The 288,358-nt window shown below is 38.4% G+C and overlaps 8 protein-coding genes across 15 annotated transcripts in view; 4 read left to right on the top strand and 4 right to left on the bottom strand.

Moving 5' to 3' along the window:
- The window catches only part of whrnb (whirlin b), a 116,833-nt gene extending 70,742 nt beyond the window's left edge, over positions 1–46,091 (top strand). The window contains exons 5-12 of the mRNA XM_036598569.1: positions 2,267–2,303; positions 23,727–23,921; positions 25,325–25,534; positions 28,690–28,764; positions 31,282–31,918; positions 33,972–34,153; positions 35,888–36,004; positions 45,907–46,091. Of these exons, the coding sequence (XP_036454462.1) occupies positions 2,267–2,303; positions 23,727–23,921; positions 25,325–25,534; positions 28,690–28,764; positions 31,282–31,918; positions 33,972–34,153; positions 35,888–36,004; positions 45,907–46,089 (1,636 nt within the window). The 3' untranslated portion in view covers positions 46,090–46,091. The remainder of the gene's footprint in view (positions 1–2,266; positions 2,304–23,726; positions 23,922–25,324; positions 25,535–28,689; positions 28,765–31,281; positions 31,919–33,971; positions 34,154–35,887; positions 36,005–45,906) is intronic.
- Positions 46,092–58,507: 12,416 nt separating this feature from the next.
- On the bottom strand, positions 58,508–87,597 carry stxbp1b (syntaxin binding protein 1b). The gene is made up of 19 exons (XM_036598521.1): positions 87,508–87,597; positions 78,039–78,088; positions 76,192–76,273; positions 74,670–74,746; positions 72,270–72,348; positions 69,776–69,879; positions 68,120–68,268; positions 67,675–67,759; positions 67,381–67,511; positions 67,146–67,253; positions 65,642–65,720; positions 65,477–65,542; positions 65,274–65,354; positions 63,685–63,823; positions 63,340–63,449; positions 62,548–62,649; positions 62,150–62,235; positions 60,998–61,152; positions 58,508–58,770 (listed from the first exon to the last, which is right to left on the bottom strand). The coding sequence occupies exons 1-19, from the start codon at positions 87,542–87,544 to the stop codon at positions 58,664–58,666; spliced, it is 1,827 nt and encodes a 608-aa protein (XP_036454414.1). The 5' UTR covers positions 87,545–87,597; the 3' UTR covers positions 58,508–58,663.
- A 3,559-nt stretch (positions 87,598–91,156) lies between these two features.
- On the top strand, positions 91,157–145,709 carry niban2b (niban apoptosis regulator 2b). Its single transcript, XM_036598568.1, is given in 15 exon segments — positions 91,157–91,507; positions 108,110–108,240; positions 110,702–110,830; positions 112,384–112,489; positions 114,299–114,466; positions 126,816–126,931; positions 134,684–134,788; positions 135,504–135,666; positions 138,148–138,335; positions 139,989–140,144; positions 142,194–142,307; positions 142,398–142,505; positions 142,609–142,720; positions 142,939–143,354; positions 143,356–145,709. Coding segments are annotated over 15 exon segments (2,715 nt in total). The 5' UTR covers positions 91,157–91,452; the 3' UTR covers positions 144,004–145,709.
- Positions 145,710–148,312: 2,603 nt separating this feature from the next.
- npdc1b (neural proliferation, differentiation and control, 1b) lies at positions 148,313–195,517 on the top strand. The gene is given in 10 exon segments (XM_036599136.1): positions 148,313–148,563; positions 173,396–173,542; positions 186,915–187,004; positions 187,402–187,647; positions 189,563–189,629; positions 189,807–189,891; positions 189,999–190,075; positions 191,715–191,736; positions 191,738–191,815; positions 193,292–195,517. Coding segments are annotated over 10 exon segments (1,002 nt in total). The 5' UTR covers positions 148,313–148,463; the 3' UTR covers positions 193,382–195,517.
- A 5,663-nt stretch (positions 195,518–201,180) lies between these two features.
- On the bottom strand, positions 201,181–204,984 carry LOC118827149 (hibernation-specific plasma protein HP-55-like). The gene is made up of 5 exons (XM_036598384.1): positions 204,852–204,984; positions 203,339–203,940; positions 202,967–203,234; positions 202,639–202,786; positions 201,181–202,084 (listed from the first exon to the last, which is right to left on the bottom strand). Exons 2-5 carry the CDS (start codon positions 203,934–203,936, stop codon positions 201,875–201,877), a joined length of 1,224 nt encoding a protein of 407 aa, XP_036454277.1. The 5' UTR covers positions 203,937–203,940; positions 204,852–204,984; the 3' UTR covers positions 201,181–201,874.
- A 3,883-nt stretch (positions 204,985–208,867) lies between these two features.
- LOC118827150 (hibernation-specific plasma protein HP-55-like) lies at positions 208,868–211,919 on the bottom strand. The gene is made up of 5 exons (XM_036598385.1): positions 211,808–211,919; positions 210,907–211,508; positions 210,548–210,815; positions 209,320–209,464; positions 208,868–209,170 (listed from the first exon to the last, which is right to left on the bottom strand). Exons 2-5 carry the CDS (start codon positions 211,502–211,504, stop codon positions 208,970–208,972), a joined length of 1,212 nt encoding a protein of 403 aa, XP_036454278.1. The 5' UTR covers positions 211,505–211,508; positions 211,808–211,919; the 3' UTR covers positions 208,868–208,969.
- A 4,144-nt stretch (positions 211,920–216,063) lies between these two features.
- trafd1 (TRAF-type zinc finger domain containing 1) lies at positions 216,064–227,996 on the bottom strand. Of its 6 annotated transcripts, none has more exons than XM_036598377.1 (13): positions 227,796–227,996; positions 227,030–227,210; positions 225,974–226,017; positions 225,603–225,640; positions 225,177–225,312; positions 224,199–224,252; positions 223,692–224,106; positions 222,045–222,415; positions 218,859–219,107; positions 218,397–218,526; positions 217,665–217,899; positions 216,682–216,742; positions 216,064–216,547 (listed from the first exon to the last, which is right to left on the bottom strand). In XM_036598377.1, exons 4-13 carry the CDS (start codon positions 225,635–225,637, stop codon positions 216,509–216,511), a joined length of 1,725 nt encoding a protein of 574 aa, XP_036454270.1. In that variant the 5' UTR covers positions 225,638–225,640; positions 225,974–226,017; positions 227,030–227,210; positions 227,796–227,996; the 3' UTR covers positions 216,064–216,508. The 6 variants fall into 6 exon arrangements, with proteins under 6 accessions (XP_036454270.1, XP_036454271.1, XP_036454275.1 ...); XM_036598378.1 differs by having other exon boundaries at positions 227,814–227,996; XM_036598382.1 differs by lacking the exon at positions 227,030–227,210 and having other exon boundaries at positions 227,814–227,831.
- Positions 227,331–235,150, top strand: traf2a (Tnf receptor-associated factor 2a). 3 transcript variants are annotated; one of them, XM_036598375.1, is made up of 11 exons: positions 227,331–227,518; positions 227,841–228,050; positions 228,461–228,539; positions 228,737–228,835; positions 228,936–229,097; positions 229,793–229,867; positions 230,028–230,102; positions 230,190–230,684; positions 232,298–232,475; positions 232,591–232,739; positions 233,975–235,150. In XM_036598375.1, the coding sequence occupies exons 1-11, from the start codon at positions 227,448–227,450 to the stop codon at positions 234,191–234,193; spliced, it is 1,812 nt and encodes a 603-aa protein (XP_036454268.1). In that variant the 5' UTR covers positions 227,331–227,447; the 3' UTR covers positions 234,194–235,150. The 3 variants fall into 3 exon arrangements, with proteins under 3 accessions (XP_036454268.1, XP_036454269.1, XP_036454267.1); XM_036598376.1 differs by having other exon boundaries at positions 227,837–228,050; XM_036598374.1 differs by lacking the exon at positions 227,331–227,518 and having other exon boundaries at positions 227,538–228,050.
- Positions 235,151–288,358: the final 53,208 nt, after the last annotated feature.

Here is a 288,358-nt window from a genome sequence, read left to right as displayed (position 1 = left end):
GAGCTCCAAGGTGGTTTGCTGTGTTTGTTCACTGCGTTTGTCACAGTGCGGTTAGCATTATTCTCCTTTAGCATTACTTTTAGCATTACTCCATTCCCATTGACCCTCTCTGCCAACAGCAGCAGATCTGCTTTTGTTAGAAACCAGCTATTTTTTAATTTTATTACAGTTAACAGGTACATTTGTCACTCCTAGTTTTTTTGCTTTTGTAATGGTTTTTGTTCCTCTGGTAAAGTCACTACACACATGTCCTCTTACGGCTTTATTCTGCACAAATGAGCCATTGCGACTTCCAAAATAATGGAATGGGTCATGTTATCTCTAATCTTGTTCCTCAACCCCTATATCTGTATCTGTACCCCCTGCACTATAGGGATATATTCATTCTAATCTTCTCTCAGACTCACAGTGACTCACAGAAGAGGCTCTTGTGTCTCCTGCCCATTAAACCTGCATGGCTGTGCCTGATGATGTTTTTGATTAAAACGTGAATGCTGCTGTTTGATAACTGTACACTTTATCTCTGCTTTCTCTGACTGGTTGCAAATGTGAATTTCAAAAGAAACAAATTGACCTCATGCGGTTTAATGACGCTTTACCCACTGGAGCCTAATTTAGCCATTTATATGGAAATCAATGAATGATTTCATCCCATTACAGTAATAGCCTAAATATATTTCCGTGTTTTTTCTGGATGTTCAGTCGTAGCTTCGCTCGCCTGCTGAAATGAAATTCAGGTCAGTGACTCCAGCCGTTCTTTGTGCGCTTCTGAAAAGACGTCCCCTTTGAAGCTGTAGATGGTGTATTGTTGAATGACTCGCTGCAGGGGTGCTGTACCTGTGTGTGTGTGTGTGTGTGTGTGTGTGTGTGTGTGTGTGTGCATGTGTGTGTGTGTATCAGGGATGTAGACGATGGTTTGACAGCACTAAACTCTCATAGAGCTCTCTCTCTCTCTCTCTCTCTCTCTCTCTCTCTCTCTCTCTCTCTCTCTCTCTCACTCTTTTATGCTCTATCTTCTCTTCTCTCTTTCTTACACACTCTCTCTTCTTTCACTTTTTTCTTTCCTTTCCTTCTGTCTCTTTCCTCTCTCTTTCTTTCTGTCTCTCTCTCTCTCTGTGTCTCTCTCTTCTTTCTCCTCCTTCCATTCTCTCTCTCTGTCTCTCTCTCCTTTTCTGTTTTCCACTGTTTGTCTCTCACTCACTCTCTTTCTCTTTCTCCCTCTTCTTTTTTTTCCCTCTCTTTTTCTCCCCTCTCTCACCCTTTCTCTTTCTCTTTTTCTTTCTCACCTTTGTCTCCATTTCTTTCACTCTTTTTCTTGTTCTTTCTCTTCTACTCTATCTCTCTGTCTCTCGCTCCCCTTTTCTCTTTTCCACTGTTTGTCTCTTACTCACTCTCTTTCTCTTCTTCCTACCTCTTTTATTTTTTCCTTTTCTCTCCCTTTTTCTCCCCCTCTCTCACTTATTCTCTCTTATTTTCTTTCTCATCTTTCTCTCCATTTCTTTTACTCTTTTTCTTGCTCTTGCTCTTGCTCTTGCTCTTCTCTCTCTGTAATTTTTTTCTTTCTATTTCTCCTCTTCTTTCTCTCTTTTTCATTATGACTTTTCTTTTTGTCCCTATTTGTCTCCCACTCTCTATCTCTTATGCTCTGCCTCATTTCTTTTACTCTTTTCCTTCTTTCTCTTTTCCTTCTCCCTCTCTTTCTTTTTGTCTCTTTCTCTTCTTTCTCTCCCTTCTATTTTCTCTTTCTGTCTCTCTTTCTTTCACTTTCTCTTTTTGTCTGTCACTCTTTCTCCCTTTTCTATTTTCTCTTTCTCTCTCCCTCTTTCTCTCCCCCCTCATCTTTCTTGCCATTTCTCTCACTCTTTCTCTTGCTTTTTCTCTCTCTCTTTACCTTCTTACCTATCTTCTTTCTCTTTCTATTTCTCTTCTTTTTATCTCTCTCTCTCTCTCTCTCTCTCTCTCTCTCTCTCTCTCTCTCTCTCTCTTAATGGAGAGTCAGGCTGATTGAGGACCCTGGGAGGTGCTCCTATGGAGTCATGCAGCAAGGTGGCTTTTAGTTCCACGCTTTGTTAAACTCAAGCCCACCAGCCCCTGAGGCCAACGCCGCACAGGCTCTCATCTAGAAAGAGTAGACACATATAATACCTGCTTTATGACTGCAGTTCTGCATTATTCATCTATGAGGCATTAATAGGTGTATTGTTTTACTCTATACATGACTGTCCCACTGTAAAACATAATAATGGTCCTTTTCTTTTCCTTGCAGTCTATCAGTAGACGTTGGAGCTGGGAGTTCAGGAAAGGTAAGGCATTTATACAAGCTAAATATGAATGACCTTGTTGAGATTACAGTTGAAAGCCCTGGAATAACACTTACTTTTGTGTTACATTGGGTGCACATAAAGTCTATGTTAACCCTTAGAAGTCTAGTAATATTGCTTTTATCTTGCTGTGCTTTTCAGTGTAATTATACAGCAAATACATGTGATTAGTGTGATTAACGTAATAACACAGTAACTATATTATAATTACACTGTGATTACATAGCTAGACAGTCATATTTACATTTAATTCACATTCTGTACCAACAGCCACACTTCCTGCTTATTTACATTTGAAAAGATATATAAAAAGATTGTATAAAAAGAGTGACACAAACCTTTTATCTAATTCAAAGTAGATGGTAATTAAATATCTACTCTTTTACTTAATAACTCAACTTTTTTGATCAGCAGTGATGCTGTGATGAAATGTCTGAGGTTTAAAAAGGTTCCCCACGTTCCTCCTTAATGTGTTCTTTAGCTCAGAAGTGTATCAATCAATAAATATGAGAGCTAAGCTAGAGTACAGGTCTCAACCTGAGGTTCAGAGTACCTGTATGAAGGAAACGGACCCATAGTATCAATTTGTTGGATCCATCTTTCTTTACAAGATTGTAATCAACTGTATAAATATCAATATTTGTCTTTTTTATGGGCAAACGCTATTATCTGAAAACAAATATGCTGTTAATGAATATTTCTGTGCTTGTGTATTTTTGGTGTTTGTTCTTGGATGCATGTGTGTATTTGTCTGCATACCCTAACCTGTGCTGTCCATGTTAAAAGCCAACTTTACCAGGCTGAAGGGCTGTGAGCCCCGTGGCTCTATGTAAACAAGATTACATGGTTTTGAGTGTCAGGCTGGGCCTGAGGCAGAGCAGACTGGGGTTACTGTGCAGGGTGCAGGTCTCCTAGGTAGCGTGCATGGAGGAGGGTCTGAAACACATTAAAAAGAGCTAACAGAACCAGGATAATGTATTCCGAGTGGATGTCCAAAGTTAGCAACATAGATGTAGCCTACACAGTGCGCAAGTATAGCCCATATAGCCGCTAGCAAACCACTAAGATTTGCATATACTCATGGGATAGATGTAGTGGATTCACATCTGCTGCTATGATTATGCAGTACTGTGCAAAAATCAGAGACCGCTTATCATTTACTGAATTTCCAGTTAAAATGGCCTTTAAAGCAACATAAGCAACATAACAATTTTACCTTAAAATAACTTCATTTTAATGGTACACTTACTTATAATAGGGAGAATGGGATGTCTGTCATTGCCACTCTGGGCCCAGAACTCTTGCTATAGTGCTATGTAACTTTGGAGGAGCAGGCATGAAACCTCTCGTGAGAACTGCATAACATTTTAAGGCACCACATTACACAGCAGCAACTATGGTTCTTTAGCTAGCTATAAGGAGTAGCTCGATTTTCCCAGAATGGACATCTTGGCAGAGGCTGTAAAGAGACTGTATAAGACATTGACAGAGGAAGTGAGAAAAAAAGAAAGACACTGTCTCACAGAGTTTTGTAGTTTTTCTGGATGCCAAAAGTCATCTAACCATCTAAGTATGCAAAGAAATAAATTTATCTCACACCAAAAAAGTTTGGTCAGGCTTTGTCAATTTCACTCCACATAAGCCTTGAAAGTTCGCAACCTCCTGTAATAAAATCCTGTAATATTACTTTACCTTGTAAGTCGACATGCTTCTTTCTCTTCTGATGTTGTCTTTACCAGTGTTGTGCCGAATTCTGACTCCCCTTTATGTGCAGGTGCATCATGCAGGCATATAGATTCTACAGATTACACTCACAATTTCAGTTATTTACATATAAAAACAACTGGAATTATGTGGGGCGGCACGGTGGCGCAGTGGGTAGCGCTGTCGCCTCACAGCAAGAAGGGCCTGGGTTTGATTCCCGGCCGGGTGACCAGGGTCGTTTCTGTGTGGAGTTTGCATGTTCTCCCCGTGTCTGCGTGGGTTTCCTCCGGGTATTCCGGTTTCCTCCCACAGTTCAAAAAAATGCAGTCAGGCCAATTGGACATGCTAAATTGACCCTAGGTGTGAGAGTGTATGTGAATGTGTATGTTTGTCTGTCTGCCCTGCGATGGACTGGCGACCTGTCCAGGGTGTATCCTGCCTTCCGCTCAATGACAGCTGGGATAGGCTCCAGCACCCCACCGCGACCCAGAAGGATAAGCGGTTTAGATGATGGATGGATGGATGGATGGATGGAATTATGTGCGTAATCTGTGGTGTCCATATGCCTGCGTGAGGCTTGTGCATGTGAAGGAGAGTCGGATTCTGTGTCCTTTAGCTTGTCAACAAATGCACGTGTACAGCTGTCCATGAGCAAAAAGTACCAATTCTTGCACAATGCTGCTTTAAGTATACTTTATTTCTTTATTATTCAGAAAGTTGATGGAAGCCTTAACAATGAATATATATATATATATATAATATATATATATATATATATAATTTTCCCCAGCCTTTATTCTTTTTGGAAATCTTACTTTCAGTTTTCAATGAAATCTTTAGGCATTTTACCATACCTCCAAAGTTCAGGTTTAAAGTTGGATGCATTTTCTGCTTTTCACGATCCAGTTAACACATTGAATGATGTTGAGGTCAGTCCATTGCTCTAAGAAAACCAGAAGCATTTATATTTGATTTGCAAATGCTCTTTCCTTTTTTTGTTGTCTATTTTGTTTTCTCAGTAACAGCTGAAAAACACCTGTAGATTCTTTCAGATCTGAAGCAAGAGTGGAGCTTGATTTCCTCATATCCCTCAAAGCTGAAAGTGCTGTTTATGTGGTAGTGACAGTTTTGGTGTTCTACCCGGTCTAGCACAGTTGAAAGAGCTTTCATTTTCTGGGTATCTTTTGGGAACTCTATTTTGGAGAACCCCTGTTTTTTTCAGTTCTTTCCCTGACCTTATGCATATAACATCTAATCTCCTCACAAATATGTCCTGAAAAAAGGATAATTTGTACCTAATAGCCATTTTAAACCTAATAAACGGCTTTTTATTTTAAGATGTATCAAATGTGATGCGAGGAGGATGGCATTGCATTAATGGAATGTGCATGACAGTAGCAAAACTGACAGGCAAACTCAAGAAATTTCATGAGTCTATAGCCTTTAGTCCAAGTTGAGTCATGAGTCAGTTAAGGGCAACTGAGAGTCGATTCACGAGTCGGTTAAGGGTGAGTCCGAGTCAATATGTTAATTAAGTTGTGAGTCAATGGCAAATCTCAGTGGAGTTGCAAGTCAATTAAGGACGAGTGCAAGTTGAGTCGTGAGTCAGTAAAGGGCAAATCTGAGTTAAATTGTGAGTCAGTTAAGAACGACTGTGAGTCAAGTTGCAAATCAGTTAAGAGTGAGTCAGAGTCAAGTAACGAGTCAATTAAGGATGAACCCGAGCTAAGTCCCAAGTCACTCGACATGCAGCTTGAGTCACCCTCACTGGGATGAATGTTGTTCTCTTTCTTTCTTTCTTTCTTACTTTCTTCTTTCTTTCCTTCCCTCCTTCCTTTCTTTAGTACTTTAGCATTCACCCTCATCCATTTCCTTTTTTCAGTCCCATGCTGAAAGAGTGGTACTGGTCTAAAAGATATTTATACCTAAGGTGACCTGTAGAATTTACAGCCATTCTAACACTATACACCATACTGTGCAGTCGTTTAGCTTTATAGAGGTAAGAATGTGGAGCCATGAAAACTTCATGCTGAGAAGTGTGCTGAAATACAGCCACTCAGACGCTGGAGACATGTGAAAAGATAGCGTGCAGCTAACTAGGCCTGTTATGGTCATGGAACACAATGTTTTTAGTATATTAACTGGTTGTAATAGATTTATTATGTCTATATAAAAAAAGAAAACATCTATATCCCTTTTTTCCGATTGATATTTTCTGCGTCATTAGAATACAGCAACTGTCCTTTACGTTTCATGATAAATGGACCAATAGAAATGATCCACAATGACTCAGTGTTTACATGCAGAGATTTTTGCCAATCCAATTGAATACATTCTGATTATAGATTAAGACTGAGGTATTTATATGATCACTCTACTCAACGATCTGATGGAAATCTCCATTCACATGCACACTACAAGTAATCTGATCCTAAATTGTGCTCATATGTAAAATACCACTTAGTGTTTACGCTACCACGACAACGAGTATCGCATCCAGTCAGAGTGAGACGAGCAGCGTTGAGCAGTCCTTGTGATTTTAATTACTGTAAAATGATGACAGACTCAATAAAATGAAGCTCACATGTACTTTTTAAAGAAGGGCAAGAGGAAGACGTCGTGTTCTGAGACACATAAGATACAGGCGTTTACATGGCTACTATTCTTCTATTTAATGGATTATTTATAGGATTACCCACCTCGTTCATTCAGATAGAAACTGTATTCTGACTGGCCTCAATCGGACTAGTCTATTCCAATTGAAGTGTTTACATGGACATATTCTATTCCAATTGCGCAATTAGTCAGATTATTACTGGGTTATTAGGCTGCATGTAAACGTGTCTAATGACTTGGAATAAAAGCTGTTTACATTAACTTGCATTCAAAGTTAAGGATGTTTTTGCCTTTTCCTGTAAAGTTTTCAGAAATACAGCGACGATATGCTTCAAAGTACATTTTCTTACTTTGTGTTTAATGAATGATCGTGTATTTGACAGGTTTGAAGCAGGTTTAATGTGCTTAGGCCTTACCATGGCTATTAGCATGCCTATACATCTGATAAGAAGTAAAAGGACTGGAGAAAAGAGTTACTTTTCTCATAATAGATAGGTGAGGTCAGTCACTGCTGCTGAAGGTTAAGCTTATATTAATGGAATGTGTTCCAGTAATTGGCAGGAATTGATTTTTGAGTGAGAGTAATTAGTATGTGGCCAGTAGAGCATAACTTTACATTAGGACTGAGGGATGGACAAGCTGATATCACTCTGGACAGCTGGGTACTGCCAGAGCTTTCAGCTGAGAAAGTGTAGTTTTTCTTTCTCTCTTTATCCTGCTCTTTTGCTCCTTCTCCCTTTCTCTTGTGTTTACACATTCTGCCTATAGTCATTATTTAGTGCAAGTAAATCCAATTTGCTAGTGTGCCATTATCCACCACTTGCAATTCCATTGTGTAGTCCAAGCAAATCTAGATCAAAGCCTTTTGTCAAATTAACCCGCAATTCCAAAACATATTCCCCTCGGCCACCATCAGCTGGGTAAATCTGCAGTGCGGGACCGCCGTCATGGCACGATGAATTTATATTGGGTCCTAACAATTAGCATCTCGTTAGCTCTGGGGTAAATAGATTACACTAGAATTAGTAGATGAGGGCTAAAACACTGGGATATTATTTAGACAAGGGAGTCCAGCTAGTTCCCCCTCTATGAACCCTTCCATGCTGGAGAAAACAGCTATTTTTTACCTTTAGTTACTCTTTTTCTTTAATAGGATTTCTTACTGTTATTTGAAGCTGTATTGAACCTGATGCCAGGCAGTAATGACTGTGTATGACTTTAGCAAAACTGACAGGCAAACGCAAGTTTGGAATTTTTTCCCTCATGTTGAAATTTTGTAATTCTTCAGTCTCAAGTCCAAGTTCAGTTGCGAATCAGTCATAAGGGTCAGTGTGGAGTCTTAAGTCAGTTAAGGACAAGTCCAAGTTAAGTTGCAAGTCAGTTAAGGGGTCAGAGTGGAGTCCTAAGTTAAAGGCACATCAGAGTTGACTTATGAGTCAGCTAAGGGCGAGCCAGAGTCATGAGTCACTTAAAGCCGAGTCTGAATCTTAAGTCAATTGAGTGCAAATCTGAGTTAAGTCACAAGTCAGTTAAGGACAAGTCAGAATTAAGTCACAGAACAGTTAAGGGCAAATCCGAGTTACCTCGCGAGTCAGAGAAGTTGCAAATCAGTTAAAGGCAGGTGTGAGTTAGTTGCAAGTCAGTTAAGTTGTGAATCAGTTAAGGGCAAGTGCGAGTTAAGTCTCAAATCAGTTAAGGGCAAGTGAGATTTAAGTCACGAGCCAGTTAAGGGCAAGTGGGAGTTAAGTCGTGAGTCAGTTAAGTCATGAATCAGTTAAGGGCAAGTATGAGATAAATCTTGAATCAGTTAAAGGCAAGTCTGAGTTAAGTCTTGAATCATTTAAGGGCAAAGGCAAGTTAAGTCGCAAGTCGGTTAAGGGCAGGTGCCAGTTAGTTGGTGAGTCAGTTAAGGGCAAGTGCAATTTAAGCCGCGAGTCAGTTAAGGTCGGGTGCGAGTTAAGCCTCAAATCAGTTAAGGGCAAGTGTGAGTTAAGTTGCGAGTCAGTTAAGGGCAAGTACGAGTTAAGTCATGAGTCAGTTAAGGGCAAGTGTGAGTTAAGCCTCAAATCAGTTAAGGGCAAGTGCGAGTTAATCGTGAGTCAGTTAATGGCAAGTGCAATTTAAGATGCTAATCAGTTAAGACCAAGCCTGAGTCCTGGGTCAATTAAGGGCAAATCCATGTCGAGCTGCAAATCAGTTGAGGGTAAGACCAGTTTTGAGTCAGATAAGGTTAAGCCTAGAGCTGTGAGTCAGTTGAGTCAAACTATAATTATATTTTTTTAATGATATGAAAGCAGTTTTTTTGCAGTTACAGGCATATGTAAAAGTTGGGGCACCCCTGGTTTTCAAAGTGAAAATAAATATAATTCAGAGAGCACAATTCTTTGAATGGAATGGAAAAAAAAACAAAAAAACAAATGACACAATATGAAAAACACAATATGGCCTGTGTAAAGGTTATGGCACAATTTAGACTCCATGTTTTATTTTTTCCTGTGTATTAAATTTTATAATATGATGAAAGAAATTTTGCACTGAAATTTGCTGAAAAACACATTTAAGTTTATTCCCTGTTCTTAGAAAATCAACAAAACATGTCATTTGATCAGAAGAATTCAATCCTTCGCACATGACTCTGTACTTTACAGTATAAAAAGTATATAGTTGGGTATACACTTGTATAGTATGCATTATTGTTGAATTAAATAACAATGATTATTAATGCGACAGCTGATTACAAAATTTTGAACAGTAGTGTACATGTTCTGATACATTTTACTTTGTTCAATGGCCGTCTTTCTACTCTGGGGACAGAATCTAATAAGTTACAGGGGACAGAGTCAAGGTCTGTGATATATTGGGTCAGCTAGGGTTAGAAGAAGTAGACTGCTGCTATTGCCTGAATGTAATGTGTGTAGTGTAGTGTTGTTATTAAGGAGAAGTGATGCTTTGTGTCATATCAGCTCCCTGCAGGAGTGCGGCCACTGCAGTGGTGGAACAGTGATGAGTCAGCAGGTCCTGAGGGCTAAAGTCTGGACTTAAATGGGTAGGGGGTTGGAAGAAAAGAAGGAGAGGAGAGAAGGAAGGGGTGGAGGATACATTTTGCCCCATGAAGTGAAAGTGTTTGGCTGAGAAGCCGTTAGCTTCTCTGGCTGCCAGGCCCAGGACTGCATATTGTTGGAGTAACCTTGAGGAGTTTGGCCTGTAAATTAGCTCTCTCTTCTTCTGGCAGGCTTTTATTAGGATGGAGTGAGTGCAAGCAGTCTGTCATTGAACCCTGCCATCCAGCAAAGCCAAGGGAGCAAGAGTCGCACCGCCTTTCTGAAGGATTTCACTGACCACTTACAGTCTTGACAATCCATCACCTTGAACACTAACAAGTCAGTGCAGAAAGCACTCGGCTGGACTTGTTTTGCAACTCTTAAGTTTCTTGAGTTCTTCCTGTTGCTTTACTATCGTCACTGTCATGGCAAAACCTTGCATCCAAAATAATACGTTTAGAGGGGAAGGAAAGCAACATTTGTAACAGTAAAGCGCTCATATCCTACATCTTGCATTTTATTTTGTCCTCTTAAGTCTACTTGTGATATGTGTGTGGGTTTATGGTGCATTTAGAATGGTACATTTTGAAACTTTGATGTTTACAAATCACCTCAAACCCCTTTCATGTTTCAAAAATGCAAGGGAAATTAGATTTTCCATGACATGGGCCCTTTAATGTAAGGAGATTTACAATCCCATTTCCAAAAAGGTTGGTACACTGTGCAAAATGTAAACAAGAACAAAATGCAATGATCTGCAAATCATTTAAACACTATATTTAATTGAAAATAGTACAAAGACAACATATCAACATTGAAACTGAGAAATTGTATTGCTTTCTGAAAAATAAATGCCCATTTTCAATTTGATGCCAGTAACATGTTCCGAAAAAGTTGAGATAGGGACAACAAAAGGCTGGTAAAGTTGTGTAATGCTAAAAAAAAACACCTGGTGGTTGATTGGCAACAGGACAGTAACATGATTGAGTATAAAAAGAGCATCCCAGAGAGGCTGAGTTTTTCAGAAGTAAAGATGAGGAGGGGTTCACCACTGTGAAAGACTGCACAATCAAATAATGCAACAATTCAAGAATAACGTTCCTCAACATAAAATAGCAAAGAACTTTTTTTTCATCATCTACAGTACATAATATCATTGAAAGATTCAGAGAATCTGGAGAAACCTCGGTATGCAAGGGACAAGGCCAAAACCAGTATTTGCTGGCCATGATCTTTGGGCCCTCAGACGCCCCTGCATTAAAAACAGACATGATTCTGAAGTGGAAATCACTACATGGGGTCAGAAACACTTCTGAAAACCACTGTCTGTGAAAATAGTTCATCACTGCATCCACAAATGCAAGTTAAAACTCTAAAACGCAAAGAAGAAACCATATATAAACAGGATCCAGAAACACTGCCACTTTCTCTGGGCCTGAGCTCATTTAAAATGGACTGAAAGGAAAGTGGAAAAGACCCCAAACTGTTGACCTGCTGAAATTCTATATCTAACAATAATGGGAAAATATTTCACTTTCAAAACTACAGTAATTGGTTTCCTCAGTTCCCAAACACTTACAGAGTGTTGTTAAAAGAAGAAGTGATGCACCACAGTGGTAAACCTGTCCCTGTCCCACCTTTTTTGGGACATGTTGCTGCCATCAAATTCAAAATGGGCAATTATTTTTCAAAAAAAAAAATAGAATTTCTCAGTTTTAGCAATTGGTATCTTGTCTTTGTACTATTTTCAATTAAATATAGGGTTTAAATGATTTGCACTTTGTTTACATATACATTTTGCACAGCGTTCCAACTTTTTTGGAAATGGTGTTGTAATTCCAAGTGATGTTGCAGCATTTCTGTTTATCCATTCAACGTTCAAACAAGGACAGCTGTGGTGTGTGGGCAGCTTAATGATGTTAAAAAAGCAAACAATACACTATTTAACACTAGACAGGCCAGAATTCCATAACTACTAGCAAGACCATAAAGGTCTGTTTCAATTTTATATGCTTATTTATACAGAGAAACATTTTAAAACCAGATATTTTGGTGGAATATGTCTATGGGCATTAATTTACAGGCTATTTGTCTCTTGGCAAACTCATTTGTTATGATGTTGATGGTTGTATTGACTTGAAACAGTGGTGGGAAAGCGCTGCAGATTAGACAGAGTGCAGATACAGTATGTATGAGCTCAGGTTCATCTCAAGCTCAGGACAAATACATATTTAGTTACACAGTTATAGTTTTAATGGAATACAACTTTTTTCAAGCATTCATTTTAATAAATTTAGTGGATTTATCTTGTTTGGTATCAGTTAACTTAACTCTTCACAAACTTAATATTTTATCCAGTTTAAAGATACAAGGTGAAATGTGACCAGGCTAGTAATGTTAGCTGAGGTGAAAAAAGACAATTATCAATTTAAGTGGACTCTTCTCAATGTAAATTTCAATCCCTGACCTGCTGTGGCCTTTAATGGTCTAGTTCTGGGTTGAAGTTAATGCAGTACAGGAGAGATAATGACTGGCAGTGGCGGTGATGTGAGCACCTTCTTTAAAAACAAAGGCTTTTAGTTTTTGGATGCTGTGTGTTGTTCAGTGTGCGGCAATGTTAGGCATTGGTCCTGCCTTTTTCTGTGCTAATTAAATGTGGTGTAGTATGTCCACATCAGTCGGGAAGGGACTCGTTGTGTTGAGTTTAACTGGTTATCTGTGTTTTATCTAGAACTCCAGGGCTCATGAGCAGGTTGAAGTGCCCCGGATGAGTCCTAATGTCTGGATGAGAAAATTGAATGTTTTGAAAATAATTTGTTGATTCATTAGTATCTCAAATGATTTCTTGAGAAAAAACATTATATTTCATGTGATTTTTGTTCAAGTGTGAATGAAACAAACAATAAAACCTAAAAGCAATGTTTCTGTTGCATGAGGGCTTTTTATATCATGCAGTGAAAATCTTACTGTGATGAAATGAATGTACCTGTGTTCATAAAACTAGCAAATACACAATATTGAAATATTTCAGTAGAGCTGAATTTTATTTGTCATAATTAGTCATTCATAACAGATTCTGTTGCAAACTGCTCATTGTGTGGGCTGAGGCACAGGGGCACATGCAAGGCTGTTATTGCAGTAAAATAATAGAAGTTTCATGCCTTCCTCAGATGGGGCTCAACCACCTTCAAGGTCTCACTCTTTTCTAGTCGCTGCTTGAGTGTTTGTGTCTCATCATTGTCTGCACTTCAAAAAATGGCTCCTCAGATGAACCTAAAAAAAATTACTTCATGTGGTAACAAGTAAATTAACTAGTTTTATTCAACCTAAATAAATACTTTGAATGAATGATTTTTTCAATTAATTAAATTTTTTGCGTTGAATAAAGCTGGTTTAATTGCTTGTTTCCACATGAAGTAATTTTTTTAGGTTATCTGACAAACCATTTTTTAAAGTCTTTTTTAAAGGCTCCATTCACCATTGCTGTTGTCGAAAGTAAATCTTGTAACTCCATTTTTTCGTTTACACTGTGTGTAAATTTCATGATTGGACTAAAAGAAATGACCCAAAATGACTTGGAAAAAAGTCTGGTTCCATTACACTAAAAGTAAAGTATGATTTTTTCCTTCTCCTGTAAAGTTATCATTCTGGAGATGCAAGGTTTTCTTCCAACAACACTGATACACTAGCAGTCAACCAAAGCTTTAAAATGAATTTAATGGGTGTGTGCGCCAAAACCTGTATTTTCCTGTCTTTTCCATTGCATTTCTACTGTTGTATTCTATTCTGTATCATACTTTGGCAACTACACTGTAAAAAATGTCTCGTCAGATCAACCTAAAACAGTTACTTCATGTAGTAACAAGGAATTGAACTAGTTTTATTCAGCTCAAAAAAAATACTTGGAAAGAATCATTCATTTAAAGTAATAATTTAGGTTGTATAAAACTAGTTAATTTACCTGTTACCACATGAAATAATGTTTTTAGGTTGATCTGTCGAGCTATTTTTTACAGTGTATTTGCAAGTTCTTCTGCTTCCTGGAATAGCCAGGAAAAAACAGCTGGATGATGTAGGGCTAAAACATTAATCACTTTTGGATTTCAAAATGGTCAAAATGACCATCTTGGATTTAATGTTCAAATTTGATGACTTTCTTGCATAAGTAATTATATAATTATGAGATTAATTACATTTACATTCAATTTAAAGTTTGTGTAATTTGATTGATTTCAGACGTGACAAAAACGTCAAAAATGAAAACAATGTTTTTGATTAAGTGAACAGAACATCTCTTCTGTTAACAAATACAGATGTCATACTCACTGAAGGTATTTTGTCTGCTTGTTTTAATGGGCTGTATTTATATGCACACTAAAAGTTAATAGACATTAGTTTCAGATTTCTAGTGCACAATTCAGTTTTCAGAGTTCCAACTCATGTTAAACACTTAGTATTTAGATGGAAGGAATCCAGATATTTTAAAGGCAAGAAAAAAGGGATTTTACTGTGTCATTCATGCCGTGTGTATCCTGTCTACTGCACAAATTTACCCTCTTTCTGTTTGAGCATGCATGGCTTTTCCCTGTGAGCATATAAAAACAGTTTAATCCTGTTGTGACAGCAGAGATATGGCTGTGAGCCCACTGCTGTTGTTAGTGTGACCGTGGAGGTGGACTCATGTCTGACTCTGTGTTAATTTGGCCAAGGTCGAAGGCACTGACGCCATCCCTCGCAAACCCTGTGGACTTGATGCAACAAGCTGCCTTAAATTCTCCCTGAGAATAAGCACAGCTATGCTTAATCTGCCTCCATCCAGCCTTAATCCAGAGTGTATGAGTGTGTACATTTCTGTAGTCTGAGAACATTTTTAATATAAAATATTTTTTAAAAAAGTTCATATTTAGACTTGTTTATTCAAGCAGTAAGAGTTTATTTGCTTGAAAAAAAACACAGTAAAATAAATACAGGTAAAGATTAATAGAAGAAATGGTGATTTAAAGTCTGTCAGTGTGTTATCTTAAAGGGAAACTCCACCAATTTTTTAGAATTTCTGCGTATTTCAGTCATTCTGAGTGGTTTGATGTGAAATGGTTCATTGTAGAGAAGCTTATCGACTCAGATGTATAATGTTAATGATGATAAAATAGTGGTAAATCTGAAATAATATGTTTTATTTGGACTATTTTGCCTTACAGCTACCTGCACATACCTCTTCACTATGAATGGATAAAAAGAAAGAAAGAAAGAAGTAGATTTTAGGCAAAAAACTTCTCAAAAGATTCGTAAAACAATGATTCAGGCATCAGGCAGTGAATCAGTGCTCATATTGTGTAATAGATTTCTGTGAGGTTGCATTTAGAGGCATTAAACTCCTCCTAGCACCACCACTGTGAGCAATTTTGACTCGGTATGTTTCTCCAGAAAATATCAAGCCACTCTGAATGACTTTGCTTATATCTTAATGTTAACATCTTAAAATTTTATTATGCAGGAAAGAAATGCATGACAAATCAGTCAAATTTCCCTTTAACCACTTCCCAACTTCAAAGCAGCACAATTTATGTAGTTCAATACAGGTCCATTCAATTACATTTACATAGCACTTTTTACAGACTTTATCACAAGGGAGTTTTACAAAACTCAGAGTCTGAACCCCAATTAGTTACCATTCAATACCTGGCCAGGTTAATCAATACTTCATTAAGTTTCACGTCAATAAATAATCAGGTGTGCTGATGGTGTTTTTTTTTAACAAATCCATGCAAACATGGGCTGCATAGCACAGAAGAGGAACCAAATCCATGTGACCTTTTAAGAACATGCATCTACACTGACCGGTCACCTTATTAGGGCATCTGCTTGTACCTACACTCATTGCCTACTGTATCAGCTCCACTTACTATATAGGTGCCATTTGTAGTTCTACAATTACAGACTGTAGGCCATCTGTTTCTCTGCATACTTTGTTAGCCCCCTTTTACCCTGTTCTTTAACGGTCACGACCATCACAGGACCACCACAGAGCAGGTATTATTTGGGTGGCGGATCATTCTCAGCACTACAGTAACACTGATGTGGTGGTGGTGTGTTAGTGTGGGTTGCACTGGTCTGAGTGGATCAGACAAAGCAATGATGCTGGAGTTTTTAAGCACCTCCATGTCACTGCTGGACTGAGAATAGTCCACCAACCAAAAATATCCTGCCAACAGAGTCCAGAGACCAGTGATGAAGGACTAGAGGATGACCAAAACAAACTGTGCAGCAGCAGATGAGCTACTGTCTCTGACTTTACATCTACAAGGTGGACCAACAAGGTAGGTGTGGACAGTGAGTGGACACATTGTTTAAAAACTCCAGCAGCACTGCTGTGTCTGATCCACTCTTACCAGCGCAGCACACACTAACACACCACCACCGCGTCAGTGTTACTGCAGTGCTGAGAATGATCCACCACCCAAACAATACCTGCTCTGTGGTGGTCCAGTCGGGGGTTCTGACCGCTGAAGAACAGGGTAAAAGGGGGCTAACAAAGTATGCAGAGAACCAGATGGACCCTAGTCTGTAATTGTAGAACTACAAAGTGCACCTATATGGTAAGTGGAGCTGAAAATGGAGAATGAGTGTAGACACAATGAGGTGTACTAATAGTATGAGGTGTATTTTACTTGTACTTGTATTAATCCTACAGTTATATGGTGTTTTACATACATTTGGGCAGTACTGTGTGTTCTATGATGTGATGATGCTATATGGCTGTTCGTGAGAGAGAGAGAGAGAGAGAGAGAGAGAGAGAGAGAGAGAGAGAGAGAGTGAGAGTGAGAGAGAGAGAGAGAGTGAGAGAGAGAGAGAGAGAGAGAGAGAGAGAGAGATTACTGCAGTAGTGTCACATCTAAGCCTGGTTATTGATTAAGGCTGGCACAGTGCCCCATGATGGGACTGCCCCAGTGATCATGACCATCGATCAGTGATACACTCACAGAAAGTAACGTCAGGGCAGCTGGGGGCATCTGATTAGGCTTTCTGGGCTAAAGCAAAGGCAACTGTGTTCAAAAGCAGTATGTCTTCTAGTGACACTGCAACTTGGTTTAGCTGCAATTAAGTGAAACTTACAACTGATTTTTAAAAGGAGGTTTGAGCATGTTTAGTACTGTGCAAACATCAGAGACTGCTTAATTTTCAGTTAAAACATTGAGTACAAGCTATTTATTTGAGATGCCCCTGAGGAGATCACAAATAAGATAATCCACTTGCATTAGGAAGAAGCAGGGGCGTTGACTGGGCATGTAAAAATCCAGGGCTCAACCCAGTTCATTATAGCATTGTTTTGGGATGTGTTCTCCCAGATTTTTTTTTATTAACTTGCAAAATTTGCAGATGATTTTTTAAAGTTTAATGTGAGGATTTTCACTTCAACAAAATATTCATTGTACATGTACAATATCGAGCTCAGGTTGGGCTGCTTTTCTAATCAGTGATCTATATGTACACTGTAAAAACAAATCTGAAGTTGAAAAAGTGAGTAACCTGGCTGCTTTCAAATTTTAATGTTGCTTTACTTGACTGAATGTAACACACATGATAACTACTAGATGTTCAGTGGACTTGAAATTTTAGAAGTTAAACTAATTTTTGTTTTGCAGTGGAGTAGATTTGCATTTTTTTAACAGAAATTTCAGGAACGTTTCTCCTTTACACTCTCATCGCATGTGCACTCTCTCTCTCTGTTATAAGGTTTGGGGCTGGTTAAAAAATATTCAGGGCTATAGCCCTGAAAGCCCAGGACAGGTGATACCCTGAGATACAGATACAGAGAAAATGGAACTCCTACTGCCAACCGCGCAAGAGCTGGTAGATCATCAAAACTGTCCTCCCTCAGCAAACACAGACAAAAAAGAGGCTGCTGGTCTTCTCAGAACAATGAACTGACCACCAGACCTCAAATTCACTGAATGTGTTTGGGATTATTTGGATTATGAGAAGCAGGAAATGCAACCAACTTCTAAGACTGAACTTTGGAGGGGTGAAAAAATATTCCTGCAGATTTATTTCTAAAACTGAAAGCAGGTCTCCTGATGGAAAGGCAAACATTGGACACACTAAATGTTGATAAAAGTTGATATTTTATTTAGTTGTTGTGGCTTCCGTGTAATTTTGTGCTTCTGTGCTTTTTTCCTGTTGCTGAAAATGAATAGCATGTAATAAGTAGCTATTTTAACTGGAAATTAAATCAATGAAAGGTTGTCTCTGGCTTTGGCACAGTACTTTAACTGAAATAAACTGAAGTCAGGTTCAAAAGCTAATATTTAACCAGATAATCAGAATATGAACTGACCTGTCTAATTTAGAATGTTGTCAAAAAATCCACTCAACTCAATGAATATAGAAGTTCAGGTTGCCAAATTAACTTAATTTTAGGAGGCAGTTTATTCCACAGCACTTTTCAGCATAGATAGACCTCCACTTTTACAGTAAATTGCATGGTACCCACAGTCTGAATTGTGAATCTTGGGTCATTTTTCTGTTTTACAGACTGGCTTTCAGTGTTTAAATAACAACTTATATTAAGTACTTCATCACTGTGTGGGTAATATTAGCGGTACTGTTTTATTGACCCAGTTAATCTCTTTAAGTTAGGATGTCTAAAATCCTATTTCACTGTATCAAACATTTTTAAGCATGAATTTGAAAAAACACTACTCACTACTTGTAGCCCACTAGTGTCTTAGGAAGAACTGAAGTGCTGTATTAGCTTTTTTACTGGTGTGGCCACAGCAAAACCCAAACAGTAACCTGGCATTGAGCCTGTCAAGGACAGATCCAGTGTGCAAATGCTTATGAAGTATTGATTTTTCAATCCAGTGTGTCAAATGCCCTCCTGCTCTGGCAAATCCCCCTCTTCTTTTCTTCTCTTTCACTCTCCCTCTCTCTCTCTCGCCTTCTCTCTCTCTCTGTCTCCACGCTTTAACCTTGAGCACTGTGTAAATATAATAGATTCCCCTCCTTAAGCTTTTGTAACTGTGCAGTATCATTGGCAACAAGCTGTACATTAGAGCAGGTAGACGCTGCTTATTTCAGCCACAGCACTTGCCTGTAGGTGCTGGGATGTGGTTTATATCCTGCCTTCTGATGGGTAATGCTTTTGACATTTTGTCACGGATACATTAAGTTTACACTTTGTACTACACGAGAAAAGCTCTGGTAGGCCTGCAGCTACAGCACATCTGCTGCCTGAAGACAAAAATTCCTGACCTTTATGTTGGTTGAGCGATCGACCAGCGTTTAGCTCTGATTCCAACTGACCGGTTCCACAGTGCTGTCTGGATTTAATGCTGTTTCACTGTAGAATGGACTGAAAAGGAATTCCTTGCATCTTTTAAAGGAATTCTGCAGTGTTTTTTAACTGATTGAAGTCATTTGAGGGTTACTTAGAAATTAACACATAACTCATTGACTTAAACTTACTCATAATAGAAACCATTGGGCAGTTGCTGAATATATTTTTATGCAAAACATTTTTTGTAGAAAATACTGAAGGTAAGAGATACTGAATGTGTAAAGTAAGTCTGTATAATTTGTTCTTTCAGAGATAAGAGTGAAAATTTTGTGATAATGTGTTACAAATGTGCTGGTGTGGGTGGAGTTTTCATAGACTCCTGTCTGATTTCGCACAAATGTTTGCTCTTGCACTTGTGCAACTTCAGTTTTTCAAAGTTTGTACCACTGAAGTAGCATATAGCTTCAGAACAACTTTAGTAAGACCTTCTCATCCTGTATTGTTTGAGTGTAATGGTTGTAATTGTCAATGTCTGAATTGACAAAGTGCAGAGAAGCACACTGAAATGTTTACACTATATATTTTACAGGGAGAGATTAAATAAAAAAAAAATACTGGAATATACTGGAATATAGGTCAGCAGCCAGTGTAGCAGGTGCCTAAATACCTACTCTGCATGTTGGGTTCCTCATCTCAGATTCTTAGGGGATAGAGGGTTGTGCTTGTGTTCCATCTAAAGCAGGGGTGTCAAACTTAACCACTAAAAGGGCCATATAAAAAAAATATCAACAAATCTGTGGGCCAGAGAACGCCTGTCAGAGTATTCTTGAGCTCATGTGGTGATCACAGAACAATGCCGGTTTTTAAAGTAGTGCCATCTGACGGATTAAAGGTTACAGGCATTTAGTTGTGGTTTTCGGCCTTGCTCTTCAAATTCCCTGAATCTTTTGACGATATTATGCATTGCAGAGTGTGAAAATCTTTACAATCACTCTTTGAGGAACAATGTGCGAAACAGACTGCGGTACCAGAAACAAGCAAGCAGTGTAGCCATGAGATGACAGCAAAACATTTTTGGAGCAATGCCGAAAACATATGGTTAAAGAAATGAAGGATTTAAATATTCTTCATCTTCTAGATGATGTTTGTTCATATTTGCAGGTTAAGTGGCACAAAGTTTTAAAAGAAAAAAGCAGCATCATGAAGTTTGAGTTTTACATTACATTTACGTCACGTCTCCTTCTGTGAGTTTATTGGCCGGTTGCAAAGCAGAAATCTGATCACTGCCTGACTCGTGTAGACCCAGAATTTCTCCATTATCTGACAACCCATGTGCATGTAATCCAATTAATGACAAAATCTGATTTTCTACAGTTAGGATTATTAAGTGCATGTAAAAACACTCATTGTCTTTGTACTGTTTATGTTTAAATACAGGTCAAAGAGGATTTATAAAACTTTTATTTGCTTTTCGCAAACTGGATTAGGTTTGTTGTTTGACGGTCTGTTCCTTTTTTCACATATGCATAAAACAGAGTAAATGCACTTGTCTAAATTTTGGCATTCTTGCGACCTTCCATCAGTGACTTGATGGGTCTACAGTGGTCCAGTGGGCGAGGGTGCATGTCTCCGAGTCCTCATAGGATAGATACATGAGTTGTTCCTGTGCTATTCATTAAAAGAAATACCAATCTTGTATATTGGAAGGCCTTTTACTTTAAAACAGAATAGTATGAGCTATTTTTGTGGTGGTGAATGGAGTCTGGAGTACACCACTGCGTAGAAACCCTCTGATTTTATAATATTTGAAGAACTTTGTGAGTGACTTTATGAAAGAAACTTGTCATTTTCCGGCCGCAGTGAGGGCAGTTTGATGCTTGGGGAGCCATAGATGTTTAGGTGTAGCTTGATGTACAGCAGAGTTTGCAGCTATGAGTTCTTTCTCTTCTTTATTACTAAAAATAGGTTAAATTGCTCTCTGTTGCTTTTAATAATAACAGTGACTCCGAGAGAGATGTGGAGTGAGGGAAGGAGAAAGAAAAGAGCTCTTCCTGTCCTACTGCCTGCGGCGAGTTCTAATGTAGTCCTGATTAAGGAGAATGTCAAAGAGGAGAAAGTAAGAGTGGCATGTATTTTGGAGAGGAGAGAGGGGAGAGTGGGTTCGGGGCAGAGGCGGCGTGAGAGAGAGAGGAAGTGAGAGCGAATGTGGGTGGGTGAGTGAATGAGTGAGTGAGGGAGAGAGGTTCACAGAGCCTGTTATTTGTTAAGCCCTTCCATACCCCGGGGCCTGTAGTACTACTTAATATTAGCCATGGCTGAGCGGAGGGGTCTCAGAACTTCAGCCCTGCACCTGCTGCATGCCATGTTTTATCTGTTTCCAATGCATGACTGAAGCCCACACACTGCTTACCCTGCATGCTGAGAAGAGTAAACACATTTTTGCGCTGTACAGCTATTTGATTAGATCTACCACTATCTTAATGCTGAATTTCAGCACTGTAGCAGTAGATGATAATTAGAAAGGGCTGTGCAAAAGAAATTTATTTTATTCCCAGTCAAAATGACCTCTAAGTATAAGTTATTCATTTTTCAGCATCAGGAAAAAGGAAGAAAACATATTTTGTTCAGCATCTAGTGTGTTGACCCTTACAGCTTCCATTCTGTTTGGGAGTTTTGTGTTCAGCTTCAAAGAAATTGGCAGGGTTATTTTTCTACAGCTACAAAGTTCAGTCTTAGAAGTTGGTTGCATAGTCTACTTTTGACAGTCTAGTGGTGCAGTGCTTAATTGGTGGACTAATATGAAAACGTAAGTTCTGAGGTTTAAATCTTAGGATCTAAAAGTCAGTTCACAGTTCACAATTCACAGACCTTTCTGAGGGATATTGCACTCTTTGAGTCATTTCAGTCTTGTTCCTGTATACACCACAGCACTGAGACAGCTCTTTTGCATGTGGTTCATGGTCTGCTCCAGTCAACTGATAGTGGTTCTCTCGATATTCTCCTTCTCCTTGACTTAAGTGCAGCGTTTGACACTGTTAATCGTGATGTTCTTATTTCTCGCCTTCTCTCTATTGGTATCATTGATACAGCCTTACAATGGTTCAGGTCTTATCTTACAAACAGACAACATTTATTCACACAAGTCCTCTATCTCTGCTGTTACATGTGGTGTTCCTCAGGGCTCAGTTCTTGGACTCCTTCTTTTCCTAATCTACATGTTAACCCTTGTCCAGATTATTTGTAGCCCTGGCCTTAACTTTCACCACTATGCTGATGATATATTCAATTATATATCAGTACATACTACCCCTCAAATCCCCTTCCCAATACACTAACTGATTGTATTTCTGATTTAAAGGATTGGATGCATGACAACTTTCTCATGCTAAACACTGAAAAAACTGTTTAAAAAAAAAAGTTTTAAAAGTATAAAGGTTTTACTGGTTGGCCCTAAACTTTACCATCAAAATCCTAAATTTCTTCTGTTATTGATGATGTTCTTGTTAAACCTGCACCTGTTCTCAGAAATCTTGGTATTTTACTCGACCCATCACTTAATTTTGATCTATATATCAAGTCCCTCACTAAGACTGCATTCTTCTGCATTATTCACTTACCTAACATTGCTCGTTCCTAACTGATAATGATGCACATACACTGGTTCATGCCTTGCGTATTGATTACTGTAACTCCCTCTTTGTTAGTCTCTCTGTAAAGTCTATACAAAAGCTACAGTATATTCAGATCTCTGCAGTTAGAGTTCTCACGCATAATAAATGTTCAGCTCATGTGCCATTCCCTCTCAGCTACAGCCTGTCCCGTATAAAGTTCAAAATTGTACTTCTCACTTTCAAAGCCCTGCGTAGCCTTGTTCCCCTCTACCTCAGAGAACTCCTCACCTTTTACACTCCCTCTTGCTCTCTCGGGTCTTTTTGTAATAACTTATTTGCTGTCCCACGCACCACACTTTCCACACTGGGAGGTAGGTCCTTCAGTGCCATGGCCCCCAAACTCTGGAACTCTCTTCCTTAGTCTCTCCTAGACTGCTCTTTTTTTTTTTTCAACCTTCAAATCTGAATAAAGACTTTTCTCTTTCATGAGCATTTCTGTTCCTTCTTTACTGCTTAGTTTTAGCTTCCTATTCTGTGTGTGTTCTTTTATGTAAAGCGACCTTAGGATTGTGAAAGATGCTATAGGAATGTAATATTATTATTATTATGGTTTTGGATGTTTAATGCAAGTGCCCTCTAGTCTTTGAGGGTCTAAATGAAAAGCTTCTCGCTGTAGAACACTGTGCAAACTTCACCTGCATGAACTGACCTTTTGGATGACACTTCTGCTGCACAGACTCTAAATATTTAATTATAACCATTGCTTCACCTGTTTTGGTTCCTCCCAAGGTTTCTTCCTCTTGCTCTTAGGGAGTTTTTCCTTGCCACTGTCCTACTGGCTCACTTATGGGGGCCTGGACCCAGATTTTTCTGTAAAGCTGCTTTTTGACAACACCTGTTGTACAAAGTGCTATACGAATAAACTTTGACTTGACTTGACTATGCAACACTGTCTAACACTAGCCCAAAACATTTTTTCAGACATTAGCTGGTGAAAAGACTTCAGCCTACTCTAGTCTAGATTCATAAATGGTCAATCAAACACCTGATCAAGTACTACATCATGGCTTTGTTACGTTTTTCTGTGATTTACTTAATGGCATCATATATTTAGCTCATCAGCCTGTTCTGAATCTCCCCTCTCTCTTCTCTGCAGCCGGTGTGTTGTAAGGGTGTGGTGGCCCCAGCGCTGGTGGGAGCGCGGAGCTCTCTGGAGGAACAGGCCTATCTGCTGCTAACCGAGGCTGAGAGACAGACCATGAGCTACTACATCCAGGAGTACCAGCATGGTCATATCGGAGTGGAGCCTCTCGCCATGGCCTTGTTCGAGCTCTTCAATACACACGCCAAGGTCAGTCCTGATAGACAGAAGAGGGGCATATTGTGATTTGATGTGATTTACAAATGTAATGTTTTGAAATGTGGCTAGAACACTCTTAACAGCACTTTTTTGGTTTCCCTAATGTAAATGTTTCGCTCTTACTTTAGCTGCTCTGATAAATGGCAGCAGGTAGCTCCTCAGAAAAACATCTGCGAATAAAAAACAGAATACATTTTTGAAGCCAGAAATTTGTTCAGCTTATCTGACCTTGAAGAACCCTCCCAAGAACATTACATTCTTGCCAGAGTTAATGTATAACTGCTGATTCAAGCTTTAACCCTGAAGGTTCTTGCGCAGACTGCTGGACACATAGCAACGCAAACAACAATCTCGCCAAGCTAGTAGGTAACGGAAAGGCAAAAAGACAGATTTAAGATGAACATGGATAATTTAGATATGAATGGACTCATTTGCATTTCTCAGCACTCCAGCCTTGTAAAAATCAAACATTGAGAGACATTTTACAAGAAGCTATTCTACTTTTGGAAAGGTTTTCTGCTGGAGATGCGAGAAAAGCAGCTATAGCTGAGCTAAAACTTAAAGCAGAGTGAAGTAAGTCTGTGTTTTCTTTATATTCAATTGTTAGCCTCTACTAGTACATCAGCACATACTGAGACACATTTACAGCCAAGATGGTAAAATGGACATAAAGTGTTGTGTCTGTCAAGGTGAAAGGACAAAATGGCTCTTCTTAACATTTGGGTTGCCGACCTCTGACCTAAAGGAAGCAAAGGCTGAGCAAGCTGTTTAGACCTTTCGATATTGCCAGAGATAGCCATGTGCTACATTTAGGCTTAATTGTAGCCTAACCTTTTAACTGATTGATTTTTGTGACTGTGAAAGTGAGTACAAGAGTCTTAAACCTGCTGCAGACTATTCGATAACAGCCTGTATGACTTCAGTTATGCTGCTCATGATAAACATTTTCTGGAGATAAATTGGCAAAGCAAGAAAATAACAACATTCTGTGTGCATCTTCTTTTTTGCTGAAAAATAAAGCTGCACAACCAAAAAAAGGCCCTCCGCATAATGTTTTGCCTGAAAAAAACATGCATTAAAACAGTGAACAGGGAGAGTGTGGAGCTGTCCATGGCTGGGGAAAAGAGGGCAACATGGAATGTCCATTCTCCAAAGTAAGCTTAAAAGGAAATAGACTAATTTTCTGTCCATTACATGATCTACCATCACAGAATTCTTTCATGGTTTGTTAGTTTTGTCTATCGTGACAAAAACTGTACACTGCCTTTATTCTGCTTATAGAAAAACGAATGTTTTATTAAGAAAGCCTGCTATCAGAATGTTTCTTTAAGTTGAAGTGGAGTATCTGGTTGATTACTATGTGTATAACCTGTGTTTTTCTGCGGATTCTCCAGCTCACCCTGCTGGCGGAGGTGCGCACGCTCGTCGCTGCACAGGATCTGGAGCGCTTTGATGGGCAGGTGCTGCACCGTGAGATGGAGGCGTGGAGGGCGAGACATGGAGGCCTGGGCCTGCTGCACCCTGACTCCATCTGCATCTCTCACCCCGAGAGTCATGCCCCGTCTGCCTGCCAGCTGACCGCTCCAGCCACTGGCTATGCTAAGGCATGTGTGTGTGTGTGTGTGGGTGTGTGTGTGTGTGTGTGTGTGTTTGTGTTGCTCAGTCATCCATGTCTTTGTGTGTCTGCCAAGGCTTCGGCTGTTTCTCATTTGGTTTTATTTTGAGGTATTTGTGTTTAAGTGAGTGTCGTCTGTCTGTCTGTCTGTCAGTATGTGTGGATGAAGGTATTTTTGCCCTTTTACCTGATTCAGTTTTTAACCTCACAGGCCCTGTTTACACTGGACATTAAGATGTGTCCTGTATCTGAATGATGTCTGTATAAGCTTGTAAAGGACAACTGTATTCACACTTCTGTTCAGAATGTGTTTGGATCTGCACTATGTGTCCAAAACTATCCAGACACCCTTTCTAATTAGTGAATTATGTCACTTTAAGGTGCACTTACTGCTAATGCAGAAATTATTTGCGCATACACAGTTTGTATAATAGAGTAGAAAGCATTGACCAGTAGAATGAGACTCTGGAGTGGCCACACATGAGCCTAGTGTCATTATGCTCAATGCCAAGTGATGGCTAAAGGGTTATAAAGGCCCCCCCCAGCACTGAGCTGTGGTGCAACTATGTTCTCTGGAGTGATAGAATGCCACCCAATACCTTTGTGATGAATTGGAGTGGCATTTGTGATGCAGAACTAATCATCTATCTTCACTAACTTCAGCCTCACTGATGCTTTTGTGGCTGAATGTAATCAAATCCTCAATGCTCCAAGTGTAAAGTCTTCCTAGAACAGTAGAGGCTGTTACTGTAGTAAAGTTGGGCAAACTCCCCATTAATACCCTTGATTTCAGAAGAAACGTTGGAAGAGCAGGTGTCTACATAGTATATTCATTAATCCATTCATCATCTAAACCACCTATCCTCTTGGGTCGCTGGGTGGGTGCTGGAACCTATGCCAGCACTCAGTGGAAAGGCAGGAAACACGCTGGACGTGTGGCCTGTCTATCACAGGGCAGACACACAGACATACACAATCACACCAAGGGGCAACTTAGCATCTCCAATTGGCCTGACTGCATGTCTTTTGAACTGTGGGAGGAAACTGGAGCACCCGGAGGAAACCCACACAAACCCACACAGAAACAACCCTGGTAGCCCTACACAGTATATGATACGTTTAATACAATTCCAAATACACAAGCACAGATACATCAAACCTTTCTCCTTGTTCTCCCCCATTGTTTTCTGAAACAATGGGCAAGACTGTTTGGACTGTACTGCACATGGCCTGATTGCCATGCTGGCCTTGTAGTGCTTTAATCTCATGAAGAGGTTCTGATTAATGCCCCGTCTGCTTTGTTTGTGCTTTGATCATTGTGTCATGCGCTCTAGCTGGTTAATTGCCCAAGTTGACGCTAGTCATTATTACATGTTGTAAAATCTGACCCCACATAAAGCAGTAATTGGGCTTAATTTATAGCTCCTTAGTTTCACTCCATTGGGAATTAATTAGTTGTGTATTTAATGGCACCATGTTTACTATTTTTACCACAAGCCTCAGCCACAGGAAGGGGGAGTAACGGTCCACAAATTCATAATTTGTTTCGATATGATACAGTGGTGTCTTGCTGAGGCCTGACACCAGAAGTCATTCATGAGTGGGGCGTCCAAAAAACCATAAAGGGTCCGAGAAGGTTGAGCAGCGTATCCACGTTCTACTAAATGAATGAATGAATGAATGAATGAATGAATGAATGAATGAATGAATGTTTGAGGAAGATACAAGGTGGGAAATGTATGGTAGATCTGGCCAAAGAAGCCCTAATCAACAGAAGAACCACATTTATAGTAAACCATCAAAGGTCCTAAAGTACCACTGATATGGACCAATCAATTCAGTTCTTTATAAAATTAGTTTAATTTTACTTGGTTTTTTGACATCTATCACTATTGGAGCATGCCCAAGAAGTAGTGGGTTTAGTGGGGCATGATGATTGAATGGTGGGGCATTGCCCCACTAAATAACCCCCTGACACCAGGCCTCATTTGCGCTGGTGGGCCCAAAGTTTCAATAAAAGCTCCATTAACCTGCATTGAAGTCCCTGTAGTTAATTAATAATAAGCCTTAGTATGTAATGAGCCTGGAATGTTAAGGGGTTAATTCAACACATTTTTAAGGAGTACCTGTAAATATTAATGCTTCCATTTTCAGCTTCCAACATACAAAGATTATAATATTTGAGACTTTAGAGTGGCGGAAAATGTTAAAGTTCTGCCTGATTCATTCAGTCTACAGAGAAACAGTAAACAAACTGTGCTTTGTAGTGCTCCGATTTAATGTGCTAACCACATGCTAATATAATAGCCACAGGCTAACACGCTATCAATGATATAACAACATAATATGATAAAATACAATGTATTTTGATTCAATGTGATACTATATGTGATGCTTTACTGTTGAGTGTGCTAAGGTGAACAATTTGTGTTTCTTCTTGAGGTGCTTACATAAAAGTATTCATGCCAAATGTTTTATTGAACCAATAATAATAATATTCTTGAAATGCCTGTTTCTATTTCTTGAGGCGTACAATTTCTCAGTAATAGGTCTTTAGACAGGCCCATACAAACTTAGACTGCACAGGTTATTTAACATCAATGCAAGACTTGTTGTCTGTATTTGTCAGTGTTCACTGTAGAAATCCTAAAGATTTTTCATTTTATGTACACAAGAGTCTTAAAATATAGTGACCCCAAAAAGTACCACTAGAAAACTTCAAGGAATTTCTTCAGGTTACTTCATAATATGTTTGCCAAACTGATTTTTGTCTCAGAGGAAAACACTTTTAGCACTACATCAGCTGAATTGAGAAGAACTCCAACCAGACTGCACTAAAGATACTGTAAAGCAACTCAGAAGTGCAGACATTTTTGATGCAAGCAGAAATCTGCAAAGAAACTGCTCAAACAATAACAATCTGAAACAAACCAGCTGCCTATTCAAAGGTCTTTTTAAAACAGTGCCTAACACAATGAATTTGAGTGTATTTTAAGTAGGGTACAAATGTGCAAATAGTTCGGGAGCCCCTGTGTGTACTAGTACAGGGATGCTGTATCAGCCAGCCTTAGTACTCAGTATTGGATCAAAAAGAAAATTGATGGTATGATCCTTAGTTGAAGGTTGTGGTTTGTGTTTTTGTAGAATGAATGCAGGATGGATGGAGGTGTGGTGGCAGGACCTGCTGGGGCTCTGAACTCCCTACCGGATATAGCTTTGGTAAGTATTACTCTGAAAGATGGAGAAAGAATGTTGATGGTTGTTTGAGTGCTATTGAGTCTGAATGAAACAGACAGCTGAAGGAGGTATCAGTGATTTAGTGTCTGCCTTCACCATTTAACCAAATTCAGTATGCTACACTGTACAAACAAATGCTGTTTGTCTTTGTATTGCATCATGCTAGTTATCTATGACTGCCTTTGGAACGCAGTTTGAACTCTGTTTTGTTTCTTGTTCTTTCATGTGCTTCATTATTAAGCTCTATCTAGAAATAAAACAAGTTGATGGTCCCCAGCTTGTCCTCTTCTAATGCACTGTAACTGAAAATGCATTCAAGTTTCAGTTTAAATGTACAGCACTCTGCTAAAGAGACCACCTTCATTTATTTAATTTCCAGTCAAACAACCATTGATTTATGAGCAGTTATTCATATTTCTGAGGAGATTAGATATAAGATATAAAATAATCTAGTTACATAAGAAAGGTGGTATTCAGAGAAAAATAAGCCAAAAAAAAGGATTTTTCAGAAGAGGAGTTCAAAAAATTATTAAAAGATACAGAGAAAGCGGGACTCCTAACAATCATGCAAGACCTGGTAGACCACCACAACTGTCACCATCAGATAAACAGTAAATCTTAACATAACTGAGTGTGTTCGGGATTATATGGATTGTGAGAAGCACAAAAGGCAACCAACTGCTAAGACTGAACTGTAGAGGTGTGGAAAAATATCCCTGCAGATTTCTTTGAGAAGCTGAATAAACTGGATGCTCTAATGTCTGCAGTCTGGATGATTAATTGCCATCGCTGATATTGGAACAGGAGGCCTCGGTGCTTAAATAAATCTACAGTACTGTAATTCTGTAATAGATTGCCTGTCTAAACTGATGCAAACACTGTATAATGGTAGTACCTGTGGTTTTACTAACATTCAGTACTACAATCTGTGGTACAGTGAGATTCTTTATTTACAGCAATGGATTATGAGTCTAAAGCAGTTCAAACCCTTTTCATTTTATATAAAGTATTTCACATTTGAACTTTATCACTTGCTGTGGCAAATCATTATTTTTGGATAATTCAATTATTGGCCCCTTGTTGTTAGTGTACGTGTAACATACATGGATATCATAGATACCAGATAGCAGCAATTACATGACTTAATTTCATAATGTGATGACATTTTGAAATGAAATGTCACTCCTGAAAGCAGTAAAATGTCAGGATGTTTTTTCCTTTAGGCTATTATGGCCTCCTGCAATTATATTGTCCCTTTAAAGCCCCAGTCAGTAGTCGGTGCAGCTGGGAGGTTGGCTTGAGTGCTGCAACAAATGATTTCTAATAACAGCAGCACATTCACTGAAATGATACTGTAGATGATTTCATAGTAACTCTTAATGAACTCATAGTAAAAATTTATCTCCAGAATACTTTATATTCAAAAAGCAGTAATCACTGATCAAATAGCCCTTCATGGTCATTTTATGTCAAGAAATTAATAGTATATCAAAATATTTGCTATTTTTCTTACCTTGTTATAAATTCTTGTTGTTCCCAAAATGCTTTGTGTTCCCAAAATAAGTGTTTACATGTTGGTGTGAAGTTCCACACTGTAAAAGTTATTGTTGAATAACAATTATTAACCCCTAAATAATCCAGGCTTATTACATATAAAGGTTTATTATTCAGTAGCTACAGGGACATTAAACTTACTAATGCGTAATATACACATGTAATATTTAGAATATCATATCATATACCAACAATGAGTAATTATAAAAAATATATACAATTTTTTGCAACCATGTTAGTTTAATTTCCAATAATATAAAAACAACTTGGCTGCAGATGTATAAAATGACTGTAATGTGCTAAAGTCCTATTCAATTCCACATATTTCAGATAATTAATAGAAAGGTAAGAAGTTGTAAAGAAATATTATATGTAAAGAAGTCTTAGCTTTAGAAAGATGAGTCGTGGAGGGTCTAAAATGACTCTACAGCACAGTTATAACCAATTCAGTGCTAAAAAAGTTGTGTGCAAAAGTTTGAACTCCCCCAGTCAAATTAAAAGTGGAAATAAGTCAATATATCCCCTACAGAGAACAGAGTGTTTTAATGCACAATTTGGGAATAATAAACCTACAATACAACCATAACTTGGTGACATTATCTGAAATATGTGGAATTGAATAGGACTTGCATATTACAGTCATTTTATACATCTGCGGCCAAGTTGTTTTTATATTATTAGAAATCATTTAAAACTAACGTGGTTGCAGAAAATGTTATACGTTTTTTATAATCACTTACATTGTTGGTATGATATGATATTACATTATAAATATTACATGTTTATTTTATTGATTAGTAGCTTTAAAACAGTGTTTCCAAACTTTTGAATAGTGTTGTATGCACAACTAACTGCACTGTAAAGCATTAAAGCTGGAAGTGGCTTTAATTGCTCATTCCAGAATTAGCCTCAGATAATATGTGGTTATCCTCTGTACTGTTTCAGGATGAGGTACAGTCTTCGTCGGAGTCACCCCCTAATTTCAGACCTCCTCCTCCTCCTGCTCCTGGCTCCATCAGACACGGGAGTCCAAAGGGCCAGATTAAACGGCCCTCGTCTAAGTTGTCCCACACCAACCTGCTCTTTTCCACCCCCTGCAGAAAACACCAGGAAAACCACCCGCAGAACCACGTGCACTCACACACGCACTCGCCCTGTTCAGGCCACACTTCTCCGTGCACCATCCACCACACCTCCTCGCCCTGCTCCATCCACGCCTCTCCTCCCCCCTGCTCCCTCCATCACTCCTCTCCTTGCTCTGCTCATCGCAACGCTGGCCCTCCAGTCGGCCCCCCAGCTAAAGACCTGGTCCAGTTCCTGATGAGTCGGCAGGCGGCCGTGCTGTCCCCACACCCAGAGTCCCCCAGCCAGTCTCGGGCCGGCACCCCAACCCCCAGCCTGTCTCCTCGCTCGTCTCCATCCCTCTCACCCTCGCTGCTGATGCCTGCGCCGCCCCCCTGCAGCCCGGAGAAGCCAGAGACTTCAAGCCCCGCCCTCTCTCCTAGCCCCAGCTCTGCCCAGGCCCACAGACTCAACCTAGAGCCGGAGACAGCAGAGGAGCGGTCACAAGTGCAACCACGAGGTGAGATTAGCCTCACATAGCCTCTACCTCCACTTATAATGTTTATGGGATTTCTTGTACCAAAAACAGTCATAATTAATTTGGTAATTACTATTTTCCAGTCTTTAAATGATGTAATGTAAACTAGTTATTTTCTGATTGGGCAATTTTTGCAGCAAAGTTTCCATGTATGGATTGTAAGGACTGAGGTTTTTTAATTTTAAAAAAGGTTGTTTTTTTGCAATATGGATCCTTTGACTTTAATAGTGACTATATACTTTCAGGTATAAACTGTAAATGGTAAAAAGTAGTAAACTGTCACTGGGGTGGTACCCTCAAGGGTACATCTCAGTACCTTTAGTTAGGGAACATAAGGGAACATAACTGTACCATAATTTGTTGAAATTATAATTTCTGAATGTATTCTCCACACACCCCGTCTCGTCTCCAGGCTTTTTATTTTATTGTTCTGTTTTAAAACATTAGGTTTTAAAAAGGTACAAATATGTACTTTTCACCTGGAAAAACTTATTTAAGGTACACAATTGGACCTTAAAACCACCTTTGAGGGTACATTTGCGATGTTTGTACCTTGATGAATGAAAAATGTACCTGCAGATTATCTTTATTTCTAATAGCAGGTTTAATTTGGGGTGCTAAGAAATTCACTACTAGGAAATCACAAAAAGGTTCTTTGGTTTGTGGCCTTTTGATCACCAGTTTCCTTTTGGCCCACCGGAGTCGAAGTGTGAGAAAAAGAGTGCAGCTTTACTCTTTTAAGTGGTGTGTGTGCATTGATTCATTTCTTTATTTATGTTTGTGTGTTTATAGATTTATGTCTAAATTAATATGTATGTGGGAGTATATGGTGGGATTTTGCTTTCATGTCTTTGAAGCCGGAGGGGTTTAACCTACTTTATAAGCTTTCACTACACCTACAACTACTGTATTATCTCTGTTCCTTGATCTCTGTACTTGAAAGCATATAGTGAACACTGTGAATGATAATGTATAGAGCAGTGTCACAAGACCCTTTTTCTTTTCTGATACCAATACAGTGATTTAAACCTGGATTGTCAGCCGATACAGATCTGATAGTGTTTGTTTAATAACTGCTATGTTTTAAACTGAGCTGTCTTCCATCGATGATCTTCACTTAAAGTGGAATTTCACTGTTTGGTAATAGGAACCAGGGGATCACGTTGTCTACAGTGTAAATATTGCCATTTTATTTTATTTTTATTTACTATACAAACTGACTGTGAACTTACAGGTGTCTACTGATTTTTTATATCACTGCTGTTGGAACAAAACCTTGTATTTCCATTTTTGACATTTTTCAGTTTTTAACATAGTTTAAAATTGTCTGTAAATTTCACAATGAATGGACCCTAAATGATTTGAAAAGAAGTCTTGTTCCATTGACTTATATTACAAGTAAAATATGTTTTTTCTGTCTTCTGTAAATTCATTTTGGAGATACGAGGTTTTGTTCTGGCAATATTGATATGCAACGTTAAAAATGGTAAAATAGTGGTAAATCTGAAAAAAACACAACCTGACACAAATGGAAAACTTTGTGTTTTCTAATTTCAATGGGAGGTTTCATGTAAAACTTTCTGTGAGGGAATCTTTGGGACCATTAAATACTCCAGGCCTTTGGTTCCTATCACCACCACTGCGAACAATTCTGACTCAATAAGTTTCTCTACCATGAATCATCTCAAGTCAAAAAACTATGAGTGACTTTGTTTACGCCAGCGATTACATTGTGCAGACATTTTTTTAAAAATCAGTGGAATTCCCCTTTAAAAAGAGCACCTAAAAGTAGGCTACTATGTTCAAACTGCCTAAACAATCTACTACCTCACAGGAAGAAACACACAGCTAACAACACTGAGTCTCACAATGTGAGCGTGTGCTTTCTCAGGCTAGATTTGTTACAGAGTTGGATCAGTTTCATTCTTTTTGTTCCTGTGATATCTGATCCAGCATATTTGCTATCAGATGGGTACCATCACTACTAATGTGTACATATTTATATATGTGTATATATACATGCATGTGTTTTCAGGCGCCACCCTCTCCCAGCTGTCTGACAGTGGACAGACCTTGAGTGAGGACAGTGGAGTGGACATTGCGGAGGCAGGGGGGTTAAGTAAGGACGGCAGTCCCAGGCCTGGGAAGCCTTCCCCTCAGCAGGCCTCAGGGGACCCACGGGGGGCCGAGGGACCTACACAGGTTCCCAGTCAGCAGGTGAGGGTCTGGGGCCTCCAACAGGCAAGAAATACAGAGCAGGTTGTCTTTAGGGCATTATTTTATTCTTCCCCTAGATTTAACATTGGAAGTCATAACGCTTGTTTCTTGGTGTTACGTTAAAAAAGAAGGAATATACAGTATCACATTATTCATGTAGCAGTGTGATTGGATGAGAGACATTCTGTAATTGCCTGGGGTCACCCTGACCACATTTATTAAGAGTATCACTTCAGCTTGTAACTAAGCAACAATTGCCAGCATATTGTCACTGTAATATCAAAACCTCCTACATCCTATTTTTTTGTTTACTTTTTTACACAATATGTAAACAACTGGCCTTTGTATTGTGTGAACATGTCATGATGAATGGACCAATAGAAATAGTGCAAAATATAAGAAAATAAAATTGTTACATTAACATACATTAAAGTTGAAGGGGAATTCCACCAATGATATGAAAATTTCTGGTTAATTAAATGGATGCATTAAACAAAATTATTAAACGTTACTAAGTTTTGAAAATGTCTGGTTAATTAAAAGGTAATTAAACGGTCATTCAGAGTGGTTGGATTGGAAATGCTCCATTCTAGAGAAACTTAGACACTCAGAATTGTTTACAGTGGTGATAAGAACCAGATATCTGAAGAGTTTAATGCCTCTAAAAGCTCACACACTAAAATTTATTACAGCGAATGGTTATGAATTTGCTGAATAATGTCTGAGACGTTGTTTTATGATAGTTTTCTCATAAGGTTTTGGCCTTACACATCTTTTTAAAAATCTGTTCATGGTGGAGAGGTACATGCAGGGTGTTGTAAAGCAAAATAGTCCCTAAAGAAAACTTACTTTTTCAGATTTACTGCTATTTTTTATCACCACTGTGTATAAAACTCTGATGATACATGTAGGTTCACTGTTTATTTTGGATAGTAGATGAAAGGGCTGTATTTGCATTGCATACATTGCAACCCCTGGTTCCTGTGACCACCACTGTAAATGACTTTGTTTGCATCTCCATAATTAAATTATGCAGAAATTTTGAAAAATTGGTGGAATTTACCATTAAGGTGAGAACATTCTGACCAAACATTCTGCAACAAAAACTGACATTGTAATGCTTACAAGCTAAATGAACCAGAGTGAATGTGTTCTAGATTCTAGATTCTCCCAACATTCAAACCTTTTTGTTTGTTCGTGTTTGTCTGGTTGGTGTGCTCTGGAACTTAAGAATACTCTTAGAAAAAAGGGTTCTATATAGTATGTAAAAGGGGTCTATGACTTGTAACCCTTGAAACCCTTTTTGGTACTATACAGAACCATTTTTAAAAGGCTTTTATATGTAATAGGTTTTTCATCACAGAGACAATTTAGCAGACATTAGGTTTTAATACAGCAATAATACAGCAACAATATAGACCAATTTTTGGAGCTATTTTTCTTCACGGAATGTTAATCTTTCATGGAGAACAGGTTTCAGACAGTCTGAAGGCAGGTGGCATCTGCTAGAGTCTGCTTTCCACCCTTAACCCCCATCATTCTGCCATTCTGCTCTTAATTAAAAGCCGTGCATTGCAATAGCACCACAGTCGAGCTTGGATCATCTCAGGTCTCTCAGGATCAAACTGATGATCAAAGCCAGAGTGGGTGAAGGAGGCAGTCTGGAGGGTATTTAATCCCCCTGAATTCATGTTCCACACTCTTGTCTTTATCTCACTGTGTCTCTCTTCACAGACAGGTCTACCTGAGCCTACGCTCGTAAGGGTGTCCAAGAGTGCCAATACGCTGGGTATCGCAGTGGAAGGAGGTGCGAACACCAGACAGCCTCTGCCACGTATCGTCACCATACAGGTGAGCGTCATCAATGCCCAAAAACATCAGACACTATAAGAAATATATAGACAAACATTGCTTGATAAACTGCTTTGCAGTGCTGAACTGTGACTATTAGATGTAGCTCTTCATTTTGGGCCATAAGTGGCAAAACCCAGTCAAAACTAAGGGAAAAAACAACCTCTACGTCCATGCATATTTTTGACCATTCTAGATTAGACACAGATGTTTGAAGCTTGTAAAAGACAAGTCTTGTTTTATTTGAATCTGGTAATAGACATTAACATTCATACTCTACTTTGGAGCAGTTTTACAGTGACTCCTTCAAGAAAGACATAGAACTGTCATTGTTTGTCACTATTTACATCTAACATAAACCCATTGGTTAGGCTGCAACACATATTCACAGTCAGTGATGTATCCAGGACTTCCAGAAAGCCTAGAGTGACACCTAACAACATTGGTCCCACCCACTGTAAATCATCATCCCAATGCTTCCAACCATTCCCAACCAACAGTCCCAGCCCTTCCCTACCAATGGTCCAAACCATTTCCAACCAGTGGTCCCAACCATTCCTAACCAACAGTCCAAACCATTCCCTACCAATGGTTCCAACCATTCCCAACCAATGGTCCCAACCATTCCCAACCAATGGTCCCAACCATTGTAAAAGTGAATGGTTGATTCCATCAGTTCCTAATTGTTTTAGTTGTTAATTAGACATGTTAGGCCCTCAATCCAGCTCTTAAAGCCTAACACATAATATACTAATATACTTTTAGAACAAATAAGTTGTAAAATTTATATAAAAAAGACAAACATCAAAATTAGTTTGATATTTTTGAATTCCGTTTTTCTCAGCTTCAAACCTTCATGAACTTTCTATTGTTTTTCATCAGAAACTGCTGGTGAAAATGAGGAAGACTCATAGACAGTTGAGCTGCTTTTAAATGCGGAGGCACAGCTAATGAGGCAAGCGCATCTGTTTAACAAACCATCAGATGGCCAGGCTCAACTGGAACAGAAACAAGAGACATTAAGATCTCTTTAAAAAAACGTTTTCCTCATGCCCGCTTAAGCTTGCCAGGTCAGTGGAACTGCATTATTGCTCATCTAACTGCCCGTTACTCAATTAGTCAAACAACTAATAGCCTGCAACTCATTTGTCCTATGGGTTTTTAACTACTTTAATAGTAACTGTACCTCTATAACCCCTGAAGCTAATAGTGTCATGACCAGGCACTGAAGCAGGCTTTGGCTGTTTCTTTAAGGATCTTTCTCTGGGTTTTGATTGGCTGAGAATACGATTTAGTTTATGCCATCTATCTCGCGCCTGACCTTTTGACTCTGCTTGGGCATGGTAAAGAAGTGCATTAGCACATTGTGGATTCAGGGCCCGCTTATGCAAATAAAGTGAGCATGTGTGCGCACAGGCTTGTTTTGTCTCCTTTGAATTTCGTATACATAGAGGAGAGGCTTTTGCTTTGGTGCAAAGTAGCTTTGCACTGAGATGTGTCTGCTTTCAAATATAAGCGCATGAACTAGGGGCAGTTAACCAGAGAAAGCAGGTGCACAGATGTGAAATCTGCATAATATATACACAACAAACATTGTGGCTGTAACAGAGCCAGCTGCCCTGTACATTGTATGAACATTTCATAATGAATGGAGCAATAAAAATGGACCAAAACTGCTTTGGATGAAATATAGTTATATTAACTTACAGTAAACTTGTTCCTTCTCTTATAAGGTTATCATTTATCCAAGCTTTTCTTGCGATAGTGGACACTCCCAGAAATAAAGGTAGTAATCTGTCACTGGGGCAGTACCCCTCTTGTCACTGGGGTGATACCCTCAAGGGTACATCTCAGTACCTTTAGTCAGGGAACATTATTGTACCATAATCCACTGAAATTATATTTTCTAAGTTGTATTGACTCCACACACCCTGTCTCGTCTCCAGGCTTCTTATTTTATTGTTCTGTTTTAAAACACTATTATATAAAGGCACAAATACATACTTTTCACCTGGAAAAACTTATTTAAGGTTCACAGTTGGACCTTAAAACCACTGTTGTACCTTTGAGGGTACATTTAAATTGTCTGTACCTTGATGAACGAAAAATGTACCTGCACAGCACCTTTATTTCTAACAGTGTACCACAGATTTTAAGTTGTTGAGAAAAAATGAGGTGTAGATATCTGTGCCCAAGAATCCACTGTTTGTCTGATATGCCAACATCTTTGAGTTGTCTGCAGTGCAAGAGATTTCCATCACAATGACCCGCTCGCTGATTACTGTGAGTTTCATCAGTGCCAAGTCGACTGCAGAACCCAATTAGAAGCTCTCGAGATGGCGTTTTACTGATTAGAGCACTCCACAGAGCCTGACTGTGGCTTGATAAAGACTCTTACTCTCCCACTTATGTGTCTTATGTCAAAATTGACCCCATTGACAGTATGGGAAATTTGAATGTGTGCATAACTTTGCTGGCTTGTATTTGAAAAAAATGTTTTGGCATTTGGCAGAAATTACAGCACTGTGAAAAAAAGTTAGAGATATTTAATTCACAGTCAAAATTGCCTTTAAGAACAAGTTGTTAATTCTTCAGTAGATATGTCTAAAGAGATTAGATATAAAATGCAGTGTTATATATTAACAGCTGATCCACATACATACAGAAGTAGAAAGACAAAGGAAAAAAAGTGAGATTCCAAAACCAGATTTCAAAAACTCCACTCTTGCTTCAGATTTGAAAAGATCCACTTTTTTTTTTGTATATTCTTCCATTGTGAGAAGACAACTCAGCACCATAGGTCTTAAAGGATGTGTAGCTATCAAGAAGCCCTCACTGAGAAAAGGACAGTGGACTGACTTCAACATTACTGAATGTGTTTGGGGTTATTTGGATCGTGAGAAGTGTAAAATGCAACCAACTTCTAAGACTGAACTTTGAAGGTGTGGAAAAATATCACTGCAGATTTCTTTGAAAAGCTAAGGTTTCTGTTAAACTTTCTGCTAAATATGTGATACTTTACAGATGTCACAGATTCTTCATTTATTTAATTTACCATTAAGTTGACCATTATGTACAAGATGTTCATTTTTTAGCATAAGGGGGGGAAAACAGGAAACATACAGTACTGTGCAAAGATTTTAGGTTTTTGTCAATGTTCTCATTGAACCTTTTCCAAGCCTCTTCTCCTGTCAACCCAGTATTAACTGTAGTTATCATCCAACACCTGCAGAGCTTCTGTTTCTCCTTTCTTTCCTAGATGAAAACTGTTTAACTGATGGGAAAAGTTTTGGTGGTCTACCAGGAGTTTCAGGGTTGTTAGGAGCCCCATTTTCTCTGTATCTTTTAATCCTTTTTTGAACTCTAGTATTAGAAACTCCTGTTTTTCATTTGTTTTAATTTGAATTTCTCCTTCCTAACAGAAGTGGATCATCTTATATCTAATCTCCTTAGAAATATCCTGAAAAACTAATGTACTGAATAAAAATTAAATAAATGAAGGGTGGTCTCACACTGCACAGTTTTGTACGTACTGTTAGCCAGCTTTAGGAAAGTATGTGGCCATATCAGCTGTGCAATTTTCAGCACAGTAAATATTTTGCTCTAACAGGTCTAAATATTTAATGATTAATTTAGTAATAATAAAAAAATGCTCAAATAGGTTCAACCATAGTGCCCAGTCATAACACACATTTTGGAAGGTAAGGCCCTCACTCTAGCTATTACAGCCCTGGTTCACTGAATTATTAATTCAGGCCGTGGCTAGTCACAACATGTTCAGAAACAAGGCCGCAGATGGATGAGTACTGAAGGACAGCAAACTGTGTAATTCATCCTTGTCCTTGCGGTGAGAATTATTTGGCCTGAATTGACTGTAATGTTTTCTTTACGACTGGGAAATTTGTACTTAGCAGCTACCTTTGGCTTGTTTTAGCACTGTCTGCTGCCCTCATCCAATCTATTTGTTCATTATGAGACCACTGAAAATTGCGTTCGATTTTTCATTAGACCTTTATTAAGGTTATGTTAATGTCATCCCACTAGTGCTGCCGCTGAGACCTCTTCGCCCGAAGAGACTGTGTAGAGTTTGACAGTGTAGAATCATCTGCCCAGATGAGCTAATCTGTCACTTAAGCATGCCCAGTTTGACAGGTGAGAAAGCGGAGAAGACAAAACCGTGAAGTTCCCATTAGCAAAATGAGACCAGCATGATTCAGCTCTCATTAACGAATTAAAACTCCTGCATAGAAGCATCTATAACAGTGTACTGATAGTGTTATCACACAACATTTTTAGTTTTAGAGATATTAGATAACAAAAATAGGGATGCACTGATATGGGAATTGTGGGCTAATGCCGTTTTCCGATATTTTCACATGCATATCTTCCAATATTGATACATAAACATTTACAAAATGTAGTAATATAGAAACTAAATCCACCTGGATCATCATTATAGAGACATGTAACACTCACAAATACAGTTGCCGCCTCAGTCCTGATAAATCCTGGACACTTGATCAGTGGCTTGATTTCAGTGACAAGGTAGCTACTCTCATGGTGCAATCCTAGGTAGATAGATGTCTGTTCAGCTACAGAACCTGATCTTCTCAGTTATCACACTGGAACGCTGCTTTGTGCCTAGATGTCACAGTAGTGCACCTCACTGTGATATGCTTCTAACAGTAGTCATTGTTTTTCATAGATCTGTTTATCATTTCTTACTCTGATAAGCCTCAAACAGCAGTCATTGGTAAAAATAAATACTTCTGTCCAGTTACAAGCTGATTCATTTTCTTTCTTCTATATTCACTATCGTATATTCATTGCCAAATCTCATTCTTTATTCGTATTGCTCTTGTTGTGTTGTTTTGCTATCTGGTGTCCACCAGAGGAGGATTGGCTCCCCTTTTGAGTCTTAGTTTCTTCCTCTTGCTCTTAGGGAGTTTTTCCTTGCCACTGCCAACCTTGGTTTGCTGATTTTGGGCTTGGACCCAGATTTTCTGAAAGGCTGCTTAGTGACAGGAGCCAGTTGAGGTGGTTCAGGCGTCTGATCAGGATGTTCTCTGGAGGCCACCTTGTGGGGGTTTACCAGGCACGGCCTACTGAGACGAGACCCCGGGGTCATCCCAGGACCCACTGGAGGGATTATATCTCCAAGTTGGCCTGGGAGCGGCTTGGGGTCCCCCAAAATGAGCTAGAGAAGGTTGTGGGGGACAGAGTCGTCTGGGATTCTGTGCTCTCCCAACTGATACCCAACCCTATGTGGATTAAATGGTTAAAGATGATGATGATGATGATGATGATGATGATGCTTTGTGACAGCACCCATAAAAAGCACTATATAAATAAATCTTGACTTGATCTTTCCAAAACAGTTGTCCCTGAGTTGAGGGTAACGTCAGCAATCAAACTCATTCTTTGTATAAAAATGGTTTGACTGGATTAGTAGTTTAAACTTCATAAGTGATACTAACATTTTCAAACAACCTTTTACTGAAGGAAAAGCCAGTATTTTATCTTTCAGCACTGATGACTTCAAACAGTTGAAAAACATTACTGAGCTAGTTTGTGTTTAATGTGAGGCCACATATTCTCCTTGGGAGTTTAAATCTGGACTTCGACCAGGCCAAAACCAACTAAAAAAGCTATTATATTTTAGGCTTGGCCCATTTTTTGCCAGGGGTGTAGATATTTTACAGTAGCACAATAGCCCACCTTCTGCTCTTCAGGAGTACTAGAAATACTTCATTAAATATCAATTAACGTTCAAATCTGTGTGATGCTGATTTATTTTTTAGGCAAGTACCCTATATGTACAAACGTATCCAGACATCTTTTCTGATTAGTCAGTTCAGCTACCTTAAGGTGCCCCTATTGCTGACACAGACATTCAATAGTATACCCACAGCTTGTGTAATCTCCAGAAAAAGGCATTGCCAATAAAATGAGCTGCCTGGAGAAGCTGAATGCAAGCCTAAGGTCACCTAGAGTGATATCGAGCCCCCATCATTGGGCTGTGGAGCAGGGGAACTACATTCTCTGGAGTGATAGAGCTCCATCTAGTACCTTTGGGATAAGTTTAAGTGATGTTTGTGATCCAGAACTAATCATCCAACATCAGTACCTGACCTCAGTAATGATCTTGTTACTGAATGCATTCAAATCCTCACAGCAATGTTCCAACATTTGTTTGGAAAGAACAGTGCAAAATATTTAACTAAATATGAAGTTCAGGCTTAGTGGTCAGCGGTAGTCAAAGTAATCAGATTAGCTGTTAGTTACAGGTCAGTTCAGTTCTTAGCTGTTTACCTCTGGATACAGCTTGGTTTTAGCATTTTGTAGCTTAACATTTTACCCGTGTATTTTATTATTTTTGACTGGCAAATTCTCAAAACTATAGTGAAGGTTAGTAGCCTTGGCCGAGTATCTGTCTTTACTCAGTTAAACTCTTTAATGAGGGTTGATTGCTGTGGGTGAGGTGACCTGTCACCCACATATCAGCTCCCACAGGTGGTAACTAAGCAGCAATGGTAATATTTCTTTGTGGAAGTAGCCTCTTCTTTCTCATCCACTCTGAACCATAACTTGATCACACTGAAACAAAGGAGTCTCCATGAAAGACATTGAAGAGGATTACATATTCTTGTTTGCTCCTCTTTCTCAGCATTGCTCTAACTCAATCTGTCACAGATATAGCCTTCTGGAAGATCCCTGTCTGTTCTAACTTTACCTTACAGGTTATAGTTTATGTAAAGATGGAATCCCGCTCAGCTCATCTTACCTGCTAAGTCCACTGCTGTGGAACCCCTAGTAGCTTGAGGCCTCTGGAACTGTCAGTACCCAAGCTATAAATCAGGCTATATGCATGTTCTTTCCTTTCCTTATTCTTTGGCTTTGCATCTCTTCTTTTGAATTTCATACTGTTGCCATATGCTTTGCACCAGTGGTGGGGAGATTGGGGCTGGAGTTCAACACAGTTTGCTTATTTCTCCATTCTCATAGAAATACTAATCCATTTACTGCTGACTTGAATTAGATGTATTTGAGCAAGAAAAGCACCACGCTCCACCAGAATCTGGCCCTCCAGGGCTGGAGTTCCCCACCCCTGCTTTATATCATTCTGATCTGCCATCCTCCAAGCCCCGTCTGCAACTTCACCAAAGATCTTAATTGAGTTCTCAGTTAATTTCCTGAAGATAGCTATTCTTTGATCTTGCTTGGCAACCTCAATTCTACATGATCTCAGTCACCCACCATCTCAAGTCCTATGACCTTGAACACACACACTGACAACAACCCATTGATCTAGAGCATTCTAAACATCATCTTTACAAGGAACTCTGCTCTATCCAACCACTTTAGATCAGATCATTTTTTGTGTCATTCTCTTTTCCACCTGTCCTGAGGTGCCCTTCATCTTTGACAGTTACCTTCAGGAGGAACCTTAAAACATTTTCTCTATCCACTTTTTCTTCAATATTGATCTCATCTCTACCACCACCTGCTTTGCCCTGTCCTCTTCTCCGGACTTCACTCTGCGCTTTCATCTCCAAACTGTCAAGATCATTATCTTCCAGTCACTTGATCTTTGACATTCTCAAACAGGATAGACAAATGCAACAAAGAGCCAAGAAAACATGCAGAAAATCTAACTTTTCACTGGATCTGAAAAGGTATGTTTTTAAGCTCTGCTGTCTCTACTGTCACAGGTTAGATTTTTTTCGTTTCAGAAACAATGGTTGCATTGCAAACCCATTAAAAACAGCTCTACTGAATTGCTATCTCCCCTTCCAGCATCTTAAGTTATTGCAAATGACATTATCATTTAATTAGAACAGAAGGCCAACAACATCTGTAAGTCCTTCAGTCATTCAGCTAAGGTGGAGGCACCCACCACGTCAAACTCAAGCCAGATTCTGCTACTAGCCCTCAAATCATCCACTGGGGGTGTTCAAATGGAACTGTTCCATTTCAACATCCCTAATTTCTGACCTGAGTGATCAACAATCTACTTACTAACAAGTGATCCAGTTTCTTTTATCTTCAAATTGCACCACTACTTGAGACACCCACCCTTTATCCAAGCCATGGAATGGACAGTCCTGGAATGGCAATGTACCTTCCTATTGAGAGGAACAACCTTCTTGCCACCAGTCTGGATACAGTGAATCACTGACAATCTTGCATGGTTTCTCTTACCACTTCAATGCTGATGACACCCAGCTTTATTTTCCATTCCCTCCATTCACCTCTCAAATCTCACAAAACGATTTCTGGCTGCCTTTCTGATATGTCAGACAGGATGGAGACCTGCCACCTAGACCTGAATCTTGCCAAAAGAGCGGATCTACCTACCTGCGCAGCTCTCCCCAACGCTACACCTTTTATTACCAATCTCTCCCTCACTGTCTTTGTCATGCAAGGCCAGAAACTTTGCAGTTGGTCTAGCTTCATTTTTCAGATTGCATAACATCAAGCACCACATCCTGCGGATTCTTACTTCACAACATCAGAAGTATACAACCTTTCCTGGCTGCAGATGCTGCTCTACTTTTGCAGTTCTCTCTTGGGGGGGCTTGCATCAACCATACGTGATTTTTCCTCTACAAAACATTCCAAATATTGCGTCTTATCTGGTCCATGGTCCATACCATCCAGAAGTTCTCCCATATGATGACTACTCTGTTGATATCACTCACTGACTCCCTGTGGCACCAAGAACCAGGTACTCTGTGGTTCTCACCTTCCAGACTTCAAAGGCCTTACCTTCACTCTACTTCTGTATCTTGGTTCAGAACTACAAAACTGCATGTCAGCTCAGGTCTTCAGCTTCTACGCTCTTGTCTTGTCCTTGCCTGAGATCTCAGCACACTCATAGAGTGGAGTCTTGCTGCTTTTGCATTCATGCCCCTCAGTGACAGATGGAGCTTCCACCTGAATTATAAACTGCGCACACACTTTGTTCTATACTGTGGCTTGAAGACTTACCATTTTTTTTTTGACAGTACATAGAGCAAAGGTATTCAGTACTGGTCCTGGAGAGCTGGTTCAGCACAGTTTGGTCATTTTCCTGCTCGAACACACCTGATTCAGTTCCTATCCTAATTGCCCAGTTTAGTGGGATTGTTTGAGTAGGGTAATTACCAAACTGTGCTATACACCAACCCACCTGGACCAGAATTTAATACCCTGCACTTGTTTTCTGTTTTTTTTGTAATCGTTTTTTTCAACGATTTTCTGCACTTATCATCTGTGTTTACCATTTACTTTATATTAATATAATACATTAATCCAAAAAAAATGATTTCAAGGTGTTTATTTAACTAGATACTTAACAAGCTATGATGTCATATCACCTAGCAGTATGGGAGTTGGGGACTGTAGTTGTTTTGCTGTGGTTATGGATGAGGTCTCAGCGCTAATGGGGGCTGATGAGAGGACAGAGGTGCAGGCATGAAGCTGTCAGGACTGGCCCATCTCCAACCATCTGTCTGAGAGACAGACAAAAGCCAGATAACACTCCCTCCCTCCCTCTCTCTCTCTCTCTCTCTCTCTCTCTCTCTCTCTCTCTCGTCTCTCTCTCTGTCTCTCTCTCTCTCTCTCTCTCTCTCTCTCTCCCTCTCTCTCTCTCTCTCTCTCTTCAGTGCTGTTTATCTACCTTGACAGAAGGCTAGCTAATGACTTCTCAATACAAAGTGCCACGTAAGGCCAGGGGAGCGTTCATTTTTCTTCCTCCTCTCTCCTCTCTCGCACACTTTTGATAAATGTTGTGGCTTGTCTGTTCTTGGGCTTCTTGCCTATTCTTCAAAGCTTCAAATTTCCCTGGTGTATTTCAGTGCTGCAGTCTCTCACTCTTTCTCACTGTCTCTTACTCCTTCTCTCTCTCTCTCTCTTTCTAGAAGGGTGGCTCGGCACACCTCAGTGGACAGTTGCGGGTGGGGCAGGTGATTCTGGAGGTCAACGGTGTGTCCCTCAAAGGCATGGAGCATCGAGACGCTGCGCGCCTCATCGCCGAAGCCTTCAAGACCAAAGAGAAGGATTACATCGACTTCTTGATTACAGACTTCAATACTGCGCTATAGGGGATGACAAAGAAGCAGCGTATAAAGACATGAGGTGTCTGAGGTCATGCATCCTTAGTAGTAATGATGCACACCCAAATGAACTCAATGCTGTCCCACCCTGAGGTAAACAAAAGTTCCAAAGCTGATACATTCTGTCCTACGCACATCTCACCCATCATCAGTATTACTGCAGACTTTTACCCCAGCACAAGTAATCTAAAGACTTAGGAGGTCATTAAGTAGTATACATACAAAAATTGCACCTGTACATTTAACTGACACCATCTTGTTGCATGAAAGTAAGGCTACTGTTATAATAACACCAGCTACTCTGATTGTAGCCTACTGCTGCCAAAGACACTTAACTACCACAGTTGACTAAGCTTGCTGGTTTGCATGGGGTGTTTTGGTGAGGTCACCAATCTTATGATGTCAATTAAATGTTATCTTGCATATAGCATATAGCAACAGGGTGATTCTAAACATTTGGGGGCCTGAAGCAGCATTCCACCATATATATATATATATATAATATATAATATATATATATATATATATATATATATATATATAAATTAACAAGCAAGCTAACAACAGTAATAGCAAAGTGGAAAGCTACAGTTCTTCTCGAGAGGGGATCCTGAAAATAATGTTATTGAATTATTGAAAATAATAAATACATTCTGATTAAGCTAATTTGATTCACACTTATAGTGATAACAAAATGCACTGCTTTTTAAATGTAATGTCTTTGATCAGGATCAAATTTGAGCAAATAAATGTAATAACTCATGATTAACTAAACTGTGATCAATCACAATTTAATTATTTGACAGTCATAAAAGTAATAATGAAACGAGTAAACTACATACTCATCGGGGACCCCCTGGTGCTTACACCCCTGTGTAGCAATATACCTGTTTCAACAGCTAAAACCACTAAAATTCTACAATAACACCATGACGTTCATGAGAAAGATGTGCATAGGACAAAATGTGTAGCCTTGGCTAACCACAGGGTGCTAAGTCCCAAGGCTCGTCCAAATGGTGAACTGTAAACGAACAACTCGTCCTCTAAGGTCTGTGAGCTGAAGAGACATTGCACTTTATTGAACTTGAATGGAGAGAGATTCAGCTTGCATGAAGGGAGATACAGCGAGCCCCAGCTGGAATCAAAACTGGTTTACATCAAAACTGTCCTTCAACTTACCTGATCCCACCACCTTCCACATGTCAGAACAGCTTGCTAGACCAACTCTTTAGGGTCGGAGTAATGACAGCGGATGTCTTGCGTTCCCTTGCATCAATCAACTAGCACTCATCCCTGTGCTACTTTCCCTCTAGAAGCTGATGTATGTCCCACAGGGCGTTCACATTCCGCATCCAGGCTGCGAGTGTTTATGGTGCAGGGTAATGCGATGGGACAAGCACAGGGTTTTATGCTGGCTATTAAAATCTGTCTCACGGCACAGCACACATGGCAGCAAACTGAGAGCGCTCATGACTCCTCTCCGCCTCATGCTCAAGGACGTCCCAGTGCAAGCCAGAGATAGATTGTGTGAGCAAATGGAAAGTGCTGCAAATCCACTTTGTCTGAGTGTGATCACCAAGAAGTCTGAGTGGCTGGTGGACCGCCCTACATTTCACTCCCTGCCCCATCTTTTAAAGATGGTGGGGAGTTTATAGCACTTTGGACCACAGCTACTGTCTAAATGGTCAAAAAAACATGTCTAAGTTACAGGAAGCCTGTTAGCAGTGAAGATAGTATACTGTCATTCATGTAACTCCAGCAGTTATGATCTGTTAATAATATAGGATTTGGAGAAATTAGTTAAACAATCATATCATTGATATGCTGTCATATCAAAACCTTGTAACTCCATTATTTACATGTTATGAAAAAATGCCCACAGCTTTTCACCTGGTGTTAACATTTTATGATGTCATAGTCCAAAATTACTTGTAATAAAATGTCTTCATTGGACATTGAAGTTAGGAAGGTGGTTTCATTCGCCAATAAAATGACCTCTTCAGTTCTATGAGATTTTCTTATGACAGCAACAACATTCAGTGCTGTATAAAAGCCACAGACCAGCCTTTCGTTTGTTTCATTTTCAGTCAAACAGCCATTAAGTACAAGTTATTCATTTTTTAATGTTGGAAAAAAACAGGAAATATATCTTTAACAGAAAAGTACACAAGGCCTCAACAACTAAACAAGTGGACAAGTATTTAATTTGTCCGCTCTTCATGTGCACCTACTGCCACTTGTCTTAAAACCAGGGGTGCCCAATCCTGGTCCTGGAGATCTACCACCCTGCAGAGTTTAGCTCCAAACCTAATTGAACACACCTGAACCAGATAATGAAGGTCTTGAGGGGCGTCTGAACATTAGAGCCAGGTAAGCTGGATTTGAACTCTCCAGGGTTGTAGATCTCCAGGACCAGGATTGTGCACCCCTGCTTAAAACCAACCAGGCACAGCTGTGTCCCCCTAACAAAAGCTTCCTAAAGGAGTCAATGATATTATGTTCTCCTTTAAAGAGACACTAATATTTACACAAGCAACTTCTCGAACACACCTTACCTGCCTCACAGATTTCTCATGTTTGCCATCAGGATTATTTGGATTGTAAGAAGCTATAATTGCAACCAACTTCTAAGACTGAACTTTATAGACTGAACATTTCCAAATTTCTTTGAAAACTGAAAGCAAGTCTCCTGAAAAGAATGAAAGCTGTAATAAATATACAGGGACACACTAAATAGTGAGAAAAACTATATTATATTTAGTTGTTGAGGCCTTACACACACATGCACACCTTATCTAAGCCGCTTATCCTTCTGGGTTGCATGGGGGTGTTGGAGCCTATCCCTGTGTTCATTGGGCGGAAGGCAGGATACACCAAGGATGGGAGCCCAGTCCATCAGAGCCTTTACGGTGTAATATATATCTATAAATAGTTAAATACATCATCTCTGCTGTGCAAATCCTTTGCATGCTTAATGATGAACGAACCAATAGAAATGCTCTAAAGTTACTCGGGAAAAAATGTTACATCAACTTGTGTTAAAAGTTAAGAATGTTACCATTTTGCAAAGGTAACATTTTGAAGATAGGATACGGAAAATATGATCAATTTTCTACTTATTCCTGAAGCTTAAAAATGAATAACTAGTTGTTGGCTGTTTTGACTGAATATGTATAAATGAAAGCACTGTTTCTGACTTCTGAACAGTACTGTATGACCCACAAGCAAAGTAACTGTAAATTGCAGTAGGAAACAGTATTGTGTTATTTTGACATAGATTTTTTTTTTTTTTGTTCTGAAGATGTTTACATCCTTGCCAAGCTGCAAGTGCCAGAATTGAGATTTATAAAGATTTCCCTATTTTGGATCACAAAGAAGAGAAGAAACAGAGGAATTACACAGACAAAAAATGATGTAGTGGCAAGTGAAATCATCTTAAGTCTAATCAGTTTGTCCATAATATCTCGATTATACGATTATGAGATCATAAAAATATTCAACCTCTTTCTAGACATTTTGGACTTGTTTTAAGGGTCCCACTTTATTTGGATGGTCCTCCGTAGATGATCTACAGATAATTAAATAATTAACAAACTTCCTGGTGATGTTCAGTTGATTATCAACAACATTATGGTTATGGTTAGGGTTAGGAGTAGATGTAGGTTTTGCTTTGAGGTTAGGGTTAGGGATAGATTTAATAAAGGCTTTCACACTACATTTCAGGTGAATTTAATGGATATTTAGTTGAATGTTACTTAAAGATATACTGAGCATTTACAAGCATCTACAGTGGACCATCCAAATAAAGTGTTACTGTTTTAAATAATGTTATCTTGTGAAGTTTTCTTGTTCCATTTGTAAGATACTATTGAGACTATCAAGAATTATTTCTTAAAACAAGCTAAATCCTCTGCCAGAACTTTTAAGGTGGTTTAAGATGATTTCACTTTCCTAGAAAGTATTTTTTGCTGAGAAGAAGAAGCCATGAGCAGTTTATCCACCAGTCTGAATGAGATTAACTGGAGAATAGCATTATAATCAGCCAGGGCTGAGCGGACGGTTTGCGGTTTCAGACTTTCTCATTTCCCTTCCATTTCCTCTTGTCCTTCCTCTCTCTCTTGTTTCTTATCTGTAACAACGACTTTGTTTCTGGGTAGCCTCAAAGGCTTGCTATATCAAAGTGGTGATGCTCAAAGCAATGAAGCAATGACGGATCTATTTTTAGAGCGAGCTGTGGTGAGATGATAGGATGAAAGGGTTATCGAGATGTTTATATATCAGTATTTTTGAGAAGATCAGGTGTATAACTCAATCATATATGGTTTTTATTTTTGTTTGTATAAATGCATGTCATATCCCTAAAGAAATAGTCCTAGACAACATGCAGAGCATTACTGTACATATGAATATATAAAGCTGTATATATCAACTTTATTTATCTAATATTGTGTTTTTTTTATGTAAATACGCAGATATATCATGATTTCAATGACTATCACTTACATCATGATCCTTATATGTGTATGTAACTGAAACCTTATCTAATAGGGTAGGTCTGTCTCATCTTTCACAGCAGAATGTCCACTGTGGAATTCACTCTTACAGTGGTCATTTGGGCCAGTGTTCATTCAGCAATAGATTTTGCTGTGGTAACACTTTGGGATCTATAAAATAGATGACTTCATGCTTTTTTGCAGATGTCAAAGAGCCATTAAGGCAGTTTGTGGGATTTACATGGTATCATAACTGATCTGGCTTTAGGAGCAATGTGTTTAAGTTGATCTGGCAAAGCAATATAGTACTGAGTGCACAATTAGAGACTGGTTTAGTATTTTGCTATTGTTGCTTGAAATATTTATGATTCATGGCACTTTTCAAACATGAATTAAAGTTATTAAATAAGTAACAGGTTTTGTATCTGCTTCTTTATACAAATATATAAAGCAGCAGCTGAGATCACTGAGCTATCAGTAATGCTGTGCCTAAAACTGCATACAACTATATTAGACATTAGTTATTTTAATGAATATGTTACTAATAGAAGTTATTGTGTTTTACCAGGGGAGCAAATTTGGTCTGACACGTGGAGAAGGGGTGGGGAGAGGGGGGTGTCAGGAGGCTACAGCATACATAGATCAATTCAAACAAAACGCTGGGTGAAACAAAGTATGTCTACAAATATACTTATCATATTATTCATATGTCATACTTTAGATGGCAGTGTTAAAATACTATGATAATATGAAATACAGAAATATTGTAAATATTTAGTTTAAAGATCCAATTTTGCAGCCTATTTCAATAGCATTTTTCTCTCCATAGTGTTACTAAAGTTCTTAGTCTGCATGTTATAGATATTTCAGCAAAATACCGGTAATAATAATATAAGGAGAATTAAGGAGAAAAAGGAAGGACTATTAATAACTAATGGCAAAAGTCAACGAACGACTATAATAATACAGTAAAGACCATTTTAAAACCTATTATCAGACAGATTAGAGCTACTTTTTTGGTTGTTACTTGCTATAATTAAACGAGACAACAGTCTACTTTGGTTTTAAACGTAGTTATGTTGCAACTGAAGTTTGGGTGGAGGAACAACCCACTCTGAATTCACACCAGTGCTATTTACTAGAGCACTATGCTGATTAGGACACAGTCTGAATAATCAGATGAGACTGATTCAAAATTCAATATTTGTAAGTGCTCTCAATTTTGTCTCATCACCGTATGATTTCCACACTAAATGCATTAATTGTGGAATTGCTTTCACAATTATTGTAAGCGTGCATCTTTTGTGCAACATCGTGTGATGTGCAGACCGTGTGTCGATACCATCAAGGCCTGATTTAGAGTTACAGTGCTACTAGATTTGATCTCAAAAATAAGTGTGAGGACACTTTATTTTAATTCTTTTCCTCATTTTTTGTCAACATTTGACTACAGAAATGTGATTTTGTTTCAAGTTTCACTTGAAAACTGCTGAATAACATCAACATAGGGCTTGATTTGAGGAGGGGTGCAATCCCCCCTTTCCTTCCTTTTTGTATCACTTGATATCTATTATCGACACAACAAATTATGATCAGGGCAGAGCACCTACCTTCAGAAGAGCTGGTTATGTAGAAGCACATGCTTCCACTTTTCATTGGTTATGCTGTGGAATGTTGTGCTGTGGTTGGCAGATCAATGGCTTTCCTGCCAAACTGTGCTATTTGAAAAATTGAAAATGCAATCTTGGGAGAAAAGTTTCAAATTCTGTTGGGTGGCTTTTAAGCAAATTTTTCCTGGACCTGGCAACCCTGCTGCTGTAGAACATGCTAAAAGCACATTTACAGCACGATCTGTAGATGCTTAAAAAAGAACAAGAAATATAGTAACCAGCTAAAACAATATAAATAGGTTTCGAGAATGAGAATTGCTCAGCTATATGATGTAGTGACATATAACTGCTAGCAATGTTGCTAATGCTATGTCAACACTTGATATTCTAAATGTTGTTGGTATTGGCTGCAGAGAGTTTAGTTGAAGGGAGCAAAATGCTGATTAAAGAACTAACGTAGCGAGAAGCACCAATAAACTATCTAACATTCCACACAGTGAGCAACACTGAGTAACTCCTGTATTTTGCCAGAAACCACATAATATGGAATGATCACTCCAAAACATACAAATCACAAGTACTGCTTTAAATATAGAGAAAAGGTGCTGCAAAATGAAGTATTTTAGCCTGCAAAAATCGCAGAAAAGGCCTTAAGATCCTGATGGAACTGTTACATGTAATGTTGTTGAGGTCTGAATGGTTTGGTGGTGCCCCTCTGTGTCTGACTGAGGGAATTACCTCCAGTCTGAGATGCCTGTTAAAAATTTCATTCCCTGTTTTACACTTTGTTGAACTGAAACAGTATGGAGCCATGGGGCAGCCGCTTACACAGCAGCAAATTAGTGTTGATGAATGTAGAATAATGAATCCCTAAAAACTAATTTGTGTAATTTTAATGAATTAGTCAAAATGTGCCCCCTGCTTTAGGGTCCACACTTTAAATAAAGCATATGGATGTTCTCTGTAAAATAAACAGGATTCCTCTTCATGAATATATGGAACACATTTTTAAAATTCCTGCAGAAACCACAAAAAAAAACAAAAAAAAACACTCTATTTGTACAGAGGCCATTTTATTAGACAACATCAGTACAACATTGTGTTACATCTGCCATGTTTTACCTTCACATCTGCAGTCTAACTCAACAATGAAACACAATATCAACAAAAAGAAAAGGAAATCACACTACAGACCTACAAACAGTGTGCACAACAACCCAGAACTGAAGCAGATGAAGCAAAAGTTTCAAATAACAGGACAAAGGAGATGCGTGGAGCAGATAAGATAGATTTAGATGGAAAGTAAATAGAGTTAAAGAAATATTCCAATATTTTTTAACCTAGTCTCTTTTTGCTGCATGTGTATTGTATTATCAGTTACCATGGAGAATAATTTGTCTGTACTTAGAAAAGGACAGAAGTCCAAGGACTCAAAAGAGATGGAATAGAAGCCAATGGGTAGTTGTTTCAGCACCTGCCCATTGGATTCTATTATATTTCAAGTCATCATGTTTTCTGTTTTTTCTGCTAACTGCAGCGTAATGAATGGATTCACTGCAAAAAATGGCATCTTGATCTTTAATCAAAATATTTCCCATGTTGAGATGGCTGTCCACTTATTGTAAGATTATCTAGCTTATTTCTGGACATTTTTACTTGTTTTAAGTCATTTTATTAAGTAAAATGATCTCATTATACTGGCAGATAATTTTGCTCATTTTAAGCACATTGATTTAAAACAAGCAAAATTATCTGCCAATATAGTGAGATCATTTTACTTAATAAATTACTTAAAACAAGTACAAATGTCTAAAAATGAAGTTAATGATCTTAAATTAAGATTAACAATCTGAACAGGAGAAATATTAGATGTATCGTCTAGATTTAAGATAATTTTACTTGACAAGATACCATTTTTGCAGAGTTGTCTGTAGTTCTCAATGGTATTATTGCCTGTAGTAATCAACACTATGCTACAGATGTGGCAGCTAGAGGAAGTCAAAAAAAGCTGAAGTACTCCTTTAACTCTTGGCTACTATTGTACATACAGTATAAGCACAATGCAGCACAATGGCAAAGTTCAAACAGGATCACGAGAGATACAAATGTAACATGACAGATAATACAGACAACAAAACAGCTTATAAATACTTAATCCTGAATGATTCTTCAAAACATGTATTAGCAACATATTAAGATATGGTCAATGACACTGGAACAATTCCAACTGCCTTTTCCTTTTTTCCCCACATTTAATGATCAAACTGCACTGGTCCTTCATTATAAACCAAAGATCTGAATAATACATTCAATATGGTAAAGCATACATTTGACAAAATACTGACCGCTCATGAATTCATTCATATTTCAGGTGAGTTTTGTCTCCGTTCAGCTTTGCTATGAGAGACAGCGGGTCACCCTAGAGGCACACTATTCTCCATTTCTATCTACCATTCACTAAACAGCTATTCTACAAACTGCTAAGAGCTCTGACAATGTTATAGACCATTTTTTAGCACATTTTGTATATTATTCTTTTTTAACTCTGCACTAAATTTATGCACAGGTGCTTCATTCATCTATTAACAAGCACAAACTGAACTCATTTCAGTCTTCACTGACTCACTACCATTCTCTATATTTAATGATAGAACATGATGGCATATTTACTACCTATTTTAATCTAATAGTCTAATAATAACAGCCTTTTTTCACCATTTTAAAGCCATAACACCATAGAAGAAAAATTCCAACACACTGTGATCACTCTTAGCTGAAACATTGAACTGAATGGAGGGCAGTGTTGGTTTGACTTATCATCGCTGTCATAACGAAACCTTGTATGCTTGAGATGGTAACTTTTGAAAAGCATTACATAAGAGGTTCTTCAAATGTTCTTTAGTAAAAGCAATGGGGATGTATACAGTCATGAGCAAAAGTCACAAAGAGACCATTTCCAGTCAAAACGGCAATTAAGTACAAAATATTCATTTCTCAGAAGATATTCTGAAGGAGATCTGTCACCATCAGATAACAGTACACTCTTAAATAAGACAATGGTACTGTATACAACCATGAGCACTGAAAGAACCATTTGCATTCTTAAAGGGTCACTTTGTGAAATCGTTCTTCAGATTGATAGAGATTGTGTTGAAAATGGTTCTACATAGCACCAAAAAGCATTCTATTATTATGATGTCAAGCTTGTAACAACAGGAGAACCCCTTTTGGTGCTACATGGAACCCTCTTCAAAAGGTTTAATATAGAACCGTATACAACACATTCTCCATCAATCTGAAGAACCATTTTACAATGCCAAGAACCTTTAAGCAGTGCAAATGGTTCTTTAAGTGTCCATGGTTCTATATAGAACCAGTCTTTATTAAAGAACCCTAGAAGAACCATCTTTTTTAAGAGTACTTAAATCTTTCATCTTTGAGAAACAGAAGAATATCAAGCTCCATTCTTGAAGAGAAATTTGCAAACCAATCAAACAAGCTGGGGTTCTCAGAACAACCATTTCTGAGTCCAGACCTCAACATCAGTGTTGTGTTCAGGAATGAGTGTGTTTGGGATTACTTGGATTGTAAGAAGCAAAGTGCAACCAACTTCTAAGACTGAACTTTGGAGGTGTGGGGAAAAATCCCTGCAGATTTCTGTCTTAGGAAAATCTTGCAAAAAACTGAAAGCAAGTCTCCTGAAAAGAATGGATGCTGTAATAAAATTGTGCACACACTTAGTACTGAATCAATTAATATATATATATATATATATATATATATATATATTTTTTTTTTGCTGATGCTATAAAATTCTCCGAAAAAGTCTCTGACCTTTGCACAGTACTGTAAAACCAAAACAACTCAAATAAATATTTGAATGCTTAAATGGTTCTTTGCAAGGTTAAATGGTTATTCTCCTGCACTCTTGATTACAACAGTTCTATGTAGCACCAAAAAGGGTCCTGCTATTATTGCCAGCCAAACTTTATGGGACAATATAGCAGTTGTTGTCAAACAGGTCCTCAGGGACCCCCAGACATTCCACATTTTTGCTTGATCATAACTCCCAACAAAGAGGAATAGAACAAACATATGAACTGTCTGGGGGTCCCTGTGGACAGATATAGCTGCTATATAGAGCCCTTTTTGCTAAGAGTGCAAGAACAGGAATTTTTTTCTTTAAAGTACTTTAATCTAATACGATCTGAAGTCATTTTGGGGCATTTCTATTGGTCCATTTATCAGGAAATGTTGAAAAACCTGAAAAGGGGGCTTACAAGGGATCTTATGACAGCAATGTTATGCTACAGGTCACTTAACATGGAGAGTCAAATGGATCTGAACTATCCTGCTCCTTGTCTGATTGTCTTTAAGAGGTATTGTTATAGTAAGCTGTGGCGCAGGTGTTAGAAATCAATATCATGCTGCACTTCATGTGTGGAATGTATGGATGCAAACCTGAGAATAAAGAGAAATCAAACACACTCTCACGAGAGCTTTAGCCACTGCACAAAGAGTGACAACGACTGTTCTATATCTATGAAACACTGAAACACTGCACTGTAATCAACATCTACATCAGAGCTGTTTATCTGAACCCACAGATTCTCCTACCCTCCTCTTCTCTCCCACTTCTTAAAGATAATGTACAGTACCAGTCAAATGTTTGGGCACACCCGATCAGATTAATGTTTTTTCATCATCTGAAAAATAGTTTGATCAAAGTACTTGACATTTGTTGTGAAGTTGATGTGTACATTTACTTCACTCAGTGTACATTTACTTCCAATATAGTATATATATATATATATATATATATATATATATATAATATATCGAGAGAATATCAATTTTGTGCAAAGCTGTATCAAAGCAAAGGGCATGCTTGTTTGAAAACTTTTAAATATAAGATAGCTTTGATTTGTTTAGGGCTGCCAATATCATTATATTACACACACACACACACACACATTGTCCAAGTTGCTCATCCTTCTGGGTCACAGGGGGAGTTGGAGCCTATCCAAGCAGTCATCGGACAGAAGGCATCATTATATTCCTTTATATTAAATGTTGAATGTTTTGTTTTTTAAAGGCCAAATAATACAAAAGGCCTTAACTGAACAATAACATACTATGCATAACCTTCTATTTCAGTATACTTTACTGAAACAGATTTTAAAGAAGCATTTAAAATATGTATATAAATAAAACACCATGTGGCAAAAATGTATAATATGTTACTCAATCAGGCTCTGTTTGTTATGACAATTTAAAATAAGTTTTTAAATAAGTTTCTGTTTGTTACAACAATTTAGAATAAAAAATATTTGCAGTTATCACCAAATTCTCAGTATTTTAAAACACTTTAAAATACTAATTATGCCAGGTTTGCATAAACAGCTACATTTAAAGCATTTGAAGCTTGTAACAGACACTCTAACGGCATTCTTTACTTTGTATGTTGCAGTTTTACAGTCAATCCTTCGGAAAAGCCTAACTGAACATTACTGCAGGAGTCTGTTAGCCTGATAACTGTCTACTAAGCTGTTTCCCAGACCTAGTTAAACAAAACCTTTCACTTCATATGCATGCAATTTGTAAAATTAAATTAAATATTAATACATTTGTGACAACAATGTACATGCTTTAGTTAGATCCTGCTGGTGTAGGTTTTCTCCCTTTCAGTAATGCACACAAAAGTGACTTGAGTGCTAACAGCTCCCCCCTTGTGGAGAATGTGCTAAGCGCTACTTTATAATGACCTGCAGATACCCTTTTTAACATTCAAACTGCTAGCTAATTGTTAAGCCAATTAATAGAGAATGTCAATTTTAATCAACTCTTTTTTATTGAGTCCTTGATTTATTGAACACTTATTTGATCACTGCATAACTCTGTAAGTGTTATTGTATGGTTTTGATAGTAAAAATTAGGAAAACTCTCCTTGAGTAGGTGTGTCCAAACGTTTGACTGGCACTGTATGTCTTTACAAGCTATGAAGTATTTGTTCACAGAGTAACTGCTGAGAGAAGATTCTTCTGTAAGCTAAACTAAAATGTATGCAGGCCATATTGGGGGGTCTCACTTGGGACTGAGCCTAAGTTTGAACGCTATTTTAGATATGATGCTTCCAGGCAATGAAGGGGGAAAATACACCATTGAGAATAAAGGTTCCTAAATGGTTCTTGGTGCAGTTGTAGGAAAAACCTTTAACTGGTATAGAACCTTTAACATTATGTGGAGGTTCAATAAACCTCTTCATTGTTGGACCTTTATTTTTAATAGTGTAGATTGGGGGAGGGGCCCGGGATACAAAGCTGAGCATTTAGAGCATTATGATAGGACTCATCTTCTCCCCTGGGCTCTGCTGGATGGGGCCCAGCTCAGGAAAGGTGGTTGTGATGGGTGTTTCTCTCTCTCTCTTTCTCTCTCTCCCACTCTCTGTGTGTCCCGCCCTCAGTCCTCGGCAGTTAGCTTGTCCTCTGGGGCAGCATTTGGGTCCAGGAAGTCTTGGTGTTGAAGGTCCTTCAGGTACTTGCTGGGAGTGATAGTGTGGGTGGAACCTGTGAAGGTAGATATAAAAGGTTACATGCTGTTTCCTCTTCAATTATCTGTCATTTTCAACTAGAAGTGGAAAGTGCATGCAGTCTTTTCTTATAATACACAAGAGAGTTATGCAACATCTGATAAACTCTTAGAATAAGAGCTATTTTGAATGACTACTGCTTTATTTCCAATTGTGTATGCTCAGAATATAATGTGTTCATATATCTTCAGAGCACTTTGAAACTTATGTATCTCCAATAGATACTAATATCAGAAGTGGGCCTACCAAACATGAGGAAAGTACATCCATCTTTGCATTTAACCCCGTTTTACCTAATGTGCAGCTCTGTGCTGGGATTTGATTTAATATCCAAAGAATTGGCTATTAAGTACAAATTATTCATACATTTAACAGAAAGTAACACAGAAGCCTCAAGAATTAAATATATCTTCACATTTTTCAGTATTTAGTGTGTCCACTCTTTACATTTATTTAGGTTTCTACATTTTAGTTGTGGCTATCGAAGTTACATTTTACCATCTTGGCTCTAAATAAGTCTCAGTATATGCTAATGTACTAGTCTAGTATATGCTAATAAATATAATACAAATGAAAACGCAGATGTACTTTGCTCTGCTTTGAGCCTAGGGTCAGCTATAGCTGCTTTTCTCGCATCTCCAGCAGGAAACCTTTTCGCAAAAGTAGAACAGTTTCTTGTAAAATGTCTCTCACTGTTCGAGTTTTTACGAGGCTGAATTCAGCTTGTTTTATTTTTACCTAAAAAGCTAATTCTGCTGTGGAGCTACAAGAGGGCAGTAAAAGATGTTGGCAACCCCTGGTTTGGTTTCTGATGGTGCCAGTTTTGGTGATCTACCAGCTCTTTGTATTGTTGTTAGGAGTCCCATTGTCTCTACATCTGTTAATCTCCAGTTATGGAAGCTCCTGCTATTTCACATAATTTCCTTGGACTTGCAAACAGATTTTCTTATATCTAACCTCCCTCAGACACATCTCCTTTAGCTATTTTAGATGCACATGAGAAATAAATCTGCAAGGCCATTAAGGTGAGTTTGGGAGCAGCCTTTGTTGGGTGGACACAGCTGTAACTTGATGGTTTTAAGATTGGAAGAATGGAAGAGGTAAAGTGGTAGTAGATGCACAAAGAGCACAAGAGGAGGATGAAAACTGAACACTGACAGATATGATGTACTTGGTGTTGGAGGCTTTTGAGTTTGTTTCTGTTAAATATATTTTGAAAATGAATAACTTAATGTCTGGTTTGACTGGAATTTAATAAAATGAATGGGCCGTCTCTGACATTTGCACAGTACTGTACATTCAGAGCCTTTGGCTTTGTCCCTTTCAACTAATTAAAATCTGCCCCAGAGTAGTGCATGCCCATGCTGGCCATAGTAAAATTTCAGCGTGTGGAATTTGGAGCTTTCTGTGTGCTACCAGGTTTTCTATCACTGTATAAAAGAAACACAATGCTGCCTTTTTTCAACAGAATAACAAAATAAGTTGAATGAGTGATGCATATTTCTATTCATGTGATTTCTTACTCAAAATAGTTTAAAAATCAAATCTTTTGGCTTTTTTGCATATCACATTAAGTGCAACCACAAATTTTTAAAGAAATTTTTAAAGAAGAGTAAAAGGCAGAAGTAGCCTTTTTTCTCCATGTCTATGAAGAGTTAATTTTCATCTTTTGAGCAAGGAAAGTGCTTCTGATCTATGCACCATTTTCCACAAAGTTGATATTGATATACATCTTCAAAATGACAGGAAATGATAGCTCATTTCATGGCAGATTTGCTAACACGGAAGACTACACTTTTGCTCCATTGCTCTATTCGAATCAATATAGATCAGCCAATGTGATGCTTTTTTCACCCAGACACTCGATACATTTCCCTTTTTTCTGCTGTGTCAATAGAGCTCTGAGACGGCACTTACTGAAGGCAGATGAGTCACGCTTGGGGCAGTGGAGGAACAGAGCCATTTCAAACGATCCCCACTTATACACACATATTCAAGAGATACAAAATATGAAAGGATCTTGAGGAGTGATAGAGACGTCTACTCTGGTATTTGCTTTAATGGCTTTTCTGTTATGGCAGGTCATGGAAAAGGAATGGTGCTTTTTCTTTGCCATTTACTTTGCCAGTAGCTTTCTACAGTATAGTTCAAAGAGCACACATATGCCAAAGCCAATTGAGCTTTGAGTCTCCACTCCAGCTCACCGATGAGGGCCTCCCATTTGCCGTTGGCCTGCGTGACCTCGTAAGCGCAGCGCATTTCGCTGTAGGTAACGCCCCCGACGATGAAGACGATGACTCGTGGACCCGTTCGCATTTCCCCAGGGCTTTTATTCTTGTGCCAGTTCCCATAGCGAGCACTGCAGGATGAGGAGAGTAGGGTCAGTAAAAAGATGTATGCTTTTATATGTGGGTATGTATGTGCATTTTCAGGCCAGAATTATGCTGACTGCTGTTGCTGGACAATATGGACAACAGAGCTATTCTAATCCAAAACAGGAATATTTTAGTACTGAGAACCTTAAATGGATTGGGGTCCTTTGTTTTTTATGCTATATTCAGGTTTTAGAGGAGTCATAAACTTACAGAGAACTGTCTGATGCCAAATATCCTAACATTTACAACTATTAGCCAAATTATCAAGTTGGTCAATCAAATTGGATCATAAGTCAATGTTAAGCACATTGTAAAATACAAATAAATTAAAAGCAGGCCCAAAAACAATACATATCAGTCACATTTTGCACTTTTATTCATATGCATATCATTGCTGTCTAAAAAAAACAAAAAAAAACAAAAACATGTACCTCCAAATGAAACTTTACAAGAAAAGGAAAAATAATCTTAACTTTTACTGTAAATTCATGTAAAGAGAATCTATTCCAAGTCATTTGGAGCATTTCCACTGATTCATTCATCATAAAGTATTTAGATAATTTATAGGACAGCTGCTGTGTTCAAATGATGAAGAAAAATAGAAATATAAAAATAGGCATATATAACAACAATGATATGCACAAAATAAATTTCATTGTACAATTTCTTTTTGTTTGCTGAGTTTAACGTATTAGGAAATAATAAAAAAATGTGCCATTTCTTTGGAAACAGGCCACATTTTATATATTCTTGTTCTAACCTGTTACATTTAGCAAATAAACAGTAATTGTGCATCAAAATGTGCAGAAGTGTGGTCTCTGTAGAGGATGTGTTAACTTATTTTCACTTAGAAGATCAATAAAACATGGAATTTGACTGGGGCACCCAAACTTTTTCATATGACTGTATATATGATCCCATGTCCTGTAAAGGTAGAAAAACAAATATGTGCGCAAGTCTGTGCATAATAGCTGGGCTTACCTGGTAGCTGTTGTGGTTTTGGCGGAGGCTGTGCGTGTGGAGATGTAAGGGTATTGCTTTGGGTCCAGTTTGTCTTCAATAGCATCCTGCAATAATCAATGGCATCAATAGCTCAAAATAAAAGACATAAACGTTCTTATCTTTTCGATAATCATGGCTGTTTTCTCCATCCATTCGAACATACCTGGGATCTTTAGCAACCTGGCACTTACATCTAACAAAAACTGATCTACTGCCAAAGTAGTATCAACCATTTATTCACAATAGACAAAAATATTAAAATAAATCATTTTGGTTGTGGTAAAAAGAGGAAATGAGGTCATGGGTTGCTAGCAACTCATGATATACATTTAAGGGGTAAGAGAGGAAACTGGCTCCATAAGGACAGAACTGGATACCTCCATGATATCTTTGACCAGAGGAGTCCATCTGGAGAGCTGGTAGGTCTGCTCACTGATTCTTTCTTTACGGTCAGCCTTCTTCTTACGTGTTGTGGTTTGCTGAATAACAAATATACCATAATCTCAAGCGTTGCACATCACATAGCACAGCGCTATAAACACTACATAGACACTGCCCATCAATAGTTTGGTGACACTGAGCTTTTCAACCCAAACCTTAAACCTAACCATAACCCTGGGCCAAGTTCTACTGAGTTTCACTAGGTAGCTAATTAACAACCGCAACATCAGTAAATGTATAGGAGACCATTCAATTAAAGTGAGACCAAAACCTGAAAAAGTGCCAGATGTATGTATGAGTGCAGATAGTTTAAATAGTTATCGATTTTCATTCTGTATCTATGAGTCTGAACTATCTATCTATGTGGTTTTTCACTTGTTTCAATGTCAAGCAATCACAAATGGGGCAAAAATACAAAGGTACAGTTATTTTCACAAAAGTCAAATCATCCGTCTGCACTTTTAACACAACCCTGATTGATTCAATGAGCTTTGAGTGAAAAATAATTAACATTGAATTTGTCATTGCTGACAATATTTGGAACTTTTGAAGGTTAATATTAAACCTGGTTATCACAAAGCAACAAAACACATGCTTCTTTATTAGAAAAAAAAATAAAAGCTAGCTGTAACCAAACTGTTGACTGGCTGAATATGTGCATCTTATTAACAGGGTAACTGTGAATAAAGTCAGTAGTGGAGAAATAGAGCTGAGCTAATCAGAACTACCTCTGAGATGATGGGAACTGCCATGTGAGCCATGTTGGAGATTATATCGCTGTCTTCTGGAGGGATCTGTGCGTGCTGCAGAAGCTTACACAGGTTCTCCTCCGTTACACCTGACAAATAGACGCACACAAGCAGAGCCAGGATGTAAGACCATTAGTGTAACACAAAAAGACAGCAGATAAATCTGAAAATATGAAGTAATCAGTATGAATTTAGTATCGTGACAGTCTGGCCTGACTCTGGATGCTCATCCACATCCACCTCACTCAGCCCAGAGCGTCAGGCCAGTCACACTGACGCCACACAGGAAATTAGATTTGTCGCCTTGAAGCAAGACTGTCTCACCATTCTTGAGGAAGATGTAGAGGAGAATGATGCGGATCTTGTCAAAGATGGACACGCTGGTGTCCAACAGGATGGGCACGATGGCTCTCATCGGATCTTTTATCTTTTCTCCTTCAGCATCTGAACCCATGGCCAGATCCTGAGTCAGAACAGAAGGCAATAGAGGGTCACATAGGTAATATTGCTATATTTGCTGTAGTCTCTTAGTAAAACACAGTCACATAAATGTGTCATCATTACTGAATACAGTTACAAAAAAGTTACATAAAAAGTATGTGAATTCCTTTGGAATTACCTAGTTTTCTGTATTAAATGGCCATAAAATGTATCTAAATCTCAAGTACAGACAATCACAATGTGCTAAAGCTAATAACAGACAAACAGTTATAAGTTTTGTGTCTTTATTGTGCACACCAATCATGAAGAATGGTAGGGCGATATAAGAGATTCTCAAACATAGCCGCCCATTCCGGGACAAACCCTTGTCAACTCCACCTCATCTTTTTCCCTCAGGGGAATCCCTGATGCCATCTTAAGGGTCATTCCATTACTTTATTAGCTCTACTGAAATTTGTTAGTTTGCCCACACAGACGTCAACTGACACTGATTTTCTTTTTTAAACCAGAAAAAAATGTTGGACAAAGCTATTTATCCCATACAGAAATCTGATACATGTGCATATACGGACATGTGTCACTAATGGTCAAGCATGTATTTCAAAATATATGTATGTTATGTACATATTTATCAAATAATGGATATATATTTATAATATATGGATCCTGTATATGTCTCTGATAGATGAGAGAACACATACATGTTATATGTATTATACATATATGTCTGATAAGTGGCTGAACACATATATGCATAATATATGGATCACATATATATACTGTCTGTCTGATATGTCTGATACATATATTTGATACAAACACCAAAAGATTTTTCAAGCAAAAAATCAAAATGAAATACATCAGCAACATTCATGCAATAAAAAAACCTTATATAACATGCCGCTAGCATATGTAATATATGCCATCAATATAGAAATATTTAAAAATGGCCAATTTCAAATAGTTTGGCATATATGTCACATATATGTCTGTATGTAAATATAAGCTGGATAGAAGGAAAATCCACAGATGCTAACAAAATGCTGAATCTTTCCAAACCATAACATCCTATTCGCTACGTTAAAAGTAGGATTTATGTAGCAAACTACTCAACCTGATATATAAGACTGCTGATGTGACTTTGTTGCTTTACTTTTCTTGCTAGTTAGCAAGTCAAAGGCTACACTACAGAGCTAGCAACAATTCTAAAGCAAAGCTTACAGCCAGGCATTGCAATTTGCAATTATTCACAAAATGCATGCACATGATGTTCAAACTTCTCAAACGTTCTTCATGACAAAGTTTGCATGGCTAGCTGATTAGCTCACTGTGGCCAAAGGGTGAGTGCATTACGCTCCTCGCTGTCTGCTCCTTGACTTGTGCTGTGAGTGGCACTTGTGTAGTATAGGTGTTTGCACTTCAGGGTGGTTGAGGGAACATAAAAAATGAAATGGGGCCCATGTGAGTTGTACCTGCTCCACACGGCACAGCTTGTCCACTGTGCCCTGATAGTGTTTCATACAGTCCTCTGCCAAGTGCAGATGAGTGGAGTACTACAGAGGAAACACAGTAACTCTCAGTCAGTCTCAGTGCTAAACACAGACTGGGAAAGTCTAGATTTTGTCAGAAAATGTCTACACGTGTGGTGACATGAGCTAGTGTGTGATCGCTCTACCTTGCTCAGTTCTTTCTGATACTGGGGCATCTTCTTCAGCATTTGGGACAGTTCCTTTATGGTGGTCTATAGGACACAAGCCCAAAGAGATAAAGCTATAGGTCTTCAACCACAGGTCAACAAAGAGTAACTATACTACAGATAAAAGAGAAAGAGCAACAGTACATCAGCTGCTAATGCACCTTTTCTCCCTGTGTTCATCTTCTTACTGGAAGAGAACTCCTTCAGTGATTTAGTTACAGCCCTGTGAGCAAAGAATTAAGACAGACAAAGAGTGAGAGAAAGCTTCTTCAACCCCTTAAACTCCAAAGATCCACAGGCCCAGACTCTACAGGTCTCTATTATTAGTTTCGTAGTACTCAATATTTCATAGAAGTTTGCTGAAAAATAAGCCTAGAGTTTGAGGGGAGACTTTTGCCAAAATTAACAAACCACAATGCAAACCTGTCTACTTGCATCCTATAGCTGTGTTTAATAGTCTCTAAAGTGAGATTTTCCAGTTAAAAAACTAAGAAAACCCCCTATCTCATGATGTATCTTGAAAGTGGGAGAAACTTTGGTAGGGGTGGGCAAAATAACAATATTTTGCCATTATCATGACAAATTATGTCACAATGTGCTCTTCTGAGCATATTGTGGATATTGTCAGTATTCATCAGTACTTCATTTCATCATAAAATAATATAAAACAGGCATAATTAGGCCTGTTTATAATAGTCATTATAGAGTTTGTAAAACATTGAAGAAAAATAATTGCAGTTGTAGATTATTTATTTTTATTATAGTATTTTTTATATGTGGCTCTACAGGGTTTATTTTGTCTGTTACAACTTATTAAATCTCACAAAAACTAAATATTGTGATGCATATAGAGTCTCGTGAAAACGTCTTTAAGTATTATGATATAATATTTTTACCATATCGCCCACCCCTAGCAGGAAGTTTAACTCCCCACTGGCTGGCTAATGCAGAGGGCACCCAGATAGCTAATGTTACAACTGAGAAGCCAAACAAAACATCTGTATTTCTTAGCCTCTCCATCAATGGTACATCAGTGGATTCATTTTCACCATGGGGGGATTCCTAATGATTGTATAATATATTTGCATAATGCATGCTGAGTACAAGGAAAAATGAATTTATATAAGTATCAGCAGATATAATTGCTTAACAAATATCAGTAACAGACAGATATTTAGAATTGACTGATATTTCAAAAACAATATTTGATAACATATTTACTGTACTGCAGAACATCAGAACATTTAGGTGCTGGGTTAAAACATTGTATTTATTTTCTTGTATTTGTAGCCTCACATAAATGTTGTGTTTCTCCATAATGCTAATCTCCATAATGCTAATGCTGATCTAGTCCCAGTTGTCAAGCCATTGATGCAGGTATGCGATGCTGCACCACAGAATATTACATAACATCATAAGTAACATCATAACTGCTAGCTTTAGGTCAGAATGCCCCTGTAAGGGATTCAAATTATTAAGATAATACATATCTATGAAAATACATCTATTAATATATATGTATTTATTTCTAATATATCTATCTGTCTAAAAATCCGTTATTGGTGATATTCTTCTGGATCCACCGACATGATACGTAAAACCTGTATTGTAAACTGTGTTGATTGTACAGACTTATACTCAAACTTACGTGGAAACTTCAGCAATGTGTTTATGCCTGAGTGTGACCCACAGGTCATCATCCTCATCCAGCAGCACCTCCTTCATACGAGTATCTTCCATTCCAGTAGTCTCGTACCTGACTCACAGGAATGCATTCACATACACATCAGCACGTCTGAGTCAAACATATACAATCGACAGAGGTAGAAAGCAACTTGTTTAGAAGTGAATGGCTGCATTTTACTGTGCTTATGTGAGTTTACTTGTAGACGTCGTTCTCAATGGGCAGCAGGTCATAGGCCATGGCCTGGAAGGTGAGCTCATGCAGCACAGGAGAGACTGGGTCAAACCCTCGGTCCAGAATCAACAGCTGAGAACGAGCCTTATCTGGTCCCTGAGAGAGAGAGAGAGAGAGAAAGAGAAAGAGAAAGAGAAAGAGAAAGAGAGAAAGCTACTGAGGCCAATCTGAGGCACTTTATTTTTACCAAAAAAGGCATTAACATAATGTAAGGCCATATTTCTGTAAGACATTTTGCCTCTAAGTCTACTTTACTCACCTCTCCTATAGTGGGGTCATCAGCTTTGTAGCCGTCCAGTTTGTCCTGCAGCATTTGGGCCAGAACTGCATTGTCCTTGTACTCTCTGAATACATACACACACAGTCGTATGATATTATACAATTAGTCTGTGCATTTTTCCATTATTTATTCACAGCTGGTTTGTAATTAACAGGGACCTCTAGATGGCAGTTAGTTTGGAATCACTGTTTTCAGTAATAGAAAATCAATGTTTCTGCAGATGGATCATTCTCCATTTAGAGGAGGAAACCATGTTGCAAAGGTTGTATGACTTAAAAAGATGCTTAAAATATTAGGCACAGCTCCAAAAGTCGGTATGTACATTTACACAGTTGACCTAAGATTAATTAACACTTTTCCCGTATAATTTCTCTGATTCTTGCTGGCACATGTCTTTAAAACAAAATACTGCTGCTGCTCTCACCCTCTGTATCTGACGGCGGGGTATTCTTTCAGTGTGGCGCAGAGAGTGGCGATCTGCTCAGCTAAACGCTCCAGCATCTGCGGCTTCACGTCTGCTTTGAAAGGGCTGTAGAAATCCTGAAAGGCACCGGGTCTGTCCACAGAGAACACCTGCACAGAGAAAACAACACAGCCGAATTCACAGACGTGCACAGCCTGGATTGATCATGATCATATATCATTTAATGTATGAGAGAAACACAGAGCAAATTAATTAAATTTTCCAATATGTTCAACCCAGCAAATAAATAGAAATTGTGAGCTAAAATTTACAGGAAAAAGCATGTTCCCTGTAAAGGACATGTAAAAAGAATAAAGCACGTAATTTGACCGAGAGTGTTTAAATTTTGCATATGCCTGTATGCTCTGTTGGACTCCCGGCCACGGACAGCTATGGTATCGTTAGAGATCAAACATAATAACAACATCCATGAGGCAGAGTTAATTAATATTACAGTTGATTATTAGAGTTAATTATTGTTAGAGTTAATTATACTACACAGCAAAATACTTACAAAAATTAGTTACAAAAATATTTTGTCAACCACCCGTCATTTATTTAATTTCTAGTCAAACTGGCCATTTCTAAGGAGATATTCATTTTTAAGGAGATATGTCTCGGGACAACTGCATAAGGAAGAGGAGTGGGACTCCTAACAGCCATGCAAGAGCTGGTAGACCACCAAAACTGTCCCCATCAGATAAACAACAATTAAAGCTTTCATCTTTGAGAGAGAGGAGAAAATCAAGCTCCACTCTTCCTACAGATCTGAACAAAATCACAGGTGATTCTCGCCATCCTTCCACTGAGAGAAAACAAAACTATGAGTCTGAAAGGATGTGTAGCTGTCAAGAAGCCCTCAGCGAGAAAAGGACATTTGCAAATAAAAAAAAAAGCTGCCGGTGTTCTCAGAACAATGGACTGACCACCTCAGAGTTCAGACCTCAACATCACTGAATGTGTTTGAGATTATTTGGATTGTGAGAAGCAGAAAATGCAACAAACTTCTTGTTTGAAAAATGAATGCTCTAAATTGATAAAAATATTGGACACTGATTTGTTTATTCTAAACTGATTACTGTAGTGTATATACAGTTGCCCGGCCTAATCCTCAGATGATGGTCAGCAGACCCCCCCTCAGTTTGACTTGTAATGTGTGTTATTTTAGCAAGTCTCTCTCTCTCTCTCTCTCTCTCTCTCTCTCTCTCTCTCTCTCTCTCTCTCTCTCGTAACACACTACCCTCTACCCACTGCCCCATCTGTCCCGAGTCACATGAACACCACAATCCCTCAGACAGCCAAACAAGTTCCTCCTGTCCCTCCCACTCTGATTGGTTGCTTGCTGTAATTTTAGCCAATAGGACACAGGATTAGCACTGGGTTAGGGAGGGTCCTTACAACCAGCCCCCGGATTAATTATAGAGGACAACAGCACACAGGATTGGAGGCACGGCGATGGCTGAGCTAAAGCCTCTCTGGAACATTCCACCATGGATTCCTCAGTACTTCATTCACTCCCCCTTCATTCTTTCAGCTCTCCATGCTTCCTCTGTCGCATCATCCCTCCTTTCTCTGGCCTTCCTGCAGTTCTCTGTGAGCCCCTTCGTGGAGTCTCACCTGTGACTCATACGGGAGGAAGGCGATGTTAATTTCAGTCAACGTCTTCATCACTTTGGCCGCACGGGATTTGGTCAGCAGGTTGAACAAAGAGTCAGGGACCGCTATAAAGACAAAAACAACAAGCAAGTTGAAATGACAGAGCCCCTCATATTTATTCTTAAAAGTACAGGTCTGTGCAGGATGCCACTTTGATTCCCCAAAGAATCTTTCAATGTATGGTTCTTCAGAGAACCACTTTGTAAATGAGGTGCATGAGTGTGGAGAACTTGAAGTTTAAAGAACATAAAGGTTAGAGGGAGAAGGTTAGAAGAACCCTAAAATTGCCACAGAACTTTTGCATTATGTTCAAGTTCTTTGAACCTTTTTTGTTCTTTAAGCCTTCTAGAAGGTTCTTCACATTCATCTCAATTTCAAACACAACTCTTCAGGGAACCAAAAGTGGTTCTTCTATAGCACTGCTCAAAGAACTGGGTATCTTTGTTATTATCACTGCATTTGTTTATATTTGTTTTGTTCTCTGTTCTCTGTAAGAGTTCTCTGTAGTATTTTCTGACAGTGGTGAGAGATGGTCTGGGGGAGGGACTTTGGAAAGGCTTCTTCAGAATCAATAAGAAGAGCTGTGGTGGAAAATGTTGGTCAGTGACTCTAATGTAACTCCAGCCGATTTGTGTTGATCTCTTGCTGCCTGAACTAAAAACCTTTCCAACTGCATCACTGAAATCAACAGTAACGGTGGTGGGCAAGCATGTGAAGGTGGTTTGAGACACATTGGAAATGCAGCAGAGGTGTAGGGGTGCACTGATCTTCAATTTGTCTGGCCGATTCAGATTTCTTTACGGTCAAATAGGCTGATTTTTGTAACCTGAAGTTCATACAGTGTGGGCTAAATGAACACATGAAACACACTAGCACATCTACAGTGCGTTCTGTCAGCCATTAATAACATTATTTGCCCTTTAATGAGCCAAACTGGAGTTTTAAGTTCATAAAAAAAACTGTTTAAATAATCAGTGTTACATTGAAATTAGTACAATTTGGTACAGGCATTCGAAGATAGCATGGGTGTACTTACCTGCCACATATTGTTTACATCAGAATTGCATATAGATTAGCCAAAATAAAAGTCTTGGCCAAATTAAATAAATAAATAAAAAATTGCTGATTGCATGTTTGGAAAAGAAATCTGCCAGTTTAGATATTAGCCGATTTCAACTGTGCATCCCTTCCCAGTACAAACAAAAAAAATACTTGTGAAAATGAATCACACATAATAAAAAAAGCTGCATACAACAGCTCTTGCATTGGCGCAGCATCAATCTCAGGATATTCCTGAAGAAAATTCCATGGATTTGCATATAGCTCATAGTAGCAGCGCTGATGATCTGATAAGAAATAGATTTTAGCAGCCAAGTGTAAATGCAATGTGAGTAAATATGGATATAGTCCATATATGATATGCATGAAATCACAAGACTCTAAATAAACTCTGAGGGCCAGATGTTTATACAAGTGCAGACCGCAGCGCAGAATGAGCCTTAATGTGGCTGCAATATGTGGCCACAATGAGCCTGAAATTAACGTCAGATTAACAAAAACAGTAGCTTATTATATAAACTGCACATTCTCTTAGGCCTTAGCATTTCTAGTCAGTAATTAAATGATCTTTAACAGGTTCAGTGTAACACAGTTAAATTAAATAAAGGATTTTTTTAATGAAAATGTATTAAACCATGAACAAATTTTATGACTGTATTTATTATATATGTCAGTATGTAAAATATGCAAAAACGTGTTTAAAAATGCATGAACAGGGTAGCTCGTCATTATTATTATTTTTTTTTCTATAGAATTGTGGGAAGACTGAAAAAATAACCATCAATAAATAAACATCAAACAAACAAACAAAAATAATAATAATAATAATAATAATAATAATAATAACATGGCCTATGTAATATAGCCTATGTGATATAGCCTTTTCCAGAGATAACTAAGTTAACAATAAGCACAATCCACATACCCACATATAAATTCACAACATTTTTTGGAAATTAACAGATTCATCAAAAAATGTACTGCAGATGTCATGTAAACAAATCATGTGGAATATGTAATCAGCCAAACTTTCCACATTTTCACCCATTGTTGGCACAATCCTCCCATGTTTTGCACAGCCCTCCCTTAAATGCATATGTATGAGGGAAGGAAGCGCACTCTGCATATTTCAATGCACATGGCACAAAAACTGCATATTGAGGCTCAGTTTTGTATGTAGTGTGCAAGCAGAATGCATCTGAATAGCATCCAAAGCTGGCACAAAAGGCTTAGTACATCGAGCCCAGGGTGTTCTGGAGTCAGCTATGAAATAACATATGTTTACCTTCAACAGGCTAAAACTGTGCAGTTTGTTCCAGAACGCCGAGATCAATCAAATAAATAAATAAACAGAACCAGAAAGAAGAATATTAAACTATCCCTTTAAGAGACTCACCATCTGTAAAGAAGACATGAGCTCCTCTATATATGGGGTTACGGGGGTCTCTGAAATCATTGATGAGTCCTTCCACAGACTGAAAACAAACCAAAACATGGTCAATGACAGACTCACTGAACAAAGAAGAAAATCTTTATTAATATAGCACTTTTTCTTTTAGTTATTATAGTGTAGTTTTATCGCTTCAGTACTCTCAGACACATACTAACCTAAATAATGTGCTTTTAATCTGGAACCTATCAAGCTTGCATCCCTTATATTCTCTGGAAAGCTGTTCCAGAGTTTAGGAGCTATATAAGAAAATTATCTTCCACCAACGGAGCTGTAAGTGATTCTAGGAGTAAGCCTTACTCTGCTGAGTGAAGTTGTCTGGCCAGGCTATAACGATTCAAGAGATCAGTAAGGCTGGAGCTCAGCCATTAAGAGCTCTAAATGTCATAAGCAAGAGCTTGTAGTCAAAGCAGAACAGGAAGGCAGTGTAAACTGAATAAGACTGCAATAAACTTTGGTAAGCACATGTGCCATTTGCATTCTGAACTAACTGGAGTTGATTTAGAGAGATAGCAGGGTAATCAGCCTTTTTAGTGGTCTAGTAGTTACTGAAACAACTAATTTTAAACATCTTGTAAGTAAAATGCAGTGTAATAGATATTAGTGATACAGGTCTGAAATAATAAACTAGCTATAGATATAACACTACGGTTATACTGAAAACCCATTATGGTCAAGGATAAAATCCTCAAACTTATTTCAAGCAGAATTTGTACTCAACAGCTGTAATTCTGTTTTGTCAGAATTCACACAATGTATGGTAGCTGGCATTTTCAAACAGTGTAAAAAAATATAGGGACAGATTTACTAACAGAGGCACTAATCTTCAACAGTATACTGACACTTTGTGCTGGTGGGGGTGTCCAATTTAGCAGACTACAACTACAACACAAATAAATACAGCCACAGCATATCGCTGCTGTCGGAACAAAACCTCCTATCTCCATTTTTCAGTTTTTGACATATTTTGAAAAAAACTACTGTCCTTTATATTGTGCATAAATTTTAAGATGGATGGACCAAAAGAAATGGCCCAAAATTACGTGGAAAAAATGTCTGGTTCGATTGACTTACATTATAAGTAAAGCATGTTTTTTGCTTCTCCTGTAAAGTTAGCATTTTGGAGATAAGAGGTTTTGTCCTGACAGCAGCGATATGACCAGTGCAATATAACCATGTGTTTGGCTCACACACTCTTAAAACATGGTTCTTCAAGGGTTCTTTAGGAAAGAAAATGGTTCTATATAGAACCATGGACACTCAAAGAACCCTTTGCATGATCAGTGTGCTGTAGATGGTTCTGAAAATAGTTCTATATAGCACCAAAAAGGGTTCTATTGTTACAAGCTTGACATCGTAATAATAAAAGGACCCTTTTGGGTGATATATAGATGGTGCTATACAGAACCATATACAGCACATTCTCCATCAATCTGAAGAACCCTATTATGATGCAAAGAACCCTTCGATCATGCAAAGTGTTCTTTGGGTGTTCAAGGGTCTATATAGAACCCATTTTCTTAACTAAAGAAAGATTGTGACTCATTAGGTTCAAATACTGACTTATTTTCTCAGAATTTGGACTTAGTAAGTCAGCAGGTGAGCTGAGATGAGCTGAGCTTGAGCTCTGTGCAGAAGCAAAACATAAGTAAATCTGCCCCATAATATGAAAACAAAGAGATATGAGGTTTGTTAAAGCAACTATGTATTTCATTATGTGGAAGACCTGTGGAAAAAGTAATGCTGAATGATGAAGACGCTCATTTGAATAATGGTAATCTGATTGGGATCCAATAGCTGCTGCTTTAGAATAATAACATATTATTATATTCTAATAGCGCCACTAATTTGACTACTGTGATTTTGAGAGATATTCTTACTATTAATAGCAATTACCAGAGATTAGAACAGTGTGACAGCACTCTCAGGTAAGGCCTCCAAAGATACCAGGCTATAAACACCTATGACTCATCACAGCAATATCAAACAGCAATATCAACAGCGAAATCAACATCAATATCTGAGATTTCTCAGTGCTCACCCAGTACACACATTTCATCAGGCCTTCAACATATTACATCCCTGTAACAGACTGAAGGCCTGATGAATGGTGCTATTTATAACAACTAGTGCTTGGTGATACTGCAACAGGCTATTAATGAAATATACAAAGCAGTGCCTTTCCTGATGAATTAACTGTAGAGTACATAATGTTGATTTCAATATGTAATTAATTTCCCAGTCATTCCCCTCTGTCTCTCTCTGTCGCTCTCTGTCTCTCTCTGTCTCTCTCTGTCTCTCTCTCTCTCGCTCTGTATGGATGAGGGCTAATGGAGTAATGATTACCTCATCAGAGGGGGTTATAAGATAAATGGCCTCCATGGTGGGAAGGGGCTCGCGTCGTTTGGTGATGTCCTCGACAACTGCAGCAGAGGAAAAGAAGAGAAGTGAATACGATGTGTTTTAGTCTCTTTTTGGGGACCAAACGTTTTCAGATTTTGTATAAACGTGATACCCAAGTTTGTCCCTATGAAGAAAAATACTAATGCACACAAAATGCAGTTTTTATTTGAAATACTATAAGAGCTCATCAGTGCTTACAGAGCTTATGTATTAAGGTTCAGGAGTAGCAACAGTAGAACATAAGGCAATGTAGTCATACAAGACTATAAAACTACACAATATGGACAAAATACAACACTGTGATTACACTACCATCCAAAAGTTTGGAATCAATTGTATAAAACCAATTTATTGCAGGTCTGTGTATTAAATGATTTTAATGTGATGATGCTATTCTATAGCTTTCAAACAATTTGTAGGAAGCTGCAAAAATTAAGAAATTTTCGATGATGCATGGAGCTGTTGATTTTTCTAAAAATAACTGCATGCCTCATATTTAAAAAGTGGTGACCAAATCTTGCTGATCAAAGAGCTCTTCATAGTTATCATAGTTATCTCATGACAAGACATTATTATACATAAAATATACCTGTTAAGTACAAATTATTTATTTTTCAGGATTTTTTAGGAAATTATATAGAAGTTAATCTTCTTGCATAAGGAAAGAAAAGTCTAAGAAAAATAATTGAAAAAACAGGAGTTTCCAAAACTGGAGTCCAAAAAATTATTAAAATATTGAGAAAAAGGGGCTGAACAGCCATGCAAGGCCTGGTAGACCAATAAAACTATCCTCGTCCCTAAACAGCACTTTCAGCACTTATCTTTGTGAGGTAGGAGAACAGAATAAATATTGAATAATGTGATTTTATATTTAGTTGTTAAGGCTTCTGTGTAATTATCTATTAAATCTCTGACTTTTGCACAGTACTGTAGAGAATTGTAGTTTATTATTTAATAACATTTGCCACTTTTTACCATTTCTTAACTTCTTCTTGTTGGTAAAATACTGTAAATTGTGAAGAAACCATTGGTTTACATTTTTCTGCCAGTCTTCACTGTAGAAGCTATTACTGAATAACAAAGTGATTCCAAATTTTGAACATATGTACGTGTATAATAGTGCATATTGCAACATACTACAACTGCATTGTCTTGCAATATAATAAAACATGCCACAGAAGACTTGAAGTGACATGATGAAAGACTGGCCTGCATTACTTTGATCAGAAATCAAAATTACTTCTGTTTGTTGGAACATGTGAAAGCTTTCCTTACACTCAGAAACACTCATCTGAAACCTCCAGAATGCTTGTAGAACTGTAATTGCTTAGAGGGCTCATTTGCATAATGCAGCTTTCTGCAATCAATATTGCAAAGGCCTATGCCAAGATAATAATTAAGAGTTTTACAGTGTATTGTAGGCTAAAAACACTGTACATGTCTGCATATCTATGTGTGAACTCACTTGTGATTCCTTCTGACATAATATCTGTCATTTTGCAGCAGGATGAGATCATTCTCATGCTGAGTTTGTCCACCACCAGGACCTGAGGAAGGGCACAAGCACATACATGATTATAGGCACAGTTAAAGAAATGGAAATGTAATGTACACATTTTTCCACTTACCCTAGATGAAGTAAATCAGCCAAGACTTGTTTGGAATCCAAATTGCATTTCTTTAGTTTAGTGCTGGAGATATGAGGCTAAAGTGCGAACAAACACTTGAAGTCAATAGTCACCCAAATCTTCTATAAATACACCATAAGGCCAGAAGTACATGGACATTTGACCATCACATCTATATGAACTTCAGACATCCCATTTCAAGACCATGGGCATTAATATGAACTTGGACCCCTCTTTGCAGCTATAACAGCCTTCACTCTTCTGGGAAGACTTTCTACAAGGTTTTGGAGTGTTTCTGTGGGAATTTGTGCCCATTCAGTCAAAAGAGCATTTGTGAGGTCAGGTACTGATGTTGAAGAAGGCCTGGTTCACATTCAACATTCCAATTCATCCTAAAGGTGTTCAGGAGGGTTGAAGTCAGGGCTCTGTGCAGACTACTAGAATTCCTCTACATCAATTTCACCAAACCATGTCTTTATGTGCTTTTTGCACAGCGACATAGTATTGCTGGAACAAACTGTTGCCACATAGTTGAAAGCAGGTAATTGTCTCAAAGTCAAGTCAAATTTATTTATATAGCGCCTTTTACAACAGATGTTGTCACAAAGCAGCTTTACAAAGAATCCGGGTCCACGCCCCCCGTGAGCAAGCCTTGGCGACAGTGGCAAGGAAAAACTCCCTCAACAGGAGGAAGAAACCTTGAGAGGAACCAGACTCAAATAGGGGAAACCCATCCTCCTCTGGTCGACACCAGATAACAGCACAGACACAAAACATCTTTGTACGCTGTAGCATTAACATCACCCTTCATCAAAACTAAGCAGCCGAGCCCAAACCCTGAAAAATAGCCCCAGACCATGATTTGTCACTAAGTGGCTCCTGGACGCTTGCATTTCACAATAATAGCACTTATAGTTGACCTGGGCAGATCTAGCAGTTCAGGAATTTCACAAACTGACTTATGGAAAAGGTAGCATCCTATGACAGTGCCACGTTTAAAGTCACTGGGTCGTCACTTTTCAGTTCGACACATTCTTCTGCCAATTGTGTGTCTAAGGAGGTGTGTCCATATACTTTTGGCCATATAGTGTACATCCTCAAATAGAGCAGACTTTGCAATGTGATTTAAAGCACAGTATGATTTACTGTTAAGTATAAAAATGAACAAAACTTCACAACAGGTTTATGGATGTTTGTTGTTTTTATTTATGAAAACTGGTAATCTTGACATTTCGAACGGAAGATGTTCATAAGTAGATTCACCAAGCCACATCAGGAAGTCTGTACCACCTTCATAAGACCTGTTGCAGTTTTAGTGGGCTGAGAGAAGCTTTGGAGAAGAGTTTACAGAAAAGATTTGGGTGACTATTGATGTCTAGTATTTGTTAGCATCATTAGCCTCGTAGCGCCAGTTTGAAATTAAAGAAGCAAAATCTGGACACCAAATGTGTCTTGGCTAAACGTCTACATCTGGGGTAAGTGGAAAATTGCATCAATTAGATTTTTCATTGAATCATTCTTTTAAGGACACATTCACAACTAATTTCTATTGTATACCATGTATATTTACACCCAGTCTGTGCAACACACACAGTAAATACATATTACAAAAATCATAAACCTCTATATTCAGATGTTCTTATAGAGAATACTGATTCTTTCCTAAATAACTGGTGGAACTTACCTTCCATTCTCCTTTCGTCCTCACCTTCTTGATGACATCATTCATAATCTCTGTGAACAGAAATAGGCAGTTATGAGAATGTAGATCATATAATAATAATGCAACACTATCAAAGGTGATTAAAGGGGAATTCCACTGATTTTTAAAGATTTCTGATTTTCTTTTCCTTATTATTAAGACGTGAACAGTCATTCAGAGTGGTTTGTGGTGAAATGTGCCATTCTAGCAGAAACTTACTGAGTCAGAATTGTACATAGTGGTGGTGATAAAAACAAGATGTCAGAAGAGTTTAATACCTCAAAAAAAAAAATACTTCACAGAAAGTTATTACACTAACTGTTTTATTAATATGCTGCATGATACCTGAGACATTGTTTTACACATAGTTTTGAGAAAGTTTTGGCTTAAACCTGGCATATTTTTAAAATGAACTTTATGGTAGAGAGTTATTTGCTATTTTACCATTATCAGCACTACATACTGCCACTGCTAGAACAAACTCTTGTATCTCCAATATTTATTTTACAAGAGAAGCAAAACATTCTTAACTTTTAATGAAAATTAATGGAGAAATTATTTATTTCAAATAATTTGAACTATGCAGAAATTTTGAAAAATCAGTGGAGTTCCCCTTTACAGATGATATGCACATGGGATAACAGCCAATTCTGTTAACTACAGAGGATGAGCTTTGTTCTTTTCCATTATATTATTCTTGCTGTGGGTTTAAATTCAGTGCTAAAAAAGAACTTCATTATTGCACAAAGCCCATATGGTTGACACTGCCGGTATATTAAAAAAGTGATGATGAAGGCTCGTCTGCCACACTCTAAATATACCAGAGAGGTGTGCGTTTAAGTGTTGGAACGAGGGCTCACACTCACACATTCTGACACACACACACACACAAAAACAACAAGCTCACACTTGCACTGATTGAGGTCACATGACTGATATGCTAGCTGTGAGGCAGAACACAATGAGAAGTATCAGTGACAGAGCTGGGTATCACAATTCAATTATTTTATGGTACTGAATTACTTTTCTATTGCCAAGTATTACGAAATTCAATTCAGTACTAGATTTCAACACCTAAGTAGTCATACCAGCAATCATAATTCAATAATTATGTTTCAAATTTGATGCTGGTGATTGGCTGCCTAAATTACATTCTCTATGTATACCATTAACATCAGTGCTTCTTGATTAGCCTGCAGTCCAGTAGCGTACCAGGACTATTGCAGCTAGGCCTTCAGTTCAGGCCACAGAAGTCAAAAACAAGGGAAAAACACCTCTATGATGATGCTAGTTTCTGCTAGCCCCTATATGGGAGTCCAGTAGGACTCTTTCTGTAAAGAGACGTGGCATAGAGCCGTCCATTTCTAACGACTGAATGAAATGCACTGGTCAGGCTACTACTCGTATTCACACTCAGCGACATATCTAGGACTTCTAGACGTCCTACAATGATGTTGATCTCGTTCATTGGAAATCTAAACTGGTTGATTGGTTGATTCCACTGTCACTTCCTAATCATGTTAGTGGTTAATCTGACAAGTTAGGCCTTTGGTCCAGCTCCTTAAGTCCAAACCAATGAGAGAGCTTGCTTGGCTGTATCTACCTAGATAAGAGAAATTTGATTTGATTTGACAATTTTCCATTAATCATTAGGCTACTTCTGAAAGCCTGAGGGTTCCCCTCTGCTGCAGTGCACTGTGGTCAGAAATGTTCAGTAATATGTATCAAAGTTAAGGTCAGTGTTGTGACTGGTACTGTAAAATTTTGAGTGATACCCAGCCCTAACCACTGCATGGTCCACACACAACAGTCTTATCAGCAACTCATACATCTCTAAAAACACACAAGTATGTCTGATGAGACTCAGCAATCAAAATTCTCAGAGCAATTTCAGTTCCTTCAGTTCAGTTTCTACTGTTAATATTTCCAGTGTGTTCTGCTGATGTAGTTTATTAAGGCAATACTCCAGTTGTTTTCAACCCTACCTGCTACATCTGTGGCATATGATCAATTAACACATATAATCATTTCTCTGTACTTAGTAAAAAAGCCAAAAAACCAGGTGACTCAAAATACACTTACAATAGAAGCCAATAGAAAGGTGTTTCAGCAACTTCTATTATCATCACCTTCTATTATATATCTTTAATACAAACAAGGAAATAAGTGTTTGTGCTAATTGATCATATACTACAGATAATTAAGCCTATTAAGCAATATAACCCAAGAGGGAGTGTGTTATCGTGAGCGACATCATAGCCGTGATTTGGTTGCAGGTACAAGCCAAAGGCAAATACAGGAGACCATCACAGCTGTGAGGCTGTTCATACAGCTTTGTTCTAATGTTTTTATACTACAGTTTCGCAAAATAAAGATAAGGTAAAGCAAAGGAAGCCCTAAATATCACATCAGATGTGCTTTAATGTTGGCTTATTCCTTCCACCATAAAAGTAGTAGCCTTCGACTCTACGGACACAACCAAACCTGTCTGAATATCAGGTTCAGCTCGGCTTTTTCCATACTTTCCAGATTAACCTGAATATTTTTTTGTTTCAGCCAGTCTGTAAAGCATTTTACTGCCCATTTTGTAGGCCATCCTGTTGCTGTATTCTGTTACAAGTTTCTGACTATTTCCAGTTTGTCTGGTTGCTTTGCTGTCACAGCTGCCGACTGATAGCCTTCTGAGGGGCATCGACAGGCTCAAAACTTGATGTAGGCCTTCAGAATCTGACTGAATGGCCTGCTGGTCAATTATAATCTTACAGAAGTTACCTAAAGTGTCCACATACTGTTTTTGTATATGCAAATGTAGAAACGAAGTAAAAGTTAGCTAAGCAAGTTCTTAGCAACTGGTGCTCAGCAGAATGATTAGCTGTTGTGAAAAAAAATTTGTAGAACCTCTCAATCAGATTGTATTGCCATAACTAACTGTTGGTTATACTTACAATTATTCATTTATCAGAATGAAGAAAATTAATCAGAAACACTAAAAGGAAAAACATAGCGATACGCTTCCTTTATGCTATTATTACAGTGTATTATTAAGTTTGAATGGTTTATTTTGTATGTGTGTGAAAGGTGACACTGTTAGGATGGACAGATCGTATTTCTTTGTGTAATCAAGCTAATGTTAGCAGAGTGGAAAATTTGTTTTAATTTCCAACCTGTCTAGGTTCAATTAACTACAGTAAGCCAATGAAAGCCAGTGACCTGCAGTGAATATAAAATAATTAGGTTAAATAGAATTTTCGCACACTTTAAAGCTCGTCCAACTTTGCAACAGAATGCATGTGTGGGCAGAGCATGGATAGGCATCATGTGACACATTTCCCTGTACTGAAACAACAGAAAACCCCTTGACTCAAAAGACACTTATAATAGGGACCAACAGGCAGATGCTAATATTCCAACAAACAAATATATGAACCAACATCTATTTGAACTGAAATGGAAAATATTTACTTCACTTCTTGCTAATTTTCTAATTTCTACTATGCTTATGTCACTACATCGTACCAAAACGACACACTTTAAACATCAAGTCAAAAAAAAAAAACCCTATTTGGTTCACTGAGAGAGATGCCGCAATCACAGCCCTAATCTCTTCCCAATCCTCTTACAGAACTGGCCCCGCTATTTCTGTTCTCTCTCTCTGTCTTTCTCTCCCCCCTCCCCGCTCTTACTCCCTCTGTTTGCCAAGGGACTACAACCATTTCCGCCACCTTTCCTAAATCTCTATTAAATCAAGAGACAAGTCACTTGGGTCCTGAATGCGTGCCGCCGCTGCTGCCACCGAACACATTTAACAGCTCTTGAGGCACATTCGGTTCCGCTGTCCAAGGTGTTGAATTAGCGAAAAACAAACAGAAAGAACTTCACAGTCATTAGCAAATTATAGCTGGGTGACTGATGAAGCTCCAACCAGGTATATATTGGTACAATGCCTGTCGTCCCATGAGATACAGCCCACTTGTTGGAGAACAAACGAAGTATGCCAGCCAGAGATGTTTTAATAGGGTTATTATTTGTCTTCGGAGACTTCAAACCCAGTTCAGACACACTTTCAGATCAGTCATGAGGGTTTGACTGGAGTGTCTGAGAGCCTCATATTATTAAAAACCACAATTCTGACCAAACCTAATGGATTTTTTTCAACAAGAAATCATTCACTGTGTTCAGTAACTACTTCTTAAATGTCTTATCAAAACCTCATAACTCTTTTTTCTCCCCCATAGAAAAATGACATTTTATGATGTTACACAGTTTTATTAATGCACTACAGTATAATATATAATCTGTAGATGAGCAACAACTCAGAATTCACCACTGGGGATGAGTGGACAAAGAATGGACAAATAACAAGGACTATCTCTGTGAAACTTGAAATGACAATGTAGCAATGTTAATTTTCTGATGTGAAAAAAAAATATGAAGATCTAATATTTTCTCATTTTGTTCTAAGAGTACACTCTTTAAAAAGATCGTGCTTCAAGGGTTCTTTAGTAAAAAAATGGTTCTATATAGAAACATGAACACTCAAAGACCCCTTGATTAAGGGTTCTTTGCATCATGAAATGGTTCTTCAGACTGATGGACAGCTCTATACGGAAGCTTTTTGAAAATGGTTCTACATAGCACCCAAAAGAATTCTTTTATTGTTACGGTGTCAAGCTTGTAACAAAAGAAGAACGCTTTTGGGTGCTACATAGAACCCTTTTCAAAAAGGTTCTACATAGAAGTGTCTACAGCACATTCATGCACATTTTCCATCAATAGGTTTCTAAACCTATTTCTTGACATTTGTATGTATTTTAAGCTATATTGTCAATTGAAATAATAACTTCAGTTCACAAAATTTCTTAAAACAAGTATAAACTGAAAGTACTGATAGCTTTATGTAACATGCAGTGCCTTGCAAAAGTACTCAACCCCCTTGAAAGTCATCACATTCATCTGCCTTACAAATGACACTTAGTGCTATCATATTTTACATTAAAAAACCGACCCTCAAAATCAATTACTTTAAAGTGACATTGTTCTATGTGAGAAAATATTCTGTGACAAAAATAACTAACAAATTGAAAAATTCTGTTTGCATAAGTATTTCACCCCAGTGGTGTAAACCTGGAGGAAAACTATGAAAATGAACACCAAATAGCATTCTAATAGACATACACAAGATAGGAAAAAGCTATAAAACAATATCCACTTGTTTGGATATTCCAGTGAGCACTTTTGGATCAATTGTGAGGAAAAGGAAGCTGCATGAAACCCCCTAGTGAGAAGGAGACTTGTGAGAGAAGAAACAGAGAGGCCAACAATCACTCAGGAGCTACAGAGTTCAGCAGCTGAGACTGGAGTGAAGGTGCACCAGGCAACAATATCAAGAGTTCTCCATACGACTGGCCTGTATGGAGGGTGGCTAGAAAAAACTATTACTGAAGAAAAACACATCAAAGCACATCTGTACCCAGCTAAAATGTGGGATAAGTTTTTGTGGTCAGATGTAACCAAAATGGAGCTTTCTGAGTTAAATTCCTCAACAAACATCATCCTGACAGTGAAGGATGGGGGTGGCAGCATCGTGTTGTACAGATTTTACTCAGCAGGGACTGGGCATCTTGTTAAAACTGACGGATCGATGAATAGTGAAAATTATAAGAAGGTACAGCAAGATAACCCTCTTTAGTCTTCTAAAGAACTAAAGCTTGGTAGAAGCTTCACCTTTCAGCAGGACATTGATCTTAAGCACAAAGTCCAGATCTCAAAATTATCAAGAATCTGTGGCGCTATTTAAAAAATTGCAGTCCACAAATGTCATCCAGCCACGCTGAACATCCTGGAGAAAATCTCTCCCAAACAGAGTGCAAAACCGGTAGAACCTTTCTTTATACAGACTTAAAGCTGTTACTGCAGTGAAAGGCAGATCTACCAAGGACTAGACTGAAAGAGTTGAATACTTATGCAAGCAGAATTCTCATTTTTTATTTTATTTTAAAACTCTGCTGACAAAAAATGAATTTTTACTTTAAGAATAATGAAAAAATGCTTTCAGAATGTCTGATTTCGAAATAAAATTACTGTCTGTGTAAGTGTCATCTGTACTTAGACGAAACCGATGACTTTGGGGTTGAAAACTTTTGCAAGGCACAGTCCCTTAAATCTTTATCTTAAATGATCTTACTAAAAATATCGCTTTTTTTGGAGGATTATTAGATGTTGCCTACATTTACAATGTTTTCACAAGCCAAGGTGTTTTTTCTAGCACCCTAGATCGTAATGGCAGCTGAATACAGATGAAGCACAGATATATACAAAAACACATACTTTGCTTATTACTGCTGTCATTATAAAAATATTTTTAGGCATTTTTAAAATTTTAATACCATTTAAAAATGTCAGCAGTGCTTTACATTTGTGTGAGACCAATAGAAATGCTCCAAAATTCCTTGGGAAGGTACACAAACAGATGTTAAGTTAGGGATGCTTCTTCAGTTAACTCCAGTTAAGAATTTAACTTTTTCAGCAACATTATGTTCAAGACTCTTAACTGAACATGTTTTCTTTTTTTAGCTTTAAAAAACAAAGTAGTGACAAAGCCACTTTGAAAAGAATTATCATTTCAGATTAATTCCATTTACAGCTATTATTTTGAAATGTCAATAACAGCCTATCTGAATGCATCTGCCGTTTCACAAGGTGCTTTCAAATGTTGATCCAGCCACTGTGATCGTCTGTATGGTCAGTTCATCCAAGTCTAAGATGTTTAGATCTCAGGTTCCAGTTGTCACTGTTATTCAGTGTCCTTCTTTGAGACAAATGACAAGTCACTCTTCATGACAGACTTCATAACCCAATTAAAAGCTTCTCTCCAGTAACCTCATTATAACACTCATCACTGTGGTCATCTCAGGGCTGCACAATTAATCTAAAGTGATGTTGCCCTCTGCAATCAGTTAATCATGAAGGGCTGCAATTACTGCATTTGATTTAATAGTACAGCACGACTCCTGCATTTCAATCAGGGGTGAGAGATATGACAATATATTATCATTCTCACAATAAATTACACTACAGTAGGTTTTTCTGAGTACATCAAAGGTATCACCAGTATAGCACACTGGCCAGTCGCATGCTTCATAAAGAAATCTGACTGTTTGCAAAAGTCCCGCCCCCTTCGTTAATGTTGCTATCATTCTGTTGCTATGTTACTGTGATCGATTACCAGCTTTTGTAAGGAGACTGTAATCAATAAGCAGTGATGTCACATGGTTGAATTAAAACTGTATATTAACAAGGAGCTGACTGAATATAATATGCTATTATTTAGCAATTTGTTTGGTTTCTCCACCTTTTCCCTATCACGCTAATATATATATATATATATATATATATATATATATATATATATATATATATATACACATACATAAATATGCAAACAAAAATATGGTCTGTGCACATTTTAAGATGAACATGTATAACATAAAACATGTATTTCGACTGGGCATATAGAGCCTATATATAGTATTGTGTGTTGTGAAATGTCTTCATCACATTTCTTGTCATATTGCCCACTCCTAATTTCAAGACAACTACAAACCAAAAAGCAAGCTAAGGATTCATATTACACTAAGTAGTTCATAAATGCACTGACAGTGTCTAAATATCACTGAAATTCCCACTGACGGCTCGTAAGGTGTTCTAACAGGTTTTTTGAACACACCATAGGTGTTTCCAAGCGATGTGTCGTGAAATGAAATGAACTGAAATATTTTGCACAGAATTTATAATCACAACCACAATAGAGCCCAAAATACACACATCAACATCTCCAGCAACATCATTAACACTAGCTGCAGCATCATCATCGTCAACTTATAATCATATGTGCAGATATTCAAATTCACTTTCAGAAACACCACAGTCATAGTACCCGAATCATAACATCTCTAAAGGAGCTGCTTTAACTCTTTTGATTTAACCTGCTAGGTTGTAAATAAATTACATTAATTCGCTTCCAACCAAACATAATAGCTCCAAATGAGACAGTTGTGATACTGTACAACATATAAACATCTTTAAACAGCGACTGACCCTGAATTTTGATTCTAGGGGTGTGTACCCTTGGCTGCCAATCTCTCAGAATGTCCTACACTCTTAAAAATAAAGGTGCCTAAGTGGGCTCTATGGAGAGATGCAATAGAAGAACCACTTTTGATTCCCTACATAACTTCTCTTTTGAAGGGTTTCCATCCAGTCATTTTAAAGGGGGGAAATCCATAGATTTTTCAAAAATCCTTCAACCATTGAGATGTAAACCAAATCATTCAGAGTGCATTAATGTGAAATGGTTTATTGTTGAGAAACGTGTAGGCTTGGATTTCTTTACAGTGGTGGTGATAGGTACCAAAGATCATGATGTCTACTATGTAAATATATCCACTTTATCTGCTACCCAAAATGATCAGTGAACCTACATGAGTTTTATATGAAATGTAATAAAAGTAAAATTGTGGTAAATCTGAAAAAATATGTTTTCTTTGGGGACTGCATTGCCTTGCCACACCCTGCATGTGCCATTCTGCATGAACAGGTTTGATAAGTACATTTTATCCCAAAAGCTAATGTCAGAACTATCATAAAGCAAGGTCTCGGACACCGGGCAGTGCATTCATGACCATTTCATGTAACAGATTTCTGTGAGGCTTTAAACACTTCAGACATCTGGTTCCATTCACCGCCACTGCAAATGGTTTGACATGGTAAGGTTCTCTAGATTCACATTAAACCACTCTGAACAACTTTTTGGACATATTAATGATTGAATTATACAGAAACTTTGAAAAATTGGTGGACTTCCCCTTTTTAAAAGTATCCTGAGTCATTGTGAAACTTGTCCTTGTTTGCACATGGAATAATAACAGTTTACCATGTTTGCACCTACGTACAGCAGTGACAGGACCAGGCCTGCCTGTCATCCCTCTAATCCGGGGGGAATACACAGATTAGCGCGAGTCTCGCACGACCGCGCGCGTGCGCCTTTGTCCTCGACATGCAACATTCGCTTACATAAAAAAACCAATAGAGAACATGGATGTTTGAAAAAGTGAAGCTAATCTAAACAGAGCAAACCGCTGTCTAGTACAGTTAAAGAGTGGAGAGCCAACATGAACCCACAGCTTTCAGATAAACAGCGATAGCCAACTGTGTGGTCAGTCATACAAAACATACAGTAACTTTTCCGCTGTAAGTCACACAGAAACACACACTGCAGCCCACATGACCCACACAGTGACCCCACTCACACCACTTTCACACCTGTGCTCAAGAAAGTCCACTAGAGCTGCTCAAACAGAACAAAGACCAACAACTATGTCACTGAATCTACAAAAATGAATCGTCCAGTTAATCTCTACATGACCTCATACTGCACGCGCTCGCCTCTTACTTTCTCCAACAATCGCCTTGAGCCCGAGAGGTGCCATGATGCTCCGGGATCCGACGGCTCCTCCGTTCACTCTTTCCCTCTGTACCTCTCTCGCTCTCTCTCCTTCTCTCAGCTTCAGCGCCTCTGTTTCCCACCTGTATTCCGGCAAACCCCGCCCCCTGTACTGGAACTGTCCAGATGAACTAACTCTGACAAACAGCTGACATTCAGAGTCAAACCCACAGTAAGCGTGCTCAACCAAACTTCCTCTCAGTTCCTCTCTCAGTATGTCCAACACAAATATTGATTTAGTGACTCTGGGGCCCGAGGCAAAAGACAGGAACTGAGCCCCCTGGATGCACATACACTGCAGAAAATGACACCTCGGCAAGTGACAACATTGTTAATGTTAGGGTTGTAAGGAGATATTGATACACTTGAGTATTGCAATATTATATTTTGTGATACTGTATCAGTTCTGTTGCCTTACAGCAAGAAGGGCCTGGGTTCAATTCCCTGGTCAGGCGACCGGGTTCCTTTCAGTGTGGAGTTTTGAGTGTTCTCCTCGTATCTGCACCTGGTTTCCTCCCACAGTCCAAACACATGCAGCCAGGCCTATTGGAGGCACTAAATTGCCCCTGGGGGTGTGTGTGTGTGTCCTGTGATGGACTGATGACCTATCTAAGGTGTTTCCTGCCTTCCACCCAGTGAGTGCTGGGATATGTTTCAGCACCCCCCATGACCCAGGAGGATAAGCAGCTTAGAAGATGAATGAATGTATCGATTCTCAAAAGCACAGTATTGATTTTAGTTAACAGTTTACATGCTGCACATGATTTTGTGTTGTGTTTAAACCCTTGACTGCTAGATAGTGGTGTTGTAATCTGTCTTTATACATTTTATGTATATGGTGGTGTGTTTTATTATATGATGACAGTTTTCCTAAAAGTAGATTTTAAAAAATCGCAGTATATCGCTTACAGTATCGCAATATATTGAATTGTTACCCTGTATCATATCACAAGGTTTAGAGTACGTCTTTACACACCGTGCTGATTTTAAAATAGATAATAAACACATTAATTATGTAAACACAATGGTGTTTCATTTTAAGATGATATTTTTTTACATTTAACAGGAAAGTTTTTAAACATATTCTCCCAAAATGGTAAAAAGCAACTGAATTCTGAATACTGCCTTTACAAATGTGACTTTCACTGAATACAGGTACTTAATTTCTATATTCTGATTATTTATATTCCATTAGATTCCAACCCTGGCTGGATCAGATGCTTTAGTGTTTGGTAAGAAGGAGGCAGCATTTGAGATGCAGACTGGAACTGCAATCTGCAGGAATGTAGAGTTCTGTGAAAAAGTATTTGCCCTTCACCTGATTTCTTCTATTTTTGCTAATTTGTCACATTTAAATGTTTCAGATCATCAAACTAATTTTAATATGATAGACAACACAAGTAAACACAAAATGCAGCTTTTAAATGATCATTCAATTTATTGAAGATAAAGATTTATTCAAAGCCTATATCACCCATGTGAAAAAGTAACTCCCCGCGCAACCATCCGGTTGTGCCACCCTTGGCAGGAACAACTACAATCAAGTATTTACGATAACTTATGATGATTCTTTTAAATTGCTGTAGAGGAATTGTGGCCCACAATTTTTTTGCAGAATCACTTTAATTTGGCTGCATTGTAGGGTTTTTGAGCATGAACTGCCTGTTTATGGTCTTACCACAGCATCTCAAAGGGATTCAAGTCAGGACTTTGACTCTGCCACTCCAAAACATCAGTTCTGTTTCTTTCGAGCCATTCAGAGGTGGACCTGCTTGTGTGCTTTGGATTATTGTCCTGCTGACGGGCAGATATTCTCCTTCAAGAATTTCTGGTAGAGAGCAGAATTCTTGGCTCCATCAATTATGACAAGTCATAATTATGACAAGTCATAAGTCCTGCAGAAGCAAAGCAGCCCCAGACCATCACACTACCACCACCATGTTTGACTGTTGGTGTGACGTTCTTATTGTGGAATGCGGTGTTAGCTTTATGCCACACCTCTGATTTATCAGTCCACAGAATATTATCCCAGAAGTCTTGGGGGTCATCTAGATGTTTTTTCCTGTATCACAGCTCTTGTATCTGGTGCTGCATAGATCCGGATGAGCTCTCCTTCTTTTGACCTAAGTCATCAGGCACACTGAGATATCCTGCTTTGTGAAATCCCCCCCTGGACTTCTGGGATGTCTGTCGTGAAAAGCAGCCAAATAAAACTGAACCGTAGATATGGCACCGCCCACTGGGCGGGGGGAAGGGGTCCCTTTGTGAGGATGATCTAATAGCCAATCCTAGCACAGGGGGCGGGGCTGACCGCAATACGGGTGGAAAAAAAAATAACTGAACATGTTTGCGTCCGTGTCTAATCCTCCGCCTCCACAAATCTCCTGCTGATGTAGGCCGGACACACTTCAAAGCAACACGTTTGCATTGTGTTCCTGTATTTTTGTACTGATGGTTTAATTGTTTGAAATGAAGCCCCAAACTACAACACTTTGACTGAGTCCCTCTTCTATACTTACTTGTAGCGAATTTAGCATGATTACAGCTACACTGTCAGGAAATATGGTCCATTTGCCCTCCAATGTACAAACAATGTACAGCCCTGAAATCCCGATTGTGCACCTTACAGGAATAGTTTTATGTATTTCTATAGCTCACATTAAGTCATACTGTGTCCTGAACCACATTAACAAGCCTGCACCACCTTTAAGGAAGACCTGGATGCGGGTTGAGAAGGTTGAGAGAAGTTTTATTGTATTTTTTCCAGAAAAATATTTGGGCTATTTGGGTGACTATTGAGTTATAGTGTTTGTTAGCAACATTAGCCTCTAGTTCCAGTTATAAGCTAAAGAAGCAAAAGTTTAAATAAGAGTTAAATTTTGCTTCTAAACCAAAGAGGCAACATTTGTAGAACTACTTCTTTAAAGTTTTAAAGTTACAATACAGTAACTTTCCCAGGAGAAAGATGCATAATTTTACATTTTCATAACTTAACTGTGTTTAAATAGAAAAATAAAATAAAATGGATTGGAATAGAATAAAATACAATATATATAAAATAAAATGAATGTAATAGTTGATAACCGGAACTACGAAGCTAACTGTTAATCTTTTTTGTGGGATAAATAAAATGAATAAATACGAAAACACACATGCATATTTTTAGGCGTCTTTTCCTTTCAGCCACAAGAGGGCGCCAAATGCAAACTTTGCCACTATGGCTTATCCTCTAAAGAACTGGATCCAAATAGTGACTCTTAACACGCCGCTTTGAGAATTTTCTGGCAAACTTTTCCAGGTGTAGATACTGTCAAAACATGCCAAAAGGATTTGTTGACTTTTCTTGAAACAGGCGTGGCATAAAAATAATAATAATAATAATTCTCTCATCTACATTCATGGCATATTTACATGTGAGGAACATAAACACTGGCTTTCACTGATTTGTATCAACAATCCTTTAATTCCAATTTATCTTCTATTGCATTGTCAACTTAACAGTGTTATCTTTCCATCTGAAATAAAGCCCCACCTGAGCTTAACGGGTGAGCTCACCTCTCTCACCCAGTCCACACCTTAGCCTGACCCATTGGCTCTGAAATGGGCAGGACTCCATAAAACCCCAATCAGCGGCGCTGAGGGTGTGTCACCGTTTTGGGCTGAAGCTCAGTGGAGATCTTATTATGAAACTCACGAGTTTCTCATGAGCAGCTCGGCCCGGAGTCTTTTTCCTCGCTGTTCTTGGAGTTGTTCTCCGGCAGGTTTAAAGCAGGGAGGAGGCGCTTCGAGCCGCTGGGGTTTCTATCAGATCTGAGGCAAAAGCAGTGAAAGCAGTTCACAGGAGCTCTGCCTGAAGTTCGCCGGACTGCTGGACAAACAAACGACTTCAGCGCGATGGGGGATGTGATCTCAAGCCACCTCGATGAGGGCAAACGGGAGATTATTACAGGTAGGTTTTCTCTGAAACGTGTGTGAGACGCGAGCTCCAACCACAAAGCCAAGTTTCTCTACTTCAACTGCAAATATTCAGTTGGGAAACTTCAGCTTTGTGGTTTCCGTTGCACGTTTTACGGTGAGGAAACGGACCCACACGCTGGAGTCAGGGCTCAGAGTGGGCAAAGCGGTGGCTGTTGAGACATTTTGGCTCTAGAAAGGGTTTGGGGTGGTCAAGCCCATTTCTCTCGCGCTTTATCTTTCACAAGGCGACGTGGCGAGCTGTTTCCTGTTACTTTTGGAGGACTTCAGCAAAGCCCGAGAGCCTGAAGGTTAACCTCGTTTAAAAGTGCTTAAAACTGCTGGTTCCACCGAGAAGACGCCAATCCGCTGGAGGCAGCTTAGAGGTATCAGTGAATCAGGATTTCTGGGTGGCATCGAGAGCAGAGCTGAACGATTTTAGAAGTGATCTTAATTGCGGTATTTCTGGCCAGTGTTGTTACCGCGATTTAGCTCCCGATTTTTTCCCCTCTTAATTTAAAGTCAGCACACTTGCATTAAATATCATGAAGGGCGATTCCACAGAAATTTCTGCACAGCTAAGTGGTTGAGATGTGAACAGTCAGAGTGGTTTGGTGTGAAATGCGCTATGAATCTTGCCTAGTCAGCGTTGTTTTCAGTGTTGGAGATGGGAACCAGATGTATGGGGAGTTTAATGCCGCTAAAAGCTCCCTCACAGAATGTTATTGCATGGAATGGTTACAAATATGCTGCCTGCTGGCCTGAGATACTGTTTAATGACAGTTTAATGTATTTTTTTTTACACGATGGAGTGTAAAGATGGAGTGTTTCATGCAGGATGTTGTGAGGCTATATATATATATATATATATATATATATATATATATATATATATATATATATATGTGTGTATATATATATATATATATATATATATATATATATATATATGTGTGTATATATATATATATATATATATATGTATATATATATATATATATATATATATATATATATATATATATATATATAATTTTCCCCTCAAAGAATTACCACAATTTTAACATCATTACATATAAACACTCAAACACATGTAGGTTCCCTGGTGGTTTCGGGTAGTAGATAAAATGGCTGGATGTTTAATGTAGATATCACAACCTCTGGGTCGTATCACCACCACTGTAAAGTACCCTAGAAGTTTCTTTACAATGAACCATTTCACAACAAACCGCTTTGAATGACTTTGTTTACATCTCAACCATTGAGTTACACAGAACTTTTGAAAAATGGGTGGAATCCCCCTTTAATTATTGCTTCTAAGTGCTTAAAGGATGAATTTAAAAAGTTAAATGTATATTTTGCACTTGTCACAATCTAAAGTGATGCAAGTCAAGCTAAGGTCCAAAACTCAGCTAATGATTATGGATTTTCTTTTCTTGTTGAAGGGCAAACGTAAGACCAGATGTCACTTAAAGGGCCCATATCTTACTTTTTTTTGTGTGGTCATTTACCCCAAATAGTCTTAATTCATGTCCATCCCCAATCTCTCTTTGTCCCTTTATTAAACAGCCTGTTTTTGTTACTGTGCCTTTGAGACAGATATATGTGAATGAGCTTTGTTATGATTGGCTGCCATGTGCTGTGCCTCAAAAAGCAGCCCAGTCCAAGCTGAAAGACTTCTGCTGTAACTTCAGTGTGAATGGGCGGGACAAAACTGCTGTAGGCTAAATAGGCCTACATATGTAAATGCGTTTGTTTTTGTGACATCACAAACAGTAAATTCGAAGTGGGCTGTTGTTCAGTTTAGTTTTCATATGTAGACTCCTTGGACCGGGGAGTAAACGGTATGCTTGGAAACTTCAGCAGTGTTTACATACTACATAAAACTCTTTTAAGGCCCTTTTAAGATGTTTTATGCAAGTGACCGCAGGCATTTTTTTTAAATCCAAGAACTTCAGCATATATTGCATAAAAACATAACATAAACATGTATTCCTCTGACTTAAACCTTCACACAGTTCACAATCCCCATGTTATTGGGTTAAATCCACCCACTTAACACTTGCCAAGACATTTTACAATTGAGACTGACACTCTTTCAGATTTCCATATAAAAACGATTAATCTTTCACCCCTACAAAGAAGCCTGATCCATGCAATTCCCTCAAAAGCTGATTACAGACTGCTTAGTTTTTTTGTTTTTTTTTCTGGTGGACACCCCAACTCTAGAGTAGATGTGGTCCAGTGCTGACAGCAACACTTCTTTATTCTCTCAACTTAAACCCAGAGCAATGCGATAAGATCTATGCAGGAGAGAAGTAAAGGACGTTAGATTGCAATGCTAGGGAGTGAGCGGTACCTGCCCCACATATCTGTTAACCTTTTAACAGACCTTTTGACAGACATGTGCTACACATGGAATCTCAGGAATGCTTGGGTCACTCTGTGAAAGTGGGGAGTGTCTCTAGATAACGTCATGCTACTATAACTCAGATAAACTTTACATGCGTTTGAAAGAGACATCCACCAATTATTCAGAACGTCTGCATAGTTCACCCAATAAGACGTAAACAAAGCCATTCAGAGTGGTTTGGTATGAAATGCTCCATTCTAAACAGTCTTATCAAGTCAGAATTGTTTGCTGTGGTGGTGATGGGAGCCAGACATCTGTAGAGTTTAATGCCTCTGAAAGCTCCCACACCAAGTAATTATGTGAAAGGGTTTAAAATATGCAGCTTGATGTCTGAGGCATTATGATAGTTTTGAGAAACTTTTGGCCTAAAACATATATTTAAAATCCATCCTTTGTGGAGATGGCTGTGAAAATGGCCGTGTTTGCATTGTAGACATTGCAACCTCTGGTTCTGATCACCACCACTATAAAGACATTTGAGTCTGTAAGTCTTCACATCACACCTTGACTTTCTTCTCAATGGTTGAATTATGTGTACATTTTGAAGAATCTGTGGAATTCCCTTTTAAGAAGCCATGCTCTCTAGGCTGCACCACTGGGTGCTTCTGACTGTATGTGTAGAAAAAGTGGTGTGGGAATTGCTGGGCTGTAACTTCAAAAGCCGGTTCCTGTCCTTTGTACATCTAGAACATGTGTCAGACTCCAGTCCTTGCGGGCTAAGACACTGCAGACTTCAGTACACTGCCTCATTAAACACGCCTGATTCAGCTAATTAGCAAGGCCTTCATGAACTGAATTCGGAGCATTAGATGAGGGTAAACGCTAATCCTTTGGCCCAGGAGGTCCTCAGTTTGACATGCCTGATCTAGAGTGTGGTCAGATCAATATGTGGAACATTCATAGGTGGATGCAGCATGTGGTCCAAGTTCTCACAATGTTCTAGACATCTCCCACAGTGTTGCTTGCAAGTTTTTAAAGAACTTTAAGGTCCATCTCTTACTCTGTTTAAGCTTCATTTGAAAAGACTTCTTTGCAAAAGACTGCATCCAAGACTAAACGTCCGGCTTACTTAAACTCGTCATACTCATTTTGTGTTTGCCCAGTGAGGTCATTCTCCAGAGAAAGGAGAGAATAGAGGCTTACTGTTTGACCCCACTACTTCCTGTGTAGTCACTAAACAGCCTAAAGGGGAATTTTAAAAGTTCTGTGTGGTTTAATTGCTGAGATGTAAACATCATCATTCAGAGCGGTTTGATGTGAAATGGTTCTTTGTAGAGAAACTTATGATCTCTCATTTTTTTTATAGTGGTGCTGATGGGAACCAGAGGTCACAATGTCTACAACTCAAATGTAGCCATTTTATTTATCATCCAAAACCACCAGTGAACCCAAATGTGAGGTTTTATATGTAATGTTGATGATTTGTAAAATAGTGGTAAATCTAGAAACAAACGTTTTATTGGGGACTACTTTGCCTTATAACACCCTACATGCCTCTGTCCACCATTCATAGATTTAAAAAGTACATTGTAGCCCAAAGGTTATCTCAAAACTATCATAGAACAATATCTTGGGCATCAGGCAACCTTTTGTAATGTTGCTTTTAGAGGCATTCAACTTTGCACTGGTGGTGATAGGAACCAGAGGTCACCTCAAATATAGCCATTTTATTTACTATCCAAAACCACCGGTGAACCTACTTCTTCTACGTCCTCTGAGTTTTCATGTGTAATGTTGAAAATGGCAGAAGAGTGGTAAATCTGAAAAAAAAACTAAGACTATTTGTCTTGCAAACACCCAGTGTGTACCTCTCCATCATGAGTGGATTAAAATAAATGGATTAAAATATGTTTAAATCTAAAACATTGTCACAAATCTATCGTCTTAGGGGTCAGGCAGCAAATTCATAACCATTTCATGTAACAGATCACCCTTGGGTAGCTTTGTAGCATTAAACTTTTCAGATGTCTGGTTCCTATCACCACCAGTGTGAACAGAACATTTCTGACTAAGTTTCTCGAGAACAGAGCATTTCATCTCAGACTGTTCTGAATGACTTTGTTTACATCTCAATGATTGAATTATGCAGAAAATTAGAAAAATTGGAGGAGGCTTTAAGTCTTTAGCAAGCTTTCTACTGCAAGCTTAGACAGATCTAGGAGTCTGTTACACTGGCAGCCAGTTTAACCCCATACACTGCTTTAAATAGTGAGAGGTCAAGAGTAAGTTGATTTCTGACAGGAAGTGCTGCAGTTTCATTTTTATCCCCCCGGGCAAATGTTTTAGGGTTCTTCTGTGAAAATAAGGGGGGTGGGGGGTGGGGAGGTGTTTGTGTAGCTTTAGAGGCAGGGCTCCTCCAGCTGTTCCGTTTTGTGGCATGAGTGTTAAAACGCTTTGTTGTAGCATGATCAACCCTGCCCCGAAATCACTTCCTCCTTTGTAGCCTTCAGAGCAGAGGGGGAGAAAAATGTACGTGTTAAGTTTACATGTGACCCCTTGAGCTTTTTTTCCTTCACCAGTGAGCAAATTCTTAGTCACCCACAGAACTGGCTGGAAGTCCTTCAAATTCCGAGACTCCTTCTTTAGCCAATATGAAGTCATCCAACTGGAATGCTAAAATAATAGTAAGAGGAATTAGCCTCCCTTTCTAGATCCAGAGATTAAAAGGCAGAAGCAACGGAAATCAGTCTGCTAATATCATTTGTCATGGCTTTGTCTAGCTGCATCATTAACCAGTGTTATGTCTATGGAAGGCAACTTTCCATGATGTGGTCAAACTTTTGCTTACCTTTTGCTTAGACTCAGCACTGGTGAGGCTCTCAGGACAATTAGCACATGTGAAGAGCTTAGCAAATTAACGAGCGAGCTTGCAGAGGAAAAACAAGACGTGTGTCACGAGGCAGGAAAGCGACAGCTCATGAAATAGCAGGATAATCACTGATAGGATCGCTTCTACCCCATTCCTATTTAAAGGGCCGTTTTATAATACCAAGAACTGCCCAGCGTGCACATCAGCAGCAGTGTGTGGTTTTGGAGCATTATGTATAAAGTCATATTTCACATTGGAACATTTGATTCTTTCCACTGAGGGGTTGAACATTTGAGTCCTGTGGCCTCTTTGATATGCTTTGAAATAAGCTGTAATTGAATTGTCATTCCAATCAGTTCAAGTTCAGTAGATTCATTGTGCTGTCTGGCGCGGTTAGCTGGAAATCTGCAGAATACCCTGTAAGCTGTGATCTTGCTGATCTTTCTCTCTGGTCAGATTTGTGTCTAGTGTGCAGAACTCACGTCAGTTTCCCGAGAATTGGGTAAAATTAGGGCAGACATGATTAATTGAATAAACTCGGTTACTTAATAAAAATATGTATATGAGTTGTCTGATTAGTTGTTGCATGAAAGTATTATTTTAAATCCTTTCTTCATATTGTAAGTAAGATACTGAGTTCTCCTACTGCTCTGTCTTACCATCATCCATATCTTTTTACAGTAAGAAACAGCCTGATGGACACATGCATTTTTGCTGCATAAGAGTTTTATTATGTGTATATATGTATAATGTATATGTGTGTCTATATGTGTGTGTGTGTGTGTGTGTAAGGTGGTTTGGTATGTCGTGTAATTTTGGTTTTTGTTCATCTGTATGGTGTTTGTTTGTGTGTGTGTGTGTGTGTGTGTGTGTAGTATTTTGTAATCTTTAAAAGGCTATGCATGGTTTGTCATTATTGTTCCAAATATTGTTTGCCCTCTGATTAATCATCAAATTAATTGGTAAATTACTAATATAATCAACACAGTAGGTACCAGGGATGTAACAATACAGTGTGTCATATTGTATCACTTTGTGGTATTATGACTCACATGTTGCCTTGAGGCTGGTTTATTAGCTTTGGGTTGACACACCGTTGTATGGGCGTCCCTGGTCAAATTACATGTTTAGTGGTTTTTCTAAGTGAAAATAAGTGAACACGTCCTGCAAAGCTTTCAGTTCTCTTACTCAAACACACCATCTAAACCTGACAATTAACAGATGAGTTGAATTGACACAGAGTTGTGCACCTCTGCTCTACAGAGACTCCCTTCTGCACATTTTAATGCATTGTTTCATTGTTTATTTGCTGAATTTAACATTAGGGAGAAAATAAAATATGGCATATACAATGATTATTTAGTATGCTTTATTTTTTCCCAATATGTTAAACAATGCAAGAAAGTAGATTTATTGTCACGTAGAACATCAACGAAACACACAGTTTGACTGGGGGGGTTAAAACTTGTGCGTGTGACTGTTTTAGCTTCTGGAGTTTTAGATTAGGACACTGTTTCACATATTGTGCTTTTAGAATGTTGAACATGCTAATAAACTGAAACTGTAAACAGCAGCATATTAACCACATTAACATCTGAAGCCAGTGAGCCTGGTACCAGGCCCAAAAAGAGGAGGAAAACTGCTCATTTAAGTCTCCTGGAGGAGGAGTTACATTGTGTGCAGGTCAGTTTTGACAACAGTGAAGTCATTTCATCAGTGTCAGTGTGTAGAACCGGAGCTTTCATTGTGCTGCAGTGTTTTCTATCACTGTATAAAAGATTCACGTGGCTTAATTTCTTGTTGAATAACCCGTGTTCGCGCGTTATTCAGCAAGCCCATTCAGATCAGTAAGCGCTTATTATTGATTTGTTTAATCAGAGTAATGATAAAGCCTGACTAATGTATGATGTGTATTCCTGTTCATGTGTTTTCTCGTTCAATATTATGAGATACTAAATAAAAATCACTGAATTTCAACAACAGCATTGGCCTTAATAATGAATAAAATGGCAGAAACGGCTGCATTTTGCTTCAGATTCTAATGTGGCTTCAACATTTTCAGCCACTGTAATTGACAACTGTATGAATCGAGGCAGCAATGTATTGCATCCAGTCTAATAATGAATTTTGTGTGTTGTGCTCCTGCTAGATATGATGACCGTGCTCTCATGTAATTTCAGACCAGGCAGCAGTTACTGAGCATCTGGGCAAACATGAAGATGCTTTGGTGAAAGCCTGAAACATAATTTGGGGTTTCCTGCTTGCAGAAAGAGCAGATCTCCCCCAGGAGCTCAGTGCTGTAAATGAGTCTAACAGAACATGCATGTTGTCCTTGTTGGCTCTGCCTCTGTTCTTGAGAGAGAAACTGCATTCAGCCAGAGCAGCCACAGCTCAGAGTTTCTTAATCTGCGGAGCATTCAGGTTAAAAATCTCTGAAAAGGAGATGTTAGTCACTGCTAAGAGTTCTGGGTGTGGAGTGGGTGTGTGCAGAGCTCTTTAGTGGGTGGTTGCAGTTGCTGTCAGGCTGTTAGCTTTTTTCTATTTTCATAGCATTTGTATAAATTTGACAGGAGATGTGCTGAGACTGGCACGATGGTAGAAGCAACAAGAGTCACCATGTTGGTTGTTGTACGCTTTTAAAAAGAAAGGGTTCTTTGTACAATGGTAAAGAAAAACGTTGTGAAAGTGGGAAGAACCTTTTTAAACGTTTAAAGAACCTCCATATAATGTAAAGGTTCTGTGAAGAGTCCTTAGATACATACCGAACTTTAACATTATGTGGATGGTTTTTAAACCTTATGGCAATTTTCTGCATCTTAACCAGTAGAGCCACTGGAAATGACTCTGGAAGATGTCACTATTATAATAAGTAATCACTAAAAGTTACATAATTTAATGAAATAATCTGCCATTTACTTTTATTCACCACGGTATATTTTGGTTTGTCCATCTGAATTTACACGACCAAATCGTAAGGCAAATTATTCAGTAATTGCACAAAATAAATGTACATTTTTATTTCATTTATTTATTTATTTGTTTGGTAAAAGCTCCCTTCAAATTAACAGAACGTGTTTTGTGATCATGCACATATTGCTATATGCTTAAAATTTACTGCTGAAAGCCAAAAATCTTAGACGCTCTTTGTGTTATTTTATAAAAATAATTTTTACAGTGCAGATCACTGAAGAGACGCCATCTGTTTATAGTTTATAGCCCAGATTTGTGGATAAATGGGTCGACTTTCAGTAGAAAAAAAAAAAGATTGTGAGTTCAGCTTCTTTTATTATAAGGGTTTAAAATTACATCACCCATCTATTTGACTGGAAAGAAGAAGTTACAGCTCTCATATGACACCTACTTTTTGAATGTAGCTTATGAAATATGAAAGTTATGAAGAATATGACGAAGTGCGTTTTGGAACCACCGGTGGTGTCAAGGAGTTGAAGGGGTTAATTCAGTGATCGTGTCGCTGTTGTGACACGTTGGCCCATCACTGATCATGTGTTTGCATCCCTGTTTAAAATGTTTATCATGCAAATTGCTAAATATCCACTACAGTTCATTAAGAGTGTTGATTTTTAATCGCTGATATTTTTTTTAATTATTATTTATTGAATAGAGTAATTAGGCTTGAGTAATCACGGTAATGCACAACACCTTGTAACATGGCAGCACCTGTGTTTATGACAGTCCACACTGTGTAACTCTGACTTTTTTTAATGGCAGCTACTTCTATCATGATGTCCCTCTCAACGGTTAACAAGGTTAGAGAAGAACACAGAGCGTCACAAAGTCTCACAAGTATCACATGAAACTCCGTCAGTGTGTGACTCACACTCTCTCACACACACACACACACACACACACACACACACAGACAGTCTTGTAGTCTCTCCCACTCCTGAGGCTCTGTACTCCCTGTATTTTTAATGTTCATTATTGCTCAACAATAAGTTTATACTAAGCTGTAACTGTGTAACTGCCCTTCTTTTGCTCTTAGCCTGCAGCGTCGTTCTTTAAGTGATCAGTCCTTCATGATGACCTGGATTTCTGGTGGCTGTTGTCTCATTCTGCCCTAATGTATTAAAACAGGCTGGAGTGGTGTGTGAGGGTGTTGATGTAGGCTGGTTGTGAAAGAGGATTTTGGTGTAGAAGATGGTCCTGTAGAGCAAACTAAGCTTTCTCCTGCAGCGTCCAGGAGTCAGGCGCTTTAACCCACTCACACATTTCCAGCTTTTGTTCTCTCGGCAGCAGAGACATGCAACTTTAATGCTAGTCTCTCTTTCTCTCGGTTCTTTCCTTTTTTTCATTCATTCTCTCTTTCTCTCTCTCTCTCTCTCTCTCTCTCTCTCTCTCTCTCTCTCTCTCTCTCTCTCTCTCTCTCTCTCTCTCTCTCTCTCTCTCTCTCCTTTCTTCCTTTCTTTCGTTCTCTCTCTCTCTCTCTCTCTCTCTCTCTCTCTCCTCTCTCTCTCTCTCTCTCTCTCTCTCTCTCCCTTTCTTTCGTTCTCTCTCTCTCTCTCTCTTCTCTTCTCTTCTCTTTCTTTCTTTCTTTCTTTCTTTCTTTCTTTCTCCTCTCTCTCTCTCTCTCTCTCTCTCTCTCTCTCTCTCTCTCTCTCTCTCTCTCTCTCTCTCTCTCTCTCTCTCTCTCCTCTTTTTTCTCTCCTTTTTTCTCTCTCCCTTCATTCTTTTGTTCTCCCTCTCTCTCTTTTTACTCCTCTCTCTCTCTCTCTCTCTCTTTTTTTTTACTCCTCTCTCTCTCTCTCTCTCTCTCTCTCTTCTTTCTTCTCTCTTTCCCTCTCTCTCCTTCTCTCTTTTCTTTGTATTTCTTTGCTCTCATTCTTTCTTTCTCTCACTCTCCCTCTCCTCATTCTTTAATTCTCCATCTCTGTCTCTCTCTCCTCTTTTCATTTTCTCTCTCTCCTTCTCTCTTTTTATTTGCTCCCATTCTTTCTTTATCTCCCTTCATTCTTTTGCTCTCTCTTTATATCTATCTCTCTCTCTCTCTCCTTTCATTCTCCCCTTCTCTTTTTTTTATTTCTTTGCTTTCATTCTTTCTTTCCCTCTTTCTTTCACTCTCATTTTCCATCTCTCTCTCTCTCTCTCTCTCTCTCTCTCTCTCTCTCCTCTCTCTCTCTCTCTCTCTCTCTCTCTCTGTCTCTCTGTCTCTCTCTCTCTCCCCTCATTCTTTCATTCTGAACTGATCTTGAACCTTGTACATGTAGTGGAATCCCCCTATAAACAAATCCTCCCTCATCCACCGTGCTGGTGGTACTGAGTGTTTGACTGGTGCTGTCAGTGAAGCCCTCCATCATGTGCTATTAAAGCAACACTGTTGAGAGGCGTGTTTTAAAAGCCCCTCTGAAACACTGAGCCCTGGGTGGAATAACACACTGGCCTGGTTTTATTCTCAGCCAACCCTTACAGAGCTCAGAGCTCATCAGACGCCATGAACAGCCAGACTGTGTGATAGAGCTGTTGTGCTTGGCTCTGATGCTACTGTATGAAGGAAAAATGGAGATGATAAGCTACGTGATAACGCTGTTGTATTTGGTTTACATTTAGCTAATGTGAAGGGTCTTCAGTGTGGTTGCGTGTGTGGTTGCGTGTGTGGTTGCGTGTGTGGTTGCGTGTGTGGTTGCGTGTGTGGTTGCGCGTGTGGTTGCGCGTGCTCTGCGCATACGGAGTCCATGATTTGGCTTGGGAGTTGGATGTTAGTGCTCAGTACTCACTCAGGATGTTTGTTTAAGATGAATGTGTGCAAACGGTGACACAGCGATGACCGTTTCGCTCCTCCAGATGCGTTTTCTTCTACTTCCTCTGCCTGTACGCGAGGATAGAATTCAAAGCCATATATGGGTGAGATTTCCAGTGTATTCAAATCTAGCTTCACTCTTTGTGTAAAGGGTCCTATATAGTACCACAGAAGATTCTAAGACTTGGAACAGGAGCAGAACCATCTTTGGCGCTGTATAGAACCATTTTTTGAAAATGTTCTTTAAAGAAAAATATTGACTGCTTTGAATTTACTTGATTCGTATGTGTCGATTGGTTCCACATGGAAATGTGACCTGAATGACAGTAATTGTGTTGTGTTGACATTTTCTTTTTTTATGTACAAGAGGTTCATTAAAGAAACATTCAACATATTCAGACAAAATATTTACCCTGATTTTTTTTTTTTGTTCCTTGAGAAATCCTGTGATCTTATCTGAGAAGAGCAGATCAGATGAAAACAAGAACACTCATCTTTTTTCTGTTCACATATTTGTTCAGGTATTTGTCCACAGAATCTACATTAGGCCTCCTTGTGAAATAGGAAGCTACTAAATAATTACTCTGTGTTATTTCAGCACATGCTTCAGTAGCTGTTATATGGGATGCATTTATATTGAATTTCTGGCTTGATGATTATGATGATGGAGGATGATGATGATGATGATGATGATGGTCATGAACACCTTCTTGTGGGTGCATACACTGACAACTGCTCTTTTTCCAAATTCACACTGGAATTCATGGATGAACCATTGATGGATGGTTGATTAGCCGTGACAGTCTCACGGATTCAGACATCTCCACTGTAGCGAACATATCTGCTGACAACCATAAGACATTCCGGGCTAGCTGTGGGTGGAAACATCCACTTATTAGGGTGGGAACCAATTTTACACCAGTCTAAAGTCTTGAGAAGGCAGAGCTCAAAATAGGGGGCAATACATTTTATGTATTTAGCAGATGCTTTTATCCAGAGCAGTGTGCAGTGGTGGCTGACTATAGCACTATATGTTTAACCCATGGACTCTTATGGCATTCCTGCCTGGATGGGGAGACAGTGTTATCCACTGTGCTAGCCATTTTACTTGTGACTGTGCGTAAGTTGCATTAGAAAGAGCACAGATTAGTAAATCGCCAAGTCATTGGTTGTTATTTTTGGTTGTAAATGTAATATTGGGCCAATAATGATATTTACATTTTTCTATAAATTGGCAAAAAGCATTGGCTGTGCACCTCTCTAAGAGAAGCTGCCTCATGCCTGCTGTCATTGTAAATCAACATTATTTGACGATTATTTTATTTATGCAGCTTGCACAAACAGACAGTCCAATAACTCTTTCACAAGTGTACACTTAGTGATTCTGCAATAGCACAAGCAGCTTTATGAGTGTGCTGTTCTCCAGGCCTATTAAGAAGCAACACTATGGCAAGACTGAAGGGAAGAAATGATCCGTGTGAACTTTGTCAACCTCCCTCCCTCATATCCACCTCTCTTTAGTGCTGGATGACTTCTAAATGGATTTAGCAGTTCAGTTAATTATACACTGCAGCCTTATGGAGGAAATATAACGGCTCGCTCGTGATTTTCTCCAAGCCAGAGAGACGTTTCATTAGTGTGGTGTGGAGCAGATGGGCTCTGAAAGTGGAATCCATCTTTCCTGTGGCTTTGCTTTATATGTGTTTGGCGCATATCTCAGACTGAATAGTGTGTATACCACAGAAAAATTGAGAGCTGAAATTTGATGGCAACATTTGGAAAACATTTGGTTTTATGTGTCTGTTTTTGGTCTTAAAAATGATACTGCACGACTACATTATTTGCATCTATTAGAAACACTGAAAATAATAGGCAAATATTGCATCCACTGTGGCTCATATTGTAGAGGGTCAGTATTAGTCCTGCCAGTCAACATCTTCATTTTGTGTTCTAATTCTTCCAGTTTCTTGATAACATGATAATGATCAGTCCTGTATGTGACGCTGGAGGCCTTTCACTAAGTACGGTCAGGCTGTGGGTGGGGCAGCAGAGCTCTCTCCAAATGGCCAGTAGGTGATTACGGTCACAGATCAGGCTTTTTTTCATCTTTTCTATTTTCATAACATTTATATAATTTTGACAAGAAATGTGTTGGACTTTTGAAAAGCTGCTTTAGACATGAGGTCTGCTTGTTGTCCATTAATGGCTCCAAAAGATTTTTTTGATGACCAACACTAAAAGTATAAGTCTTTGAGCAATAGAATTAGATGGTGCTTCAACAGTTCTCTAGTAAAGAAAAGGTTCTATAATAGCACCGTGAACACTCAAAGAACGCTTTGCATGATTTAAAGTGTTCTTTGCATCATGAAGCGTTCTTCAGATTGTTGGAGTATGTGCTATAGATGGTTCTACATAGATTGTTTTTGAAAAGGGTTCTATATAGCACCAGAAAAGGGTTCCTCTACCGTTATGATGTCAAGCGTGTAACAGTAGAAGAACCCTTTTGGGTGCTATATAGAACCCTTTTTAAAAAGATTCTATACAGAACCATCTATAGCACATCCATGCACATTTTCCATCAATCTGAAGAACCCTTTAATAATGCAACAAATCCTTTAATCATGCAAAAAGGTTCTTTGAGTGTTCCTGGTTCTATACAGAACCATTTTCTTTACTAAAGAAACATTGAGGCACTATCTTTTTTTTTAGGAGTGTGGGTGGGTAATCAGTGCATGATGATATCATATTTGTATTAGCATTGGCAGATAATTGTTTAAAAAATGATCAGGCAGACGTAGTGTCTCTTTGTTGCTAGCTGGACTAGCTATCCTGGCTCATGTTAGCTAGGTCCAGGAACAGTGGATCGATATTTCTCTGGAAAACTACATGTTGGCATATTGTCCACTCAGGGGAAACACCTTGTGTAAGACAAGTTCTCTTCAGCATCCAGTGTTTGTTACCAAGTTACCACTTAGCTGTAGTTTTAGCTCCGATCTGAAGAGACAGTCTCTGTTACTCATCCAACATGAAAACAAAGGATGTGTTTGGTTTTTTGATAATAACACCATGTTTTCAAATTTATTCCTCTGCTTGGTGCTAAACTTTTGTTCTAGTGATTGTTTGTTTGTTTGTTTGTTTGTTTGTTTGTTTGTTTTATTTATTTATCTATTTATTTATTTATTTATTTATTTACACCTGACCAGTCACCTAAAAGAATAAGCCCACATATTAATTTTTGTACTTATTTCCTACCCTGCAGTGTCATTTCATTAACGAGCAGATATTCAAATATTAAAATTAGTCGGAACGCACACTCCCATAATTAACAGAATGTCCATTCTCCACAATGTCATATCATAGGTTTGCATTGCCTTATTATTATTATTATTATTATTATTATTATTATCACCACACCCTTTAAAGTTACTAAATAAAACTGTTTTATGCTGTGGTTGAGTTCATTTGAATCGTTTAACTGGTAGAGGTCATGGTTAATTTATCTTGTGGGTGGGGCTGCTTGCAGTGAACTGTTTTGGGCTCATCACAGCATTTTCTCATGCTCTTACTCGCTCACTCTCGCTCACTCTCGCTCACTCTCGCTCACATTAATCATGCTCTCTTACTAAATGCTTTCTAAACAAATGGGCCAGAATTTTCTCCCCCCTGCTGGATGCCCACCAGACCCCACACCCTTCAAAATATGTTTCACAGTTGAGGCCCTAATATACTGCCCTGGAACTGCTCCAACATGAATCTTTTGAAATTTGGCCTTTTCAAGAACACAAACAGGTTAATAAAGGCACAGTGTTGTTCCCATGCCAGCTCTGATGTTGGTACAGTCACACAGTCATGCGTGTGAAGGCCCAGAGCAGTGCAGCTCAAACACTGCAATCTGCTGCTTTTGATAAAGCACAAAGAGCAGAGTGTAAATTACTGTTAATCTTTTACTCTGTGCCGATACACTAAAGCTGCTCATTACAAAGGAGCAGGGTGTAAAGTGCTTTTCATTTCTCTGACATACTGTAGTAACTTTGTAGAGTCAGTTTGTCCATAACATTAACATAACACATCACTACAGTATTCTTGTTAAAGTTGATCGTATCAGGTGGCGTTACAGTAAACTATGTATAATGTTGCGAAATAAGGCTGAATAAGCAAGCAAATCAATTTCAATTCATGATTCGTTGCTTTTCTGTTGAATTCAAAAGTGCTTTTTGTAAACTGAGAACGATTCGTTACACTGAACAGTTAATTTGTTTATTCACACTGATTTAAGCGTCATTAAGGAATATTATCATGCATTAAAATGATTCCATGTTGAAACGTTGTTCTAAACGGATTTCTGTGAAGCTGCTTTGTGACAACATCAGTTGTAAAAAGCGCTATACAAATAAATTTGATTTGATTTGATTCCTAAAAGACTTCTGCTAATATTTCTCAGGCATAAACTGAAATCGGTCAAATTACTTTTAGTAATAGTTTATTGCAACATAGGTCATTTCAAAGCAACATGCTTTAAACAGGCTAAACTACCTGGAACACTACCTAAACTACCTTCCTATCTGGAGGAAAAAAGTCTATATTTTATATTTTGGATAACGTTTTTGAGAGAGATAGTTTGATAGTCGTATTTGTGGAGTTTAGCCTGCTGAGAGCTGTGGCACCTACACCCTGCATGTTGTGTGTGTGTTTTCCAAGTAAAGAGCTTAGTTTGGGTTCACAGCAGCATCATCTCCTTCTTTCTTTATTATCAGTATAGTATTGTGCTTTCTAAGCTAAAACAGGGCCTCGTTTGCAGGTAAGAGAAAGCACAAATTGCTGCTTGGTCGACTCCTGCACTTTGATGCACTGAAGTAGAAGAATGTTGCAGTTTATTGGTGTAAATATCACACGTTTGTTTAAACATGTTTGTTTTGTATGGAGCCGTACTTGTGACATCCCATATAAGTGAAAATAATGCGTGGCCACGCTGCATTAACGTGTGAGAACGAGATGTTATTGCATGGCCATGACTTAGTAAGGCGTGAGAACGAGATCTTGCCTTATTAAGCTGTGGTCAAGGCTTAATTATCTCATTCCCACTCCTTACTAAATTGTGAGCGTGCATTAAGATCTCGTTATTTTTGTCTATACAGGTTATCACCAGCAGGACTCCGTAGTTTTGTTAATGAATTGCAAGTGTTGAATGTTGAGTATATTTAGCTTCAACTCTCAGCTTCATGTTCATCAAAATACCTTTCTCGGTGTGAAGAGCAGGTTTTGCCTGTAAAATGATTTGACAGTTCTGTTCTTTTCCAAACTGTTATTATCAGTGCTTATGGGAACTCTTTCAACCCAAAAGCGGTTTAATCACCTCAAAGATTTGAATGCTTATGAGTGCTGACATCGTAACAGTGAGATAAAATGTGCTCTTTGTCTTATATTTAATATGTAAAATTATTGCAAGTTGTCAGAAGAAAAAATCAAGCTTGTATTAAAAGCAATTAGAAAAGCAAAAGTGTCCCCAAACATTTAATGGGCTCTGTATGTTTTATACATCTATGTGTTGCATCTCTGTGTTTTTCTTTCTCTCTGTGGTCTGTGTTGACCCGTGTCTCCTGTTGCGTGTTCTGTCCTGCAGTGCGGACGGGTGAGGTGATGGGGGAGTTCGGACGGCTGTACGAGCAGCAGTATGTCGTGGCTCTCTTTAATAAAGTTCGTTATGATGTGGAGGGAGGAGGCGGGCCTCAACCTCAGCTGCTGCACCGCAAGGTAAGAGTTCTGCACTCCAAAAAATCAGATCTTGCCAAATAGAAACGCAAATGTGTTTGACCAGTAACCAGCTCTCATTAGTCAGCAGTTATTCATTAACCAGCAAGCGTAAAATCAAGGACACGACCCATTAAAATGTCGGTTCTAAACTTGTATTTCTGGCTCTGAAATCTGATTGGCTGAGCTGCGTTCAAAGTCATTGCAAAATACTTGATATACAAACACTTATGAACTCGCACATGAGCTGAATTCTGTGTTAACGTACCAAAATATGGATCGTTTAAGGCGGTGTGTATAAAAACCAATGGGCTGGAAACTGTTTTCATGATTATATGACCATCCATCCATCCATCATCTAAACCGCTTATCCTTCCGGGTCGCGGTGGGGTGCTGGAGCCTATCCCAGCAGTCATTGGGCGGAAGGCAGGACACACCCTGGACAGGTCGCCAGTCCATTGCAGGGCAGACAGACAGACATACACATTCACACACACACCTAGGGGCAATTTAGCATGTCCAATTGGCCTGACGGCATGTTTTTGGACCGTGGGAGGAAACCCACGCAGACACGGGGAGAACATGCAAACTCCACACAGAAAGGACCCTGGTCGCCCGGCCGGGAATCTAACCCAGGCCATTCTTGCTGTGAGGCGACAGCGCTACCCACTGCGCCACCGTGCCGCCTATATGACCATTACTCATCTAATTTAAAAATGATCATAAATGCCAAGACCACAGATAACTTTGAGTCTCAAAAGCCTCAGTAGGTCCTGAAAGCTGTTACCATCTAAAACATTCTTCTCTGTAATTCTGCACTCCCATGTGTGATTCCCTCAAACCTCCGTGCATCACACTTTCTCTCAAAAACACAATATCTGTCTGATCACATGCAGATGTTTGTTTTTGATACAGTACATCGGTCCTCCACTCCAAAAGGGCTCCTGAACACCACCGTTTTTAGCTGCATGCTCTTTTTTTTTTAGTAGCCTTATCTAGCACAGCCAAATGCCTTTTGCACCCTCATGCATGCAATTTAAAAACATTCCTCAGTTTGAATGATAAACCTGCTTATTTAAGTAGAAAATGTTGTTTTTGTCATAAATAAAAAAAATAAGACAACAGCATTGGTGGATCAGTTGTTTTGTTTTGTGGTTAATTGTTTAATCATTTCCATCCCTGTTGGCAAGTGAAAACATCTTAAATGCAGTAAGAAATGCTTCAGAATTTTCAAAAGTTCAAATAACAATGAATGTGTAAACAGTCAAATAATAAATTTAGACTTTTGATAAGCAAATGAGCTTCTCTTTAACTTTATACATTCTCATATTAAGGATCAATGAGTTGTCTGAACTATGGCAGTATGGCCTACAGGTTATGCTTTGGTCAGATGTTAAAAAGTTAAAGTTAAAAATGTTAGTCTAGTTAGAGACACGTGGAAAGGCCACTGCAGCCATCTAAAGGTTCTATGTGCAACATATTTGAAAGGATAAATCAAATGGGTGGTGTGTTTGTGTGTCTTGAATATCTACAAATATCTGTATCTCCAATAAATCATATGTTTATCTAATAGTCTGAAATGATAATCTAAATCAGAGGCATAGGGTCAGATTTCACAGACGTTTTCCTTTTACGTGTCTTTATGTATTAAAATCTCATACACAGACTCAAAAAGAAGGTCAAGCGCAATGCTGAGGTCTCAGATACATCCAAATAATTCTGACGCACAAAGTACAAGACAGAATGTTCTTCACATTTCCACCAGAGAGGTCTTCAAATCTCCAAAACTTAGTGTAGCTATAAGAGAAAAAAATGATTAGTATTAATTATACAATCATTTCATTTTATGAAATATTAATCTTGCATGGAAGATGCTTTCATTTACCAAGCTTCAGGTTTTTTGCTATGTCCTTTCTTCTTGTCTTTTCTTCTCCATTGATTATTTACTACTCTGCTTCAACAAACCTTCATGACAGCAATCATTTGAAATAGCATTGACTGGTTGTCTCTAAACCAGTTCTTTGTAACGTAGTTGAGTATAAGAGGTTTTATTTGACTGAACTTTGAATGTCATTTGTTTGAGTGCTTTAGGTTTACTGCACCTCTCTTAATGTGAACTGTTTGTACTCTCTGTTGTCTCTAATGCTGCAGTAAAGATTGCATTAGTTCATTTTGTTCAGTTTAGGCAGATTTTTGTGTGTTTGTTGGTGCACATTCCTCTTAGAGTCTTTCATCTCATGACTGTGCTCACACACGCACCATCTGTGGTTGAGTAGATGTTTAAGTAAACACAACACTGACCTAAAGTACTTCCAGTGCAAACATCTCTGCTTAGAGTATAATTTGGGAAAATGATCCTCTAGAAGCCAAAGGAGTAAATATCAGTCTTCTCTTATTCTGAGCTGGAACAGGATGTGTCTTGTGATTGATTTCGGTTCTTATTTTGTCTTTGCGATGTTTCTAGGTGCCGCTTGAGAACAAGTCTATCTTCTCAGGCTCACTCTACCAGTACTTGGAGGAAAACAAAAAATGGCGGAGTCGTTTTCTCTTCGTTCCAGACACCTACAACATCAGCTACTATGAAAGCAATCAGGTGAGAACTTTTTGAACTTTAATGAGTCTTTCGGTAGGTGGTGAGAACAATAACGCTTATTAATTAACGTGACCAGACAATTTAACTTGGTCATTAAGTGTTAGACCCCTACAACATCCAGACTCACTCTTAAGGGGCACTCCAGCCAAAATAAAAATGTACTCCGTCACTGCATCTGTTGTAAACATGCTTGCTCACATCCTGCAGTGACTCTGCAGAGTGAGATTTTCTGGTTTACAGGCTAGAAAAACCCTCATTTGATGATAATTGATCTTGAAGGTGTAACTTAATACTTTAGGTGTATGACCGTCTTAACTGGCTTCATCATTGCAGTGAATTGCTTAAAAATAATGCTTCTTCAAGGGTTCATTAGTAAAGAAAATGTTTCTATATAGAACCATGAAAACTCAAAGAACCCTTTGCATGATTAAAGGATTCTTTGCATTGTGAAAGGTTCTTCAGATTGATGGTGAATGTGCTGTGTATGGTTGTATATGGAGCCTTTTTGAAAAAGGTTCTATGAAGCATCTTAAAGTGTTCTTCTATTGTTACGATGTCAAGCTTGTAACAATAGAAGAACCCTTTTTGGTTCTTGTCCAGAATCTCCCTCTTCAGGTTCATACAAGCGAGGCTGCGTTGATATGGTCCGATTTCCAGCCTGCGCTGTACTGAGGCGCCTACACCTTAGAATTTTGTTTGTTAGCCAGCTAATCGAAGCTTTTGCATTTCAACTATGTTAACACGAAGTTGAAGTCAGCTTCTAATTCGCCAGCTTCTTGTTTGAATTTTCCCATTCCACCTTAAGTGGTGTAGCCGGCATTATAACAACAGCTGCACCATTTAAGGTGGAACGGAAAAATTCGAACAAGAAGCCGGTGAATAGGAAGCCAGCTTCAGCCTCATATTGTTAACTGTAAATGTATAACTCCAAAATGATCTGAATACAAGCTGGATGAACATTATACTAGCATGCTATCTTCCTTTTTTGTGGGGTTCCAGTGCCAAAATAAAAAAAATAAAATAAAAAAACTCTGCAGTGCCCAGATGTTGGACTGAAGCAGAAATATGGAGATAATCACAAACTTCTTGCTAATATAACATTTTTGAGTAAGGAGGACAAATATATTGTGCTGGGCCTTTAAGGCTGGAATGCCTTTAAAAAATATAGGTGCCAAAAAGGCATATATGGAAGAAACACCTTTGGTTTCCCTAAAGGCCCATTCAGTTGATGGTTCTTTAAAGAACTATTTTTAAAAATGTAAAGAACCTCCACATAATGTAAATGTTCAGCACCAATGAAGTATTTTTGTGTTATTATTTATTTTGTATTAAGTATTATGTCCCAGTCTGGAACAATTTAAGAACCGTCATTTTTAAGAATGTGTGAAACAACTTATTGGATCTACATTTGGAACAGAGTGTGAAAAATTATGGCAGTTTATTATCATAATACATTATACATAACAGTATGTTAAAGTAAAAGTATGAGGTCTGGAATATCAGTGTCTGTTTAACTACAGTCCATAACTGTATACACATCTGTTTCCAATTAGGCTCATGATCGAGGTCTCCAACCCAAAGGAACAATCAACTGTGCTGGTTATAGAGTGCTGACATCCATGGAGAAATACCTGGAACTTCTTGAATCCAGCCTCCCAGGTGAGCACTGGAATGGGGTGGAGAAATGGAGGGATGGAGAGGGAGGGTGAAAAAGAAAGAAATAGTGGGGGGGCAAAAAGTAGTAATACCTTGCCAAAATATCAGATTTACAGGTCCCCCCCCTCCCCACCCCAAATCTGGTCCATTAGCAAAGATAAAAGGTTTGCTTCTCTAGTTTTGCACTGGAGCTGAAATTCAGAGTTCAAGATAGCAGCTGCTTCTGTTTTTAGTTATGCAAAATACTTTGGTCAGTGTTCATAGATAACATTGAATCATACAGTGTCAGAAATGATATAAGCAGGTTTATTTGAGATTACTAGATGTGGTTTGAGGTAAGTGTGTGATCAAGGCTGCATCACTACCATTGTTTTCAGTATGAGTACATATTTTTAGTGCTCGCTGATACAAAGTCTGCTACTGTACTGAGTAACCTACTTCAAATTGAGTAGTTTTTAGTGTAAACGAGTGCAGTGTGGCTTAACCGTTACATCATTCACATCTAGCTGATTTTAAATGACGTGCATTAGCTCGCTATGCTGCATTATTCAGTAGTGCTACAGTGGAGAAGAGCATATTTGGGTCCACGATAGAAAAGTGCTTCTGTACAGCTGTAAATAAAGCACGTTTCATAGGTTTGAGTCCTGATCTGTCTGTCTCAACATCTAAACTCACTTGTGGAGTTTTACGTCTGAAGTCTTTTGTTTGGCTGGTTAAGCTGTAGTTGAATGTCCTCTAAAACCAGACATGCACTGTGTGATTTTAGAAATCTTGTTCTTTGGTGTCTCACACTGTAAGTTTGAACAGACCATCATGTTCGGACAGAGCCTACAATTTATATACTCAGACTGTATGAAAACGCTCTGTCCATGCTTCATGAAACGCTCTATCTGTGGACAGTTTCAAAGCTGTTTCATTGAAACTAACACACTGTGCACAGAGTACTGAGCAAAGAGAAACCGAGCAGTGCAGCTAACACTGAGCACTGAAGCTAAAAGCCAGGTGGTGATGGATACAAACTCTGCTGTCTCTCTACAGCATATTTTACAAAAAAATCACAGTATTAACATTTGTACCTCCCTATTATATTCAGTCAACCAGAGTAAAGTTGGCATATATGGACTTTGGTAGAAAATGTGACTTTTTGCCTCTGTCTGCCTGACCAACGGTTCACCGTATTGGGGAAGCGGTTATGATTGTGTGTTTATAAACAGGCTAAAATCGCACACTGTAGGTTTGGCGTGAATTTGTCAAGGCGAATAGTTTAAAGTGACCAGAAACTTTGTATCCGACCTCCACAGTGTCAGTAACACTGTCTTTACGAACAGATCCTCCATCACTGCAGCGTAACTCGTTTGTTAATTAGCGCGGCAGCTTACACACGTCACAGGTATCAGTGGGTATCGGAATGTTGGTATTAAGAGTACGACCAAATGAGCATGGTATCGCCCCAGTATCAGTATTGATATCGATGCATCCCTATATGTGATGATTTAGGTATGTACAGTGCTTCCATTGCACAATGCCTATTAGTGTACAAAAGCTTCTATTACTTATTAGCTTCATTAGCCTTGTAACTGCGGTGTAAAACTCAAGATGTAGACTTTGGACTTCTAAGGGTTGGTAAGTAGCTTTGCTTATGTTGTGTACCATATGCAGAGTTCACAGGAAGGCCCTTTAATCATTCTATAGTGTCTGCAGCTGTGGTGACAGGCCACTTTCTTATGGTAAAGGATGATGATTCATAGCACATCTGGCGACAGATCTGCTTGGTCACTTGCTCATACAGGTTTGTGTGTATGTGTTTTCCAGGTGTGAAAGCTAAAGTGGGCAGCTCTCCCTTCCTGAAATGTGCGACACAGTTCCCACTCATTCTGTGGCACCCATATGCGCGCCATCACTACTTCTGCGTGGCCTCAGAGAAGGAGCAGCAGAAGTGGAACGCTGTCTTTCTGGACTGCGTCAGACACGCCAACAATGGTAAGTGACCGTTGTCTGTCTAGACTGGATGCTGTGGTGAGAAAACATTGATGGATGAAAACACAAAATAGATACAAAGTTGTGTATTCTGTCAAACTGATGAGGCTGAGGGATTAAATGCTGCACTACAGGATGCGACATAAAGTGAGAAATAGCATATTAAATTCTAGTTTTAGGCCAGAATGCCCCTTTAATGAAAACACAACCATGGCAAATTTCCAATTTCAAAAGAAGGCGAGCTGTTCCCAAACTTTTGACAGACTGTGTGCCTCGGTCTTCTCAGCTCGGGCTTGGCTCTGTTTAGCCTTTTTACACTCACGTGTTGGGTGAAGTGGGACTTTTGCCAAGACCTCATTACTGTAGGTTATCTAATCACATCAGAACTTTTTCCATCGACATTGTTATCCCCACAATCAGCTGTCTGGTGCGTTTGATTAATCTGTGCGTTATATTCAGACAACAGGCGCTTTCTGACAGCCGTTTATCAAATCGGAAATGTGATCAGAGCTTAGGTGTGGTGGAAAGCATTCCTTTTACGTGCAGGAGAGCAGAAAGAATTCTGTAGCTTAAGGCAATGAGCAAGAATGGGGTGACGGGAGAGGAGATCAGCACATACTGTAAGGGTGCTTGGCCGTTGATCACGTCACCCTAGAGCTTTATTGTATTAGTTACAGACTGATGGAGTCATCAGAGTCTAAAAAAGGCCAGACAATAAAAATCTCTTTATACTGACCAATACCAAATCATACACAGCCTTTTGAAGATTTGGATAAGAGAAGTGGATAATGAACTGGTCTGTCAGGCTCTGTGTCTTAATGTTAAACAGTAGAGTTCAAAACATGCATAAACATTATGCAAATTGCCAAGTAATCTTTGCTGATTCTTTCAGATGTTTTAATTGTAATGAAAGTTGTATTTCTTTTGAATTGAGTTATCAAGTTTAATAAAGCACTTATGACAGCTGTATTAATGTGACTTCACATTAAACTGGATCTGCGTTTCCTCATGGGGAAATATCATAAGTTCACTTTTAAAGTTTTTGTTATTGGTTATTTTTGGCTGCAAAAACGTTCTTATGTCTCTTTCTGTTTTCAAATGCCTGCAATAATCTGATGTACTGAAAGTGACTGTATACCTAAAGTAAGCCTGTAAACATGTAGTTGTTTGTCAACAAAGCCTTAGTGGCACTTCAGCCAAAATGGAAAAATTGAACGATTGCTAAAACCATTTTAAAGACTTGTACAGACTTAATATGTTTGAAACTTATGTATCTAAAGCACTTTAATGTAGTAAGTTTCTGTTTTAAGTCATTTGGAGCAGTTTCTGTTGGTCAGTTCAAAGTTTTGACATGACAGCAGAGATGGGCAGCTTTTCCCACACAATAGCTTTTTGTTCTACATCTGTGATTGTATTGTAGTCTCAGCACAGAAGCACTGGGATATTTTTTGATCCCACTGACACTAGCGCAGGATTTTCCTCTCGTGCCTTGTGGCTGTGTCATTGCACACGCTCGCACGCGCTTTCGTACACGCTTTGTGAAACCGTTCATTTTGTCTTTTCTAAACACAGTGACTGCAAACGTTGACCTACTGGGTTCTGAGCCTTGTTATTGTTACTGAGAAACGTTCCCAAATCACCTCCCCCACACTCAGAGAAATAACAGACTAACTGACTGCTGTTATTCTGAGAAACTCTGTCATGCCATCTAAACAAGCCCAGGCTTGTGATTGTGCTTGTTTAGATATCTAGAGCCTTCCTTCTTTACATTAATTCACAACTAGAGCTGTCAATCAGTTGAACTTGAGGACTCAAACATATTGATTAAAAATGACCTTCTCAGTTAATATGCAGTGATTAGTTGGCAGTTGTATCATGATGTTCCTGCACCATTTTAAATTAGGATATAAAGCCTTAAAGGTGCATTATTTTATATGAATTTGGGGCCATATGATCTTTTTAAAGGCTTCCTAGCTTCTTTTTCCACAAAAAATATTTTTGAAGCTTTGAAGAACTATTGATTGTTTGACTTTACACAATTAATCATTGAAATCAGTAGGTTACTCACTTACTAATATCAATAGTGACTAGAGTTTGACCAATATAGTGATTGGCCGATAATATCAACTGTTGAATCACAGTTTTATCGTCATCGATGAAAATATTGGCTATTAATATCACCTGATTTTTTTTTTTTAAGTTGATATTATCAGTTCACTTTTTGAATTTTTCTTTAAATTGGTAACAGTATTATCCACACAATTTTCATATCCGCTCAGGCCTAATACTGATGGCCCAGTTCACAACAAAAATCATGTTTGCATTAATGTGCAGCTTATGATGCATTATAAGGTACAACATTCCTGTAAAAGCTCTCAACGCAGTACATTAGCAACTTGCAGACACTTTATAACTCTTGTTGAAATCTGAGTCTTGGGGCCTCCTGGACATAATTATGCTGTCTTATCCCATCTGTCTTACTGTATCTGTGGGAGGAATCTTAATAGCACAAGAAGGCAGCTCTCTCTGGCTTTGTAAGTTGCTGGGCTATAAATTCTAGTGCTGAAGTTTCTCTAACTCTCTCTGCTGGAGTCCAGATTCCATCGAGTGGTCACAGCTGGGCCTTCATGCTGCTGGGTCGGAGGCTGCAGAGAGAATGCATACTAGCAATGAGCGAGGAGGGTCAGAGTGTCCTCTTAATGTAATAGTTCATCAAAAAAAATTCAGATTTTTTTTCAGAATTTTCTCTTTATCCCAAATATAGTTAATCAGCCAAGACAGTATTTAGTGTCCAAAGTTTGCTTCTTTAGTTGTGCATTGGAGCTACACCATATAGTCAAATGTATTGGGGCACACCCATTGAGTTTAGGTGTTACAGTCACACCTATTGCCAACAGTTGGACGCCTCTCTATCTGGCAGTCTGATGGACGAGTCTGAGTTTGGTGAATGCCAGGAGAACGTTACGTGCTTAACTGCATTGTACCTACTGTAAAGTTTGGTGGAGGAGGGATGATGCTATGGGCTTGTTTTTCAGGGTTTGGCGGAGACCCCTTAGTTCCAGTGAAGGGAAATGGTAATGCTTCAGCAGACCAAAACATTTTGGACAATTGTATGCTTCCAACTTTGTGGGAACAGTTTGGGGAAGACCCTTTTCTGTTCCAGCATGACTGAGCCCCAGTGCACAGAGCAAGACCCATAAAGGCATGGCTGGGTGAGTTTGGTGTGGATCAACTTGACAGGACTGCACAGAGCCCTGACCTCAACCCCATCAAACACCTTTGGGATGAACTAGAACAGAGATTGCTTGCCAGGCCCTCTCATCCAACATCAGCGTGTGACCTTACAAATGCTCTTCTGGATGAATGGGGAAAATTTCCCACAGACTTGTGGGAAACTCTTGTAGAAAGCTTCCCTGAAGAGTGGAAGCTGTTCCAGCTTTAAAGGAGAGACGAACACCATATTATTGCCTATGGATTTAGAACGGGATGTCATAAAAGCCCCTGTGGGTGTGATGTGTAGGTGTCCCGATACTTTTGTCCATATAGTGTATGAGGCTAATGTAGCTAACAAGTAATTTAAGCTTCTGAACTTTCGAACTTTTAGGCTGGTAACAGTCTGGATGGTCCATTTCTTCTTTTTCCTAGAGAACTTAACACCCTTTATTTCCATAAACAATCTGAAAGGTTGACTTATTAGACCACAAAATACGTTTTCAGTGTCCATTTCAGATGAGCTTGAGCCCAAAAAAGTCAGCAGTGTTTCTGGATGTTGTTGACATATGGCTTGTGCTGTGCATTCTACAGTCTTAACTTGCATTTGTGGATGCAGTGACGATCGGTGACTATTCACAATGGCTTTCCAAAAACTTTCCAAGCCCATCTGGTGATATCATCCACAGAAGCATGCAGGTTTTTAATGCAGCATCATCTGAGGGATTGAAGGTCACAGGCTTCTGCCCTATACACAGAGATTTCTCCAGATTCCCTGATTCCTTTGATGAGATTGCAAGCATTCGTTCACCCTTTGTGATGCATAGTACCTCACTGAGGAAATTTGTGCTTAAACTCTTGGATTATTCGCTGACACACTGTTTTGGCAGAGTGGCTAGGCTTATCACATCCTTGCTCTTAAAGGCCTACGCCTTTCCTGGATGCGTCTTTTATACCCAAACATGATTGCATCACCTGTTTAAGATGTTGTTGTTGTTGTTGTGTTTTTTTTTGTTGTTTTTTTTAAGCATTTTGCAACATTACTTGTCTTAAACACCTCAGAACTGTTTGAGGCAAGAGTTTGGTGTATGTATGTGGTTTGCACAGTGCTAGTTGGCATACCGACCTGTAAACCACATCAGCCTTGTAGCTCTAGTGCAGAGCTACAGAAAGCAAAGTTCAGAAATTGAACATGTCTTAGGTGATCGACTGCATTTGGGGAAAATTGTGGAAAATGAGCATTTTGCCATAGTATCATGTTAAGCGTGTATGTGCCAACATTTTTAGATCAGACTTTACCACATAAGGCCTGAAGTGAGCCTAAAATATGTGCTTTTGTGGGTTTTAAGTAAGATTTAATGCTGTTAAGCACCATTTCGAAGATGTGCAAAGACATTATTTGCATGTTTAAGTACAGCTCTCAGGCTTTGATGACTTTGACTCCCTTTTCCTGGTTGGTGGCGCATGCAGGGGTCAGATTAGGCCGCCTGCGGCTGCAGTGGCGCATGTGTGAACACAGAAAGGGGAAGCGTGTTGGGTTTGCTGGACTTGGCATGCTTTGCTGAAGACACTGCTAGGAAGGTGAATGATAGTTCCTCTTTTCAGAGCTGATGTGGGATCGAATTAAGGGTCTTTCAGTATTGCAGTAAGACACAGTTCCTCACAGATGAGCATGCGTTTGTTATGCAGGTCTGTTCTGTTCCGTAAAACTAGACTTCTCGGTAAGTCAGTAGTTAGTTGGTCATTTGCCTGATGATTCATGTTGATATTAAGCAACTGAGCATGATGTTTATATGTATTTGTCTGGTTTCCAGGTACGTATTTCGGATTCTAAAAGACTAGGCATAATTTAATTGTTAAGTTCACTTAATTGTGTTAATTTATAATTTCTAGCCATTTGTACAAACAAAAAAAAATCATTAAGTAATAACAAAAAAAAATCTAGATTGCTTGATCTAATGTAATTTGCAGGTACATGTATATGTGTTAGAGCTTATAGAGGCAGTTTTACACCATATACCATACATAAATGGTATTATTACTGATGAAATATTGCTGAGCTTGCTGTTTAGTCCAGGACCAAGCTTAAGCCTTGTCCACGAAACCAGCCCAAAGAGTGATAATCGCTTCATATTCTTATTAACTACAGTCAGAGACAGTTGTTTAAACACCCCTGGTGAAATGACATGGTTTGTTGGTTTTCTAAGTGAGGATAAGTGAGCACATCCTCTACAGGGAACACACTTCTGCACATTTTAATGCACAGTTACTGTTTTTTTACTGGGAGAAAAAAAACAGTGCAAAAGTTATGGCACACTTTCTACATTGTTTTCTTTGTTTTCCAGGATGTCAGGCAGATAAAAAAAAAATAGAATTTATGCACTAAAATTAGCAGAAAAATGCCATATTTACACATGTTCCCTGTAGAATGTGTTGACTTTTTTTTTTTCCCCCTCACCTAGAAAATCAATAAAAAGAAATTCGACTGGAGGTATTCATACTTTAAGATCTATGTAGTAGGATTAGTTTCCTCCTCTGAAAAGTGACATTTGTCATGTGATTAATGTCGCAAATGTCACTGTGGGGGGTGGAAGTGACCTTAACAGGACTGGTGGGATCCATCTCTGTCAGAAGGCTGTCCCTGTGGGGTCAGAGGCTCAGCCTTTAATGACCCTCAGCCCCCAATTGTAAGCTTAGATCAAACTATGCTTTAAAGTTAGTTGGCAATGTAAGAAACCCAGCTTCGTGGTACAGACGGCAGAGCAACACATTTAGAGTTCTAATCTGAGCAGTAAACAGTAGTTGTGCTGGTGATTGAATTCAAATTTATTAAAACATGTAGTTGCATTTTTAATATAAATATGATTAACAAAGTCAGTCATAATACCTGTTGAGAGATCATTTCAGTGAGCATTAGTGCCATTTAAACTATTTTCAGTATACATGGTTTGCATATTATTATGGTGCTGAAAACAAGTCGCTGTTATCATGATGGGATAAGTTTCTCTCTCTCTTACCTGTAATACAGTGTGAAGAGCTCCTACTCTATTTTATGCATCGATACAAAGACTCCTTTGTTTTTATCTTGTCTCCATAGCACTGTTGTTGTCAGAGAAGAGGATCATGAATGACTGACAGCTAATTATGACTTTGTCTCACCCCATGATGCAACTTCCTTTCTTTTGCTTTGCTGTAATGCAGAGGGCGTTGGTGGAGGATTACAGCCACCACTTAAGTTCAGTAATTATGTTCAGGAAGTTGTTCTTGGAAAAGAGTTTAGCAATTGATGTAAACTGAGTATATTTACTCACATAGTGAGTCTCTGTTTCACTTCATCTGTTTATTTTTAATGTACTTCATGAACTAATTACAGTTTCTTGAAGTAGAAACCCAAGTATAAAAAACAGTGTTTCTAGTTATGAAGGATATAATCGTGGCCTAGTGTCCAGACTCTATTAAATTGAATATAAACCTCTATAAATTGAATCTTGACTTGGTTGGTTTTACAAAAACAAACTTTAAAAGATGTAGAGCCTTTACATTATGTGGTGGTTCTTTGAAACTCTGAACTTTATAAGGTTCCTCGCACATCACATTTACAAAAGTGGTTATTTAAAGAACCATTTATTAAAAGGTCCTTATGAAAACCGGACCCAAAGAACCCTTTTTGGCACATACTGCATGTAATTAGAACCGCAATGCCTCTCGTTTGAATGAACACCTGTGAAGTCTGTGGTTTTGTAAAGTAACAAACAAAAATGTAAGCAGGCTAAACTGAAAGCATGAGCTGGACACGTGTTCTGCGCCTTTTGTAGGTTTGGCTGAAGCCCCATATAAAAAATCAATTACCCAGAACTATCTCCTGCTGCTCTCCACAAATAAGCAAATGTGACTTGTAACTAAATCTGGGAAGCACATATTGAGGAATCTGGACATATCTGGACACATGGCAAACTGGCTGAGTTGGACTCTCTAAGCAGCTAATCTGAAGTGAGCATGGGGTCTTGTTATTGCTGGAATGCATCTGGGAAGAGAAAAAAACTGGCAAAACAGAACATCTCCAAGCTTTGTGTGGGATATGTGAGAAATGCTTCTCTGAAACCTAATATCTGAAGTCCATGGCCTAGTCCAGCAATGGTCCAGTGCTTTTCCGCTCTGCCGCGTCTGATTCAGCTTGACAATTATCTGATGAGTTCTCTTGAATGCGCTAAGTGAGTTGATCACATCTGCTCCAATCTTAGCTGATTAGCGAAGAGCAGGAATCTAAAGTTGGCTTCTTTAGTTCTGCACTGTGGCTGCGAGTCTAATGTAGCTGACAAGTAATAGAAGTTTGTATCTGTCATGCAAACTGCATGCCTTACACTCGCCTCAGATCACACAAGGGCGTGTAACAATACACAAAGTGGTGTCTTGGTACAAAATACAGCATAAATATGTGCATTATTATATGTGAGCCTGAATATGTGCATTTTGTCCATGTTAATATGCTAATATATGCAGAGTATAGAATTCATTCACACTAGGGTTCATGGTTTAGTACAATTTTCGATTCTGAGATCAAGGTTAAATTCAGTTTTCAGTATTTTGTGTTGGCTGTTTTATACTGTGGAGCTCTAATTAATAATGATATTACTGCAGATACTGATTTGGCTCAGATTAATAAATAATTCTCAAATCTAACTTTTTCAGTAATCCTTTGCTGTGTAATGTTTGACGTAAGCTTCCATTAACATGTCATGGCAGAGGTCATATGTTGTCATGACCTGTTTATAACCAGTAATTGTCAAGACTGATGTCATGTTTGGTGTCATTAAGGCTAACAAAAGTACATTCAGCAAAATTAGCAGCTGTTAACATTAAGCTCTCTGTCATGACTGTTAGCAGTAATGGTAACATGACACTGTTGTATTACTGAATAAAATCTGTCGTGACTTCTCAGGATCGCATATGATGTGTTTAAGACATACTTATGTCTCTGTTACGCAGCAGGGTTCAAGTACACTGTTAGAAATAAAGGTTCTGTTCGGGTACATTTTTCATTCATCAGTGTACAAACAATGTAAATGTTCCCTCAAATGTACAACAGTGGTTTTAAGGTCCAATTGTGTACCTTAAATAAGTTTTTCCAGGTACAAAGTACATATTTGTACCTTTTTTATAAACTAATGTTTTAAAACAGAACAATAAAATAAAAAGCCTGGAGACGAGACGGGGTGTGTGGAGTCAGTACAGTTAAGAAAATATCATTTCAATGGATTATGGTACAGTTATGTTCCCTGACTAAAGGTACTGAGACGTACCCTTGAAGGTACCACCCCAGTGACAAGAGGGGTACTGCCCAAGTGATAGTTTCAGACCTTTTTTTTCTGGGAGTGTAAAGTGTTATCACTTTTTAAATACCTGCTGTGCAACAAAGTATCCCCCAAAAATCACAACCCCTAGAATCTATGAGCTCTTCAGTCCAGTCATTTGACTGTGGGTATGTGCATAATATAAACCTGCCCCACCATCCCACCCACCTTACTGTGATAGGATACATCAAGGTGATCAGTTTTGGTCGTTGATGAAAGATGGTAAATGAGAGATGCTCAGAAGAGAGCAAGAGGCATATCTGTGATAGTTTTACATTAGATTGTTTCAAACTCGACTTTTCAATACTGTATTGAAATTGTTCCAGCCTTAGACCACACAGTGTTAAATCATCTCATGTAGCCGTATGTGGTTTCTGACACTGTCTGACTGAAGTCATCTGTACTTTTGTCTGTTTTTGGATAACAATGTGGCATACTGTTTCACAAACCACATGAGCAAGTCTGTTTGAGATTACTCAAAGTAGCTAACGTAATGCATTGTGCCGTGCATGCTGACCTGTCACACACTTGACTCAGAGTGGCTTGGACGTGTATTTATGCATGCACAGTACTCTCAGAAATAAAGGTACTAAACTGTCACTGGGGTGGTACCCTCAAGGGTACATCTCAGTATCTTTAGTCAGGGCACACAATTGTACCATAATCCTTGAATATATATTTTTTTAAGTTGTATTGACTCCACACACCCCATCTCGTCTCCAGGCTCTTATTTTATTGTTCTGTTTTAAAATATTAGATTATGAAAAGGTACAAATATATATCCTTTTTTTTCATCTGGGGGGGAAAAACTTAAGGTGCACAGTTGATACTGAAGAATCTGGACATATCTGATGTTTCAGCAAAGAGAGGCCATCCCAAGATAGGCCAGGACAAGCTGGACTCTCTCAGCAGCTAATCCGAAGTGAGCATGGGGTCTTGTTATTGCTGGAATTGCATTTGGGAAGAAGAAAAATCTGGCAAAACAGAACATCTCCAAGCTTTGTGTGGGATATGTGAGAAATGCTTCTTTGAAACTTCGGGGGGAAAAACTTAAGGTACTTTAAAACTACTGTTGTACCTTTTGAGGGTACATTTACATTGTTTGTGCCTTGATGAATGAAAAATGTATCTGCACAGAACCTTTATTTCTAACAATGTACCAACTAATGAGGTATATGCTTTCTGTATTTGATAGCTAGATTAGCCTTGTAGCTCCAGTGCAAAACTAAAGAAGCTGACTTCTGACACCAAACTGACCAACTACATTAAGGGTCAGGGAAAACTCTGTAAATTTGTTTTTTCTCCAAACTATTTTTTTTTTAAGCTGGATATGGATACTAAGTTGAGACCATCCTAGAACTGGCGAGTTCTTCATGGGTTCCATAACCATTGTTTCTCTAGGCTAGTTTCTGTTTAAACTTACGAGCTCATAAACTGGGTATAAAGCTTGACTGCTGGCTGTGAATCCAGTATTCTACACTAAATGCCTGAACCAGCAGTATAGTTTAGTGTATGTTTATTCACTGGTTTTCAGGTCTGGATAAAGCTGTGTTACTGTCTACACACTGGCGTCCTAATAAACTCTGGTATGTGACTGCAGTTAATTTCCCCAGCTATGTGTCGTGCCACAGTCAAGAGAAATTAAACTTGTGTTGGTACTGGCTGCACAGCTGGGACACATCTAGGTAACGTTTGGCTGAAGAGAATTGCCTTCAAGTGCTTTCATGATGTGTGCAGAGCCAAAATTCTTTGGCATTCACACAATTAGGTTATGAGAGGCACAATAAAGCAGGAATGCAGTAGATCTGGCTAAAAAGCTCTTAGTATGCTGACACAGTGTGCCCCTTTTTAATGACCGGAGGAGGTCATAGTAAAGCTTCAGAGAGGGACAGACTGACCGGAGCTATGGAAATGGTTTAAATGCCTCTGCAGTGAACCAAGGGCATGTGAACATGTGAAAAGAGAGAGGGGGAAGAAGGAGTGGCGATGATTTTGCTCACTAGCAGAAAGACAAGCATGGGTGTCTGGTGCTTTCTGACGTGCAACAAAGTCCTTTCGTCTAATATAAGGTTTATGGAATGCCCAATAATGTCAATCATATTGATATTTTGAAAATTGAGTATCCGCACGATCCACAGTTCTCATATCTGCATGTCTCCAGTTTGTAGGCCTAGTGGTGCTTTAGACTAACTTGAAAGATGGTTTTTCCAATTGTCCTATCCATGCTTCGCCCACAAATGCATTAGTTCTTAGCAAGTGTTGTGGGGTTGGACAAGCTGTATAGACCTGCATGAGAAACTGTAGCAGACACCTTAGATTTTGCAAAAATATGTGAATTTATATGAGTTTCCAGCTGAAAGTACCCCAGAAATGCTACCAAACTAGACAACACTGCTGTACCTAATTAAACTAGGCAGTTTGGAAACAGGAACTGGTTCATTTGCATATCCAGCAATTAATTGAAATTAAAGAACCACTTTAAATTTTGGATAGTTTGACAGCACCTTGCAACAGTAGCTATGAAAGAACATGTTTGTGGGCAGAGCATTAACGGATTGGTCAGTTGGACATCTTGTTATCCTTGCTCGCGTCTACCTTACTCAAGGTCTCAAATGCGCCCTGTCGACACAAACACGGCCATGCAGTGCTGATGTGGAGTTCTGGACTTCCTGCTTACACGCCTCCTGCCCCACACCCAGCCAACTTCCCCTCTTTGTCATAACCCATGCTTTAACACACACACACACACACACACACACACACACACACACACACACACACACACACACACACATATATACAAACGTGTAAACTGGTATTTTATTCCTGGATATAAAGTAGTTTTGACTATCAACAACATACACAAGCAGTTTAAAACAATAATCAGCAGCTGGTTGATTGCTGTTTAGTTTCTCAGCTGTAGCTAAAGCTGCCTTGTAACCATAGCAATGTTTAGACCATAAATCACCATGGCAGCCAAATAGACACTATTTCCTAAATGGGCAGTATGCTGTGGTCATTGCATCTTGGGTATGTGGGAGATGGGGTGATGTAGGGTGTGTGGGGGATGTCTAGGGCGTGTGTTGAGGTTGCGCTGGGGGCAGTATATGGGTGTGTGTGTGTGTGTGTGTGTCAGTATGTGGGTGTGTGAGTGACACAGTTTCACTTTCTGAAATGTACACAGACACACGTGTGTCTCCATGGTCACTCTTAGTTCTCTTCCTGTAAAGAAAAGTCTGAGTTTACTGACACAGATCTGTGATTTTCTCATCCTGTGTCATTTTAGAAAATAAAGATGATGATGATGATGATGATGATGATCTCTCTCTTTCTTTCTTTCTTTCTTTCTTTCTTTCTTTCTTCTTTCTTTCTTTTTTCCTCTCTCTCTTTCTTTTTTTCTCACTCATTTTTTCTCACTCTTTCTTTTTTCTCACTCTCTCCTGCTTTCCTTCCTTTCTTTCTTTTTTTTCTTTCTCTCTCTTTCTCTCTTTTTTCTTTCTTTCTCTCTTTCGTTTTTCTCACTTTCTCTTGCTCTGCTGTCCTTTCTGTCTTTCTCACTCCCTCTTTTTTCTCACTCTCTTTCTTTTTTCTCACTCTCCTGCTTTTCTTTCTTTCTTTCTCTTTCTTTTTTCTCACTCTATTTCTTTCTTTTTTCTTTCTTTCTTTCTTTTTTCTCTCTTTTTTTCTCACTCTTTCTTTTTTCTCACTCTCTCTCCTGCTTTTATATCTTTCTTTCTACTCTCTCTCTCTCTCTCTCTCTCTCTCTCTCTCTCTCTCTCTCTCTCTCTCAGGTTTGTCAGAGGAGTGTAAGGTGCAGACTCCAGCCTTTACTGATGCGGTGCGGCTCTACCGACAGGCTCGTGGTCAGTACGGCACCTGGGACATGATGTGTGGGGTTCCTCCTCAGGTAAGGACCAATCCCAAAGGGGTGAAGGCACTCTGAAGTTATTTCATTTGTCCAAGGGGACAATGTCTGAAATGTGGGATTATTGTGTTTTTTTTATTTTTTATTTATTTATTTATTTATTTATTTTTAATGATGAGAGGATCCTGATTAAGAATGTATACCTGATCTACAGAACTTGCATAATGAAGGTTTCTGCAGATAAGCAATTTTTTTTTATTTACTTCCATTTTCCACCCTTCATTATCAGTCTAATACCTATTAGTGCTTTTTAAAGCACTACTGCAGTAAAAGCTGATCATTTTGGTCACTGATATAATGATAGAAATTTGTACGGTCCCCATTTGCCACCATCCCTATTCTGGTCCCATTTTGTTTTTCACAAATAAACACATTTTCAGTTTACGTAAAACGTGTGTGATGAATGCACATGCAGCAGGTCTGTAACTCTGTACTGTGCTTGAGCAACAGGGGAGGGTCAGACACACAGGTTGTTACACTGAGACTGCTCTGAAGGTGTTTCTAATCAGGTCATAATAGGTTACAAATAAATGTCTTTACAGCTCCCAGTGACCCACTTCTACATGTCTTTGTGAAAGGCCTTTGTCAGATGAGTGTGGGCTAGTGGTAGGGTGTGGTCCTCTGAGTTCTATAGAGCTGAACTGGTTCCTCTCAGTGTCTTTATCAGGAATTACCCTCATTCAGTCTTTGTTTTCATCATTTACCACATCAGTGGCGTTGGGGGGAAAAAAACCTTGTGTCTCAAATAGTCGTTTTTCAGGAAGAAGGTAAAACGTTCTTAACTTTGATGGAAAGTGGGTGTAAGGAAGGTTTCATTTCAAGTGATATTGATCTGAAGGTGTCGTCATTCTGTAGTGTGCACCATGCCCATATTAGGAGCTCTGGGTCTCAGCAGCTGTCCTCTATAGGAGAATGCTGTTGGACCCTGTGGTATAGAGAGAAATGTTCAGTGTTCCAAAGCCAATATTTTGATGTATGTACATTTATTTTCCTGAATATCACTGGATCCTCTGAATTACAGTGTCAATAAAAGTGGTGAAATATGAATGTTACCTCAGGCAAGCTAACACTGCCATGCACTAAACTGACATCATAAGACTGGCAACCTCACCAAAATACCCCAAACAAACCAGTACAGTTATTAAATGTTCTAGTTAGGTTTCTTTGGCAGTAATTGCCAACAGTTTGAGTTGCTGGCGTTGGTACAGTTGTGTGCAAAAGTTTAGGCACCCCTGGTCAAGTGGTCTTTCTTTGATTTTTCTAAATATTAATATGGTAACACATCCTCTACAGAGAACACAGTTCTGCACATTTTAATGCACAATTTCTGTTTATTTGCTGATATTAACATATTGGGGGAAAACAATGCGGCCTTTGCAAAGGTTATGGTACAAATTTTTCTTCCAGTATGTTAAAATTGAGCAAATATACAGAAACTACATGCTAAAATTTGCAGTAAAATGCAATGTTTGTGTGTTCTCTGTGGGGGATATGATAACTTTCACTTAAACGATCAACAAAACATAACATTTGACTCGAAGTATTACATTTTATATATAATTAAATTTTAATAGTAGACTCATTTTTGTGTGACATCCGTTCAGTGCACAGGAACGCTTGCTTGTGCTATGAAAGGTATCGTATCAAATTGTATTTCAACTATTCGGGGAATGCGAAAAACATTGTCTTTGAAGTGTTTTTGTTTACTTCAGGGTGTTGCATTCATTTTTCCCCTGGAGAAAAACAGCTTAGGCCCAGAGTTCCTAACATGGCATTGACCCATGACTTCAGAGGTCTACTGGTCCGTTCCTTATGTGAAAAGCAGGTAGTGTTTTCAAATGATGAAAAAAGCAGAAAAAAAGTAGAAAAAATCAGTACAAAGTTCTCATATGATATTGATGACATACTGCAGGCCACACCTCCTTCATTAGCAGAAGTGAAACTTAACATGAGTCACTTAGTTCCTTTTTAGGCTAATCGGACCCAGATGGGCCCCAAGTAGCGCTGACCTAATACCTCACAGCACACTTGAAGTAATGTGTTTATTTATGTCCTGCAGGGTGGCTTTTTAGATCACTTCCCCTTATTGTACAAGGCCTAAGTTTGCATGTTGTTAGTAGGAGAGAGGAGGAGAGAGTGGCGGTGGGAAATCTTTTCCTGCAGGCTCCAGCAGTACGAGCTTTCTGCCATAAGTGCCAGTTCCACAGCTGAAGAGGGAGTTTTTATTTATTCATTTTTAACCCTTTAACTGACACACGGTGAAATACGTTTGACTTTTTTTCTCAAATCAGTCACAAAGATTGTTAATTATAAAGGTCTGTTGGATTGTTGAGCTGCAAGTTTATGGTAACACTTTAAGGACACTGAGAATAATGTGCGAGCAGCACAGTTTTACTTTTGCGACTGCACAAATAAAAAAACAAAAAAAAACATTATCTGGCTTTATGTATTAATAATACAATGGGAAAAAAAAACTCATGCAGAACACAAGCTAACAAGCTAAACACTCAATCGCAGAAAGAATGAAAAAAGTAATAAAAATAACTGCAAAACTACGCAGAATTGACTGTGTAGTCAGTCAGTCTTTATATTTTATGCATTTAATGTCAAAATAACTGATATCACAGGCTACATATGATTCTGAGTGCATTTGAACATACTAATTTTAACCCATTCAAAAATGAAATAAAATGCTCATCAATATTCAATGAATACTAATTTGATCAAACATGTTTTTAACAAATGGACGTGTCTATATTCACTGGGTAAAGTGATGAAAACCTTTTTTTTTAATGTTGATTTATGTATCAAACAATACAGATCCTCCCTTGTAGATGTACACGTTGTACACGTTGGTTAACATGTAATCCTTCTATGCTTCTGATTACAATGTGAAGTGTGTGTAAATGTATATGTAAGGGTTAAAGATGTTTTTAGGATGGTTGTGTTAAATGTTGATGCTGTATGATGATCACGTGTCCTGCACTGGTGGTAAATGTTAGAAGAGAACTTGGGGGTCACATGTGAGATCATCTAATCTTTGACAATGAGCGAGAGAGAGCAAGAAGGAACCTAGCAAGTAGATGGAATTGGACACTACTAAATTGGGGAGAAAATTGGGGGGGGGAATGCCAAAAAATGTAAGCAACCTTTTGAAAAATTCATTGAACATGAAATAATCAGTTAACAGATCAGTAATTATGTGTGTTACATTCTGAGCTTATTATTTGCCTTAAAATGTTAAGGCAGCAAGGTTCCTAACTTAAGTCCAAATTAGTTTTCACAGTGTACATAAAAATTAATAATTTGAAACCAGGCCAACCTGAGTCCAGTGTTACACATGGAAAAACGTTTACGAGATATTTGTAGGGCCCGCTGTGCTCAGGTTGGGCTGCAGACCTCTAGAAATGTTTTTCAGGGCACAACATTAATAAGACAGAATGCTTTGTTTTAGCTCAGTCTTTTATATTTAAAAAAATTGTTTTGTTTGGTTTTAGTGAACTGTTTAACTATTTAGCATTTAAAATATATAAAAGCTGTAGATAAAATGTTTCTCTAAAACAGCGTCTCTGGCATTAGCTAATCTGTTCATAACTATGTCCTGTAAGAGCTTCTCGTAATGTTGCTTTTAATCTTCTTAAAAGCTTCAGATGTCTGGCTCCTGTTACCACCACTGTGAACAGTTCTGACTCTTATTTTCTCTCTAATGGAGCATTTCACATTAAACCACTCTGAATGACTTTGTTTACATCTTAACCGTTCACCTATTCAGAAATTTTTTGAAAAATTGGTGGAATTCCTCTTGAAACCCAGAGTGGATCTGAAATCACTGTGTATCTTCTTTCCACACTGTGACATATTTCTGAGTGAAGCTCTCTGAGCTAACTGAAGCATCCATTGAAAGTCTGTGAAGCTGTTCTCTTGCATCGCTCCAAAGAACACTAAGATAAAAGTGTATATTTCCGTCTCATGGCTTTATATAATATAACTATGCCTCGCTGGTCTGATTGTCTCGCCCCGGTGCTGCTAAAGCTGTTTCGTAGCCATGTGCAGTGTTGTTTTTCTGTAGAATGCTTTGTTGGCTTGCAGAATTGAGCAATGTTCTCTCAGCAAGCCTCTCAGGCATGTTTGCTCCTGCTCTGTGGGTGTGTCCGGGATAACACAAGCAGCAGGTGACCTGTTTCAGTTCTGCCCTTATTATAAATGAGTATTTAATTGCACATAAAATATTGTTTTATAGCATATTTCTTAAACTTACTTTGCATTACATCAGAGAAACAACCAAAAGGCCTATATCACATAGATGGACAGTAGTGTTGAGTAAAGATTTTGCCTATATAATATAATTAACATGCATTTCTGAAGATTTGAATGGTGTCATGTTCTTATGCCGGACTCAAATTATCAGTCAGTAAAACACTGTTTGCTTAAAAACAGAAAAAAACAACAAAAAAAAAACATAAAATCATGTTGGCCATAAAATGTCATCTATCAAAACCTTTAGCTCCTTAAAGGGCCAGTATCTTACTTTTTCTAGCATATTATTTTATACCTTGAGGTCCACTTATGACGCCTGTGTGCCCCCATCTCCCCCCGGTCACCCAGCGCGATGCTAGTCAGCGCAGGCGTCTGTTAGCTGACATAACAACTGGCGGTTGGTGCTTTCCTCCAAGTGCGTTTGGCTGTCCAGTGCTCTTGCGTTAGGAGCAGTTCGAAAGATGAGGTGACTCCCTTCACAGGTCTCGGAAGTAGCCTGTGCTGGCCTCCGTCCTCCTAGTGCTGTTGGTGTTGTGTGATTGTGGGAGTTCTAACTAGTGGCTGGAATTGGATTAGTCTAAAAACTGGGGAGAAAATGGAGGAAAAAAAATAAAAAAATCTGTTAAGGTTGACGTTGAGTGTGGTGATCTTAGGCTCATGTGTAGCTGTGCTTTCTATTGCCAGTGCTTTTCTAAGGAAGATTTAACACCAGTGTTAGCAATGGTGGCCCCTAAAGTTGCTGAATTCATCGGTTGTAAGGTGTGTCTGGAAACTTTTGAGCATAGACTGTGCCAAAGATCTACCAGAAGTTTTCCCCCCCTGATGTTACCTTCTTGCTGCTTGATTTCTGAAACTGTTAAAGGAGATTTTTGTGCTTTGACAATGCACTAAATGTTATACCTACAGAAACTAGAAATTGTATTATTTGCTAAAAGAGGACATGGATGTATCGTCTTACTGTAAAGTAGGATATACATATGTATATATACACGTGTGTGTGTGTGTGTGTGTATGTGTGTGTGTGTGTGTGTGTGTGTGTGTGTATGTGTATATATATATATATATATATATATATATATATATATATATATATATATATATATATATATATATATATATAACACACACATAAAAAAGACACTATGTGGCAGAAATGCATATAAAATGTGTGCCCATTCAGAGATATCAGTAGTAAAATGTAAAACATGCAGTATTGTCATCCAGTTTGCCAACTAATTACTGCAGATTGATTTGAGAAGGTGCTGTATTTATTTATTTATTTATTTATTATTTATTTATTTATTTATACTGAGTAAGCAAGTTTACTCAAATAATCAGGACAGCCCTACTGTAAACTGAAGGCCTTAAACCTTTTTAGCAGAAATTTAAATTTAAAAGGGAAAATCCACCAACTTTTCTAAATATCTGAATAATTAAATTGTTAAGATGCAAACAAAGTCAGTCTGAGTGGTTTGGTGTGAAGTGGTCCATTGTAGAGAATCTCAGTCAGTATTGTTCATAATAGTGTTGATCACTACATGGAATGATGAATGTGCTGTAAAATGCCTGCTTTATGATGTTTCTGAGATAAAGTTTTGGCCTAAGGCTTTTTTTTAATGTGGTGGAGAGATGCATTCAGGGTGTTTTGTGAGGTAAAATGGTCAACAAAAACTTTTGAGATTAAACACTACCATTATCAGCATTACCCATCTCCACATCCCCTTCCCCCTTACCACCCCCCCCAATCCACCCCCCCGGTTCCTATCACCACCACTGTAAAGAAAATAGTCACAAATTTCTCACCAGTGAACCACTTTACATCAAACTGAATGACTGACTGTTTCCATGTCAGCGATTTAGTCATGCAGAAATTTAGAAAAATCAGTGGAATTCCCCTTTTAAGAAAAGGAGATGAAAGTTATGGTAAAAGGTACACAATGGGTGCTTGTAAACGGGTGTTAGTAATGAGGGAGGAACGCAGGTGTGGCCTTGGTTGCCTTCTTCAGTTATTACATAACTCTGCTTGTTCAGAATCACACAAATTAGTAATGCAGGCTGGAGTCTGTGGCTATCGGCTGTGGCTTCTGGTGTCAGTCTGTGTGTCTTTGTGCTGCGGGCAGGCTGTCTGACCATCTTTGCTGTCTTGGAAGAAGAGAGTGTGATGGGAATGAGTCATCATGAGACATCTCCACTAGATGTCACAAACCATTGAATTCAGCTTGTAGTTTGATCCATGCAACTGTCCAGACCTGACTCGACTGATATCAGGGAAAAGACGGAGGGGTCAGGTTGTAAACATGGCTTCTGTAGAGTTTAGGTGGCAGTGTGGTTCTGGTTTTGATAGAAATGTAAATGTGCTTGTTGGAATTATGAGGTTTACACCACATAGGGCTGCATTATATAGCCAAAATACTCCTCTTGCAATTTTATTGCGATTGTAATCGGCCTTGAAATGTTGAATCAATAATGTGATGTAGTTAAATATTGGCCTGCAGTATTATGAACATGTTGGATTACATAAATAACTTTATCCATGCAAACACCCACAGACACACCCATCTGGTCACAGTGCTCAGCACACACAGTAACCAACATTATGACTGGTTAGAGGGCTAATTTGCATATCACAGCCTTCTTCACTATTAGTATTGCATTACATTTATTTTGGAGTATCTTATAGTAAAGTCGAGATCGTCATTTATTTAATTTCCAAATTCCAAAATGACACTTAAGTGCAAGTTTGTTTTTCAGCATCAGTAAACACACATTAAGTGGAAAATGACACAGAAGCCTTAGGAGCTGAGTATAGGAGTATAGTAGTTTTTCAAAGAAATCTGTTGGGATATTTTTCATTATCTCAGTTCAGTGTTAAAATAATCCTAATTACAAATTTAGGCTCTTATCAATAAATCCTTCCTCCACATCTCAGACATCCAGTCTCAGTGTTTTAGTGCACTGTTCTAGTCCATGTGTCCTTTCAGACTCACAGCGCTGACTTGTCTTCTCACAGTGGAAGGATGAACAAACACCTGCGGATGTTTTCAGATCTGAAGCAGCTTGATTTTCTCCTCTCTCTCAAAGATGAAAGCTTTAAGTGCTGTTTATCTGATGGGGACAGTTTTGCTGGTCTGTCAGGACTTGCAAGGTTGTTAGGAGCCTCATTTTCCCTGTATCTTCCAATAATTATTTTTCTAGTTTTGGAAACTCCTTTTTTCACTTATTTTCTTTTTACTTTCTCCTTCCTTGTGCAAGTGGATTATATTATATATATAATCTTCTCAGAAATATCTTCTGGAAAATGAATAACTTGTACTTAACAGCTGTTTTGAATGGGAAATGAAATAAACGAAGTGTGGACTTTTGTACAGTCCTGTGTATATAATGAAACCTTTTGCTCTGAGGGCGATGAATGAATGTTTGGAGGTGTTAAAGGTACAGGGTATGTGCTCACAAAGCTCCTGCTCCGTGTGCTTTCAGATCCTGGCTAATTTGGTGATGGAGACTCTGCTTCCCGAGCTGAGGGATCTGATCAGCCCTCGTCTGAAGGGCAAACTGCAGGAGAAACAGAAAAGCTGGATACTGGTAATCACTCAGTACAGATTCAGAATCAACACAGTGAAACTCACTACAGTTTTGGGATGGATGTTTTCCCCCATTATTATTATTATTATTAATCAAATCATATCATACAATAAACAACAACAACAATAATATTGCACATATTCATTTGCACAGAGGGGCACATTTTTCAAGCTGATAGTCGTGTTTATACCCAGTATTGGTCTTATTTTATAAATACGTTTAGTTATATAGTTATAGTGTGTTGTGTGTGTGTGTGTTTATATACTCTAGCTTTGAAGTTTGGAATCACTTGTCATGTTAATAGTCATGTTATTCAATAATATTTTGAACAGTATTTTAAGCAGTGTAGACTTAAATACTTGAATGCTAGACACCAGAAGGTATATAAGATTTTATTAAATTTAGATATATGTTAGATATATTAAATTTATTATATAATAATAACATTTATTATATAATAATAACAATAATATAATAACTAATAATCATCTGCAGGTCTGTATCTTGAACACTGTTGTACTTTTGCACAGTTTGTGCAAAAATACCATATTTTAATTTGTTTACTGTAGAGGATGTGTTAACTTATTTTCACTTCGAAAATCAATAAAGCGTCATTTAACTGGGAATGTTGAAACCTTTGCATACATTTGTATCTGTCTATGGCGTTCACTGAAAAAGAGGCTCTAATATTGTATTTTGTATTATTTATTGTCAGATTTCAGATGCAGTGTACGGTTTGGTTCAGAGCCAAGCCCAGTCGCAGTATGAGGCCATTGTGCAGAGCTGCGAGGCTGGGCGTCCGCCTCTGGAGGCCTCCATACGCACAGATATGGACCAGATTATTACCTCCAAGGAGCACGTCACCAGCAAAATCAAAGGTAGGCACCAATATATACAGACGCTTTAACACGTGCTCTCTTAAGGTACCTATCCCACTGTAGATTGGTTTAGACCAATTTATTGATGTTCAGAACTGATAGCCTTTCTCTGCTTTTACTTTTAAAAGTGCTTTCAGTTTTGAAAACTGATTCAGTCTTCAATCTCCAGATGCTCTACAACTAATCTCACAAAGATGTCAGTTTTTGTTAAGCACAAGGGCAGCCAGACTGCATTCCGTGAACAGTTATGAGGGTACATCTCAGGACTTCATGTGAAGGAAAGCAACCGGTAGTCATGGACAGATGACCCAACTATGAACCGCTTAGGAGCTCTATTGTTCCCTCTGGGACACGCATTGATCAACAGGGTGATATTTCCAAACTGTAGTTCTGGCTCTTGCAGTGCATTTTTGCATTGTGTCCCTCTCCACACTCTGCTGATAAAATTCCATGTGAAATCTGGGTCAAGGGTCAGTCTAATGATTTCTCCCAGCGGAGTTGAAATAATGGTCTCATTATACAGACCCACTTGGAAAACAATAAATAATCTTGGCTTGAGGCCTGGGTTGTTTTATTTAGACAGAGATTGGGAAAATACCAGATGGGTAGGTTGTTGCAAAACAGTTTCTATTGAATTCAGAGCATCAGGTTGTGAGTCATTACCTAAGCTAGAATATGATGCAATAAATGTCCTTGTGTAGCCTAAAACAGGTTTCAGTTGCAGGTTTCAGATTACACTTAGTTAGATTTGATCTTGTAAGTCTTTTATGGCTGTTTTCCCAGACTGGATTAAGCCCAAGCTTAGGCTAAATATGATTTTTAACACTGAATCATCCTTGCCGTTTCAGTCCAGCCCTTAACGTCAAGTTAAAAAGTCCAGTAACACTTTAATCTAGGACACTGTTCATAATGCTGATAATGACATGGTTTGGAGTGTTGAACAAAAGCGAGCATTTTCTGTCAGTTGTTAAAACATGCTACGTGATTTCACCCAAATGTCAGGAAAAATTGATGTCTTCTGACCTCCACTGTACAGCCAAAAGTATGCGGGCGCTCTTCCTGATTACTTCAAGCGAATTCAAGTGTTTCAGACACTCCCATTGCTAAAATCAAGCACGTAGCTATGCAACCTCCACAGCTAAACATTAGCAGTAGAATGGGTCGTATTGAAGAGATCAGCGATTTTAAATGTGACACCGTCATAGGATTCTGAAATCTTTACCCTGCTAGATCTGCCTTGGTCAACTGTACGTGCTATTATTATGAGATAAAAGCATCTAAGAGTAACAACAGCTCAGCCACAAAGCGGTAGACCACTCAAACTCAGTGGTGTCACCAAATGCAGAACCATGTAAAAATTGCCTCACTCACTACTGGATTCAAAACTGCCTCTAGAAGCAACATCACAACAAGAACGGTGTGTCAGGAGCTTCCTGAAATGGGTTTCCGTGGCTGAGCAGCTCCACTCAAGTCTAAGGTCACTATGCATCAGTTAGAGAGGTGTAAATTAGGTCACTGTGGGCTCTGAAAAAGTGGAAATGTGTTCTCTGGAGTGAGTAGTCATGCTTCACAAACGGGCAGTCTGATGGATGAATTTGGAATTGGCACATGCTTGAAGACTGCTGCGATACCGAAATGCATAGGGGCAACAGTAAAGTTTGGTGGAGGAGGGATAATGGTCTGGGGCTGTTTTTCAGGGTTTGGGCTCAGCCCCTTAGTTCCAGTGAAGGGTAATGTTCATGCTACTGCATACAAACACATTTTAGACAACTATCTGCTTCCAACTTTGTGGCAGCAGTTTGAGAAAGGCCTTGGCCAATCCCAGCATGCCTGTGCCCCTGTGCACAAAGCGAGGTCTATAAAGATAAGGTTTGATGAGTTTGGTGTGGAGGAACTTCAGTGGCCTGCACAGAGCACTGACCATAACCCCAATGAACACCTTTAGGATGAACTGGAACGTCAATTGTGAGCCAGGCCATCTCATCAAACATGAGTGCCTGACCTCACAAATCCTACAGTGTGTTAGATTAACCATTTCCTCACAAATTCTCTTTTGGCTGACTAGGCACACATTCCCACAGACAGGCTCTGAAATGTTGAAAAGCCTTACCAGAAGAGCGGAGGCTGTTATAGTTGCAAAGAGGGAGGGGGGCAACTCCATATTAATGCCCAAAGTTCTAGAATGGGATGTCCAACATCTCATATAGGGGTGATGGTCAAGGGTCAACAAACTTTTGGCCATATAGTGTAAGAATTATTTCATCGTGACACAAAAGTTGACAAGCTGCATTTTTTGACTGTGCCTATTGGAATAAGCATTTATAAATGTAGGTTTATAAATATAGGTTTTTGGAATCTGTCATGACAGCGTTATGTAGTTATCATGAAGCCTTATAAACACTGTCCTTCAGTAAAGTGTTGCCAAAGGTTGATTACCTATGTATCATTACATGTAAAGAAACACTGGGTCTTGTTCTCCAGCTCTGGTGCTCCCCAAAGCAGAGAAGCTCCTGAAGGTCAGTATTCAGCCTTACATCAGCTCCATCCTGGAGGCCTTGATGGAGCCCACAAGCCGAGGCTTCTTCGAGGTGCGTGACGTCTTCTTCAGGGAGTTGGTGGACATGAGCAAGAATCTTCTGAATGGTGGCAGCAAGGAGAAACTAGGAGAGGTGAGGGAAATGATTTTGGTTATTTTAGCACTGGGCATGGGGCAGATTTTTGTTTTTCTTCCCCCACTGCAAGGCAGTTTGGCTGTAAAAGAGCATGAAAACTAGGTGTCTCTTGCTTAAGAGTGAAAGTTCCCTTAGCTTCCTGTAGATTGACTCAGCAAAATTCTTCTAAATCTCTTTCTATTTCCCTATTGCATACAATGTGACATGTGCAGTACTATGTGGCACGTGCAGTTCTGTGCAACCTCAGAAAATTGCATATACAGTTATTTTTTTGGGCAGTAAAGTTCTAAGTTTTTTTGTAAAAACAGTAATGAAACAATTATTATAAATATAAATGAACACACTCAATAGTAGCTTCATGTCTGTCAATGTGTTGAATTAATCATTTCCAAATCTCCCTTTGTATTTACAGCTACTATCCAATATCTGACATGCTTAATCGGTACTTTATTAACTTATCACGTGTGCTGGTGGTGGAATTGAACAAATCCATGGCTGAATCTCCATCAACCAAACGTATTTATCTAACCGGCTCACAACATAGCAAGTTCATAGTAGTTACAGAATAATGTGTTGTTGTTACTGGAACTGCACAAAATGTTGTTTTTGAAATGCAACTTTTAGAAGGGGTGGCCAGGTTACACCCAGAAATTTTTGTGGGTGTCGCTCTGGTGGAAAAAACTAATTAAAATTAGTTATTTTATTGTTGTATATTTTTTAGTTCTCAAGGAAGTTATGCACACATTAGAATCAAGTAAATTTAGTGACCAGTTTTTGCTTTAACCTTTAATGTTAACTTGAAGCTTCATACAGACGGACCATAAAAGTTATTCATTTAGACCACCTACGCTACAGCATACACTTGAGTTTAATGATTTTAAAAAGACAGCCAGACAGCAAAGTATAAGGTAACATAATGAGCGAAAGGCTTTAGTGCAAATGTGTTCCATCCTCAGGTAAAATCTAGCTTATAACACATTACACTCACCTGTTTGCTCAGCAGAGTAGCCTATTACTATGGATCATTGAGTGCAACATTATCAGGCATATGTCTTATAACTGATTGGTAACTGCCCTGGTAATTTTCACTGTAAAGCATAACACAGGATAGGTAGGACAGATTTTCTTATGTCACTTCTTTATTGTTGAAAGCAGAGTATCTCTCTGGGCCAGTGGCCTGGCCGCTCCGGCCTCCCTTTGGCTATGCCCATTAGATCTTATCGCAGAACCAGTCTTTGCAGTAGTGATATCACAGAAGAGACTGTAATATACAAATTAACCCTCTAACCAGCCGCAGTTTGTTTTGCTGTGTGCTATGAGCACCTTGACCAATCACAGTTCCTAAAGAGTGCTTCTCTAGGTGATGAATCAGGGTATTTACATAATCCAACAAAAGTAAAATGCTTGTCAAAATAATACACGCCATCTGTTAATCATACAAAATTATTGACTCACCTGTTCATTTGCAATACTGATATATCCATAGCATGCAGCTGTAGTAGTTACTGAATAATACATCTTTAGATTAACGTTAGAATGATTAACCTTCAGTTTAAGAGGTTAAATTGCAGTTAATAGTCAGGTATTTTTGAAGCTAAGAGAATGTGCAGAAATGCTGATCTAACGCTCATGTTTCCTCACGTTCTCCAGCACATGGAGAAGATCTCTATGCTGGCCTTCCACCCGGTGAAGATGCAGGGATGCTATGAGAAGGTTGAGCAGCTGAGTTTGGAGGGCCTGCAGCAACGGTTTGATGTCACCAGCCCCTCTGTTTTCGTCCAGAGAGCTCAGATCCTCATGAGGGAGGTAAGTCTGTAAAACACAGCTCTTCTCCACCACACCTCTGCCAGCCTATGTCGTCCACAGCTAGCAACATTTACACTGAAAAAAAAAAGGATTCTCTCTTCAGCAACATGGAAAAACACACTTAATCAGCATTCAGTTTGAACTGTTTTGGGTATGCGATAATTTGAGGTCGACTGCTGAGAATTTTCTCTCAAGGGGCGGACGCTTTCTCTGAGCAGCAGATGGTTGGAATAATTGTCAGCATCTTTATCGCATATCAAACGTTTTTGAAAAAAAAATGTAGGGGTGTGTGTGTGTGTGTGTGTGTGTGTGTGTGTGTGTGTGTGTGACTCTCTTGCTTAAGTTGTGGTTTGTGGTTTTGTTGTTGTACATCAAATAAAATGCCCTGTTGAAATCGTGCTGTTATTGTGGTGAAGGATTCATATTTCAGTAGGGAGTAATGCTTTTTACAGTTGATTTCAACAGCTAAGAACCAAGAGTAGCCAATAGGAAAACAGAAAAGTGATACAATAATTCAAAGCCATTAAAAACACCCGGAACATAATTGCTGTCTGGACTATGCGCACATCAGAGTTCACAGTGAGTAGGTGAGCGAGTGCTGGTAATAGTGGTATTGTTAAATAGACTCTGTTGTTCCAGTACTAACTAACCCTAGTTGCAGCTATTCCCACCTGGACTGTGCATGCATCTATTGAAATTCTGGGTCCTTTTAAAAGCTTTAAGTGTAACTGGTTGGTAGGTCCAAAATGAATGAACAAGTACAGGAAGAGTTTTTGTCAATACAATCAAAGAGCTTGTTATTGAAGCAGAGGGAGTGGTGGCACAAGACTAAACATGTATAGCTCATTTTATCAGAGCGATCAGAACGCTCTCGCAGGAAGCACGGTTATTGAGATGAGGGTGCCACACAGTGGTGAACATGGAGAAATGTTGTTATTATAAGCCATACGGTCATATGCAAAAGTTTGGGCACCCGTGATCAAATGACGTTTTGTTTTAGCGACCCTCTACAGAGAACACTCCTGCACATTTTAATGCACAGTTACTGTTTGTTTGCTGAATTTAACATATTAGGGAAAAATAAACATACAATCTGGCATGTGCGCAAGTTATGGCACATTTTATATTGAATGCTTTATTTTATCCTAATATGTTAAACTAAGCAATTAAATAGAATTGCACAATAAAATTTGCAACGTTTTTAAGGTTTTTTTTTTCCCCCTGTAGAGAATGTGACCTTACTTTCACTTTGAAAATCAGCAAAACATGTAACTGGACTGAGGTTGTTCACTTTTACATAGGACTGCACATGAATGCTGTACATGGAATATACAATTACTGGACACCTTATTAGAAACCCTTACTTTGTGGTTCATGTTGCAGGTGCACAGTTAGGGTCTGTTTTTTGTAAACATGGATTAAGCCTAGTCTTGGACTAAATTGCAGCACCAGTAGTGAATAAACATTACACATTCTTCTTAGTTCAGGCTTAGCTTTAAACTGGGTTTGGTGAAACTGGCCCATAGAGACTGTAACCCATCTGCTGCCATGTGCAATTTGTTAGCCATCTTCTAACCTTCCATCATTGGTCAATATCTGATTGCAGAGCTGATCTTGGCTGGATGTTTTTGAGTAGTGAACCACTCTCAATGCACCAGCAACTAGGGCCAAGTGATTTGGAGAAAATACTAAATATAACAAAATATTTTAATTATTTAATTTTAATTATAACCTGTATTAAAAATATAGGTTATAATTAAAATTGTAGCTCATGTAATCAGAAAATTGCTCTTTCAGACTGCAATTTCAATGCAAAAATGATTAATTTAGCCCTAGCAGCAACACTGCTGCTTTATTTATTCATTTATTGACCGACTGACTGACTCACTCACTCACTCACTCACTCACTCACTCACTCGTCATGTGAGTTAATGTCATAAATTAATGAATTCATTAATTATCATATAACATTTTGCAAATGAATTGTAGATCTCCACAAGCTCTTGTTGTTTTTTGTCCTTATCTGTTCATCTTATCTGTTTTCTGCAGCAAATGGATGATGCGGTGTACACATTCGAGCAGCTTCTCCACCAGAGCCTGGAGGGCCAGGAGGAGGAGGACCTCTGTAAAACCATCCAAAAATGTCAGGACCGGGTTATCAAGGTCAGTCAAAGAAGTCCATTAGTCATTAATAGGAACTTACAATAATAGAATTTTCCCTAAATGCTTAATATCTGTCTTTTATCTCTGCAGAAATTTGACTATGACAGCAGTACTGTGCGTAAGAAGTTCTTCAGAGAGGCCCTTCTCCAGATCTTCATCCCATATATGCTGAAACAGCTCTCTCCATCCTGCTCTGCAGTAAGACCCTCAAATACATGTGCTTTATAGAGGCATTGCGTGTTTTACTGCATGCTGCTGATCTAGTGCTGTGCTCATATGCTAAGCTAAAGTTTGTCTGTAGGAACTTCCTCGTTTCCGAGAGCTGATCTTTGAAGACTTCTCTCGTTTCATCCTCGTTGAGAACATCTTTGAGGAGGTGGTGCTTCAGACTGTCATGAAGGACATAATGATGGGTAAGGCATAGGGGTGTACACCTCAAAAAGATTTCATTTGATTGCATTTCTTTAGAAAGTGACTCGTTGTGAAATCTTAAATTTCACCACGATGTGATTTTGTGTGATTCATAATTATTTTTAATCATTTTATATGTCGTATCATAAAAGGTTTAATATTTACCCTAAAAAACTGTTACTAAGACTAATAGTTTCTAACTGTTGCCTCTCATTTCCAGCTGTGAAGGAGGCTGCTGTGCAGAGACGACACAACCTGTACAGGGACAGCATTGTGCTGACCAACAGTGACCCAAACCTGCACCTGCTGGAGGAGAACCCCCCCATCGACTGGGCCGAAGAGTACGGTGGAGGGCAGACAGAGGTGGACGGTGAGCAGGGGGGTGAAGAAGGACATGCGATCACCCAGAAGAGGCGAAGGATGAAGCAGGTGGTCTCCATGATCCAGGAGGATGGAACAGCAACGGCGCTGCCCGAGTCCTGCCTAGAGGTTCCTGGGGTGGAGGACATCCCTGAAGAAGAGGGTGAGGTGGATTCGGACACCAAATCCTCCTGTGCATCTGAAAAGGAAGTGCCCAGCGAAGCCAGCACCAAAGAAGAAGTCAGTGTGCCAACATCTACGGAAATGCCTCCTGCTATACCCTAATGGAACTACAATAAAGGAGGAAAAAACTACAAAGCCCAGCGAACAAGAGGCAGAGCCAACGTCTCCTCAGGATTCAGAGAGCAAGATAGCGAGCGCCATCCAGGAGATAGAGAATGCAGTGCAGGAAGAAGAGAGTGAGCAGAATGGAGAGAGAAATGAACCAGAATCAGAAGAAACCTCCTCTCCAGCAGAGCCAGCAGCAACTCTGGTCAACAAGGAGGCGGAGCCTGCGCCTGAAAGCCAGAGAGAGGTTCAGCCAGAGCCAGCACCAAACCATGAGGATTGCAAGGTTGCACCCTCGAGCACGGAGCATCAGTCACCTGCAAAAGCAGAAGAATCTATCGCACAACCAACGCAAGAAGAGCAAAGCCATGAGCCAGTTGACGTGGGGACCGCTTCAGAACCCGCTTCAGAACCCCTCTCAGAACTCCAGCAGAAAACCAACGACTCCAGTTCGCTTCACCACGATGACAGCGGCTTCCAGTCTCCTGCCAATGAGGTGGCTGAGGAGGAGGAGCCTCAAGCTGAGGCTGCCGCGGCAACCACGGAAACTGATGCGGGAAAAGAGAAGCACAATGACTCTGAAACTGGAGAAGAGGATGCTGAGAAAGGAGCTGACACAGCAGCTGTGCAAACATAGATCGCTAAATAAAACATAATTCATAATTCCATTTTTTATAGTAAACTTAAGCCCACTGCTCTACAACAGTGATAGTTTGACAGAGGAGGGTTTTTATGGTGTTTTTTTGTTTGTTTGTTTGTTTACATGCAAAATATCTCGCACGCTTTGAGTCTTAACAGGTTTTACCTTGTCACATTTCACTTTTTGCACATATTGCATTGGATGGCCTCTGTCATAAGCATACCTTTGTGCGTAAAGCAGTCATTCTATGCCATATTCTACTTTACTTCATATTTCAGTTGCTGATTTTTATAGCTGTGCTTTATTTCCGATTGTGTTGATATTCTACTGCAAATTGTTTTCGAATACAGAAGGGGGTTAGATTTGACGATAAGACTGCTTAACACTATACAGCTGACTCCATGCTGGCCTTATCTGGTATGGTGTGTGCATTTTTTTTTAATTTACATTCTTTATTATAAGCCTGTTATCTTTGCCTTGCTTGACTACAAACTGAAAACACTGAATTTTATTTTTTCTATTCATTTTTATATTTTATTATCATGTCTAGCCCAATATTGCAATTTATTGTATATTACCCTGATATTTTCTTTCGATAGACGTCCAAGTGTAGTGATGTATTACTTTTATTTGATATTAAGCTAGAATCTTTTCATGTTCCCTAAATGCTGTGGGATTGCAGTTGCCTGTAGTCTGTTTAAACACTGCCAACAAATGCATCACCTTTTATGTTGGTTACACTTTACTTGAACCCTGCTGTGTAACGTTGATATGACCAAGTTATAGACATATGATAGAAGATGTGGTCATGAATTGTCATTATAGAATGTGTCCAGGAATCTAACAGTATCATGTTACCATTACTGGTAATAGTCATGAAATGTCATGATGTTTATTACAACTGACACAGCAAAAATGAGCATGTGGTTTAAGGATTATGGCATCTGTCATGACAATTACTGTTAACAGTAACAAAACACTGTTATAGTACTGAACAAAATCTGTCCGGACAACATATGACCCCTGCCACGACATGTTTATGGCATGGTTATGTCAATGTTATGTAGCAGGGTTGAAGTAAAGTCTTACCTTTTAGGTCTTTCATGGTTGAACCCACTTTCTTTAGAAGAATGAATGATTGCAGACGTTTTCGCTGACTACACTATATCTGTATGTTCTTTTTCCTTAAAGATTATGCATGATTTATTTTAATTATGTGATGCTATGATTACAGTGAAAAATATTAGGTGACTCGCCTGCTCTTTGCAGTCAGAACCATGTAATTACTGAAGATGATGTAGTGGCTGGACAGTAGGTAGACTGTTAGTCTTGGAGGCCAGATGTTAACGTAAGTGGGGGCTTTGAGTTTGGCAGGAGAGTTTCTTTGGGGTGTGCAGACCGTAATAGTGGGCGAACGTGCAAGTGTTTTCAGGGGGTTTTGCTGTATTTCAAATTGAAATGACAATCAGTCAAGATTATTGATGTGCAGATGTGTAGTCTCAGTAATATTTGACCCAGTCAGCGCGCTAGAACACTTTCCACCACATTTTTAGCATCATTTTTATTTTATGTGAAATGACTTAAGTCTGTCTGTGTATGCGATTTAAATTGTTTTTTTTATTTATTATCTAATGCACTTCATTGCCTTTCGAGGTTTTATGTTGCATTTAAAATTATTGGTAATAAATCTATTAGATATAACACTTGAATGTTCCAGTCATTTTTATTGCCATAGCTGGTTATTAGTAGCCTAAAAGCCTTTAGTGACACTCATCATTAATATTGCCCTGTGGCTTCTTGTGTTGCTGTAGTTAATCATTTCACTGTGCCAGCAGAGGGCGCTATAGCCCTTTCAACAACTTTACAGTGCACCTGGCTTGTGTGGTAGATATAGTAATTTTTCTGTAGATATTAGGGAATTTTAAGGCCTCAGATTTAAGACCAACTTTAAATCCTGCAGTAAGTTATTGAGTTGTATTAAAGTGTTTTGTCTAGCACCCTATAAAATGTGGTCACATGCAAGAGTTTGGGTCAGATTGTGTTTTGTTGATTTTCTAAACAAAAGTAAGGTAACGTATTGTTCCAAAGGTGCATCTAACATTTTTCTTCAGGTTTATCCCTTCCTATTTATTCATTTTAACCTATAAAGAGTACTAGTATTACATTGGATTCTTTTTATACGTGTTGTTGATTAGTTAAGTTAAACTAAGTTAACAGATCCTGTACAAACAACACACTTCTGCACACTTTAAAGCAAAATTACTGTTTACTTCCCGAATTTAACATTTTGAGCTGGTGGCATAAAATGGCCTGGGCAAAAGTTATGCCACTTTTTTTTTCTAATATGTAAAACTCAACAAAATATTAAGTTTATAGAGCTGCATTTAAGTTACGGTGTGTTCACTTATTTTCACTTTTTGACTGGGGGCGTTCAAACTTGCATACGACTGTACATACTGATTTCATTCTAGACATCAAGGTGTCCGATATGCATTAGTGTGCATTAGTTTTCATGTTGGACTATTAATAATTCCTACAGATTAATACTATAGCTCATAACATTTTGTTACAGGTAATGTATAATTAAATCATTGTGTAGTCAGTTTAAAAGGAAGATGCTGTTGATTTGCTCAAAGGCTATAATTTACTACATACATATGTGCACTGTAAATATCGGGCATCGAGTAGATGTCATGTACAGATACCATCAGTTCCTGCTTCAGCTAATCAACCCTTCATTAACGTAAATCAGGTGCTGCTGATAGATTTTAACAGCTCTGTGTGATGACTGGGGCGTACAGTGAAGTCAAGAATCAATTGTGTTATTCTAACCACAATATGTTACTGTTATTTTTTCAAAGCAGGTCATTTGTTACATGGTACTGTATTTCTGTTTGTGTTTGTTCTAATGTTATGTGTTTTTTTTTTACTGGCAAAAATGCAAGATAAGTAGTTTTAAACTATTCTCATGGATGTCTAAGACTTTGGCACAGTACAGTACGGGTAGTGTGAAGTAGGGTAAGTAAAATTTAGATGGACTTGTACTTTACTGACTTTTCAGACGATTGTATTTCTTTCATTTATACGCAAATGGCTATGTGAGGAAATTAAGCTGATCTTTTATTTTTAGTCATTAACATTTACTTACCAATTCCTTTTTTAGCTGTAAGTTTTGATTATGGTAGGCTGCTGACAGCATCTGTACTGTGATTGGTCACATCTCTGACTTTTGACCAATGATGCTTTAGAAAGACATTCCTACGCTGATAAGTGCAGAGAGCGCCACTGCAGCTCTATAAACTGTTCAGTACAGTAGTTTTTACTACTTTTTGTACTTAAGCTTTTGAAAGGTAATTTTAGTTGAGTGATTAATTAAAGTAACAGTGCTGTTACTTGAGTTAAACATTATGACTGTCCAATTTTGACTGTTACAATAACTTACGTAGCATTGACATTTGGTGGAAATTATGTGTATATATTTAAAGCAAAAGTTTGAGCACCCCTAGTCAAATTGTTTTGTTGATTTTCTAAGTAACGCATCGTCTACAGGGAACAACCCAATTTTTCTGCAGATTGTAGTGAACCATTTCTATTTATTTGCTGAGTTCGACACACTAGGTAAAAAATGAAGCATTACTTTTTCAAAGATTTTATGTTTATTTGCCTCCAGATGTTTAATTCAGTGAGTAAACAATAACTGGGAATTACAATGTGCAAAAATAGACAATGTATTAACTTATTTTCAGATTTTAACAAACAAAGCATGTCATTTGAGCAGAGGCTCCTTGCGTACGACTGTACACTGTTATTGTCTATTTACAGTGGTTTTAAATGTCCAGTTAGTTGCTGGATATAGAGCAGTCTAATTTTGTTCATTTTATATTTGTACTGAATAGAGACTTTTATTTCTGCTGTCATTTCTGCACAGCTTTCTCAATTACTATGTTATTACCTGCAGCTCTGTTTATCACTCTGGAGACGCATCCTAGCGTTTCTTCAGTATTATTTCTTCGTATTTGTTCATTTAAACCTATTAAGTCATCAGTATTGCCTTGAATTCATTTTATACATGTATCTGCAACGAATTTGGTTCGTGCTACTGAAAAACGGCGATTCCTGTATGCTGAACGGTCGTGTGTGTGAGTAAATCTCTGTATTCTGAGTGTGTTTCGTGATCAGCGGAGTAAACAGAGCCAGAGAGCGTCATGACGTCACTCCGTTGCGTGACTCGGCGCTGATCCTCCGCAGGCAGAAGCGGAGCTGTGCGGGTCAACAGCAGCAGCAGCAGCACCACCGCGCTCAGAGATGCGCGACTGAACACGGCTGTGGATGTGAGGAGTGTTCAGGTTATTAAATAGGAGCTTTCTTAGTGTTTCGGTCGTCCCGGGCCGGGGGGATGCTGAGCCCCGGGTCCCACACTTTGCCACAGCGATCATAAGGAGCTCTGCACCCGCAGCATGTCTTCTGCACGGAGAGAAGCGCAGAGCACACCGAGGGCCTCGCTCCTCACCCGGGCTCTCCTACTCACCACCATCGCTATCGGCTCTACTATGGCAGGTGAGCAGCTCGGTGGACGCTTACACTGAAAAAAATAGTGCGTTGGATTGAGAGAAACGTGTACATCGTGAATAAGATATGATCCAGCTGTTTTCAGTTATTCAGATTGTGTTAATTAATATATAATATTCATAATGAATTCATGAAGAATCAGATAGTTTAAAGCACTGTTTACGCAGCACTTACATTATCATAATTCCTGTTTCTTAGTTATGTTGGTGTAATATTTTATTCATGTATTTTGGATGCCCAGATCTATTTCTTCAGCTTATTTTACCCGCTGTTTTTGCCTTATCTGCTAAATGTGGCCTCAATTCCTTATTTAACTCCTGTTTGCTTGTAGAAAATTGGGAATTTGTAGTGTTTATTCTGTTGACAAGACAGGACTGCCCGTTATTATTTATTGCAATAAATTATAATTAACCCTACTGAAAAAAAAACAAAAAAACAGTGGGTTTATGCTGGTCTGCTGCTGGTTTAGCTTGTCACCCAGCATGGTCATGCTGGTTGACCAGCATACCAGCATCTACAGCACAACATATGCTAGTTTTGCTGGTAATTAGCATAATCACTTCCAGTGCAGCTGACCATCATACTAGCATCCCAAACACAACATATGCCCTTTTTGTTGGTGACCAGCATATCAGCTTCCATTGCTGCTGACCAGCATACTAGCATCCAAAACACCACATGTATTGGTTTTGCTGGTAATTAACAGAATAACTTCCACTGCATGCTGGTCTATGTTGTTTTTTTCTAGGAGGGAAGATCATGTAAACAACAAAAACTGGCCTGTCCAGTGATTCAGACAACATTGTGAATCTCCATGCCCTGAATGGACTGTTTAACCTTATTTGTGACTAAAAGCCCTGGTAGTTTGGGTCTCTGTTACTAACCATTAGTATAAGTGAGGCCTAATGAACGCACCCTGGTTCATGAGGCTAAGATGCTGAGGCAGACCAGAGCTAAGTGTGCTCAGGCAAGGCCAGATCCATCTGGCTGGGGGGAAAACAGATTAGCCATGTGTGACGCAAGTGTGGGAGATGTGGGCCCGCTGAACTGTCATCAGCAAAGGCCCAGAGTGGCCAGTAAGACTAACGCAGACTTCAAACAAGCTTGGCTTTAATGTTTCATCTGGCCCTCAGTGCTTCTCAGAAAGCTTTTATCAATCACAGCAATATTGTGATATGTAGCTTGTGGCGTATGTCTAGTAATGCACAGGGAATTAAATCATCTTCTTAATAAATGTTTACATAACCGTTATCCATGTGAGTGTCTTCTGCCTGTTGAAAATATGAATTTTTGACTTGAAGGCTTGAGTAGTTAAAGGTTTAATTAAAGGTGGACACTGGCCAGAATAAAAAAGTCTCTATAGCTGTTGTGAACAAGCCTCCTCGCTTCTTACAGCAGTCTCTAAAGTGAAATCTCCCAGTTTAAAGACTTGGAAAACCCCTTCGGATGACACATTAAAGATGGCAGGAACTTTTGACTGCAGCTGCTTTGGGGTGGATTTTTTTTGAGGTTTGAAGTGCCAGTGCTAGCCTGTTTGTACCCATTAGCCTGTAGATCCGTGGCTGGGCTAGCAGTCAAGATTGCTTGACACCACAGGGATTTCCAGTGGTTTTATGGTGTATTTGAGTAATGCATGCTGGGTATTGCAGTAAGAGAATGCTGGTAAGCAAAAACATAAAAAATTGTGAATTCTCTCAAGCATATGAGGCTGAGATATGGATGGCTGTGCTACAGAATACTGCATAACTCGATAAATAACCTGTTAAATTCCAGTTTTAGGCTGGATTGCCCCCTTTAAGAAACACACCCACCCACCCTGCCTGGGGTTTCTTTCGAGTGTTGCTTGTTTAAGCTCTTATCTACATGGAAACTGGCAATCAGGGTGCTGGAAGAACGTGAATCAGTAACACGTTCTTTGTGTCACCCCGGCATGCTGACGTTTAGATAGCAATAGAATCAGCATCAAACGCCATAACCCTCCCAAATGCCCCAGCCTGAGATGAACATTCAAGCCTACAGACCACCAAAAATCCTTATACATATTAATATCAGATGATAGCACATGTTAAAAACAATTACATCTACAGCAGCAACCCCCACTCACATGCTTTTTACGAGCCCGCACGACCCTGTTTGATCAACTAATTCAATCTCGATCTCTTATCTCTGCTTCTGCTGCTGATAGGACAAATCTGAGCTCTGCAGTGTTTGTGTTTCCATGGCGCATGTTCTGAGAGCCAGTGCTTGCTAAGTACGAGCAATGCCGTGTCTTGGCACGAGCCGCTTTCTTCTGTTGCCTAGCAGGAGAGCTTTCTTTATTGAAGCTCACTGTCAACATGACAGAGTGTAGAAGAACGAAGCGTATCCTCAAAGAGGTTGTTTTGTAAGGGAAGTGCAGACGTCGCTTTAGGTTGAAGTTTTATAAATATTTTATCACGTAAAGGCATAGTTCAGCAAAAAAATCAAATGTAGACAATTCTTTGGACAGTTATGTGCTGTATTGGCTAAAAACAGCAGTAGAAGCCACATTAAAACTTCAGTATTGTCAGCATTTGTCCATTTTTTTTATAGATAACAGTATATCATACAGTGTCAGAATCCACTTAAGCAAGTGCAATTGAGATTGACAGCTCAACGCAGTTTAAGGTAAATGTGCATGATGCTAATGGCTGGGCTGTAAGCTTCCATTACATGTTGGCTACATTTGTAGCTCCTGTGCAAAACTAACTGTAGAATATAGGCCTTTTAATATGACAGATCTTTAAAAATCTCTTGAGAATTGTACAGAGGGTCAAATAACGTGATATTGTATTATGGTCTCTCTAATAAATCCCATCCCAAGTGTCTGCACAGCTGTGACAAACATTGTGACTCTCTGAAGTAAGTTTAAAGAGCCAGTGTCGTGGAGTAAAAGAGCCTGTTTTTGCAGTTTAGTTGACATACATCACAAACACAAGTCTGATCTAGACTTTTGTGACTTTTTGTGATGTCACAAAAGCCAACTCATTTAAATATAGCCGCCTTTTCAGCCTAGATCAGTTTAGTTCTGCCCATTCACGCTTAAGTTATAAGAAGTGCTTTAGTTTGGATTGCTCTTTGGATGTGGCACAATGTAGGGCAGCCAATCGGAGCAGGGTTAATTTACATATATCAGTCTCAAAGGAACAATGTGAGCCCTGCTTGATTCTAAGATAAAGAGAGGTTGGAAACGGTGATATAAAATTGGATTATGACTGTTTAGGTATAAAACCCCACACAAACAATATAACATCAGGGGGAAAATACACAAAAATATAGGATATGTGTCCTTTAAGGTATGTTTTTATGAAAGCAGGTCAGCTCCAGAACCAGTGGGTCTGGGAGATTAAACCAATCATGAAATGATGGCATGTAGACAAATCCACTTTCATCAGCCATCATGGCACATAACGAGCTTTAGGCACAGTGCGAGATGATTCATTTCGTAGAGGGTTGCAAGCTGAGAAGACTGTTCGCACGCCTCAGAAAAGCTGTGAAGCAAGTGATTAAGCCGGTTTGGGCTGAGAATTTGCACCACTTGCATAACCGTGAGAAGAAAAATCTCAAGATTGTGATGTTTACTGCTCTTACTTTGTCTTCTTCATCAGTTAGCATTGAACCTGTCAGCTTCATCACATTCATATTCATCAGCTTACATTAGCTCTTTTTATTTATGTGTTATAACTGCTTATTACAGATTAATGAAGTGTTTATGACCTAACTAATATCTATTAACAAATTAATTTTAAACCATAAACCCTTTATAAGGGTAGTCCTATTTTAAAGTGATGCTGAAAACAGCACAGACAATACAGCTGCTTTTGGAGAAATCATGCCAGAGAAAGTTATGCAACCACAAGAAGAGCTTATTGATCATTTGGTTGGAATGAGGAGGCTGAGGGTTTGGTATTGATCTTACAGAGGAGAGAGATGCAGGTGGAAGGAGGAGAAAAGCATAATAGGACTGTTTTGGGTTCTCTCTGAGGGCTAGATAACTGCTACTAAGGGTTGAATCACATCAGCTTGGAGCCACAGTGTGAGAAAGTGGCTAAAGTATTAAAATATGAAGAGCTAAAACACATCCTGAGATGAGCTGTTAAAGAAAGTGTTTTTTTTAGTTTGGCTGTGTGGTTTGGTCAAAAATCTAATTTACATGTCTCTCCCTTACCTCAAATGTAGATCAGTCAAGACAAGCTGCACACCTCTTGCCTCAAATTAGACCTTTTCTTTGTTTTACACAGGGGCTCAGTCATGCTGGGCCCTCCCTATGCATACTGTTGCCACAAAGTTGGAAACCAAACTTTCCTAGGCACAAGGCGTTTTGAGAGGTAGTGTTCTCCTGGCATCCAGTCAACCCAGGTTGATCCATCCTCTGCCAGACAGTGAAATGTTGCTTCCAGAAGCAATTTAGAACTCTGTAGTGAGTGATGCAACACAACTTCTACGTGCTTCAGCACTGGGCAGTCCCGCTCTTAGAGTTTGTGTGGCCTAACACTTCGTGGCTGAGCTGTTGTTGCTCCTCAATGCTTCCATTTCACGGTAGCGCTTACAGTTGACTAGGGCAGATCCAGCAGGGCAGAATATTTAATGAACTGACTTGTGGCAAAGGTGGCATCCTATGTCAGCCACCTCCAGTGTTTGCCTCTAGAGGTTGCATGGTTTTAAACTTGATTTTATTCACCTGTTAGCAATGAGTGTGACTGAAACACATGAATTTAATAATTAGGAGGAGTGTCCTCATATTTTTGGCCATATGGTGTGTCTATTAGAGTGACATTTTTATAGACAACTATGTTATACAGTGTCAGACACCACATAAGCAAGTCAATAAGTCTATCTGAGGTTACTTTAAGTGACACGTTTTGCTAGCTGGCTGAATATTAACTGAAATTCTGATAAACAATTGTGGATTGTGCTGCATCACACCACAGATGTCTTTATTAGCCTATAGATCTAGCAGTTATGGAAGAAAACACTAAATCATGAATTCTTTTAGATCAGTGATGCTGAGTTATATGATTCTGCACTACAGAATATTCCATAACATAATACTACCATTTAATATGTCATTAGGCCATAATGTACGTGATGATTTAGAAATCCTGTTAACTTGATGCTAACTGGCATAAAACTTCCATTACTTACTACATGAGCCTCTTAGTTCTAGTGCAAAACTAAAAACAAGGAAACTTGGGATACCCAACTTGTCTTGGGAACAGTTGTGTAAATTAGATTTTTTTGCCAAACAATTCCTTTAAGGCCATGTTGTCAAAGGAAAAGTCCACTTAAATTTGAAGGTATATCCTTAGTGGGTGCTGTGTGGTTGCCTCCTGATCAAAACAGGCCAAAATCTTAATCTCCTGCCGGCATAAAAACCCATCTGGCGTGTGGATTGAGGCCTGAAACAGCACTCTGAGAAGTGCCTGATTAAAAGCGGATGGGGTCGTGTGATTCTCACAGTTTTGTGCTGAAGCATGACGTGATAAACCGAGTCTGCGTGTGTGCTTACCAACACGTGTGCTCGTCTCCACTGCTCTGTGTCTGGGACTGTCCTCGTGCAGTGAGGTCAGCGCTAAGCTGTTGTAAAGGAGGGCGTGTCATTTTGTCTGCACTAAGCTGGAGCGGCACAGGCGGTCAGTAAAGCTCCCTCTGGGTGCTTACCTGCCTCTGTTACTGTCTGTCTGTCTGTCTGTCTGTCTTCCTGTCCTTAATTTCTAGCAAAATCGTCCTCTGGTTGTTCCATTCCATGTAAAGGGAACTGTAACTTTCCTTTTCCTGTTTATAGCATTTTTGAGTTTTTAAGCCAAAAACAGTCATTAATTATTTTTACATGAACACTTACAACCTCACGTTATCCCTTAGAAAAAAAGAACAGGCTGTTTTTGTTACTGTGTCTTTAACATGTATGGGTGGGGCTAAACTGCTGTAGGCTCAACAGACAGATATGTTAATGTGTTGTTTTTTTTTGTGACATCACAAAAGCAGTTCATTCAAAATAGTCTTTTGGTTTTGTGCTCACAGACACTTTTCACAGCTTAATTTCCGTATTTGGACTGGTTAGTGAATAGTGCATTTTGAACCTTTACCTACAGTTCGGTTTCCATTTATGTGCTTTTATGTGTATTTTGACATGTTAGCTGCGTTCCAAAGCCTAGGCTGCATTTCTCGGCCGCTACGTCATAGAAGCCTGCTCCAAAGTGAAGGACCCTTCGTATACAGCCTGGAAATGCAGCCTACCTTCAGAGTGATTTCAAGGACACAACTGATGTATCCTTCCAGGCCTTCGGTTACCCACAGTTCTGTGCACACGAACGACGCGAAGAAAAAAAAACAGCATCACAAAAATGATGGAAAACAAAGCCATTGAAGCAGAGCTTGTGTTAAAATTTAAGTTGTTCACGTCCTTGAATTCGTCTTCATGACCTTATAAAGTGTAAAGTGATTGATAAATTAGAGCGTTCGTCCATATATTGTATATTGCCCATATATCGTATTTTAATCAGAAGTATTTGAATATACGTATTTTATTCTACTACATAAGCTTGTTGCCGTATTAGCTATCATAGCAACAAACACAATGCAGTGGGCTCCATTTTCTCTCACCAGTTCCCTCACAAGTTTCATGCCGCTCTGGTGACGTCACCACTCAGCCTCGTTAGGACTGTTCCATTTGTGTGACCAATAGGCTACTAAGGAGGAGTCTTCATGGGACAGTCCTACCGAGGACTCGCACTGCTTCAGCTGCAGCCAAGGCTTTGGAGCGCAGCTATTAATTAATACTTATGGAATATTGAAGGAAATTGTCAAATACATACATAAGTTTGTACACTCACTCGAAATGTCTGCTTTTTTGCCTGTAAAAAAGGAGTAAATATAAACTATGATGAAAACACATTTGCCAGATTAATACTGTACTGGTTGTAGTTACGAAACTAGACAGAAAGCAGCAGGTACACGTTTACTAATGCAGAAATTAAAATGTACCCTTTATACAATCAAAGAGAAAACACATACTGATATTATAGAGTAAACTAAAACAAAATAAAACAAAATCTGCCTTCTGCAGATCTTGAGTCATATTTGCCTGTGCGTTCGGTCTCTGCACTCCTATGAGCTAAAAAACCATAAACAGCCATAAAATTAAACAAAACAGTAAGGAGACGCTACTGAATGTTAACTGTTTGTTTGTAAACGTTCTAAAAAGTGCCAGCGAGTTCTATTAGCTTGTACAGAGCTGAAGTAAACAGCCTGATTTGCATAATTTTTTGCAACATTTCAGTTATTTGTTTGAATTGAATTCTGGATGGAAACCTGGTTAATGTTTACCAACTAGGTCCAGTATTTCAAAAGTGCATGGTAAATTCATGACATGTCTTCCATGATATGGGTCCTTTAATCTCCCAGTGAACACCTCCAAACTCATCTTGACCATCAGTGCTGTTAGAAAGAGCTGTATGTTGCGCAACGTGTCCATTCATATAGTTTCTGTTGCATCGTGAGTCGTAATAACAGACAGGAGACTTTAACACACAGTTTAATGGAGTGGAGAGAAGCTCGCTGTGAATGAGATGTTTGTGCAGTAGCCTTGCTTTGGTCCTCCAGTGGTCTGTAGTCTTTCTGCTCTCAAGGCTGTTAGGCTTCTATTGAGATGAGACAAAAACACAACACAGATGGAGCGTTTCAGTGAAAAGGTTACAGCTGCCACTCATCTGAGCCTCCATGCATATGAACCATCTCTCTCTTCTCTCTCTCTCTCTCTCTCTCTCCCTCTCTCTCTCTCTCTCTCTCTCTCTCTCTCTCTCTGTGTGTGCCCCTTTTACACTTTCCCCTTCTTTTTATTTTCTTTCTCTCTCTGTCTCTCTCTCCCTATCTTTCTCTTTCTTTCTGACTTGCTTTCTGACTCCCTCCCCCTCTCTCTTTTTCTAATTCATTATCTCTCACTCTCTTTCTAATTCTCTCTCTCTCTGACTCTCTGTCCCTTTTACACTTTCTTTTTTTTATTCTCTCTCACTCTCTCCCCTCCATCTTTCTCTTTCTCTCTGACTTGCTTTTCCTCTCTCTCCTTTTTCTCTTTCTCTCTCTTTCTCTTTTTCTAATTCGCTATCTCTGACTCTGTTTCTAACTCTCTCTCTCCCTTTTACACTTTCTTTCTTTTTATTCTCTTTCTTTCTCTCCATCCTTCTCTTTCTCTCTGACTTGCTTTTCCTCTCTCTCCCTTCCTCTTTTTCTCTCTTTCTTTCTAATTCCTTTCTCTATCTCTCTTTCTCTCCCTTTCACACTTTCTATTTCTCTTTATTCTCTCTCTCTGTATCTCTTTCACCCTCCATTTTTCTCTTTCTCTCTGACTCGCTTTTTCGCTTTCTCTCCCTCTCTCTCTCCTCTCTCTCTCTCTCCACATTGTGTGAGTTATTATCATAACAGCCATCATTGTGCTCCATTATCTGTCATTTCTCTGATACTGAAAAGTGCTTTTCAGTGTTTTTCCTCTCTTTGTTAATATGCAGTCTCACTCAGTCTACTGCAGTTTTATTGTTACAGATTTTGTATTCATTTGTCAAGTTGTCCTTACAGGAAGGTGACTTTCCAGCCTTAATATTTCATACAGGTAACACTTTATTGCCTTGAACAAAAGGCTGGTATGTAATAATACAGTATAAGTCTTCGCTGAGTTGACTGTAGGACAGAGCAGATCTCTGACAGGCAGCCTGCTGATCTCTCCTTTAATTTAAATGTGTTTTTCTGTTCTCCTGCCATTTTAAAGAAAAGATCCATGCTGCGTATGTAAAGTGGAACAAAGAATGTCACAGTGGGCTCACCTGAAAATGCCCTTTCTCTCAGCCTGAACTACAATGACCCAACAGGCAGCAAATGACCTAATGTGTCCATTTTTCAGGTCTGTCCACATTCTTAGCTATTAGTAAATGCTAAAGCCTGTAGAGAGATCAGTCAAGCTGCACCAGTTAAGTTGTTATTACAGGTAATATTGCTTGCTTGTATAAGAAAAGAGATAAAATGGACAGATTACCTTTGTTGAATGACTGAGAAACAGTGAAAAAATGAAGTTTTGAAACAGAACAGTGTTCAGTGTCATCATTGCATTGTATCAGGTTTTTGTTTTTGTTTGGATCGAATAGTTTTTCAGAATTAATAAATGATGCAACCAGTAGAAATACTAAAAACATTCTTTGCTGTGTATAAATTATTGAGTTGTTAAATCCTGCAGTTCACTTTAATCATCCAGATAGCTAGAACTGTTATGGAGTTATTCTTTTTCTCTCAAAGCTTATAGTACGAGTCCACTTGCAGTTTTTTTTCCACCACATTCCGCCATGCGAGATCTCTCTGCTTGTCGCATGTGGGAGTTTCTATGTTGTTACTGTATGGAAATGAAAGAAAAGGAACAACAAAGTACTCATTGAAACTCATTTGAGACACCAACACATTTTCAGCTTTCTGCCACGCAGGAGACCATCTGTTGGTGTCTTTATAAAATATCATATCATAGCATCATATAATACAGGAAATCCAGACATTACCTTCTCCTCCATGTATAAAAGGGATTTTTTGTGACTGATGAACATCTGACGTCCCAGACTACTCTTGCCCGATTGGCTAGACGTGACGCAGTGTCCGCTCTCATTGTCTAAAGTTGACATCTGAACTTCTGATTTTCACCGCACAGCAAGGCTGCACAGCTCTCCATAGAAATGAATAGGATTCGGCGCAGCAAAGTCGCAAGTGAACTCCTACCACTAGGGACAGTAGTTAAAGTGTTGGTAAAAATTCAAATGCATTTTTTTTCTCCAAAAGTAGTCAGTCAACCAAAGCCTGAGGCTAATTTAGCTAAGAACTAATGGAAGCATGCCTAACCCACCTCCCTACCTACCACTTAGCATTGCGCAACCTCAAACAGTGGCTGTGTTTACATGCAAAGATTTTTGCCAATCTGATTAAATACATTCCGATTATAGATTCTCTACTCAACAATCTGATGGAAATGATGTTTACATGTGCACTACAAGTAATCCGTTCCAAAATGATGTGCATGCTATGAGTACCACTTAGTATAGATGTTACCATGACAACAAGCATCACATTAGTCCAGTCAGAGTGAGATGAGCAGCAGTGAGCAGTGCTTGTGTTTTTAATCACTTTAAAATGATGTCAGACTCAGGAAAACGTCCTTCACATGTCCTTATTAAAGAAGGCCGAGAGGAAGACGTCACGTTCTGAGACACATAAGCTGGACGTCTGTCCCACCGCCGTCTTTTAAAGTTCGAAGCATGAACTTCGTCTTCTCTGCAGACCAGTTTCTGCTCCGCCATGTTGAACGTTATAAACTTTCACTATGACGTGACTCACATGCTCAGAACGTACTTAAACTTTCCGATTGGGTATGTAATCAGATACAGGTGTTTACATGGTTATTATTCTTCTGTTTAATGGATTATTTACAGGGTTACCCACCTCATTCAATCAGATAGAAACTGTATTCTGATTGGCCTCAATCAGACTAGTCTATTCCGATTGAGCTGTATACATGGATGTATTCTATTCTGACTGAGCTACTAGTCAGATTATTAATGGATTATTAGGCTGCATGTAAACGTGGCTAGTGTTAAGTAATCTCAAATAGACTTGCCCATGGTTTTATTTATTTATTTATTCATTTATTTATACTGGAGGTGGGCAATATTGCAAAATTATTAGGATACCTCAAGAAATTTTCACGATACATATGTCACAAGATTTATTTTTTCAGAAATTTGATCAGTTGGAACAGAGAAAAAATAGAACCAGTAGTACTACATTTTGAAAAAATACTACCAAAAAAAATGAGCACAATGATTTTTATTCAATCTGTGTTGCACTAAATCCAGTTAAACTGGCCTAATTTTGCTCTCTTTATAGTGAAACATGAGTGTTCTACAAGTACTTTCGATATCCATCTGTTCAGAAAAGCATATTGTATTTTGACATAATTTATTACAATAATGATGTATATTGTGATATTGCTCAGCCCTTATTTATGCTATATTTTTCTCCATTTTAGTTGTGGCCAATCCCACTGGCTTGTTAAATTTCCTTCTGTTACACAGTGCTACTGTAAGAAGGTGAAGACTAGCATGACGCATGAAGCCCCCACAACTTTTCAAACTGCCTCTAACGCAGGTCAGCTCAGCATGCCAGGAGAAGAACAATTAAGTTATTACACTTTTACTACTGTTATATGGTTATGTTGCTGAATATGAGAGCTGCCATAAACTGTTCACGACGTATAGTGTAACAGTGTTCAAGTAAAGTGTTACCACATTCTCCACAAGAGGGCGCAATTAGCAGTCAGATAGCTCTATAAGAGTTTAGCTTCGCATCAGTGACACTGTGTGTCCTTCTTTGTCTATAGCTTCGTAATGCGAAACTAAAGACCTATAGACACCAAACCAGTTGTCTGATCTACATTTGGGAAAAAGAGGAAATCACATACATTTAGTTTTTTGTTTATTGAAAGGAGATTATGCCTATTATGGCTTTCTGGTTTTTTCTTACCTTTAGTGTGTTATGTAGTTTTTTGTGCATGTAAATGGTCTGCAAAGTTACAAAGCCCAAAGTACACACCAGAGGGAGTAACTGTCTCTCAAAGGAAGCCACTTTTCCCAGCTGACTGAAATGCCTCGTTGGAATTCCAGCCCTTTTCCTTTGTTGCAAGATGGCATCATCTTGTAGCTCAATCCTTATTGCCTGCCCACCGGTAAGCTTGGCATGCCCTCACACAGTGTAGAGCAACTACTGGAGGCCGGGAAGAGAACCTTTGTTCAGGTTGACCATTCAGAGCACACTGGGCTCACTAGGAAGAGGAGCTTAAAGACATAGGAGCTCTAATAGAGCGTTTCAGACACACGTTGAATAGAGATGTACAGTATGAGAAAAATAATGTTTTGGAACACTGAAGCATGTAAATTTATCCTAGTAGACCCCAAAAATAAAATTATGTTAAAAAAGAGCATAATAGGTCCTCTTTAAGTAAGCTCTCAGTTAATGGGCAGATATGAAATATTTAAATATTTAAATCTTAATTATTTCTTATGCTTTGTGTATAACAGAGTGATTTGAATCTGTGACAGCATTTTTCTAGCTGTGAGTCTACATACAACAGTTCTTTACATAAAATTGTGAATCTCAGGTGTTAAATCCTATTTTTATCATGTTTTAAAGGCTCAACTTGACTCCTCTTGTTTGGTTTAAGCCGAGTTCATTGCTAAATTAAGATTCTGACCGGCGATTCACTCCTGCTCTGATTAACGAGATAAACGCACTTGTGCCTCACAGAATACCGAGTGAATCCGGAAGCAGACACTAATGTGAGTGGATGACGAGGCTGAAATAGCGAGAGTCTCCATTTTTCACAGTGATTGGTATTACTCGTGACAGCTGCCGCTGCGGCCTTGCTATTTCAGGGTCCGGGATTATTATTAGATGTTCTTTTTCCTCTCTGTAGGAGGAGTTTGGTCGGGTGAACTTGTACTCTTATTGTGCTGGATTTGTAGGTTACACACAGATCGTTTCACGTCGATTGCCTCTGTGCGTTCGTGTGTTATTAGAATTGACTAAGGCTAATAATGTACCCCCACTGTGCGGGTCCACACTCCATTTATTTCAATTCCAGTTAAAAGGGCCATTAAGTACAAGTGATTAGTTTTTCAGTGTCACGAAGGGAAACAAACAAAACATTTTAGCAGAAAATTGCACAGAATCCTCAACAACTAAACTATGTAAATTTGTCAGTGTTTAGTGTGTCCTACTTTACCTTTATTACAGATTTTATTCATTTCTGGAGACATGCTTTCTGTTTTTCTGATATTTTTCCACACCTGCAAAGTTCAGTCTCAGAAGTTGGTTGTATTTTCTGCTTCTCGCGATCCAAATAATCCCAAGTATGTTCAGTGGTGTTAAGGTCCGGACTCTTGCATGGTCAGTCCATTATTTTGAGAACACCAGCAGCTTCTATGTCAAATTTTGTGTCAAATTGGCAATTTTTTTCTCTTCACCTTCTAATAAAAACACATCTTTTCAGACTCATATCATTGAGTTGTCTTCTCATAGTGGAAGGATGGACAGAAACATCTATGGATCTTCTCAGACCTGAAGCTATAGTGGAGCTTGATTTCCTCTCAAAGATGAAAGCTTTAAGTGCCGTTTATTTGATGGGGACAGTTGTGGTGGTCTGCCAGCTCTTGCATGGTTCTTATAAGTCCCATTTTTTCTATAGCTTTCAATAATTTGAACTTTTGGAGACTCCTATTTTTCTTCCTTTTATGTCCCTTTCACTTCTCCTTATGCAAGTGGATTATCTTGTATCTAATCTTCTCAGAAATATCTCCTGAAAAAATAAATACCTTGTACTGAATAGCTGTTTTGAATGAACATAAATAAATGAAGGGTGGTCTTAGACTTTTAGCAACACAACACAATCATGTTTTTGGGAGCTTCTAATCTTCTTTTTGGGAGTTCTGTTTTTCAAGGTCTGTTGTGGATAGTAAAGATTTTTATAATTAAACCTGGTCTTTCTTTTTCCTCTTTCTATCAGTTTCATTTGATTAAGATAACTTGGCAACACCTTTGTTCCTATATGACTTTCGTACTCAGTCATAGGTGGGCAAATTGAATGGAACAGCAAACAGTCCACTCTATTATGTCTTCCTGTTCTGATAAAGATAAATATTTGCTGGAGGTGAATATTATGCCGCTACTGGCAAACATCCACAAGAGAACTGCGTGTAATTCATGCCGGGTATGGACAGATGAGGTCATGATAAATATATTTCATTATGTGGACATGATTTATTTGATTTTGGATCACTGGTTCTGTTTGTCATCGTTCTTTTGAGAAAGCACTTTGACATTTCAGGTTGAGCTGAAACTCCCTGAAAAGACCATGTGAGGCCTTCAGCTTTGCCCTCTTTTGCCTTCTGTCTGGCTTGTGTGTCCCAGTCTCTCTTCCTCAGCTGGTCCACAGATTTCCGGTTTATGACAAAACCTCTTGGAGAAAACAGCTACACACTAGGATCCGACCGAGATGAAGACCGTTGAACAGTATTGATAAATAGTTCTGGTAACCGGTGGACATGACAATATTTACTGTTATTGTGGTAAATAACATAACATTATTTTACAGTATGCTTTTCTGAGCATGTCATTGGTATTTAAAGAGCACTGACCAACTGCATTTTTCATAACAAACAGAGCATAATTAGACCTGCTTAGTTGGATTTAGTACAGTGCAGTGTGTGAGGCGTATCAATAAAAATCGTTCAGAAAACTGAATATTGTGGAGAAAATGTTTTGAATTATAGTGATATATTTTTGCCATATCTCACACCTTTACTTAATTCTGACCAATATAATTTTATGTGGTTAAAAATTGAACTCCAACTCCAGTAGCTGCAGTGAAAAGATCATCAAATTGTCATGAATTGTCAAATATGACTGACATTTCTTGAACTAAATAGCAGAAAATGACAAAAGTCAATGAATAATATAGATATTGTAGATTTTAATTTTGTTTTTTTTTTTTAATTTTAACAAGTTATTGTCGTAAAAAAATGTGTTCGAATTTTTTTTTTGTCATTTTAAACATGAAATGTTTAGATTTACCAGTCCACCCTGTATTGTTGTAACAGATGTGAGCAGATAGCGACATTCTTTCTGAGCCTGTGTGTGTGATGTAAGATGTATGACCGAGTGACTCGCAGCAGTGCACACACACCATATTTTAGCGTGCTTTTCTTTCAATTTTTAACAAAAAAATGACGTAGTGCAGCTTTAACAGATGAGTTGATTTAGGTGTTTTTAAGCAGGAAAATTGCTCAATTTTGGGGGGAAATCTGGCTCACCAGACCTGGAGTTCCCCTACGGCTGCTCTACAGAGGCAGAGAAACAAGCATTATACTAAGAAATGATGAGATCAGAGAGTGTTTATTCATTAAATATAAAACAAGCCAATAAATACTGATGCTTCGTTAGACTTTTTTGCTGATGTTGACCTGTAAAGGATGTCAGTATTGGCCGATATTATTGGTCAACTGATGCATCGACTGAACCTTTCTACATATCACCACATCATATCAGCACACAAGTCAGTCACTGATCTGTTCTCGGCGGGGGCGTTATAATGTTAAAAGTAGGTCTGAGACCTCCATTGGATCTCATTCCTCTTCCCTCAGTCAAAGATGAAGGAGGTTGCTAGGCGACTGTTAATTGAGGGGAATGCGAGCAGTTTCCCATGGGCAGAATAGAAGCGAGCGAGCAAGTGGTGGAACTGAAGAAGAAAGGACGAAAAGGGGACGGACGCTCCATCCTGTCTGCCTTCTCGGCTCTTCTACCTGTTCCACAGCACACAAAAACTGTTAGTCACACACAGCGCGAGTGTGAGATCACATCTCAGCTCGAATGAGCAGCATGCCACACATCACTGCTCCGCTAAATGAACCTTTGTTATTCAGCGACAGTGAATACTAGAGGAAATGTATTCTTAGGAGGCGGAGGAAGTGTGCGGTCTGTAAATGGCTTATGACATCTGATAGCGAAGGGCCACAAATACCTAACCATCTCTATATACTGTGTACAGCCTTTTTCCAATCTCTGGATGCGTAGCAGAATTTCTGGGCCGTTAACAGCATCCGAGTCTCATCCTCAGATGCTCTGTCCACAGTAGTATATGGACCATCTTATATTTATTGTACCTTGTAAGATGACCACATATTGGGGTTTTGTCAATTGCATTCTGATTGGCTATCCAGACTACTGCCTTTCCCAGCGCATACTGGCTGGATTGTTTTCTAAAATGAAGCTTTTAATGAAGCTAGCAAATGTGATCCTGCTGTTTGCAGAAACCACTGTTTTATGTGGGTCTGGTTTTGTTGTAGCATTGCTTTGACTGCCCCTACATTTTGCAAATCTCCTCTTCCTGACAGTTCTTTTGTCCACTGTTCTTCATTTCAGTGAGTTCAAGAAGAATGAAAATGTTCATTCCTTACTACGTGCTCCTCGGTGTGTACACAAGCAATAATGTGTTGCTTCGTTTTTGGTTGTGATTATTCCCTGTAATCCCAATATCTGACTGAAATGGGAAAATGTAATTATTCTTATCAGTAAATATTGTATCACCCCTCTGTAGTGCACTTCTGCTGGCCATTTTAATGGAATGATTTATTGGAAAGCTCATCAGTTATTGAAGATTAGAAGCAGGCTGGACGGCCTTGCAGTGTGTGCTTGCTGTGTTTCTTTCTTCTAGCCAATCTAACATGGCTGGGTCACCTTGAGCTTCAGCTGAGCTAGGGCCAGATATGCATACCTTTAACTCCATCCAAACCACTCTGGCCTGGGCCGAGAGAGCCAGGCACATGGGGCGGGATGACCCATGATGACATGTATGTGTGTGTAACTGGATGTTAGGCTTAAGAGCTTTCACCTCTGCTCTCGTAACTCCAAAAGAGCTCAGTCAGAGCACTTGTTCTTAACTGTAGCCGATGTGCTACAAATATAGCATCAGGATACCTCAAGACATTTCCACGATACACAATATGTATCACGATTTGTTCGTTTGTTTGTTTTTTTATGAGGTTTGCCAACCGGTTGGAACATACAAAATGCACAAAACAGTAGTGCCAAATATAAAAAGGATATGAACAGTGATTGTTTTAAACCCTCAGTTTGCAACAACTTTCTAATAAAGAGCTGAATGACCTTCTTTCTATCTCTGTGATTGAATTATGCAGAATTTTGGAAAATAATTGGAATGCCCTTTAAAAAAGTAGCATAATAGGCTGATATCCAGCTAAGTACTTCTTGCTATGCATTTCCTGCACTAACTATACACTGGATACTTACAGGCTCTCTATAATTGGTCTAAACCCGTGCGGTTGATCAGTGTTCTCACTGTTTCTGGTTCTTTAGTAAAGAATATAGTTCTATAAAGATCCCTGAACACTTGCGTGATTAAGTGGGTCTTTGCATAATAAGAGGGTTATCCGGAATGTGCTGTAGATGGTTCTATGGTTTAGATGGTTTCTGAAAACGTTCTATATAGCACCCAAAAGGTTTCTTCTATTGTTAAAATGTCAAGCTTGTAACAACAGAAGAACCCTTTTCAAAAAGGTTCTATATAGAATCATCTATAGCACATTCTCCATTAATCTCAAGAACCCTTTCTTGATTGAGTGAAACCTTTAATCATGCAAAGGGTTCTCTGAGTGTTCAAGGTTCTTCTTTACTAAAGAACCTTTGAAGAACCATATGTTTTAAGAGTGTACGAGTGTGGACGTTATCAGTGATATCCTCAGAAAAGCATACTCTGATGTCATTTATCACAATAACAAGAAGATATATCATGATATTGGTCATCCAGACTTATTAAACCACATTGAGAACAACTGATTTAAGATTCCAGTACATATCTAGGTGCAAATACAGATCCAGTGTTGTAGAACAACATTTGTTTAAGCAGGGCTGGAGGTGGCCTTCGTGTGAAGAAATGCAGTTGCACTGTATCATAAGATGGCTTCTCATCTCTGGAGTGTGTGTGTGGTGGAAGATGCACTGGTCTTTACTAATGAGATCATGTCATGTGTCTAACAGCTGAGGATCTGGTAGAGTGCAGGTCTGTTCTAGGGCTGCACAATATGGACAAAAACCTGGTAGTATGACTGTATCACTGTGTGTTGCAATTGTAACTGCAAAATGCATCAGTAAATCAATAGAACCTTGTTAAATACTGGCCTGAATTACTGTACTGTGCAAAATACTGTACTGTGCCTTTACTCAGAGAAGGAAAAAATGATTTTGCAAATCAAACAAAGAAGCTGCTGGTGTTCTCAGAATAATGGACGGTCCACCCCAGAGCCTAGATGAATTTTATTAGGGCTGGGCAAGATGAGAAAAATATCATATCCTAATATGTAAAGACATTTTTACAATAGATGATACTTTTTGCAATATTTGACACAGACACAGTGCACTAGTAGTGCCACATTTAAAAACTGCCATCAAAAATTCATTCAGCTGACCTGCACTAAAACCAATTAAACAAGACTGGTTATGTCTTCTTTTTAAAGAAACATGCAGTTGGTCATACTGTGTACAAGTACTCTTTATATGCTCAGAAAACCATATTTTGCAGTTTTTAAACCATATTTTGTTGCACAAACTTTATAGATAAAAAAAACCTGATTTCTTGAAAAACAAAGTCTCTGGAAAAGAACTGAAACTGTAATAATGGCAAATGATAAATAACTAAATACTGAAATAAATATTATATTAAATATTGTACTTAGTTGGCTTTTGTTTAATGGTTTGTTAAACATATATTCTACTTTTTCCCTGATGCTGAAAGACGAATAACTTCTATGTAACACTTCTCTGACTTTTGCACAGTACTTTTGCTGGACTGCATGATTTAACTTGATTTATTTTTTTTGAAGCACTCAGAGAAAGACTCATCTGGAACTGTGACTAGTCAAGAAATTCATTTGCACACAATAAAAAAAAACATTTGGATATTGCAGCCTTATGTGATATCAGTGCAGCAAAGGCCAATATCACGATAACAAGTAACAGACGATATATGGTGCAGCAGTAGTCTGAGGCTTTGCTCTCAGTGCCGTTCCTCTCTTTCCAGCATTGAAGGGAAACAGTGCTGAAGCCCCTGTAACTGCAGTTCAGTCTTTTAGCAGTTTTAGCACAGACACTTGGTGTAGTTTGTGTACTGAAAACAGAGTGCTGTGAATTGACCTGATTTGTTTTGTTCTACATGAATAAAATATTACGTTAATACAAGTGCTGTCAGTTTACTTATTTTAGCAATAACTCAGCTGATGCCATATGTTTTATTTAACTGATGAACTTCAGTTCAAAGAGTTGTTTTGTATTCAGTGTAGTAACTAAGTAAGTTACCCTTTATTAATCACCTCCACATTTAACCCATCTGTGCTGTGAAACACCCACATACACACTAGTGAATGCACACACACACTAGGGGGCAGTGAGCACACTTGCCCAGAGCACTGGGCAGCTCTATCCACAGTGCCCAGGAATAGGGGAGCAGTTGGGGGTTAGGTGTTATGCCCAAAGGCACCAGTCATGTCCTGTCAGCTGTCATGTCCTGTCAGCTCAGGGGGTCAAACCGGCGACCTTGCGGTCACAAGGCTGGTTCCCTAACCTCCAGCCCGCAAATGCCCCCAGTAAACCCCAGACTTTAAAAAGCTTTTTTTAAAAAAATTCTTACACAATTCAACCATGAAAGTCATTCAGAGGCTGTTTATGTTGCTTTTTCTTTGAGACTAATATGTGTAAATGACCTCTTTTCTGATTGGCTGCCCTGTTTAGTGCCTCGTTCAAAACAGTCTGGGCTGAACTTTACCCTGAATGGGCAAAGCTGAACTGCTTTAGCCCGAGTAGGAAGATGTATGTAATTTAGTCAATTTTGTGACATCACAAAAACAATTCAGTCAGAACAGGCTTTTTTGTGGATTAGTGTTCACATATGGACTGTATGAACTGGGCAGTAAACAGTACGTTGTTTACATACTACAACTTTTAAATTTTAAAACAAGCAAGGAAAAGTCAGTTTTCCATGAAAGGGACCCTGTAATTTCCAACTTTAGGTTTCTGACTGATGTTACCTCTGCCTAGCTTTGAGTATCTTGGGAAATGTACATATTTTACGTTTTGGTAGGCGCAGTGCTGTTTGAACTGGCTTGAACTCGCTTCCAGTAATTTCTGAGTGGGCAATATGATTCATAGTGCTTGTAAAAGGGCTTATTAACATGTTGTATAATCTAAAATATGTAAATATATCGTCAGTGTCATATCAAAATCGCTTTTTTCTTTATGCCATTTGAAAACACCATCTGCACGTTATGTGATCATTTATGAAGAATGGACCACAAGAAACAATCCATCATAAAATCTCATTACATTAACATACAGTCAAATTAAGAATGTTTTTTTTTTTTGCTTCTTTGCTCTTATAAAGTTACCTTTTCAGAGATGAGAGATTTTGTTACAGCAACTATATAGTCCTGTTAATTATAGTCACAAACAGTTAGTTAACCTGTGCTTGAGAGGAGAATAGTTACAGATAATATGATTTTGCAGCTCATAGAAAAGTCCCATCTTATTTTTTGTTCACAGGTTAAGTAAGACTTTTTCCGTCACTGATTTGCCTATTTTATGCCAGTTTGTCCCAAAGACACCCTCCTCCTCCCCCATTCAGTCAGATCTGCACCCTGGTGACTCACATCTGATGATGTCACACTCTCCCGGTTGCCATGGCAGTCGTTATGGCAACTGCAGCCAAGGTTTCAAAAGCTGAGAGCCATTCACAGGTGCAAGTCAAGGGTTAATATTGATAGTTTAGTGCTAATTATTTGTTTCCCTCTGCTGCTTACACATCAGCAGTAGCTTTACCATCTGGCAGTGCAACCTTTACTCACACCTCCAAGCATTTCTTTATAGCAATAGGCTTTTTGCTTCCACAAAGAACTGTAGTCATACCTGGGTATCAGAATTATTAAAGAGCTCATATCATAGGAAACAAAATTTTATTTCATCGTTTTTAAATAGAAGAGTTTGAAGTAAGCACTGTTGAAGTTTCAAAGCATACCATTCACAGTCCATAGAGTCCTCCTATGGAAACTAAACTGGAAAAACAGTTTGTGATGTCCTTAAAACCCACACATTTACATGATCTGCATATTCAGCTTATAGTAATTTAGCCCCGCCCATTAATTTAAATATATATCAGGTTTATAGGCACTGTAACAAAAACAGCCTGTTTGGTTCTAAGGGTTAAAAAACAGGTTGGAAAGTGATCTTGTAAAAATGAATTCTTCCATCTACAACATGATTAAGATCTACTCACAATTTTTTAATCATGTTCAAGTCAGGAGACATGATGGATTTTGAGGTATGTTTTAAATCATTGCCCTATTGTAGAAGCCATTCTTTCTATTCTTTTCAGCTTCGGTTCCTTGACTGACTGTGACACATTTGCTTTCAGAATTTGCTGATATTTAGATTAATCCATTCTTCCATCTACCTGTGTAACGTTTCCTTTGCCACTGGCTGCCACACAACCCTAAAGTATAAGAGATTCATCCCCATGCTTAACAATTGACAAGGTGTTCTTTTCATCAAATACTGCTCCTTTTTTCTCCACCAACCTTTGATCATTTGGGTCTTTGGGTTCTATTTTTACTTCATCAGTTAAAAGAACTCATTTCTGAAATGTCTCTGGCTTGTCTAGATATTGTTTTGCATACTTCAGTTGTTGACTTTTGTGATGAGGTCGCAGGTAAGGTTTTCATCCTTCCATGTAGATCAGCACAGTAGAACAGTACATCACCATGCCTGCATTAGCTAAACCTTCCTGCAGGTCTTTTGTTGTCATATGGGGGTTTTGCTTTGCCTTTCTGGCCAGCATACAGACTGTTCTATCTGAGAGTTTTCTTAATGACATTTCAGACAGTGGAAATTGTGATCTGGACGCACTTTGATGTCTTTTTTATAGCCATCCTCTGCTTTGTAGGCATTTTTGAATGTTAGCACAAGGTTTGAAGAGTCAAAGAGTTTCTTACACTCTGGAACTGTCATCAGCCGACAATTCACAATGGCAATTATTGACCTGCCTGACCTGTCCTAACTAGTCAATTGTAGCCTAATGAATTAATTTTTTATTTTTTAGGTCAGAAAAATGTTGAGAGATTTCAGAGGTTGCAGGCCATTCATGGTCATGAAGGGTTAATATCATTAGCTTAGCTAACGCAAAAGCTGCGTCTTGCCACCATCTTTATTTGCATCTTCAAGCTTCAAAGCATAAGCTGCATCTGACAGGCCTTTGTTCGACTTCTGCTCGCTGCAGAAGTGAAGAAATGCATTAGCACAGAGCAGTGTGTGTGGAGCTAGCACACCAGCTGGCCGTGGTCATCTCTCTCCCACCCACTTCCCCAGCATGGAGCTGCTAGCTAGCTGCTTGGTGTTAGTTTGTTGTGTTGCTCTCAGTGCGACATGATATTTCAAACGAAGGTGTTTTTTAGCACCAGCCTGCTGTCTTATCTCCACTCCCACCTGCTGACCCACATCTCTCCTCGGAGGCCGTGACCGCCACAAAAGCGACATCACTGCCCCGCTCTCATAGATCTCTCCTGACAGCCAAGAGCAGCCTCCTCGCCAAAACAACAGCAGCAGTGGCTCACGCAGCGCGGCAGGGAGCTGCGGCGGCAGGGAGTTAATGTCACAGACTGACTTGCGTGACCTTCAGAGAGATGTTATGTGGCGAGAAGTCTGGTGGCACCGTGGAAATGACCCTGGCTTCTAGTGTGATAAAAATGACTTAATGCCCAGCACAAGTCAGTGCTATCTAAGCACATTGTTTTTGATCTGAACCTTTAAGTGTCTAGAGTTAGTACTTTCATTTTCTATACTCAAATGTAGTTACATAGTAATTGCTTACTTATGTAACGAATTACACTCATTCAAACCAGATTGTGTATCAACAGGTTTGAGTCTGCATTTTTCTGTTTGATGTCAAAATTTTGTCCTAACCGCAAAACAAGACTGTACATTCCACAATAACTTTTCATCAATTTCAAATCATAATAAAACCCACTTCTACAAACACAAACATAGTTTTAGTTGAAAGTTTAGAATCTGCTTTTTTGAAAGATTGTTTACCCTTGTTACAATATGCAATGATATAAAGGAGTGAAAATAATGAAACAAGATGTTAGGAGAGACGTATTGCATATATGGGTCACTTAAAAGGGTTTAAGGTAGAGTAGTAGTATTACTAGCATATATATATATATATATATATATATATATATATATATATATATATATATATATGTATGTATGTATGTGTAGATAGATAGATAGATAGATATCGCTGCTGTTGGAACAAAAGCTTGTATCTCCAAAATGATAACTTTATAGGAGAAGGAAAAAACACTTTACTTTTAATGTCAGTCAAAGGTACCAGAATTTTTAACAAGTCATTTTGGGCCATTTCTTCTGGACCATTCATCATGAAATTTACATACATAAAGAACAGGCATTTTCAAATTATGTCAAAAACTGAAAAACAACAAAAATGTAGATATAAGGTTTTGTTCAGACAGCAGCGATATAGGGTAATTATATATTTAATTATGTATTAAAAAAATTCTAGAGACTCCAGTACCTCGTTCACATATTAAAAACACGTAGACGTTTCAAGAAAAATCATTATATTCTAGAACAACTTGGTATGTATAACAACAAAATGTGGAAAAGTAGCACTCTGACATGTTTGCACTTTCACTTAAAACTGCTGTTTAGCCATGCACAGCGTCAGGAAAGGTAATAAAAGTGACACCAATACTTTTTCAATTGCAAATGTGCTCATTACTGTTGTGATTGTTCATCCCTCATAAGAACTACTGGCTTAAGACATTCATTATTAACTACTCACACAGTAGAAGCTGTTTAGTTTTGGGAAACACGAGTATGAGAGAACGTACGTTGCTTAAGAGCCTCATTAACACATTTGTTAGTTGTGAGAGCGAACGTTATGAGGAAAGCTCAGACTGAACTGCATGTCTAATGCACCCTTTACACTCTAAGGGCAATTATGGACACCTAAAATGTTGTGCAAACGATTTTGGTGTATAACTCACAAATAAAAATGCTTTGAAAATGTATAATTCACACTAATTACTGAAAATAATGTTGCTGATAAAAATTGCTAATGCAGTAAAAAAGTAGTCAAATACCAACTACTGGCTTATTTAGACTTAATAAGAGCATTACAAGTGCTCTGGATAATGACTAATTTACTCTTAATTACTGCTTAATTACCCACCACTGGATTAAGGCTTACTGAGCACATTAAAATGCTCTGGAAAATGTTTAATTCACCCTAGTTATTGCCTAATAATGTAGTAATAAGCAGCCAGTTAATTACCAGCTCCTTGCTTCTTAGGTATTAAGAAGCACATTACAAATGCATTATAATATGCCCCTATAGTGAAGTGCCCCCACCAGTAGTCTGTGTTCTGGGACTTCATCATTTACAAATTAAGGACAAAATAAATAAAAATATTACAGTATGTATTTCTGCACAGCTTGCTGCTGTTTTTTTCTTGTCCCAACTGCAGCAGAATTGTGTTGGGTCTCTCTAAAACGTGACCTTACTTTAATTAACTGCACGTCTGCAGTATTTCAGCTCGGAGGCATTGAGAATTGCTCAGTCAGCCTGATTTATAAGTAGCCTATTTGTCTGTTTTTCATTTTTTTTTATTACCATTTAATCACTGCCTTGTATAGCTTTCTTTTGCCCAGCGTGAGCGAGCTGAATTGCTGCATCATGTGTTTGCTCCCCAGGGCTTTGTGTTTTATGAATCTTTCAGGTCATAGTGACTCAAGTCAGAGTTTCATCGTTTACTGTAATAGGAGCTTACAGTAATAGTATATTACCCGCCGGCTGTATTCCTGCTCTGCTTTCCGGGAACAGCATACGTTGGAGGAGCTGTGAAAATTCATTGCATCATAGAGCGTAGTTAGAAGGCCTACAGCTGCTCAAGAAGCTCAATTGATTTCTCCTGTCTGATTTTATTACATAATAAATAGACCATATAACGTTCGCTTACTTAAGGTACTAAAGCTGTGTGGCCCATTGTACTCTGAGGCTGTTTGCTCATCAGATGTTTGTTTGACTGACTGACAGCTGAAAGCTGTATTTATATGGATCTCTGTGTGTGTTTTTCAGCCGTAGGTCAGTGCCCCCGCAGCCTGGACTGCGCCCGAGAGGGCCGCCACTTTTGCCAGCCCGGCTCGTCCCACTGCGGCCCCTGCCTGGCTCCTCTGGTGGAGAATAAGAAAGGGAAATGTGTGGTCAGGAGACGGAACCACTTCAGTAAGTATCGTCTAAAGTATAACCCAGTGTCTGCAGCCGAGAGGAAGACAAAGGAAGTGTCCCTGTCATGCTAGTTGTTTTGATCAGCAAAGTGCAGTGAGGCGGCCTGTAATGAGGGTTAATAAGAAGTTGTGTCTGAATACTGCAGTTGTGGACCTCAGCGCTAGTCAGTAAATCTACTCACACTGCAGATATACTTTGTATTCTGTTTTATAGACAGAGCTCATAAATATATATTAGGTTGTGGTTGCACAGCATTACTGTCATATCAAAACAGAGTGTAGAAGAATGAAGTATATCCTTAAAGAGGTTTTTGATGAGGAAGTGCTGGTGTGGTGAACATGTCACTGTTCTGCCTTTATTTTGAAGTTTTTTCTGTAAATATTTAATCACATAAAGGAGTAGGGAAAAAGATCTAATTTAGAAAAAATGTCAAACACTAATAGAAGTGACTGTGCCTCAATTTCGGCAGACTTTTATTTGTTTTTATAGATAACAGTATATCATACAGCACCAGAAATCACAAAACGCCACAATTATATCAAAAATTTGTAACTCTGTTTTTTTTTCATTTTGTTTATCTTTGCATCATTTGAAAATAGAAGCTGTCCTTTACATTGTCTGAACTTTCGTTAACAGAAATGGACCAAGATTACTTACACATATTTTAAATTTAGGTAAGTTGTTTGTTTCTGAATTTCTGTCTAAGCGTTGGACTTATCTCCGTGGCCAAAAAAGCAGGAGAGCTCAAGTGCCCTCCCCCTCTTTTAGTGGGCAGCATGGCTATTCTTCTCCGCAGTCACTAAGCAGAATGGTCACCAACATGGCCATTTGTTAGCTGATGTAACAGAATTGGCGGTTAGCGCTTTCCTCCAAGTGTGTTGAGCCCTCCACTGGTGTTGCTTTAGTAGCAGTTTAAATGGATACAGTGGTGCTCCATGTGTTTGGGGGAAGCCTTCACCCTCCCAGCATTGCGTGCTTGGGGGAGACCTGGCTAACAGGTGGAATTGGCAATTATTCAATTTTGGAGAAAATTGAGTCAAAAAAGAAAGCTTTTTTCCTAGAAACTTGCCATTTCATGGATTAGATTTTGTTGTGATACAGACTAGTCAACTTATATATTGCTGCTGTCCAAAAAAGTAATATCTCTGAAATGGTAACTTTAAAGGAGAAGGCATAAAAAGTTTTACTTTCAATGTAACTTAATGTAATGAGATTTTTTTCAAAGCAATTTTGGAGCATTTCTATTGGTTCGGTCATCATGAAATTTTGACACAATGTAAAAGAGCTGCTGTGCTCAAATGATATAAAAAAAAAATCGAAAAAATGGAGATACTGTTTGACAGACAGATGGTGATGTTTTACAGTAATAGGCAATGACATCAAGTAAAAAAAGAAATACAAAAAGACAGAATTTTAATTGAAAGCTAAGTTAAAGAAATATGTTTTCAGATGTTTTTTAAATATGTGAACTGAGCTTGACTGTCTAGTAAAAGATGAACTGAGCTCCACAGTTTAGAAATGTAAGAACTGAAAGAGTCTTTCCATGTTTTCTGTATTTTATGGAAGGTATTTGTAGAAGTCCAGTATCTGCAGATCTAAGATCACATGTTGGAACATAAACAGACATTCTGTGATGTAAGCGATGCTATAAGGTCATTTAGAGCCTTTGGAAAAGCTATAGGAGCCTGAAGCCCTCATACAGCAGATGAGGCATAGAGCAGACTAATTATTTTGACGTTCCTGAAGAAGTTCTAGTTGCTGGGACACAACTGATCCGTCATCTTGGTTGTTACCATGCCAATACCAGAAAAAACAGTGATGAGTCGAGTGAGTTCGGGTTGCCTCTGGATGTTTGGAAAAATTTAACAGAGGATGAAAAGATAATGTTGCGTTTTTAGCGTCTGAAAAATTTGCTTTGTGAGATGTTCAGTTGTACGCATGCTCTGGTTAATTTATTGACGTCCAGATAAAACGCAGAAATTAATAGCGCTCAATGGGTAAGGGCTTTAAAACTGTACTGAAATACAAACTGCAGCCACTAGAAGCAGGACTGAACACACTGGACACAGGCAGGCCAGCTTCACATGAGTGAGCAGCCAATTTTGAAACCTTGTGGTTATTTTTCTTTAAATATGCTTAATGACAACTAATCGACCTCCTTTTCTGTTACAAATGGATGATCATACATCCCCTATACTTTTAAAAATACAATTGCTACTGGACTGGCTTGCTACTTTAATTGTTTTAGAACCTTGGTATGTGGAGGTTCTTTAAACTTTATGAAAGCATCTCATTTACAAAAGTAATTATTTAAATAACTATCCACTGAATGGTTATTTATATAGCCAAAACTGGTTCTTCTGAGGCATCACTTTAAAGAACCCTTTGTTCTTAAGAGTGAACTGGTGTAGGACTGTGAATCAGTAGGCAGTGAACGTGTGGATGACAACTGTATGCTGATCCAGCACTCAGCATTTGTGGAACGTTCTTTCCAGTAAAGTGTAAAATGGTGGGATCATCGTCACTTTCACTATCATCATCCTCCTCCTCATGAGCCACATCGCAGTCATGCCCAACAGTCACCACTGTTATTATAACCACATGCTTTTAGATCTGACTAAGCCAAGTGATTCACTGTTTCTATGGCTATAATTCAGCATCAAGCCACACGGCTACGGAGCGTCTTTATCCTCAGCGAGGGAAAATTGTCTCACTAACAGCAATTTCATTTCTTGGTCCCTCTGTGTGATTTCATGTCCGATATACACAGCCCTATTAAGAGCAATTTAGCCACATAATGGGGTCTTTGGACAGCGCAGAATGACGAACATTTGAGTCAGAGCTGAGAGAAAATTAGGGCCAATAGTTCTGGGGTCCGTAATTCACTCTCCACATTTTTTGGGCTTGAGTGGAATTAATCCTGAAATCCACTAAAGTGACCACCCACTCACATATACTGCCTTATGTCTGCCCTGCAGTAGTTGGTCACTGTCATAATAAATATACATACAAGCTATATATTGTCACTGTTATAACAAAACCTTGTACTTCCTAACTTTTAAGAAGAAGGAAAAATGTTCTTGACTTTAGTGTATGTTAATGTGACAAGATGGACTATTTATATTGGTCCATTCGTCATGAGATGTTCACAAGGTGAAGGGCAGATGTCATTTTCAAGATGTGTAAAAAATGAAACCCAGAAAATAAATGGATCATCCTGCATGTCACAAAGGTTGCAGGGCTTAAAAAGATGCTTAAACTATTAGGCACAGCTCCAAAAGTCGGTATGTACACTTACACAGTTGAACTAAGATTAATTAATACTTTCCCCTCATGATTTCTCTGATTTTTCTTTTTTAATCATGTTTCATAGTCGCTCTGCATCTGTAAAGCAGCTCATCACAAAACCAATTTTCAACATTTGAGAAATCATTTTTACCATAAAACAATATTTTTAAGAGGTTTAACTTAGGAATTTGTATAAAACAGATTCAGGTTTACTTTTCATATCAACAACGTTATACTACATTAAAAAATATATATTTTATTTAGAAAATTAATTTGTCAAAGAGATTTTCGTCACTGGTGTTATCAAGACTCATCACATTTGAACATATTTTCAACTCTATTAAACTGCTTCTTTGGGTCGAGGCTCATCAGAGTGGAAGGCGAGTCACACTAGCTCACTATATTTCTTTAATTTATTAATAATTTTGTTTATCAGGCAGCACATAACTTATATGTGTCACCCGTGTTATGTGCTTTAATGGGTGGGTAATTAAAATTTCTCAAAATAATGTCATATATAATTTTTATTACTGATTTTTAATAGTTGGACAAGGTCACCTGACCACCAATGAGTCAGCCAATTTACAAAATCCTCAATTTTACCCAGAATGTCACTGGAGTCACAGTCACTGGTGTTATACCATATTCATATAACACCAGTGACTGTAAAATATGTGTGGGATTAAGCTCTCCTTTTTGCATACATGATAATAGGAGACATCAATAGACATATTAATGTCATTTAGTTTTGGGATGAAAGAAATTGATTTTTTTTTTTAAAGTATCCATCTGAATTCCCGCTCAAAATGGAGAATGACCCAAGTAATTTGTTTTATAGGAGAAAGAAAAGGATCTCAACTTAAAGGAGTGTTTGGTGAAAAATCAAATGTACCTATTTGTCCACTTACCCCAGTTGTATTTGATCAGCCACGACATGTTTGCTTTCCAAATTCTGCTTCTCAAATTTAGCGCTGGAGCTTCAAGGCTTATACTAGAAGTCAATACTCACCCAAATCTTTTCCATAAATACACCCCCAGAACTTCTCTCAACCTGCATCCAGATTTTTTATTAAGGTTGCGCAGACCTGACGATGTGGTTTAGACTGCAGTATGACTTGTGAACAGAAATTCGGGTTTATTTACAGAAAAGATTTGGGTGACTATTGACTGGATTGGATTGGATTGTTTGCCAAACTGTTCCTTTAAGAATGCAAGAAAGAAGCTTAAAAGCTTGAAAGGATTGATTTTGAAAATGAATATTGTTCCATTTTTTATGAGATGTTCATATAATGTAAAAGGCAGCTGGCATTTCAAGGTTTTCCCGCCATCCTTTTCTGCCATTCTCTCCTTCTCCCTGTCTTTTTGCTTTTTTCTACTCCTTTTCTTTCCTTCATGCTCTCTTTATCTTTCCCTCTCTCACTCCTTCCCCTGCCCTCTCTCACATCCTTGCTTGTCTCTCTCTCACACCACAGTAGTAAGGGTGCAACAGGAGGAGAGAGAGAGAGCGGGAATAGATGAAATGCAGCTTTGCGCTCTGCGTGCTGCAGTGGCTGGGATGACGAGCGATTCGCAGAGGGAAATCACGACTGCATACAGACCGCCTGCTCTCTACCGCTCTGCTCTTAACCCCAGCTCTCTTTCATCATGCGCTGCTGCTCAAATGTTTGGGGACACCTTGCCCTCTTTTGAAATTTTCTAAGTAATATTAATTGTTGAGTACTTTCCAGTCGGCCACACAAAGGTGCTATTTATTGGTTATCCTGATTGGGACAGAAATCTATGTTTGCATCTCTAACAGCTTTTCTGTCCAAACTGTTCTTAAAAGTACATGTTGAAAATCTTCAGGCCCAAAAGCGATTAAACGCCTGAAAGTCAACCTGCATTCAAAATGAACAGGGAAGCTGTTTTAAGTTGAGGTGCTGAAATATTTAGCAGCATGTATGTGACGATCACAGTGACATCATGGTAAATGCTGTGGATTGTTTCCCTTTTTTATTTATTTGGAGAGAGATGACAAGATACAGCTTCACTCGTATAACCACAGTTGATGTTCAACCTGCTGTCTCTGCTATCTCATGCTGGACAAACTGTATGAAAATAAGCTGAGCATCAACCAATTAGATTATTGAAGTGAAGCAAGAAACACTTGTGTCACACTTGTGTTGTGGCGTTGGTTGAAAATAAAGTTTTTAAAACAATATTAAGCTGCATCAGAGCACAGAACTAGCCTACAACTCCTGCTTTTGTTTGACCAGCACGCCCAGAGCTCCAAGTACAAGTTAGATGCCCAAAGTGGTCAGTAGTGGATGGAGAAACAAAATTTGGTCTCACTTTATTTGGATAGTCAACTACAGTCTCCTATAGATCATCTACAGATGTTCAAATTGTTAACAAACTATCTGTTGAAACTCTAAATTCTAAACAGTGGTGGGGTTAGGGTTAGGATTTGGACCAGGGTTAGGGCTAGGACCAGGGTGAGGGTTGGGTTTAGGTTTTGGGTTGAGGTTAGGGCTAGGATTAGAGCAGGTTTAGAGTTAAAGAAAATGATCGTCAATTTAGGAGATATTTAGTTGAATGTAACTTGAAAGTAAATTAAGTATCTACAAAGCATTTAAAGTGGACTATCCAAATAAAGTGTTACCCAGTTTTTTTTTGTTGTTGTTGCTTTTTTTTTCAAATTAAAATAAAAAAAATAAAAAACAACAAAAATGGATATACAGGTTTTTTGTATATATATATATATATATATATATATATATATATGTATGTGTGTAAACAAAAATAAAGAAGCACACATGGTTTGGCATCGTCCCTAAGGCAGCTGTTGGTTCAGTTATTCCCTCAGTTTTTGCGCAATATATAGGGACAGATGATAGTCAAAACAGGGCTGCAACAAAAACAGTCCCATGTGAAACAAAGTGCTTTGTGGCAGCAAACATGCATCGATTATCCCATTTACTAGCCACTAAAGAAAACTGCCCACTAACACATACAAAGCACAAAACCTTTTTTCAGTTTCTTGTTCTGAAAGTAACTGCTACTGTTTCCCACTAGACTGTAAAAAAATGGTGCACAGAAGTGCAAACACACAGCAGTACAGACAGCCAATCAGAGTGCAGTTGAAAAAAATCAGACAATTGTGGCCTTTTAGGGGTACAGTACATTTTAGATGGTCCATGTACCTCTGTGGACGGAGCATCTGTGGCTATTCACAATACCTTGCGCACGAGAAACGAAGAGGTTGGACCGTCCATTGCCTTCTGAAATATAGCGTAATATCTGAAGTGCAGAGCCAGGACTTGGCAGTGCCAGGGATTTCGACACATAGTCAATACAAATCAGCCGGCAGAGGTAATAAACCCTGCAGCAGTACACATTCAGCACACCCCTCCATCCCTACCTCTACCTCTCCTTTCTGCTGGTCTTCTCTCCATCTTCTGCAGTCTGTGAAGGTTTTCTCTGCTTTTCAGCCCTGCGGCTCTCTGATTATCAGCTGGTTCATATTCCTCACACATGTTCTCAGATTGTTTTGGCTCATCCTCTTTGTCAGATCGACACTGTGAAAATATTCAGCGTTTATTGTTTTTGTGAAAGATGTTAAGAAGCCTGTTTATGAGGCTGATTGGCAAAGTAAGAGTGTAAGAGCTTGTGTTAATACTGGGATTAATGAAGAAATATAAATGCTTTTTTTTTTTTTGCTGGTGATGGTAATTGTCATTCAGAAAAGAGAAATGTACTTGAGCTCCACATGCCTGATTTAATGAACAATCTTGGTAATTGAAAAGAGAAAAAAGGTGGAAAAAGCACACTCAGTTTCAGTGTATTTAGTTCAATTGCCAGTGTTGGTAAGTGACAAACTAAGCATACTGAGATTGAGAGGTTCATTTTCTGCAGATCCTGAGCTTATAGCTGATTGGATGGTTGGCAGCGACATGTGTGCTGATTGGATGATCTTTGGCCTTTGCCTTATACACCAGTTTAAACACTCTGAATATGTGGATCCAATTACATCACATTAAACCTCTGACCTCACAATGGACTAATTTGAATCATGATTCTTTAGGAAACCATGCAGTGTATTATAAAATCACAGATCTCACCGTGATTTGGTGCAGTTAGCATAGCGCGCAAGTCAGAGACCACCCTACTTTTATTAAATTTCCAGTCAAAACTGTACAAGTTATTCATTTTTCAGCGTGAGGAGACAGAAAACAGAAAACATATGTTTAACGGAAAATTACACCGAAGCCTCAACAATCTCATATATTATTTTTTCAGTATTTATTTGTGCACTTTTTGTCTTTATTATAGCTTCCATTTTTTCAGGAGCATTGCTTTCAGCTTTTGAAAGAAATCTGCAGGGATATTTTTCCACACCTCCAAAGTTCTGTCTTAGAAGTTGGTTGAACTTTCTGCTTCTCATGATACAAGTAATCACAACACATTCAGTGATGTTGAGGTCTGGACTCTGGGGTGGTCAGTCCATTGTTCTGAGAACACCAGCAGCTTCTTTGTTTGATTTGCAAATTTTCTTTTCTTTTCTCAATAATAGCTTCTTGACAGCTACACATCCTTTCAGACCCATAGCAGTGTTGAGTTGTCTTTTCACAGTGGAAGGATGAACAGAAGCATCTGTGGAGCTTAATCTAGTTTTTCATAGTATGATTCTGTGTATGAATACACAGTTGGGATGAATTACTTACACAGAAGTGGAATATATGTAAACACAACAACACAATACACCAAGATTTTTTTGCATTTGAGTTTTACATTTAACAATAGCGGGAGAGTTATATTATGGCCACAATATTCATACATACTTTGTGTATTCTTACCTTTCAGGATCAATGCAGTTAAATGGCAGCTGCAGATCCACCTGTTCCTCAAACCTTACATGTAGCACTATCCTTCCAGCAGTGTGTACACATAGACCCTGCTGATCAGATATATAAGAGTTCAGAGAGAGTTTGGAGACTCAGACTTAATGAGTGATCAGCCCTTAAGCCCAGTGACAGATTTGAATTCCTGCCTGGTGTTCTTCTAATTAGCATTGTCCAGAGTTTTGTTTGTACTTTTAATTGTTTGGTGGTTTGAATAGAGACATTGATTGCCTCTGGCCAGCCTGTTGTGAATATTGAATTAAAGGTTTCAGCCAGCCACCCAGGCGTGACTAGGAACTGAATTAGTATCACTCACTGAATCCTGTTAAATAAAGACAAAGGTCCATTTTAACACTCATTGTTATTCAGTTGACAGTCTTGAAACTTCGTCAGACTTGGTCAGCAAATTGTTGAACTATCTGGTGAACCTCACTGGCAGTGTTAGGTGTAGAATTACGATTGTACTCTTTTAAAAAAATGCTCAAAGGGTTATTTGAGTGAAGCCACTCTTGGTTCCCTGAAGAACATTGGGCCTCATTCACCAATAACTTCCTAAGTGTTTTCTTAAATTTGTTCTTGAGAAAGATCCTAAGAAAAAGTCCATGTCAGGTTCATGATGTGTTGTTAAACCGCAGAATTGTTGGCATCTTTGTGCTCCTGCATGAGCGTAGATTCTGTTCTTACCAAAGAACAAATCCCATCAGTAACACTTTCTATGAATGTCACATTTGTAAGCATCTATAAACACATTTATAACATGTTATAATGCATTCATAAGGCATTAAAAACGTGGCTATAAATATTTATTAAAATGCATTACATGTTATAGCCATGCTTATTATGCATTATGAATTGTTAACATAATGCATTATAAGAACTGTTCTTTCTAGCACTTTTACATCTGGAGGTTCTTTAAACCTTAAAAAGGTTCTTCATGCTCGCATGTCTCATTTACAAAAATGATTCTCTAAAGAGCCATCCATTGAAAGGTTCTTTAGAGAACCAGAGTCGTTCTTCTATGGCATTGCGTGAAGAGCCCTTTCTGGCACCTCTTAAAAATAGAGGTTCCTAACTGGTTCTTGGCCTAGACATACAGTTCTAGGAAAAATGTTGATGAAAAATGTCTCATTTACAAGAATAGTTTGGTAAAGAGCCATCCAATTAAAAACATTCTCAAGGGAATGGCATTGCTCCAAAGTGGTTCTCCTGTGAGACTCCAAAGAACCCTTTTTAGAGCCTTCCTGTTGTGTTAGGTTTTAGATGCTCGTATTAGTTAAAGACAGGGTGAGTGGACCATCAAAATAAGGTGCTACAAAAATCTTCTGTGTCACGTTTCTGAAAATAGACCGAGGAAAAAAGAACAACAACCAGATAAACTCACTGCTGCTTATAGATGGAACTTTCCAAGTTTGAGCATGGAACATTCCGGAACATTCCGGGGCTGAATCTCACATTTAGCACATTCACCGCATCCTCCGGTTCTTTCCATCCACTTGTTTAGTCTTCAGGGTGGCCCCCCCCACCCCCTCGGCTTTTCCATCTGTTGCCATGGTTATGGGTTTCATTCATGAATTTGATGAGGCTCCGCCCACCCCCAGCCTGCTTGCTCCAACTCCCACGTCGACAGAGCAGCACTGCAGGACAGCCGTGCTGACCCATCCACCCACACACACACTGCGGCGTGCCCGCGTGGCACACACATCAGCTCACACACACACGTCCACACTGCAGCACTCACATCCACACACACACTGCATCAAACTGACACACACATAGCAGATCATTCTTCATATGAGCATATGTTCAATGCAGATGCATGTTTTAGGGCATTTTACAGCTTTAATGCATTATTGTGCTGCTGTCTTCCATTCGGTCTAATGTACGTCTGCCACTGGCGATTATATTAGTAATCAGGTAGTCTGCTGATTTAAAAAGGGCCAAACAAAAAATACTCAGCCTTTGAAAGACTCTAAAATACTTTACTGGAAAAAATAAATATGGAAACCTATGAAAAAAAGTCTTCAGTTAGAATGTATATGTGAAAGTCCTATGTGGCAAAAATACATATAGATGGGTGAGAATTTAAAATATCATTGAAATGAAGATAAATGTAAGACGATAAATGGGTAGTGATGATATATATATATATATATATATCTATATATATATATATATATATTATATTTGGCTATATTAAATCCCTGCAGATTTCTTAGAAAAGCTGAAAATAAGTCTCCTGAAAAGAATAGAAGCTGTAATAAAATGAAGGTGTGGACACAGTAAATACTGAAAAATTGTATATTATATTTAGTTGTTGGGGCTTTTGTGTAATTTTCTGTTACATATCACTGTTGTCGGAACAAAACGTTGTATCTCCATTTTTGACGTTTTTCAGTTTTTGACATAATGTGAAAATTCCTGTTGGCCTTTACATTGTCTGTAAATTTTATGATGAATGGATCAAAAGAAACGGCCCAAAATAACTTCTGGTTATATAATATAATAAAGTCTGGTTCCGTTGACTTACATTACAAGTATAGTATGTTTTTTCCTTCTCCTGTAAAGTTACCATTTTGGAGATACGAGTTTTTGTTCCGACAGCAGCAACATATCTTTACTGCTTTTTTCTTAATGCTGAAAAATGAATGTCTTCTGCTGTTTTAACTGGAAATTAAATAAATGAAGGGTGGTCTCTGACTTTTGTGCTGTACTGATTCACTCACACATACATAAATGCCCCTATCCCGAAGACTATGACCTGCTTGTGGCATGCAGTGGTTTCCTTAGACAAATAGCATGTGCAATATTGTGCTTAAACTGTAGCATTTGCAAACAAATCATGTATGCATGCATTTTATAGAGAGACACACAAACAAGTCACATCTAATATTAGTATGACTCATGCTTACCCAGAGGAATATGCTTCCTTCTATTTCAGGATATCTAAATTGCCTAATTTTGCCAGGTTTGTAAAATTACTCCTTATATAACAGCTACGACTGTGCATGTATTATGCATTTTATGGAACGTATTATCCTTCTCATAACGTCACAAATGCAGAACATGATCACAGTGTCATGCAGCCCTTGAACCTCACTAATGTGGTTTTGCTGAATAGGATTGCTGTATTTTTTCCATTAGATTTCATACGTTCCTGGTTTATTTCCCCAGGCATTGATTGTTGTTCTCGTGTTTTTCCAAAACATGTTTTCATGTTTGCGTTTTATACTCTTTACACGAATGAGATTGATTGTTCGTTGTGGCCTGTAGTACGCAGGGCTTTTCCACTGGGATGAAGTAATATACTGCTAGAGGAACTGTCAGTGGTGCTGAAATACACTGTAAATCCTGTGAGCAGCACTTTCACAATTGCGCTTTAAATCAGAGAGCACTGGCAGCTTTCTTTGCTTCCACTCCAGTTCCTCTGTTCATGTACAGTACTGTACAGACTTAGAAAAAGGAGAAAATTAGATTTAAAAAGGCTGTTTAAAGGGGCAGTTGGAATTGATTTGCTCAGAGGAACACGAATATGAGAATAAATGTAAATTACATTCATACAGTAAGCAGTGGCTGTGTGTATGTCAGTGTATTTAGCTTAATTTTCAAACCTCTCCTCCTGACAGAACAGTATTAATTGTAGTCATCATTCAGTACCTGATCTGGCTAATCAATACTTCATTAAAGTTTGAATATGGAATTTAACAAATCTATGAAAACAAACGCAGTTCTTCCAGCTAGCTCACAAGATAACAACTGTTTTATTCTGTGTGATCTTTTTAGATGAAACAAATACTCAACGGACTCTCAGTAACATGTCAAAAACCTATGAGGGTTAGGATTAGGTTTTGGGATGAGGTTAAGGTTAGGGTTAGGATTAGGGCCAGGGTTAGAGTTAGGTGTGGGTAAGGTTGGGTAAGGTTAGGTTTTGCGTAATGGAAGTAACATATTAACAGTACATCTACTTAATGTATCAACAGAACATCTACAAGATATTTACTTCAGTGTATTCAGATGCTTCACTACTGCTACTCCACTGATATGTTGTTGACGTGTTACTGATAATCTGTTAAGAGTTTATTAATCGTATACAAAGTTTTACCGGAAATTCTTGTTACTTTTTACTGTTTATGTTTATGCTTGTTTGTAATTTGTAATTATGTGACTATATGGAATGTCATATATATGTATTTATAGGCAAATCTCTGTCTGTGTGAAATTCAGTGAGCTTCCTTTTTTATTTCTAAACTAATTGGCCATTTCATCCAAACACTGACCATATACACGTCCTTTGTAGTTTTACAAACAACAGTAATACCAGGATGGTAGTGTATGTAGTGCTGGTGGATATGCATCAGGTTATGCACCTATTTTACTTTACAGTTGCTTTCCTTTACAGGCCAATTTATTAGAAACACCTACCTTGTTGGGACACCATGTAGCTGTACACTTACAGACTATAGCTTGTCTTTGTTTTCTGTGTGTCATCCTTTAGTCCTCCAGTTTCTGACCACAGGGCCACTGTTGGCTGTATATATCATGTTGGTGGATCATTTTCAACCCAGCAGTGACATGAAAGTGAAAACTTCAGCAGCACTGCTGTGTCTGATGCACTCATACCAGCACCACACACACTAACATGCCAGCATCATGTCAGCGTCACTGCAGTGCTGAGAGTGGTCCATTGCTCAAATAATATCTGGTCAGTTATGCTCCTGTAGTGGTCCCTTTTCAATGATGGAGGGAGTAGAGAGGGGCTTATCTATTGTGCAGCAACAGATTACAGATTACTGGTTACAGTCAGTAACTCTAAACCTGCAAAGTCATATGCAAAAGTTTGAACACCCCTAGTCACATTACGTTTAGTTGATTTTCTAAGTGAAAATTAGTGAACACATCTTTTACAGAGAACACACTTAAATATGAAATTTGCTTGCTCAATTTCTGTTTATTTGCTAAGTGTAACATTTAACGAATATTTGATAAGTGTTGCCCAAACTTTTGCATGTGACTATATATGTTTTTTTTTGTTTGTCTGTTTTTCTGAAAAAACAAATGGCCAATGAGTGTCGATACAATGTGGATGTACCTACTAAACTGGACACTGTATTTGGAAATGAATTGACACGTGGAAATGTGGAAAATAATGAGTGCACACAGATAGTAATAGTCTCTCTCTCTCTTTGTCTCTCTCTCTCACACAGAAGTGGATGAGCTCCCTGAGCTAGATGAAGAGATTGACTTTCTCTCCTCCATCATCACCAAACACAGAGAGTCTGAGATGAAATATACAGGTAGCAGAACATGCACATCATCATTTAAAAAAATATAAGATATAATACTCATACAAACACGCACAGAAAGACCTGCACACTTCATCAGATAAACAGCTTACATGGCATAACAGAGCAACCTAAACTGATTACCACAGATATCATTATTGTATTATTTTCTGGAAACATGAATTTCTTTTTTAAGTGGTTTGTGATGTATTTATCATGTGAAATCAATGAATTCAATAAATGAAATTACTTTGTTGAAATTGTTTTTAAAAATGTATTTGTGAAATCAATGAGAAATAAATTCTCAAACTATTTAAATAAGGCCATTCTGACATTGTCTTATTTAGAATAGCTTGAAACAAATCCATTAGTCATTTAAGCTTCTTAACCCCTTTATTTTCTTCCACAGCGCCCTCTCAGGTTACTCCTAAAGTGAAGGAGGACCCCTCACAGCTAAGAGGTCACTACAGACCAGTAGCCTCTCCCAGCTATGCCCCGACAGGACGTCCTGTATCCAGCGCACTGACCACATCGTCACGAACGACCAGCCCAAGCTCTCCCAGTCCCAGTCCCAGCCCCGGCAGGCCCCTGTTCTCAGCAGTGCAGAGCGCCCCCATCATCATCCCCTACCCCTCTGAGGACCACTCTTTCATCAGTACGTTTTCCTCTTTAACCTCTGAACCTACAGCTGCATTATTCAGCTATTAGTCATAAGACATATTATTCAGTGACTGGTGTAAATTATTCATTGACTAATAGGAGTGTAAATCTCTGACCTCACACTGTTTCAGTTCTTTTCCTTTCAGCAATGATTCAGTGCATCATGAATTCTCAGATGTCACAATTTATTATGATTTCAAAATTATGTTTAAAATTACACTGAATATTTAAACGTGACCGAAGGAGCGATGTACACAGTAGTGGGTTAGAGTCACATGCAAAACAAATCAAATTCCATCTTTTATTGATTAGTGAAAATAAGTTACCACATCCTCTACAGAGACCACACCTCTGCACATTTTAATGCACAATTACACTTTTTCTTTAACAAATTGGCCAAAAGAACATAAAATGTGGCTTGTGCAGAAGTCAAGGCACATTTTATATGTTTATTTTTGATTCCTTTTTTTAATATGTTAAAAAAGAAAGAAATGGTGCAAAAAAATGTACGTTCTCTGTGGAGCATGTGTTAATTTATGTTCACTTTTTTGCATAATTTGAAAACTCCAGTTATCCTTTGCATTGTGTTAAAATTTCATGATAAACAGATCAATAGACATGGTCCAGAATTGTTTAGAAAACAGTCTTGGTACATTAACTTCCATTACAAGTTAAGAATGGTTTTTCCATCACCTGGAAAGTTAGATATGAGGTTTTGCTCTGATATTGATGATATACAGCAAACAAAACAATACACTTTTTAATTTTAGCCCAGTAATTTTATTTTGGCCAAAAATAAGCACAAAAGGCAAATTTCCACCTTTTTGGTGGTCAATAAAGTGAATCTCGATGCTTAAACAATTATTCAAGCAATAAGCCACAAGAGGCCATGCATTACTATGGTTTGATCAGTGGGTGGGCTGTTTTTAGGCAAGACGTGACCCATGGTAAAATCACTGTAACACATTATCTCTAGGCTTATAATTAAATATACTGCCATATTTAGGTGTGTTCTCAATAAAGCATGTGTTAATTTATTTTCACTTAGAAAATCAACACTGTACTTTGACCAGGCGTGTTCAAACATCTGCAATACGACTGTACTAGTGTTTAACTAATTAAGAAATCTTTGCTTTATATGAAATTTTGCTCACCAAATGACCACCGTAATGATAATGCTAAATTGCACCTGTGTGATTTCCTGTGTTGGGTTAGCTTCAAGCTAACATTACCACACATTTGTTTTCCCATACTGAGTTTAATACCAACAACATGGACTTTTTTAAAGCAAGGAATTCAAGGAACATATTCTTTCCTTTTTATGTTGCAGTTTTATAGGGAATCATTTAGTAAATAATTTAAAGCTTGACACTGAATATTAATAGAGGAGAGGTTTAGCCTGTAAGCGATCTTTTAGCTTGTTTAGCCTGCTATCTTTTGGCCTAGTTATTAAGAAAATAAGTTGTCATGGTCCAAATGAGCATCATAACAGTCCATTCACAGCACATAGACTTCACGCATCAATATAGGATTCAGTTGTTGTGAGTGTTTTACAACGGCTTCAATCACAGCTAACTAAATTGTGTGGTTATGGGACTGAGATACTGAAGTGTGGTTGCTGAGCATTTAATGGGTTGTGTGAAAACATCTGCTGATTCTGATGGGCTCCTCAGACTGAATCTGAGATCAATAAGCAGAAAAGATGGTTAGGAAAACATCCGCCTCGTAATGTGTTTGGAGTTCATCTTTGATTTACTTTTCCACACTAATATGTCATTAATGTTTACATAAATACAGATGTTCCAGTTGCACGGCTATAATTTATTACTGTTTGCATTAACTACTTTAATTAGCTGTTAATGTCAGTCTCTTCTCTACTCTCTTTCTCATTGTCTGTGTTCTCTCTGCAGTTATGACAGGAGTGTGTCTCATGGTGGGTTCAGTGGCCTTGGTCCTGGCTGGAGTGTGTTGGCTCAGGTGAGGTTTCAGTCTCAATTTGTGTGGAATGTGCGCAGTATGATAGATAGAACCTTGGAACAACAACATCAAAAGGTTTTCAAGTGTGTCTAATTAGAGCAGCAGAAACTGTAATTGAACAAAAATGTGATCAAATTCGTGTAAAGGCAGCTGGTCATGCTGAATTTTCTCTGACAGGATGCAGAGAGGAAGTCGTCTGGCTCAGAAAGTGGACTATCCAGCCTTCGGGGTGATGAGCCCTCATTCTTACGACAGCACTTCTGTGAGTGAAATCATATAAACACAGACAGAGATTTACATACAAACACATATTATGGAACGATGCATTTACCTCGTGTTCACTCTCTTTCTCTTGTCGTCGGCTTTCAGTCTGGAGATAAAAAGCTGGCCCAGAGCGCTCAGATGTACCACTATCAGCATCAGAAGCAGCAGATGTTGTCTCTGAAGTGAGTAGATATAGATACGGCATTACAACAAATAGCAATCACTCCACACCACTTCACATCTGAGCTCCACGTTCTACCCTGCCAGCCTCCATCCTCTGTTCCATTTTAGGGCCCTTGTACAGAAAATATCTCGGTCATATGTTATGTAGCTGTTCTACAAAGGCTGAAGTTGACGTTGTTAACAAACTTTCTGGCAGAAACTGCTGATCTTGAGTTTTCCTTTTAAGCATATTTTGACATAATGTAGGGTGACCACACATCTCCAAATTGTCCTCTTTTTGGGACCTAAAAAGTGGAATGGGGGATACTAAACAGGATACAGGATACTAAAATTACTGAGAAAGCTCTATATAGAGATAACAGAGAATTAAGTTAGAATAAAATTAATATCCAGAATTCATTCTAAATATACATAAAATTTAAAATAAAAGAAAGTTATGAATGATTATTATTAATGAGTGATTCCGAACAGTAGTATATGATTTTAATAATTAAACAAAACAGCAACAAGAAGCTGCTCAACATTAATGATCGCATTTTTTTGTATTTATTTCACCGCCTGGCTAATGTTTGACCTATGCTTTAAGATAAATGTTGTAAAAAGAGTTCTTTGGAGCCATAGAACAACCACTTACAGTTCCCTAAAGAACCTTTCAGTGGCTGAACCATGTTTGTACAAGAGATTTGTGATTGTGAAGAACCTTTTCTAAAACTTAAAGCTTAAAGAACCTTCACATAATTAAAGGTTTTTCATAGAAAACAACCATTTAGTACATTTTTTGGGTCCGTTGCCCAGACAGGGAGTAAGCCTAATCTTGGACTACTGTTTTCTATCGATGGAGAATCCCCATTCTGAATGCTCTGTACCAGGTTCTTCAAGGGTTCTTTAGTAAAGAAAATGGTTCTACATAGAACTATGAACGTACAAACAACCCTTTGCATGATTAACAGGTTCTTTGCGCCATGAAAGTGTTCTTCAGAATGTGCTGTAGATAGTTCTATAGAAAACCTTTTTGAAAAGGGTGCTATATAGCACCAAAAAGGGTTCTTTTATTGTTACGATGTCAAGGTTGTAACAACAGAAGAACCCTTTATGGTGCTATATAGAACCCTTTTCAAAAAGGTTTTATATAGAACCGTCTACATCACATTCTCCATCAATCAGAAGAATAATTTCTCAATGCAAAGAACCCTTTAATCATGCAAAGGGAGAGTGTGCATACTCTGTTTCTATATGGAACCATTTTCTTTACTAAAGATTCCTTGAAGAACCATCTTTTTGTAAGTGTTTAGGCTTGATCCCTTCCAGGTAACTGACTGTTGTGGCTGATTTTTGGACATGGATTAACCCTACTCTAGGACTAAATTCCCATGCCAGTGGTATTTCACCATTAAAAATCCTATTTAGTCTAGGTTTAGGCTTAATCTGGGTCTGAAAAGACTGGCCATCAGAGTGAATAGGAATAGAATTCTGTTTAAAAGTTAAGTGAGTGAGTGTTAAAGACAGTATCTCGAGACATCTACAGTGGACCATCTATTAAATGATGGCTTAAAGAGGATACAGTCTTCATTGTCCTTGATGTGAGAGTTTCTATTATTGTTGTTAGTTTTCTTGCTAATTGTTCTTCTCTGTGTTCAGGCAAAGAGATGAACCCAAGATACCCAGAATCAGGAGCCACTTCTGATGAGGAGAATGAGGATGGAGACTTCACTGTGTATGAATGCCCTGGACTCGCTCCAGTAAGTAGAGTTACTGTGGGTGGAAATCTCTCTAAGGGTGGTCTACCATAGGGCACTTCCCTGCAGGTAGAATCAATGCTATTATTTGCCACCTACAGTGATATACAGTGTGTACCGGGGTGTAGCTATGGGAGGTGGGCAGGGGGTGGGGGCGAAGGCTACCAAACTTGGAAGCCAGGCCCCTCTGGATTTCTCACCATTAGTTCTTCAATGCCAATGAAAACGTACAAATATAGAGTCGTCATGGTCAAAGGCTCTGAGGTCTTGCATCCTCATGACTTTTTTCCACCTTAAATAAATAAAAAAGACTGATAAAGCTCTCCTTAGATCACAAATCTTCAGCAGATGCTATCACTGAGCTGATGTTCCGCAGCTCCATGCCATCTCAGATCATGCAAAAATGCAACCATGGCGAGAACGTAGTTGTACTTGAACATAGTAAAAAACAAAAAAAGTTATTAAAAAAAGTTATATTAGCATTACTGTGAAAAAGCTGCAAGAACATCATTTTAATCAACGATTCTGCCTTAACATCTACACCCAGTGCTGTAAAACGTCTCTGGTTAATTAGCCTGTGTTTGCTGTGGTATGCTGTCAGTTGTTATAGTAACTAACATTAACCAGTTACACGTGAGGTAAGCAATCGTGTGGTGAGTTTAATGTTCAGCTTTTTTTTTCTCTGATTACGGTAAAAGTGTGGGTCATTTTCTAACCATTCAGCTAAAATGAAGTTGGCTAATGTTAGTTGGCCTCACTACAGCAATGTCTCTAAACCTTAATGTTTACAAGCTGGCGCCTTCAACCTGTAACTAATCCCTTCTTAGGCTACGTTCAGATTCCAAGCCTCATTGCTTAAATCCGTTTTTTTGCTCAAATCTGATCTCTCTGACACGATGGTTCACACTCATTTAGGAAAGTGATTTAAATCTGTCATTAATGTGAACGAACTGGCGTCCTGAAATGACCCGCATGCTCACATCCTACTCAGTAACGTCACGTGAATGAATCACGTGTGTCACGTGCATTATTATCAAACGAACTAACGAGCAGAACGAGCCTTTGCTGCGAAGATAATGAACTCTGAACAGCTCTCAGCTGTTTATTATTAGAGCAAGACAAAGACAAAAAAGGTGAGATGTGCTCCTTTTCCACCGTTTACAGGCTTTAACTTCTGTTCAGTGCTGCTGCCATGGTAACGCTGAATGATGGCACACGCGCAGTGGAAAGAACACACATGAATTCTGATCTGAGCGTCACATTAAGGTCGCATGGCCACGAATCGGATACGTATCTGATATAGGACCACTTATGAAAGTGGCACAGGTAGGATTTGAAAAGATCAGATTTGCGTGTCCACACAGCCCTGAAAACATCAGATCTGAGTCACATTAGGGCAAAAATCAGATTTGTGCCACTTCAACCTGGTAATGTGAACGTAGCCTTTAATAAAATCTTCCTTCCTCTCTCTCACTCTAGACTGGCGAGATGGAAGTGAAGAACCCTCTGTTTGATGACTCCACTCTCAACCTTCATCTTCACCTTGATCTTCAGAGGAGTTACAACTAAACCCGGACGTTCCTGCACGGTCACACTGAAGATACGTCAGCACCACCGCGATCAAATCACTCTCTCAACCATACCGGCATTTTCTCCAGTTACCCTCTGGACACTGTTTGCCATCTGGAGGAAAGCAGTTAAGAGATAAAAGAAGGAAAGAGAAGACTGCATGGACAGCACAGACTCTTGGTGTCTTGTGGGCAGCTGGTTCAGTGTTGTAGAGTTCGCTTTCTCCTCCTGCTGTTTCTCCTCTTCAACCTTCATCTCCATCCAGTGTTTATTTATTTATTTATTTACTGACTGTTACGTATAGTGTCTCTAGAAAGTGGACTCAAGACACAGTTAAGTGGGTAATTAACTTATTGACCTGCCTTTAAACACAGATACACCTGCACAGATACCAGATACCACCCCCCCCCACACACACACACACCCACCCCTACCCACACTGTTCTGCATGATGGCTTGTTCATTTTCTCATGAACTGAGCATTTTGTCAAATACTCACTGTTGGAGTCCTTGATACACTGCCAACGTTTTGAAGCGAAGGCCTCTTTTTTCTCTGTTTTGTCCGGTATGTATTGCTTAGTAATGCTTCATTTTTTCATCGTAGATTTCAGCCCTGCAGCAGGAAGACATACGTTTGTGTAACCTTCAAAAGTCGTCAGTGTACCATGGCCTTTACAGTATATGCACGCCTCAGTATAGACCATAAAGTGCATGGCCATTCAACTAGCCATGTTCATCACCATGGACAGCTCCGCCACATGGAGAAACATCTGCATCCGGTCCTACTGTCTGCACTCGCCAGTTCCAGGAATCCTTACTGGATGTTTCCTTTAGGAAAAAAGGCTTTAAACTTTGCACACTTTCAACTTCACTCGTTCCCTCGAAGCTTGAAGGACAAGCACTGCTGTACTGTACAGAAGTCTTAAGCTGTTTATCTGGACAGTTATCATTTACTTGCTTAGAAAAAATTCTAACATTAGCGTAAATACAAATAAACACAAGTTGTGTTCTTTTCCCTCAGTTTTCTCCCCAGTTTAGTCGTTTCCAATTCCACCCACTGGTTAGGGCTCCTCCCATCACACGATCCAGAATTTATACTTTTTACTGCTTTTGTAACCCTTTACAAATAAAATAATGCTACTCCAGGTAGCTACTCCACAAGTAATGCAGATACAGGTAGATTTAGTTCCAAGTTATTTTAAGTATCAGCATCGGCAGATTATGTACTTAAAAATATCAAATATCTGCGTTAGCCCACTATTTCCATATTTTTGCATCCTTAATATCAGTACCGTTGCAGAAAATGGGAAAATGTTTTTGTTTTTTTACCATATTCATATTCATTGCATTTATTACAATGTTATAAGCCATTTTATATGTACACATTGCCCAGATAAGTAGTTTTAAACAACCTTCTGCTCAGTGCTGCATAGTGGATTTTATTGGCACCACCTCTGGGCCTGTATGTTTAAAGTGTTGAGGGCTGATCTGGGATCAGCTACGCCTCTTTAAACGGATTTGGGTTGACTAGAATATGGGCGGCAGCACTGATCCCTGATCAGCACTGTGATGTGTTTGATGCATATGCTCCCAGGGCTCAGGTTCAGTATCAGGTCACTACTCAGCCATCCTCTCTGCCTTTTATTTGTACAATATTGTGAATACTGTGCAATGGAAACTGAACTCATGCATAGAACTACTTGATGCTTAAACATATCAAACCAACAGATGTTAGACGTAATATCCCATATGGGTAGAGACGTATGGGCATAACGGATTTGAAAAACTAGAGAGTTAGAGTGTAAAATAAAAAACAAATGCAACAGAATGTTGACTTGCAGTACATGAGGTCTATGTATGTATGAAGAAGCCACACTAAATATGTAATTTACATATGTCATGTTTCTTTCTACCAAAGTAGAGTCAGTGATGGTATTTTTTAAGAAGCACCAGTTGTGGTTTTAATATTTTCATAATTGTGCACATATGAATAACCCTAAATTATGATGATGTAGCCTTTGTATAGTCCCGTATGGTCCTACTATGCATGATCTGAAGCTGTGGAATGGTAAAGGGAGTCGGTATGCATTTATGGTCCTTTGCAAATTGCTTAAATAAACCTATACTTACAGTGTGCCCTACGTTTGAGTTGTGCTTCAGGCAGATACAGCTGAACTTAACAGGCGCCTTGATGATCTGTCATGCGACCTGCAGCCGTGTACAGTGTACTACAGTTTTACAACTTTCTCATCCTCACAGATTTTTCATTGTGCTCGCTGATATTACTCTCGGTTCAAGTGTTCGCTCCTCGCTGGTGCTCACGAAAACTGCCAACAGTAGCAAGATTTCTGTGGCAGTCTTTGTTCAGTCAGACTGATAAAAAGGCTCTGGATGACAGCACAGTCGATGTCCTCCAAAATGAGGGAGGTATTTTGGCTGCATACAAAACTACATAATGTGACAAAATCTAACGATATATATATATATATATATATATATATATATATATATATATTTGTATAATTTTACAGTGCCCTTTATATTATCTCAAAGTGTCCCGATGAGCAGACCAACAGAAATGGTCTCTTTCTTCGCCCTTTTTTAGCATTTTGGAAATACAAGGTCTCAACAGCAACATTATGCTTTGGTACATTTACTCACCTGTCTTTTTTAACCCTTAGAGGTCTAATGGTGATAACAAATGCATGGTATAATGGTGTATTTTGATATTCATTATTTCTCAATCATAGCTCAGTGAAACAAGCAGAGCAATTCTGTTGAAATTGCAGATTCTAATCTTTGAATCCATTCATACTTAGAAGGGGGAGTTGTTTTAATTATATGGATTCAATCAAATTTGAATTTGTTATCCTGTGTACCATCTTATTTTGGACGTGTTGCCCATTGCAGCATAGAAATGCAAAATGGAAAGTGCAAACTCGAAAGTGTCAACAAAGAATGTGAAGTAATTATCAGTGTAATTGTGAAATTACATATAAATAGTAGAACAAAGTTACACAAATAACTTTTAAGGGTTTCTCCTTTGAGAAGAAAAGAATAGAATAAAGAAAGGAAAGGTTTAAAAGGCTTCACTCAGTTTTCTTGCTAGTAACACGAAGGGCAACAGGAGGGAGAGTTATATATATATATATATATATATATATATATATATACGTACATACACCTGGCTTTATAATATGTGTGTGTGTATATACATATATATATATATATATATATATATAAAGATACTGAACTTTTTTAACTAATAAGTGTTTAACGTGCATGTGAAGAATAGAATATTATGGAAAGAAAGAAATAAATATCTCAATTCAAATGGTTTGGATATGTTGTATTTTATTTTATACAATAAGGCAAATGAGAGTTATTTTATCAAATAGATGTGTTAAAAGCACTGTATGATGTTGCTGTAAAACCTAATATTCAATTCTTGTCACTAATGTCTTTTTCTAAAATGAATCTCAAACATTTTTGTTTTTTATACCCAAGAATGATTTTATTGGACGATGTAAGAATGTGACATCACTGCCATCTTCTGGCCAAAAAACAGTAATGAACTTCCTGCAACATTAATTTCTACTTTGGCAGAATTTTTGTATTAATTTCATTTACAAAAAACTTTTAGATGAACTTTTTCTTAAATTACTACAGTATTGTGAATTCTTAATAAGTTATTGTGTAAAAAATGAACTAACCCAGACTTTTGAAACCTCTTCAAAGGTAAAATTGGACATTGCTTTTAATTTTACAACACTAATGCAAAAATAATGCAATCAGTAATTTTAATGACAATTAAACTATGTTTAGAAAGAGAAACCTATAAAGTCAGGTACTGATGCTGTTGATGTATCAATGGAGTCAGTGATCAAATTAAGGAATGGTCCAAAAATGCAACCAAGGTTGTGCATATTTAATACTTAATGTCTTACCTGCATTTTTGGTGCTACTAATTGACTAATTGATGGATTACTTTAGGTTTTATTTGGATGGTAAATGCTTCTATAGACAATGAAAGGACATTTCCCAAAGATTTCAACTCATAATCTCTTTTCATAGTATTTTGAAAACGATAAGCTGAAGAGCTTGTACAGATAGTTTTGCCAGACCAATAAAATATTTTTGTAAGAAGAGTTTGGAATAAATTGCATATAATATATGCCCTGGACACATTTTCAAACACATTTAAGTGTGTTTTAATGAAAAATTGTTACCTTACAGTAAGACTATAGCATGTATTTTGGCCATTTTGGTGCTAAAATGCAAAATGAATTGTGTTTTATTTAAGTAGTAAAGCTTCTACAAACCGTGCAAATACATTTTCCAATCATTTCAAGCTAAAAAAACATCTGTTTTTAAGTGAGAAGCTCATGAGTTTATGTATGGATGGTGTCGCTGGACCTGTGAAGGTTTCGTTCCAAGAAGGAGTTGCAGTTTACTTTCATAAAACATCATGTGTGACATTTTCCAACTGAATTCAATGTGTTTTCATGAAAATCAATGGAATCTATGAAGAGTCCAAAAATGGTCCGACAGTAAGACTATAGTCTTAACTATATTGACCATTTTGGTTCTAAAATTTATCATGAATTTGTGCTCCTACAGACAATGTGAGCACATTTTCCAAACATTTCAGTGCATAAAAAACAAAACACTGCATTTTAAAAGCGTAATCTAATGATTACCAGTGGACTCGCTGGACTGAAATGAAAAAGTATATTTCCAAGAAAAATTTGTTTTCATGAAAAAAGGTGTGTTTTCATGAAAATGAAGGGAATTTAGGAACAGTCCAAAAATGTGCTCATATGTAAGACTATAGTATTACCTAATTTGGTCATTTTGGTGTTAAAATGCATAATTCATTTTGGTCTTTATTGTAATGCTAAATACTGCTATAGACATTGAAAAACCTTTTTCCATTGATTTCAAAGCAATAAATTCTAAACATAATATACATATCTATTCATAAGATAAATAATAAACTGTATTTTTCAAAAGGTAAGCTGATTGCTTTAGGTATGGATGGTTTAACTGGACCAATAAAAGTTTGTTTCCAAGAAAAAAATGCAACATTTTTGACATAATCCACCATGTGGACACATTTTCAAACAGATTTTGTGTTTTCATGAAAGAAATCATTCAAAACTACACATAACAGTAAGACTATAATCTTACGTATTTTGGCCATTTTGGTCCATAAATTCAAGGCAATTTTTAAACTTTATGTACATTGTAAGTGCTTATATAGACCACACTGTGACATTTTTTAGGGATTGCAATGAAATTAAAGCTGTATTTTCTGAAAGAGAAGCCTCTAACTTTACACACTGACAGTTTAGCTGTACCAATAAAAGTCCGTTGCCAAGACGAATGTATAATAAATTTGATGTTTTGATTTGATAAAACCTCCAAGAAGACATTTTCCAACACATTTAACTGTGGGTTCATGAAAACAAACCACAAAAAGGGTCCAAAAATACAAACATCAGTAACACTATAGTCTTATATGTTTTGGTCACTTATATGTTTGGTCGTATCTACAGTGCAGAGTGAATTGTGTGCTTTATTTATATGGTAAGTAGAAGTACAAACAGTGCAAATACATTTTCCAATCATTTCAAGGAAAAAAAGCATCACTTTGAAAAATAGATAAGCTCATGAGTTTATATATGGATGGTGTTGCTGGACCTATGAAGGTTTCTTTCCAAGAAGAATCTATGAAGAGTCCAAAAATGGTCCAACAGTAAAACTATAGTCTTACCTATACTGACTATTTTGGTGCTAAAATTAATGATGAATTTTACTCTAGATTTGGATGGTAAGTGCTCCTACAGAAATTGTAATTTTCCAAACATTTCATTGCAAGAAAAAAAACAAAACACTGCATTTTGAAAGCTTAATCTAATGATCTTAAGTACCAGCGGACTCGCTGGACCAATAATAAAGTATTTTTCCAAGAAGAATTTGGAAATATTGGATTTAATACATCATGTGGACACATTTTAGAACATATTTAAGTGTTTTTCCAAGAAATTTAAAGGAATTTAAAAATGGTTAAAAATACACACAACAGTAAAGCTGTAGTCCTATGTTTTTGAACCTTATTGGTCCAAAAATACATTGTGATTTTTATGCTGTATTTGTGTGGTAACTGCTTATATAAACCACACTGTGACAATTTCTAGTGATTTTAACACAAACAAAAGAATATTTACAGAGAGATTCACTTTCAAGTTTTGGCAGCTATGATTTTGCTGTAGCAATTTTAATCTGCTTCCCAGAAAAAATCTGCTACATATTTGATATAATACACCATGTGGACACATTTTAGAGCATATTTAAGTGTTTTTCCAAGAAATGTAAAGGAATTTAAAAATGGTTAAAAATGCACACAACAGTAAAGCTGTAGTCCTATGTATTATAACCTTATTGGTCCAAAAATGCTTTGTGATTTTTATGCTGTCTTTGTGTGGTAACTGCTTATAGAAACCACACTGTGACTTTTTCTAGTGATTTTAATGAAAATAAAACAGTATTTACAGAAAGATTCACGTCAAGTTTTGGCAACTGTGATTTTGCTGTAGAAACTGAAATCAATTTTCAGGAAGAATATGCAACATCTTTGATATAATACCCCACGTGGAGACATTTTGTAACAGACTTAAGTGTGTTTTCATGAAAATGAAGGGAATTTAGGAACAGCCCAAAAATGTGCTCATATGTAAGACTATAGTATTACCTAATTTGGTCATTTGGGTGTTAAAATGCATAGTTCATTTGGTCTTTATTATAATGCTAAATGCTCCTATAGATAGTGCAAAAACTTTTTCCATTAATTTTAAAGCAATGAATATAACATACACAGCTAATAATAAAATGAATAATCAGCTGTATTTTCTAAAAGGTAAGCTGATTGGTTTGGATGGTTTAACTGGACCAATAAAGGTTTGTTTCTAGGAAAAAATTGCAACATTTTTGATATAATCCACCATGTGGACACATTTTCAAGCAGATTTAACAGATTTTTTTCATGAAAGAAATCATTCAAAACTACACATAACAGTAAGACTATAGTCTTACGTATTTTGGCCATTTTGGTCCAAAAATTCTAGGCAATTTTTATACTTTATGTACATGATAAGTGCTTATATAGACCACACTGTGACACTTTTTAGGGATTGCAATGAAATTAAAGCTGTATTTTCTGAAAGAGAAGCCTGTAACTTTACACACTGACAGTATAGCTGTACCAATAAAAGTCCATTGCCAAGACGAATGTATAATAAATTTGATATAAAACCTCCAAGAAGACATTTTCCAACACATTTAACTGTGGGTTCACGAAAACGAACCACAAAAAGGGTCCAAAAATACAAACATCAGTAACACTATAGTCTTATATGTTTTGGTCATTTTGGTGCTAAAACACACAGTGAATTTAATGCTTTATTTGGATGATAAGCTCTCCTATAGACAGTGCACAGACCTTTGTGGATGAGGTTGGGTACTGATGGTTTTGCTGGATCTATAAAGGGTTTTTTTTCCCCCCAAGGACGGTATGTAATATATTTTACATTACAAATCATGTCAATTTTAATGGTCATTCATTTAATTTAGCCTGAATCAATCTAACCAGTCTGAAGTGTGCATAAGAGTGTGAACGTGGTCCTGGATGTAAGGGAGCACAAAGCATATATCTGGACAAATATGTTTACATAAGCAAAAATGCAGCCTCCAATCACTTTAAGACATTGAGGGCAGCCTTACGACAAATCACAAGTACAAGTTTTTGTAAGTTTCTTTATTTAATGTGGCCCAAAAAACAAACAAACAAAGAACCAGTCAAAAAAACTGAAAGTATTGACATCTTCAGGTCAAAGCTCAGAATCAACTAAGGACATTTGAGTCAGCAAAACTGGGAGGTACTTGCCCAAGAACTCCTAAATGTTACTAGAAGTACATTTCATATCAACTGTTCAGAGATATGAAGGCCTAAATGGAAGAATATTAGTGATTAAAGCAGTGGTCAAGGGTGCAGAATAAGACAAATGGACTCACATGACCAAAAACTGGACATTTGTGTTGTGGAATGACAGAACAATGTGTCAAAAATTGAAATTCAACTGATGTGCTTTGTATGATGGTGAGGTGGTGGTCATGGTCAGGGTTGTTTTGCTGAATGACAGATTTGGTGACCTCTAACAGTTCTACTGCTCAGGATGACCTGGACAGACAAGTCAAAGCAATAAAAACACCCAGAAGGTCCTCCATATCTACCAATTCCAGGACAGTCTCAACTTTATCAGAAATAAGAAGTAACAGTTAAGAGACACTAATACCAAACATCAGTGAAGTACTGCAGCGCTATATGAAAGTCATGCAAAAGGTACAGAGAGAAACTGTACAGTTTAATGCACGTTACTGATTACAATTAGCTCAGAAAACGTCAAATCAATAAACAAAAGGACAAAACTTTCCTTATTGGTTTGCATCTTTTTTTGCTGGATTGACAATTTTCCCCATAAAGAGGATGTTTGTTGTTTTCCGGTCAACAATAAAGATCATAAATGGGTGATTGAAGTCTAGAACTGGAGTGTAGGTCCATGAAAAGGGCATGATGCCTAGTCCAGTCACCGCAGTTGCAGTGGCCCCAGTTTCATCCACATCCAGACTAGCTTGATGCTCAGCCTGGGGAAAAAACATATTTCCAGTTAGATAAGACAATCCTTTATTCAGGGAAATTCACAATAAACTGATCACGTCACAACCAACATGGGCCTCGAACCCCCAACCCTGAGAATAAGAGTCTCATGCTCTACCAACTGAGCTAACCAGGCAACTACATTTACATTTACATTTACATTTACATCATTTAGCAGATGCTCTTATCCAGAGCGACTTACAAAAAGACAACTAACCAAGCAACTGACAGCAACTGAGCAAATACTCTGATGTTTCATAACTCCAGTACTGTCAGCAAAATTCAGAAGGATTTGCTATGCAGTGAAGTGGCCAGTTTAACCTTAACCCTCCTGCTTCTTTGTTTATAAAACACTTTTCATTCTAGCTACAAAACTGTTATTTAGCTACAAAGGTCTCAAAGTTATTTACACCAGAAAATAAGAAAAACTGTAAACAGCTAAAATGAGGTTTAAATGAGAACACATAGTGTAATTACAGATTATGCAAAAGGATTAAATGAAGTAGTATGCATTACCTGTAATCCGGATTTGTTCCCTTACCTCAGACACAAACAGATTTTCCTCAGAAGAAATCCCAGTGAAGTTAGCTTTGTTTGTAAACATGTCTGTCATTCCCATTCCAGTCAGAATGTTTTCCAAGGAATATGATGTTTTTAGGGACAGCTTGGGTACATATATCTCATATTTTCTGCAAATTAAGAAAAATGCATTGCAAATATCAGAATGATCAGCCATCAATGATTGTTGATGAATGACTGTTCAGCATAGTAATTTATATTAATTTAATTACATTAGCACAAATTTCAACAATTTCAGGAATTTTTTTGCAATGTGTACAAATCTCAAATTCACTTAAAATGCAAATTACTGTTTCTTCTTCCATCTCAGCCACTTTACTATGTGTTGTAGAGATACAGTCTCCTCCAGAGCACTGAGACCCTTCTCTGGGAGAGCCAGCATCATGGAAAACGAATCATTGTAGTGCAGAAAAAGGACTTGTGCAGAAAGCTGATGATCGTAGTAGGCATCAAAGTAATCCTTTTTATACATCATTTGAATGGGAACAGTAGTTTCATCATCCACATGGAAGTTCCTCTGTTCAGTAGATTTGGGGTTGAATGGGATGAGCCATTTACCTTTGGAAAAAAAATGTAAGCATGTATTGTTATAAAGGGCATAGTCATGAACATGAAACAACCATAAATGTGACAGTCAAATCAGACACATTAAGTAAACTTACCCTTGAAATAGACATAGCTGAGCAGGTACATGACTGTTCTGGAATCCAGATCTTTAATAAACTTGCTAATTTTGCCGCGTGTCTTTTCACTGACGTACTTGTTTATCTGCTCAGTGGTCTCTGCAGTTTTGGTGAAATCAACAGAGAAACCATCTGAAAGGTAGAAACGCTTCATCTTCTCCAGAAAATCAGCATGAGGCCTAAAAGTGTCCTGGACATAGAGAGCAGTGCCAACCTCCAGATCCACATCTGTCCTCTGATTGAGGGTCTGTAGGAGATTGAGGAAGGCCTTGTGCACCTCCTCACTGCTGGAACTTTTGAATCCAAGTCCGCTGAAAAGCTGCTGATGGGTCTCACCAGCTGCTCCTAAAGAAAGGGCAGCCAGTGCCATGGACACGCTCAGTGGAGAGAAGAACACATTCTTGGACTGAGAATCCGGTTGTGCCACTATGCTTTTGTACAGACGGAAAGCAAAATCGTTGTTGTTCTCAAATATCTGTATGTTGTTTTCAGTCTCCTGTTCCAGAGCTCCATGTACGCTGGTGTAAATTAATACTGAAAAAAGACAACTCCACAAGCAGAGGATGTTCTTTGCCATTTTTCTACGAAAACACAAAAATGACACATCCAACCGACAGTTATATTATATATAAATATATATGTACTTTTTAAAAAGCCATATAATGCTGCTAATTTTTTAGAACATTCCTCCATTTCCATCCACTTGACAGTTTTATTTTATTGTTTCCATAAGTCAAGCCTGACCTTCCTTTAAATCCACTTAAAGGATGCATAGATATCGCTGCTGTTGGAAGAAAAGCTTGGATCTCCATTTTTGTCGTTTTTCAGTTTTTGACATAATTTGAAAATGCATGTTGGCCTTTACATTGACATTTCATAAAGAATGGACCGAAAGAAACGACCCAAAATGACTTGCAAAAAAAAGTCTGGTTCCACTGAAAAGTTCCACATTAAAAGTAAAGTAGGTTTTTTTCTTCTCCTGTAAACTTACCATTTTGGAGATATGAGGTTTTCTTCTAACAACAGTGATATATATTTTATATATATTGCATACGCAATGGTAATTTTAACCTTAAAAAGGCATAACATACTAGCCCAAACACTAAAAATACAGTGACATCCATGCTGCAAAATATGCATCAGATTAGTATTTGCTTTTCCATTGCAGCAACTTACACATACAATTGCCATATTAAAAATGATGTAATCTTGCTGGTGCTAAATTTATGTATTTTCATTGACAGTGCTTTCTATTTTTCACCCTTTAGCAGAAGACAAATTACAAATTCATAAAAGCAAACATCCAAACTTTGACATGTTTATTTGGTTATGTGAACAATGCAGTCCTTTGTTGGCTGAGTTAGCAGATAAATTCTGACATATTTTTGTGGGAGTCGTCAAATTTGCATATGTTTTACAGATGCAAATCAGCCTAAGACTTTTTAAATTTCTTCTGGTTTAGCAAAATTGTGAAAAAAATTAAGACACTCACCCGTCAAGTAGCTGCAACCACCTTCTCCAAACACATTCACCTCTGTTGATGATAAGTAAGTGCTCTGCTGTGTTAAATTTGCACAGTAACCAACCTTTACACTGTTTGTTTTCTGTGTCTTTGGTCTAAATTCATTGTAATCATTAACAGCCACAGACTGGTCAAACGCCGTGGACATGACTGTACATTCTGATGAGCCACCCCCACATATTGATCATTTAAATGCTGAAATAAACAGAATCGTTTAGACGAGTATTTTCTGTATTAGCCAACAACTCTTGCGCTTGTTCTTGCGGGGGTGGGGGGTTGGGGTCTGTGTTTTTTTCTTTGAAATAATTTCTGATTATTTCTGAATACTGAGTTAAAATAATGATTTATGTTCTAAAATTCTGGACATATCTCAAAATCATTGACACTTTTTAAATGTAGAATATATTTTTTAAACATGTATCGTACTATCTCAATATTTGGACTTCATAAAGTAATCATAAAATACTTTCTTAACTCATTATTTCAACACACTATGTCAAATAATAAGTAAAAATTTAGAGACAATAAGTAATTATAAAACACAGTAAGTCCACTGCTGAGAAAATAAGTAATAAGTTATATATTGTTAATCTATTGATTTTTTAATTTTTCCCCCTCCTCTGCCTGGTGGCAATAGGCTTCCGTAATAGGTTGAATGCCAATGATTTGTACCCCTACAAAGAACAACCAAGAACAATTTAGAAATCTCTTAAAGTGCATCAGTTTCTCTTCTAGAAATAGGCTTTATTTTATCAAGCAACTCTTGTTTACTGAAAGTGCTGAACAGCACAGAAAAAAAATGTTTGTAGAACAAATGAGCTAAGTAACTGGATTTTTTTTAATTAACAGGAGTTAGCGGACTAGTTACCATCGACACCATTTTTTTCAGTACAAGCACACATTTTTAGTATTCGCCAATACAGAGTCCAAGTCCATAAATACTGCCTCATGCCTTCTGCTGGAAACCCTTTTTTTGTTACAGTTACCTTGCAAATGATTTAACACAAAGAGGACAAACAATTATATCAATAATAACAAATAATGCACAGCCCAAAGGGAATCTGCTCAAACTGGAAGAGGCCTATACGTGTGATGAATGGAAAATAGAGTTTACTAGAGTTTACTACCCCTAATGCAGCTCAAGGTCATGGTCTCCCATGGCTCCTGGGGCTTTCATGCAGACAGGGTGTGAAATATCCAACCCCTTCTAGTAAACCTTATCTACATCTAAAAATCTGCTGTTATCTAGCTAAAACGTGTTTTTTTCACAATCCCTAGCAGTAGGGTGATTTCTCATCTTCTAAACCATTAAGATTGAACCTTGTTGAGGTAGAAGAAAGGGCAGAGCAACTTCAGGCTGCAAGCTGAATTATGAAGCTTTGATTAAAACACAGACAAATACTCTACAGGACACACACTCCTGCACAAATTGAATGCACAATTAAAGCCAGTGCACACTGCACGCACCACACTGTGTCACGCACCATCCAAAAATGAAAAACTATTGTTAAACTTGACATTTATCAGCTCTCCCTGCTGGCATTTTATAGCAGCGATCAGCTACATGATGCGGTGCATCCAGTTTGGGGTTGTTTTTATTGTTTATTTGCTAAATTTAATATGGTAAAAATACAGCATAAACTGGGGCCAAGATTTGTAACTTGTCAAGGATGTGTGCTTATGTTCTCTTAGAAAGAACAACAAAATGTAATTTGACCAAAGGTGTTCAAACTTTGGAATACAACTGTAGATGGGAATTCATTCAACCTATGCAGTTACATAAGAACATAAATAAAAATAAGCAAATGAATATTTTACCATTACTGTATTTTTATATTTACAGGCTAAAACAGCAGCACAACAAAGGATAGTAGTTGTGCCAGTTACCCATTAATACCCCCCATGCCATAAACCCTGGCTTTTAAACTTTACACTAGCAACAATCAGGATGGTCCATTTTTTCTTTGGCCTGTAGAACATAATGTCTATTTTTTCCATAACCAATCTGAAAGGTTTACTCATCAGAACACAGCACACACTTCCACTGTGCATCAGTCCTTTTCAAATGAGCAGCAGCATTTCTGGATGTTGTTGACTTATGGCCTATCCATAGCACAGTGTACTTGCATTTGTGGATGCACCATTGAACAGAGTTTATTGACAATAGTTTGTCAAAGCATTCCCAAGCCCATGTGGTGACAGCCATCACAGAAACATGCCAGTTTTTTAAGCAGTGCCATCTAAGAGGTCAAAAGTCCCAGGCATTCATTTGTGGTTTTTAGCCTTGCCCTTTATGCACCGATATTTATCCAGACTCCCTGAATCTTTTAATGATGTTACGCACTGTAAGTGGTGAAATACCAAAATACCAATAAAATTCCAGAAAAGACCAAAATTACGTTCACTAAGGAATGTTATTTTTAAACTGCTGTATTTTTTTGACGATGCATTTTTGGCAAAGTGGCAAGCCTCGCCCATCCTTGCTCATAAAGGACTAGGCCTTTCCTTTCCTTTTCTATCCAGGCATGACTTTTTTTAACATTTCACAGTGTTTCTAGTCTGAAACTGCCATTGTCCCAACTTTTCAGGAACGTGTTGCAGGCATCAATTTCAATATGAGCGCATATTTAGAGTTTTGGAATGTTTTAGAATTTTTTTTTTTTAATTTACATTTTACCACTGTCCCAACTTTCTTGGAAATGGGTTTGTATGATATCAGATTTTACATAACCAATTATACTAGATTAATCAATACTTTGTGTGTTTTAAGGAACCTGTGATAATTTAGGCATTCAGTTTTATACAATGCTAACTGGTGGGATCCATTTTTTGCTTTCTACATTGGCTCGTAACCTCAGTGCAAAATCGCAGATGCAAACTTTAGATGGCAAACATGTCTTGGCTGAAACATCATTTGGGTTAACAGGAAAATTGTGTTAATTAGATTTTCCTCCAAATTGCTTTAACTACCTAAAACACACATTCAGCTGTGTATGTTGTGGACAAGAGGGTACTTTCAGGTGAGCGTAAGCACATATTGATCATTGGAACATTTAAACACCCACTTTGAACCACTGTTTATCTTGCCTTTGTTAGAACAGTTGATAAACATATGAAGAAGGTTACGGACCATCCAGGCCAAATTCTCCAGTTTCATAAACAGCTGCTTCCCGTAGATCATAAGTTAACTTTATAGATCTGCCTGATGGACCTTTAGCCATTCTGACCAGACTGCTGCCCAGCACTACCCTTCACTTTAATCTACTGCACACTACATCCTGCACCCTGTCACTTACATAAAATGATATATTGTCCTGACCTTATCAAATCTGCATGAGCAGTCTCACATCTGGTTGAAGTGTATGTAAATCTAAGTGTAATATTTTAACCAAATGTGAAAATGTCACAGAAAATATCAACATTAATAATGTGAGACAGAGTCAGGAAGAGTGATTAATGATTATGACAGCTTTTGCCAAACTGCAGAAACTCCAGGTTATAACTGGAAAAAAAGTTTCAAGCAATACAATACACAACTACCTGCACAAATAACAATCAATCTTTGGGGCAAGAATTTTTCAAGTCCACTCATCTAACCATTCAGAAATGAAAATCTGGTCTGACGGAAAAACGTCTACAAATAAGCCATCGTTAAGGGTACAGAATGCGGGAAAAAGACTTGCCACTCAAAAATGCAGAGCCTGGACATTTGAGTAGTGGAACATATGAAAAGGTGAGTCAAAACTTGACTTCCACTGCTATAATTTTAAGATGATTTGGTGAAGTCAGGATCTGTATGTGCCGCTCATACAGGATCTGTTGTGTTGCTGAAGCAAAGTAACTCAAAGAGGCCCCTCCATCTCAAGGAATTGCTACAGAACAGCTGGGAAGACTGGAAAATGTACTTACATCCATTTTACTTTCAACTAATGACATAACAAATGTAAAACACTGTCCTGAAAAAGTCACGTACAAGGTGCAGCGAGAAAAGTTGTAGTAATTTTTATTTTAATTTTTGTTTTTGTTTCTTAGTTATTTTAGAAAATGTTAATCCAATAAACAAAGAGACAAAACTTTCTAATTTCATCTCACGTCATATTTTCTGGATTGACTATCTTCCCCATAAAGAGGACAGTCTTTCTTTGCCGGTCAATTACAAAGATCATAAATGGACGATTAAAGTTGATAACTGGAGTAAAAGACAATGAAGCAAACATAAATTCTACTCCAGTCACAGCAGTTGCAGTGGCCCCAGTTTCATCCACATCCAGACTGGCTTGATGCACAAACTGAGGAAGAAAAAACAACATTTCTAAATTGACCTGAATATCTGGGTAAATGATAAAACTTTAAAATAACTGTACATCAGTGCCTTTCTAATCAAGCAAATCACTAGCTGCATGAAAACTCTGATCTGCAATGGAAATTTGTTTCTTACCTCAGTAACTAATAGTTTATCAGAAGAAATCCCAGTCAAGTTAGCCTTCCTTGTAAACATATCCATCATTCCCATTCCAGTCAGAGTGTCTTTCAGGGAATATGAGGTTTTTAGGGAGAGCTTAGGGACATAGATCTCATACTCTCTGCAGATAGAGAAAAATTTGTTTCTAAATGTATGCACCATCAAGCTTTTTACAAGAATAGATACAGATGAGGTTTTCACAAGTGCCCAAACTTTTTGCCTTCGAGGGCCAAAGTGTAATTTCTAGTGGGCCACAAGCGGCAAGAAGATAAAACAACACACATAAAGAAGGTAGGTAGTCTTCAAATACAAAAAACATTTTTTTAATTTTGTTTTGTATAACATTAGACAATATTTTGTCACTAAAATATTTCAAGAATGCAATGTAAAAACAATAAAATGGAACAAAGTTCATTTGTTTGTTCTGTCATTGCATGAAGGGGTGAGGGTAACTTTTGGGTGGGCCAAAAATCATCCTCATGGGCCTGCAGTCTCACTTTGGCCACCATGGTCTGTGCAGAACTTTGTAATTAAAGGAAATGGAATCTGATATTCAATGAGGAGCAGATTACAATTTTCCACCAATGCTTTTGCAGTCAGGTCTTTCATGTACTTTGAAAGGCAGTGAAGAACATAGTTCTCATCATTCCCTATTGAGAATCGTAGAACTCTGGAGAAACAATCCATTATATTTGGCCTGTTTTGCCTTATAATAGGGAAAGTAAGTTGCACTAAACTCTTACTGCACTTAGACGTATGCAAAAGTTTGGGCACCCATATTCAAATTACATTTTGTTTATTTTCTAACACATCCTCTAGAGAGACAACACTTCTGCACATTTTAATGAATAATTACTGTTTGTTTGATACATTTAACAGATTGAGGAAAAACATAACACAGAAAATGTGGCATGTGCAAAAGTTATGGCACATTATATAGTTTTTTTCAAAAATATTGAAGTCAGCAAATATATTGGACACCACAATTTGTAGAAAATGGCATATTTAAGTTTGTTCCAAGTAGAGGATGTGTTCACTTATTTTTACTTAGAAAATCAACAAAAAGACATTTCAATACTTTCTTTTCAAACTTTTGTATACAATTCTAAAGATGACAAAAATTTAAATATAGAAAATAAAAACTGATAAATAGGCTCAGACATTTAAAAGAGAATTAGTTAGAATATCCCAAAATGCAAATTACCGTTCCTTCATCCTTTTCAGCCACTTTACTATGTGTTGTGGTGACACAACCTCCTCCAGAGCACAGAGACCTTTTTCTGGGAGAGCCAGCATCATGGAAAACGAATCATTGTAGTGCAGAAAAAGGACTTGTGCAGAAAGCTGATGATCGTAGTAGGCATCAAAGAAATCTTTTTTGTACATCATTTGAACTGGAACAGTAGTTTCATCATCCACATGGAATGTTCTCTTTCGAGTAGATCTGGTGCTGAATGGGATGAGCCATTTACCTTTAGTTTAAAAAATGAAAACATTTTAAAATATTCATAATATTTGTTGTTATTAAAGACAAACTTTTACTTAATTGAACCATCAACTTACCCCTGAAATAGACATAGCTGAGCAGGTACATGACTGTTCTGGATTTCAGATCTTTAATAAACTTGCTAATTTTGCCGCGTGTCTTTTCACTGACGTACTTGTTTATCTGCTCAGTGGTCTCTGCAGTTTTGGTGAAATCAACAGAGAAACCATCTGAAAGGTAGAAACGCTTCATCTTCTCCAGAAAATCAGCATGAGGCCTAAAAGTGTCCTGGACATAGAGAGCAGTGCCAACTTCCAGATCCACATCTGTCCTCTGATTGAGGCTCTGTAGGAGATTGAGGAAGGCCTTGTGCACCTCCTCACTGCTGGAACTGTTGAATCCGAGGCCACTGAAAAGCTGCTGATGGGTCTCACCAGCTGCTCCTAAAGAAAGGGCAGCCAGTGCCATGGACACGCTCAGTGGAGAGAAGAACACATTCTTGGACTGAGAATCCGGTTGTGCCACTATGCTTTTGTACAGACGGAAAGCAAAATCGTTGTTGTTCTCAAATATCTGTATGTTGTTTTCAGTCTCCTGTTCCAGAGCTCCATGTACGCTGGTGTAAATTAATACTGAAAAAAGACAACTCCACAAGCAGAGGATGTTCTTTGCCATTTTTCTACGAAAACAGAAAAGTGATGTTTTCTGAGAGTTGATCTAACATGTCACTTTTCAGTGTAGTGACAAGTGTGCAGGACCCCAGATTTTTTCGTTTGATTTCAAACTAGTTTCAGATGAAGGATAGAGTATTCTCACTGAAAACTGATGGTCGGAATGAAGTGTCCAAAAGTTATTATTAGCTCCAGAGTTGCTGTACACTTTCAACTGCTTTACAATTTTCCTCATGTTCTCATTTTCCTAACTCTAAGACATTTATATTGTTAGAAGTACAAATTCATGAAAATTCAAGAAACCTACCTGTCGAATAGCTGCAAGAACCTTTTCCAAACTCTTGCACCTTTGTTGATTATGAGTGAGTTCAGTGTTTTGTTAAATTTGCACAGTAACCAACCTTTACCCTGTTTATTTTCTCTTATCTAATCGTTAACTGCCGCCAACAGACACTGGAAAACAAACATTGTGGACATAAAGTTACTGGAAGTTGAAACATCAGGATTGTTTAGACGTCAGACTACACTGTAAAAAGTGTATCGTCAGATTTACCTAAAAAAAATTACTTCATGTAGTAACAACTAAATCAACTAGTTTTATTCAACCTAAATAAATACTTTGAATGAATGATTCTTTCAATCAATGTAGTTTTAAGTTGAATAAAACTAGTTAATTTACTTGTTACCACATGAAGTAATTTTTTAAGTAGATCTGACGATACACTTTTTACAGTGTACCTAGTCCTCGTCTACTTCTCTCTCACTCTTACCCCTCCCACGCATGCTTGATAAATGAAGTGCTTGATAATCAGGAGACAAGTTTAATCAGGTATTCAAATTTTTTAGCAAAGCACTAAATAATGTAGGACAGGAAGGTTCAAAAACTGCTTTGGACTGAACTTCAGCATATCTGTTCAGTAGATAACACAGAAGAGGGGGGCTTAATTATTATTATTATTTTTTCTTCAGCATCCATCATTATGCATAACTGTGTGTAGAAACATACATTTCCCTTGGGGATCCCAGAAAGGTCAGACTTAAGTTAACACCTTAGTCTTTCCCAATATTTACAAAACGTTTATCAAATGAGATTAATTTTAGGAACCTTTGGTATCTATGCTTTGAGAATAATGGCATCTACAATTGATAATATATCGACTGAACTGATACTATACTAGCCAATGTATTACTCAGTTTCAAATCCTACAGCTCCTTTTTTCTATGGCTAAAATCCATAAGGGACTGCGGAGACCCCGCAATACGGACGATTTATACGTTCCATCATCCAACACAACTGATCCAGATCATGAACTAATGAACAATCTCTACAAATGGTGGGTCAGGTGTGTAGAATAGGGAAAACACAAAGATGTGCAGAGCATAAGGGCCCCAGGACTGTCTTTGGGATCCCTTGTTAGGTACATATGCACTACATAAAACAAGGACCCAGACAAAGGATAATAAGTGGCTTCAGCTATTTCAGCCATACTCATTGCCAGCAGGTGCATAAAATTAGTGATGTAGCCATGCAATCCACACAGAAACATTAGCACAGAAACTTATCTTACTGAAGATCATAGTGACTTTTAGCACAACATTCAGTTGATGCCATCTTTCCAACAAGTCAGTTTAACATAATCATAACATGAATTAGATTTTTTGAAGTTTCTGAAGTTGCTCTACATGCACAGATTAATTCTGGGGTCAATACAGAAAGTTTAATTTACAAATCTAGCAATGTGCTTTGTAAACATCCTATTATTACTGCTAGCATAATCCTAATTTCTGCAAGCACCTCTATGTTATGTTAGTGCCAAGATAGCAGTGGTACCCACATTTTAGGGTATTTATTCCAATCTCTCGCTGAAGTACAGACATTTAAAACAGACTTTTATACTCTTAAATTTGTATGCTGCAGTTTTACAAAGACTGATAAAAAACAAAACTATTACTGGAGGAGCCTGTTAGCCTGATACAGCTACCAGCCATGCCGTTCAGCCCAGTCTGAGGGAAGAATATATTCAAATGTATTCAGACCCAGAGAATACAGGGTGTAGATCAGTTTGAGAGCCAATTAACATCATCCAGAATTATGTTTAAAAAGCTATTTTGGGAAATTGTTCAAAAATGCTACTTACATGTTACCAGGGGTTGAACTGGGATTTCAGGAGAGCCGAACAACATGGAAACAATATTGTTCAATTTATGAGGTATTATGTGGAGTTCCCAGCACTGATACCATTAAAGTGTGATTAAAACTATTTGTTTCTATCTTAATGGACAAAATTAATAATTGTCTTGTCGTTTTGGTAGTATTGCTCGTCTGTCAGTTACGTTAAGACTCTGAACTGATGAAGTTGATCAGCAACATTAATGTCCAAACACTATGAGCTCACCAGCTAGCTAGTTTCAAATGTCTGTAAGTAAGCAACAGCTGGCAAAACATGAGGATAAACATTAAGTTATTCTGTACTGTCACGTTTAGTAACAACCCATTTACCTGGAACAGGCTGTGTGAACGACTTTAGCTTAGCTAGAGTTAGCCAAGTTAGCTAGCTAGGTTAGCTACCTCAGTCGTGACTGTTTCTAAGTAAACGCGGCTATTTACTCATGCGACATACTTCGGGATTACTTCGGATTTAAAAGGTTCAAAATAATCTAAGATAGCGTTACTGAAAGGCTGGTGCACAATGAACAAATTTAGCAAGTCAAAAACCATTAAAGAGTAGGAAAGATTCAGTACGTACGTTCATCGTGAACTACAGGAGAGGGACGGGCCGCCTAAACCTGCAGCCACGAACTACGAACTGGACGTGGTAGCAGATTAGCGGATGGTTAGCTTCTACAGTTTCCAGAGAAAACAAGTTCAAACCTGACAAAAATGCATGGAAAAACACCCAGACAAATGGCTATTTTAACCATAATACGAAATAATACAGCATTTCACCAACACGGCATCAGTACGTTATGGGTTATGTAGGTTACTGCTTTTGAAATAAGTATTTAAGGTGCCAGATGCACTGTTGGTCTTTTAAATGATCGTGTTTACGTTATCACTGCTACGAAGAGAAGACAGGAGCTCTAAGCTTTCGTCATTTTACCATCCCTGACAAACATATATTAAACGCCTGTATAAAGAAACTGTAAGTCATAAAAATAAACAAAAAAACACTCCTCAAAGCACTTCACCATCCGTCAAATCCAACCAAAATCCACCCAGTCAGCACTGGTGACAGGGAAAAAAATCTGTTACCAGAGTAGATTGGTGAAATAAGGAGCCCCTAAAGGGCCGTGGTTAAAAAAAAAAAAGATAATGACATTGCGTTCCCTCGCAAACGTTTTGCATTCCCTCACAAAATATATGCTCGTCAGACAACAAGCAAACGTGGGACCAGATGTGCCCAACGACATTGCCTACATTAGAACTTTTAGCATAGCTAACGTTACAAGCTGTTTTCCCAGCTTCACCAGTCTATGCTGAGTTTATTCAGCACTGTACAAGGACATTCGTTCTCAGTTTGTGCTAATAGCATAATCATGTTTGACTTTGAGAAGCGACACTGTGTCTTTATATTTCAATCCAAGATCAAAAAACATTTGCAAGGGAATGCATTTTATTTGCAAGGGAACGCAAAACATTTGCGTGGGAACGCAATGTCATTAACTTTTTTTTTTTTTTTAACCACGGCCCCTTAGGTGCTCCATAGTGAAGAGTGCACTGTGAGAGAAAATGAGGCACAGTGGAGTTTATTATATTTAAGAGTTTCTTCACTAAGTTTGCTCAGCCACCAGACTTCACCATGTTTATTTCTTACAGCAGCGGGCTGAAATCATTCTGGGGAACTCTACCGATTTTAAAAATTTCTGCCTATTTAAATGGTTAAGATTTAATCAAAGTAATTCCAAAAAGGTTTGATGTGAAATACTCCATTCTACTGAAACTTACTGAGTCAGAATTGCTCACAGTGGTGATCGTAACCAGACATCTGAAGCAGTTAATGCCTTTTAAAGCTATTTCAGAGTAAGTCAAAGAACCACCGGTGGTTTTCTGTAATAAAGAAAACATTGCTATATTTGTGTTGTTGACATCAGAACCCCTGGTTCCTATCACCACCACTGTAAAGAAACGAGTCTAAATTTCTCTACAATTCATAATTTCACTTCTGACCACTGTGAATGGCTTTGCTTACATCTCAACTATTGAATTATGCAGAAATTCCCATTCAACTTTGACAGAGACTCACTGTTAACTTAAAGAATCATCTAATATAATGACGTGAGAGTGCAGGCAGCTAGGTAGGTAGGTCCATAAACAACATCCCTAGTGTACAAAATGACATCTCAACCAGAAACTCCCTGCAACTCCCAGTCAGCTTTTATTACACTGACACAAGTGATTTTAAACCACAATGCTCTCATTAAAACACACAATACATGCATTTACCATGATGTTATGGTAGATGCAGGATTCTTCACCCGTACCTGTTTTGCAGCTTATGGCCTTTGTTATACTGGCGTACATCCTCATTAGCAATGCAGTTACATAAACGCATGGAGACAAACTGGGATAGAGGCTTTTAATAAACTGGTCAGAAGATTACACAAGCTGAAAGCCTCAGTCTGGACTGATACTCAGATTTTCTTTGTATATGGTATACATCGGGCAAAAACAAGAATGGAACATATTACCATATACTGATATATTTTTATACTTACATGTATTAGGAAAATATAAAAAGCTATAGCATCTGTCCAGTCGTGATTAATTTTAAAATATTAAAGTAGCTTTAAGTATTAAAAAAATTGGAACACAGACATGACACAGATTTTAAAAGTAGTGCAACAAAGGCAAAGTAGTTTAGAAACCAACAGAATATAATACATTTTTAGAGTTTTTAAACACAAACACACTTTCTCCACACATGGTACACACAAACAAACACAAACAATGTACAGTTAATGTATTACTAAGCCACATTTCTTCTGAAAATATTAAACAGGTCTACTTCTACTCCTCCTCTTTTTCAGTATTCTGCTTCTTGGGCACCTGGAGGTGGAATTAGACATGTAATAGTGTATAAACATAATACAATAAGTAGCCAAATGTCAATTTATCTAATGTCATGTACGTTAGATTTACAAAGTGTCCATGTCTATTCTAGAGTGGGCTGAAAGACATACCTTTGATGTCCCGGTATTTTTCTGAGTGCGCCGACTCTCTACTCTTTCTCTGCAAGGAGGCCTGTAATGAGGAACAAGAAAGATTTACAGTCAACTGTTACCTTAAGGTGTACAGAAAATGTCTCAATTGCTAAAAATATTATGGCACTGGACAAGGGCTGCAAGAATGAGTTGATTTTTTAAAAAAAGTTCACATTTATTTTTACTGTTGATTTTTTTTTTTACATTACCAGTTTTTTCATTTTGGCCAGGAGTGCCTTGACTTTTGGCCAGGGATATTAGTTTCAGTGCATCATTATATAAGAGTTCCACATACACCCCTCTAATATGGGTTCCCCATAGACTTGCCCTTTTCACCCTTTTAAAAATTTTGAAAGATATGTAACAGAATTAATCTTAAGAATCTTAATATTATGCATTATTATTATTATCATTAATATTATTATTATTATTATTATTACTATTATTAATATAATTGTTGCTGTCAGAAGAAAACCTTGTATCTCCATTTTTGTCGTTTTTAAAGATAATTTGAAGATGCCTGTTGTCCTTTACATTGTGTGTAAATTTCATGATGAATGGACCAAAAGAAACGGCTGAAAAAAGTCTGGTTCAATTGACTTACATTCAAAGTGAAGTAGGTTTTTTCCTTCTCCCATAAAGTTATCATTTTGGAAATACAAGGTTTTCTTCCAACAACAGCGATATATTACTTTTTTAATATTATGCAATATTAAGAAATGCACTCATTTTACAACTACTCATTTTACAACACAGAGAGAGAGTACAAACATGGCTTCACTTTATTATGGCTATAGTGACATCATTAGCAACCTAGGTCTCTATATAGTTGCAGCTACCCAATCATGCCTGGGTACTAAAAGGTGCAGCATATTGGACTGTGTAGGCTAAGCTCATGTTAGGAAAGCCAGCAAAGCTTGGAGTGGGATGGATGTTGCCCACTGAGGTTAGGTAAACCTTACCCTAAAGCCCCTGCAGGGCTAGCCTTGTCACCATCACTCAAAGGATCTGGGCTGAGGGTGTAGTTCTCTGCAGTTCTCCCTCGCTGACTCCTGCTTTTCCCTTGCAGCTCCACATTGGTGTTTTTCCCAGATGAGGCAAGACTCAGGAAGGGAGTGGGCTTCCATGGGTCTGTGCCTGAACCACAGCTTTGCCAACCCTGAAGAGCTGGTCCCAGGAACTCTTCACCAGGGTCTGCTGCATGAGTGCACACAGAGGCAGGAAATCATTATTAGATTATTAATCATTAATCTGAAAGATTATTAATTAAATTAGATTATTAATTATTATCAGGAAAAAAGACAAATGACACTGCATGAAATCTTCCCAACAAACTGCAAAGTGAGAACATTTTTATTTTGCAGTATTAATATGTAGAACTCAATTTATAACCTTAAAATATACATATTCATAAATGTAAGTGTCTGAAAGCATGTTTCCCCTTCACTACAGCTATTTGTGAAATGTTTTTATTTGGAGTTTTGTACACTAGTCAATGGTGCTTTTGTTAATTTGTACTTGCCTGTATTGGCTGCATAGTTAGAAATCATTAATCATAATTTATCACTTTTTACATCATTTTTTCTATCATTTCAAACACGATATTTTATGTCCATAAAATGAAGCTCTACCTTACAAAGATAGTTAAGATAAAGAGAAGAGTGTGCAGTATGTGTGCATTTGTGTATTCTCACCCTGGTGTCTCACTCTCCTCTGCCTCTCAGGAGAACTCCTTCCACACCTCTCTTTGGGAAGGTGGAGGGGTTTCCGTGGAGACACTCCATCTGTTTGGTAAGCCGTTGTAGGACGAAGGTCACACTTATCCTGAATAACCATGAACACAGAATAGGAATGATAAGCCCCAACTACCTCGAATTAAATTTTATATTCTCTATACACTGCTAATATTTTTAAAAGTTTTCTTAATTGGTAAAAGTTTTTCATTCAGTTTTGGTTTCAGAAATTGCTCCATTCTCCACAGTAAAACACTTCACAATGATTCCACAGTTACTACACCAAATGATTACGCTGATCTATTTGTACAAATAATGGAATTATGGGATCTAAAACTTTCTACAAAAATCAATGACAAGCTAAGATGATACTGGTCAACAGAAATCCCAGATGTTTATTCTGTCTCACTTAGACTGTAGTACCTGGTGATGAAATACAACATTCTCCTCCAGAGCCACACCACAGAACTCACAGGGAATGACCACATCGCCCTCTAGTGGACTGGATGGGGGGCTGTAGGACAGTGGGGAGACAGAGTGAGGAAGGTTTGGAGGGCTGGGGGTGCGGGGAAGGATCACATGACTGGCCCCGTGGCTGAATGTGTCTTCATACTGTAGAGACGAATCCTGCTTGCTGAAGGAAGCAATAGCAGAGGCTGGGCTGCATCCAGTCTGGGAAACAAAGTACACAAAAATAAACACCAGTCACTGAAAGTGTTATTTAAAAGTACCAAGAATATCAAGACGGTTCGTTCATGCTGAACTTTTTGCAATGCTTTAGTATTGTAACACTAATAGTGATTTAATAAAATAAAATAAAATAGAAGGCTTGGTCTTGAAATTAAACTACTGAATTATCCAATGTTAAGGGAGAAAAATCTCTTATAAATATTACAATTGCACCTTTTATTTTCAGATTTTTAAAAAAATACTTCTATACTATTTCATGATATGGAACACGTAACACTTATATATGGAGTGAGTAACATTTAAAAAGAGACAAGGAAGTGGTCTAGCATTAACTGTAAATGGAGCCTGAAACTTGAGATAGCTCTCATCAATAGTTATTGGATGCAACACAGGAAAACAACAGAACCACAACTAATGTCTCAGGTTTTTTTTTTTTGGGTTATGGGAGCAGGACTTGTCAAAAATGTACAAAACAAAATAAGGCTACATTCAGGCACTGCTGCTAGCAGATCCCCAGATCATCAAGGATGCCCCAATCAGATATTTTCCACATGTGTATATCTGCAAATGCTGATACATTAACATTTATTAAATGTAGAAACTGGGACTAAAATTCACCTGCATTAGCATTATGGAGAACGTAACATTGACTGCCGAAGGGTTACAAATGCAGTAAAATCAATAAAATGTAGACATTTTACTACAGTAGCCCAGCATCACCTAAACTGCCTTTCCAGGGTACAAAAAATTCACCATCAAATATGTTTGTGAAATATCAGTAAAATCTCAACATCTCTCGATGCCAATGTTTGTAAGAAATTATTTTTCAATAGAAATTTAATAGAAAATAGAAATAGAAATTACAAATATGATTCGGTTATTATCATGCGTCCCTACAAGTTCTTTATATAATTTTTTCGGCAAAAAAATGAACATAGCTTGTCCAATAAAAACTACTGGGTAAAGATATTTTAAGTGTTACAGCGTGCTTTAAACAGGTCAACATTAGACAACCAACAAGTACAACATTAATGTCGAAAAACCCAGAATATCAGTAAATCTAAGGGCTGAAGGATTGTGGAAAATTATCTGCAATTAATACAAATGAGAACAATTATTAAACCAACCTTTTCTGACCAATATTGTGAATAATAATAATAATGCAATTATTTTATATATATATATATATATATATATATATATATATATATATATAATAAGAATTATTATAATGTATATAGAAATTATATAAATTATGGTCTGAGGCCAGCATACCATCAGCATATCCACTTTTTCCACTTGCTTCTGATTAATCTAGCTTAACTACAGGAAGTTCCCATCTCTCATTCTCTCTAAAACTCCCCACTTTCTACTTTGTGCACAATAATAACTAAGCTAATGCTAATGCTCTGTTTTCTTACTCTTCTCTTTCTTAATCTGCTAGGTATTCTTACAATAAACAATGGAGTTGCCTGAGGGTGTAATTCCACAAGTGCCTTTACAGTCAGTCTCTCATTTAAAGCCACTTTTTTAAAGCCAACATTTTTGTCCTCACCAGGATATTTCTGTGTATCTTCTCAAGAGCTGTGAGAAAAGTGCAACTTGTTAAGCACAGCCATGTTTGCATATTGTTAGCAAAATATGGCAAAGGCTTGACGCCCTTATTGTTTAAGGTATTTGACTTCATGTCTATTATGGGAACAAGTCCAAAGCAAGCAGAAGACAAGCTGAACACCAGCATACCACTCCTGCAACCTCCCATTCAAATCTCCACCCAACAACACAGTTCACTAAAATGAGCTAAGCCATTCTAAGTCTTAGAAAATGTACAATAATTTCTTGCACATTTTAGAGTAAGAGTGCAGACATCAAATGATACGCTTATGGGGATAAGACCGCCTCATGGACTGCCACCACTCAACAGGTGCAACGCTGCTGACACTAGGTCACATGAAACGACCAGGTATAAAGAGGGTCAAAATGTCTAATATAATCAAATCATGTTCATATTTAGATAAGAATTTACATCAGTTCTTATTCAAATCATGTGTATCAAATCAAATTGGATTAAGCATTTGAAAATATCTGATTAAAACTAGCATTTACTTCATTAACACACATACACATTTTATATATACACACATATATATATACACACACACATATATACACACACACACACATATATACACATCTCCCAGTGTTTCATAAATGAGTCCGACGTATGACGTTCATTTTCATGTTGTGGGTGAGAGCTCTGACTGTGCTAGGGCCATTTTTTCTTGAGCTAACGAGGTCATCCACAAAGACACATCTTTTATCATAGCAAGAAAATCAAGGATGTCAGTTGTGAGTTGAATTGAATGTCGCAGGGCACTAACCAAATTTGTCATTAACAAATTAATAAAACTTAATAAAAAATTTTGACAAGTTAACCTCCCTGGTTTAGGTAGGCAAACTGGCTGGAGAGGATGACCATATTTAATGGTTCAGTGTTTATCAGATTCTACAGTCAGATTATTATCAAATCAGTGGTAACTATTAAAACTATACCTCAACAGAGGAACCTAAGATGTATTATTTTCCCAATTTTTTCCATTTCTTTATTTTTTTTTAACTACATATCTTGTTTATCACAGTAAGAAAAAAGGCACTTCATGGTAACAGTATTGAATTCAAGGTTCCAGATCAGTATTGGTACTGAAAATTTTCAAATGATCCCGAGCGTTTGTGTGTCCAAACATTTGACTGCCACTGTAAATGCCCTTTCAACACAAGCTTTTACAGTAATGATGTTATACACCATTTTGTATATACATAACTAACAAACTGCTAAAAGAAACTGTTGGGGCAAGTGTTAAAAGGAAGCTGCATAGCAGCAATATGCTGGGAAGAGATAAGTGAAGGCTTGGCTCTAACCTGGTGTAAAATGAGGTCCTCTTCTGGAAAGAGCTCTTCACAGAACTCACAGGGCAGCATGATCTCTGAGGCAGGGCTGTGAGCCGGAGCTGTGTTAGTGCTAGTGGGAGCATTGTTGCAGTAAGTATTGTTATTAGTGGTGGAGGACAGCTGGGAGTTGAGGGTGCTTCGGGCAGATTCCCTTCCTAGACGGTGGTCCCAGACATCGGTCCATATGCCCTGCTGAGTCCCCAGGTCGTCCTGGTCTCCGTCACTCTGCAGGCTGAGAGCCAGCAGGTAGTCCAGACCAGAGGAGTCGTAGTCTGGCAGCTGGCCTAGAGGCCACAGCAGGCTGTTGTTGTTGGTCTCCAGCTCCACTTCCTGATCCAGCACTGAGGAAATGAGCACATTCAAACATGCTTATGTTACTATGCGCACTAAAACAGCCAAAGACATCCTGTTAGCATAACAAGCCTTTTAAACCATGCTCTCCAACGAAGAGAACAGCACTGCTAATCAGAAGATGATTATCTTAGCAATTTCTGAGAGGGTTTAGACAAAGAAGTGCATGCTGATTTACTACTTCTACAGATTTGCAACTAGGGCTGGGCAATTACTGTGAAATTACATCACAACATGCTTTTCTGACTATACTGTAAATATCATCACTACTTTTAGAACTCTAAACAACTACATGTATCACAAAAAAGACAGATGTAGACAAATTATTGAAAGCCTGTAAACTACAACCACCAGTGTAAACACACAGTACCAAGCAGCTGACTGGCTGTCAGGCCATTATGCCATTGTTTTTTTTTTTGTTAACTTACTTTTACAAATTATTTTATTCTTTCTCCAGCTGCTTCTAAACAGCGATGTCCATTCTGACTAATTTTGATATTCGAGTATCCACGAGTTAAACTTTAAAACAAAGCATTTTACCTGGTAATTAAATATACACATGGTAAACTGGTGCTAACAGGCTAAAACGTGGCACAAATGAAAATTTGGCAGCTCACAGAAATGTACATTTGAAAATATGTCTTATTATTCCAAAACAACCAAAGGAATTCTTTAGTTAAAGGAGTAATGGAGACTACCTCTTCAGATGACCTAATGAGCTAACAATAACTCTAGGGTGCAGTGGTAGATGATGATGACTTATTTTAAACAACAGGTGTGTTGTGCCAAATTCAGACTCCCCCTTTGTGTGCATACGTCATATAGACACTATGAATTTTTAAATAAGATAAATGTCTAAAAATACAGTAAAATCTCGAATGTAATCTAGCCTCTATATGCTCATCTATATGCTCTATATGCTTTTTGTGCGTGCACACAAAAAGGGAGTGGATTCTGTAGATGAGGTGGAATTTTGCATTTGTCTAAAATGGCTGCCTGCAAGTCATCCTGTGTACTAAACTTCTAAACTTGACAGAAGTTCTGGAGATAAATTAATGGAAAAATATTTGAGCATCTATTGACCAATGTGCTAGTGTTTGTTTACTACATTAGCTCTGTGTTTTCAGCAAATACTGGAAAAATATTCTCTCATAGTTTATCAAGTCATTTCTGGTGCAAATTGCGAAAGATAAAAATGATGCATATTGTTTAAGTATTGTAAATTCATTTTTATATCGCCCACCCTTATTCCCAACTGGCACCTACAGCGAGCAAATTCATTGTTCCTTGGCGCCATGTTCCTCCTGGTTCCGGCTCCTATTGGTCCTCTGGTGCTATTGTGCAGTCTGGCCTCTAGTGGCCGTGGAGGGCCCCTCCGGTCTGCTGACCCAGTGCTGTTGTTGTTATGGCTCCTCTCCTGGGCCCTCAGCAGATTGTGAATTGGCTGGGTCTCAAACCAAGCTCCAGGTGACTGAGACCCTGTCCGTCTCTCCTGTGGAGGGGTCAGACTCCCACACAAAGCCGGGTGGATGTCTTTCTCTCTCAGCATAATGTTGCATTTGCAGACAGGGCACGGCTCTGTGCGGGTCCCGCAGTACTCCTCATGCTCTCTGGCCTGGCAGAAGACCACCTCCAGGTCGCAGTACTGACATGGAACCAACCGTTGGCTGCACTCCGAGCTCTAAAAACAGACTCTACGTAAACTACTACAATCGTGACAGAGGTTGTTTCTATATTAAATGATAAATGACATGCAGATCAACAGGACAATACCTGATGGGTCTCCATGAGACTTTTTTCAATCTTCAGGCCACATTTGCACTGCACCTATTAGGAATTGCTTAAAAGTACGCATGACAGTTTTTACCAAGTACAGTTACAGCATTGCCTTAGTTATTAGGGATGGGTGACCATCAATTTTCTTTTTGATCTAATACAAAGTAACACTAAGGGTAATATCACGATACTAATACTGATACTAAGCCTTCTTGTGCACATAAAAGGGGAAACTCTTTCTGATGTCTACAATGAAAATCAGTAAATATGTGCATTAAAAGTATATTTGAAAGCCTTAGTTTTACATAAACCACCACATACACTGCATGACTGTTTAAGGGTGTGTAATAACTCTGTACGTCCCTTCATCTTGCGCAGAAGCTAAAACGACCTAAAGCCACATTTTTGTGCATTATTTAAGCCAAACAATACAAGTTATATTTGCTGTTTTTATTCGATTTTATCAGTTTTTTCAAATATGTATTTGAAACACAAATGTGGCTTTTAGTATCAGGCTAATAAGTCTCTCCTCATTCAAAAAGACATGAAAATAAAATAAACTGTCCTTTACATTTGTCTGATCATTGCGATGTAACTGTATCCCATAGAAGTTCTTATCAGTTTTGTCACCTCACTGAAAGTAATGACATATCACGTGGGTTTCCACACTCACTTCCAGTTGGCTGGGTGCCAATTGTCTGTCATTTGCACATGGCAAAACAGCTAATGTGCCACCTTTGCTTTAAGGTTTAGCCCGGAGGTTACATCATGACTACCTTAGGACATCCTATCTTTGTGTTTTTTCACAATTTCAGTGTTTTAAGACACAAATAACAGGCATCATAAAAAAGAATATCCATTACTGCTTAAATAAAACACTTCAACATATTTTTGAGGATTGACTTTAAACAGGAAACGTGAGGATCAGAAGTATCAATGCTTAAGTACTGAATCGGCCATCTCTATTACTTCTACCTGTGAATGCTCCTGCTCCTTATGTTGCGGCAGTTCAGCTCGAGGGACTGGCTCTTGGCACACGTCACACAGGGCAATGTTCCGCCGGCAGTGGATCTCATGTGTGGTGAAGTTGGCCTCTGGGATGTCATGCTTGCTGTGGAGGTGGACAGGAGGAAAGAATGACAACCAGGAAAGGAGAACAATAGCATATATCAGGGGTGGAGAACTAAGGGGCAAAGTCCTGCACATTTTGGTGATTTCCCTGCTCTAGCATTTCTACTAAACCTTGCCAACAGCTACTGAATCAATGTGTTTGAGCAGGGAAATCACCAAACTGTGCAAGAATCTGCTCCTTCAAGACCAAAGCCCCCCACCCCCCACCCCTGGCATTTATGAGGAAAGGGTTAGGCTTAGGGAGGGTGAGAGGAAAATGAAACTCCTCACCAGTTGGTGCAAAGCTGGGTGCTTTCCTCAGCCATAACCTGTATAGAAAGAAAGATGCGAACAGTTGATTAGCCAAGTCTGAAAGTTTGATACAACATTTAGGCCAAATAGACACATTAAGCGTTTCACGGTCAGTGAAACTTTGCATGAGAAATATTTTCACAACTCAACAAAAGAAACCCAGGAGATATGATACGGTTTAACCCGCCCTTCTTTTGTTTGTAGACTGTCTGAAGATGCCCACTTTGGAAAGATAGCAACCCGCAGTGGTGTAGCATTTCCTGAGCTACCTTTCTTGGATACTTGGATACGAGCAGTTATCTGGGGCAGATAATGTTACCACCGGTAACTGAAAGTGTCTCAGGGCTTACCTTGTTTTTTATGTCGCTGGAACAACAACAGCCGAGTCTTTCACCTCGAGAAGGAAACAGATAAATGAACAGCGGCGTCGGCTAATTATTTAAAGCTATTCAGTTACTGCATTGCTGTCTATAATCAGATTTATCGTTAGCCATTAAATACCGAACACAGCTAACCTAACCAGCTAACTTAGCTAGCTAACCAACCTATAGCTCGCCAATCTGTGACAGCACAAAAAAGTAGCTAAAGCTGTAAACATGTAAAAAACGAACCGGCTTGGCTACCTCAAATTAAGATTTCTATCATGACCAACTAGGTATTAGTTTTGCTTTCGTTAACGAGAAAGGAGCAACAGTGCTGGATGAGGAAGCCCAATATTTTTCCACCTTGTTTTTTTCTTTTTGTTTCAAAGTAAAAGTCTCAGTGCCTATTTTAAAAGGGAATTCCACTGATTCTTGTCTTAGATTTTTCCTTACTTTAATACGTTGCTGTAAATAAAGTCATTCAGAGTGGTTTATTGAGAACTTTACCGAGTCCGAATTATTCACAGAGGTAGCTATAGCTTAGCTAGTAACCAAACGTCTGAGTTTAATGTCTCTCAAAGCTACCTCACCTCTCACAGGATGCTACTACAGAAATGGTTCCATATGTTGCCTGATGCCTGAGACATTGTTTCCTCATAGTTTTGCAATAAGATTTTGGCCCAACACTTTTTTTTTTAAATAAATGAAGAGGAGATATATGCAGGTGTTGCAAGACGAAAAAAATACCACTGTTACTATGATCAACATTACATATAAAACCTCACAAAACCTGCATATTCGCTCGTGGTTAAATTAAGAATTAATTAATGGTTATCTGCATTGTAGACATCCCCCAGTTGAAGAAATAAGAGTCGGTAAGTTTCTCTACAATGCACCATTTCACATAATCACTATGAATCACTTTGTTTACATCTTAAAGACTGAATAAAACAGATTTAGAAAAAAAAAATCGGTGGAAATCTCCTTTAAATCACATACAACAGAAATGCAAAATAATCCCTTAAAAGCAGTACGTTTACATACGTTCATAGAAATACCACCAAATGTAATTATTCGTTAGGAAGGCTGGTCGGCCGTTTGTTTATGCTGCCAGACGTTGTCCACAGCATGCATGGATAACAGCTACGTTCAACTTTTCTTTGCTTCTTTAATAGTCCGAACATGTCTTAAACGTGTCTTGAATGAAGTAGAAGACGTCCAGTGTCTACACAAAAGAAAGAAAACACACATGCATTCAATTTAGCACCATTATTTTCGTGTGGTGCAAGGCTTTTATTTTGGAAAACGAAGCAGCGGGGGCAGTATTAAACATCGTTCTCGGGGTGCAGCGCCATCTGCTGGACATGAATCTTTTTGTATCGTAACCAACAACCGAGACGGGACGTCGTGTACCGTTATATTTATTTCCAAAACTGGACATAAAAAAACACAGCGCTGTTTTATGTGTCTGGTAACATGTGATAGAGCGATATGGTGGTATCAGACCGCTCAGACCTCGTCGAACATATTATGGTAGGAATTTGGGATACTAACACAACGTAGGGAGCCGTTAACTAACAGTTAATTAAGCTAAATATGGACTGAATTTACAACAAACGCGACGGAAAATGTCAGCGAGTCGCTAAGATGCCAAAGCACGACAGTTTCTTTTGTGTTTGAAGAATCTGTTTACCTCAGTATAGGGCTAAGCTAACCATGTCAGCATGAGTCAGTGACCTCTACAGCAGGCTAATAACATGAGTAATGGTTAGGTCATGCTAAAATATATAAGCCCCTTTTTTTTCTTTACCGAAAGAGACGAGCTCACTTTCATTTCTCTCCTCGCCGTAGCCAGGTCACATGCTCGCTCGGGAATAATGGCTGCACAGGAACCGTCCCCACCATCTTCACTAGAAGGCAACAAACCTGGCTTCCCGAGGAAAATTCTCGCCAACAAGCTTGAGGACAAGCATTTGTGCAACATCTGTCAGAAAATCCTCAGGAGGCCGTTTCAAGCGCAATGCGGACACCGTTTCTGTTCATATTGTTTTAACAAAACAGTGAGGTAAGCGCCACTCATGGAGCCATACATACATACAGCAGCCGTCGAGCTTTACGATAAGCTTCCTACCAAGCCTGTCATCCATCTGACTGGCCCTACCTGACATAACAAAAGATGGATATGGCCTACCAGCCCCTTTTGGTGCTTTTTTGCTGACGTTTTGGTGTTTGTATTAGTAGTGAAGCTGGTGTCTTTCAGGCATAAGACAAACAATAGACTGTGTTGGGGTGTAGCTGGCCAGCTGGCTGAGCTATATTGTGCTCTGTTGCCAGCCAGATTAGATCTGTGGTAGGTATTGGGACTAATCAGTTGTCATAGCCCAAATAAAAAGGTGCAAGCCAGACTGTCTTCATCCACATCTTTACAGTGGTATTTATGCCCCCTTATTATTTTCCCATTTGCCTTTTTTTCAGCTCCGGTCCACAGAAATGCAGTGCCTGTATAAAGGAAGATATATTTGAGGAGCCTACATCTATTCTGAAACAAGGCTGTGTAAGTTGACACTGTAAACAAGGCATCAAATGATCATTAAGGTCAATGATTTTGGACTCATTTTCAGCATTTAAGGATTTACATGTTATATTCAGCCTGTGTTTACATAAAATGGGTTTGATTATTGCCGCAGGCAGGTTTAAATTTGATGCATAGCCTGTGTAAGAATATAACATTTCTCTCTATATAATCTCCAGGCTTTTCCTGACAATGCTGCCAAAAGAGAAGTTGAAGCCCTTGAAGCTGTGTGTATCAATGAAGGATGCAGTTGGACAGGCACTATCAAAGAATACGAGGTACACTGTGCTTCCCTGTCATCGGTATCTTTATTGGTAGTCAAATTCATGCGTCTAAACTGTAACCTTGACCATATTCATTTGTTGTCATTCTTCACAGGCCACACATGAGGGACAGTGTGATTTCATGATCATTCCTTGTCCCTCCTGCAAAGAGCTTTTAAGGGCCAATGAGCTCGAGCGTCACAATGAGAGAGAATGCCCTGAGAGGACCCTGAACTGCAAATACTGCAAAGAACCCTTTCATTTCAAAAACATTAAGGTGAGACATTTTACTGTGATGCAGATAAATGGACCGGGCACAGTTTCCCAAAAACATCTTAGTGTTAAAATGATCCTAACTGGTAGAGAGAGTGTTCTGTGTGATGCTCACTCTACCATTTAAGAATCATCTTTGTGCCATTGTGCTTTTGCTGTCTAGTTGCTTTATGATTTGTTTTCTTTTAAATGTGAGCATGACGTACATGGTTGTGGGTGGACTTACCATAAAATTGCCTGATCCCAGTTCTTCAAGCAGACTGCAGTTATTTCCCACAGTTGTTAGCTTTCACAATCCTGTGTTTACTTCACAACAAACAGAATTTAATTAAGTGCATTTTTATAAGTTGGGTGAATACATGTTAATAATAGAAGTCTGAAAAATCGTTTATTGAGAAAAATCAGGGGTCTTACAAAAATAACAAAAGTTTTAACTTCTGACTTAGTACTCTAACACCTTTAGAGGGCACTAGTGAGTATTGTTTGTTTATTTGAGCTCGAGCTGTATCTGTTGTCAGCTGGGTGCTACTTTTGATTTGTACTTTTTCTTATACAGTTTAACTGTTAAATTGTTAATGGCATTTTATTTAATGGCGATTAATTGTCAGCTAATATTTCATGATGGTGACAGGCCTAGTTGTGGAAGATCACCAAGGGTTGATTTTTGAAGAGTGAAAAATGTTATACCTTGCCCTTCAGGCTCACGATGAGATTTGTCCCAAATACCCAATGATTTGTGAAGGCTGTGCAAAGAAGAAAATTCCCAGAGAGAAGGTAAGTAAATTAGGACAGCATTCTTATTTTTCAGCTGTTATTATTATTAATATTAGTATGAAGTTTACAGTTTTGAAGCAGTATTTTCTCTGTTTATTCAGAAGGTGTTTTGTTTGGCTACATTTCTCCTAAAATGTTCTTGTTTTTCTTTCATTTAAAGTACGTGGACCACATTAAGCTGTGTACCAAATTTCGAACTCCCTGCAGATTTCATGTTGTCGGCTGTGACATGTCCGTAAGTAAACCTATTGCACGATCCTGTATGTAATGTCTTTGTAGTTCTTGTCATATAATCACTCAGATGACTTTTACTTGCCTTCAGGTGGAGAAGGAGAAGATCCACGACCATGAGCGGGCATGTTCCTATGAGCACCTGAACCTCTTGCTGCACTTCATCATGGGCATCAAGGTGAACCTGGAGAGTCTGCAGCCCCAGAGCCTGGAGCTGGCCAGCCACAAGATCCAGGAGCTGCACCAGTCTCTGCGCGAGCTCGAGCTGAAGATGGGCCAGCTGAGTGCGGGTGCTCCCGTGCAGGGGGCCTGTGCACCTCCCCCACTTCCGCCACCAACCCTGGCCACCTCCTTCACCCCTCTGCCCACTGCGGTCGGAGCTGCCCTGGAGCTGCAGCTCCACAGCGAGAAGACCAAGGTGGCAGAACTCAGTCGTCGCTGCCAGGAGTTGGAGCTGAAAGTGGGCACCTTCGAGAACATCGTCTGCGTGCTGAATCGTGAGATGGAGCGCTCCGCCACCACCATGGAGGCCTACAATCGCCAGCACAGGCTTGACCAGGACAAGATTGACATACTCAACAACAAGGTGAAAACTCATTTTGGTACAGCTGTCCTGATCCAGTATGACTGACTGGTTTTGGAGCTGAAGCTATATCAAGGCTACATTAAATATAATCAAATTTTACTTGTTTTTTTCACACCACTGAGAGTTGACGAATAAGCATTATCCATTAATTATTGGAGTGAGACACATTTTCAGAAGTTAATAGGTGGTTTAAGTGTCTGTACTGCAGAACTGTTTTAAAGTGGACACTGAAAATAACCATATCTGTAGTACATTAGTAATAAGGTGTACCAGAGTAAGCAGCACACTTGCACAGTACTGTTATTGTGGACACTTGGAAATACCGTCACTGTGTTTTAGGTGAAAAAGTTGCAGCCAAAAAAACAGGATTCCATAAATTAATAAAGACTACTGTGCGATTAGATAAAAGCTTTTTGAAAGCTTTGGACGTTTTTTCTTTGAAAGACAGAAATACTCACATTGTGCAGCACTGTGCAAAAGTCAGGGATTACACTTTATTTAATTTTCAAAATAAATAAAAGTTGTTAAAGTTATCCATCATTTATTAATTTAAAAGGATATTATGCAGAAGCCTCCACAACTAAACATAATGTAAAAATTTTCAGTATCTAATGTGTCCGCCTTTTATTTTTATTACAGCTTACTTTTTTTCCGGAGACTTACAGTTTTTCAAAAAAACATCTGTGGGGATATTTTTCCACAGATCCAAAGTTCACTCTTTGAAGTTTGTTGCTTTTATTTTTCCTTTTCACAATCCATTTAATCCCCATTATAAATTTAGACTCATCAGTCTATAAAATCTTACTCCACATCTCTTTCCTTTTCTCCGTAATGGCTTCTTGAGACTAATAACATTTTAGACTAATAACATTGAGTTATCTTCTCACAGTGGAAGGATGGACAGAAACTCCTTTTCTTTTTTCAGATCTGAAGTAAGAGTGGAGCTTGATTTTCTTCTCTCTCAAAGATGAAGGCTTTAAGTTCTGTTTATGGTGATGGTGACAGTTTTGGTGTCTACCAGGTCTTGCATGGTTGATAGGAGTCCCATTGTCTCTATAGCATTTAATAATTTAGACTAAAGTTTTGTAAACTTCTGTTTTTTTGTTTTTTTTTGCTTATTTTCCTTTGACTTTCTCTTTCTTTATGCAAGTGGATTATGTTATATCTAATCTAATCAGAAATATCTCCTTTAGCCATTTTAGATGCTTATGAAAGAAATCTGCTAGGCAGCTAAGCTGAGTTTGGGTAGTTGTGTGAATGTTAGTGTCGCTTTCAAGGTGAATATGATATCAGTGACACATTTGGGAACAGCCTTTGTTAGGAGGATGCAGCTGTAACTGGTTGGTTTTAAGATTAAAAGGGTGGAAGAGTTAAAGTGGCAGTAGGTGCACAAAAGTAAAGAGTGGACAAATTTAAATGCTGACTATGAAAAAGGCTTGTTAAATTACTTGTATTGGGGACTAAAGACACTAAAGACAAGTGCACTGGTAAATTGCTGACTTGTGCAGGTGCATAAACGTGTATACAAGAATGTGTGTATTTTGACATGGTCAAATTTGCATACAATGTACTATACTTGACTATACTTATGGTTATCTTTTTGAATCCTGAAGGTTCGTCAGCTGGAGAGGACGGTGAGTCTGAGGGATATCTCCATCGTGGAGATGGAGGGGAAGATGAGAGAAATGTCTGCTGCCACATACGACGGCGTTTTTGTGTGGAAGATCTCGGACTTCTCGAAGAAGAGGCAGGATGCTGTAGCCGGACGGGCCCCGGCCATGTTCTCTCCTGGTAGTGATACGATAAGAGTTCTTTGTTTTTATTCCATTAGGAATAACTACGATGCTAATTGGAGGTCTTTGTTGCATTGTGTTCAAACAAAGTATCCCTTCTCTGTTTTTTGCAGCGTTTTACACAAGCAAATATGGCTACAAGATGTGTTTGCGTATCTACCTGAACGGGGATGGAACGGGGCGTGGCACTCACTTGTCTCTGTTCTTCGTGGTGATGAGGGGACACAGTGATGCCTTGCTCAAGTGGCCTTTTAACCAGAAGGTACTCTCGTATTAGTGTGTGGACGGAATATTGTTTTAAAGACATTAGAAGAAATGGTTCTCCTTTGTTGAAAGTTTAGTAAACATCTCATATAGCTTGACTGAGTTGAACTTCATGCCTTTTCAAGCCAATTTTATTATAAAGCACAGTTGCACAGTGAGAATAAAGATTTGACCTATAGCTATGGATATGGTCCCCTACATATATTTACAAATATATTTGTAAATATCTGAATTTACTATGTTTGTTTAAATGGTAGCTATGTCTGCCTTCAATCTGCTCACTTTTTTATAACTATTTCCCAGTGCTGTTGTTGCATTGATTTTGATATGCAAAGAGTGTCATCTAACAAAGCCAAACATTCATATTTTTCAGATTTTTGTTTGGTTTGTGTCACAAACTATTGTTTTTGAACAGGAATACACATGAGTAGCAAATATAATCATTCATATTTCAGCATTACTCTGATTAAATATTGAAATAAGCACTTAGCAGTCTGAAATGCACTATGAATGAACTCAGGCAGTTGCTTGGAAAAAAAACCACTTTACATTTAACAGTAAAGGAAACCTTGTGCATCTTTTATGCAGTGATAGAAAACACGACAGAGCACAGAAAGCTCTGATTATACATGCTGACATTTCACTGTCTGATGTGGGCATGCATGTTTCTGAATGTATAGCCAGTGATGTGCTCAATTCGACACAGTTTATTTGGTAGCCAAATGAGGTGACAATCTGGAATAAAAAAAATTCAATAGAGAAATGAGAAAACAGCTGATATTGCATCTCACATTAAGTTAAAAAGCAACATCTGAGCAGAGCTATATATGGAAACGTTTTAAAGACAATGTTGACAAATCTGAATCATCATTGTTGGCCTACTGGTATTGTGTGAACTCTCATATGCCACAGAAACAAAGATAGATCACAGACAGAAACAAAAAGAATAATCAGGTACACATCGCTTCTTATGCTAGCTCTAGGCACCAGACCAGATTGGTGCAGTCATCTAGACAAAGTGGTCCCATACAATTATCAGACAGTTGTTGTCACATTATAGTCATGGCTGCACACGATAAGTAAATGTTGAACATTTCATGTTTTCATTTTCGTTATTCATAAAATATCACCATAATGCAGTAATACTGTTCATTTAAATAGGCAGATATTTAAATAGTAAAATAAAGGTTAAAATGCCCAGCCTTTGAAGCACGTTCACTGTTGTATCTGCAGGTCACTCTTATGCTGCTGGACCAGAACAACAGAGAACACATCATTGACGCCTTCCGGCCCGACATCTCCTCCTCCTCCTTCCAGAGACCCGTCAGCGACATGAACATCGCCAGTGGCTGCCCGCTCTTCTGCCCGCTCTCCAAACTGGACTCCAAGAACTCCTACATCCGGGACGACACCATCTTCATCAAGGCCATCGTCGACCTCACCGGCCTTTAGTGGTGTAAGACGTCTGTGTGCCTCCATGCGGCCACGCGTGCTCCTCAAGCCTGCGGTGGTTGTTTTGCAGTGCCGTTCTGAGGCCTGGGTCCTCTAGGAGAGCTCTGCTGGTGGGCCTGCATGCCCCCAAAATGACTCCCATTCCCAGGGCATTGTTACTCTGGGATTTACATTGCTCTACATTATGTTGCCAACCAAAATTGTACCTGGAGTTTGTGCAGTTTTACTGTAATATAGTTGCCCTTTGGGAACACTCTTTCTCCCCTATAGCGGGATAGCTGTCAGCAGTGATTGTAGTGTAACTATTGATGCCTGTGCCATAGATGTTGGCACTCTGCCTTTTATAGAGATTGAGAGAAGAATTTACTCACAGGATAGAAGTCATTTCATTTCCAAGCGCTTTTGCTTGTGCTGTGGCCAGTATTTCGGGGCTTGACTTTTTTTTTTTCCAGTTTTAGTGTTTGAACTATTTGCGAGTGAATATTTTTTTTGCATAGACAGACGTGGAGTTTCAATAACAATGAATGAAGCTGACAAATTTTTTTGCAACTATATAGTTACTCCCCTCCCCACTTCATATACTATCTAACTGTTGCTCTGAGCATATGCATCAACAGTCTTCTTACATTCCCTCTTTGCATTGTGTGCCTCTGATATCTCAAGTCCTGTGTTCATTGGTACTTATCTGTAGTGGTGGACATTGCTTGAATTCCATGAAGTCCAAAGCGCAGAATTTGGGTTTTCGAACCTGCTTGGTGTTTGAGCTGTGTGTATGTGGAGATCTTTATTTTTTTATTTGTTACTTTTTTCCCTTCCTTTCCATTTTTGGTGTCCTTTGCTGTATTAGTTTGCATGTTGGATCTGTGGAAGATACATTCAAGTTAGCAAAAGACCAGGTTTGCACCTTGAACCTGAGAAGTGAAGGCAGTTTCATCGTAACTCCCTGTCCGAGGGGGACGACACGCTGGTGTTAAAACGCTTGATTTCCGCCTCTCATGCCTCTATGTAGCCTATCACCTCACTTTGAGCAGATATGGTCATCGGTCATCTCAACCGCAAGGCATCTGGGGTTCGTGACACCTCAACTGGCAGCATTTAGCCTAAACTGAGTGGAGAAGTAGACTAGGACTGAAAATCTTGTGCTTTCTTGTGGTGTGGAAGGGCTGATGTTGAATTGTACTTTGATGTTTTCTCGTTTTGAGTGTTCTATTGATATTGTGCTGCTTTGGGCAAAAATGACTATCGGCATTCGAAATACGACATACTCTGTTAACTAGAATTAGCCAGACGGGCTTTGATAATTCTTAGTCACTCCTGTTCTGTCTCTATCCTATAAGGATTCTTTATGGGTTTTGCACTCTGTAAACGTGCTAGAAACGTGTGGTTGTTAAAGGAGCTATGTGTTGAATTTTTTGTGTAAAGGATCATCGTAAATCGTTAAAAGATCACCGTAAATGAAATAAGTCACTAATCTACATATGTTACCGCAGCTCCTGTTGTTTTGGGCGACCGCGGCTCTTTGTGACTTGCGTAAAACTTGCTACGAGCGTGTTTTGTTTGTGTCGTTACCAACATTGCCACGGCGCACCAACAAGACTATGAAGGATAAACGGAACAAGCCGGCTTAAACGTTCACACGTTAGCTTGTGTTGTGGACAGCAGGGGCAGACTCTGGAAGCAAAGGACCAATTCCTAATCCTACCTGTAGCACCTTTAAGCCATCTCAAGATTTGGATAGGTTCCAAAAAGATAGCCCAACCTCTTTTTCTACACGTGAACACCTCAAGAGAAGCCGTAGTCTTTTTGGGAACCACCACAGAGAGCATTGATAACACCTATACAGTGCATGACTCTTCCATCCTAAGGGCTTACAGTATGTCTTCCATATGAGGTTTCCGGTCTGATTGTTTTCTTAGATGGAGTCCGAGACGCTTTTTTAAGATGCCTTCATGCTAACAAAGCACCTAAAACCCAGCCTATTTTCAAACCAGTTCCGACAGATAATTGAAACCTCTCTGTGCATGAGATGTTTCAATAAAGAAAAAAAAAACATATTGTAAAGTATGGGTTTACTTCGTAGACCAACACTTTATTTGTATTGCTTTTACTTTTTTTTATCTGTTGGTTGAAATGCGGTATATGACAGTTATAAATGTGAGTGTGTTATATTGCTTATTTAAGTATAAATAGATATACTATTATACAGTGCACACAGTTATTTATGACTGATGTATGCTGTGCATATAACAAATAATAATTATATATCTAATACATTCTATTAAGTAATAATATATGTACTATTTCCTGTTGGGATGGTTTCAAAATGTGTTTGGGCGCTTTTCCGGGCTTTAGCAAGTTCTCCTCCACTTGGCGACATCTTTTGAGGAAACAAGTCATTGACGGATCTGCTGGTTCTTCTCTCCCTCAAGGAGCTGTGTAATTCATTTAGCAGTCAAAGTTTTCTCTAGCTTGCTCTTTTTTGCCCCAGTGAGATTTCCACGCTTTTGTAAATAGTTCTACAGATGTGACGTGCCTCTGTAGCATAGCTCATAAAGATACATACTCTATACAGGCTAGCTTAAGCAACCATTGCATGCTGCAAGCGTGGTGTATTGTGAGCCATTTATATAAAGCTTTGGAGTTATTCAGATGAATAGCCTATATTACAACACTTTCTTTTTTTGTTTGCCTTTATTGGCATTACATTACATGAATTGTTTGTTGTAATGCATATTAGTACATTACAGTTTTAGCTTGTGCAATTATACAAGTGTCCTTCCTATTGTTTGAGTGTGAAATCTACTTTGTGTTCACTCTGAACGGGGTTAGATTTTTAAAAAAAAAGAGAAAAAAAGGTGGCTAGGCATTGCTTGACACACTACATTTGCAGGAGTTCGCCTACAGCCGTTTAAAATAAAAGTGACTGACATTGTTAATGACTTTGAATAAACATACACTAAAGTAACAGTATTTTCTTAAGTTTTTACATTTGAATTGAAACTCACTGAAATGATTTGTTTATCCTGGAATGATCTCTCTTCTTCAACTTAATATTTGTGTACTTTTTTATTTCTGAGGTGGCATTTAATACATTGTGTTGGCAATTAAAACAATTTCTAACTTTGTAAGACTTTATCATGGTTTCGCAGTGCCATAACCTTTCTAATGCTGTTCTACAGAGCTAGAAGTGTGACTTTGATGGAAAACATTGTGGATAGCTGCCACAAGCAGTGGTAAATGATATGCCAAGGAAGGAACCATGATTCTTTTCTCCCTTTGTCATGGTTTAATCCTCTATGACATCTTCAATAAATGCATTTCTGGCCTCACGATTGTGAGTCTGCTGTGTTTTTGCTAGCGACGCTCACACCGAATCATCCGAATCAAGTTGCACAGACCTAGTTTGAAGTTTCACATGTGACCTGAACAGGTATCTTCATAATAGTAACTTTACAGGAGAAGGCAAAAATGTTCTTTTAATGTAAGTTAATGTAAAGAGGTTGAAGTGATTTTAAAGCATTTCTATTGGTACATTTATGTTTAAATGATGTTGAAAAATAAAAACCTACAAAAATGGAGATACCTATTTTTCTTTGGACAGCGAGGATAAAAAAAAAAAAAACTCTACAAAGAAAGTTTAAAATTGTCCAGACTCTGGTCTTTGCTGTAGTTCTATATGGAAATGAATAATAAAATACAGGACAGGTAAAATGCTGATGCCTTCAAACTTTGGTGTTGGCAAATACTTTTGAGAATAACTTGGACAGCAAGCCAACAAACCAACAAAACCAACATGTCCTTGACCAAATCAAGCCTCATCTCATCCCATATCTGAAGCCCAGATAACCAAACTGAAGGTCTCTTTTGTTGGACATATGATGAGAAGAATGTTCAACATCTAATATTTTTGAACAAGTACCACTTTTATTAGATACGGCCAAAGCAGATTTAACTAACTGACAAAATTAAAACTTACTAAGTAGAGATACAACTTCGGAGACTTTTCTGCTGTCCCCCCTTAGCACCCCCTAGTTGGAGAGCCACTGTCCTGACCTACTAAGTGTCTGACATTCAACTGCTGTTGCAAATTAAACAAAAGTGAAACCTCAGCAGAGTTGAGGCCCAAAAAGGGGGGCTATTCTACCGAATGAGATCAAACTGCAGCCCCACTGTAAAATAATAATTAAAAATAATACAATTTTTTAAAAAAAGTATTCAGACCTTATATAAGGATTATACTGATGTGTTTAAACCCAAGACAATAAGAGATAAATAAGCTAAATATACATAATCTTAATTTATAGCACAATTTTTATTGGGAGGTGTCTGTCTCAAACCCTACCCCCTAAATTAACTTTTTTTTTTGTATTTATTTTTGTTGTATTTATTTTCAATGTTTCTTAAAATATCTTTTTGAAATATTCCAAATATTTAAATTTATCATGAGCTTAATTTTTAAATAAAAACCTTTATTCAAAACATGCTGTCCCATGTTTTGTCACTACTTAAACACAAAGATTTTTAGTCCACAGGGCTTTTTTTTTAGCCATGCCCTTGCATTTTAGAGCATGAAGTGAGACTGCATCCCTGGACACATGGTGAGCAGTTAGATCCCATTGTTTTGAAGTAAAAGAGACCCCAAAGTCTGAAAATCTGTGTGTAACTTTAAGAATTGTCACTAAAAAACCGTATTTTCTGCAGAAGAATTTTAGTCTAAACTTCGTAAGTCCAAAACGTACGAAATGTGTTTTCATCTCTCAACTTTGAGCCGATTCGGTAGAATGATACTATTTATTCAAAACCACTTTCCCAAAATGTTTTTGACCAAAATGTGCAAATTCTCAGTTTTTAAGCTGTATTTTAATGCTTTTTGATTACACACAGGGATAAGGATACATGTATTCACTATTATTGTGTCCACAGGCAGCAGAGACGCCATTGTAATTGGTGCAAACTGAATCTAATACACAATGGCATGTGTGCGTTTTGAAATATCTGCTTCGAACTCAAGAGTTTTAAAGAATCTAAATATTCAAGGCTGTTTTTCTCATTTCTACCATCACTAGTTTTTCCTTCATGTTTTCTTGGTTCAGCATTTGCTGTTCCTCAAGCTACCACATGATGGCACTGGTGGCATAGAGGTAGGCACAGTGTCCACCCCGCTGGATCCTGCATACCCACCCACTCGCCCCTAGAGGAAAGACACAGGAAGAGAGAGAGCGTGGTGAAAAGGCCTCCGGTGGGCTGATGGCTTTCACAGAGCAGGGGCAGCTCACTTTGTACAGCATGGGGCTTTTCTCTCTGAGTGGGAGAGAGAGAGTAGACTGACGTCTGATAGACAGTCCAGATTTCAGGCCATCTCTCACCTGACCAAGTCTCTTGTATTTCGTTCTCTTACCCATTATAAATTTCTATCCATTATGATTCATTAAGAGTGCCATGCAGTGCAGCTGTATAGTCCCAGTCATAGCTGGACGTCAGGCACTGTACTGTATTGTTTTCTTTTTTTATTCAGAATCGTATTCCAAATGCTAGTTTCCCATGGAATATGCAATGTTGCTGGGCACAGAGCACAAGCACAGAATATCACTTGCAGAAGAGAAAACTGTGGTTTGATGAAAGAGGTGATTCAGACAGAATGTCAGCGATGATGTCATTTTTTAAAAATACATTTGGTATTGTGCTCTCGTCCAAGCTTAATAGAAAACCAGATACCACAGACTTTTTAAGGGGTAAAAATAAAGCCAGTCTGGATGTCAAACTTCAAACACTAGTGTTTTTCCCATGGGAATATGCCGGAGGGAAATGACCAGAGACAGAAGGCTTGAGAAGGAGATAGATGGGTGAAATATTAACCTATGGACAAAGAAAACTGGGTTCTCCATTGTATGGCTGCTAAAGTCTTCAGCTACAGTTATCCATAATGTTATATGGCAGGAACGAGGTTAAAAGTCCAAGAAGGTGATTTTATATAGAAGAAATCTCTCTTGAGAAACCAGAAACCATCAGATTTGGTAACAGCCAGCAGAATAGTAAGTGTTGTAAGATACATGCTGAAAGATCCTTTTTACTCATTCACACTACTCTAGAATGTTCTGTTTGCATTCACACTGGTCTAGAATGTTCTCTCATTCACACTGCTCTAGAATGTTCTAGAATAGTTTCCCCTCATTCACACTGTTCTAGTGTTCTCTTTCATTCACACTGCTCTAGAATGTTCTGTTTGCATTCACACTGTTCTAGAATGTTCTCTCATTCACACTGATTTGTTTGGGTTATCAGTTGCTAAACATTCTAAAACAGCTGCCATCATTAGAATGCTTGTGTTTGCTGGGTCGGTGAGCTCTGGCTCTTAGAGAAGCCAGTTTTAGAGAAGCTCTTAGAGAAGGCAGAGTGGTATGGTAGATAACCCCATCAGCAGGGGGGCCTCAGGGTTCACATTAGTCTGCCTCATGGTGCACAGTCCCCCCCCTCAGGGCAAATCTGCAGCGCTGTATCACAGCAGACAGACAGGGTCTAATCTATGGATTAGCACAGGGAGGGTCTCTCCACCACAGTGTCTCTGTGTGTACCACAATGTGTGTCAGTAGATATGATGTGGCTTTTGCTGAAACACGTTCACACATCCAACACTGGAGGTTGGCTGGTAGGTCAGAGTTGGCAGCTCACACTATACCTAATGTTCAACATACTGAGGGTTACGAGCACAGCGTTTACTCTCTACAGTCTTTAAGCAGGCGTTTAGGGCACCCGAGCTACAAGCAGGCCCACCAATAGGTATGTATATATGTATTGATACATACATGTTTGTTAATTTTGAAAACAAGTGAGAATAAGCTCCCCTACAGTAAACAAACATAAATATGTAATTTTCCTGCCAACTTTAGTGCACAATTAACATACTGGAATAAATGAAACCATACAATATAAAATATTCCATAACCTTTGCACAGGTCACATTTTATATCTTTTTCTTTTGTCAATATGTTAAATTTAGCAATTAACAGTAATATCTTCACATTTTTTGAAACCTCCATTTATTGCCATTTGTTGTAATTTAGTTTTCTACATCATTTGAGTTCAGGAGCTGTCCTTTTCATTGTGTGACAAAATAGTGATGAATGGACCAATACAAATGTTTCAAAATTGTTTGGAATGAAATCTCTTTATCATCACCATCCAAAGAAAAACTATTATCTCCAATATAGTAACTTTTCAACTTTATAGTAATGTTCTTTACATTTATATATGTGTGTATATATGAAGGCCAAAAATGGAGATATGAGGTTTTGTCCTGACAGCAGTGCTAATAGTATCTTTACAGGAGAGGGCAAAAGCTTTGTGATTTTGGAGCATTTCTATTGGTCCATTAATATTGAAATGTTCACACAATGCAAAGGACAGCTGCACACACACACATACACACACCAATCGGCTACTTCAGTCATTGTATATACTCACCGTCAGGACAAAACCCATATCAGTATTTTGAAATTTTTCATTTTTTCTCATAGTTTAAAAATGTCAGTAGCCCATTTAAATATGAAGAATGGACCAATAGAAATCATCCAAAATTACTTGAAATCTTCTTCCATTAACTTCTATTAAAAGATGTTTTTTGCTTCTTCTGTAAAGTCACCTTTTTCCCTGTTTTGTTCTGACAGTGAGAACATTTCTAATTTGTCATATTAGATTTAAATATTAGAGCCCTACCATATATTAAAAGCAATGTGAATTCTGTGTGTCTCTCACTGCCACAAACCCCTTCTCAGACACCTTCGCTACATTCCCTGGGGATAAGCCTTCACTTCAGCCGTAAACCTCATTTCTCTGTACCACCTCTTACAGTCTGATCTCAGTTTGAGCTCACCTTCTCCCACAGGGTTTCATTTGCCAATAATGCTCCCACTTCTCCTCAGCTCACCCACAGGCCCGCAAGACCCCCACCATGCCCCAGATCAGGTTTCACTTGCTGCTACGTGACCAGAGTAAACAGATCAAGGTCCCTCAGGAGCCCAGGGCCCTGTAAGGGAAGACCTGTCGCTCCACAGGTGTTTTCATTCCTAAACGAGAAACTGGCTCTGAAACCTTTTATAAACCCCTTCATGAAACCGATTGTTATGCTTCTAAAATCTGATTGGTTGAGTCACGTTTTAAGCATTTCATATACACACATGGTCACATGCATCAGTTGTGTTTTTCATTACTGTACTAGGTTATTAAAAAGAGACTGTGCTGTTACTGGAACTGTTATATTGCTTGGCAACCACTATTTACTGTTAATCTACCTTACTTTCACATGACCACTGTATTTTGAGATTATGGTAGAAATATCCAGTTGCAGAATGCAAGTGTTGTTCATTACTGTCCGTTACTCTTTAAGTTATCGTTTGATGTTCCATTAAATGTCTCTGAGGCTCTACTGGGACAATATGCCATTTATTATCACATAATTAGAGTCAGGAAGTTCAATCAATTTGATGACAATCAGCTGTGAGTGTGGCTGACTCTGCCCTTTTTATAAAACATCAGCCAGGGAGCTCACCATTAAAGTCCAGTCTTTACCACACTCGTTTGTTAGCATATGCCATGTCTCAGTCAAAGGAGATTTTAAGGACCTCAGAAAAACAGTTGTCAGCGATCAGAAGACTGGAAAAGGTTCCAAAACAATTTCTGATGAGTTTGGACTTCACCAATACACTGTCAGGCAGATGGTGTACAAATGGAGAAAATTAAACACTGTTGACGCTCTCCTCAGCAGTGGTCCTTCAACAAAAAATCACTCCAAGAGCAAGGTGTATAATATTCTGAGAGACCACAATAAACCCCCGGATAACTGCAGGCCTCTCTTACACTGGCTAATGTCAGTGTTCATGAGTCCACCATCAGGCAAACTCTGAACAAGAACAGTACTTATGACATTATTAACACTGAAAAAGCAATTTTTCACTTTTGTTTTTTGAACTTTTGTTTTTTCTAAAAAAACACAGAGCAGCCAGAAGGCTACCTAAATCATGTTATGTGGGTGTTTAAATGAGAAATTTAGCGTTTTGGAAAAAACAGCATAAGAACCCTTACCCCACCTGTGACAGTATCATGGTTTGAGGCTGTTTTGCTGCTATTGGAACAGGCCAATGTGCTGTCATTTATATATATATGTATCTCAAGGAATTCTACAGGAGAATGTTGGGGCATCCATACATGAACTGAACCTGAACAGAAGATGAGTCTTCCAGAAAGGCAGTGTCCCTAAAAAACAGTTAATCTCCAGAGAATGGTGGAAGCAGAAGAAATTTTGCATTTTGGAATGGATGAGTTAAAGTCCAGACCTTTTGAAATGTTATGGCAACTCTATGAAGCGTAAAGTTTATGGAAGAAAGCCCACCAGCATTTTAGAGTTGAAGCAGTTATGTAAGGAGGAATGGGCCAAAATCCCTCCAAGTCACTGCACAGGACTGATAAACAGTTAAAGGAACCATTTGATTGAGATCATCGCTGCTCAAAGGGGTCACACCAGTTACTGAAAACATTTAATGTTGGGTCATTTTGTTAAATAAATGGATGAAAAGCTAAATAATTGTGTGTGTTGTGTAACATAAGGAGACAAAGAGGCAGGATGCAAGTGCAAGTCCTTGTTTTTTGAACGCCATGACTACAAAGTCCACAAAGTAACAAAACAGTAACAACACTCACTGACAAAACACTACAACAGAAAGGAAACAAGACTAAAGAACATCAAGAGAACTAGAAAACAAACGGAAGATAACAAAAACAGGGCCTGAGAACGCAAAACACCATACAAACACAAAGCACACAACCAGGGGTATAAATACACATGGAACAAATCAGAAACACCTGGGACTAATGAGAGGGCGGGGCTACAGACAACAGAGAGGTGAGACAGATAACAAGAAGGCAGGACTGCGGAGGAGACAAAGACCAGAACAACAACAAAATCACATGGCTGACATAAACAAAAGCACATGGAACAAGAAAACAAAGGCCGAAACAGAGAAAGACAAGAACAGGGTGAGACAGGTTGTTACACAGGTTTACAGGTTTATGTAGAAATTCAATAAATTCTAAAGCGTTTTACCAACTTTCCAGCAACACTGTATTTTTCATGTGTGAAAAACCATGTTTACAACTGATCAATTTTTTTTTTCACATGATCATATATTTTTACATGCCATAACACGTTTTTAACACATGAAGTGTGAACTATTCACATGTGAAACTTCTGTTTTTCTAGAAGATAAAGGTTATTCACACATTTTTTTTATTCGCACATTTCTGTAATGTTAGGCTATGGTTAGCATTTAGCCTATTGTCTGTTTAGGCATCACCGGAAGTTCTGTCTGCCAGTTACTAAAAGCATCATGAGGCACAGGAATAAGGTGGATAGGCCTCTGATGTTGTGTCATAATTCTGTTGTTAGCAACAAACCCATATTTTATCTATTAGAAAAAAACGAATGGCATTGTCAAGCTTTATCAGATGTAGTATGGAAGTGGCTCTGATAGTAGGGGGCTACAATTTGAGTAGCTAGTGCTGTAATGTATTATTGTTAAAGTATAGTAGTTGACTTTCCTTTATGCTATGTCAATTGAATGTGCACTGTCAATATAAAAAACATGTATCTGAAAAAAAAAAACAACTTTACAGGAGAAGGAAAATTGTTCTTAGTTTTTAATGAGATTTTGGAACATTTATCATGAAATGATCACACAAGCTGCTATGTGTAAATTATGTAGAAAAATAAAAATCTAATCTTTTAGACAACAGTATGTCGCTTCTATAGACATACACACCTAGATGCCACGTTTGGTCCAGCCAGGCACGTCAACGGCGTCGCCATTTTAGGGCGGTCAACATCGCTGCTGGACTACATTCAGTATCATTACAGAGCTGCAGTTTAAGAAAGATACTGTCCAAAATGACAGTTTTTCAAGAATCTCGCACTCAGAAAGTGGGATAGGTTTATATAACAGAGGGAACGTAATGATCCACGCTCAGGTTTGTGTGATGCATATTGTTTGTGTGATGTTTATATGGCTGTGTGGTTGGAGATGCACAGAAAACCTGTTGATGAGATTGTTTTTCCTTTGGTTTCATATTAAGCTTATTTCATTTGATAGCCTATTAGGGGGTCTTAACTTTATATAGTCATTATTTATTTACAATGATGGTTAATGCTTGGTAGCTAAGTTATAGCATTCCTTAATCCGTGTAGACATTCATTTTAGATTATTGTTAGTCACTTCTTACACAAAGCTTAAGTCAGCTTCTTATTTGCCAGCTTCTTGTGACTGCTGCACCATTTAAGGTGGAACGGGAAAACTCTAACAAGAAGCTGGCGAATAGGAAGCCAACTTTAGCTTTGTCCTTCTCACTGTGTTTTGAGGGTTTGTTTTAGTTTTATGTGTATTAAGATTAGAAGTGATTCACACATTTACGGATTTGCTGATGTGTGTGAGATTATGTTTCTACTGGAGCACTAACCTCGTTTTTTAACGTCAGGTGCAGACTGAATAATTTACTGCTGGTGCGGACGGCTAATTAGCACGATCCGTTATTTAGGAAATAAAAGCTACCGAGAGCAGTCCATGCAACCTAGATTAATCAATGTCTGAGGATTATAACCAAACAAATTTGGTGAAAATCGGTTGAGTATTAAGGAAGTTGTGGCCGAGAACTCATCATCTCTCAATACAAGTGAATTTGTCCACAAGCGGATCTTGACCGCTCCAATTTGGCAGATGCACAAACGTATCACCTCAGAGAGAAAACAACAGACAACGCGGCATCTAGGTATGTATATCTATGGTTGCTTCCCATTTCAAATGATAAACTAGCAGCTGAAATTCAAAGTCACATGACTAATAGCAGTGTGGACAGTTAGGGTGATTACTTGAAAAGAAACACTAAAAAAAAAATAAAAAAAATCACAGTTTTAAAAAATGAAACATTACAGTTCTACATTTATTGAATTATCTTATACAAGTTGTTACTGCTGTTGAAACATCTTCTGGTGAGGTATTATTTTGTTTCTAATCAATCAATCAAGAATCAATGCAGTTTCTGAATTTAAACGCTGGTTTGGATCTAATCTGTTGTACGTCTCTCAACTCTGGGTGTCTGTGTGTGTAAAATCTTTCGCTCCCTAGCGTCACAGAGGCAGAGTAGATGGTACGTGTGTGTAGTTTATGGCTCACAGTGAGGGGAGTTTGAGCGCTGCGTAAGGGGAGGGTAGATTGGGGTCGAATGGATCTACCTGCTGAGAGCTTGTACTCGGAGCTGGAGGAGCCATGCTGAGAGAGGCTAGGCTGTTTAAGCTCCCTCTCACTCGTCTTTTTCCATGCCTTTGATCACTGTTTTAATGTGTCTGTGACTAGCAGCTCATGTGTGTGAGGTGGAAAATCTGTGTGTTTTGTAGTCACATCCTTTTCTGTGCTTAATCCATCCACATAGTGCACTACTGGCTAATGTAAGACATAAAATAGATTCTAAGCCATTTAGGACCAGGTAGCGGTTATTACTCTTTAGGGCATCTATCTGGTGCAACTGTGTAGGTCTAAACATAACTGGACTTCATCTACTGTTTAATGTTTCATTTTTTATATAAACGTGGTTTACAGAATTTTATTGCCTATGAAAGGATGATATTTGTAGAATGCACACTAACTACTGATATCACGATAGAAGGGAAAGGAAAATGTATTAAAAAATACAGAAAAAATGCAACTCCTAATAACCATGCAAGAGCTGGTAGACCACCAAAACTGTCTGCATCAGATAGGGTACTTCAAGTTTTCATCTTTGAGAGAAAAATCAATCTCACTTTTGCTTCAGACCTGAAAAGATCTACAGGTGTTTCTATTTACTGTGAGAGCCCTGCTGAAAAAACCTATATAAACCATAAAGTGTTTCTGTTGGCTCCTAATGGTTTTGTAATGTGGTTTGGCTTTTTTGATGGGTTGATATCACAGTGTAAAAGATCTTATGGTTTAACAAGTAACCAATGGCTGATTCTAAATGCATTTGATGGTTTTCTAATGGGATCTAAAGGTATTCCACAAGAAACTAGTGGTCTTGATTGGAAACCATCAACCGCCAATTCCCATTAGATAGTGAAACGATTAGGTTTTAATCCTAATGGTTTCTAGTGATCCTTTTACAGCAGACAACTCAATGCTGTGAGTCTCAAAGAATGTGTAGCAAGATAAAGATGAAAAACATCACTAGAACACTAAAACTGGACATCTGAAATATGGAATAAGATTTTCTGGACTGATGAGTTCAAATTTGAGATCTTTGGAAGTTACAGAAGGTAGTATGTTAGCTGCCAAAGCAATGAAAGGCTCTTCCAACCATGTCTACAACCATCAGTCAAGCATGGCGGGGGATCAGTGTAAGTTTGCGGTATGGATAACAACATCTGGAGTTGTTGGAGGCATCATGAATGCTGATAAGTACAAATGTTAATACATTATGCGGTACCTTCTATAAAACCTTTGATTGGGAAGAAATGCAGAAAGATAACCACCTCAGTGCTGAGAAGCTGAGAAGATCAAGATGTATCCCCATTCACACCGGGGTTATTTAGGCCTTTGAGTTACTGGGGTGGGTGGCCGATCCCCTCAGGCGTGAGGGCATCAGCGCCTCCTGGCTTCGGCACATCTCCCCTGCACCTCCCACCCACAAGGTTGCTTCTTTTTTATTTTAATTTATTATTGTATTTTTTTTTTTTAATTTTAGTTTTTCCCCCAGGCTCTGGTCTCCCAGTGGTCAGAGTAAAAAGCTGCACAAGTCCCAAAAATTCATCTAGGTGGCATCTTCAAGGTGGAAGACCCACTGTGCCAAGCCAACCAGATGGCACTATGGTCGACCACAGCACTTAGATAAGCCACCTTGGGTGAAAGCGCTGCTTTTCTATGCTGCTCTTGTTCTCAGAACAAAAGCCATCTGAGAGCCCAGACCTCAACATCATTGAATGTGTTTGAGATCACTTGAGTTGTGAAAATGCAACCAACTTCTAAGACTGAACTCTGAAAAACTGGAAGCAAACCTCTTGGGAAAAAAAGCTGTACTAAAGGAAATGAGTGGACAGGTGAACACACTAAGTACTGCAAAATGATATATTACATTTAGTTGTTGAAGCTTCTGTGTAATTTTGACTGGAAATGAAATAAACAAAAAGGTGAGCTCTGAATTTTGCACAGTACTGTGGGAAATAAAAGACTATGTCAGAAAGTTGACTTTCTACTTGATGCAAACCTGAAGGAGCTTCATGGGAACAAACACTGGAGATGCGACTTGAAAATCTTTTGGACCGTTTCTGATTTGCACATGTTTGCATGTTAGCTTTTAATATACTTTCCTGTATTTTGGTCATACATAGCCTTCTGCTGTAGGTGTGCAGTGAAATGAATGAAGGTAATAGGCTACATTGTTAGGATTTCCAGTTTTAGTGTGGTTTGTGAGTTTCCAGTTTTAGTTCCAAAGAAGACAGATGCCATGATTACTTGGTTAGCCTTGCGTCAGCATCCATAAAACTGTAATTAGGGTAAGAAGCTGACTGGAAAGGAAAAAAAGTGATTCCCTATGAAAACCTTAGAGACGCTTTCATGTGGCAGCCCTCAAAATCACTGGCATTCCACCGCACTGATTTCACTTCCATGGTAACCCCAGGTCCATGGTACTATCTTGTGGTTGATTTGGAGAACTGATGAGTTCCTTCACTTAGCTTCTTTCATTAGTGAGTCGCAAATGCATTCATACGGATGCGGTGTGGTCCACAGCAAGCCTCTGGCAAATGATCACACTCTGCCTTTCATGCAAATCAAATACATCATGGTGGTCTGGTTTGGTGGTGGAACCTCAAAGATAACTGGACGGATTTTTAATGTGACCACTTTTTTCCTTGAGAGTAAACATATCATTTAGTGTCAATCATTGATCAGCCTTAGAAAATGGTGCATTAAAAGTTTACTGGGAAAACTTTGCTATTATCATAATGCCAGTACAGTGAGAGAACCTTATAGTTTTGTTGTGGACATGAAACGTTCCAATAATAGCAGATTTCTGCAGTGCATTCTTGCATTGATGCATCTCTTTGCCATGCATACATACATCAGGCCTCATAGATCTGGCACTAGTGATGTGCTTTAGCTTTTATAGTATTATGTTACACTGGTTCCAGTAAGAATCATTAGTAAGCATGCCTCATGGATTCTCTGAAAGACAATGTCTTTGGCTGTATTTTCTGCTGTCTCACGTGGGTCCAGTTTTATAGATCCACATGTTCCATAAAGCCAGGCCCCGCTGAATGAATTTCACTAGAAAGGGTGGAAAAATGTTAAAGGCAGGAACCAGTTGTGTGGCAAAGAACGCTCAATGAGTCACCCATGCCAAAACGGGTGGAAAGGCTCACTCAGCTATTCCTCCTCCTCTGTTCTCCTCCTGATTTACGACAGTTTGTAACTAAGTGCCAAAACAACCTGTGGTTTCTATGGCATGGCCGGTGCAATGGAAACTACACTCTTAAAATAAAGGTGCCAAAGGTAATCAGTCTTTGGGATGATCACATAGAAGAGCCACTTTTGGCTCTTTCAAGGCTCAAAAATGTGACTTTCAAATGGTTATCTCCTCTTGGATGGCTTTTTATGATTATATAAACTGATATTTGTATGAAATGTGCTACTATAGCGCACTATAGCAAGTTCACATTTGAAAACCCAGACTTTCTCAGTACATCAAAAAGAAGCGACTCATGAGGTGCTACACAGCAGCTTAGTTTTGTACGAATTAATTTGAACCTATCACATTTGAACTAATATACTAAAATACACTGATAAGAAGAGTATGATATGGCGACAGGAAAGAACATGCCTGTGCTAACGTAGCTTACTTGTTTGAAATGTGTGCACTGTGCTGTAAGCTGTTAGCTAAAATAAATAAATGGTGCTGGTATTTTAAATTAGGACAGTGTCAAATTTTTGTTCTACATCTATGTAACTGTCACATGCGATGTGTAGAGCTGTTCTAGTTGCAGATAGCATTCTGCTGCAGTAGCTTAGCATGCAAATAGCTTCACATCGCATAGCAGTGTTTCATTCTGGCTCACTGAGGCTTCTTTGTGCCATTGCAAACCTTGTTTTGGCATAGAAAAGTGTCTGTTGTGATCTACTAAAAAGGAGAAATGGCTCTTTAGCACCTACACATTTAAAAAATAATGGCTCTTCAAGGGTTCTTTAGTAAAGAAAATGGTTCTATATAGAACTATGGACATTCAAATAACCATTTGCATGATAAAAGGTTTCTTTGCCTTGTGAAAAGTTTCCTCAGATGAATGTGCTGTATATGGTTCTATATAGAACCTTTTTGCAAAGGGTTCTATCCAGCACCATGAAGAGTTCTTCTATTGTTATGATGTCAAGCTTAGATCATTAGAAGAACCTTTTCTGGTGCTATACAGAACATTTTTAAGTGTGTATAATAAGACTGAATAATCATTGCATATGCATTTATAGGAATTTCTCTCAGTGCAAAATACTGAGAGGAGATTATGATAATGAATCTTTTACTCTGATGTACTAATGATAGTAAATGCTGAGTGTGTGCAGTTTCACACCTGTGAAAAGTCTGTCTTATTTTTGGCACTAATGTGGCTGCCGTTGTTGTTGCTGAGCAACAGAGAAAAGAGAGAAATTATCACACATTTATTTACTTTCAACTTTGTCAAAAAACAAAAACCAAACAAACAAACAAACAAACAAAAAAAACATTTTGTGAAGGCTCACCATGTCATATTATTAACTTGGTGAAAGCAATAAAAAACTCAGCCAAATCATTTTAGTCAAGCAATGTTTTAAGCTGGTATTTTCTAAAACCGTGGTTATATTTACACTCAACAAAGATCAATACATCAAAATAATTACTTGTCTAATTTTTTAATGTAGAAATAATTTCTCACAAAATAATCGCATTATATGTCAAAATTAATCACTTTCTCAAAGAGTAATAACTCATTCTTAGTTATTAGTCCTTATTCTGACCTACTAAATCAAAATCTCAAGATTTTTGTTAGCTTAGTGAGAAACCTAAACAGCTTTACACAAAACCACACAAATTCATTCTGGCTTATTGAAGCCCCAATGATGCAAGTTTAAAGGTTAAAGGCTCAAGTTTGAGTGATTAAATCTGTTTTTGTGTATAAAGCTGTTAGCTTACTACTTTTTAGCTTGTTTTAGCACCAGAGGTTAAGGTTTAGCTCAGCAAGAAAGGTAAACCACCAGCAAGTCTGGCTCACTGAAACAAATCTGAGCGAGTGAAAACACATGACTGGTGCTGGAGTGACAGACAGAATCTTTCTGATTATTAAAGTTACAGTGGGAGCTTGTTTTGGTTCTCATCTGTTCAAAAAGGCAGGGTAGTGAAGGGAAAAGGGTGGGGTTTAGAAACGAGGAGGCAAATGGGCATTTACAGTTTGCATAATTAGGCATATTCATAGATATTCACCTTCTTAATGAGTGTTGAGGTCTAGTGATGGTCCTGTTCCATTTTTAGTATTTTCTTAACAATAACAAAGCAGAACACACACACACACACACACACACACACACACACACACACACTTTCTAAGCTGCTTATCCTCCTGGGTCACGGAGGGAGCTAGAGCCTATCCCAGCAGTAATTGGGTGGAAGGCATGATACACCCTGGACAGGTCGCCAGTCCATCACAGAGCATAACAAAGCATAACAATAATACAAAAAAATATTTATTATTCACCATAAATGATTTTTTGTGTTTTAATGTACGACTTTAGATGTTCTTTTGTAAATGTGTTTTGCAACTGAGGCAACATAAAATACAATTATTGTACACACCAAGAGTGCACTAGAGTCAGTCTACAAGAAGGTACAGTCATAGGGCAAAAGGGCAGGGGCTCAAGCCCCCTGGGGTCTATCTGTACATTACCTAACTCAAACCAAAAACCACTTACAACCTTGATTTTTAAAAGTGTGGGTGCAATACCCTGTCATGGGTCAGACCTTATGCTCCAAGGTTAAACAAAAATGGCCCAATAACCCAAAGGCTCCCAGGAGGCTGATGATATCCAATAACAGTTGGGCAGGATTTTGCACTGGTGCAGGCCCATTAAGAGAGGCCCAGGGTTGCATAAGTTCCTTCCTCTGTCATTCCCTCAACTTCTAATTGCACAAATAATGGTGCGAGTGCACTGAAAGACAAAACGTGAAAGGGCTGCTAGGGAGAGCAGGGACTACATGGTGCAGTTCACTGATGGACTCTCAGGGTCTAAAAGTAAGAGTTCAGCCAGTGGCATAACTAGGATCGTATGGGCCTTACTAAAAAAGATCTCCGTACAAATTAACCTCCAATTAATAAACTGATGAGTGTAATTTGTTCTTTTACTCATTATTGCTATGTCTCAGACAAGTTGTTCTTCTAATGTAGGTTAATGGTTGTTATTTGTCAGGATTTTTTTCTATGTGGTATTAAGGTAGATACAACCAAGCAAACTCTCCCATCGGTTAGGACTTCATGAGGTGGACTGAAGACCTTACATATTAGATTATTGAGCAGCTTAATTAGGAAGTGAGAGTTGAATCAGTCCATCACTTTTTGATTCACAATGAGCAGGACTAATGTAATGAGAATAAATGATACTCTGGAAGTCCTAGATACGTCACTCACTGTGAACACCAACAGAAGCCAAGCCAGTGCATGTCAGTCAGTTGTTAGAAATGGAAAAACAGCAGCAGCTTGATGCCAAGGCCCTTTAGTGAAAGGGTAACTGCTACATGCAAGGTAAAATATATGTAGTAAGCTTAAAATAAAACATGGAATGTCTTTTACAAGCTTTGAATTTCACATTTTTAAATCTAGAATATCCAAAAATGTTCATGTGAATCATCATTAGCTCAGCATTAACATATCATTAAAATCCCATAAGTAATTAGCATTATTGTAAAGGCCTGAACTGAAGGCCTAGTTCTGACAGTCATGGTTCACCACTGGAAACATGAATAGCATTTTCTAATATTGCCAGTATCGCACTTTGTGTTAAACAAAACATGTTCCAAAGCTGATTTTGTCCTATGTATTTTCCCAAAGAAAGCCACTGGATCCTCTACATTTTGAGGTCATTAAGGAGTCAAAATATGAATAATGCTACATAAATGTTGCTAACTCTTCTGTGCATTGAACTGACATTGCATAAAGTAAGCCTACTATTAAATTTCAATGCTTTTATATAAGAAGACCAGCTAATCCAACTGTATGCCGCTACTGCCAAAGCCACTTAACTACCACACTTGACATATTGAGTAAAACCTGGATGTAAAATTGTGTGAGTAGCAATATTAGTGGTCTTAAAAAGAAGTTAAGGGGCTCAATCATCCTGGTAGTGACACCACAGTACAATCCAGCCATAGCGCTCATAGCACACTGTGCACAATGAATGAATATCACAGTATTCATCCCTGTATGCTGTCACACTGTTTCCTTACTAATACATCACATCTATATCGTGTACATGTTTAGATGGATGGATACATGGATTTTATGATCTAATAATAAAACATATCCGGCACATTTTCTCTTGTGACCTCCAAAACAGTTTGAGTGGCACTCACCAACACCATCAGTGATCTAATTCGACTTCAAACCAAGCAGAGCAATAGCTCGCTGTTCTCAGATTTACCCATGCATTCTGACAGTGTGCACAGCATGAACTCAATACCAGCAGAGTGATGCCTTAAAGAGACCTTTCATCTTCCATGGAGGGATTTTTTTTTTCAGATTCATGGCTCCAGAATGTAGCTAATGACACAATTTGCATGTATTTCAGGTTTTCCCATATTTGAAGAGACAGCTCACTTTCAACATGGTACTCCCATCTGGCAGTACCTACAGCATATATTTCAGGTGCCAGACACAACAACAAATCAGAGATGATCTGTTCTTGGAAAGACATCATTTGGGAGACATGGCATGCTTACACAGTGGAAAATAGTGAGTTATGAGTGTGGTGTATTTGAAGTGTAGTGTTCTTTAAGGATGGGCAGCTTGGCTGTTTGTGGGAGAATTCTTCAAGAGAGATGTTCCTCTGCCTTAAATTTAGACCAGTCCTAAACTATTAAAAGGAAAAGTTCCTAAATCATTCTTGTATTGGACATAGCTATCCAGGAAAAAGCTTTAAAGGGGCATTTCCACCTAAAGCTAGCATTTAATATTTTTTATGTTATGTGGTATTCTGTAGTGCACTATTGCACCCCCCAGGCTCATCAGTTTGACAGAATTCTCAATTTCGCTTTGTGCTTTCCTCTATCTGCATTCTCGCATTGCAATACACAGTATGCATTATGCAAATACATCACACAATTATTGGGAATCAGTGCTCACCAAATCCTCACTGTCAGCCACTGATAGACCAATAAATACAGGGTGTATCAAAAAGATTCCAAATTCCGATTTCAAAGCGCCATATTTTTACAACTGCGAAGTGCCTAGGAACCAATCACATACCAATTGAAAGAGGGGTTCATAGAGTTTCCGACTGTCACCAGAAGATGCCTCCCTTCAGTCTGCGAGGGTGACCCCTGAGCAGAAAGCGTTTTGCGTTCTCAACTTCAATAAGAGTGAATGCCTCTTAACTGTGCGACGTGATTTTCGTCAGCAGTGAACCTCCAACAGCTCAGAGCGTTTGTCGTTGGTTCCACAACACTGGATGATCTCCGAAACCGCATTGAAAGAGCTGTGGGTACATTGACACCCAACATGCTCAATCCAGTATAGGATGAATTTGACTATGGCGTTGATGTTGTCCGAATAGCTGGAGGACGTCATATTGAGCACTTGTAAAATTACATGATAAACTTTATGCTCACTTAAACCATTTACAGCTTACTGCATTTTTTGTAATAAATCATTTTGAAATCGAATGAATCTTTTTGAATCACCCTGTATGTCTGTGGTGCTGGCTAGCATTAGAGATATAGCACTAAACTCAATTGGTCAAACTTTTTCTCTGTTAAAGGAATAATTCAACTAGCTAGCCACCCCAAAGCAATTCAAAATGTATTTCTACCCTCAAGATACACCATCATCGGTCTTTAAACCCAGAAATCTTGCTTGAGAAACTACTGCTGCACTGCTGTAAAAGGTGAATAGGCACATTTACGTCAGCTGCAGCTATGGTTAAATTGTCATTTTAGCTAGAGTGCCTCTTTAATTGTTACAGAACCTTTACGTTAAGGAGGTTCTTTAGACTTCAAAATGGTTCTTCACACTCATCTTGTTTATAGAAATGGTTGTCAGCACATTCTTAAGGAATCAAAAAGTGACTCTTCTGTGGCATCACTCCAAAGAACCTCTTCTGGCACCTTCATTTTTAAGAGTGTAGGCATTATGATATGTATTTAGCCTCTTTTTACTGAAACTCACTTATACTATGTGGGCCATAAGCATTCAAGTTAATTGATATGATATATACCATTATGTTTACCAGCGTCTGATGTGAGGATACCTTGTGTGAAAAGTTTAAGTGTCCTGATTATCTGAGAGGACTAAAACAAATCTGTGCTAATCGACACATTACTAAAAGCAAAATTGAATTCACTTTATTAAATATGACATGAAAAAATAGTTGGTTTGTGTCCTAGTAAAACGGTGTCTCACAAATGATTTATAGTCAACGTAAAATATGTCACTGCACAAGGGGGCTTTGAATTTACTGCTGCACTCTGACTGTTTGAATGGTTGTTTTTATGGGCCGTTTTCCATGTAGGGAAACTCACAGTGTATAGTTATGCTTAGAATCATTATTCAGGTTTTAAAAAGGCAAATCTCTAGAGACCAGACGTGATCTCATAACGAGAATGTCTGGAGACAAACATGAGTGGGTAGTTCTAAGAGAGTGATGACGCTGCACTCAGCACATCAGTACACAATCAGCACATATCTCACTGTGATAGGCTACTTTGCTGAGCACTGGTCAAAAAGTGTTTTTCTTGTTCACTTTGGCATACTAAAGCAGCAAAGACTGGCTTTTTAAATTAGAAAAACACAAAATCACCTAAAATAAACTTCTGCATCTATATACACTACTGTATTTTTAGACATTAAAGATATTAAAAATGTGCAGCAGAGATTAGAAATGGTACAGGAAACAATAGAAAATGTTTTTTTTTCACAGGATGTAATGCTTGTCGTTAGCCCATGGATGTAACTTAAGTTAGCATGGCTGAAAAATCCCCCAAAACATTGCTTTGCGCATTAAAAGAGCACAAGCTTAAGGAATTTAGAGGGTGGGTTTTAGAGAGGGCATGGTCTTGACAGTGGCAGATTTTCAGCACCAAAACTTTAAGCTGTCCCCAGACATATATTCTTGTTATAGGGTCACGTCTGGTCCTGTGAGACTACAGAAAGGCCAGCTAGCACTGCTTTAGCTAACATTTTATGCATTATTATTGGTCTTTGGACAGCAAAAATTGTTTATTTGAGATAAACCAACCACTTATATAACCACTTGTGAATTCAGACAAGTATCTGATGATTCAAGAAAGCAGTTTACATTAAGCTTTTACTACTTGTTTGCTGCATTAGCTTTATAGCTTCAGCGCAAAACTAACAAAGCAAACTTCAGACACTGGACATATCTTTGCTGACTGACTGCATTTGGGGTAAGAGGACAATCGAAGATATTTAATTACTGACTGAACTGTTGCTTTAAGGTACAGCCAGAGGTTGGGTATTTAAGTTTGAGTAGTTACATTAAACATTGGACCCTCAGCTTTATTAGGCAGAGAACATTCTGAAGGTTCTGCCTATGATTCACCTGTTTGTTATTGCTCTTCACATGATTCTAAACATCCTTTCAGAAGACTACATGTGAATGTGAAGAGGTAACCGAGGTGGGCACTAAGTGCTTTCAGAAGTAATAGAGAACTACAGCCATTCAATTGCTTCATCTATAAAGCACTTTTCCAAAGAAAGCTGCAAGTCTGGAAGTGGAACAAAAAGTCTTCTAATGATTCATCCCTCGCTAGACTGACCATTGATTTTAGTCCTTGAGTTGTCAAGTAATAAGAGTTCTTAAGGCTTGGAAATCAAGTCCATCTCCATCTGATCACATCATGGAAGATGTCCTTGCACTTCACTGTGTCTACTATAAGCCCACTCTTTGGTGGTTTTATAACCTCAAGAACATCAGTCTTTTTTTCTTTGACCTTCTTTTCTACATCTTTAGATGTGGAGGAGCCTTCTGTCTGTCAGCCCCCTGGATATGCAAGGCTTTATTTTCCTTTCAGGATTCGTCACGAGGGCCCCTCGCAACCAGCCGTGTTTTTCTTGTCAGCCGCTACTGTTTTGATTCGGGGGGTTTCGGGGAGTATGAGCCTTCCCGCTGATGGAGCACCGCTGACGTGGAAACGCACGGCGCTAAATGAAGTCTTTCCTCTCCACATCTGCACCCCGAAATGAACCACGAGACGGAAGGAGGGAAACCGTCTGCTGATGAAGAGAAGGAACGAGTTTGCCTTTCATTAGCAGAAGTATTAAACACGGGTTTATGATGTCTGCTCGGAGGAGCAGACTGCTGCGCAGATGTGGGTGCTTTGTCGCAAATCACCAGCCGTCGACTAAGACGCAGTCATGTTTTATGGGTGAAATCATAGAGTAGCATATGCCTTCTCTGACGGCTGTCCTCCAGCAGAAGAAAAGAAAAAGCTTATGGTTAAAGCTCCACATATGTCTCAGCCTCAGAGGCACTTGACAAGGTAATGAAAAACATGACAAAGTAGCAAAGTGGGTCAGTTGAGGATTAAAAAGCACACCATTTTTTTCAAAAAGAAAGAGAAAGTACAGTTCCTGCAAGGTTGAATTCGAAGACACCTCAGAAAATAACATAGCGGGGTGAAGAAGATGTATGCTACTGATACTCTTCCTCTCAGGGAGCCATGTGGGCCCACAGAATGAGGACAATAATGAGGAAACATGGCCCAGCAGGGTGAGTGGAATGTCTGGCAGGTTGAGCTTCTGTATCTGGGTCTTCGCCCAATCAGCTTCACTCTGTGGGAGAAACTACACTGGAAATACAGGATGAGCTTTACACTCTGAAAAGTCATACTGAGTGGATTGAGGTGGTTAATTGTGGAGAAACAACTCAGATTTCTTTACAGTGGTGGTGATAGGAACCAGGGTCACCACACAAATAATGACATTTTATTTTCTACCAGAAATGACCAGTGAACCTACACATGTCTCAGTATGTAATGCTGAACATGGTAAAATAGCAGAAAATCTAAAAATGAGACGTTTTCGGCAGGTACTTGTACACCATGAATATATTTAAACTAACACACAGCCAAACGATTATCTCAAACTTATCACATAACAGTGTCTCAGGCATTGGGCAGTGCATTCATAACCATTTGCTGTAATAACTTTCTGTGAGGGAGCTTTTAGAGGCATGAAACTTACCACCACTGAGAACAAATTTGACTCTCGGGTTCTCTAGAATGTATTATTTCACCTAAAAACATATCTGAATGACTTTGCTTACATCATAATCACCTAATCATGCACAAACTTTTTATTTTGGTGGAACCTTATGTGGAGGTTCTTTAAACTATCATTTTCTCATTTTCTTCCTTTCCTTGATTTTTTTTACCAATTTACCTCTCTACTTTTAAAGGTTTTACCAATTATTAGCCCCACAGTGTTAGTTATTATTAACTCTTCATTGTCTACAGGATGTGTCCCTTTCTATTTCAAGCAGGCTACTATCCAGCCATTAGTTAAGAAATGTAAACCCTGCTGTGCCTAAGAACTGTAGGCCTATATCTAAACTTCCATTTTTGTCAAAAATCTTAGAGAAGGTTGTGGCTAAACACATCACTGGGTTTTGGAAACAGCACTCTACTTAGACTGCTCTTTTGAGGGTTTCAAATGATATTTTAATGTCCTCTGACGTGGGTGTCTGTTCTGTGTTTGTACTACTTGACCTTAGCTCTGCGTTTGATACAGTAGGTCATTAAATCCTGATTAAGAGGTTACAAGACTGGGTAGGCATGTCGGGCATAACATTAGACTGGTTTGTATCTTATTTCACTAGGAGGAATTTTACCATCTATTGGTGATTTTGTGTCTGATTCTTCTCCACTATCCTGTGGTATTCCACAGGATTCGGTTCTGAGGCCTCTGTTATTCTCTTTATATTTGCTGCCCTTGGAACAGATTATAAAAAGCTTGAATATTGCATACCACTTATTTGCAAATGATATCCAGCTCTACATTTCATTAAAACCTAGTGGACTTCAGAGCTAGAGATGCTTGTACATGCTTTTATTTCATCTTGCTGATTATTGTAATGCTCTTTTTTTCCTCGCTTAATATGTCTTCTCTTAATCATCTGCAGGTAATTCAGAATGCTGCCGCATGAGTACTCACTAGATCTAACAGAAGGTCTCATATAACCCCTTTGTTAATATTTCTTCACTGGTTTCCAGGATAGGATCCAGTTTTAAATTCCTACTCTTACCTATAGAGCACTGCATGGTCAAGCTCTGGCGTATGTGGCTGATTTACTTGACCCTTATTTATGAGCTCGTTCTCTTAAGTCTAAGAAGTTAAATTTACTGTCTGTTCCTTGTACCCATTTAAAGACCCGTGGTGATCAAGCATTTGAGGTCATAGCGCCTAAACTGTGGAACACCCTGCCCACTTCTCTGAGGTCTGCCGATTCTGTGAAGCAGCTAAAGACATACAGCTGTTGTTGGAACAAAACCTTACATCTCCATTTTGGTCAACTTTCCGTTTTTGACATAATGTGAAAATGCCTGTTGCTCTTTACATTGCGTGTAAATTTCATGAAATTGATGAATGGACCAAAAAAAATGACTCAAAATTACATGGAAAAAAGCTCCATTGACTTACATTAAAAGTAAAGTGTGTTTTTTCTTTCTCCTGTATAGTTATCCTTTTTGAGATATGAGGTTTTGTTCCAAGAGCAACAATATATCTTTTTAAACAGGCCTTTGGGTAATTTGTGTGCACCAGGTCTGCATTTTGTGTGTATTTTTTGTGTTTCCAGTCTTTTATGTTGTGTAATGCTTCTGTAAAGCACTTTATGACTTGTCTGTGAAAAGTGCTATATAAATAAACTTTACTTACTTAAGGTGAGATTTTGATTGGTTGATATCAAAAGTGGAAAGTCATATTTAGCGAGTGCATTTTCATTTGTGTTTTTAGTTTATGTATTCTTGAGATTTACATTTTTTTGATTATATTTGAGTCATTTTGGGTTTGCCAGAGATAAAAGTGGGTGGGCCTAGGCTCACTGGGCCCAATCATAATCCTGCCACTGTGCAAGAAAGACTAGTTTACTGGCTACCTAAGGTAACCCACTAGATTATCTCAAACATTAGCCTGCAATTAGCTAAATTAGCTAGCTAATAGGCAATCGAATAAGCATTCAGGTTTAATAAAGAGCTGCTGTGAAAAACGAGAACAGTAGCTATTTGGCTATAATTAGAAAAGCAGCTAAATGCTTCCTCCGGTTGGAAACTGCTCAGTATACTTTGTAATAAAAGAGAAGCAATGACTACATTTTAGTTGTACTCCAAAAAAGTACAGCGAAATGAAGCTACAGAGACCAGACTCAAGTACTCTTACAAAAGTAATAATAATGTGTTACTGTCCAACTCAGAGTTTGCCTTTGCACCTAAAAGAACACCAGTGTCTGATACTACTATCAGTGAACCGATATACATTATGCACATATGCCAACATTCTCACGCTACACTCCTATGACTGAGCACCAGCAGATCGATTTATACCATTCACAACCATTTTCACTCATGTCTGTGACACGGTTGTTAACGGCAACACGAGCATCTGGATTTCATCTGTACTGACGCATGGAGGACCGCTTTGTGCAGTGATAATGATAGCTATTGGTAGAATGTGTGCTTCTGGTCAGGTGTGGGTGTGCAGGCATTTGGACAGTAACGCTACATCATATTACAGGTGGACACAACAAAGCAGAAGAAACGTTAACGGCCCCTCAGTGATTCAGAGAGAAAGAGTGAGGGCGCGAGAGGTGGGCGACTGGGCATTCCTACTATGTGCTGAACTTGATCTGCCTTTCTGTAACATGCTGTAATAAACTGGGGACTTCTCTGGCCCAAGGCTGTGAGAGCTCTGAGGCTGAGGGTTTTTTCAGTTCCCTATGCAATTACAGCGCTATTAAAAATGTCTCCCACACAGGATACATTTCCCTCAGTATTTTGCTTTGTTGTGACTTCAATGGTGGCGCTGGTTTTCATATTTTTCCTATTTTTTATATCTCATTTTATAGCTGAAGAGCAGAAAGCAGTATAGAAATCAGGACAAAAGAGTTGTTGCAAAGATATGATACAAGTATTGATTTTTCAGTGACTGAATTCCATTGCTCACCCTTAGAAGCCATAATTATCATTGACGATGACAAAAGCAATACTTGGCTATGAAGCTGAAACAAGTTGAAAAGTTCTGTCGAGAGTACAGATATGAAATTTCCAAGTCATATTACATTTGTGTTTAGAAGTAGAAGAGATATTTTATTATGATTTGAACCAAATTGAAATCAAATGTAAGTGTAAGAGTTTTTCCGAGTTGTAAGTATGTAACGTATGACTGCACACTTTTTCCGGTGGTGAAAACTGCCCAAAGCATCACACATACCCAGTTACCCTCCATTGAGAACATTAACCTAAGCGCTGCCTAGGCAGGGTGAGGAACATCATCAAGGACGTTTCTCATCCTAACCATGGACTTTTGACCCTCCCATCTGGCAGGCGTTACAGGAGCCTCCGCTCCCAAACCAGCAGGCTCAGGAAGAGCTTCTTCCCTGAGGGTGTGCTCTGCTGAACTCAACACCGCCACTTTAACCACATCTTTAAACTCACTGCACTGTTATTGTACTTTATGTCCTGGTATTATTGCACTATCCATATTTGTACAGACAGTTACTGTACAAGTTTACTCTGCATACTTATCATTTTACATATGCTGCTCTCACAGTACATACAACCTGCATTTGCATTCTCTCCACTCACTCTGTATATATGTATATTACATTTATACTTGCATGTCTAATTTTTTACCACTCTGCTGTCCTTCTGCACTTTATATGTAAATAATACTGTATTTTGCACTTCTGGTTAGATGCTAACTGCATTTCATTGGCTCTGTACCTGTACTCTGCACAATGACAATAAAGTTGAATTGAATCTAATGTAACTACATTACTATACCAACCAGCAACAGAATAAATGTAAGTGTTATGTAAATCGGGATATATGAAAAGAGTAACTGTATTTTATCACAGTTAGAAGAAATAAGAGGGTGATAACTAGCAGGATTACACTAAAAGGACTTTGAGCACCAAAAGTGATTTTTTGGATGGCAAAAATTTGCCCCGTTAGATTTTTTTGCAAATTTTAAGAAGTAACACAAACTCACTCCACCAATTTCTGTGGTTGGCATATCAACAGCTAAGCTGACTGAATGATTGTGTCTCACAAAGATTAGTTTGTCCTCTGCTTCATCATGTATGGTGTGCGTTTTCAAAAGCAGCCTAAACTGGACACATCTGATCTATCTGTGAAAACACTCAGGCCCTGTGTTTGCACTTGGAATTAACATCCATCTTAAGTGATCTGATCATAAGTGGACATGGACACTGAGGCATATGGCAGACATGTCCATGTGTCTCGAATGCGTGTCTTCAGTGATTGTATTTCGTGGCTGGAGGAAGAGTACCACTCATTTACTACTTTTGCTGCTTTTGTTGTTGACATCAACGTACCATGAGCCCATGTTCATGTATATGAAAGGGCTGTTACAAACGTTTAGATCACATGAACCAGTAAGCCAACTTGTAACCAAATAGTAGAGGAGGCAGAGATTGAAACTACGCAGCTGCTTTCTTCTCTGCTGTGAAGATACAGCTGATTAGGGCCTTCACTGCTGTTGAAAACAAATTAAGACGCTTTAGTGTTCACACTATAAATGTTAAGTGATCATTTGTGTCCCGTACAATCTTTGAAGGTGGTTTGAGTGATCAAATCACAGTTTGTCTTCAAGACGCGCTGTACCCCATTCACACCTGTACTTAGCACGGTCTACTTATGATTGGATCACTCAGGATGCATGTTAATGCCAAGTGTCACCTATAATCAGAAAACTGGGGGGAAGAAGCCCCCAGGGTAATCCCCCTCCTCCAATCCCCCCACTTTTTCTCTCCTGATGAGAAGGCCAAATCTAATCTTGACACATTTATTGAATTACTATGGTCTAATTAATTCTGAAATTTCATCTGGATCACAGCATTCCTGGGATTTATTGCTCCGGAAAGTTTTTGGGGTCAGTAAAGCTAATGTTCCGTCATTGGAAAATTGGTGATCTAGGCATTTATATTAACATTTAAAAGAAAATTAGCTAAAAATATATGATCCTGTTGGGAGGGAGGTGTTGCAAGAGTGGTTTGTTTGTTTAAAACAATAAATTACATAATATTATATAATTCATCTTATCATTCATCTAATTATTTAATTAACAAGCAATGAATATCAAATGGTTCTGTTTCACAGTTATTTGTATGTTGTCACATTTCATTAAAATGTAATAGAATCATGAAGATATAGTCAAGTTTATTTATATAGTGCTTTCTGGGTCTGAGCCCCCGTGAGCAAACCAGTGATGACAGTGGCAAGAAAAGAACTCCCTAAGAGGAAGAAACCTTGAGGGGAACCAAGACCCAAAATGGGAACCCATCCACCTCTGGTCGACACTGGACAGCAAACAATAATAATATACACAGACAGGGGTCTCAATATTATTTGAAAATAAAATATTTTAGTTTTGTTCTTTGATCTTTGCTAAACAGCACCATTTTTGAAAAATGAAAAGACTAGAAGTGATTTGGCATAGAGATTATACATTCTGAAAACCTAGAGGACAAAGGGGGGCTTCTTACCCCAGGTAGTGTGGACTTCTTGCCTTGATAGTGGAGAAAAAAAAATACTTTAAAACATGCATTTACGTTAAAACAAAATTGTACGCTGTTACAGTTTATTCCTCCTAACTGTGTGCAGGTTTATAAATCATCATTCTGATTCAGATTAGCTTCACAGTAAATAGAAATGGTTCTTAAGGGGGGCACCCCCCCCCCTCCACTCATTTTGTGTAAAAAAAATTGTTTCAGGAATTTGGCATTTTCCTGTTTACCTTGTCTTAAGTTAAAGATGTCTTGATGAAGTTAGTTTTTAACTTGCCTTCATTTAATTGTATAACTTTAAAAAACAAGTAACCGAAAAGTAACAGAAAGTAATGAGTTTACATCACTTTAACATAGTAATCCTTTAGATTAGGTTACAGATTAACTGATAATCAGTGATTTGTATCAGAATACATTTATAAAGTAACTCTCCAATCTCTGTAATTACATTTGAACAATAGAGCAAAATGAAAGGAACTACTCTTAAATCTATGGCTACTCAGGCTAATCTACGAAACGGTGACATAGTTCAGTTCACCACATGCGTAGAGCTCAGAGAATGGTGAGGAATGTGCTGCAAGCTAAAGGTGTCATTAAGACCCAATTGCATGTGACATTGCTTTGTACAAATATACCTTAAGGACCACGGGTTCAAGCCCTCGGGACATTGAGGTCATGACTTTAGAGTGAGAACAAAGATGAAATTTTTCTGGATCCACTCATTTCGACAAGTCTGGAATGACTAAAAACTATTAGCATTGATATTCCTTTGGATCAATCCATCAAGGGTGAAATTATCAGCCTTCTAAAGAGAAATCAAAAGAGAACCACATTTCTGAAGTATAAGAAAATCTGTGTGAAAGTAAAATGAGATAAAAATTACTCAATTAAAAGATCAACCTGTTCTTCTTTACTCCAAGCATAAGGGAAGGGAAAAATGCCCTAATGATAAAATCAGATTTTTCTAGTCTCATATATTAATCTCTTGCTTAAGTCCAAGACTAGTAGTGATACTGGCTGTAATGCTCTTGGCCCTTGTTTAGATCCTTTTCTCCATATAGCTTTCAAATTGAGTCATGTCTGGTCCACTCATTCACTAAGTCTAACCTGGTGTGCATAGTCATCCTGCTGAACTAGTAATTGGTGCCATGTGCACTGACCCGAGACAGCAGGCTTAACTTTTTTAAAGCAAGAATGACACTCAGCAGAAAGACAAACAGAAAGCAGAGTGATAGATTTCCTTCTCTGCCTTAGTCTTTCGACCCCCACATTTCTGCCAGTAGCCAGAGAAGTCCAGAGGGAATTAAAGCATCTCGTTCTCCCAGCAAGAGGAAAGGAATGACTTCACTTTTGTCTGAAGACTTTTCTTCTAATGGCCCCCAGTTTCCTCACTTAAATATAGTTGGAAAGCACCGGTGTATCAGAACAATTAATCACATCTACCTGGAGACTTTCCTTCCCAGTTTTGGACACAATCGGAAGAGGGGGACGTTTAGATCATGCAGGTCATTTTGAATTTATGCATGACGAAGCTAATGTGGCTCTGTAAATTCACAGCAGACTTTCCTAAGACTATGAGGTCATCCATTCAGTGCTCTAAAGGATGAGAAACGGTTTGGGAATGTTATAATTGTCTTTAAAGAGCCACTGATATTGGAGATTTTCAGCACTTGGATAACATCATAGACAAATTTTCCTCTGTGCTATTTTTGGTGCTTTTTTGACTTACTCTTTCCAAGATTACAGTTCAGCTTCCTCAGTGACTCCTGGACCTGCAGAACATCCATGTCGGGAAGTGTTGTTGTCTCATTGTCCATCTGTGCAGATGCCAGACAATGATTCATGTCCAGAAACAGCACAGTTGTTCCTGTTGGACGTTTTGTGAAGTTGCTGATCAGGATGATGAAAAGGAAAGTTTAGTAGGGAAGACATTGATGCCTGTAGGTTAGTGCTTTGGAAATAGTTACCCTAGTCTAGAACTTTTCAAATGACATAATGGTTTGGAAGTAAAGGAAGGGTTACTCATCTAGGATAGCGCTAAAAAGTGTAGAAAATCATACGTGATAATCAAGTGAAGCATAAAGATAAATAATGAAAATGATTGCAGACTGTGCTATAGATAGTAGACTAAACATAGTCAGCATACCCATTTACCCATTTAAGTATAGGCTCCAGCATGCTGCTGCTTTTTGGACGGAAAATGGATTTTCAGATTATACTTTTTCTTCCGACACTGCAAAAAACATTTATATGGAATTACCTTATTTTTCTGACTGTCTCCAAAGCACACCTGAGTCCTATTACCTTACAACAGGGTCCTATTACCTTAGTCTGTGGAAATAGCACCCACTTAGCCTCAGACATCCTAAGTCTCAAATGCTTTTTGATTACAACCAGATGCCGTATGGTCTATGTGGTGCCCCTCCACTACAATCACCGATTAGTACAAAATATTGTGATGCAAATCACTTTTTATGGTATAACAGTACTATGTTTTCTTACATTTGCTCCTGAGAATATCGCAATTCAGTGAGTGTAATGTTGTTCCACACTTTCAGGAAGTGTTCTGATTGTACAGTGAGGATATATTGTATGTTTGCAGTCTGTGGAAACCTTGGGGCATCGTTTGGAAGTCAAGCCTAAGGGGCAGGTTTTGGGCCAGGTTCAAGCCAAATGTTGCACATGAACATTTGGCTTGAACCTGGCCCAAAACCTGGGGTAGGCTCAGGTTTGTTTTCTAATTAGTGATGTTTTTTTATGTAAGTAAATTTGTTTTTAGTTGACAGATGGTGCCTACATATCACTCACGCACTCTTACACATCTTCGCTCTTGCACTCTCTCTCTATTTTTCTCTAGCAACATTATAGTCATTCGAAATAGCTCCAGAGATTGAGGAGTGCGTGGATATACCTCTGGAAAAGAACAGGAATAAAAGTTCAACAGTACATCAGTTTCACTCACACCATGGATAATGTGAAGGATGTGTTGGGTTGGTGGAAAAGTTACAGCAGTTCTTTCCCCTTGCTTGTTAAGTACGGAATTCCATGGTAGTAAGAGGAAATTTAGCACAGTGGGGCTAACAGTTGATCAGAGGAGAGCCCCCCATTTTCAGGGTCTCCCAGCTTGCTAGCTGATGTACTGTAAAATTGCTTTCATGTGCAAATGCATGAGGATTAACAGAGAAAGCTGTTACTTGCTGTTGTGAAATGAATTGACTGCAGCTGTGCTTTTTAGATTTAGTGAAACTGAAACTTGGGCCCAATTCCATTTCGTATTTTTACCCCTACCCCTTGTTTTTGAGTGTCACATTGCCACTTGGAACTGAGTTATAAGGAGTAGTGGTTGAAATCTTCCTTTACAAAATGGGACCCTCAAATAAAGAAGAACAGTACTTCATTAACAGGCTATTAGTGGTGCTCTGTAGGTGACCCTGCCAGTCTGCAGTGATAGCAGAGGAGGGTAAAGTTTAACCAACCTCACTGCTGGGCTTTAGTTAAATAGGGATGAGGCAATTATTTATTATCGCCCACCCCTAATTCTTCAGTAATATGATGCTGAAGACAGCTATTTGCCAGCTTCTTGGTCAATTTTTCCCATTCCACTTTAAATGGTGCAGTAGGTCTGATACCTGAGGCGCCAGAATGTAACTGCTGCACTATTTAAGGTGGAACAGGAAATTTTGCTAGCTAGCTACCAAGACATCAGCATACTACTGGTGTTTTTTGTGTTTGTTGTGAAGAAAAGGAGCAAAATACATGGAAATTACATTAAACTTAGACAAAAAATTTTAATAGAGAAAAAAGTGGCTTTCTTTTTCTCATAACACTCCGTTTGGAGTGTGCCTCTGAAAAACTTCAGTGTGGAGGGCCAAGTAGCCCTAACACTTCATTCTACCCCTCCATCTCAACAAAAATCAGGACACCCTACCCCTAGGTGTGAACACACAAAACGGAGGGGTAGGGCTAAGTGGTAGGGGCAAGGGGAGAAATAGGATTGGGCCTTAGTCAGAAGCTTGTCCAAGTTGAACCTGCTTCGTTAGACAGACCCCAGATTTACAACATCCCCAGATGAGTATGTTCCTCTTTGATTAAGCAGTGGCTTCCACCTCACTCGAGCATCTTAGACAGCACAACAGTATAAGAATAACTCAGAATTTGTTAGGGGGGCCCCCTAGTCCTCAAAATCACAGGTAAGGGTTGAGTTCGGGCTTTAATTTCATCCCCATCTAGCCTTGTTCGAAGGAGGTCTTATTTCTTGTCTGCTTATACAGAAGAAATTTAATCCAAATAAGTAGTTTTCACAAAAAGCTTTTGCACAGAAAAAAAAACAAAAAAAAACGTACCTCTGTCTAAGCATGATATGCCGTACAAGTCAGAACCTTTGAAGGCAAACATTGTACAAAACTGTTTTCCTTAATTTCACCAGGAATAAAAGCATGACATCAATAAACTAGTCTAGAGATGAAATTTAGTTCAATATAGACTTGTTGAGAATCCACAGGAGACATCATTAAACTGTGTGTGCCATCTGTATTTGCTCTCAGAGAGTCGAGTGTAAGCCCAGGCCGAGCAGCAGTATTGATTAACCTTCAAACAGTTCCTTCACTGCATCCCATAATTTAACTGGATCATTCCTTCACACTCACAGCTAACCCCCCCTCCCCCACCCCCACCTCTTTTCTTTTGGAGAGCAGTCCATGGCTCCAGGCCTGTGCTTTTAAAAGCTCTAAGATTTGGAGCAGGACTACATCAGCTGGGTCACTTTACTGTTGCCACCCCACTTATGTAAAACTCCAAACGCTAGTCTTTAATGCCAGCATAATAGCAGTACCGTAGCCTTTGGCTATGGGCGTCGTAAAATATTATTTCCACGTTTCAGAGGAGTAGGGCCTAACAGAGTTCCCCGAGGAGCATTTGGGGCAGTTCGCTTGAAGATTTGAGGAGATTTCAAAGTGAGGCAACCACTTTTGTGTTCATGTTCAGAAACTAAACACCCTCTAAGACAATAGCTTTGTACAGAAAAATTTAGCGTCTGATCTTTATAACTTATTCATCCCAGAGATACTTGATAGGCCTGCTGGTTCTGCAGTGTGGGAGGGAGAGCTCCTTTTTTCCTTCAGTAAAGTAACTCACCAAATTCTTCATTTCAAACCTATTTGTGGAGCTGGCATGGCCTAAAACCTTTAACTGCAGGCCTGTTATTTAGTAATTAAGACTTACTATTCCATAACTACTATTACCGCTCCATGCTTCATGTACAAATGCATCATTTCATAGCTGTTTACAGAACATTGACAAAAATCCCATTAAATCTAATGGGAAATTGCAGTACATAATATGGAAATATAGACCCAAACTCCTTATTTTTACCCCTGTCCCTTGTTTTTGAGTGTCACCTTGCCCCTTGAAACTGAGTTAAAAGGGGTAGTGGTTGAAATCTTCCTCTACAAAATGGGACAATCCTCAAATAAAAGAACATTACTACATTAACAGGCTATTAGCACTGCTCTGTAGGCGACCCTGCCAGTCTGCATTGACTGCAGAGGTGGGTAAAGTTCAGCAACCTCACTGCTGGGCTTTAGTTACATTTAGGACATCACATGCTTTCAAAGAGGGGGACTGTGACAATTATTTATTATTGCCCACCCATAAGTCTTTGGTGATACGAAGCTGAAGCTATTCACCAGCGTTTGGTTCAAATTTTCCCATTCCACCTTAAATGGAGCAGCAGTTACATTCTGGCTCTTCAGGCATCAGAACTGCAGAACTTTTTATGGTGGAATGGGAAATTTAACTAGCTAGCCACTGAGACATTAACATACTACTAGCGATTTTTTATGCTTGTTATGAAGAAATGACCATTATATATGGAAAGAACATTAAACTAAGATAATATACAGGTTATCGTAATGTTTTAACTGAGAAAATACTTCCTTTGGTTGCTTATGTAGCCGTCTTGCCGGTTTTTCTTTTTTGTCTCATAACACTCTGTTTGGAGTGTGCCTCTGAAAAACCTCCATTTGGACGGCCATGTACTTTGCCCTACCCCTCTATCTCAACAAAAATCAGGATACCCTACCCCTAGCGGTGAACGTGCAAAATAGAGGGGTAGAGCTAAGTGGTAAAGGCAAGGGGAAACAGGATTGGGCCATAGAGTGTGTTTTTTTTATCCTATCGAACCAAATATCTTGCCAGCTATCCATTCAGAGAATTGGGCAATGTCACAGTGCATGTATGTTCACATTGGCCAGATTTAAACATATCAGCACGTAGAATCAGTGCTTTCTGTGTGCTACTACATTTCCTGTCACTGCGTAAAAGATGCATGAGGCTTCCTTTATTGTTAGATGTCCTGTGATTTATTGTGACTGAGTGTATAAGCTCATTCAGAGCACATTTCAGATCAGTAAGCTAGTATTACTGACTAGCTTAATCAGAGTAATATAAAGCGAGTAAGATAAAGCAGCACTTGATATGAATTATGACTTGAATTATTTTGCTATTTATGCTTTTTCTGATTAAAAAAATGTACCTAAATATAAATCTATGAATCTTTAGGTCACAGTCTTTACATATAAAATAAATTCCAACAACAGCACTGAGAAATCACATTATTAACCCCTTACATGGCGAGGGTCTGCCAGCAGGCCCAAAGTGTTGTTACACACTTTCATAACCAAAGAATACAGTTCGCATTGAAGTCGCTGTATTTACTGAATAAAAAGCCTTAGTATGTAATAAAACTGGGGATTCAAGTGGTTAACAGAGAAAATCAGACTGAACAGAAGAAATAGCCATGTTTTGAGGTTAATGTAAAATGTTTATTTTGTATGTATGTGTGTTGTATGTATGTGAAAGGCCACACTGTTAAAATAGATGACATTTCTGTCATGTAAAGCAAACTTGTTACTGTTTCGACTGGTTGTGACAACAGCCGTGACAACTAAGTCTATTTCAGTAGCTTAGCATTTTAACCTACCCTAAATTGTATTTAGATTAAATGGCATTTTTGCTGGCGTTCTTTAAAGCTTGGCCAGCTTCACCGCAGTTGCTACTAAAGAACACAGAGAGCATGGATTGGTTAGTAATTCAGTAACTACTGTGAAACTAATATAAAAGGTTATGTAGTTGTGAAGGTAGGGAATTGAAATTTAGGCCAACATTCACTCCTTTGCACTTTAAGGGGTTCAAATTAAGCATTTACTGTTTTCCTATGGTCTCTTGTTACCCAAGGCACGTAGAAATGGTTGGTGAAACCTGTGTGTATTTAAGGTTTGCACTGTTTGCATTTTCTTACTGACATTTACAGAAACTTCTACTATAACATTCAGTATGACTCTGTGAGAACATCATTATAGTCTCAACTCCAGACTCTTCTCAAACTTTTGTAACTGATTATCTGATGCTGGAGGCATTTCTTTCTCAAACTTTGCACCACTGAATCCTTGCTGCAGCAGGGGAGCAGCAGAGGATCATGATGTACTGCTGATCTGCTGATCTAACCTATTGATTGTTGCTGTTCACATGAGAAATCATCAACAAGGTTATAGGGAAAAAGAAGCAGTTTAGCTGTGAGACATGAGCTGTAATGCCTGGCGAAATCACTGTGGGTAAAGAAAAAAGTTCACATAAAAATCTCTCCAGCTAGTCAAAATATGATCTTTCCAAATAAAATGTACATATAACAATATGACCATGTGTTTGGTTATTCATTTTAGTGTTAATGCCGCTGCTGTTTCATACTGGGACGTTATCACTGCATTGCACTCATTGCATTTTTAGTTCATTTTCATTTAAAAGAATCATTATCCTTGTTGTACTTTGATTCTTCATGTATTGTAGTGATACTCATTTCACTGCTGGGTGAAAACAAAAATCATGTAGCAGGAAATCGTCCAATCAGGTTTTTTCCCCAAGTTGGCTGTATCGCCAGGTAGATACAGCCAACTTGCTCTCCCATTGGTTCGGCCTAACAGAGCTGGAAAGGAGGCCTTACACATTAGATTAACTACCGACTTAATTAGGAAGTGACTGAGTCAGGCAATCTCAGTTTGATTTACAATAAATAGGACCTCGTATCTCCTTGTATCTCGTCTTTTTGACATAATCTGAAAACGCCTGTTGTCCTTTACGTTGTGTGTAGATTTCATGATAAATGAACCAAAAGAAATGGCCCATAAATACTTGGAAAAATGTCTGGTTCCACTGACTTGCATTAAAAGTAAAGTATGTTTTTTCCTTCTCCTGTAAAGTTACCATTTTGGAGATTTTCTTTTAGAGATTTGGAGGTTTTCTTCCAACATATAACATATTTTGTTTGGTCATAACTTAAAATTTTCAGTTTAGTCATCTTTGCCCTTTTTTAACCTGGCACTCTCTCAGTCCCACACACCCACCAGATATGCAAACTCAGTGAGTAAGAGCAGGGCTGGGGGAATCTTTTGTCTCTGCATTTAGAATAATGAAAAACCGGTGCTGATAATCAGCTGAGCGGCGACGTCATCGGGGAAGCCCTGACCTCAGCCAAGCTGAACAAAGCCGGGACTGGGGGAGCCCAGCTGCTGGGAACAGTGATCAATTGTCCCAGTGCTTCTGTACCCAGAACTCAATGAACTCCTGCAGCCTCCTGCCGTGAGTTCGCTGATTCAACTGCAATGCATCCGACTGTGGTTTGAATGGGTCGGATGTTTGAGGTGTTGACCCCGGCTCCTCCTGTGCAAGAACACGCTTTGTGATTGCAGTGAGAAGGGGAGTCATTTCCTCCTTTGAAAATAACTCCTGAATGCCACTCATTCTCATCCCATTTTGGATGAGAATGAATTAAGGTAATTAGTAGTAGGCGGAAACTGGAAACCTGAGAGAGAGAGAGAATGAGAAAGAGAGCAAGAGCGAGAGGCAAGTTCAATGCAGTTTACTGAACCAATTCATTCAAATTGTCAGTTTCAATGTGTCTGATACATTGGATTCATTGCACCTCTTCTATGTTTGATGAGCTTCAGTTCAGTGAGTGAGTCTGATGTCCACTACTTTGACTCTGTAATGGAGTGAGATATAGTAGGAGATAAGAGAAATCTAGCTATGGTATAGAGTTTCAGTGTAAACGTGATAAAACAGATTGTTTGTAATGTTAAACTCATACTGATCTAGTTTTTTTGCCCAAACTGATCTGAGTAGTTAAATGTTGAGTATTGACCAACACTGATTAGATTGTTGTGCTTTCAGAGCTAATACCACCACACGACTTAAGTAAGCTCATTAATACTGCAGTTAAATTACTGCATTTTTAGCATGTGCATAATGTCACATTGTGGCCTGACATATTGGTGGCTTTTTAGTCAAATTTAACACCTCTCTCATGATTTTGCTATGAGTATAAACTGCTGCAGGGCACTTCTTTTTTATTAAGAGCACAATGCAGGGCTCGGCAACATGCAGTTCATTTTACTGCCCTGTTGTGGCTCCACAGCAGAATTAGACCTTTAGGTAAAAATGAAATAACCATCTTTTGCAGTAAAATAAAGATCTGTTGATCATTCTAACACTGTTTTAACAATAAATGGTCTTGAACGTTGTTAATATATAACTACTAGCAACAGCATAGCAAAGCAAAGAGAGAGATTTAAGATGAACATTGATTATTTGGAGACAAACAGACTTTTTTGCATTTATAAGCTGGTTTCCTGTTATGTTTAATCTGGAACAAGAAACTGACAAACGCTAAAAAGTTGCAAAGCTTCTTGTTCGCCAGCATCTTGTTTGAATTGTCCCTTTCCACCTCAAATGGTGCAGCAGTTACATTCTGGCTCCTCAGGCACCATTTAAGGTGGAACAGGATAATTACATTTGCATGGCATTTGGCAGATGCTTTTATCCAGAGCGACTTACAATTTGATCACAGGTAGGCGAAGGTAGTGTTAGCAGTCTTGCCCAAGGACTCTTATTGGTATAGCATAGAGTGCTTGCCCAGGCAGGGGATTGAACCCCAGTCTACAGCATAGAAGGCAGAGGTGTTACTCACTACACTAAGATGTGAGAAAAGTGGCTATAGCTGAGCTAAATCTAAAGCATAAAGCAGAGCAAAGAAAGCCTGTGTTTTCCTTTATATTATGTTTTTAGCCTGCACTAGGACATTAGCACACACGGAGACATATTTACAACAGAGATGGGAAAACTGACATAAAATGTTGTGGCTCCCAAGGTAGATTGATTTTTGTTGAAAGGACAAAATGGCTCTTCTTAATGTTTGGGTTGCGACCCCTGGCATAATGGAATGTGCTCTGAACTGATATGTTTTAGGGTTTTCTGGACTACTTACGTGAAAACCATTTCAGCATTTTATAGTGTTGTGAAAATGCCATGAAAAACATGCACACAGTAGCCTGCTCCTTTCTCTCCGTGTTGAACGGCAGTTTTGACCCTGCAGCAGCACACAGCAGTGCCACTCATGACTCAAGAGTTAAAGATGTGGTGGGAATATTTTCTGCATGGTTTTGTTGGCATATCATTTGCAGTAAATTGCAGAAAATAGACTTGAAGCACAACAGACGTGCATTTTACATTTAAGATGTCCATGTTTTGGAGGAGAACCCTCCGGGCGTTCTAGTCCTTCAGAGAAAGCCTAAAAACAAGTTCAGAGAACCAAAAACAAGTCTGCATTTAAACGCTGCAAGTATTATATTACTAGTTTCATTTCACTATTCAGTTCATGTTGGAAACAAAAGGGTGACCTTCTTGAAAACACCAAACAGAAAATTATCCAATCACTGGATGGAATCAGGATATCACTACTTAATGTTCCAATGTGATATATTTTTACAGGTTAAAGTGTGAACAATTTCCTTTGCTTTCTATCAAACTCTTTCTAATGAAAGATTAGGATCTTAGAAGCAAAAGTGTGCCAACTTTTTTTGTCTGTTATCATAAAAACAGCATAAACACTCAAGATGGTAACTCTTTCCTTTACAGTCCCTTAAGCTCCAGGTATTAACTAGGTTAGTGTGAGGTACAAACTCCAAAGTATTAGACAGTTATTTTGGGTAAAATGACAGCAAGCCCAGCTAAATTACACTGAAATGCCCAAAAGGTTCTATGTACTGACTGGATGAGTGTGAGGTACACAGTACAGAATAAATTATTTTGGGTAGAAAGTACTAGAAACATAGTTAGATACAGTAAAAGGGCTGCACACAAAGAGCACTTACATGGTGTCTGTTTATTACCTATGAACTCTAAATCTGGGCTCTTAAAGAAAGTATTGATTAGTACTGTTGTTTTACTGGGTCCTTCTTTACCATTTACTTCAGAGAACTATTTTTGTATATTGTCATTTTATCCCATGGTACTTGGAGGTGTTTCCAAATTGCATTTCTGCTTAAATGTGTAACATTACATTGAAATTTACTTGCGACTGTGTTTATACTTACCACCTTGTTCCTCCAAATAAGTATGAAACATTTTATGTTCTTTTTCAGCTTTGTATCTAGAACCTGTTAGCGATTTCATTGTAATTTAGTTAGACAGACAGACTTGATACTTACCATCATTCTACCAAAAATAATTACACAGCACTTTGGAGTTTGTACTACAGACTTAGTGAATACCAAGAACCTGCATCTAGTACTTTGGAATTTGTCCCTCATAGTGACCTGGTTAATACCTAGAACTTAAGCAACTGCAAGTGCTACCCACAAAATGAGGCATCTGTGGATCAAATTGACAGGTTATGAAAAGCAACTATTCAAAAAATTGATTTGCATGGGCTGGACTGTGCTCAAGGAGAGAGAGGGCGAGAGTGCCTGGGAATGGACCTGCTGAGTTTGTTCCTGTTGTTGGCTGGGATTGGATCACTTCCCTCTAGAGTTCTGCTAGTGCAATCAGAACAGGACAGTCAACCTTGCATAAATCACGCTCTGTCCTGCTCAGTCTCGTACACAAACCTTGTTGTTAACCAAGCAACCTTGCTTACGTGTGTCCAGACCATGCCCGAATGACAATGGTCAGCCTTTCCAATACAAATGTGAAAAACAGTTGAACTTCTATCATCACTGAACCCAGGACCAACTGCAGAGCAGCATTTGGTTAAAGTAAACACAGTTCTCAGACTGGAAAGTCTGGGTGTTCTTTCAGCTTCACCAACATGGACTGTCTGTCTTCCACATATGCTGCCATCATGCATCTCAATAGTTGACACTGGGAAGGGGGTGGGGGGGTTGGTTTAGTGTAGCTAGTGGTTAAAGAGTATAATCAGATATAAAATGGTATAAATTGGTAGTCGGCTACTAAACAGCGTGTTCCTCCATAAACCTCAATTCAAAATGACCTTTTTTTCTGATGTAATAAAACATTTTCCACATTATATTTTAGTCTCTATTTCTTTGTTCTATTACACTGATTCTTTTTCCAGTGATTCTTTGCTCTCCAGCGCATGTCTCTTGGTTTTTACATCATTGCTTACAGTGGAGCCATTCCAATAGGTTTTTTGTTCATCATTTCATATTTCATTAAATATACACACATATGAACAGAGTGAAAAAATAATAAATAATAAGCTTAATTTATGTAGTGCCAACAAGTTTCATGAAGGTCTGGAAGAAAAAAAAAACCCTTTTTTTCATGTAACATTGTTTGTGTATAAGCATAGCATAGCTTTTTACATGGGCTTTATATATTTTTATGGGTGCACTGGATGCACCATTTCTCCCACTGCATTCTGCTGCAGGTTATTTCTCTCTTACCCCAGAGTTCACACTTGCACTGTACTTTGTGTACTGGTGGGCTCATGCATGTGCTTTCTGATAAGTGTCAAAGTGCTAGACTTTCCTAAAGTCCTCATCTAAGAAATTTTGAGGTTCGTATAGAACAATAAAAGCACTACAACTCCAGCAACTGCGTGTCCTACAAAGATAGCATACCTATCCACACACTTGTGTTCATAACGAGGACTTACACACTTTTGATAAATTTGACAACACATCACATAACTGTACACTTCAGCAGAACCACAAACCACAAGTGTGGACTTTAAGACAGGCCCTAGTTTTCGCAGGGCCTTGTCACAAGAACATCTGGGGGCACCTATGAATTTTGGGCTAAACTTGGGTGGGAACAAGCTAAATGTGACATTTCTAAACCATTCCACTGCCTTGTGAAGGCAGAGCTCAAAGTAGGGGGAGATGGTGTGCTAGTTAACATTTTCTGATAGACAGCAAACCTGTCATTAGCCCATGGACGTAACATAAGTTAGTATAGCTGAAATGTCCTCCCCAAAATACTCCAAATAAGCATATAGATGTGTGTCACGTAGACAAAACAAGTTCCATTAAATCAGATTATAGCTTTAGAAGATGTCACTGGGATAGTGATAAAAGTTGTGTTACCAGTGGTTGTTTGTGGTATCTGACTTTTCCAGTTCATCCTTCAAGCAGTCTTCATTTTAAAGAATGAAAGTGTGTTATTGATCAGTCTCGGTGAAAAAAACCCACAGAATAGAGGAATTTGGGGGTGGGCTTTAGTGTTGAGATACCATTGTTAACAGATTAATCTAGCACAAAAATTTCAACTAGTTGTTCTAATTTTCTGATTATGAGATCACCTCTGGCCTCTCAAGACTACAGATTATTCTGCAGGATTAAAGAGATGGATCCATTGGCTGTTGGATCTAAAAGTGATGATATTGGTGAAGCAAAACTCAACATTTCATTAACTCACACAAGAAAGTGCCAAACAAACCAAAAACCAATAAAATGTGGCATTTTTATGAGCAATTGTAACCTAGTTTTGGTTTGACCATTAAAAGTAGTAGAGAACTCTTCAGCATTTGTCTTTTCTGCTAAACTCTCATGATTCTAACACATTTTACCAAATCTCTCTATAACAAATGACTTAAAAAAACACTTTAATAAAACCTGTGCAGTGGTGTTGCCAGCGTCCCTACGAGGCTGTCAGGGCTGATGTCATTTTTCTAAATTTCTATCATGCTTAGTGACACGAAATCTACAACTTGTGCCATTAGCTCAAATTGTAGTGCTGGAAAAAAGCCCCCATGAAGCAAAGATGGCAAAGTCCAGGACATGTACATGTGGCACTGAGCAAATCCTGTTGAAACATATAGATGCTAAAGCTTCAGGCCTTACAATACCTCCATGGTTAAAACTGGCAACTTGGTTTATGAAAGGAGTCCTTCAGAAGAACCTGGAACAGTGCACGGAGATAAGCTCAGTGAAAAGTGGCTGCCAATGAAGGAACCTGTACAGAAGCCAGTTGGCACTGCTATCCCCTTCTCTGTTACCATAAGATACAGTGTCTTAAGATTTCAGTCTTGATATCAGGGGAATATATTTCAACGCTCTATCCCTGTAATCGACCAGACGTGGTTAATGTCGCATCCAATGCAGCAGAGGGCAGTAACATCTGCGGAACAATGACAGTGACAGACGCCAACCACGTCAGGCGAAAGAGAGAGAAAAACACGACCCCTCTAATTATCAGTCCATTGACCCATATCTAATAGGATTTGAACTGTCCAAGACTTCCATTATAATCCCACTCTCGTTCGCTTTCTCGTGGCGTGTAATGAATCTCCTTTTCTGCTTTTGTCCATTAAATGTCCATATTCCTACCATACGCACCTTATCTGAACACACTACTGCAATTATGTGGTGCTAGACAGTGAGGAGCCAGCCTTGGCTTGATTCATGTGTTGAGATTAGAGAAACTATAGATCGTATTCAAGGGTAAATTAGGACTCCGAAGATGGGAAGCACTATTTTTTTCCATAGCTGTCTCCATCGTATGAATAATATAAAGTTATCAGCACTGGTGTGAAAATGTGATTAAAACTAATAGCCTTTCTGTCCCTGTTTGTCAATTTTGGCATCAAAATTAAAATGAAATATGGTCTGATTCTTTTGCAGGATTGAAAATTGAAGATGTGTCCAGAATTGTTGGAGAACACAAATCAATGTGGGAATCCAAGCCGAATAAAGGAAATTCCCTCACAGCTACCAGGGTATGGCAACATCAGCTATGATCTACAGAACGATATAATGATGGATATATGAAAATGTTAGCTGGAGATGTTGAAACAGCTTGCTTACAAAAACTAGTTGGGGAACATGTAAACACACACAGGGGGCATTCCATGGTCAGCAGTGACTCTGCAGACATTTCCACAACCACCAGCTCCACTGAAAGAACTTTGCCTCAAGCTCAAACACTTGGGTCAGCTGCAAAAGCACTTTTTCTTAGACTTGGCCATCGTTGTTATTGTTTCAGTGGAAGCGGCAAACGCAGCAAGTAAATAAGAGAGCAAGGAATTGCGAAAACAGCCCATTTAACATTGTTGAACTGTTGAAGCTTGAAGATAATTAGCAATATTAATCTGAATACAACAGTCAGTTGGCAAAATATCATAGTTATGCTGTCACATTTCCTAAAAAAAAAAATAAAAAATCATGGAACAGGACTGCTGTATGAACAAACGTTATACTATTTTGCTTCTTCAGTCGTGATCTAAGTGACAAAATGGTTTTGAATAAATTTGGATTTGACAGCATAAATAACAGCAAATAATCTAGACTCTGTAAATGTTAACATAATTTACAACTTTACATAGTTAAATGTTTAATTTAAAACACCTAATTATAAAAGAGCAGGAAGGATTCGAGACGTACATACATGATTGTAAAAATTGGTAGAGTGTAACTAGAAGGTTATGCCACCATGTGCAGCAGCAGAACAGATGAACTTTGGGAGAGTGTTAGTAAAGCAGTATAAAAGTTGCCAGATGCTGTTTGCACGCTAGTGTAAATAATAATGTATACTATTTGAAGTCATCTATAATTATCAGTGCTGTAGTGGTCATTCTTCTTTTCAAAATGTTCTATACATCTTGACCACTGCAGAATCACGTCAAATATCTGAGAATCTAATATGTACTTCTTGACTTTCCCCTAATACCTTATACAGTGCTGCCAAAATCCATATTGTTCCTCCAGATCTGAAAACTGCTGAGTTAGTCAACTGCTACAAAAACAATTACACATTCTTAAAATCAATTTCCAAAATCTATCAAGGTGGAAAGGCCAAGTTCTGACTTATCAACCTAAACTAGGCAGATTTCATAAGGTTATCCTAAATGTGTAGCCAGCTAACTAGCTCATCTTACCAGAACCACTCCTGCAGAGACATACACAGCAAGCTTTTAACTAGTGAACAGTTGAATTCAGAACAACTGCGAAGCCACAACTATTAGCTAGGTTAGCTAGCACTAGCTAAAACCAAGATTTTAGTCAAACTAGCTCAGTTTTCTAGAACCACAGCTGCACATAGTGCTAAGACTAAGTTAGCTAACAGCTAGCTACTGCCTTGGTGAGTATTAGCATATCTAGTTAGCTTAAACCACTAAACTGACTTATAAACATGTGGTTAACTACTGTTTTACAGCTTCGTCGACTCATTTAACACTTAAAATGAAACAATAGCTCTAGTTTTGTTTCACCTTCTCAGCGAGCTCTTATGAAACTTACCAAATTGCACCTTTTCTGCTGCTCCCACAAAACTCTTGTTGGGCAGCCATGACGCATGCACACTTGTATTTATTTTCTTCCCCCTGGCCACCCCCCACCTCCCCTTTTCGGTTGTCAAGTACTACTTGTTTCTGTCAGCGTGGTTTATCACATCAGATCATTAAATGGATTTCACAAAAAAAAAAAAATAAAGGACTGGAAACGATTTACTTTCCATCAAATTATGGTTCCGGAGCTCAGCTCCATTTGCCATTCACACAAAGGTGCTCTGCTCTGGTGGGCTCTGGTCCAATTTAACCACCAACTACAGTACAGTTTTTCCAGACACTGTCAGCACACAATATTACATTTCAGCATGTTAGAGTATCATGTTTAAGGCGTGGTTTTAGGGGAGACATTGATTAATTGCTTCATTAAATGATGAAGAGGTACTCGTGTACATGATGTTCTTCTTACTTGTAGGCGCTCACCGGTGGAGCTGTAATGAACCTAAACGTGCCTGATGGCTGCTGTGAACGTCTGCACTCACAACACCCACCCCTACGCAGAGCCTACGCACACAGTTCTCCCCCACACACTAATTCATTCATATGATGAATTGATTTTGATGAAAGCATTCAAAGTTTTCCATATGCCCCGCACAGCGTGAGGCCTCTGATTGCCTTCGCCGCTCATTGATATTATTACCCTCACTAACGAGCCCTTGTAGGCCCACTCCATTCGCTTTGCTTCCTGGTTTTTCCCAAGAACTCTCTTAAAATAAATGGAAACTAGAAATGTGTTTTTAATAGGATCTGATGATTGTGGTGATTGATTTTCATAATGAATAAAGACGTCAGATTAGCAATGCCCATTATCTTGTGTCTTGAAGGTTTGTAGGGTGATCGACTTTTTATTGGAAGGAAACGGAGCTCTAGTCGAGTGTGGATGCTTTCCCCCCTGGTCTAAAATCCAAGAATTATCCTCCTTATATAATTGCTATTCTCCCTTTGGATTCATTTGGTTATGTGAGGTCACTTAAAATATTAACAATATTTTAATTCCATTCATATTTGAAGTTTCCTTAAATACACTGCATCTGTGTAGTTTAGTAGAAATTTTTGCTTTAAATGCAGACAAACATGATTTCTTCAACATAGTGAAGATGGTTGTGGGTCAACACCTGCAGGCCACTGAAGAAAGAGAGACTTCTGTGTCAATAACCCTGGATTGACCATTTCTATCACCTACTTATTAGCACGCTAACTCATTAGCTTAAGTAGCATGCTCCATAGCCAGCTAGCCAAGTTTACCAGGACTAGTAAGAGTCATGATTTAACCCTCTGGAGTCCACAAACTAGCCTGCATGTCAAATTCAATGTTTCTATTTATGTTTCTCTATCTTTGTGATAATACAGCACAGAAATACAGTTCAAACATTTCCTGTATCTGCAGAGTCGCCCTTTTCATCCCATCTTATCCCGACATCGTACGTAACTCACATCCAGAGTTATGAGGCTATGAAGAGGCTTGAGATACACATCATCTGCTTCTCACTTTGTGTAATTGATGGATTTGTGTGTCTGGCTTCATTTTGTGTGAAACAGAAGTGGACACTCAGGAAAGAGAAAAACGTACCCATCAAGCCAGAAACTCTTCATTCTTCATTCAGTCGTCATCAGAGACGCATGCGAAATGGTGTGCAAAGAGTTTACAGCCACTGAAGTTGCTGCAGTGGCTTTGGAAAGTGGTGACGAAGACAACTGAGCATTTTGATGTGAAACATATGGGTATCATGTTATATGCAAGTGCCCTTAAAGGCGCATTTAAGAGCATATGCAAAAATCAAGAAAATGCCTTTAGACCCCAGATTGTTAAATAAATCAAGAAGTAGAAAAAAAGTACAAACAGTAGTGGCGGCCGTCTTGAAGCTTGAATTTGTTGACTATAGATAGCCATATGTCAGTGTCAGGAACAACAAAACCAAGACTATTTGAGATTACTTAAGAATTCTATGCGATTGAGGCAAATATATGATGTAGAAATATAGTTTGCATGATGCTAACTTGGTAGCATTTAGCTTCCCTTACTTGTTAGCTATTATTTTTGTAGTGCAAAAGGTGCAGCATCAACTGTATGCAATAAATCAAGGATTTTGGTTTTAAAGGTTTTAGTTTTAGATACTGAAATGAGCTACATAATGCTTTACCTCTCTGGAAAAGGAATGTTAGCTCTGCTAACATTAGCTACCTACACATACAAACTACTGAGAATGCTCTTCTGGGCTTTTAATAGTTTTTTAATAGTTTGCTGTAGCAAAATGTTAATACGTGAATATTTTAAACAAATTAACAATTTGATATAGTCCATTTTGGAGAGAGTTTTCAAGCAGTGACTGATAACCTCAGATTAGTTCAAAGGAATGTTCTTTCAATTACTTGAAGATATCACATTTAGTTTTGGTTGTATCAGGACAAGGTTCTGTAGAAATGCTCACTTTTTATTGATTTTTTAAGAATCAGAGTCAGTTTTATTTTATAGGACATGCAACACATACAAGGAAATTGTCCTGATGAGTTCACACATGTAACATGTAAGACATTACAGACCAGACAAGTATGCAAAAAGGACTTAAGAGATATTATGAAATCTGTTGATAGGGAGGGTCTTGCTGCTAATGTGCAGTTTGAGGTGATGCGACTAGAAATAAATCTTCATAGGCAAAATGTTACTTTGGAAGCAAGAAGTAGCACCTTCTGTTGTCTTTGCTCTGTTCCTCAGCCTTTATCTCCAGGCAGAGAAGCAATCAGCAAATGAACTCCACCTGTGCTCAATTCAGCTTGAAGCTTGAGTTGACTAATTAGTCCAAATTCCCTGGGCTGGTCCTTCAGCTCTAAGAAGTAATCCACCACACTGTGGTACTAAGGAGGAAGTATGTGTATATTTTTAATTTGCCAAAAAAGTGTTACCATCTCATGGTAGAGCCTTCTACATTAAACAGACGTCTAATGCAATTGAGAAAGTGTGCAGTTATTTTTTGGAAAAGTCATTATTTTGAGAAAATATGTTGTTATTGTGACATAATAAATAACATTTAACACAGTAAGTAAAACGTAAGTAAAATCAAATCATTAGTTTGAGATACTAAGTCATTATTTTGACCTTGTAAGTCGTCCTTTTGAGATACTTATTTTCTTAAAAATGACTAATTATTTTGAAGTTGAACTTGACATAGTAAGTAAAAAAATGAGGAAAAAAGTCATCATTTTACAATAACTTGTAATTTAATCTTGTAAATCATTATTTTGGCAAATTCGGTCATTATTTTGAAATAGTAAAGGAACTTTGACACAATAAGTCATAGTAAGTGAAAAGTTGAGTAAACTAAGTAATTGATTTGAAATAGTAACTAATTATTTCAACCTTACAAGTCATTATTTTGAGATACTAAGTCATTTTTCAGTCAAATTTGACATAGTAAGTTAAAATTGAGGAAAAAAGCAATTAATTTAATATAATCTGTTTTGTGATCTTGTAAGTCATTATTTTGAGAAATGAAGTCATTATTTTGAAATAGTAAAACAACTTTGACATAGTAAGTCATAATAAGTGAAAGATTTGGGAAAATAAGTCACAGTTTTAAAATATTAACTTAACCTTTCAACCTTACAAGTAATTATTTTAAGATACTAAATCATTATCTTAAGACACTTAGTGATTATTTTGACATAATAATTCAACATTTTTAAACAACATTATTGTTTCAAGATACCAAGTCATACTGCTGGCAGAAGCAGAGAAGGAATGAGCTTTCATCTACGTATTTTTTTTTTTATTATTTTGACTTCTAAGGGTTAATTTTGAATAACAGTAGCTCAGAAACTCAAAAATCTACCCCCCTCTGAGTAACCAGGTCATTCTCACCATCTACAGTATTTCATTGATCCCTCTTAACATCTCCTCGACACGGTGGAAGAACTATAATAATGTACCCAGCCATGAGGATTCTCAGACACGCGACCCAGGCTGTGCTCCAGCTCCTGCTTTATGGGTCACTTTATTAGTGACTGCACCTCTGAATGAGACAGAAATCTCCAGTCTAAGCACAAACACGTCCATGGCTGCTCTGTGGAGCTGTTAAACACAGTGCTGAGGGAGGAGAGGGAAGAGCAGGTCAGGCACTAAGACGCAGGGCCTTGCTGTGAACCACAATGGAACTGGGTCATTCCCTGGGGCTTGTTCAATACATAATTATGCAGAAACGCCTCAGTCTGGCCACTGTCCTCACTGCCTCTGCTGCAGCACTCATGACTGAAGTGGACGCTTCTGAAAAAGGTCCAGGTGGCAGCTCTTGCCCAATTAGCTGCCATTAACTTTAAAGCATTAATGTTAACATGCACAGTACTGGATGAGTCTGACCATATTTCTCACTTATCACCATTTTAGTCATAATTGCTTGCAGGCATGGGATGTTCTGTTACTGCACTGGAAAAATTTAACTGCTGAGGTGTTTACTATAGAAGCGCGTTTCTGCCAGGGAGAGAAAAATCATCCATTTTTTTCTCCTTCTGTGTTTCTGCTTGCTTGCAATATAATAAAGTATTGAAATTTTGACTTTATATTTCAAAATAATGAATTGTTTTCTAAAAATATTAGCTTAATATATCAAAAATAATTACAACCTTGTTTCCAAAAAGGTTGGGATGCTGAGCAAAATGTAAATAGTAACAGAATGCAATGATGTGCAAATCAGATAAACCCTATATTGCATTGAAAAAACACCAAGACAACATATCAGTTGTTGATAGTGAGAAATTTCAACTTTAAATTTTTATTGGTTTTTGAAAAATATATGCCCATTCAGAATTTGATGCCAGTAACATGTTTCAAAAAAGGGGGGCAAAATGGGGAAAATCAAGAAAATCATTTCCCATTGTAAAACAGCATGGAATTTGGGGATTTCATTGTCTACAGTACATACAGTACAGTACATCATTAAAAGATTCAGAGAATCCAGAGAAATCTCTGTACTCAAGGCACAAGGCTGAAAACCAATATCGGATGGGCGTGATCTTCAGGCCCTCAGGTGGCACTGCATTAAAAACATACAATTCTGTACTGGAAATCACTCCATGGGCTCAGGAACACTTCTGAAAATCATTTTCTGTGAACCAAGTTTGTTGTTACATCCACAAATGCAAGTTAAAACTCTACCATGCAAAGAAGAAACCATAAATAAACAGGATCCAGAAACGCTGCCACCTTCTCTGGGCCCAAGCTCAATAAAGACAAACTAAGGTAATGGAAAAGCATCCTGTGGTCTGATGAATCAAAATTTTAAATTCTTTTTAAAGATCATAGATGCCACATCCTATGGGCTAAAGAGGAGAGGGACCATCCAGCTTGTTATCAGTGCACAGTTCAAAAGCCAACGTCCATGATGGTATGGGGTGCACATGGAATGGGTGTATTTTAATGCTGAATGATGCATACAGGTTTTGGAGCAACATATGCTGCCATCCAGACAAGGTCTTTTTCAGGGAAGGCCTTGCTTATTTTAGCAAGGCAGTGTCAAACCACATTCTGCACGTATTACAACAGCATGGCTCTGTAGTAAAAGAGTGTGGTAAACTGGCCTGCCTGCAGTCCAGATCTGTCAACTACTGAAAACATTTGGTGCATCATGAAACATGAAATATGACAAAGGAGACCCCGAACTGTTGAGTAGCTGAAATCCTACATCAGGAAAGAATGGGAAAACATTTCACATTCAAAACTACAGCAGTTGATCTCCTCAGTTCCCAAACGCTTGTCAAAGTGTTGTTAAAAGAAGAGGTGATGCAGCATAGTGGTAAACATGCACTGGTCCCAACCTTTTTGGAACATGTTGCTGGCATCAAATTCAAAATGGACATATATTTTTAAATTAGATTAAAAACAATAAAATTTTTCTCTTTCAACATTTGATATGTTGTCTTTGTACTATTTTCAATTAAACATAGGGTTTAAATGATTTGCACATCATCACATTCTATTTTTATTTACATTTTGCACAGCATCCCAACCTTTTTGGAAATGGGGTTGTACTTATCTTCTTGTAATTTTGGCAAAATGTAATGTAATGGCTTATTTCTGTCCAAATTTTGGGGTGCTATGCCAAACATAATGAGTTACTAAATTTCAAGAAAATGAGTAATTATTTTGGGATTGTAAGTCATTACTACATAATACTATGTCCTTATTTAGACATAATCACATTTTTTTATTAATGAATGTAATTTTGACAACAATGCACAGACATATTCAGAATCTTTGTGATATGTGAAAACACAAAAAATGGGGGTGGGGAATTTTTTAGTATCCACATCATGCAATTAAATTTAAAAGAAATATCAAATCACTCTGGCCTGCAAGGCCTTAACAAAAGCAATAGTGTTTTACCAATTCTGATAAATCAATGTTTTGAGGAAAATTAGTCATTATCATCTTCTTCATCATCTTATAAATACAAGAAAACGGTTCTTTAGGGATGGAAGAAGTACTTTTGGTTTCCTAAAGAACTTGTGGCACAAACACAAATATTTCCTAACTATCATCTGCTTATTAGTCAAGCTACGTCTTCATAAAAAATCTAGTACAAATGCCATGGTCTGATTTTATACTGTTCATAAGGCAGAAAGTTTGTGAGGTCTAGAGCTGTTTATTTGGCATTAGAATATGTGTAAAAATCATACCTCATATAGAAATATTGACGTGCTTATGATAGTTGATGCATTAGCGTTAGCATCCTAACAATGTCTCCTTAGGAACCTCTTTACAATGTAATAATTCAACAAATAGAAATCAACATGTCAAATACTTTTCTAGTTAAATTTTCTTATTGGCGTTGAGCTTAGTGACTTTCTAAACTAGAACTAGAAATATCAGTACAATTGGCTCCTATTTGGGTCAGTTATTGTTTTTGAATGTGCAGTGGAAAAACGAGTGTGTTGAAATTTATAATGAACTTCACTGGGAATAAAAGTGCCCATTTTCAGCAGTCAGTTTCTGGCAGTGGATCATGGACAGACATGCTGATAATATCCTCCACCTGGGAAGTGTGAGACACACCAGTCCATCTGGTTTGTGGGTTTGTTTGTAGTTTTGTACTTTGACCTTTACTCCATTCTGGAAGCTGACATTACAGCACTTAAAGCCGTTTCCTCTTCAATTATCTTTTTTAGAAAAAAGCTCTCACAGCAGTGTAACATTTCACTATGCTCAAAAATCTCTGCCTTTCATAAATTAGGCAGTAAGTCCACAACCATCAGATGCTGCAAACATTTATCTGACACAGATGTGCCTCCAGGCATGGGTAACTTAAAGCGTAATAATGTGAAACGTTCCCCTGCAGTGAAGGTACTTCAAATGTGTCGTTTTATCTTTCCATCTATCTCGTCCACCTTCCTCAAGACACAAAACAGACAGGCTTTTAAGTGCAATGCTTGGACTCCATTATATATAAGCCTACACTTCTTAGCATTTACACAGTGCTCTAAAGTAGAAAGTTATGTTCACCGTCAATTAGATCAGTATGATTTCTTTAAGATGCATGC

The sequence above is a fragment of the Colossoma macropomum genome, unplaced genomic scaffold, assembly GCF_904425465.1.
Source record: "Colossoma macropomum unplaced genomic scaffold, Colossoma_macropomum, whole genome shotgun sequence".
NCBI classification, from domain to species: Eukaryota; Metazoa; Chordata; class Actinopteri; order Characiformes; family Serrasalmidae; genus Colossoma; species Colossoma macropomum.
The sequence above is the reverse complement of the archived record's forward strand: the minus strand, read 5'-3'. Positions and strand labels throughout refer to the sequence as shown.

Bases quoted from the DNA above. Each gene is read 5' to 3' on its own strand.
- LOC118827150 (XM_036598385.1), bottom strand. From the start codon at position 211,504: ATGGCAAAGAACATCCTCTGCTTGTGGAGTTGTCTTTTTTCAGTATTA. The intron at 210,816-210,906 runs GTAAGTTGATGG...TTTAAACTAAAG, and splicing joins CAGCTATGTCTATTTCAGGG to GTAAATGGCTCATCCCATTC. The intron at 209,171-209,319 runs GTAAGAAACAAA...TTTCTTCCTCAG, and splicing joins ATAAACTATTAGTTACTGAG to TTTGTGCATCAAGCCAGTCT.
- LOC118827149 (XM_036598384.1), bottom strand. From the start codon at position 203,936: ATGGCAAAGAACATCCTCTGCTTGTGGAGTTGTCTTTTTTCAGTATTA. The intron at 202,787-202,966 runs GTAATTTGCATT...CTTAATTTGCAG, and splicing joins CTGAGATGGAAGAAGAAACA to AAAATATGAGATATATGTAC. The intron at 202,085-202,638 runs GTAAGGGAACAA...TTTTTTCCCCAG, and splicing joins AAAATCTGTTTGTGTCTGAG to GCTGAGCATCAAGCTAGTCT.
- traf2a (XM_036598374.1), top strand. From the start codon at position 227,761: ATGCTAAAATATATAAGCCCCTTTTTTTTCTTTACCGAAAGAGACGAG. The intron at 228,051-228,460 runs GTAAGCGCCACT...CCTTTTTTTCAG, and splicing joins TGTTTTAACAAAACAGTGAG to CTCCGGTCCACAGAAATGCA. The intron at 230,685-232,297 runs GTGAAAACTCAT...TGAATCCTGAAG, and splicing joins TTGACATACTCAACAACAAG to GTTCGTCAGCTGGAGAGGAC.
- stxbp1b (XM_036598521.1), bottom strand. From the start codon at position 87,544: ATGGCACCTCTCGGGCTCAAGGCGATTGTTGGAGAAA. The intron at 68,269-69,775 runs GTGAGACTCCAC...TTCTCTGTGCAG, and splicing joins TCCTCCCGTATGAGTCACAG to GTGTTCTCTGTGGACAGACC. The intron at 63,450-63,684 runs GTGAGACAGTCT...TCTATTTGTCAG, and splicing joins CTACATCTTCCTCAAGAATG to GTGTAACGGAGGAGAACCTG.
- trafd1 (XM_036598377.1), bottom strand. From the start codon at position 225,637: ATGGCTGAGGAAAGCACCCAGCTTTGCACCAACTG. The intron at 225,313-225,602 runs GTGAGGAGTTTC...CCACCTCCACAG, and splicing joins ACCCAGCTTTGCACCAACTG to CAAGCATGACATCCCAGAGG. The intron at 224,107-224,198 runs GTATTGTCCTGT...GTCTGTTTTTAG, and splicing joins GTCTCATGGAGACCCATCAG to AGCTCGGAGTGCAGCCAACG.